The following is a 236,213-nucleotide window of genomic DNA, read 5'->3' on the forward strand; positions in this document are numbered from 1 at the left end:
CCTGACCAGGGATCGCGAACCCAGGGCTCCGGCATTGAGATCCTGGAGTCTTACTCACTGGACCACCAGGGAAGTTCCAGTGTATTTGTTATTTTTGTTTAAGTTATGGTTATTTTCCTCTTTCTCTTATCATCTGGTCTGTTATTATTATCCCCACTCTGTTTTTATTCAAGCGTCCTCTTGTGTTCACTTTCATTTCCTGGGTGTTAAAGAACTCACAAATCACCCAAATCTGGAAAACAGAAGCTAAATTTAATTCTGGCTCAGGCCAGGGAGAAGAGCAAGCCAAAGTGACGCTTCTTGTTCTTCAGAGGACGAGACCGGATTATTACTTGGTTATTATTCAGGGAAGAATGGAGTTTAGGTAACGTTGAGATGAAACAGTGTTTCAGTGGGCTCACAGCAAAGTGGGAATGTGAGCAGGGAATTAACACCTGCCCTGGGCTGAGAAGGTCCTCTTGCACTGGAAACCACAGAGTTAAAAAAAAAAAAAAGTGGAATGTTGTGCCTGCTTCCTTCCCTGCCCCTGGTGCTGAAGCCTCAGCTGAAGCATGAGTGGGCAGCCCAGGGTGTGGCCTCTCTGGGTCAACGTGACCCACACAGTCAGATCCTTCAGGCAAAAGAGGAAAATTCCACTTTTCCATGTTTCTTATCCAAACCCCTTCTTTTAATTCATATTAAATTAGCACAAACATCTGTTTACTTCACAATGTCTTCTACCTCTATGGTTTGAAATACGTAGTACTTTATTTTAAATTAATTTCCTCTATGTCTCCTTTACATTACAGGGAGGGCATTATATTGAATTGTTTGGAAACTATGTGATCAACTCATATAGTGCAGCTTACACTGCAGCAGGCACTGATGCAGGTGCCGTGCCATGGATTATCTCATTTGATCCTCTCCCCAAATCTATGAGGTAGATACAATTATTATCATCCTCAGTTTATAGAGGAGAAAACTGAGGCACAGAGAGGTAAAGTGACTTGTCCAGGGTCACACAGGATGTAATGGATCAAGGGTTTGAATATAGGGCATCTGGCTCCAGAATCAGCTTAACCACTCTGCTAGCCTCCCTCTCAGGAGTGGGAGATTACCTAGGGACCACCATTTCAGGATGTTAAGGGGGGGTTCCGAGGTGTTTCTTATAGAAAAGTTGGGTTGGGGGGCTTCCCTGGTGGCGCAGGGGTTGAGAGTCCGCCAGCTGGTGCAGGGGACGCGGGTTCGTGCCCTGGTCCGTGAGGATCCCACATGCCGCGGAGCGGCTGGGCCCGTGAGCCGTGGCCGCTGAGCCTGCACGTCCGGAGCCTGTGCTCCACAACGGGGGAGACCACAACAGTGAAAGGCCCGCGTACCGCAAAAAAAAAAAAAAAAAAAGTTGGGTTGGGTGTGATCGGGGTGAGAACCAATGACACAGCACAGAGTGTGCTGTACCTGTCCCAGCTCATCCTTCACTCCACGTTCTGCCACCACGGTCCTGAATCTGAGCCAGAAGTGGGTGGGGGTGAGGGTCAGCTGTGCGGCCATGACCCCCAGCCCAGGAGGGGCATGTGGCAGAGGGCAGGAGATGGATAGGAAGGAGTCAGCCAGGTGAGGCCCTCAGTTCCCTGTTGCCCTCCATCCCAAGGGCTGTTTATGCCCAGACCCTGCCTCTTACCTTCCCCCACCCCCCGAGGGGTGGGGATCTCCTCAGTGGAAAAATACCCAGCTGGGCGAGCCCCAGTGAGAGGGAGGGGGCAAGGGGGGCTGGGACTCACAGGACCGACTCTTTTCCCCTCTCGTGACTGATGTTTACTGGGCTGGGTTCTGGGAAAAGGCCAGATTGCATCAGACAGGGCGTGAGGGGCTGGAGCCAGACTGTGGGCTAAGGAGGAGACGTGGCCTTGTAAGTTGGGGCCAGTGAGTTGGGAGGTGTCAGCAAAGCAGAAACAAACAAAGCTTTAGAAGACGAGAGAGAGAGACAGAGACAGACAGACATTATGGCCACCTTCCCGAGAGCAGCCAGCCCGTCCAGGCAGCCCCCAGGCCCAGAGGATGAAGACCCCAACCTGGATGAGTATGACCTCTACAGCCTGGCTCATTCTTTCCTGGGTAAGGCCTGGCCCTGCCACCTTCCTGGTCCTTCCATCTCCAATGCCCACCCTCACAAACGGCCTGACCACCTCCCTCCTCAAACTAGGATCCCTCCTTGGGCTCCTGCCCATACATCACCCTTCTCCAGCCTGTTCCCTTGACCCCTCAAGTCACCCCCTTCTAGCCCCTCATCCAGTGAGCTGTGTCCTACTCAGCCTTGGGACCACATGCACTCCTAGAATATTAGAGCAGCAACATCATTCCAAAGATGGGGAAACAGGGACAATGACTGCCCTAAAGCTACATGGTGATGCCCCCCAGCCTCCCGACTTTAACCCAAGCTCTTTCCCCACCTGCCCTCTGGACCCCCTGTGGCTCTGTCCACCTCACCACCCACTCTCACCTCGGTTCCCAGGAGTGGGAGGCCGGAAAGGTCGCACCAAGAGAGAAGCCGCCGCCAATACCAACCGTCACAGCCCTGGTGGGCACGAGAGGAAGCTGGTGACCAAGCTCCAGAACACGGAGCGGAAAAAGCGAGGGGCACGGCCCTGAGACAGAACTTGAGGTAAGGCGTCAGGGGGCCCCGTCTGCAGCACCAGTAGAGGTCTCTCTGCCTGAAAAGGACAGGCCTGAATGGGCGAGGTTGGGTGGGAGGAGGGATCCAAGAATTGTTGTCTCAACATAGAATAAAATGAGAGAGACTTTTGAGTTTCCTAGTGACCAGAGCAAAGGGAAAAACAGACCCTTTCCAACTGGAGCAAGATTTGGTTTACAAAGAGGGAAACTGAGGCCCAGAGAGGGTAGGGTCCTTCTCTGGAGTCACGGAGCAAGTGAGCAGGAGAGGCAGAATTAGAACTCAGGCCTCTGTGCTTTCACCACCTGCTTTCCTTCCCCTAGATGAGGTCAGAGCACGGACACCCCACAGCGATGGAGACAGAACTGAGAGGAATCAGCCCCTGGGGGCGGGATCCAGGCCTGCTTGCCCCCACCCCCAGGACTTAACCCACCTGACTGAGGTTCCGAAGGGCCACCAACGAAGCAGCCCCGGCCCCAGAAAGAAAACAAGATGGGGAACAAGAGGCAGAGAATAAAGAGAGGCAGAATCATGAAGGTACCCCTCAAAAAGAAAGAAGAAACCAGAGCTCCCCAGGGTGACAGCGACAATAAACAAAGTACAGCAGCTGCAGCCTGTGTGTGTGTTTTTGTCCTCTCTCTTTGTGTGGCTTTTTGGGTGCACATTTCTGCCTGCAAGTGTCTGCATTTGCATGAACCAGTGAGAGCATTTTGGTGAGTGTTTGTTTTTGGTTGTGTGTCTGGGAGGGGCGTTTCTAATTTTGTATGGGCGTAGAGGTGAGCATTTTTTTTTTTTTTTTGTATACATGTGTTTTGGTGCATATGTTTCTGTGGTTTCTTATGAGGTGCAAGGGAATTTCCTCTGCTTCTTTGTAATGCTGCCCATGAAACAAGCCCCCTCCCCAGCTTCTCTCCATTTTTGGAATAACAATCTTGTTGTTTATGTTGTATTCATATAAAACCACCTTTTTAAGTGAATGTTATTTATTGATGCCATCTGCAAAATGGCAAAAACTTAGATTTAAAACATTAAGGGAGGGGCTTCCCTGGTGGCGCAGTGGTTAAGAATCCACCTGCCAATGCAAGGGACACGGGTTCGATCCCTGGTCCAGGAAGATCCCACATGCCGCAGAGCAACTAAGCCCTTGTGGCACAGCTACTGAGCCTGCGTGCCACAACTGCAGAAGCCCATGCGCCTAGAGCCCATGCTCTGCAACAAGAGAAGCCACCACAATGAGAAGCCTGAGCACTGCGACAAAGAGTAGCCCCCGCTCTCTGCAACTAGAGAAAGCCCACACTCAGCAGCGAAGACCCAACGCAGCCAAAAATAAAAAATAAATATATTTATATAAAAAAATATCAGGTCTGTCTGATTTTCAAAGTTTGGGTTGCACCCTTTTTTGACTACATGCCTGAGAAGAACTATGTACTGACAATGAAGAATTCTAGATGCTAGTTAATTTCTAGTCAATTACTCCAGTGTGAGCCTCAGTTTCCCCACCTGTCAATTGCTGAGACTATTCTCTCTTCTGTCAACTTCAAAGGAGAGAACAGGCTGGGGAGCGTTGTGTCTCTAGCAGGACGTGGCCAGTCCCTGGGTAAGGGGTCCTTTGACACCTGCCAGGAGGCTCCACACATCACCCCTCACTCCTGGCCTCTGATTGGCCTTCCCTGGCTTGGCCTTCCCTGGCACAGCCTCTGCCTGGGAGGCCTTTAAGTGGCTGTTCCAGGAACCAGACCATTCCTGGAATTACAGAACGTTCAGATCTGTAGAGCCCCACTCTTTCTCCTTTGCGGAAGGGGAAATCATGGCTCAGGGTGCAGGGGCCTGGGCCTGGCTTAAACTACATGAAGACTAGGGACCCCATCAGGATGAGAACCCTCCAGAACCTCCCTCTTCTGTTCCATTCTTTTCTTTGTCATTTCCTGGTTGTATGTAATACCTGTTTCCCCAATTTCTTGGGTTCCTCCTGAGAACTGGAGAGCTGATTGACCTCTCTTTCCCCCCAGGGGCTTGTGGAAATTTTCCATCAGGTTGCCACAGTCCAAAGGATTCCTGGCTCCTTTATGTGCTTTATGTACTTGTCCTCATCCGCCCACTCCTTTCTCAGAGGCCAGCTCTCAGATGTCTATTTTTTAAAATTTCAGAATCACCCAAAGTTGATTTTCAACCAGCACTTGTTATTTTTCTTTATTTTTTATTTTTATTTTTGCTTTATAACAAATTTAATCAGTTATACATATACATATGCTCCCATATCCCCTCCCTTTTGCGTCTCCCTCCCACCCTCCCTATCCCACCCCTCCAGGCGGTCACAAAGCACCGAGCTGATCTCCCTGTGCTATGCGGCTGCTTCCCACTAGCTATCTACCTTACGTTTGGTAGTGTATATATGTCCATGCCGCTCTTTCACTTTGTCACAGCTTACCCTTCCCCCTCCCCATATCCTCAAGTCCATTCTCTAGTAGGTCTGTGTCTTTATTCCTGTCTTACCCCTCCCTATGTTCTTCATGACATTTTTTTTTCTTAAATTCCATATATATGTGTCAGCATACAGTATTTGTCTTTCTCTTTCTGACTTACTTCACTCTGTATGACAGACTCTAGGTCCATCCACCTCATTACAAATAGCTCAATTTCGTTTCTTTTTATGGCTGAGTAATATTCCATTGTATATATGTGCCACATCTTCTTTACCCATTCAACCAGCACTTTTTAAAGGCGATACTAATAACAGTCATAGTCCTAGATACCATTATTGATTACCTGCCTCAGGGTTTTCCCTGCTTTACCATTCACACAGCACTTTAGTGATTTCTGCCCTATGTGCATTCAAGCTACATCATTATTTACCTAACATTTTATTTATTTTTTTAAAGCTTAACTATTTATTTCTGGCTAAGGATTTTGATGACATCTCATATTCTGTTTTGAACAATTTGTATGTACATATACGCACAAGGAGAGAATGTTAATTAAAGTTGTTATTTTTTCAACTTCTTTTTTTAAATTTTTTTGGCTCCGTTGGGTCTTCGTTGCTGAGTACGTGCTTTCTCTAGTTGTAGCGAGCAGGGGCCACTCCTCGTTGCGGTGCACGGGCTTCTCATTGCGGGGACTTCTCGTTGCAGAGCACAGGATCTAGGCACACAGCCTTCAGTAGTTGTGGCTCATGGGCTCTAGAGCACAGGCTCAGTAGTTGTGGCACACAGGCTTAGTTGCTCTGCCTGTGGGATCTTCCCGGACCAGGGCTCAAACCCGTGTTCCCTGCGTTGGCAGGAGGATTCTTAACCACTGTGCCACCAGGGAAGTCTCTATTTACTTAGCATTTAAAAAATTACCTTCTTACCTTTTGTACTTAAATGTATTTTAAAAGAAACTACATAACCACCAAAAATGGAAGCCCACAATCACGTCATAATTAGAAAATAACTGTAAAAAGAAACACCTAACTAAAACTTTAAGTCCACCTGTGCACTATCTATGACAACTTTGTCTATTAAGAGTCATAGGTGTTTAGGCTTCCCTGGTGGTCCAGTGGTTAAGACTCCGCGCTTCCACTGCATGGGGCGCGGGTTAGATCCCTGGTTGGGGAAGTTCTGCATGCCTAAACATGCAGCCAAAAAAAAAAAAAGAGTCATAGGTGTTTACACTTGGGGAAAAAAAAAACAAAACAGTTGCTCATGAGCCAGTGCCAGGAGCTTTGCATACATGGGAGGCAGCCTCATTGTAATTACCCAGGAGTTAAAGAAAATATTGCTTCCTGGCTCCCTCTCCCTGATTCTGATTTCACTGGTCTGGGGTATAGCTTGGGCACTGGGACTTTGAAACATGATTTGAGCTTGCAGTGAAGTTTGAGAATTGCATTTATGAAAGATGGTCACAGCAAGAGTTCCCACCCCACATGCTCTCCTTACAGTATGCCCTTGAGCCCCCCTCCATCAAACGGGAGACACGGGACTATGTCTCTTCCTTCTGAACATGGGAGGACTTCTACGACCATGTCTTCTTGGCTGACAGAGGACAGCGGAAGTGGTGCTTTCATGAAACACCATGCGCTTCTACCTTGCTCCTGGCGGTTCTTGGACCCCAGCCACCCTGCTGTGAGGAAGTCCAAGATAGCCCACATGAAAGATGATAGAGAAAGGTAACATATTGTTGTTGTTCTTGTCTTCGGTCCAGCTGAAGTCCCAGCTGAAAGCCATCCCCAACCTCCAGACATATGAGTGAAGGGAGCCTGCAGATGGGTCCAGCCCCAGCCGTCAAGTCACCTCCAGCAACTGAATCTTCCCAGATGAGGCCTGAGATATTGTGCAGCAGAGACAAGCCACCTCCAATTCCCAACCTGCAGAAACTGGGAGCATAATTAAATGGTTGTTTCATACCATTATGTTTGGGGATGGTTTGTTACACAGCCATAGTGACTGGACCAGCCTTAGAGTCCCCCAGACCCATGTCCAGATCCGGCCTGCAAACTTGGCTGTGACCTGGGACAAGTAATTGTTTACCCTGCATCTTAATTTCCTCATCTGTAAACACTCACCTCCCAGAATAGTGTTTTATTGTTGTTGTTGCTGTTGTCTGTTTTTTGGGGTTTTTGCGGCTTGCAGGATCTTAGTTCCCTGACCAGGGATCGAACCTGGGCCCGGGCCCTCAGCAGTGAAAGCAGCAAAAGCCTGGAGTCCTAACCACTAGACCGCCAGGGAATTCCCACCTCCCGGAATGGTTTTGAGAATGCAAGGAAACTGTGTTTTTCGAGCACTTAGCAGGGTACCTGAAAAAAACTTAACAGGGCGGCACAGTGGCAGCAGACAGCGTGGGCTCCGGGCCCAGACTCCATGGGTTCAAGTCCCAGCTCTCTTACCATCTCCGTCTGACCTTGGGCTAGTTACCTGACCTTTCTATGCAACCGTTTCCCCTGGTGTAAAATAGGAGTGCCAATAACATTCAGTATAGGATTGTTGCCGTGATTGGGTTAATGTTGTGAAATGCATAGGAAGCATCATGTGAGTGCGCTATTAAAACAAGGATACAGAAACATAGGCCAGGTGTGCAAGAAATGTGATCTGTCTGTTGTTTAATTGAATTGATATTTCCTGTTCCTTTTCTGCTGGCGGCAGGTGTTTGAAGGGGTCAGTTTGTGTTTTTATCTCTCCTCTTCCCAGGGCTCCCAGTAGCAGAGTTGAGAAGGGGCATGAATACTCTTGGCCTTGACATCCTCTTGGTACATTGGCATCTGCCAAGACGTCCCCCCTTCTGCCTTCCTGTCCTTTCTGGTTTTTTTTTCTTGGCTACGTTGGGTTTTCATTGCTGCACGCGGGCTTTCTCTAGTTGTGGTGAGCGGGGGCTACTCTTCGTTGCGGTGCGTGGGCTTCTCATTGCGGTGGCTTCTCTTGTTGCGCGGGGCATGGGCTCTAGATCGCAGGCTCAGTAGTTGTGGCGCACGGGCTTAGTTGCTCCGCAGCATGTGGGATCTTCCCGGACTAGGGCTCGAACCCGTGTCCCCTGCATTGGCAGGAGGACTCTACCACTGAGCCACCAGGTAATCCCCCTTTCTGTCTGTTCTTTACTGTCAGCCCACACAGCTGCTCCTCTTGGTCTGTGTGCTCTGGGCCACCTCCCACAGCCTTTGTGTCACACTGGGGTGTAGAGGCACTGCTGGGGTCTGTCCACCTGGAAAACGGGGTACACAGTTCCTTCCGTCCTCAGATCTCACCAAACTCTTCAGGACAGGCAGGACACAGGCACCCTTTCTTAAGGACACATCTGTTCTAAGATTTCTCTGTGTCCTTTCCAAATTCCTCCTTCCTCCTTGACTTGGGGAGTATTTTAAAATTTGCCCACTCCCCACCCCATCCACCTTGCTCTTGTGTCCTCGTGATTCTCTGTGCCTTGAGTCCCCTAAGGCTGTTCAACTAAAAAGGAAACTTCAGTGACATGCTTTGTCAGTGTAGCCATGAATGTCCTCCCTCAGTAATGGGATGAGTGTAAAGGAAGAGGGGGAAAACTCCACCTTGGTTTGTAGATAAAAATATTATGCAGCCACATGACTTTTATTATCACACTGAATATTTACCAAAGCCCTGTGGAAGGGAAAAGACTTGGGTCATGGGTTCACCACCTGTCACAGGCTGAGCCAGGAGTAGACCAGGTGTGCTGACAACCACACCCAAGCTTCCTAGAGTTCTGTGGTCTTCAGGGAGTCTGGGGGGAGCAAGCAAAGAAGCAAGAGCACCTCACCACCAGCCCCCACCTATCCCCTGAGCAAGCAGCCAGCTTTGACAAAGGAGACCATTCCCCAGAGGCTGGACCCGGAACCCAGATCTCTGCAACTTCTTTTCTTTGTAAAACAAGTTCCCTTTGCTTTTCTGATTACAAAAGCAGCTGATGCTGTGGAACAGAAGATAACCCCTAACCTCTTGTTCCGTCCTCTTGACCAAACATGTTCTCCTTCCAACTTTGGCAAAACACTTAAGTTATAAAATTAATCACTTTGTGGAATGTTTGCACCAGCTCTGTGCAACCTTATCCTGTTCTCTCTTTTCTGGAGAATAGTTTGCAGAGTTGTCATTTTAACTGTTTAAGGAAAGAATCATTTATTCATTCGACAAATATTTCTTGAGCCAGGGAATATTCTAAAAGCTACGGATACCCTGGTAAGTGAGCTCTTTTCTCATGAAATTTACATTGTAGTGGGGGCAGATAAATGATCACAAGTGAACAAACAAAAACAAGAATTTCGGCCGGCTTGTGCAATTTAAAATGCCTTGGTTGGGCTTCCCTGGTGGCGCAGTGGTTAAGAATCTGCCTGCCAATGCAGGGGACACGGGTTCGAGCCCTGGTCCAGGAAGATCCCACATGCCGCCTAGCAACTAAGCCCGTGCTCCACAACTACTGAGCCTGCGCTCTAGAGCCCACGAGCCACAACTACTGAAGCCTGTGTGCTTAGAGCCCGTGCTCTGCAACAAGAGAAGCCACTGCAATGAGAAGCCTGAGCACCGCAACAGAGAGTAGCCCCCGCTCGCCACAACTAGAGAAAGCCTGCACGAAGCAACAAAGACCCAATGCAGCCAAAAATAAATAAATAACAAACAAACAAACAAACAAAACGCCTTGATTAAGGAAAGCCTCACCGAGAAGGTGGCATTGAAGCAAAGACCAGAAGGAAGTTAGGGAGTGATTCATGCTAAAATTCCTGTTTATTTCCTGAAGAGCACGTAGTACAATCTGACATACTGTATATTTATTGATTAATTTATTGTTTAGAGTTACGGGAGGGGAACACTGGCAGCTAAGAAACCTGAAGCCATAGAGAACAGACTTGTGATTGCCAAGCGGGGGGAGGGGGGAAGGAGAGGGATGGGCTGGGAGTCTGGGGTTGGTAGATTACATTTAGAATAGATAAACAGGGTCCTACGTATAGCACAGGGAACTATATTCAATATCCTGTGATAAACCATAATGGAAAAGAATGTATGTCTGTGTATAACTGAGTCACTTTGCTGTAAAGCAGGGATTGGCACAGCATTGTCAATCAACTATCCTTCAATAAAAATAAATAAATAAATAAGAAACCAGAGGCAATGAGAAGGGCTGGCGGCTGAGTGACCACAAGCAGAGGGTGAGTGTTGGCAGGGCCCTAGGGGCCCGGCAGGTAGGCCTAAGTGTCTTCTTTTCTGCTTGTGTCTCACCCACCCTCCCTGCAGTCAGGAGCTGCCGCCCCACTCCATGGAGGAGATACTCCATCTCCACCAGGAGTCTCTGTGGTCATTGTCGGAAGGCCTCTCTGTCACCATCCTTCTTACCATGGCTCCCAACTGCCCCTTTGACCCAGTCCATATTCTTGAGTGTGGCATTCCAGGACCTCCATCACCTACATGTGCCTTAGTGTAAGTGCCCTCTGGTTCCCCTGCTTCAGAGCTGGTACCTGGCACTAAGTAGGTGCACAATAAATATTCACGAATCAATGAGTCCGAAATAGTCTTGCTTAGCACAGGGAACTATATTCAATATCTCATAATAAACTATAATGAAAAAGAATCTGAAAAGGTGGGACCTCAGGGCTGGGCCTCTTGCTGTCCCTCATTTCCGGGCCTGGTTTCTGTTTTCTGGTCCCTCTTCATTCCTTTGTTTATTCATTATAGGTCATATGCACTAGGGGTTAAGAGTGTGGACTCTTGTAACTATAGTTGATTACACTGTATTGTATAATTGAAATTTGCTAAGAGAGTAGAACTTAAATGTCCCCCCACACACACACACAAAGGTAAGTATGTGAGGTGATGGATGTGTTAATTAACTCAATGGGGGTAATCCTTTCACAATGTATATGAATATCAGATCCTCACATTGTATACTTTGTTATCTTTTTTTCTTCCAATTTTATTGAGATACAACTGCATACAACACTGTGTAAGTTTAAGGTATACAGCGTCATGATTTGACTTACATACATCATGAAATGATCGCCACAATAAGTTTAGTGAACATCCATCATCTTATATAGATACAGAATTAAAGAAATAGAAAAAAAATTTTTGTTGTGATGATTGTTGTACACTTTAACTAACTTATAATTTTATTCGTCAATTATAACTCAATAAAGCTGGAAGAAAAAAAAGAGTGTGTACTCTCAAGCCATACTGTTTTGGTTCAAATTTCAGTTCTGTTACTGTCATTTAACCTCAGTTTCATCCTCTGTGAAATGGATTGTTTTGAGGATTACATAATTTTATGCATGTTAAGCCATTAAAACAGTATCTGACATAGACAGAAGACTCAGTAAATGCTAACTGCTATACCAGGTAGTAGAGTATAGTGGTTAAGAAAGCCAGATAGGGGCTTCCCTGGTGGCACAGTGGTTAAGAATCCACCTGCCAATGCAGGGGACACAGGTTCAAGCCATGGTCCAGGAAGATACCACATGCCGCGGAGCAAATGAGCCTGTGCTCTAGAGCCGGCGAGCTGCAACTACTGAGCCCATGAGCCACAACTACTGAAGCCCGCGTGCCTAAAGCCCATGCTCTGCAACAAGAGAAGCCACCACAATGAGAAGCCCACACACAGCAATGAAGAGTAGCCCCCACTCACAACAACTAGAGAAAGCCTACATGCAGCAAGGAAGACCCAACGCAGCCAAAAACAAATAAATAAATTTTTTTAAAAAAAGAAAAGAAAAGAAAGCATGGGGAATTTCCTGGTGGTCCAGTGGTTAAGACTCTGCGCTTTCACTGCGGGCGGGGGGTGGGTTCAACCCCTGGTCAGGTAACTAAGATCCCCACATGCCCCACGGTGTGGCCAAAAAAAAAAAAAGCCAGACATCCTGGGTTTAAGTCCCAGAGCTGCCATTTACTAGCTCTGTAACCTTGGGCACAAAATCTTAACCTCTCTGGGCCTCAGTTTCCTCTTCTGCATGAAATGAACACGAATAATAATACCTACAACACAGGGTTATTGTGAGAATTCAATGAGCCGATAGTTGGAAAGTGTCCGGCCTATAGAAGCATTTGATGAAATTTTGATTACAAGTTTAGTCCACTTAGTGTACGCTCCATGAAGCCAGAACTGTCAGTCGGCTTCATTCACTGCGTATCTCTAATGCCTAGAACAATGCCTGGGATATGCTGAGTTGCTCAGTAAATTTTTTTTTTTTTTTTTTTTTTTTTTTTTTTTTGCGGTATGCGGGCCTCTCACTGCACAGGCTCCGGACACGCAGGCTCAGCGGCCACGGCTCACGGGCCCAGCCGCTCCGCGGCACGTGGGATCTTCCCGGACCGGGGCACGAACCCGTGTCCCCTGCATTGGCAGGCGGACTCTCAACCACTGCGCCACCAGGGAAGCCCCGCTCAGTAAATACTGACCAAGCAGCTCCACTGTTTTCACGCTGTTCTTTCTCCCTGAAGTGCTCTCTCTCCACTGGATCTGACACAGTGCTCTTTCTACTACATAATACTATTTGACTTCGTCATGATTTTTCAAATCTAGTCTGTGATTTTTGACATTGGAAATCAACAGTGAAGGTAGATCCAGGCAGGAGAGGGGACATATGCTACGAGTGGCAGAAACACAATTCAAAATAGCTGAAGCAAAAAAAAGAGGATTGGCTCGTGAAACTGAACATTTCAGAATTAATTGCTTCAGGAGTGTCTGGATCCAGGAGCTCAAAGTAAATCATCATCAAGATTGTCGGCTCCTTCTCCAGCTCTCAGCTCTACTTTCCCATGCATTGACTCCAGTCTGAGGCCGCAGCTTCCCTCATGGCAGATTCAGCTTCACAACCTTCCAGTTTAGTCATCTCCGCCAAGAGAAAGCCTCTTTCCTGACAGCAAGTCCAGCAAGTCCCTCTCAGTGTGTTGTGTACCCATCCTCGAATCCTTCATTGTAGTGAGAGGTGTGGGGCACCCTGACTGGCTGGGCCTGGGTCATGTGCCCACCACGAGGGTTAGGGTTGTCAGCCTCAGGGAGAGAGGATGGATAACTCCCCAAAGGAAAATCCAGATACTTTATTATATTTTTTAATTTAAAAAGAAAGAATAAAAAATAATTAATTTTTTTTAAAAATAAAAGAATGGTGGGCAGGTGGAAATGACAGATGTCAAATGCATCCCGAGCAAGGCTTTTCTCTCCTTATCCTCTTACCCACTTGCCAGTTGACAATCTTTGCTTTATGAGCTCGCTCTCTCTCTCTCTCTCTCTCTCTCTCTCTCTCTCTCTCTCTCTATATATATATATATATATATATATATATATATTTAGCCGTGCAGCCTGTGTGACTTTAGTTCCCAGACCAGGGATTGAACCCATGTCCCAGCTGTGGAAGCGTGGAGTCCTAACCACTGGACCGCCAGGGAAGTCCCAATGAGCTCTCAATGTTAATAGCACTTTCCAGTTTCAAGAGCACCAGAGCACATGTTCATGTGTCCTCTTTCTCTGGGAGAAAGGTATTGCTACGCCCACTCTCCAGGTGAAGAAATGAAGGCCAAAAAGTGGTTGCCAGTGTCTCCCAGTAAGTTACAAAGTGCTCTGCTTTGTCGTGTCCTCTCTGGTTTCACATCGGGTCAGCCTGCTGGGCTAGGCAGCTGCCTCTGTGGGCAAGGACCAGGGTTCCCACACCTTAACATTCAACCCTAATTCTGTCTTCCCCTCTCCTACCTTAAAAGCAGAAGTATGGAAGGAGTGGACATTGTTCAGACCAATGCTGCCAAAAGGACCCAGATGCCTGATAAGCTGGGTAGATGCTCAAGGTCTGGAGAATACTCTAGGAGTTCGGGAAGGGCCTGGAATATGTAGAATAATTGAAAGGCTAAGAGACTAACATCTATATCTTCGGGTCTTAGTGTAGGTGGGAATGAGATTGGACAGTTCTCAGAGACATAGAATGAAGAAGGCATTTATGAGATATTGAGACCTGAAGGAGGGACAATGAGCCAGTTATTTGAAGAGCTGAGGGAAAAGTATTCTAGGCAGAGGGAACAGCAGGTACAAAGGCCCTGAGGTAGACATGTGCCTGGTGTGTTTGTGGGGCAGCCAGGAGAACAGAAGAGGTCAATGGGAGGGATCACGAGGACACTGTAAGCCACTGGAAGGGCTTTTGCTTTCACTCAGGGTGAAATGAGGAGCCATGGGAATCAGTGAATCAGTTGTGCAGTTAGCCTGTTGGGGCCCAGGACCAAAACTGAGGTAGAAGGAAGAAAAGTGGGTGAGCAGAAACATATATGTTGTATACATTCTTTTGCTCAGATCAGATGGTACATAAAAATATAAGCTGTGAGTGTGTTCCATTCCTGGGGAGTGAACTGGGGGGCTCAAATGCAGGGTTCAGGATAAGTAAGGGACACAGCAGTCAGGGGTGGTTGAGACCCCAAAGTGGCTGCCAGGTGAGGGCCCCCGGATTGGGTGGGGCCCAATGTCAGCCTCAGAGCTTAGGACTGCTGGAGGACCTGGTGTCTGCCCAGGGCCTGCCTGCCTCTCTCAGACACCTGGCAGGGCCTGGCCTGGGGCTCAGCCCGGAGTTTGTCTCCATTCCAAGTCCTCTGCATAGGGAGGCTTGATGAAGCCCCATCCAGCTTAGGAAATGAGTCCCAACCAGTGGTCCTCAGAGCTGAGGCTGTCCACACTGTGGCCCAGGGCCTGATTGGCTGTCTCCCTGAGGCATCTGCTTCTGGCCGGAACTCTGCTCTGATGCATGTCTCTGGGTTACCAGGTGCCTTCTGCCTGGGGCCCCCCACCTGCACCCTGTACCTATTTGAACTTCCTAAGCTCTAACTGCAGGCTCTTCTTTACCCTCTTCCTCCAGCTCTCCTTTGGCTTTTCTTTGCCCATTGATGACAACCATCCCAAGTATTTATTAATGACAACTAGCATTTCTTGAGAGCTTCCTTGTGGGTCAGGCCTTATACTAATACCAATAGCTAAAACCTACGGTCTTGCCACGTGCCAGCCCCTCTTCCAAGCACTTTATAAACAATAGCTCATTGAATCCTCTAAACAGTCTTGAGTATGGATTATTTTTCTCATGTTATAGATGATGAACCTAGGCACAGAGAGGTTAATTAACTTGTGTAAGATCACACAGCTACTCAGTGGCAGTGCCAACCATTTATATGCATAATCGTCACAGCTGTCCTATCTGGCTGGTAGGAGTAGCGTCCCCCGCCGGGTAGAGGAGCCAAGCACAGGGAGGTTTCCTGCCTTGACCAAGGTCACCCTGGGAAAGTGCTGGAGCTGTGAAGGGTCCGTCTGACTCCCCAGTGGGGTCCTGACCCTTGAAGCCCTGTACCTTCCCAATTTTGCCTTCACGTCTGGGCTGAGAGGTGGGCAGGGCTGGGATCGCGGGCTTCATTTTCCAGATGGGGAAACTGAAGCCCAGTGTGCTTGGGCAGAGCAGAGCCGGGACTTGCACCGGGACTTTTCACCCCCAGGCTGGTGTTTTTTTTTTCTCTGCAGCCCTGCCTCAGGAACTCTCTTCCTGGCACTCAACAGACCTGGCTTCCCACCTTCTCCTCACACCCTGCATAGCTCAGTCTTCCTGCCCCTGCATTCCTGTGTCATTTACATAGAACACCCAGCGATGAACATCTAGTCCCTGGCAAGGTGCCCCCTGCACTCCCTTTCTCTCAGCCCTCCCCGCACCGCACTTGCCTGCCGTGGGTTTGAGAGTGCCGTGGAGGGGGTGGGGCGCGTAGGGAAAAAGAGGTGGGACCGAGCGTGAGAAATCCTTTTCCCCTTTCAGGCTCCTCCCACCCTGCCCCTGCAACCCCAGGGTCAGTAGTCCCATAAGAGACGCCGTATTTAGAGGCGGCCCCCAAGGTGGGTGGAAGGGGGTGGGGCACCCAAGCTGCCTTGCTGCGGCCTTGAGTGCACGCTGCAGAATAAACCCTAGGTGTGGTGTGCAGCAGGGCGCATGCGTACAATGAGTCCAGTGATTAGGGCTGGAATGCGGGGCTTTATTCACCTCTACTCTCCTAGGAGCGGGTGGGAGCTGTGCCTAGCCTCAGGGTCTCATCACTCGTGTTTGGGAGACTCAGAGGTGTGGCCCCAGCTCCAGCCTGGCCTCACCTCCCCCCAGCCTTCCCACCTTCCCTGAAGCCCATCTTAGTTTCACCGAGGGGTTAGATCTCAAAGCTGAGATCATGGGGCCCAGGGTTTCCCCTCGCCAGCCCAAGCTGAAAATGAGGGACTCGAGTTCCAGTCTTCATTCTGTCACTGATCTGCTGTGTGACCTTGAACAAGACTTCCCCTCCCTGATTCCATCCTGATGTCACATCTGAGGCTTCTAACTTCTGCTTCCTGAACTCAGGATTCCCATGCAACCCCATGGAGTGCCCCACACGGTCAGAGCTGTAACAGGGCTTGGAAAATAATCAGAAAAATTGGTGGATGGTTCCTTTCTCTCTCTTTTTTTTAATCATCTGGGTTTTAATTTCTCTATGTAATAATGGTGGCAGCATTTGAAAATTGTGATCACTTTTCAATGAGGAAACTGAGGTCCAGAGTAGGCTAGTGACTCACCTGAGGTCACCAGAAGGGTTAGCTGCACACCGGAGTCTACAGCCTTTTCCAGCAGTTCTCACCCCTCACCACATCCCTTCCATTTCCTGCTGGCTCCAACCCGAGCCTCAGCCACCAGCCAAGATCCACTTGTGGAAACAGGCCCAGGGGGAGCAGAGATGGGCCCCATCCTCTAAGGATATGGACAGAGGCTGACACTGCCCTCACTGACCCTCTGGCTTTTTGCCAAGGAGCTAAGATCGTCAGCCCACAGCCATGCAAAGCAGCCCAGGTGCCTCCTTACCCCACTCAGCACCTGACTGAAGCCTTGGACAGACTGGGAGAAAGCTGACTGTGAGACTTCAGGGCTCTGGCTGCTCCCAGACCTGCTGTTCCATCCAGGCAATTTACAGCTCACCAGCCATGAGCAGAACCTGGATTAGACACTTGTGGCAGAAGACAGATTTGTTCAATGATTTATTGAGAACCTGCTGTTGTTAGCTACTGCGGATACATCAGTGCACAGAACAGGCAAAAATTCCCATCTTTGTGGAACGCATATTCTAGTGCATGGAGACAGACCAAAAAAAAAAAAAAGAGAGAGAGAGAGAGAGAGAAAGAAAATGTTCAATATCTAAAAATGTTTGATATCTAAAATGCTATGTAGAAAAATAATGCAGGGAAGGGGATAGAGAGTTCCAGGGGCAGGGCTGCCCTTTTTCAGGGTAGTCAGTGAAGACCCCATTTATAAAGGAGATATTTGAGCAGAGTAGTAAGGAGAGAGTGAGCTTTGCAGATATGAAGAAGAGTGTCCTAGGCAGAAGAAACAGCAAGAGCAAAGGTCCTGAGGCAGGAGCATGACTGGAATGTTCTAGGAGCAAGGAGGAGGCCAGTATGGCTGGAGAGGTATGAGTGAGGATAGAGTGGGCAAGATAAAGAAATGTGAAATGTCCATTGGAAACAAGATTTATGGCAGGAAGGGATGAAAGGGGGAGAAAGCCCATGCCAAGAAGTCTGGGCACAGAGAAGGCTGGGGAAAGAGAACTCTGGAGAAAGCAGTGAGGGCATTCTAGTCAGGGAGACCAGCTTGTGCAAAGGCAAAGAAGCAGTTGGTGGAGCAGGGAGGGGGACGACGCTGGAGGAGTCAGCTGCAGCCAGACTGAGAAGGGCTGAGAAGCAGCAAGGGCTGGGAGGTCTCTGAGAAGGTTGGGAAGGCCAGGAGCTTGTAGTCAGAGAGTGGGATATGGGGTTCAAAGTTTGAAAGGTAAAGCAGTTCTGGATGATGGCAAAGAGTCAAGAGCGGCTGTGGTCGGAGGGGTGAGTGGGTGGCCATGCCTCGTGGACAATGGCAGGACTTGGGGATGTGAGGAAGACCAGCCAGGGCCTCTGCCTGTCCTCACCATCAGTCTGAGGATGGATGGGACCCCACAGTGAGGAGCACGAGCTGCATGACATGTGGGGGAACGGCCTGCCACCACTGGGGGGCACTGTAACGGAAACTGGTCTGGGCTAGGCAGGTGCCAGCCGCTCTTCCTTTTCCTTCTCCTCCTGCAGCCCGCTGGGATTGCTCCCCCACTGGTGCTGGTACTTCCCTGACAGTTGGTCCCAGGCGGCCCTGCCCAGGCACGGCTGAGGAGGTAGGGTATAGGAAGGGGAAGCCCCCTTGGTTTCTGTCTCACAGCAGGGACCCAGCAGGGAAACCCCATGGGTCCTAAAAGGAAAGTGGCAGCAGTGGGCTTGGGGGAAGACCAAGAAACCCCCATCTTCTCCCTGAAGATGGGAAATCCAGGGTGGGGCTGAGGGCGGGGCTGTGCTGGAAGGAAGATCTGTAACCAGCCCTGATGGCCCCTGACAGCCGTCTGTCTACAGAGCAGAAACACCAGAACTATCCTGGGACCTGGCTGAGCCCTGATCCTGACCTCAGAGAACCCCAACCTGGCCACAGACTGAGCCCTGACCCTGGTCATCAACTGAGCTCTCATCCCAGCCCAAGCCTGATTCCTGACCTGAGTCACAGGCTCAGTCGGAACCTTGGCTGCAGACTGAGGTCTGTGCCTCATTTGGACTGAGCTCTAAGCCCAATCCTAACTGGCCCCTTGCAGAGCCCCCAGGTCATTGATAGCTCTGACCCCAAACACAGGCAGAGGCAGGATGTTGGCCCCAGACAAAGCTCTGAGTCCAGCCCTAGACCAAATCCTGATCATAGTTATAGACTGAACGCTAATCCTAGATCTGCCTCTGGCTGAAGTCTGAGCTTGGCCCTGAATGAACGTGTTCTCATCCAGCCCTGACCCTGACTATAGACTGAACTCTGACTCTGCCCAGACTGAGACCCCACCGCCTCACACAAAACCCCATCCCAGCTACCCACTGAGCCCTGACTTCCCTGGCACTCCCTCCCTCAGCCATCTGGTAAACCAGAAGAGAGTAAGGATGACTCAAAACCCCAAGTCCCCTCTAATGGGCAATCCCCTTACCTGGCCATCCGTCTTTTGAAGCACAGTGAGCTGGTGATGGCACTAGGATGATGATGACAAAGAAGAGAAACAGGAGGGGGTTAGAGTCTCTGGGATCTACCAGCAAGCAGAGCGGGGTGGCTCACCCAAGAGTGGGGAAGTGAGGGCAGGGCTGGACCTGGTAGAGCAGCAGGGAGTCAGGAGCTGGGATTGACCGAAACTCCAGCTTCTCACCACCCTCACTGCACCTCCCACCCCCTCTGGGAAGGGAAATCACATTTCCCCATTTTAGCAAGGGGTGGTGAGAGGGAAGACTGAGTGAACACAAAGCCGAAAGTACAAGCAGGACGGAAAGTGAAACCGGGCGCAGCCCCCAGTATAAGACTCCCCCTGCCCGGGAGATGGCTGTCCAAAGAGGCTGGCCCCACCATGGGCCAGATGGCAGGCGACCTTGGCTGGCGTGAGTTTGAGGCCAGGGCTGGGGCAGAGGGGTGGGGGGCTTGGCTGAGAGTGGGCAGAGGATGGGTGAACTTGCCTGCTGTGGATGGGCGCCTAGGGCTGAGGTGCTATTATGTGGGCAAGACTAAGGATACAGGATACAGCTGACTGGAGGATGGGAGTGAGACAGGCATAAACTGGGGAGAGGGGCTGGGGCAGAGGGGTAGTGATCAAGCCAGGGCTGGGCAGAGGATGGGGCAGGGCAGGTTGGTTGGCATGAATGGGGGGACAGGGTTCTATAGAAGGGTGGAAGTTTGGTGAGGGCTGGGCTGAGGATGGGAAGACTTGACTGGCATGAATGGGGGGAGTTGGGCAGGTGCTTTGACCAGGATCAGGACCAGGCGCATAAATGAAGCGTTTATTTGGGGTGAATGAGCAGGGGCCAATCAGCTTGGCTGGGAACTGGGGCTGGCTATAGGAAGAACAGCAGGAGCAGGGGGCTGGGGCCAAGGAGTCAGCAGCCTAACGGTCAAGGGTCTGGAGTTTGAAGCTTGGAAGGAGGTCCAAGCTACAGCTGGTGGCTGAAGAGCTCAGAGGCTGGAAAGAGAGCTCTGGACAGAGGAGCCGATGGTAGGGTCAGAGTAGGGACCAAGGGCTGAAAGACGGGGACAGAACCTTCAAAGGCCAGGCGAAAGCCCCAGGATTGGCTGCAGAGGGGAAGGAGAAACCAAGGGAAGGGTCTGGGGGCTCCAGAGCTCAGGCAGAAAGCAGGGGGTCAGTAGGAGACGGCACAGCTCAGTTCTGGGTGGGCAATATCCACCAGGGCCTGGGGGTGCCCACCCATAGAGCTAGGAAGAACCCCAGTCTGCCTTAAGTCTCCAGGGTGCCAGAGCAGCCCCCAAGCCAGGGAGCCTGAATGCTACAGATTGCAGGCATGACCCACCACCTGTGTTAAGTCCATGGGGGTAGTGGAAGCGCCCAGAATCTCCCCTTAGTCTTTACAGAGAGTACATTTCGAGGAGCAGAGCCCAGGGCTTAAAGGTCAAGGATGGATCGGAAAGAGGCATGGAGAGAAGGCGGAGCAGGAATAGACTTCAACTTAGTGACCAATTTTGGTTTGGGTTTCGAGGAGAATTGTGTAACTCCCTAGCGATTGCTAGATTTCCTCTCCCTGAAGAAGAAACTGCCCTCTTCCCAGAGCTCCAGCCCCACTGCCCCTCTTCCTTCTTTCCAGGAAATGCAGGGCAGGAAGCACTTTCAGAAATCAGCCAGTCTGACTCCCTCATTTTACAGATGGGAGCCTGAGGCACAGAGATAAGATGTGACTTGTTCAAGGGAAGAACCCAAATGAGAAACAGAGGTTCAGCCTCCCATTCCAGACCCTCCTCCCTCTCCTGGCACCCCGTGTTCCTCCCACCCTGCAGAGTGATCTACCTGCCTTGGGGGAGGCTGGACCAATCTGTCCTTCTGACTCCCTGGGATAGAGCCTCAGCATCATCAGCCCACCCCTGGGGCCCTGGTTCAGGCCATCAGAGCCGCCTGGCTGAGCCCGGGGAATCCTTGGCAGAACAGACCATGCCCACGCCAGGGGAGGTGGCGGTCTCCTCTGAGTTCCCTGGGGGAAGCATGCAGGCTCTGCATTTGGGCAGATCTGGAATCCCGTCCTGGTCCCCTCACCCTCTGGCTATGTGCCCTTGGGCAAGTCAACCTCACTGAGCCTCACTTTCCCCATCTGCAAAATAGGGAGAATAATAGCACCCAGGCTGCCACATACCCTTGTGCAGTTTGTTCACTGAGAAAGACACTTGGCCAAGGGACATAGTGAGGTTCAAGATCCAGCCCGAGATCTGCTTGCAAAGGCGGGCACTCTGTGCAAGACTGTGTCTGCCTGGGGGAAGGGGCACTTTCCTTTCACTGTACAGAGATGCCATATGGTGTCTCAACAGCTTGTTAGTGGCTTTGAGGGGTCAGTGAGATGACACAGAGCGTGCCTGTAGCACAGGCTCAGAAAAGGCACGGTCCTTTCCTTTTCCTGAGTTCTTCTCCAGCTCTTCCCCTCATCTCGCCCACCCCCTCCTCATTGCTCCAGGGCTCAGCCTTTTGCTACTCTCCTTGCTCCTGGCTCGCGCTGGTGTCTGGGGATTCCCGAGGCCCCCAGGGAGGCCCCTCCGGAGCCTGCAGGAGTTGCAGAGGGAGTTCAAGGTCAGCCTGCATCTCTCCAGGAAGCTGCTCTCCGAGGTTCGGGTCCAGGCCCGTGACTTTGTGAGTCTCCCTAATGCAGCTGGCTCTGGGGATGGGAAGATCCCCAATCCCCTCGGGCCCCCACTAAAAGACCTTGCCCCATAGGCTGAATCTCACCTGCCAGGAGTGAACCTGGACCTTCTGCCCCTGGGAGAGCAGCTCCCCAACGTTTCCCTGACCTTCCAGGCCTGGCGTGGCCTCTCTGTGAGTGGCGGACTGGCGCGGTGGGACAGGCAAACTGGGAATAAGGCTGGGTTGCAGGGATGGAGATAAAGTTGGGGATTGAATTGAAGATGGATTTGGGGATAAATTGAGGGAGAGAATCTGGATGTGGCTGGGTAGGTCACTGAATATAAAGATGAGGCTGGAATAAAGAAATGGCATTAGGAAGAAGGTAAGAATGAAGCTGAGCAAGGAAAGATGTGGGGATGGGAAAAGAATGGGATTGGGGTTAGAGATTGGTATGGAGGAGGCGTGGAGTTGGTATTATGAGTGAGAATGGTAAGAGGTTAGGGATGGGAAGAAGGTTGGAGATGAGAGTGAAAATGAAGTGGGGGATAGAGAAAGCATGGGGATCGCTGGTGAGGATGGGATGGAATGGGGGTGGGTAGAGTTGGAAATGGGATGGAGAGATGGTGACATTGAGGCTGGACACAAGAAAGAGGGATGGAATTGGGATAAGAATGGGAACAAGGATGGGAAAGAAGTTGAAGACAGAATGAAAACAAGTGAGGAGATGGAGATGGGGCGGGGCGGTAGAGAAGGGAATGGAATGGGGTTGTGGGTAGAGAGTGACAGAAGGATGGAGATGGGGTTGGGGGTTGGAGATGAGCTCGGGTGTGACTGAAAATGAGGTTGGAAGAGGAGATGGGATAGAGATCAGAGACAGTGGAGATGGGAATGGTGATGAACATAGGAAGGGAGTAGGGATGGAGATGGGGTTAAGGATGAGAAAAGATATGGGGACGGAATGGGGATTGGAGTTCATGCTGGGAATGGGACCCAAATAGAGATGGGGTTGGGTTTGAAGTGGGTCATCCTTGGCCTGCAGGCCTTTCCTGATGCCTTCCCTCCCCTTCCACAGGACCCAGAAAGACTCCGCTTCCTCTCCATGGCACTTCACCCCTTCCATACCCTGTTGGGAGGGCTGGGGAGCCAGGGGTTCTGGACCAGTTCACAGAGGTTGAAGCTGTGGGCCATGAGGCTGGATCTCCGAGATTTGCAGCAGCATCTCCGCTTCCAGGTAGAGTGCCCACCCACCCTCCTCGACCCCCAGAGACTAACACTCAAAACTGAGGCTCATGGGTTCCCTTTTAAAACACCCCCTGCCCAGAGGTAGGATAAGTCTGGAAGGAGATGCTCCAGATCCTCTGAGTGTGTGTGTGTGTGTGTGTGTGTGTGTGTGTGTAGGTGTACCAGGTCCTACCTCTGCCCCCTGAAACTCTGCCTTCTCTTGGGGTCTTGGTCTTAAATGAGAGAAGCCAGGACAGCATCTGGCATCAGCAGGCCCTACATCAAACAAAGTACGTTCCCTTCTCCCTCATCCTCTGACATCACCAGATTCTCCTGAACATTTCAAAGGGAAATAGGAATTTTACCCTTAATAAAAGAATAGAAAATGAAAACAGCATAAAAACTAACCATATCACCTTTCTGCCCATTTCTGATCTTAAGATGACGCTTAAGAGAGGAACTTCCAGTTCCCTGGTGGCCTAGTGGTTAGGACTCCAGGCTTTTACTGCCAGGGACCGGGTTCTATCCGTGGTAGGGGAACATTCCGAAAGCCCCATGGCACAGCAAAAAAAAAAAAAAAAAAAAAAAAGAGAGAGAGAGAGAGAGAGAGAGAGAAAGAGAGGAACTTCCAGAGCCCCCAATCCCCCGGGCAATCCTGGATGAGTGAGAGCCAGCTCCATGAGTACCATCTTGCTCTGTGACTTCCATTTTTTTGAACCAAAAAAAAATCAGGCAGCTCACATGAAATGATGACATAATAGAAGATGCGAAGTAGGGGTTGTCCAGGGAAATCATGCCCCTGTGGTCTCTGATGTCATTCTGCACCACTGGGCACATAAAGAAGCAAGGATTCACTCAGGGTCTGAGGCGGGCCATTCTCTGACCCATGGGTCTCTCCCCACAGGTGCTGGCTGCAGGATTCAACCTCCCTGAGGAGGAGGAGAATGAGGAGGGGGAGGGGCTGCTCCCAGGGGCTCTGGGCGGCCCCTTGCAGATGTCAGCCCAGGTGTCCTGGCCCCAGCTCCTCTACACCTACCAGTCGCTACACTCCTTGGAAATTGTCTTGTCTCGGGCGGTGAGGGACCTGCTGCTGCTCTCCCAGGCTGGGAACCCAGCCCAGGCCTTGGGGTTCCCCACACCCAGCTCCCAGCCCTGATGGAGGCTGACTTCTTAGTCCCTTCCCTCCACCCATCAGGACTTGAGGACTGGAGTCTGGGCCAGCAGACAGGCTCTGGCTCATCTGCCTTAGACAAGGCACGACTCCACTGGTCTCCCGCCCCAGACCCTATCCAATAACTTAAGGCCCCTCCAGTCCTTGCCAGATATTTATTTCTTAGATATTTATTTATTGTTTAGAAAAACGGTTTATTTATTGTTTCGGGGACCTGCTAGTCATCCTCAGACTAGGCTGCCATGCTGGGTGCTTAATAAAGCACTCTCACCCTCTCTCTGCCTCGGCTTCTTTTCAGAGAAGGGGTGTCTGACATGCAAAGGGGCCCTGGAACAGAGTCTGCAGCTTCTGGTTACCCTGGACTCCCCTCTGACCTTACATTTTTGGGGTTCCTGGCCCACCTTCCCCAACTCTGGCTCGTTCAACTGGTGGCTGCCGTAGTAACCAGCAGAGTTCTGAGACTGAGCTCCCATGTTGGAAGCTCAAGGCAGCTGGTCTGCTTCTCTTTGATTGCAAATGGAGCGCCACTGGCCCTCCTGACCTCTTCCTCGAGGCCGGCTTCAACCCCAGAGGTTTGCGTTAGTCCTACACAGCTCTCCAGGGACTGGTGGGGGGTTGAGAATGGGGGGCGTCGAGGAGTGGGCACAGTAGAGAGGGAAGGCCTTGGGGAGAACTGTCTCTGTCCTCACTCAGTCCTCCAAGCAGCTGAGACAGGTTGGGGAGGTAGGCAAGGCAGGCCATCAGAGAGAGATGACCCCAGCGGGGCAGTGGTCCACCAGCCACATTGGAGAGTCAGACTCCTTAAGTTCATGGTTCTCGCAGACATCTGGTTCTGTCTGCTCCGTGAATGACACACCAAGAAACTAAGGCCCAGAGGGTGGAAAGGATGCGTCCAAAGCGGCAGAGGGAGTCAGGCTGAGCAGGGTTCAACCCAGCCTTCTGAGCCTCACATCCCAGTCACTGGGGCTTTGGCTGGCCCAGCCTGGCTCGCAGCTCCTGCATCATGCCAGGGTGTGCCAGGCCAAACCTGCAGACGGAAGACAGGCCGTGGGAGCTGGTGTCCAGGTGCCGTCAGCCTCCTCCCCATCCCAGGCCGGTCACCTCCCCCTGTGCTTACCTCTGTCCCAGGGGCCTTCTGGCTGGCAATGGAGTCCCTTCAGGGCTGGAGGAGCTTGGCTCCGGGGCGTGCTCTGGCTCGAGAAGTCTCTGTTCGGGGGCTACCAGCTCTTCCTCCGGTTGGGGGCTGGGAGGCTCCTGCGGTTGCTCGGGGGCGGGGGTCCGTCGGAAAGAGGGCCGGGAGCGGCGCTGTGAGGAGCTGCGGGAGAGGAGGGCTCGGCTCCTCGGGACAGAGACGTCCAGGCGAGCCCCGGGGAGCAGGGCCTACAGGGAAGAGGGCACGGGCTACCACGGGGCTGGCTTCAGCTTCGAGATTCTGCTCTGTCCAGCCCAGGACCCTACCTGGAGCCCTCACCTCACTCCAGCTGCTGTGAGCATCCCCTCTGGCGCTCCCGGTGGCCTCCCCGCATGGGCCAGGCTCAGCCTCTGCAGGGTCCTGGTTGGTTGACTGGTCCTCTTGGCCCCGGACGTCCTCCAGGCCTTCTGGATCAATCTCCTTGGCCTCTGCCTTTTGGTCTCCAGTCACCTCGATATCCTCCACTGCAAGGGGCCTTTGTGCCTCTCCCTCGGGGTGCTTGTCCCCATGCTGCCCCTCACTGCTTTGCCCCTGCTCTGTCGCTTGCCATCCTCCAGCCTCTTCTTCCCACAGTGTGTGCCCTCCTGGGAGGCCCTCTACCCTCACCACCTGGGAGCCCGAGGTAACGCCATCCATCCCCCAGCTTCCTTCTGCTAATGCGGATTGCTCCACCTCAGCCTGCTGTTGCCCGGGCTCACCCTCCCGAGTGGCCTCAGAAGCCTCTGCTTGGCCACCTCTGCCAGGCACCTCCTCCTCTGCTGAGCCCTCCAGGCCAAACTCCTGCCCACCTGTTTCCTCCCCCTCTGCAGCCTCTACCAGGTCCTCACCTCCGCCGGCTTCCTCTCTCCCCTCTGAGTCCCAGTCTCTCCCGAATGCTTCCTCAGCCTCTCTGCCGGGCCTGTCCCCAGTCCCAGGAGCCCTTCCATCCAGAGCTGCCTTATCCTCCACGATCTCGGTAGCCAAAGAATTTGTCTCCATGTCATCGCTGTCCTGGAGACTCGGAGCCTCCACCTCCAGCCTCCAGCCTCTCCTGGATGTTCTGTCTACCCCCCAGGGCACGGCAGACTCCACCTCCTCCTCCTTGGTTTCTGTGGCGTCTGACTCTCCCAATGACTGGACGGTCCCTGCTTCTGCTCCCTGCCTTCCACCCAGCTCCTGGGTCTCTGCTCCACGCCAGGCTTCCTTTACTTTCATCCACTCCTCGCCTGCCTCTGGGACCTCTGGTCGTGCAGACTCTCGGCCTCCTTCAGCTTCCGCCACCGGTGCCTGGCCTCCTGTAGCCTCCTCCTTCCCCTCTTCAGCACCTGCTTTTTCCTCCTGGGTGTTCCCTCTCTCCACATCCCTTCTGCTGTCTTCCCAGGCTTCTGCCACAGAGCTGTTAGGTTCTACATACCCCACGTTCCTGGGATATTCCTCCAGGCTCCTCTCTGTCTCCTCTCTGCTCAGGGCTGGAATGCTCCAGAGCTCTTCCTTACATGCCTGCCCTTCCTCAAGTGGCTCTGTGGGGGTCTGGGGGCCTCCCACCAGCTCAGGTTCTTGGCCTTCAGTGACTCTGTGCTCAAGGCCACCCCACCCCACCTCCAGTGCTTCTCCCCTTGTCTGAGCCTCTTCCTCACCCCTCTCCCTGCTGAACTCCTTCTTGGGCCTGGCCTCTGGGGTTGCCTCCAAGTCAACATCACCTTCAGCCTCATTTGCTACTTTGTCCTGGAGCAGCTCAGCCTCTGCAGCCCAGCAACTCTTCTGCTGTTGCTCGGCCTCCTCTGCCTGCACCACCTCCTTGAGACTGGTTTGAGCAGCCCTGATCTCCGAGTCTTGCCTCTCCACAGCCTCTTCCTCAGCCTGATCTGCCTGGCCCTCAAAGCCCTCCCCTCCCTCCGCCTCTGACTCCTGACCTTCCTCAGCTTCCCACCCTGCTGCCTGGTCCTTGGCCGCTTCTTCCACTCTCTCGGTTCCCAGGGCCTGGGTCTGTTTGGGGAAGAGGCTCACTTCAGCCTCTCTATTCTCATCCACTTCCTCCTCCTCCTGGTCTCCCTTGGAGGTCTCCTCTAGGGTCCAGACTCTCCCAGTACCCTCCGGGATCCTTTCTCCTGGGACTGCCCCATGTTCAGTCTCCCCAACCCCTGGGAGGTCAGCCTCCTCCCTGCCTGAGGTTTCCCTGTCCTCAGATCCTGCCCCTGGCTCATGTGTCCCCCGCGCCCTTGTGCTTTGGCCACCCCTTACCACTACCACCTCTTCTTCCCTCCCAGCCCCTTTGGCCCCAGGCCCCTGGATCTCCTCTGCAGCTGTCTCATCAACCCCCTGCTCTGACTCCTTTCTGTCCTCTGCCACCTTTTGCCCATCAACACTCGCCTTCCGCTCAAGCTCCTTGTGCCAGGTCCCTTCTGACTCTGCCCCTCCAGCCACCCCTGGCTCTGTTGTCCTGACCTCTTCCTCATCCTCCTCCCGTTCCCATGTTCTCAGTGTCTTCTCTCTCTTCACTTCCTGCTCATCGGGCTGCTGACTCTCCTGGGCTTGGCTACTCCTGTCTCGACCAGCCTCAGACCCTGCATCAGACTTCCTTCTGGGCTCCAGGGGGATACTTGGATGCTGGCATCTAGTGGTCGTGGCTGCCTCCCAGGCCCCAGTGTCCTGCCTATCTGCTTGAGACCCATGGGAGCTGCCTTGTCCCCCACCCCAGGTCTGTTCTGTAGCTGAGCTTTCCTCCTGGCATCTTCCAGCCTCTCCAGGCCCTCTCAGCCCTCCATCCCCCTTGCTTTGGCTGCCTCCAAGGCCCTCCATGGCCTCCTGGGCTTCCTCCTCTACCTTGCCCCCAAGGCTTCTTGCAGCCACCTCCCCCATTTCCTCAGCTGCACACGCCTCCTTCCTCTCTGCAGTGGGGACATCATCTCCCATAAGGTAGGAGACAAAGGTGCTGAAAGACTCCTGGAAGAAAAGAGGGATGGGGACAAAGGTATTAAGGGGAAGCCCAGCCCTCTCCCTCGGGGCCCTGGGCCAGAGGGACTCGGGAGAAGGAAGAGGGGTTCTAGGATCTAGAAGGAGGAGGGAGACAGGATCTGCAGGAGGAGCAGGAAACGGCCTAGATTAGAGGTGTGTGGATGTGTTTGTGGAGATGAGGGGATTGAAATCCAGAGAAGATCGGGCTCGTGGGGAAGGAATCTTGAGTCTGAGGAGAAGCTCAAAGGGAGAAAGGAAGGTGAGGCCTGAGGGAGCAGGGTGAAAATCTCTGGCCTCTCTTTGCCCCTCTCACCAGTGCCCCCCTCAAGGCCTGATGCAGCCCAGGGAGATGTAGCCGGAGGAAATCCATCCTGTCTGTCTCTGTCTGTGTGTCCAGAAAGCTGACAATGATTGTCCCCACCCACCAAGCCAGTCTTCCCCACGACCCAAGACACTTCCTCTTCCCCTGTCTCTCCCTGACGCACCCCCACCCCAAGCCCTGCCCACCTTCTGCAATGCCCACAGCTGCTTCCAGCCCAGGCTGGGAAGTGGGTGTATATCACACAGGGGACTCAGGTGGTGTACATTCGGAGCTAAAGGGCAAGGGAGGAGGACTGAAAGGAAAAAGCAGGAGCAGGAGACCTCAGAATTGGGGAGGGGGGAGGGGGCATGTGGCAACTGCAGCTCAAGTGACTCAGGTCTTGTATTTACACCTTAGCCGTTTCCGTCTCCCCCCAAAGCCACAGCCTCTCTGTGAGAGGAAGCTGGGGTTTGTGGTTCCTGTTTTGCCTGGGGACAAGGAGTAGGAGTGAGGAGGGGGCTGGTAAGACCTCTGGCTTCTCATTTCAGGGTCATTAATGCTTCCCCAAGAGGAAGAAGGGGCTGGATTGGTGGCTCCAATGTCCATTCCTCACCTGTAGTCGTTCTTGCGAAACGAAACTTGGCTAAACTTTGTACTGTGGTTATTCACGTCTACCTCCCACCCTCCTTTGAGTTCCTTGAAGGTGGAACCCATGTATGACACGTTGCTGAATTTCTAGAGACCTGCATGGGTAGTAGGATCCCATTTTTCATTTGTTGAGTGATCTGGGAAGCAGACAAAAGGGGGTACATTTTAAACAGCAGTCTGAGGGCCTGGTGGTGAGAAAGAGCTGGGAGAGGTGGGCACTGACTGTTGGAAGCCCACAAGAGAGATGAGCAGGGGAAAGACGTGATGAAGAAAATTCAGGATGTTGCTTTACCACCTAGAGGAAGGTAAGAGAATAATCGCTCCTTATCTGGGACTTTGTGAAGTGACCTTAATCGACACCTCTTCCTTGGGTCCCCACCCTGAGCCTCACTTTCCAAATTTCCAATCAGAGGAACTAGATGAGATCACAGAATCAGAATCTTGGGCCTTAGAATCATCTGGTCTAAGCACCCTTAATGCAGGCAGGAATCCTGCAGCAGCCAGCACCCCTGCCTCTGGTGCTCTATTTCTTATTGCCAAGTCTCTAAGGTCACCTTTAGGTCCAACGTCGTATGTTCATCAGTAACTTTCCTTTTTGTTTTCTCATCTGTAAAACCAGGGTTGAACTACTACCTTGGTTCTAAGATAATTTGAGAAAAGGGCTCTCTTAACCACGTTGGATACTGCCAACAGACAATTCATGAAATCTTTTTAGGTGGGTGTTATCTTTATATGCAGTTTCTAAAGCAATCTAAAGGTAACAGATAGAAATAAGAATGACCTGAAGCTGGCTGCCTTTGTTGTCAGCCAGAAACAGTACCGGCTAGGCAGGTGGCCATATTTATTTCCGGCAGTTGCAGAGGAGCTGAAGCCATTCGCAGCCATGCTTAGTGCTGGTACGGTAGATCACGGCCTTGGGCGTCCCCAGCTAACGTCATGGTTCTTCTTGCTGATCCTACCCACCCCAGTTTTAAACGGGTGGTTCCAGGGTTCTCCCAGCCTCTCTCAGTCCCCCGCCCTGAAGCTGGGTAGGTCTAAAGAGAAGATCGAGAAAAGACCCGGAAGTGGTGAGGACCTTCAAGCACGTGATGAGGGACCCACGGGTGCTGTCACGTGACCCGTCGTTACTGGGTGCGGAAGGGTCAGGTGCTCTTAAAGGTACAGGCTGCAGGGCCCTCTGCTTTAGAGGGGGCGGGGGCAGAGTCCGACGGGGGGGGGGGCGTGGTGGGGCGTACGAGGGCGCAAGATGGAGCCTGGGGTTGGGGCCGTGGCTCGTGGAGGCGCCAGTGCAGCGAAGAAGCCGGAGCTGGGACCGGCAATGCGGTGTTGATCCCTCTCACCTGTCGTAGACCCTCATCCGCCTCATCGGAGCCAACTCTGAACTCTCGCTGACTTTGGACCCCTCGGGGGACCTGAACTTGATGCCATGGGAGGCTGTGCGGGCTCTCGGCGGCGCCTTTCGGATTCGGAGGGTGAGTATTCCTGCCCACCATCACGGGATTGACTTCCTCGGTCCCGGGAGAACGCCCGTTGGCCCATCGTGCACCTGAGAGTGGGGTGGGGGTCAGGCCCTCTTCTTTTCCCCCTTCCAGGAGAGGAGGCCAATCCGGCACCTAGGCCCCCGCCGCAGGACCGTCGGGGCGCCCATTGGAAGAACGCGGTGGGCTTCTGGTGAGTGGCCTGAAGAAATTAAAGTAGGGTGGGAAGAGGGAAGCAACAAGAGGGGTGAGAAAAGAGAGTTGAGCTTCCAAAAAGGAGCTGAATCCACAAAATATCTACTGAACCGCTTGGTTTACCCTGAGGCCATGTGTAAATTTCCCAAATTTCACTCATTCCCTTATCACCTTCACCTTTTGGCCAGCTTCTCATATGACCTGTAGGGATATTTTCTTCATGTTTTTACTCCAACCAACTCAGCCTTTATTTTATTTTTTCATGAAAATAATATCTATTTAGATTCAGAATTCGTGTCTCTGAAATTTTCTGTGTGACCATTTCTGAGATGAATATCAGTAACAAATCATTTAATTTCTAGACAAATCTCAGTGTCATCGGTTATCTTCTTGATTTTAGTTTCTCTGAATTTTCGTTTCCTCATCTGTAAAATGGGATAATAGCAGGCGACTTGCCATGTTGTGAGGATTTTATTTTATTTTATTAATATTTATTGGAGTATGGTTGCTTTACTATGTAGTGTTAGCCTCCACTGCACAACAAAATGAATCAGCCATACACATACAGATATCCCCTCCCTTTCAGACTTCCCTCCCATTTAGGTTACCACAGTGCATTAGGTAGAGTTCCCTGTGCTATACAGTATGTTCCCATCTGTTGTCTATTTTATACATAGTATCAATAATGTATATGTGTCAATCCCAGTCCCCCAATTCCTGCCTCCCCACCCCTTTCCCCCTTGGTATCCATATATTTGTTCTCTACATCTATGTCTCCATTTCTGCTTTGCAAATAAGATCATCTATACCATTTTTCTAGATCCCATATACATGCGTTATTATATGATACTTGCTTTTCTCTTTCTGACTTCACTTTGTATGACACTTTCTAGGTCTATCCACATCTCTACAGATGACCCAATTTCGTTCCTTTTTATGGCTGAGTAATATTCCATCGTAATTATGTACCACATTTTCTTTATCCATTCCTCCATTGATGGGCATTTAGGTAGCTTCCATGTCCTGGCTATTGTAAATAGTGCTGCTATGAACATTGGGGTGCATGTGTTTTTTTGAATTATAGTCTTTTCTGGGTATATGCCCAGTAGTGGGATTGCTGGGTCATATGGTAGTTCCATTTTTAGTTTTTTAAGGAACCTCCATACTGTTTTACATAGTGACTGTATCAATTTACACTCCCACCAACCGGGTATGAGGGTTCCCTTTTCTCCACACCCTCTCTAGCATTTACTGTTTGTAGATTTTTTGATGATGGCCATTCTGACTGGTGTGAGGTGATACCTCACTGTAGTTTTGATTTGCATTTCTCTAATAATTAGTGATGTAGAGCATCGTTTCATGTTTTTGGGCCATCTGTATGTCTTCTTTGGAGAAATGTGTATTTAGGTCTTCTGCGCATTTTTTGATTGGGTTGTTTGTTGTTTTGATATTGAGCTGTATGAGCTGCTTGTATATTTTGGAGATCCAACTCAGCCTTTAAATTTGTAAATACATGTACTTTTTAAAAGAAAACTATAAATCACTACTCTGGATGGAAAGCCAGTATTTTCCTAATGCACGTTTAAATAAATGCATCACTACCTTTTAAAAGTCATCCATCTACCTCCTAAAATCATTGGAATACTGAGCTTTGGGAAATACTTCTAGCACTAACCTAAACATCAAGGACTTGGGTAACAGATTGGGTTGGAAGTGAGGCTCTCTCTCTGAGCCTCAGTTTCTCAGCAGTAAAATGGGAAGAGCAGCAGTACCACTTCAGAGGCTTGTGAAAAGGACACATGATATCCTGGGGCTGGGTCCTGTTCCCTTCCCATCACTGACGGCAGCTCTGGGAGATGAGAATAAGTGAACCAGATCCTTCATGGATCATGAAGGGTATTATCTTGTTTTGATCTCTACAGCACTCTGTGAGATAGTCAGGAGAGAAATTTGGATCCCCATTTTACACATGAGTAGACTGAGGCCACTCAAGTAGGAAGTGGCAGACTTGGGACCTGAACATAGTCCTTTGGGTTTCAAGACCCCAGTATTTTTCTACCATACCACAGTCAGAGACAGTGGATCAGTGGATGAGAAATGCCCCGGGAACTGAATCATGGTGGGAGCTTGGAGGAGAGAGTCATCAAGGATAACTTCCTTCTCTTCCTGGGGGAGGTCTCAGAGATTAGATATGAACCTAAGTTTGTTGTTCCAAGCCTGTATTTCTAACCTTCTCACTAAATGGGGATGGGGTCTGGCGATAGAGAAAAAAGAAGGCACAGGAAAGGGGGAGGTTTGGTGCTAGGACTGTGGATAGATTGTATATAACTATATGTCTATTCTTCTATGTCAATTATATCTCAATAAAACTGGGAGGTGGGGGGATCTGTCCTGCTCACTTCAGGCTCCTGGGCCTCTGCAACAACTTCTCTTACGTGGTGATGCTCAGCGCTGCCCATGACATCCTCAGTCACCAGAGAGCACCTGGGAACCAGAGCCATGTAAGTGACCCTCTCTACCACCACCACCATGTTTAGTCCCTATGGGAAGATGAGGGACTCACCCTTGGGCAGAAACCCACTTGAAAAATTCATGGAATGAGGTGGCTAAGGGGTGGGGCAAGATGGCTAAAGTTCCCAGACCTCAGAACAGGAAGGGTCTTTAAGAATCAATTTGTTCTTTTTTTTTTTTTTTTTTTTTAATTAATTTATTTATTTTTGCTGCACTGGGTCTTCGTTTCTGTGCGAGGGCTTCCCCTAGTTGTGGCAAGCGGGGACCACTCTTCATCGCGGTGCGCGGGCCTCTCACTATCGCGGCCTCTCTTGTTGTGGAGCACAGGCTCCAGACGCGCAGGCTCAGTAGTTGTGGCTCACGGGCCTAGTTGCTCCGCGGCATGTGGGATCTTCCCAGACCAGGGCTTGAACCCGTGTCCCCTGCATTGGCAGGCAGACTCTCAACCACTGCACCACCAGGGAAGCCCCTCAATTTGTTCTTATAAAGCAATTGCAAACTCAAACGTTGGCCGGGTGGGACTATGGTCTAAGGCATGGTTTTTTTTAAAATTAATTAATTAATTTATTTATTTATGGCTGCGTTGGGTCCTCGTTGCTGTGCACGGGCTTCTCATTGCAGCGGCTTCTGTTGCTGCGGAGCACGGGCTCTAGGTGCTCGGGCTTCAGCAGCTGTGGCTCGAAGGCTCCAGGGCACAGGCTCAGTAGTTGTGGCTCACGGGCTTAGCTGCTCTGCGGCATGTGGGATCCTCCCAGACCAGGGCTCGAACCCATGTCCCCTGCACTGGCAGGCGGACTCTTAACCACTGCGCCACCAGGGAAGCCCTAAGGCATGCTTTTTTAACCCCAGCACTGTTGATATTTTGGGCTGGAAAATTCTTTGTTGTGTGACTTTCCTGTGCATTGTAGGATGTTTAGCAGCATCTCTGGCCTCTGCCCACTGGATGACAATAGCATATCCCTCACCCTCCAGTTGTGACAACCAAGAATGTCTCCAGACATTGCCAAATGTTCCCTGAAGGGTATAATCATCTCTGGTTGAGAACCTCTTGTCTATGATGAGCTGGAGGATGCGGGCCCAAGGGGAATGGCTACCACCTTGCAGGTCCAACAGGGAATTTGGTCCAAGAACAGATTTTTCTGGAAACCCAAATTTTTTAAATGAAAGTTCCCGAGTGTGTTACCCAAATAAAGTCCACTTACAAGGCCATCTTTGGCGTGTGGACCATTAGTTTGAGACTTCTATGGAAACCTCCCCTTCCCCCTTGTGCACATAGAGGAATTGAGGTCTTAAGAAGCCAGTGCTGACCCAAGGCCATCCTTCAAGTTAGAGCAGAGCTGGGAATGGAGCCCGGCCCTGTTTGTCTGCCCTCCTGCCTCCCTGGGTGACTTTCTTGTCTCCCATCAGGTGGACCCAGACCCAACAGCCACCTCCCATAATAGCTCATCTCGATTTGACTGCAATTCTGTCTCCACAGCTGTGAGTACCCATCTGGTCCTCCCTTTACCCTTACTCTGGGTCTATAGACCCCACCCACACCCCCTCAGCACCCAGCTGGTACTATCATGACTCCACTAATTAAGACTGCCATTTACTGAGCCCTTTCTGTGTGCAGCATATATTAGCTTATTGAATCCATACAACAGTACTGTGAGTTAGGCTCTGTAATCATCCCCATTTTCCAAATAAGGAGACTGAAGCTCAGAGAATGTGAATACCTTGACCCACAGCTAAGGAGCGTCAGGCCTGGGACTGGAACTCAGATCTGTGTGACTTCAGAGCCTGTGTTTGTAGCACGTCTAATAGGCTGGTTTCTATCTTTCCTTGGCCACTTGGTTGGGAGGGTTGTCCCTGGGAAGGTCTGGGGTCTCACTCTGTTCTCCGGTCCCAGGCGGTGCTCCTGGCAGACATCCTTCCCACCCTCGTCATCAAATTGCTGGCTCCTCTTGGCCTTCATCTGCTGCCCTACAGGTCTGGGTGGAGGTGGCGGGAGGAAAGGCAGGTGGGATCTGAGAGTGGGGAGGCTGGGAGAGCAGAGGAGGTGGCGGGAGGGCTGGGGAGCTGAGAATGGCAGGTGACCATCCCCCCCCCGGCCCACATCTCCCTTCAGCCCCCGGGTGCTCACCAGTGGGATTTGTGCTGCTGGAAGCTTCATCCTGGTTGCCTTTTCTCATTCAGTGGGAATCAGCCTGTGTGGTGAGTGTGAGGTTTTGTGTCAGGTGGGGGGTTCAGAGGAACTACAACAGAACATTGGTGGGGGTAATCTCCCCAGCTTCCCAGAGGAGAGGGATTATTTTTGTAACCCCCGAGAAGCATGCTAAGACTGTCACAATAGGGGACAGGAGATGAGGTCGATTTGGAGGGGTAGGCGGTGGGAAAGATGGGAGGAAATGGACAGATTAGATGGAGATCAAGATGAGCAGTCACCAAGCATCTGTGATGGAGGTGGAGGAGGCATCAAGGATGAGTTCTTGGGAATCCCCTGGCGGTCCAGTGGTTAGGACTCGGTGCTTTCACTGCTGTGGCCTGGGGTCAATCTCTGGTCGGGCAACTAAGATCCCACAAGCCTCGCAGTGTGGCCAAAAAAAAAAGAATTAGTTCTTACTCCTGATTTGATAACTGGGCAGATGGAGGTACCATTCCCTATGAGAGGGCATGCAGAGGAAGGGGTTGGTTCTACTTCAGATCTGGAGCCCAGCCTATCCAAGGGATCTGTTTTTAGACCCTCTGTGCGGATGCAGAGGAGGCTGTGGCCACACCCCTTAGGGGATTGGGGCTACTGGGGAAAGGCTAGGTAGGTATGGCCATGCTTGTCCTTCCCCAGGTGTGGTCTTGGCTAGCATCTCTTCAGGTCTGGGGGAGGTCACCTTCCTCTCACTCACCGCCTTCTACCCCAGGTAAGCAGGCAGAACAGGGAGTGAGGGGAGGGGGTCCCACTGCTGGCTTTGGTCCTTCTTAGTGCTACTGTGTTCTCCTTCTCAGGGCTGTGATCTCCTGGTGGTCCTCAGGTACTGGGGGAGCAGGGCTTCTGGGGGCACTGTCCTACCTGGGCCTCACCCAGGCTGGCCTCTCTCCCCAGCACACCCTGCTGTCCATGCTGGGTATACCCGCACTGCTGTTGGCCAGGTAAGCGGCCTGGGCTGGGAGGAAGAGGGATTCGAGGAGAGAGAACTTGATCACGATCCCAGTCTTCAGATCCCTACAGCCATGTGGGGGGATGTGGGTTCTGGACTCCGATAGGCCCGAGTCTGAGTTCTGGAGCTGCCACTTGTTAACTGTGTTGTATGGGGCGAGTTACTTTACGTCTCTGACCCTCAGTTTTCCCATATTTCAAATGGTGGTGGCTTTCCTTGCTTCCCCGTGCGGTGACATGCGTGAAGCATTCATTACAGTGTGGTTCCCACAATGAGAGGACAAGGATAGACTCTGTTCATTTTGTGTGTATTTTCATGTGAATTAGGAAAAGTTTCAATTGGTCGACCAAACCTGTGATTTCACAGATTATCGCTTAGGATAAGGCCATGTAGAAAAAGTGAATCAATTGAAAGGGAAATATTAAATAAAAAATATTATACACAGAGGGAATGTGGATATGGCAAATATCATGAAGGCAAAACATAAGTGACCAAACTTTGGATACTTCTGGCCTAGCACAAAATGAACACGTGATAAATAGTAGCTAGAGCGATTATTAGAAAAACAACAACAAGAAAACAGGGCTGACACGCTTGGTGTGAGCCAGGAATCAAAACGAGGGCCCATGGATTAGAAACAACAAGGAGATACATTTCAATTCCAGAGAAAGAAGCATTTTTGCGCAGTTGGAGTTCTCTGGCCGGGGATGGAGGGCCTTGGTGGAGAGAAGGAATGAGGGGGGCTGCCCTGGGAAGAAGTGGCCTTTCCAGCCCAACAGAGGCTCTTCAACCTTCTTTTCATTCTGTCCACTTCCAGCTATTTCTTTTTGCTCACGTCTCCTGGGCCCCAGGACCCTGGAGGGGAAGGGGAGGCAGACACGGCAGCCCGGCAGCCCCTGATAAACAGCGAGGCCCCAGAGTCGAAGCCAGGTAGGAGACACAGTGAGCGTCAGAGCGGTCACTTTCTCTGAGTTTCAGCCTTTTCCTCTCTACTGTGGGCAGTCAGAAGAGGGAGTGGATAGGCGTGCTGGTTTATGGTGAGAGCCAATCACATTCATCTACTCAGGAAATACTCACTGAGTACTGACTATGTGTTGTACCATTCATAAACAAATAACAGAATCCGAAGCACGTTGTTTTCACACGTTGATAAGTACTAGAAGAACATAACAGAGTGATGTGCTTAGAAATGACAGATGGGGGGGACTTCCCTGGTGGTCCAGTGGTTAGGACTCTGCACTTCCACTGCAGGGGGCATGGGTTTGATCCCTGGATGGGGAACTAAGATCCCACATGCTGTGCAGTGCGGCCAAAAAAAAAAAAAAAAAAAAAGCAAGAAATGACAAGCCTTTTTGAGGACATCTCATAGGGCTGAAATATGAATGACAAGGAGTCAGCCCTGTGCACATCCAGGTGAATAGGTTCCAGGTAGAGGGAACAGCAAGTGCTAAGGCCCTGTGGTGGGAATGAGCTTGGGTGTTCAAAAACAGAAAGAAGGGCCCACTGTGGCTGGGGTAGGGGTGTACCGCCACCAAGCTATACAAGAGCCATGAAGAAGTCTCATCTAGGGGGCTTCCCTGGTGGCGCAGTGGTTGAGAGTCCGCCTGCCGATGCAGGGGAAACGGGTTCGTGCCCCGGTCTGGGAGGATCCCACATGCCGCAGAGCGGCTGGGCCCGTGAGCCATGGCCGCTGGGCCTGTGCGTCCGGAGCCTGTGCTCCGCAACGGGAGAGGCCACAACAGTGAGAGGCCCACATACCGAAAAAAAAAAAAAAAAAAAAAAAGAAGTCTCATCTAGTTACTTTTTTTTTAAATCATGGTAAAGTATCCATACCATGAAGTTTACCAATTTAACCATTTTTAATTGTACGGTCCAGTGGCGTATGTGCATTCACACTCTTGTGTTGGCTGGCTGATTCTTGCACACCAGCACCCCTTTTCTGAGTCAGTGTGCCGACCTCACCTGCCCTTCTCTCCCTGCCCCCCTGCAGATTCCAGCTCACACCTGTCCCTTCAGGAAAGGTGGACCGTGTTTAAGGTAATGACAGAGTGGTCCAGTGGTTAGGACTGGATGCCAGGCAGGGTGGTGGCTCTGGCGTGTCCCCTGCGGCCAGTGTTCGTCTCCCAGCCTCCCTCTTATGTCTCCTGACCCTTCCAGGGCCTGCTGTGCTACATCGTCCCCTTGGTGCTGGTTTACTTTGCTGAGTATTTCATCAACCAGGGACTTGTGAGTGAGGGCTGCCGGGAGGGGTGTGGAAATAGTGATAAGGGTGGGGACCCACACATCCCCGTCCATCTCCCCCGTCTGGTCTTTGCTGCAGTTTGAACTCCTCTTCTTCCGGAACACGTTCCTGAGTCACGCTCAGCAATACCGCTGGTGAGAAAACTGAGGGTGGGTGGCAGCACGGCAGTGGGCTGGGGGACGGGCCTTTGATGATAAGGACTGGGGTTGGGAGGGGCTGCCCTGCCGAGTAGGCACCAGAGGGGCTTCCTCTTACTCCCTGCCCCCTTGAAGGTACCAGATGCTGTACCAGGCTGGCGTCTTTGCCTCCCGCTCCTCTCTCCGCTGCTGTCGCATCCGCCACACGTGGGCCCTGGCCTTGCTACAGGTACTGAGCCCCTGGCCCTCACTCTCCGCCTGCCTTGGCTCCCAGCTTCCCTAGGCCCCCATGCTTCCCTCAGCAGGGGTTATTGATTGCATACCATCATGTTCTAAGCACAGGGAACAGAGGCCAGCAGGGATCTGTGTAAAATGAGTGGCCTCAGGAGCCAGGCAAACCTGGATGCAGATCCCAGCTTCTATACTCAGTAGCTGTGTGATTTAGGGCAGGTCCCCGAACTCATCTGAGCCTCAGTTTCCTCATGTAATAAATCAGGCATGGTTGTAAGAAATAGAAATGCAAAGAATGAAAGAACAAGAATCTGTATTGTGTCTTAATCAGCTAGAAGCACTTATTTAATGATTATTTGCCCAAGCCTCATGCAGAGAGGCAGGCTTTCAAATAATGTTTCCAACGATAAAGAAAATGTTCAGTTCTTTTATCCTGGATGGTTAATTACAATAGAATCAGTGACATTGTAGTCAACAGGTTATTTATCTCAAGGCTGGTGAGCAAATTCATGGCAAAGGTCATGTAAGTGATTAAGCTTTAAATGAACGAAAATACCTACAACAGTCTAACAAAAGGAGTTTTATTTAACCAGCATTCATGTTTCATTGTCATATGTCTACAGCCACTGAAGGTAACTATTAAAAAAACTTCAACTCTTTTTTTTTTTTTTGGAAAGAAAACATGATTTTAAACATTCATGTCTTCTTACTTGTTTCTAAATGTCAGAGTTCTCGGTGGTCAGACTTGAAAACACTTTAAAACAAGTCATTGGCAACCTCCAAATTATTCTCGGTGCCTCTAATATCCCTCTGGGCCATAATCTTGGGACCAGAAGGGCATATAAAAAATCACCTTTAAAATAAAGCTTCAACTCTTACAGGAAAGTTCTTTGCCCTTTTTAATAATTTTAACTCAATTCTGTGATAACAATATAGAGAATTAGGGTAGATGACACTTTAATGTTATGTCAACAGCAGGCAAATATCCTCTAACTTTTCTTCCTTATTTGTCTGAGCAGGACTGCCACCCCAGGGCTTTGTACCCGCAAAGTCCCAGATTGTATCAACAATTCTTTTTTTTTTTTGACCGCACCACACAGCATTTGGGTTCTTAGTCCCCTGACCAGGGATCGAACCCATGTCCCCTGCAGTGGAAGCACAGAGTCTTAACCACTGGACCGCCAGGGAAGTCCCTGTATCAACAATTCTTAACTCAGGGTTCTTCATTAGATGCCACTGAAAAGTGTAGCTTATGATTTTAGCTATAATTTTAACCAAGGCTGCTTCATAGAATTAGCGGCTTATAATCATTTAATTCCATTACAGAAAGTGTCTGGCCTAATGCTCCAGATGAAAGCATCTGCAGTGTTTCTAGGGTCATATTAGTATTACCAGGGTGTGTTCTTTTAAGTGCAGATCTCTGAGCCCACCTCACTCTTCCTGAATTAGAACCTCTGAGGGCAAGGCCTGTGTAGGTAACAAGATCCACAAGTGATCTGTGTGTACATTAAGCATGTGAACCACTGGGGTGGCCTACACACTGGGGAGGCAACCCTGTGCGCTGAGGACTGGGACAGTGGGATCCCCTGAAGGACTGGGGCACAGAGAAAGGGACCTACACCCTTGGGTGGGGTCAGCGAGCCTTCTTAGAAGGCGTGGGAACATCTAAGCCACGGTTTCTCAACCTTGGCGTTATTGCATTTCGAGCTGGATCCTTCTTTGTTGTGAAGCTGTCCTGTGAGCTGTAGGATGTTGAGCAGCATCCCTGGCCTCTGCCCACTACATGCCCGTAACACCCTCCCTTCCCCGTTGTAACAACCAGGAACATGCCCAGATGTTGCCAAATGTCCCCTAGACAGCAAAGTCACGCCTAGTTGAGAACCTCTGGTCTCACCATAGCCTCAGTTTGGTAAAATAGAGGGGAACCTCTCCATTCAGGGAGACTTTGGGAGGAGGAATGAGATCATAGGAGTGAGAGTGACCCTGATCCAAGCTGAGCTGTGAACAGTGGTGACTAGGGGAGCCCAAGTGGGGGAAGGTGGGATAGCATCGCAGGTGGTAGGAGTGACACGGGCAAAGGGAGGAGGGGAGGAGACCCCCAAGGTCTAGGATGCTGGGATGCGGTAGGGAGAAGGCCTACCCCAGATCCCAGGGTCTGGTAGGCCAGCTGCGTGTTGGGATTTGATCCAGGCCTGTCAGCCCTCACCCTCATCAGCATCTCTCAGAACCGGGGCCCGCTGGATGGGATGGCACCTCCCTTCCTGCCCACCTCTGGTCCCAGGCTCAGCCCTCCCCTCCACCTGCACCCACAGTGCCTCAACCTGGCCTTCCTGCTGTCAGACGTGTGGCTGAGCTTCCTGCCGAGCATCTACCTCGTCTTCCTGATCATTCTGTATGAGGGACTCCTGGGGGGCGCGGCCTACGTGAACACCTTTCACAACATTGCCCTGGAGGTCAGCACCAGTCGGTCGAGGGCTATGGGTGGGTGGCCTCTCTTGGAAAATGCCAGGCAGGAGTAGCTAGGACTGAAGCCTCACCCCTGCTCCCCACCCTCCCCAGACCAGCAGTGAGCACCGGGAGTTTGCCATGGCAACCGCCTGTATCTCCGACACCTTGGGGATCTCACTGTCAGGGCTCCTGGCCCTGCCTCTGCACGACTTCCTCTGCCAGCTTTCCTGACACTCTGACTCCTTGGAACATAGGACACACTGACCTGGGCCCACACTGACAGGTGGGCAGGTCAGACCAACCCCAGGCCCACAGCCCAGAGCCCACCCATGAGCTCTGCCCCCAGCCATCCCTACACGGCTGGGATGTAGAAAAGTGCTGAGATGGTGTTCCCCTTTGATGGAGGGGCAGCAGTTTTCTTCCACTCCCAAGCTGCTTTTGGGGGAATTTCTTGGCATTATGCCTTCAGAATAAATGCCTATTTTATCAATTGACTCTTGTGCCATTTTTCTTTCTGAAAAAACATTTTCTTCTATTATAAAAGCAGTAAGTTCACTTTGGAATATATACAGGAGCGTGTAAAGAAAGTCTTTCAGCAAATTGTCTAGTCTTTGAGGCTTTGCTTATTTGTTAATTCCTTTATTCATTTACTCATTCATTCACTGTGTGGGACAATCTATATGCATTTTTTCCCAACATGTAAGTTTCCAAACCTACAGAGAAATTGAAAGAACTTACACAATGAGTACTGATGTATGTACAACCTGGGTTCTACAATGAATGTTTTGTTCTAGTTGCTTTGTCGTGTAGCCAACCTTCCATGCAAATCTATCCTTTCCTTAGTTCAACTTATTTTTGTGATGCATTTCAAAGTAGGAGGTTGACTGCAATACACCTCCCTCTAAATGCTTCAGCATGCACATTTTTACCTAGAATCCAGTCTATTTTACAAGTCCCTTTTTAAAAAAAAATTATTTATTTTTGGCTGCATTGGGTCTTCGTTGCTACGCGCACAGGCTTTCTCTAATTGTGGCGAGCGGGAGCTACCCTTCGTTGCGGTGCGAGGGCTTCTCATTGTGGTGGCTTCTCTTGTTGCAGAGCATGGGCTCTAGGCACTTGGGCTTCAATAGTTGCAGCACACGGGCTCAGTAGTTGCGGTTCGTGGGCTCTAGGGTGCGCGGACTTCAGTAGTTGTGGCGTACAGGCTTAGCTGCTCCACGGCATGTGGGAAGTCCCAACAGTACCTTAAAAAAGGACTTGTAGGGGGACTTCCCTGGTGGCACAGTGGTTAAGAATCCACCTGCCAATGCAGGGGACACAGGTTTTAGCCCTGATCCAGAAAGATACCACATGCCACAGAGCAACTAAGCCCATGCGCCACAACTACTGAGCCTGCGCTCTAGTGCCCGTGAGCCACAACTACTGAGCCCACGTGCCACAACTACTGAAGCCCACGCGCCTAGAGCCTGTGCTCCACAACAAGAGAAGCCACCGCAATGAGAAGCCCACGCACTGCAGCGAAGAGTAGCCCCTGCTCTCCACAACTAGAGAAACCCGCATGCAGCAACGAAGACCCAACACAACCAAAAATCAATCAATTAATTTTTAAAAATAAGGTACTATTTATATACTGTAAAATACACTATATATTTTTAAAGTAACTGAGGTTGGCTTAGCATTATTTCCCATACTTCACTGTTAACCGTCTCTACCGTATTTGCGATATCTGTGCATAGCAGTACATTTGTTAAGATTTTTTGGGAATCCCCTTGGCGGTCCAGTGGTTAGGACTCTGTGCTTCCACTGCAGGGGGCACGGGTTCCGTCAGGGAATTAAGATCCCATGTGGTGCAGCTAAAAAAAAAATTTTTTTTTCATTAAAGGGAATTTCCTGGTGGTCCAGTGGTTAGGACTTAGCACTCTCACTGCTGAGGGCCTGGGTTCAATCCCTGGTCAGGGAACTAAGTTCCCACAAGCCTCACAGCATGGCCAAATAAATACTTTTCATTAAAGCAACTAACTTTTAATAAAATTCACTCATTTTAAAGGGAAACACTGTTACTATTGAAATCATGAGCTTGGAATGCTAGTTATATATATATTTTCTATGACACATAAAAATAAATACATAGGACTTCCCTGGTGGTCCAGTGGTTAACACTCTGAGCTCCCAGTGCAGGGGGTCTGGGCTAGATCCCTGATCAAGAAACTAGATCTGGGGCTTCCCTGGTGGTGCAGTGGTTGAGAGTCTGCCTGCCGATGCAGGGGACATGGGTTCGTGCCCCGGTCCGGGAAGATCCCACATGCCACGGAGCGGCTGTGCCTGTGAGCCAAGGCCGCTGAGCCTGCGCGTCCAGAGCCTGTGCTCCGCAACGGGAGAGGCCACAACAGTGAGAGGCCCACGTACCGCAAAGAAAAAAAAAAAAAAAAGAAACTAGATCTGGCGCAGCCAAATAAATATTAAAAAAAAAATACATAGCTGTTGGAGTGTAAAATGAACATTCAGGTACTACCCCCTGAGGCTACCTCATCTTTACCGGTGATGCTTGTGGCCCACACTCAGGGGAAATGCTGACACAGTGCTTGATAGCATGCACTTTGGCAGTGGAGAAACCCAGTTTTGGGGTCCCAACTCTGCTATTCAGTAGCTCTATGATCTTAGGCAAGTCTCTCCATCTCTCTACACCTTAATTTCTTGACGTGTCAAATGGGAGTAACAATAGTATCAACACAGCATAAGGTGGTTGTGGAAATTACATGAGCTCCTGGGAAACCATAGCACTCAGTATATGTTAGCTTAGATCATGCTATGGTTTGAATCCCGCCTTTACATTTTACATTGCCTTATGCCAGTGGTTCTCAAACTTTAGTGTGCACCAGAGGGCTTGTTAAAGTACAGATTGCTGGGACTTCCCTGGTGGTGCAGTGGTTGAGAACCGGCCTGCCAATTCAGGGGACACGGGTTCAATCCCTGGTCAAGGAAGATCCCACATGCCACAGAGCAACTAAGCCCATGCGCCACAACTGCTGAGCCTACAAGCCACAAATACTGAGCCCGCGCACCTAGAGTCCGTGCTCCGCAACAAGAGAAGCAACCGCAATGAGAAGCCCACACACCACAATGAAGAGTAGCCCCTACTCACAGCAACTAGAGAAAGCCCACGCGCAGCAGCGAAGACCCAGTGCAGCCAAAAATAAATTAAATAAATAAATAAATAAATAAGTAAGTAAGTACAGATTGCTGGGTTCATATCCAAAATATATAAAGAAGTCATACAATCCAATAGCAAAAAAAAGGAAATAATCCAATTTAAAAATGGGCAAAGGAACTGAATAGATGTTTCTCCAAAGAAATACGAAAGGCCAACAGGTACTTGAAAAGATGCTCAACAGCACAACTCATGGGAGTTCCTTGGTGGCCTAGTGGTTAGGATTCGGGGCTTTCACTGCCATGCCTGGGTTCAATCCCTGGTCGGGGAACTGATATCCCACAAGCTGAGTGGCACGGCCAACTAGTCATTAGGGAAATGCAAATCAAAACCACAATGAGATGTCACCTCACACCTCTTAGAATAGCCATCATCAAAAAGACCAGAGGCCGGGGCTTCCCTGGTGGCGCAATGGTTGAGAGTCCGCCTGCCGATGCAGGGGACACGGGTTCATGCCCTGGTCCAGGAGGATCCCACGTGCCGCGGAGTGGCTGGGCCCATGAGCCATGGCCGCTGAGCCTGCACTCCGCAACGGGAGAGGCCACAACAGTGAGAGGCCCACATAACACACACACACACACAAAAAAAAGACCAGAGGTAACAAATGCTGGCATGGTTGTATAGAAAAGGGAACACTTGGGCACTGTTGATGGGATTGTAAATTTGCACAGCCACTATGGAAAACAGTATAGAAGATCCTCAAAAAATTAAAAGAACTACCATATGATGCAGAAGTTCCACTTCTGCGAATATATCCAAAGGAAACAAGAACACTAATTTGAAAAGATATCGGCACCCCTATGTACATAGCGGCATTATTTACAATAGCCAAGACATGGAAACAACCTAAGTGTCCATTGATGGATGAATGATGAAGAAGTTGTGGAATATATATATATATATATATATATATATATACACATATAATGGAATATTATTCAGCCATTAAAAATGAGGAAATTCTACCATTTGCAACTACATGGATGAAGCTTGAAGGCATTATAGTAAGTGAAATAAGTCAGATAGATAAGGACAAATACTGTATGATTTCACTTACATGTGGAATAAAATTTTTTTAAAAACTCTTTTTTTTGGCTACGCCACTCAGCTTGTGGGATCTTAGTTCCCCATCCAGGGATTGAACATAGGCCACAGCAGTGAATGCGCTAATTTATGATCCATGAACATAGGATGTCTTTCTGCTTATTTAGATCTTTATTTTCTTTCAACAATGCTTTGTAGTTTTCATCATATATATTTGCACCTCTTTTGTTAAATTTATGCCTAAGTATTTTATTCGTTTTGGTGCTTTTGTACATGGAATTACTTTCCTAATTTCCTTTTTGGATTCTTCATTACAAGTGTCTAGAAATACAATTGATTTTTGTCTATTGATCTTTTACGCTCCAACTCTGCTGAACTTGTTATTAGTTCAAATAGGTTTTTGTAGATTCCTTAGGATTTTCTATATACAAGATTATGTCCTCTGCAAACCTTTCTAATCTGGATGCTTTTTATTTCACTTTCTGGTCTAATTGCCTTGACTAGAGCCTCCATTACAACATTAAATAGAAGTGGCAACATTCTTCAACATTCAAAGAGAAGTAGACATTCTTGTCTTGTTCCTGATATTAGGGAAAAAGCTTTTAGTCTTTCATCATTAAGCATATTAGATGTGGATTTTTTGTGGATGCCCTTTATCATATTGAGGAAGTTCCCTTCTGTTCCTAGTTTGTTAGGTGTTTTGATCATGAAGGGGTTTTCAATATTGTCAACTGCTTTTTTTTTCATCTATTGAGATGATCGTGTGGTTTTTGTCCTTTATTCTATTGATATGGTGTATTAGCGAATTAATTTGCATTTCTGATAAATACCACTTGGTCATGGTCTATGTATTAGATTTTCTAGTATTTTGCTGAGGATTTTTATGCCTCTATTCGTAAGAGAAATTGGTCTGTAATTTTCTTTTCTCGTGTCATTTTTGTTTTGTTTTGATATCCAGGCAATGCAGGCCTCAGAGAATGAGTTGGGAAGTGTTCCCTCTTCTATTTTTTGGGATGAGTTTGTGAAGAACTGGTGTTAATTCTTTAAATATTTGAGGAATTAACTAGTGAAACAATCTGGATCTGGGCTTTTCTCTGTGGGTACTTTTTGCTATGTGTGGTTTTTAAGCAGTTGAAATATGGTTAGTATGACTGAGAAACTGAACTTTTAATTTCATTTAATATTAATTAATTAGGTTAAATATAATAAGCCATAGATGGTTGTTCTTACAGGACAGGTCTTGAACAGTGGTACTCAGTGGAGTGGTATCGCCCTCTATCGTCATTCTGGAAGTTTGTGGGAATTTGAATCTCACTGTAGATGGAGCAGAGTCCTTTAGAGGGTGAGGGCCTAGCCATCCTGCCATGCACAACATGGCCCTGTGTGAAGAGTAATTTTCCTACGCCTGAGTGGCTCTTCAGTGTCTCCCCGCAACCCAGACATCTAATTCCATTTTACATGTGAATCCAAAGTATATCTTGCTTGGTTTTAATATATGTGAATTTTCCAGGATCTCAACTATCATGTTTATTGAAGGAAGACTGTACTTCGTTTTGTTTGAACGGTTACCAAGAGCTTTTTGCTGTATTTGGAAAATCCCCTCTCTAAAGGCAACACCCAGTGTCTCATTCACTGTGATTCTAAGTACATATAAAAATGCTAAGTATATATACACATACTTATTTCAAAATATCAAATACGAAGAAAAAAATTCAACGTTTGTTCAGATGATAATCATTATTTCATAAATCCAAACTATGTCATTGCAAATAGGTGCAAATCTCTATTTCTTTATATCTTCTACGGAAATCATGTCTCAACATTTACATATTTAAATGCATATTTTCAATAAAAATTTTTCCTATTTTTCCTTTATAAATATACTTAGAGCACAGCAGTATTTACTGAAGCTGAATATACACTTACTCGATGACTCAGCTATCCCACCCAAGAGGATAAGTATTTATGTCCATAAAAAGACTTGTATCAAGATGTTGATAAAAGCTTTATTCACAATAGCCCAAGACTGGAAAGAGCCCAGATCAACAGAATTAATACATTGTGACATAGTCATGCAATTGAAGACTATTCAGCAATCAAAAAAGAAGGAACTTTCAGTTCATGTAACAACATGGATGAATCTTATAGGCTTCTGAAAGTAGCCAAACACTAAAGAGGACATACCTTATAATTCTACTTTTTACATGAAACTCAAGAAAAGGCAAAACTAATAGATTACAGTAGAAGTCAAAACAATTGGTGCACTCAGCTGTATATGTCTTCAATATTTATTATTATTATTGTCTTTCAATAATAATAATGAAAAGAACAGATTATTGAACACGTACTATGGGAAGTGCACTGAGGGGGCTACTAAGACATACAAGATACTATCCTTGTCTTCAGGGAGCTTGGTGGCTATCTGGGAAAATAAAACACACACAAAGTAAAATAAAATAGTGTGTGTCAGAAGTTTATATTATCTATTAATTTCATAAAATGTTTCAAGATATTTGTTTTAAAAGTGGGGTATTGGGTCTGCCCGAGCTGAGGCCTCAGTGGCTGGAGTTGAGTAAGAGAGCATGGTACCCAGGATTTAATCCCAACAAGGTGTCAACACCACCTCCTTCCCTTCCCCATGCTCTGTTCTCTGCCTCCTCTCAGTCCACTCCCTTTCCAAATTATGATTTATTCCACTGTGGTCAGTATTAGAAAATAAAATTATACGTTCAGAAGAGTCTTCTGTGGCTTCTAAATCAGAGGACCTCACTCTGTCACTAGCTTAACCATTTCCTGCTCTTTCAGAGTTTTAGTTTTCTCATTTGTAAAATGAGGTTAGTAATAGCTGCTTTTCCTGCCTACCTACAAGTTTGTTATGAGTTTGACATGCCTTTATGCATTTGAAATTGCTATTCAATTGCCAGTAATGATTATCACCTTTCTGCTTGCTGGTTACATTATTACAGGCACTGGAGAGAAGCAATTTGCTTAGGGTCATGTGACGCCCACAATGAACCGGAGATGCCAGACTGATCAAAAGTTCCTCCAGGGTGTGCTTCTTGCTCTGGAACCGTTAAGGACCTCATTAAAATCCAGGCATTAACAAAATTCATCCGTTAAAAACACCCACGTTCTGCTTGGCTCCAGTTACAGAACCTAGTTATACTCACAAAGGAAGACATCCTCGGGGTTGTTTTTACTTTGCTGTCCTCACTCCCATCCATCTTCTTCATAATACCAAGTTATGGCAACTCAAACATTGTTAGTGTCTAGCTCTAAAACAGCAAATCTCCCAATAGTTCAGATGGCTGTGAAATAATATTTGGGTTAAAATACAGGCTAGCAGTGTGATCCTGGGCAAGTCACTTGGTCTCTTAGGAGGACAAAGGTATTCCCTGGCAGTCCAGTGGTTAAGGCTCCGCGCTTCCACTGCAGGGGGCCTGGGTTCCATCCCTGGTCAGGGAACTAAGATCCCACAAGCCGTGACATATGGCAAAAAAAAAAAAAAAAAGGGTTGGGACAATAATACCCACTTTACAGGGTTGTTGTGAAGATTTAAAAGAGGTATTCATTAATAGGAACACATTTTATATTTCATGATATATAATGATACGATAGTCTGCCATTAAAAAGAATGAGCAGGGAAGAGGGATAAATTTGGAATTTGGAATTAATAGATACACACTACTGTATATAAAATAGATAATCAACAAGGACCTAGTGTATAGCACAGGGGACTATATTCAATGTCTTGTAATAACCTATAGTGGAAAGGAATCTGAAAAAGAATACCTATTTATATATACATGTATAACTAAATCACTTTGCTGTATACCTGAAACATTGTAAATCAACTATACTTCAATTAAAAATAAAAGTAAAAAAAAGAATGAGAGGGTTTCCCTGGTGGCGCAGTAGTTAAGAATCCGCCTGCCAATGCAGGGGACACAGGTTCAAGCCCTGGTCCAGGAAGATTCCACATGCCGCGGAGCAACTAAGCCTGTGAGCCACAACTACTGAGCCTGTGCTCTAGAGCCCACAAGCCACCACTACTGAGCCCGAGTGCCACAACTACTGAAGCCCACGCACCTAGAGCCTGTGCTATGCAACAAGAGAAGCCACCCAATGAGAAGCCTGTGCACCGCAACGAAGATCCAATGCAGCCAAAAATAAAAATAAATAAATAAATTTATAAAAAAAAGAATGAGAGATCCATAAGCATTAAAAAATGAGCTGCAAGCTATATGAATAATGAAATAAGATGTAGAAGAGCACATAAAATATGACATGATTTGTGTAAGAAATCATGTTATCCCATCTCTCTCTCTAGGTAGACAGAAAGATGGTTATAGATAGACAGATAAATAGTTATCGATAGATCTGTCGACCTGTCTTTCTGTATACATAGATATAGGTACATAAAAGGATATACATATATGTATGTATGTTCATGTATAAGGATTATATAGATAAGAATATATCGACAGAGATTGATATCCAATATCACACGTAGACATCCAAGAGATAGATAGATAGATCTTTATACAATTCTTACATGTATACATACACCCATATATCTATATCCTTTTATGTATCCATATCTAAATACAGAGAGAGACATCTGGAAAATTACGCTATAAACTGATCATTATATTTGTCCCTAGGGAGAGAAGCTAAGGAACTGGAGATTGGCGTGGAAAGGAAATTTTTTTTCCCTGTATATTCTTTTGTATCATTTGTATTTTTAATCATGTACAAGTATTATTTTCAAATAAAGAGAGATGATCACATGAAAGGGCCTGGAACATGGTAGGTGCTTTAAAGATATTTGTGGATGTCCAGTGAACATTGTTCATTTAACTAGGATGTCCCAAATGTATTTAAGTTTTTTCTTTAAAAAAAAAAAATGAGGGCTTCCCTGGTGGTGCAGTGGTTGAGAGTCCACCTGCCGATGCAGGGGACACGGGTTCGTGCCCCGGTCCGGGAAGATCCCACATGCCGTGGAGCGGCTGGGCCCGTGAGCCATGGCCGCTGAGCCTCCGCATCCGGAGCCTGTGCTCCGCAACGGGAGAGGCCACAACAGCGAGGGGCCTGCGTACCAAAAAAAAAAAAAAAAAAAAAGAACCACAGCAGAATGTGGTATGTGGTATCACATGAAGTTTTGACAATGCTTCGTGTATTGCCGGTACATAGGTGTTCATTAAAATAGTGTTTATTCTTGTCTCTATGTTTGAAGTATTTCACGATAAAAAAATTTAAGAAGCCTGCTGGGTAGTGACAGGAGGGGGATACGAGAGGGGAGTTTGGGTGGGGTTCTGGTCATGTTCTATTTCTTGATGTGGGCATATAGATGTGCTCACTTCGTGGAAACTCATCAAGCTGTGCACTTATGATCTGTCACTCATCTGAATCTATGTTACAGTTCAATAAAAATTTTACGAAAAAAGCCCCCTCCCTGTTAAATCGAAAAATTTCATAATGACTTAGTAAAGGATTAGTAAAAAATAAAGAGTTTGGATATGATTTTTCCTTTGCAAATGATCAGGGTCTTGGGAGTAACTAGAAACCACTCTAAAATCAGTAGCTTTACTTCAGTCTGAATTTGCATTTCTTCATCTTCAGTGACAATGATCTTCAAATCACTCAACCTTCTTTACCCTTTACTCAAGCTCCCTTGGCCATTTCAGTGCATTCCCTTTCTGTTTTGGGAGGTGAAGAGGTTGACTTCAGCATCAGGTGGATCTGTGGGGAGGGAGGGAGGAAGAGAGGAAAGGAGAGAGAAAGAGAGACAGAGAGGAAAAGGGGGGAAAGTGGAAGGAGAGCAGGGGTGACAGGCCAGGATGCGTGGAAAGACCCTGTCACATTCTAATCCCAATATAACAGCTGTTGAACTTGCCCTGAACTTTCCTGTCTCTAGGATTTTGTTCAGACTGTTTCCTCTACCTAAAGTGGCCTCCTTCTTTCCCATGATCTGCTAAGTCCCAGTTTTCTTTCAGGGGAGCATTGTACCCCCAGTGCTAAACAGTACCAGACATGCAGCAAGTGCTGAATGAATGAAACCACCTTAAAAAATGTAAAACAGTCACATAAGCATTTGTGGAATAGTGAATGAATACTAGCTAATATTTATTATATGCTTATGTTGTGCAAGGCATTGTCCTAAATGCTTCACATATACTAAGCCACTTAATTCTCATAACACCCTATGAAGCAGGTCCTATTATGGTCCTAACCTGGGAAGACTGAATCACAGAGAGGTTAGGAAATCTGCCTAGGTTCACACACTAGTAAGTGATGGAGCTGGGATTCGAATACAAAGTCCGATCCGGAGTTTGCTCTAAGCCCGGCTCCAAAACCTTGCAGCTCAACAGCATCGAGTGGGCGCTTTAAGAAAGTAAACACCTGGCCCTGAAATTCTGATTCCACAGGTGAGGTGTGTGGTTGGTTGGCTGGCTGTGAGCAATAACACCCGAGGGCAAAGCGCTGTCGAATCCAGGAATCTCGAGACCGCCTCCTCCCGGCCAAGTTTACTGCAGGCCTGACCCTGCCCCCTGCGAGGCGCGAGGGCCACTGGGAGTTGTAGTCGCCCAGTATAGTTCGTCGACGTCTACCGGAAGTGACGCAAAGACCCCGCCTTCTCGCCACGTTTCCGCTGCTTCGGCTAAGCGGTGTGATTCCCCCGGAAGTGACGTGAAGTTCCCGCCTTCTCGCAGCGTTTCGGCTGTTTCGGTTAAGCAGCGTGATTCCGGAGGTCAGCTGGTACGTACTTCTTTGGCCTCTTGCTTCGGGGAGGGGGACCGGGGTTGGGGTGCGTGCGAAGACGGTGAGGATGGGGGTCAGGAGGTGGCGGCTCGGGCCCCTTCTCGACTTTCGGGCTCTACCGTAGGTCTGGCCGCGCCCGCCGCAGCCGCTCAGCGCCGTCGCCATGTCGCGGTTTTTTACCACCGGTTCGGACAGCGAGTCCGAGTCGTCCCTGTCCGGGGAGGAGCTCGTCACCAAACCTGTCGGGGGTAACTACGGCAAACAGTGAGTGAGGGCCTGGGCCATGGGGACTACTCGGGAGGGTGAGGGGTTCGGCAGGCTGTGGAAGGCCGCGTATATGGGAGGGGAATGGAAATGGGGGCGGTGAGAGCGGGTTCTCTAAGGATGTTGAGTTTAAGGGACCGGAGCAGTGTTGGAGGGACAGCCGTAACGCTAAGGGTGCTGTGAATTGTGGGAATCCACCCACCAGGCAAAGGATAGAGTAACAGAAGAGGTTTCCCACTGGCTGGGTGTGTTGCATCAGCAAGAAACTCCCAATACTCGCTTGATACCTGGGAGTTCCTTGATGTGGCTCTGAGGTTCTTAAACATCTATTAGTATTTTCCTGTTGTTTATCTCCATTTAAATACTCTTCTCCCATCTCTGCAAATTAAAATTCTTTTCTCCCTTTGGAACGTTGGAATGTTTCTCAAACTTCTGTCCATACACATGCCACCTTCATTATTTTTGTCACATACCTGTACTTAAGAATATATAGGGCTTCCCTGGTGGCGCAGTGGTTGAGAGTCCGCCTGCCGATGCAAGGGACACGGGTTCGTGCCCCGGTCTGGGAGGATCCCACATGCCGCGGAGCGGCTGGGCCCGTGAGCCATGGCCGTTGATCCTGCGCGTCCGGAGCCTGTGCTCCACAACGGGAGAGGCCACAACAGTGAGAGGCCCACATACCGCAAAAAAAAAAAAAAAAAGAATATATATACATACCACGTCAAAGTCTTGGTTCAGCATAAAACTCTTTTTTTTTTTTTTTTGCGGTACCCGGGCCTCTCACTGTTGTGGCCTCTCCCGTTGCGGAGCACAGGCTCCGGACGCGCAGGCTCAGCGGCCATGGCTCACGGGCCCAGCCGCTCCACGGCATGTGCGATCCTCCCGGACCGGGGCACGAACCCGTGTCCCCTGCATCGGCAGGCGGACTCTCAACCACTGCGCCACCAGGGAAGCCCTAAAACTCATTTTTAAAAGTGAAAAATAGAATCTGTGTATACCCACATGAATATGATTTCATATCTGTGCCACACGTGGAAAATCAACATCACTTGCTATAAAATAGGAAATAATTGGAAAAGCTAATAAGATGGAAAGAAAAGAGATATTGTTGCCAGCTGAATGCTGTCTGTGGTCTGTTTTTTAATTATTAAGTAAAAATAACTAGTAATGGAGGTGTCAAAGCCGTTGAGACTCTTTCCTTGCCCTCGGCCTGTCACACTCCCCCAATACTGCTTTCTAGGACCTAGTTCAGGTACCACCTTTTCCATTCATTCTAGGTAAAGTACCTCTTTTCTCAACTTCTTTTAGTAATTCTTAGTGACTTGTGTTTTCACATAATTCATTTTTGACACAGTAAATAAGCACTTTCGTTTGTTTATGTTTGAGAGGCTGGAGACAGGTCATTTTTTTAATGTGTTACAACATTTGATAAAAGGCTTTACTTGAAGTAAGCTTAAAAGATTGAGTTCTATATGATGAGGCCGTGAAGAGGAAGAATAAAACAAGATGAACGTGGTAGGAATGGGCTACCTGCTCCATCGGAGAAGAAAAAGAGAGATCATTTGGAAAGACTGGAGCTAGGAACAGAGGTTAATGGTCTCTGTTCCTTCCAAATAGGCCATTGTTGCTGAGTGAGGATGAAGAAGATACCAAGAGAGTTGTCCGAAGCGCCAAGGATAAGAGGTGAGGCCATGGGGAGGCGGGGGGATGGGGAGTTTCTGGAGCAGTGGTGGGTTTTCTGGTTGGTGATGGTGGGCATGTGCAATGTGGTATTGGGCTCTCAAACCAGGTTTGAGGAACTGACCAACCTTATCCGGACCATCCGTAATGCCATGAAGATTCGGGATGTCACCAAGTGCCTGGAAGAGTTTGAGCTCCTAGGAAAAGCATATGGGAAGGCTAAGAGCATTGTGGACAAGGAAGGTGTCCCCCGGTTCTATATCCGAATCCTGGCTGACCTGGAGGACTATCTTAATGAGGTGTGATTCTTATGGGTGCAGGGGGATCTAGAAGGGGATTGTGGACCTGGAGCTTTCTCCTGACCCACACCCAGGGATCATGTCTCCTCTGAGTTGTTTGCCAGATATTCAGTATTTCCCAGAACATAAGAAATAGGGGGATGAAGCAAGGAGAGGGACTTTTTTATGTTAAGAATTTTAATTGTATATATTTTTATATTACCTCTTGTGGTTTTGTACTTTTGATACATAAATAAAGCATTGGTAAACAATAAGTTAAGAAGTATAGTTTTTAAGTAGTATAGATGTTTATAGATAGCAAGACCCAAAAGTTGTGAAGCCTGAAGTTTAGGGAATACTCTTTAATCTCAGATCCCTGTTCTCCCTTTCTTCCCTATTCTTTCCTTCAGCTATGGGAAGATAAGGAAGGGAAGAAGAAGATGAACAAGAATAATGCTAAGGCCCTGAGCACCCTGCGCCAGAAGATCCGAAAATACAACCGAGATTTTGAGTCCCATATTACAAATTACAAGCAGGTGAGGGTGCTACAGGGAGACTTTCTGAACTTTGGGGACAGTGACCTCATGACTGAGACAAAAAAGTATTTGTAAACGGGAGGTGTGTGACTGGAGAAGGAATCATGAGAAAGGTCTGTGGGGTGGAGGAGGTGGGATGCGGTGGTTGGCAGGCATCCTTAATTATTCTCTCATTTCCTTCTGTCAAGAACCCTGAGCAGTCTGCAGATGAAGATGCTGAGAAGAATGAGGAGGATTCAGAAGGTGAGTGAGGGGCTTCCCTGGTGGCACAGTGGTTGAGAGTCTGCCTGCCAATGCAGGGGACATGGGTTTGAGCCCTGGTCCGGGAAGATCCCACATGCCGCAGAGCAACTGGACCCGTGAGCCACGGCTACTGAGCCTGCGCGTCTGGAGCCTGTGCTCCGCAACAAGACAGGCCGCGACAGTGAGAGGCCCGCGCACCGCGATGAAGAGTGGCCCCCGCTTGCCACAACTAGAGAAAGCCCTCGCACAGAAACGAAGCCCCAACACAGCCATAAATAAATGAATAAATAAATAAATAAATAAATACATACATACATACATACGTACATACATACATACATACATACAGTCAAAAAAATATTTAAAAAAATGAGTGAGGAAAACCCTTAATTGCAAATGGTTAGGAGGTCTAAGATTAAGGGTTTCCTTGGCTTGTTTTCTTGGTTGCCATTCACCTCTTCACCATTGTAACTTTTTTTCTCTCCCCCTTTCCCACCAGGCTCTTCAGATGAGGATGAGGATGATGAAGGAGTCAGTGCTGCAACTTTCCTAAAGAAGAAATCAGACGCTCCTTCTGGGGAGAGTCGGAAGTTCCTCAAAAAGATGGAGGTAAGAGCCAGTGTTACACTGAGGGGTGGTTTGTCTGCTGTGGACCATTCTTGGGTCTCTGGGGAGAAGAAAAGACTCACAGAGCCTTAAGGTTGAGAGGGGTGGGGTTTAGCAGAGTCTGGTCTGGGGACAGGTTTCCTCTTCGATTAGAGCACCGATTAGAGCACTGAGTGACTTGGAATCTGGAGAACTAGATTCTGGGCCCAGCTCTGCCCCAGGGGAGCTGTGTGTCCCTGGAGCAAGTTACCACTTCTCTCTGGGTCTTGGTGGTCCAGTCCAGCTCTTAATATGTTGATTCAGCCACTCTTCTGCTGCTCCGGAGAGTCTCTGAAACATGTGTCAGCAGGGAGAGCAGAGACACCAGTCAGTCTTCCCATCTTGTTTCTTCTGATCATCTTTTCTTTCTCTAAGGATGAAGATGAGGACTCAGAAGATTCAGAAGATGATGAAGATTGGGACACAGGTTCCACATCTTCTGATTCAGATTCAGAGGAGGAAGAAGGGAAACAGACAGTGCTGGCGTCGAGATTCCTTAAAAAGTAAGAAAAGTAGTGGTACTTCGGGCTACAGTGGGAGGAGTAGGAAGCTTTTAATCACCTTGAAAGTTGTTGCTCCCGTGGAGTCCTTTTATTTATTTGTTTATTTTTCCCATTTCAGTTTTAATTTTTATTTGTCTTTTATTTTTATTTATTTTTACATGAAAAAGGTTTTTTTATTGAAGTATAGTTGCTGTATAATATTATATAAGTTAGGGGTGTACAGTATAGTGATCCATAATTTTTTTTAACTTAATTTTATATTTATTTGGCTGTGTCGGGTCTTAGTTGTGGCACGTGGGATCTTAGTTCCCCGACGAGGGGTTGAACCCACGTCCCCTGCATCGGAAGGCGAATTCTTTTTTTTTTTTTTTTTTTTTTGCAGTACATGGGCCTCTCACTGTTGTGGCATCTCCCGTTGAGGAGCACAGGCTCCGGACGCGCAGGCTCAGCAGCCATGGCTCACGGGCCCAGCCGCTCCGTGGCATGTGGGATCTTCCCAGACCGGGGCACGAACCTGTGTCCCCTGCATCGGCAGGCGGACTCTCAACCACTGCGCCACCAGGGAGGCCCCTGGAGGCCTTTTTTAAAGTGAACCTCGGGATAGATCTCTGGTGGGACTGGATCTCCAAGTTGTTAGGACCCTAAGGAAGAGTGTATGTCTAGGGGCTCTAGATCATAGTTGTGGTTAAGAGGTTGTGGAATGGTCCTTTTCAGTGTAGTTTTAGGACTAACTTCTATTGGTGTCTCTTAATGTCTTCAGTTTCTTAGCTGTGTATTTAGGTGGAGGTGTATTTGGTGATGTCCCTGTAGCTGAGAGCATAAATGTCAGTTTTCTGATCGATTCTAACAAGGTGTGAATATACCAAGGTATAATCTGTCATAGGGGAGAGATCAAGTCAAGTTTTAGGTCTTTCAGTTAGAATTTCATAGGGTGAGAGTTTGTGTTTTTGAGGTGTGAATCACAATATCCTGAGGGCTTCGAGTAAAACTTTAGGCCAAGGATAATTAAGAGGTCCTGTGATCTCAGAGCTTTGGGGATGGATGATGCAGACCAAGCAGTTTCAGCTTAATGAACATACTTTGCTGATTTACAAAGGATTTTACCTATGAAATGAGTTTTTATCATTAGAGAGTATTGCATTAGTACAGGAGGGAAAACCATTAAGCTTCTGTTGAGTTATGGCATAGGGAGTTCCCTGATGGTCTAGTGGTTGGGATTGGGCGCTGTCACTGTCATGGGTTCCGTCCCTGGTTGGAGAACAGATCCCACAAGTATCCCACAAGCCACGTGGCATGGCCCCCCAAAAATATTATGGCATAAATCTTTTGGCAAGGGCAAGTTTTAATCCAACTGGCAAATTATAAACTATTACTAAAGCATATTCAAACCTTTTAAGCAGTTAAAATGAAATTTATTTATAAACGTTTAAATGGTGTTTTAATTATAATTTGAATGTCTGTTCAAGTCTTTCTGGAAAGACTTTTTCCTCTATAAAGTTTGAAATAATTTGTCCCTGTCATTTGGTTTATATTTCATTATGTAAGTATTAAAGTCTGGAAATGGTTTCAGACATCAAATAGTTTAAGTCCACTTTGAGGTAGCCAGTGATCTTTTTCTTTTTTGTTGGGGACATTTTGTTGTATTGAACAGTTTTTTTTTTTAATTCAGAATTTATATTAATAATTGTCATAGGGCTTCCCTGGTGGCGCAGTGGTTGAGAGTCCGCCTGCCGATGCAGGGGACACGGGTTCGTGCCCCGGTCCGGGAAGATCCCACATGCCATGGAGCGGCTGGGCCCGTGAGCCATGGCCGCTGAGCCTGCGCGTCCGGAGCCTGTGCTCCCCAACGGGAGAGGCCACAACAGTGAGAGGCCCACGTACCACAAAAAAGAAAAGAAAAGAAAAAACCAATTTATGAGAAATGCAAACATTGACTGGATATCTGATATAAAGAACAAAAGGAAAAATGAAGGGTTACATGAAACGTTATCTATGAAGAAATAAATATGCTATTAAAATACCTTCAAAAAAAAAAATAATTGTCATAAGAGGGGAAAGAAAGGCAGGGAAAAACAGCCAGTCTGGGAACCGCAAAAATTTTTTTGCACTTTTTTTTTTCTAAGCACGGATTTTAAACTGATAAATCAGTTGGTGATAGAAAGATTAGTCTGGGGACTTCCTGGTGGTACAGTGGTTAAGAATCTCCCTGCCAATGCAGGGACACAGGTTCAAGCCCTGGTCCAGGAAGATCCCACATGCTGTGGAGCAACTAAGCATGTGTACCACAACTACTGAGCCTGCACTCTAGAGCCTGGAGCCACAACGCCTGGAGCCCGTGCTCCGCAACAAGAGAAGCCACTGCAGTGAGAAGATGGCGCACTGCAACAAAGAGTAGCCCCCACTAGCCGCAGCTAGAGAGGACCCGTGTACAACAACAAAGACCCAACGCAGCCCTAACTAAATAAATAAATAAATAAATAAATAGATTTATTTATTTAAAAAAAAAAGATTAGTCTGGACAGAGTAACTAGTACCAAAGGACAACTGTGTTGCTTATGGATTATTTGGAAAACCTTAGAGTTTAGTTGTGGAGCAACGTGACAGGCTGTTTCTGTGTCTGAGGCGGCCTGGTTAGCACCTCTGTCTTATTAAACTAGGCCATACTCGTTCCTTCATACGAGTTGCTTAGTGTAATATGGTAACAGACCTTGGTAAGTGGTCTGGCAGATTCAAATGCTTAGTGGTCTTTGCTTTGGTTATGGTTACAGTTATTCACAGGTCATTCTTGTAGAGTGTAACTTGGACCCAGGAAGAGAAAAAGAGGAATTTGGGGGGGGGAAGAAGCCTCAAGGTGGAGAGGGGGCTGATCCTTCATCTTCTCCTGTGTCTCTTGGCAGGGCCCCCACCACAGAGGAGGACAAGAGGGCAGCTGAGAAGAAACGGGAGGACAAAGCCAAGAAGAAGCATGATAGGAAATCCAAGCGCCTGGATGAGGAGGAGGAAGACAATGAAGGCGGGGAGTGGGAAAGGGTCCGGGGTGGAGTACCCCTGGTTAAGGTGAGGATTTTAGAACGAAAAGGAATTGGGAAACAGTTTGGGAGAGCATACAGGTACCCTCCTGGTCGGATTCAGGAGAACAATTAAGGCAAGAACAGGTTTCTGTCAGTCTGCACATAACTTGTGTGTTACCTAGGAGAAGCCAAAAATGTTTGCCAAGGGAACTGAGATCACCCACGCTGTTGTCATCAAGAAACTGAATGAGATCCTACAGGCACGAGGCAAGAAGGGAACTGATCGGTAAGATTCGTGGGCCTGGGCTATGTCATTACAGGGTGAAAGCTCATTTTCTCTTAAGACACAGGGTGGAGGTTGGTGGGGAAATAGTGCTATTTTGGGAAGATCTGTGTGTGGCTACAGTAGAAAGAATGATGTACTTGGACTACACCAGTCTATTTTCTGCTGTTTACATTCCGTTTGACCTTAGATCAATCACTTAACCTTTGGGGGCTGTTTTCCCATTTGTAAAATGGGAATAATACTCATCTTTAGTTATTCAGTGACTGAAGAGGACGTTAGATTGTTAGCATTATTGCTATTTCTGTTTGGAATTTATGAGGGAGAAGCAAGTATACAGGTGGTGAGGCTAGGGGTGGGTATTGAGAATGAGTCTGCCTTTCTTGTCTGAAGAGGGCGTGCTGTATGACAGGATAAGACATTTTTCTTTGTTTCCTGTGCCTCACCCAATTCTGTACCCCTCCAGTGCAGCCCAGATTGAGCTGCTACAGCTGCTGGTTCAGATTGCTTCTGAAAACAACCTGGGAGAGGGTGTCACCGTCAAGATCAAGTTCAATATCATTGCCTCTCTTTATGACTACAACCCCAACCTGGCCACATACATGAAGGTGAGAACAATAACGAGCATCCCACAGCGGAGCTGGTGGGTCATGGGAAGGTGGCTGGTGACTCAAGACTCAAGGACTGTTGGAGCAGTCTTGGTGGTTGAAGGCCCGTGGATTCCTGGTGTAGGGCTCTTGGGAGGCATCTCCTTGTTCCACCTTCACACCTCTGACTGCTGTCTGATCTCTTGGCAGCCTGAGATGTGGCAGAAGTGTCTGGACTGTATCAATGAGCTGATGGACATACTGTTTGCAAACCCCAACATCTTTATTGGAGAGAACATTCTGGAAGAAAGTGAGAACCTGCATAACGCTGACCAGGTAAAGAGAGGATTTGGCAGGCTATTTGGAAGTGTGTGTTGTCTGCTTTGGGAAGGTTTGTTGGAGACAGAAGGGTTGAAGTTCAGGACTGGAATCTGGGCTAATTTATTTCCTCCTTTGCCTTCTCTTCAGCCACTGCGTGTCCGTGGCTGTATCCTAACTCTGGTGGAACGAATGGATGAAGAATTTACCAAGATAATGCAAAACACTGATCCTCACTCCCAAGGTGAGCCTGAGCAAGCATGGGCATCAGTGAGAGGAAAAGTGCAGGGATTAAAATGAAAGATTGTACTAAGTGAGAATGTTCGGAAAGCCAGCCCTTCCTCACCCCAGCATGCATACCACAGGGCCTCTTTAAGATACTGGACCCCACTCCCGTAGCTTCTGATTCAATAGGTCTGGGTGAGGCCTCACATTTTACATTTCTAACATGTTCCTAAGTGATGCTGCTGTCTGCTACTTTGAGAACTGTTGGGGTATGATCTCTGTCCACTTGGCTTGTTTAGCTTGTACGCCTTAAGCATTAGAATGGGGAAATGCAGGACATTTACACAGTAAAATGTGAGTGTCCACATGTGTCCACCAAGTCAAAGGTGTATTGATGAACAAGACAGCTTGGGGCCTTCATGCTCATGGAGCTTACATTTCGGTGCTGAAGCAAGGCAGTTCTACAAAAAAATGAACGAGTCAGTTGTAGATAATGTAAAGTGTGAATTAGAAATTCAGCTCGGGACATGTGACAGTATGTCTGGAGTGGTGGCTGCTTTAGATAATGGTTGAAGAAGCATCTGTAGGTAGGGCACATTTGAGGTGAGAGCTGAATGAGAAGGAGGAGGAGGAGTTAATCGGGAGGAATTGGCAGAAGAGAGTGCCTGACAGCAATGGAGAGTGAGCTTGACATGTCCCAGGAGAGGATGGTATTTTTAGGGCACAGTGAGTAGACTTTTCTGATGGGTACAGAAAACACAAGCAGAGGTAATTGGATTGATGAGGGACATATGATTGGGAAAGCCTGGGTGCCTGGCTAAGCTGAGGGTGGGTGCTCTCCCTGCCAGAGTACGTGGAGCACCTGAAGGATGAGGCACAGGTGTGCACCATCATTGAGCGTGTGCAGCGCTACCTGGAGGAGAAGGGCACCACTGACGAGATCTGTCGCATCTACTTGAGGCGCATCCTCCACACCTACTACAAGTTTGATTACAAGGCCCATCAGCGGCAGCTTACCCCCCCTGAGGGCTCCTCAAAGGTAAGTGCTTGTCCCTTCACCTCACCATGCCATACTTCTGAGAATGAAAGACTGCTCCTTAAAGGGTGGCCCTCTGAGAGTGGAACCTCGGGCTTCATTCCTTCACCAAGCCTTCAGTAGCATCATACAGGGCCAGCTTCTCGAGATGTGAAAAATATTTTCCTGCAGTTGGAGGAAGCTCATCATGTGTAAAAGTTTATGTTAAGAAGACAGATTCTTACTCCACAGTCTGGTTTCAGCGCCCTGCTTTCAGAGCCTTTCTTTCCCAAGCAAGGGGAGGGATGGAGCTGCCAGCAGACGGTACTCACAGTGTGCTCCACTAGCCAGTGCTGACAAGATAAGCTTAGAAGATTTTATAGCAGTTTGATATATTTATCGAATCTAATAAAAACTTCGGATCTGTAAAAAAAAAAAAGGTAAGTGCTTGGCCACCATGTCAGAGGGGAGAGGGGTGTGTCCATCGGTTCTGCATGTCTGTTAGGACTTCATGGCAGATCTTCTATTCCCTGGGGACTGTCTCTGGTGGAGCAGAGGGACTAGGAAGAGGCTGGATGGAGTCTTGTCTTTGGTTGCTGAAGGCTGAGCCATTTACAACCATTGTCCTTGCCATATTTCCTCCTCCAACAATATCTCCCCCCACCCCCTACCCCTCCAGTCAGAGCAAGACCAGGCCGAAAATGAGGGCGAGGACTCAGCTGTGCTGATGGAGAGGCTGTGCAAGTACATCTATGCCAAGGACCGCACAGACCGAATCCGCACATGCGCCATCCTCTGCCATATCTACCATCATGCTCTGCACTCCCGCTGGTACCAGGCCCGTGACCTCATGCTCATGAGCCACCTACAAGACAACATTCAGCACGCGGACCCGCCAGTACAGGTAGGATGGGAAGGAGGCGCTCTGGCCCTGGTGGCAAAGGGAAGCCCAGGCCAGGCCCCCCGTCCACTCTGTTCAGGCGAAGTGGCTCAGGCAGATTAGCCACCTGTCTGGCTAATGCAGATACAGGGAGACACTTGGTCCTTCCCGAGTGCTAGCATTCTTTGATTCTCCTACATGTTAACATAGAGTCCTCTGGGATAGAATTTGGGTTCAACTAACATTTATTATAACTATTACGTGTCTGGTTTGGAACAAACATTAGGAGATCATCTTACTTAAAAAGATGAAAAAGCATTTAAGCAGTTAAACTGAGAAGGACAAGGACCCAAATACAGTGTGATGTGTGAAACATAAAATTTTGTGTGTGGCAGCATTGTGAGGACATTTTTATGTAGGAGTATTACAGTTGTGTCTAGGTATAGATCCTATAAATGCGTGTTTAGAACAATTGTGAGGTATTTATGTGTAAAACATTTGGTAAGCCTGTCTGGTGGTGCTTTTTGAATAGCACTCCTATTTTTTATTCCATTGTATGAATTTATCACAGGTTCTTGATTTTTCTCTTGATAGATACCTGATCAACCAGTTTGGGGTATTATAAATGAAGCTTTTGTGATTTATGTATAAGTTTGTGTGGATGTATGGTTTCTCTTGGGTAAATACTTAAGAGTGGAATTACTGCATCATAGTGTAGGTGTATGTCCAGTTTTATAAGAAGCTCAAAAATGGGACTTCCGGGGCTTCCCTGGTGGCGCAGTGGTTGTGAATCCGCCTGCCAATGCAGGGGACACGGGTTCGAGCCCTGATCCTGGAAGATCCCACATGCCGCGGAGCAACTAAGCCCGTGTGCCACAACTACTGAGCCTGCGCTCTAGAGCCCGCGAGCCACAACTACTGAAGCCCACGCACCTAGAGCCTGTGCTCTGCAACAAGAGAAGCCACCACAATGAGAAGCCTGCGCCCCGCAACAAAGAGTATCCCCCGCTCACTGCAACTAGAGAAAGCCTGCATGCAGCAGCGAAGACCCAATGCGGCCAAAAATTAAATAAATGAATAAATTAAAAAAAAAAAAAAGGGACTTCCCTGGTAGTGCAGTGGTTAAGAATCTGCCTGCCAATGCAGGGGACACGGGTTCGAGCTCTGGTCCGGGAAGATCCCACATGCCACAGAGCAACTAAGCCCACAACTACTGAGCCTGTGCTCTAGAGCCTGCAAGCCACAGCTACTGAGCCCCCGCTCAGTACTGAGTACTCTGCTCAACGAAGAGTAGCCCCAGCTCGCTGCAACTAGAAAAAGCTCGCGCGCATCAGTGAAGACTCAAGGCAGCCAAAAGTAAATAAATAAATAAATAAATTTAAAAAAGGAAAGAAACTCAGAAATGGTTGTACCATTTTTCACTTTTACCTTGTCAATATTTAGTGTTGTTAGTCTTCTTAATTTTGGCCATCATGGTTGTTGTCTAATGGTATCTCAATACCATTGAGATGGTATCTAATGGTATTTCCCTGATGACTATTGAAATTTACTGCTTTTTAAATGTTTATTGGCCCTTTATATATCTTCTTTTGTGAGATGTCTGGTCAACTTTTGCCCGCCCCCCTTTTTTAAAGATTGGATTATTCATCTTTTTATTATTGAGTTGTAGGAAATCTTTATATATCCTGGATACCAGTCCTTTGTCACATAAATGTTTTCCAAATATTTTTTTCCAGTGTGTGGTTTGCCTATTCATTTTCTTAACCATGTGTTTTGATGTATATTCTAATATATCAGTTTTATCTCTTTTGGTTATTTTCTGGGTCCTATCTAAAGAAACTTTTTCCTACTAGCAATTCATAAAAATTTTTTTAATTTTTAGTTTTTGGAAGTTCTTGTGGTTTTAGCTTTCACATTTAGGTCTATGTTTTCTGCATATGGTGTGAAGTCAGGGTCAGAGACATTCTTTCCCCATTGTATTGCTTTGGTGCCTTTGTGGAAAACCACATGAAAAACCAACCACATGACCCTATAAATGTATTTCTGGGCTCTCTATTCTATTCCATTCATTCATCTTTTTGTCCTTCCTTATGCCAGTTCCACACTGTTTTGATGGCTGTGCCTTTAGAGTTAAGTCTTTTTTTTTAATTAATTAGTTTATGGCTGCGTTGGGCCTTCGTTGCTTCGCCCGGGCTTTCTCTAGTTGTGGCGAGCAGGGGCTACTCTTCGTTGTGGTGTGTGGGCTTCTCATTGCAGTGGCTTCTCTTGTTGTGGAGCATGGGCTCTAGGCGCACAGGCTTCAGTACTTGTGGTACTCAGGCTCAGTAGTTGTGGCTTGCAGGCTGTAGAGCGCAGGTTCAGTAGTTGTAGCACACGGGCTTAGTTGCTCCACGGCATGTGGGATCTTCCCGGACCAGGGCTGGAACCTGTGTCTCTTGCATTGGCAGGCGGATTCTGAACCACTGCGACACAAGGGAAGTCCCTAGAGTAAGTCTTGAAGTCAGGTAGTATGACTCCTCCAACTTTGTTGTTTTTTAAGAATAGTTGGGATGTTCTGTGACATTTGCACTTCCACATAAATTTCAAAATCAACTTGTCAATTTGTGCAAAAATGCCTGCTGGGATTATATTGAATCTGTAAGTCAATTTTGGGAGAACTGACACCTTAACAACTTTGAACCTTTTGATCTTACGTGTTATTCTTCATTTAATTTTTTCAGTTTCTCTCTGCAGAGGTAATACACATCTTTTAAAAAATTATTCCTGAGAATTATACAATTTTTTATGCTATCGTAAAGGCAATTTTTAAATTAAATTTAATTTTTTATTTTGTCCACACGGCTTGCGGGATCTCAGTTCCTCAACCAAGGATTGAACCTGGGCCACGGCAGAGAAAGCACTGAATCCTAACCACTAGACCACCAGGGAACTCTGTTAATTTCATTTTTAAATTGTTAACTACCAGTGTCTAAAAATAGAGTTAATTTTCTTACATTGGCCTTGGATCTTGCCATTTTGCTAAATTCAGTTTTAGTCTGGCCTTCTGTCCTCTGTATTTGCGGATTCAACCAACTGCAGATTGAAGATATTTGTGGGGAGGGGGAGGGATTCCAGAAAGTTCCCCCCAAAAACCAAAATTTGCCTTGTTTGGTAACTATTTACCTAGCACTTACATTGTATTAGGTGTTACAAGTAATCTACAGATGATTTAAATTACATGGGAGGACGTACCATAAGTTATTTTCAAATACTATGCCATTTCATGTAAGAGACTTGAGCATCTGCAGATTTTGGTATCCATGGAGGGTCCCGGAACCAATTCCCCATGGATACTGAGGGACAGCTGTATTGGGTCTAGTGTTTTATAGATTCCTTAAGTTTTTTTTACTGAATTAATCGTGTCATCTGCACATAGGGACAGTTTTATTACTATACCAGTCTCTGAGACTTTTCTTTCTTTTTTGTTTCTTTTTTGCCATATTGTAGTGACTCAAATCTCTAATACTTAGTGCTGAATAGAAGTGAGAGCAGACATCTTGCCTCCTTCCCAGTATCAGCAGGGAAGCAGTGAGCATTTCACCATTAAGAAGAATGTTACCTATTTTTATAGATAGACTTTCTCAGATTGATGGAGTTCTCTTCTGATCCTAGTTGGCTGGGAATTTTTGTCCTTAATAGGTGTTGAATTTTGTCAAAATCTTTTTTGCATCTATTGAAATAATGCACAGTTGTTTCTCCATTATTCTGTTTATATGGTGAATAACTATGATTTTAGATTTTTATATTATACTTTCATTCCTGTGATATATCCTACTTGGTCGTAGGGTATATTATCTCTTTTATGTATTGCTGGATTTTGCTTGCTGGTATTTTTTTAGGGCTCTTTGTATCTAAGTTCATGACCGGTATTGACCTCTATATTTTTGTTGTCAGTAAAGACTTGGTCTTTCCCCCCAACGAAAATCCGTACTACCTACAGTCTTCCCTATCTTAATTATTGACAAGTCCATCTTTTCCGTTGCCTAGGCCCAGAAGCCTTGAATTCATCTTTGATTCTTGTTTTTCTCTCACATTTGATTCCCCACCCATTTGTGTTGAAAATCCCTATCTGACCACTTATTATCACTTCCACTGCCACCCTCTGGTCTAAGCCACCATCATGTTCCCAGTCTCTCTCTCTGCTTCTGCCCTTATATCCCTTCAGACTGTTCTTTCTTTTTCTTTTTTTTTTTAATGTTTATTCCTTTTACTTTTTAAATTAATTTATTTTTGGCTGCATTGCTGCCCACGGGCTTTCTCTAGTTGCGGCGAGTGGGGGCTGCTCTTCATTGCGATGCACGGGCTTCTCATTGCAGTGGCTTCTCTTTGTTACGGAGCCCGGGCTCTAGGGCGCATGGGCTTCAGTAGTTGCGGCGCATGGGCTTAGTTGCTCCGCGGCATGTGGGATCTTCCCGGATCAGGGCTCAAACCCATATCCCCTGCTTTGGCAGGCAGATTCTTTTTTTTTTTTCTTTTTTAATTTTAAATAAACTTATTTATTTTTGGCTGCATTGGGTCTTTGTTGCTGTGTGCTGGCTTCTCCTTGCGGTGGCTTCTCTTGTTGCGGAGCACGAGCTCTAGGCGCGCGGGCTGCAGTAGCTGTGGCATGTGGGCTCAGTAGTTGTGGCACACAAGCTTAGTTGCTCTACAGCATGTGGGATCTTCCCGGACCAGGGATCGAACCCATGTCCTGTGCATTGGCAGGCGGATTCTTAACCACCATGCCACCAGGGAAGCCCCTTCAGGCTGTTCTTAATGCAGCAGCTAGAGTAACCCTTGTTAGTAAAGTCAAATTATGTCACTTATTTGCTCAAAAGCTTCCTGTGGTTTCCCATCTTAAAATCTTTTTTTTTTTTTGCGGTACGCGGGCCTCTCACTGACTGTTGTGGCCTCTCCCGTTGCGGAGCACAGGCTCTGGACACGCAGGCTCAGCCGCCATGGCTCACGGGCCTAGCCGCTCCGCGGCATGTGGGATCTTCCCGGACCGGGGCACAAACCTGTGGCCCCTGCATCGGCAGGCGGACTCTCAACCACTGTGCCACCAGGGAAGCCCCATCTTAAAATCTTTAACATGGCTTTCAATGCCCTGTGCTTGCCCAGCCTCTAGTTTCTGATCACATCTTTTACCAGCTCTAGCCATGTTGCATTCCTTGTCCTTGAATACGTCTGGCATAGGGCCTTTGCACTTACTTTTCATTTTTCCTAGAATATTCTTCCTCCTCCAGAGATCTGCATGACTTGCTATTTCTTTTTCTGTTAGGTACGTATGTATGTATATATGTACGTATGTACGTATTTATGTATGTATTTTTTTTAATGTAATTTATTTATTTTTGGCTGCGTTGGGTTTTCGTTGTGGTGTGCAGGCTTCTCACTGTGGTGGCTTCTCTTGTTGCAGAGCCCAGGCTCTGAGCCCATGGGCTTCAGTAGTTGTGGCCCACCGGGTCTAGAGTGCAGGCTCAGTAGTTGTGGTGCATGGGCTTAGTTGCCCCGCGGCATGTGGGATCTTCCCGGACCAGGGATCGAACCGTGTCCCCTGCATCGGCAGGCAGATTCTTAACCACTGCACCACCAGGGAAGCCCAGGTCCTTATTTTTAAACATCCCCTTCAAAATGAGGCCTTTCTTAGTTATCCTACATAAAATTGTGAGTTCCCACCACTACTGCCACCACTCAGACTCCCTTCTTAACTCCCTCGTCTGCCTTATTTTTCTCCTTAGCTTGGGTCACCACCTGTATATTATGCTTATTTTGTTCTCCACACCTCTGTCCCTAGAGTGTAAGCTCCATGGAAGGGGAGGAACTGGTCTATTTTGTTCTCTGTCCTAACCCTGTGAAAGACTTACCTTGTGGCTATCACCTCTGAGTTCATTGCCCTTTGCTCTTAGATCCTGTACAACCGCACCATGGTGCAGCTGGGCATCTGTGCCTTCCGCCAAGGCCTGACCAAGGATGCTCACAATGCCCTGCTGGACATCCAGTCAAGCGGCCGGGCCAAGGAGCTTCTGGGTCAGGGCCTACTGCTGCGCAGCCTGCAGGAGCGCAACCAGGAGCAGGAGAAGGTGGAGCGGCGCCGGCAGGTGCCCTTCCACCTGCACATAAATCTGGAGCTGCTGGAGTGTGTTTACCTGGTGTCAGCCATGCTCCTGGAGATCCCCTACATGGCCGCCCATGAGAGTGACGCCCGCCGACGCATGATCAGCAAGCAGTTCCATCACCAGCTGCGGGTGGGCGAGCGACAGCCCTTGCTGGGTGAGTGTGGGGCTCTGTAGTGCAGCAGACTTTGCTTGTTTGTTCCTTGATTACTTGTAATCAAAGGATTAAGAAGACAAAGGGAGTAAACTTTCCCACAAGATGATTCCATTCGATTTAATGGCATCTCCATGTATGGCCTAAAAGCATCATTTTTACTAAGTAGTCTCCATGGTCTCTTACCATAGGACACGTCTTAGCTTACAGATTAAGCTCCCTGCTTCCTATCATTTTCCCCTTCAGTCTGTATTTGTCAGTAGTATCTTTCTACCAAGTGTATGGTGTTATACACCCCCAGCACCTTCAGAAGTTCTTCATTGTCTATAGAATAAAGTCCAGCCTCCTTAGTCACTAAGTTAAAGTCTCCATGAGCTGATTCCAACAATATTTTTAATTTAGTATAAACTTACGTAGTACTTTTTTCTGCCTGGCACTAAGTGTTTTATAAATAATAATAATTCATTTATTCTTCATTAGTCATAACGCTATGAAGATACTATTGTGACCCCCCTTTTCCTGATTAAGAAACTGAGGCACAAAAGTTAAGTGACTTTACCCAGGGTTAACACAGCTGGTATGTGTCTCTCTGACCTTTTCCTCTTTTTCCCTTTCATCCATATTATTTTTTAGCTAACTAACTAGACCCTTGGCATTCAAGAATCTAACATTGGCTTCTTTGAGCACTTTTAGAGATCCGATCTTTCAGTCCAGAGGTTGAGTGAGTTGTGATTTCACTGGGAAAGGAATTTGAATTGCGCCCTTCCTGTAAGGCTGGTGCATGGAAGGACTTGGCAACTGAGCCAGTCTTACTGTCCACAGCCACGTCCCTCTACAGATTTGTCCTCTACTGGTTGTGTGTATGGTCATATTAAGTGCAGGCGCACTTCAGGAAAACTATGTTTGGGCTATGTAGTGATGCTTTACTTTGTTTTTATTAATTGGAAAATTGCCAGTGAAAATCTGTATGTCCAGCATCTCTTAGGGCTTCTTGGTTCACATTCCCCGCCTCTCTACTACTGCCTGCAGTGGATGTTAGACATTTTTTTAAGGTCAGTGAACCTTGTAAGAATCTGATAAAAGCTGTGGACCCTTTCCTAGGAAAATGTGCATAAGGGTACACACAGCAATTTGTCAGCATTTTCAAGGAACTCACCAATCCCCTGAGGCACATCACAGACTAAGTCTAAATGTAAATACAGTTATTCTGATATTAAGTGACTTGTACAGTCACATGGCTACTTAATGGAGAGCTGGGAGAGTGTCAGTCCAGTTGTTTACTCTCTTAGCCTGGGTTCCTCCTTAAATAGTGCTTGTTGGGGAAGGAGCCCTCATCCCAAGTTTCCCTAGGCCCTTCCTCATTCCCAACCTTTCAGGTCCCCCCGAGTCAATGAGGGAACATGTGGTCGCTGCCTCCAAGGCCATGAAGATGGGTGACTGGAAGACCTGCCACAGTTTTATCATCAACGAGAAGATGAATGGCAAAGTGTGGGACCTTTTCCCGGAGGCTGACAAAGTCCGAGCCATGCTGGTTAGGTGAGCAGAGAACAAGACCCTAGTGGGTGGGGAAGAAAAGACTTGGTCTCCTTCACTGAAGATCTCCCCCTTTTCTCTTTTCTCCCTTCTCCCTACAGGAAGATCCAGGAAGAGTCACTGCGGACCTACCTCTTCACCTACAGCAGTGTCTATGACTCCATCAGGTAGGATGGGCCCTGAGGAGGCACAGGAGCCCCAGCTTTGTGGTCGAGGGTCCTAATTGCTCCCTGCTCTTGGCCTTCTTTCTCCCCAGCATGGAGACACTGTCTGACATGTTTGAACTGGACCTGCCCACTGTGCACTCCATCATCAGCAAGATGATCATTAACGAGGAGTTGATGGTAAGGCCATCAGCATGGGCACATGGGCAGGTGGAGTCGTGGAGAGATTGGAGTACAGGAGACTGATCTGTCCCTTCCTCTGCCTCACTTCTGTCAGGCCTCCCTGGACCAGCCGACACAGACAGTGGTGATGCACCGCACTGAGCCCACTGCCCAGCAGAACCTGGCACTGCAGCTGGCTGAGAAGCTGGGCAGCCTGGTGGAAAACAATGAGCGGGTGTTTGACCACAAGCAGGGTACCTATGGTGGCTACTTCCGAGGTGAGTGCTTCCATCCCCTCTGCGCTCCCAGGGTCCTGGCCCCCTTACTGCCTCTCCCTTGGCATTCACCCCCTCCCCTCCCCATCTCTCTCCTGCAGACCAGAAGGATGGCTACCGCAAAAATGAGGGCTACATGCGCCGGGGTGGCTACCGCCAGCAGCAGTCTCAGACGGCCTACTGATTGCTTGACTTCAGTCCCCAGTGCTCTAAACCATTCAACGTTTAGGTCCAGCCACGCCCCAGTCATTAAAGGTCTGTTTAGAGTTGCTGCAGTTCTGCCTGTCTGTGTGTCGCCAGAGGTGTGTTGGACACATTTATTTGCTAATTATATTTCTAAGCTTCTATCCCATGACAGGCACAAGGCTCAGGATGCAGGGATGATTTGCACATATCCCTGACTTCAAAGAGCTTTTGCTGCTCTTTGACATTTGACCGGAAAATTGTAATAACATGTGATAAGTTATAACGGGTATTTTTGTAAAAGGTGGTGGGTATATTGAATAGGATGTGATTATGGGGCATAAATGTGAGGGAAAGCATAATGGAGGCAGTGGTGATGGATGTTGCGAGTGGTTGGGTGGTGGTTCACCAGGCAGGGAAAAGGGAGAGTTAGTCTAGACCCGTGTGAAGTGTAGTCCTCAGACCAGTGTGGATGCGCAGTTAGCCTGTCCATGACAAAACAGGCACCATAATTAAGAATAAGCACTGAGAAGCTTTGCCATTGCTGCGATATCTAAGCATGTGATCGATTTTCTAATTTGTGTGTATAATGTTTTTGAAAGTATTTACCCACATTAGGCTGGAAATTTTTTTAATGGCCCTTCACCATATTTGAAAAGCATTGATGTAGGCAAAGGAAAAAGAGCACTTAAACAGGATGAGAGGAGCAAAAGAATAGTGTGGTTGGTATAAAGTGTTTGTGGAGTATGTGCAGAAGATCAACTAGAGGCTTAATCCGGGGGCCATCTCATGAAGGCTAAATGCTTTGGACTTGTGGAAACAAAATAGAATGGATCCATTTTTAAGAAGGGTAATGGAGCAGTACTGTGGAGTATAGAGTTGGAGGCAGAGAGCCTAACAGAGTAAAAAGCATCTAAAGCCAGGGTGGGGCTTCCCTGGTGGCACAGTGGTTGGGAATCTGCCTGCCAGTGCAGGGGACACGGGTTCGAGCCCTGGTCCAGGAGGATCCCATGTGCCGCAGAGCGGCTAGGCCCATGCGCCACAACTACTGAGCCTGTGCTCTAGAGCCCGTGCTCCACAACAAGAGAAGCCACCGCAGTTGAGAAGCCCGTGCACCACAACTAGAGAAAGCCCGCGTGAAGCAATGAAACCCAACACAGTCTAAATAAATAAATAAATAAATAAATATCTAAAATAAATAAATAAAGCCAGGATCGGGTTGGGATCAGAGGTGAGGGAATGATAGAAGAGGGATGTATGTGTCAAGCTGTGGGGTTCTGTGACAGGTTGAATCTAAGAGTAGTAAGAGCGACAGATTCTCGTGTCTGGGGATAAATTGACAATAGGGATGTTATCAAGAAATTGTTGGGCTAGTCTTTGTGTTCAGAAATACAAGAAGAGCAGGGATGCAGAGTGGGCTTGATAATGAGGTTGGTTTTACGAATGTTGAGTTTGAGGTTCCTCTGGGACATAAGCAAGGCAGTTGGAGGTTAAGGTTTGGGATGCATATTAACTAGACTATTAAGCTGCTCTAACAAATGGACTCCAAAGCAATGATTCACACAAAATAGTTTAGTTCTCATGTGACAGTCCAGAGATAGGTGAGTGGCCCTGGCTTGGAGTCAAGCAACTATAGTACAGGATTATCTGGGGACTCAGGGTCCAACTGTCTTAATGCTTCACCATCCCCTAGGTGGTGGTTCTCATCTGTATGGTTGAAGCTAGTGCACCAGCCCCACATCTTTGTTCAGGCCCATAGGAAGGGGAAGAGAAAATAGAGGGCCTGGAAATGACCCTGATCCCATGGGCTAGAACCTAGTCTCAAATTCTTACCATCCTGTGGAAAAGGCTAAAATGCCTCTATCTGGATGGTTGTGTGTTCATTTAAACTTGGGGGTTATATTATTAAAAGGAGAGTGGACCATGGGGGCACAATTATTAGTCTATCACAGAAGGAAAAGAACAAAAGATTTTGGATTGAGTGGCTTATAAATGGTGTTAAAAGTACAGTAGTGGGTAACATTCATCAGAGCCAACATTATTGACTGCTTACGTGCTGGGTGCTTTACATGCCTTACTTCATTTAATCCTTCTAGAAGAACCCTATTATCTCCATTTTATAGTTGGGAAAACTGACATTACGTGATTTGCCTGAGATCACATAACTAGGCAGTGTGGGAGATAGATGCACAATAAGGCACCCTGACTCTATGATCCTAGCTCTTAACTGTTGTACTTAGTGATAATTGTAGTTCAGGAATGGTCAGCATAGAGGAGGAGACAGCTAATGACTGAACTCTCAACATGTGAGTGGTAGGTGAAAGGGAAGCCAAAGAAAGTGGCCACAGAGGCAGTAGAACCAGGGAGGAAAGGTGATGGAAAGGCTGAAGAGTCTGCATCTCTAGACTAGGCTTCCCTGTACTAAATTTGGCCAGTTTAGCATCCTTTGGCAGAAGGTAGAGTCATTGTGTTGCCCGCTTCCAAGAAGTCCCTTTCCATTTTCCAGTCTAGAACTGGTAACCACTGAACAGTGTTGTCAAAGCCTTTTCTGTCTGGGGCTAGGTATTAGATATTTTAAGCTTTGTAGGCCACATGTGATCTGTCACATATACCTTTTTTCTTTTGAACAACTCTTTAAACATGTAAAATCCAGTCTTGGCTAACTGATTGTACAGAAACAATCCACGGACCAGATTTGCCCCAATCCCTGCCCTAGATACAGACAGAGTGATTGGTGCCACCTGGAATTGTACGACATGGCATTATTGACGGAGGCCTAGAATACGTTCAACATGATTTTGCCTCAGCCTGGCCTTATGGAGGGAGGCAAAATATGACCTCTGCCAATGCACGCCCTTCAGGTTGGTTTTTTTTTTTTTTTTTAAGATTATTTATTTATTTATTTTGGCTGTGTCAGGTTTTAGTTGTGGCACGCAGGCTCTTTGTTGTGGCTTGCTGGCTTCTCTTCAGTTGTGGCATGTGGGTTTTCTCTTCTCTAGTTGTGGCGTGCAGGCTGCAGAGCATGTGGGCTCTGTAGTTTGCGGCATGTAGGCGCTCTAGCTGAGGCGCGTGAGCTCAGTAGTTGTGGCACATGGACTTAGTTGCCCCACGGCATGTGGGATCTTAGTTCCCTGACTAGGGTTCGAACTCCCATCCCCTGCATTGGAAGGCAGATTCTTTACCACTGGACCACCAGAGAAGTCCCACGCCCTTCAGTTTTGGTGAAAAGCTCAACTTCACAAGCTTTTCTCAAAATTTTCAAGAGTTCACAGAATTTCTCAGTTGTACAAATCTAGCTGAAACAATAGTCTTTTATGAAAATAAGGTCAGGTTCAAAAGTTTACAAGACTCCAGCAGGAGTTTGAGCAAACCTAGAGGATAAAAAACACTTTTTGTTAAAAGAAACTCCAATCAAAATTTCTCAAAAGTATGTTCAAGCAAATTTGGATGAAATAAGAATGAAACAGTTTTTGTGAAAGCTAAGCTTAGATTCATAAATTTTCCTGTTATGAATTTGAGCAAGTGTAGCTAAGACAGCCATTTTTGTGAAAGCAAGCTCAAGTTCACAGTTCTCAGATACAACTTCCTAGCATCAGTTTATGCAAGTGTAGATGGAAAGCAACAGTATTGGCTCTTGTGAAATTGTGTGGAAGCACAGATCATGAGTTCTCAGCAGTTGCATCCCAACTTCTGGTGCTGGTCAAGATTTAAGCCCACTACAGCCTATCTCCAACTGATTATAACCAAAAATTGGAAAAAATACAAAAAGTTACCTGAGGATTCTGAAAAATAAGTCAGATTAGGGAGGGGGAGTCAAAACTTACGCAATCCCTACAGGGCTGAGTTTGCTGGTGTTTTTTCTTCTTCATGGCTTTCACCTCTGAGGTCAGGCTGCAAAACCCCCAAAAGAACCCAGCTTAGCTTTGGCCAGAGGACCGGGAAAAGGGACCCTGTGAGCTGGAGAACATAACAGGAAATCCATTTCTTTTTTTCCTCTGCTGGCCGCCAAGAGCAGGCAAAAGTTGCAAGGCTGCAGCACTTTAGCTCTGGCAGCTAAAACTATTATTGTCTGGGCAGAGGAACCAGGAAGAGGGGACACTTGTCTAAAGAAGGGGAATCACCATTCTGTTTCTCTTCCTATTTTGGCCCAAGTATGGCCCCGTCATAGAGCTAGAGCTGTAGTGGTGGCACAGGCAGCTAAAACGTCTAAGGAACCCTATCTTTCTGACAGGTTAAATTGCCTGCTGAGACAAAAATATTCTTGAGGGGATTTAGACAGAATCTGGAGTCTCACAACATAATATTCAAAATGTCCAAGATACCGTCCAGAATTACCATGTGACCAATTCTCAAGGGAAAAGTCCATTGATAGGCCAGCTCGTATCAAAACCTATAAAGCAGCTGTTATATCTACTGTATGAATTAAACACACTTTAAGTGGATGGAAAGATAGAAGTTCTTAGCAGATTCTCAACAATACAAGCAAACTAAATTCAACAGCATATTAGAAGGATTATATGCCACGACCAAAAGAGTTTATTGCAGAAATGCAAGGGTGGTTCAATGTAAGAAAAGCGGTCAGTGTAATACACCACATTAATAGGACAAAGAAAAACCCATATGAGCATCTCAGTTGATGCAGAAAAGGCATTTGACAAAACACAATGCTCTTCCATGATAAAACAATAGAAAACTAGGAATAGAAGGGAATGAATGTTCTTTACATCCGGGGTCCCCAGCTCCCAGAGCCCAGTCCACAGCCTGTTAGGAACCAGGCCGCACAGCAGGAGGTGAGCAGCAGGCGGGCGAGAGAGTGAAGCATCATCTGTCTCTCCCCATCGCTCGCATTACCACCTGAACCATTCCCCCCCAAACCAGTGGAAAAATTGTCTTCCATGAAACCAGTCCCTGGTTCCAGAAAGGTTGGGGACCCCTGCGTTACGTGATAAAGGGTATTTATGAAAAACTGATAGCCAACATTCTCTGGTGAAAGACTGAAAGCTTTTCTCCCAAGATCAGGAACAAAACAAGGACACCTGTCATCACCATTGCTGTTCAACATAGTACTAGAAGTTTGAGCCAAACCAATTAGGCAGAAAAAGAAAAGGCATCCAAATTGGAAAGGAAAAAGTAAAATATTCACAGATGAGGTGATCCTATATAGAGAAAATTCCAAAGAATCCATAAGAAAGCTACTTGATCAAACGAATTCAGCCAAATTACAGGGTACACAACACAAAAAGCAGTTGCATCAAAGGACACTACCAACAGTGAAAAGGCAACCCACAGAATGGGAGAAATTTGCAAATCGTACATCTGATGAGTTACTATTCAGAATATACAAAGAACTCAAAAACAACAGCAAAAAGATTTTTAAATGAGCAAAGGACATGAAGATATTTCTCCAAAAAAGATAAACAAATGGCCAATAAGCACATGAAAAGATGTTCAACATTACTGATTTTTAGGGAAATGCAAATCAAAACCACGAGATACCCCTTCACACCCATTAGGATGACTGCTATCACATAGAAGATGAGTGTTGGTGAGGATGTGGAGAAATTGGAACTCTCATATGTTGCTAGTAGGAATGTAAAATAGTGAGGCTACTACAGAAGACAGTTTGGTGGTTCCTCCAAAAGCTAAACAGAATTACTGTATGACCAAGCAGTTCCACTCCTAGGTATATACCCAAAAGAATTGGAAATAGGAACTCAAAGTGATGCCTGTACAGCAGTGTTCATTGCAGCATTACTCACAGTAGCTAAAAGATGTGATCAACCCAAATACCACCCACAGAGACGTGGATAAACAAACTGTGGTGTATACATGAAGTGAATGATTGTTAGCCTGAAAGAGGAATAAAGTTCTGATACATGCTACAACCTTGAAAAACTTATGCTAAGTGAAATAAGCCAGACACAAAGGACAAATGTTCTGATAGTCCATTTATATGAGGAATCTAGAATGGGCAACTTCATAGAGGCAGAAAGTAGAATAGAGGTTTTCAGGGGCTGGGGCGGGGGAAATGGGGAATTACTGCTAATAGCTAAAGAGTTTCTGTTTTGGGTGATGAAAAAGTTTTGGAAATAGATTGTAGTGATTACTATTACACACCTATTAAAAAGACCAAATTGCAGAACACTGACAACACCAAATGCTGGCAAGGTTGTGGAGCAACCAGAAATTTTATTCATTGCTGGTGGGAAAGCAAAATGAATGGTACAGCCACTTTGGAAGACAATTTTGGCAATTATCTACAAAACAAAATATGTTCTTACCATACCATCCACCAGTCATGCTCCTTGGTATTTACCAAAGGAGTTGAAAACGTCTACACAAAAACCTGCACATGGGTACTTATAGCAACTTTACTTAGAATTGCCAAAACCTGGAAACAGCCAAGATGTCCTTCAGTAAGTGAATGGATAAGTAAACTGTGGTACATACAGATGATGGAGTATTTTTCAGCACTAAAAAGAAACGAACTGGGACTTCCCTGGTGGCGCAGTGGTTAAGAATCTGCCTGCCAATGCAGGGGACACGGGTTCGATCTTTGGTCTGGGAAGATCCTACATGCCACGGAGCACCTAAGCCTGTGAGCCACAACTACTGAGCCGGATTGCTGCAACTACTAAATCCCGTGTGCCTAGAGCCTGTGCTCCACAATAAGAGAAGCCACCGCAGTGAGAAGCCCACACACTGCAACGATGAGTAGCCCCCACTCACCACAACTAGAGGAAGCCTGCGCACAGCAATGAAGACCCAACACAACCAAAAAAAAAAAAAAAACTATCAAGCCATGAAAAGGTGTGGAGGACACTTAAAATGCATTCTGAAGAAGAAAAGTTTACATATTGTATGATTCCAACTATGTGACATTCTGTAAAAGGCACAACTATGGAGGCTGAAAAGATCAGTGGTTGCCAGGGATTGGGGGAGAGGGAGGGAAGAATAGGTGGGGCACAAAGGATTTTTAGGGCAGTGAAACTACTGGGTGTGATACTGTAATGATGGATACATGTCATTAAACATTCCTCCAGACCCATAGAATGTATAACACCAAGAGTGAACCCTAACGTAAATTATGTACCTTGGGTGATGATGTGTCAATGTAGGTTTGTTGATTGTAACAAATGTACAGGGGGTGGAGGGACATTGATAATAAGAGAGGCTGTACATGTGTGGGAGCAGGGGGTATATGGGAAATTTCTGTACCTTCTGCACAATTTTGCTGTGAACCTAAAATTGCTCTTAATGGGAATTCTCTGGCGGCCCAGTGGTTAGGACTCTGCTGTCTCACTGCTGAGGGCCCAGGTTCAGTCCCTCATTTGGGACCTTAAGATCCCAGGAGCTGCAGGGTGCAGCCAGAAAAAAAAACACCAAACTCTTAAAAATAGTGTCTTTTTTTTTAATGATAAACTTCATCTTATGTATATTTTACCACAATAAAACAAAAATGGATCAAAGGTCTAAATGTAAAACTAAAACTATAAAACTGTTAGAAGAAAACATTGGTCGGAAATCTTTGTTACCGTGAGTTAAGCAAAGATGTATTAGATGTGATACCAAAAGCATGCTTCAAAGAAGAAAAAAAAAGATAAATTGGACCATCAAAATTGAGAACTGGGCCTCCCTGGTGGCGCAGTGGTTGAGAGTCCGCCTGCCGATGCAGGGGATACGGGTTCGTGCCCCGGTCTGGGAGGATCCCATATGCCGCGGAGCGGCTGGGCCCGTGAGCCACGGCCGCTGGGCCTGCGCATCCGGAGCCTGTGCTCCGCAACGGGAGAGGCCACAACAGTGAGAGGCCCGCATACCGCAAAAGGAAAAAAAAAAAAAAAAAAAAATTGAGAACTTCTGGGCTTCCCTGGTGGCGCAGTGGTTGAGAATCTGCCTGCCAATGCAGGGGACACGGGTTTGAGCCCTGGTCTGGGAAGATCCCACATGCCACGGAGCAACTAGGCCCGTGTGCCACAACTACTGAGCCTGCGCGTCTGGAGCTTACGCTCCGCAACAAGAGAGGCCGTGACAGTGAGAGGCCCACGCACCGTGATGAAGAGTGGCATCCGCTCGCCGCAACTAGAGAAAGCCCACGCACAGAAACGGAGACCCAACACAGCCATAAATAAATAAATAAATAAATTTTAAAAAATAAAAAAAAAAAGAAATTGAGAACTTCTGTTCTTCAAAAGTCACTGATAAGAGAATGAAGAGACAAGCTAGGACTGGGAGAAATTTGCAAATCATGTATCTGACAAAGGACTTGTATCCAGAATATATAAGGAACTCTCGAAATTCAGTAAGAAAGTAACACGACCCAATTTAAAAATGGGTAAAAGATTTGAACAGACACTTTACCAAATATATCGATGGCCAATAAGCACATTAGAAGGAGGCTTAACATCATTGGTTATTAGGGAAATAAAAAAGCCATGAGATACCACTATATACCTATGAGAATGTCTAAAATTAAGCAGACTGACAGTACTAAGTGTTGGGGGTGGGATGTAGAGGAACTGGAACTCATACACGGTTGGTGGGAATGTAAAATGGCATAACCATTCTGGAAAATAGTTTGGCATTTTCTTAAAGAGTTATACAGCTACCACATGGACAGAGGTCTCAAGAGGTTTAGAGCACTGAGGACACCCGTATGTAATGCTCTCCATGGCTTGCTTGCCTTTCCTGGGCTGGTGACAACCTTGTGGCTAGGAAGGACAGAGTGAAGTGGGAGATGCAGGGCCAGAACCTGGTTTTGTTTCCTCTGCCACCACTTCTGTGTAGGTGTGGTCTGGGGCGGATTTCTCTCACCCTCTCTGAGCTTCAGTTTCTCCATGGCTACATCACTGGCACACTAAGATTTAACAAGATCTGTGATAGTATAATTGTAAAAAGCTGTTTAGGCATGCAATGTGCTATGTTGTCATAAACAGGGAGTTTTAATTACTTGCTTGAGGTCATACAGCTTTTAAATATAAAAGAAATGTATGATGCTAGTACTTGAAAGGACTTTCAGGTGTTGTAGTCAACATTTGCCAGATGAGGAAATTAAAATACAAGGAAAGTTATTTTCCCGAGGTCGTTTGCCATCCCTCTGTGACTGTCACGAATTCTCACTCCATGACTCTTTCCCCCTTAGTGTAGGAAAGAAACTCAGGCCCCAAGTTGTTATCTTCCTGCTACAAGTTACGGATGCCTCTCCTGGAATCTCTGCCACAATTCCTGGGCTGGCCTCCCCGAGAAAACAGGACAAGATTTCCTAGCCCTTGTCTTGGCACATCTCAGTCTAAGAAACAAATTCTGGAGTCCGAAAACAAGCGGCAGCCTTCTTTGGGGTAGAAAGTGGCTACACAGCCCAAACCTTTACTCTAAAGACTACATGGTGTTTCTAAGTCAGGCAGAGAGAAAGGCTATGGCCAATGAAAAGCTAAGGGCATTGCTAACGGATGTCAAGCCCCCACTTGGGTTCAGTCCAGGCCCTGGGGCTATGGGAGGTATAGAATGTGGTAGGAAGGGGCATGTAGTCGAGAGGTGTGGCAGACCCACCAATAACTCATACATGCAACCTGAGTGATACTTCAAAGAAAAAAAATTTTTTTCTGACTATAAAGTCACTCTTGCTTATTGTAGAACACTTGGAAAATACTAGAAAGTGTAAAACTGATAAAATCACCTGTATTTTAAAAATAAACACTTCTAACATTTTGGTGCCTTTTTTTTGTTGTTCTGGCATGTGTATATTAGTTTACTACCAATTGGGATCATCCTATATAACTCTCCAGCGGGTGGGGTGAACCAGCGGGAGCGGCTTGGTACATACATGATGGGTGTGTTTTCTTGGCCTCTGGGGAGCAGCCACTGGATCTTTCCAGGGGAATTTCTGACCTGGCTACTGGGATTTCTGCTCTGAGTCATGTTCTTTTTAACAGGAAAACTTGTTTCCTTTTGACCTGGGTAACCACTTTTGGGAATAATGTTTCACTTCCCAGTGTCTTATTGGGGGTCAGGAGAGAGACACCCCTTTGTTCTAGTCTAGGGATCACAAGACAATGCCTACAGGAGGCAGTCATGAGTAAATAATGCAGTGAAGCAAGATAAATGAGAAAGGTAATAGGGGATGTGGAAATGTGACATACTGGAGAGCTTTGCCCTAGCTCAGGAGGCAGCCTCTCAGAATACGGGCCCAGTGTTGCCAGAGCTGATTTTTCAAGAGAAGCAGAAATTTGGATTTTATTGTGAAATCTCCTGATCTTCGTAGTTTGGATTTTTTAAAAATTTATTTATTTTATTTATTTATTTTTGGCTGCGTTGGGTCTTCGTTGCTGCGCACAGGCTTTCTCTAGTTGTGGTGAGCAAGGGCTACTCTTTGTTGTGGTGCGCAGGCTTCTCATTGCAGTGGCTTCTCGTTGTGGAGCACAGGCTCTAGGCTCATGGGCTTCAGTAGTTGTGGCACGTGGGCTCAGTAGTTGTGGCTCGCAGGCTCAGCAGCTGTGGTGCATGGGCTTAGTTGCTCCGCAGCATGTGGGATCTTCCCGGACCAGGGCTCGAACCCGTGTCCCCTGCATTGGCAGGCGGATTCTTAACCACTGTGTCACCAGGGAAGCCTGGTATGTTGGGTTTTTATAAAATACTTTACTGATCAGTACTTTGTAGGACAAACATAATATTTGCTGGCTAGGTTCAGCCCCAGGGCTCTCAGTTTGTTGAATTCTGCTCTCATCATGCTGTTAGTAAGAATTAATTAAGCATTCGGCCAAAATTTATTGAGGCTTTCATGCAGGGCTTTGAGGAAGGCACTGGGATAAGATTCAGTGAATGTCATTCATTTAAACAGTCATTTTGGTTCACCTTTTCTGTGCTAGCCCCTGATCTGGGCCCCATGGATACATATGAACAAGGCCTCACTCTCAAGAGAAAGAGGGGAACGAAGTGCCACCCCTGTGCTCTGGAGAACAGATCTGCAGTCAGAAGAGATGAGTAAGGGATTGTCAGGACAGTCCAGACAGTTGTCACAAAGCAAGCCTTTGGTCCCTTCTTCAGGACCCAAGATGCCCTCAGATCGAACCACCAAGCCCCAGATTCCTCAAGTTTGAGTGTAGAAGGGTCTAGTATTTTGCTGCCTTTCAGTCCTCTGACATCCTTGACCTAGTGTCTGTCTTCACCCTCCGCACTACCTTTATTTCCCCAGGGGGCGCTATTCCCTCACAAAACACAGCCCAAGGCCCGCTCTGTATATCATAGAGGATACAGTGCAAAAGAAAGCTGAAGTGTTTATACTAATATCAGTCAAAATAAACTTCAAGAAAAAAATGTTTTTAGAGACAGAGAAGGACATTTTATAATGATAAAACCATACCATTGTGAAGATATAATAATTATAAACATATAAGCATTTAATATTAGAGCCCCATGAAGCAAAAACTGACAGAATTGAAGAGAGATTACAATTCAACAATAATAGTTGACGACTTAAATACCTCACTTTCAGTAATGTATACAATAAGTAGGCAGAAGATTAACAGAAATAGAAGACTCGAACGACGCATAACCAACTAGACCTAACAGGCATCTATAGAACACTGTACCCAACAACAGCAGAATAAACATTCTTTTCAAGTATACTTGGAATATTCTTCTTGATAGAACATATATTAGGCCATGAAACAAACCTCAGTACATTTAAAAAGACTGAAATCACACAAAGTGTGTTCTCCACGCATAAAGGGATTAAATTAGAGATCAAGAATAGAAGGAATACATACATACAATGGAATATTATTCAGCCAGAAAAATGAATAGAATTCTCATAGAAGCTGCAATATGGATGAACCTTGAGAACATTATGCTAAGTGAAATAAGCCAATCATAAAAAGATAAATACTGTATGATTTCATTTACACCTAGAATAGTCAAATTAATAAAAAACAGAAATAGAATGATGGTTGCCAGGAGCTGGAGGGAGAAGAAAATGGGGACTTTTTTTTTTTTTTTTTTGCGGTACGCGGGCCTCTCACTTGTGGCCTCTCCCGTTGCGGAGCACAGGCTCCGGATGCACAGGCTCAGCCGCTCCGCGGCATGTGGGATCTTCCTGGACCAGGGCACGAACCCATGTCCCCTGCATTGGCAGGCGGACTCTCAATCACTGCGCCACCAGGGAAGCCCGGGACTTATTTTTTAATGGGTACAGAGTTTCAGTTTTTCAGGATGAAAGGAGTTCTGGAGATAGTGATGATAGTTGATTGCAGTAACCAAAGAAATGTGTTCAGAGAAAATAAACTTGTTTAGACTATTAGTCATTAGGTGAGAACAGTTGCTCAAAAGAGATGGAGAAATTGGGAGCAACATGAATGACGATTAAAAAACAAGGTGAATGGGAATTCCCTTGTGGTCCAGTGGTTAGGATTCCATGCTCTCACTGACGAGGGCCTGGGTTCAATCCCTGGTTGGGGAACTAAGATCCCACAAGTTGCATGGACAAAACAAAACAAAACAAGGGAATGCTTTCAAGTGGTTTTTCTTGGCTCTTGATGGTTTAACAGATGTTACCAATACTGTTTAGTTAGTGTGTTTATTTGAGGAATCAATGTTTGAAGTAACTCAAGAATTAGCCTCTATGAATAGTCTATGTGAAATAAGTACAGGTAAGAATATGTTTAAAGAAATTGAGAAAACACTAATTCAGTACAAACTGAAGTGGAATCTGCTAAGATGTGTTACAGCTGATGTTGGTAAAAATATATGTGGAGTAGAAAAAGCCTTAGTTGGACAAATTTACAAAGCTTGTGAAAATGTGAGGTATTTAAAGCCTATAATTATTAATTGTATTATTCATCAGTAGGTACTTTGCAGAAATTATTTGAATCTATTATACGATATGGAACTAGTACTGTCAATTGTGAACTTCATTTGCTCTTGTGGACTTAACCATCATAAATTTTTGTTAGAAATGGAAGCTGAATATCCTGTCTTACCGTACCCCATAGCAGTTTGATGTCTTAGCAGTGCTAAAGCTTTATTGTGGTTTTTTGAACTCACAAGTTAGATTAAAATTTTTTCTGAATGAAAAGAATCAAACTCAACCACTACTATCCAACACTGAATGGCTTTGGTAACTAGCTTTTGTTGCAGACTTGACAATGTTTATTAATGAATTAAACCTAAAATTACAAGGCAAAATAGCATTTATATACATAAATTATGATGCTGTAAAGTAATTTCAATGACAACATTGTCTGAATCACAAGTAATGACAAGCTGCATTATACACATGATGTCAAAAGTTAAAACAAGAAGCAAGATCTCCATTCCCCCACAAATTTGTAATAGCTGTTATTTTCTAAGCTCAAACTACTACAGTTCCAGCAGCATTTTTTAGGATTTTAATACAAGCAGTACAAAGGAAATTTCCATATTTCAAAATCCATTTAACTGTGTGATTGAGGCTATTCCACGTAACCTTCAACTGGAAGTGATCAATCTGCAATGTGGTGACATGCTAAAAAGCAAATATCAAGAAAAAAATCTAATAGAATTCTTTAAATGCCTTCCAAATGATGAATATGCTTAAGTAAAATCAAATGCTTGGGACTTCCCTGGTGGTCCAGTGGTTAAGAATCCTCCTGCCAATGCAGGGACACAGGTTCAATCCCTGGTCTGGGAAGATCCCACATGCTGCGGAGCAGCTAAGCCCATGCGCCACAACTACTGAAGCCCACACGCCCTAGAGCCCACACACTGCAACTACTGAGCCCCTGTGCTGCAACTACTGAAGCCCCTGCACCTAGAGCCCGTGCTCTGCAACAAAAGAAGCCACTGCAATGAGGAGCCCATGCACCACAACGAAGAGTAGCCCCCGCTCACCACAACTAGAGAAAGCCCGCATGCAGCAGTGAAGACCCAGCGCAGCCATAAATAAATAAATAAATAAATAAATAAATTTTTTAAAGATTAAAAACATAAGCATCCTATTAAAAAAAATCAAATGCTTGTGGATTGATATCTGTATTTTGCAGTACCTGTCTGTGTGAAAGACACAGATTAAAAATACTACAAATCTGAATTAACATATAAACATTTGTGATAGATTTTGATGATAGGGAACACTCAGTTTGAACTCCAGTTAAGCAAAATGTTATACAAAAAAAATCCATTATTTTCATTAGTAGACTTATATTACAAAAATTGTACTCACTGTTATATTTTTAATCTGACAAATAAAAAATTGTTTTCTCTCTCGTTATACAAGTACCTATAGTATCCTCATTTTTGCCTCTTGTCCCACAACACCTAAAACATTTACTATTTGGTCCTTTACAGAAAATGTTTGCCAACTCCTGCTCTAGAAAACGCAGGCAATCTATAGTGACATAAAGCAGATCAGTGGTTGCTTGGGTATGGGGGGCTTGGAGAGGGTCAGGTGGGAGACATTACAAAGGGTCACAAAGAAACTTTTGAGGTGATGGATATGTTTACTGTTGTGATTGTAGTGATGGTTTTATGGTTGTATACATATGTCAAAACATCAAATTTTGCACTTTAAATTTGTACAATTTATTGTATTTTAATTATACCTCAATTTAAGCTGGTTTAAAAATGAATTCTATGAGTTGATGAATTACAGTGATAGTTACATTCACAGTCTCACAAGTTTCTTATATGTAATTCTGGACACTGATTGGGAAAGATTGGGATCCTCAAACTTGGAATAGGTATGTCTTATATTGAACCATGATGAAACTGATAATCTTGAATACACAAGTTTTCTGGGCCTCCCTTGCCAGTAGAACTATCTTGCCTTATGACGTCTAAGGACACTAGTGTTCCTTGCTTGAAAACTCTGTGATAACCTCACCTGGGGACAGATTCCTTGGAAGGGGATATTCATCCTCCTTAAAACCACAACTATTCCTGTTGCCATTAGATCCATAACAAGGGTCAAATCTTGGTGGGCTCCAGAGGATTTAGATGCACACTATAACCCAGGAGGAAATAATTTATACAGCAAAAGAACTGCAAGACTTTGCTAATATATATCAGCAGAAACCTGGGGAATTTGTTCAGAAGCGGATCCTAAGAGTGTTAGACCAAGTAGAGCAAAGTATAGCCCTGGTTTGGGTTGAATTCATTGATATGGGTGCACTTGCTAGAGACTCTGGATTTAATGTGTTGGCTCATACAGCTGCAGGTGGCTCTTTAACAGTTTACATAGTAAGTTGACTGCAATGTGAACTTAACAGTGGCCTACCTTCAGTGAAGTTGAGATGCCAGAGCTTTCCTGCCATGATGTAGAGCAGGGAATAGAGATAGGAATTTTGGAGTAGATTTATCACATGCAATTAAAATATTCACCACCTAATTACATTTCATGAGAAGGCCTATAAGATATTTCCTTCACAAAGGCATTGAGTAATACATTAGTGAGGAAAACACCTGAATTTTTTTTGGCCACGCTAAGTGGCATGTGGGATCTTAGTTACCCAACCAAGGATTGAACCCGCGCCCCCTTCCGTGGAAGTACGGAGTCTTAACCACCAAACCACCAGGGAAGTCCCAACACCTCTTTATTGAAAGCTCCATTTTGCTGTGTGTTTGTGTAAGCCAGGTATACCATGGAGGATGCCACCACTGAAATGGGCTCTCTGATTTTAATGGGGATAATGGGAACCTGAAGTAGCAGAGGCCAAATGACAGTATGTTATCACCAAAGACAAGACGGATGCATCTGCTGTAAAGGGCAGCAGGATATACCATTAATTGGAATGCCTTGGCCCACAGCAGTCTTTGGCAGTGGCTAACTGGTTACCATGTTCCTAAGAACAAATAGATGAGAAACCTACTAAAAATTTGCTTGGTCTATATAACGGGGAAAAAAGCCTGCTCTGGTAGCCAAAAACCTAACTTGAGTCACCACAGTGGAGAGCCCTGGTTTCTCTCCCAGTTTCCAGACCTAAGTCAGCATAGATCCAGAATCCTTTGATTGAAGGGGAGGTTGGGTGTCCTCAAGAAAGGAACTGGGGCCCATTTACTAGAGTGACTGTAAATTAGGGAGAAGGAAATACCCAGACCTTTTGAGGATTACTAGATACTGGCTATGTATTGTTGATAACTCCTGGGGATCCAAATGCTACTGTGGCTCACCAATCGAAGTGGGGACTTAAGGTGGTCAGGTAATAGATGGAGTCTTAGCCCAACTCACAGAGGGCTCAGCTGATCCACAGTCCCACCCTGTGGTTATTTGTAAGTTCCTGAGAGTATAACTAAAATAGACCTCGACAGCAAATGGAAAGAGCCCCACAATGGCTCCCCAGTCCATGGAGTGAGAATATTATGGCAAGAAGGGCTAACTGTAAGGGCTAAGGGCTAATTATGGCATCACTTGGGAGACCACACCCTGAAAGGTTGGGGCTCTCTTTTACAGCATGGAGTGTATACTTTAATCAGAGACCGTTATAGGATGCTGTTTCCCCTAAAGCCAGAATACGTGGGTCTGAGAATCAGTGGGTGGAAATGAATCTTGCTCTTCTCATTATTATACTTAATAACCCACTTGTAGAATTTTTGCTTCTCATCTTGGCAACTTTGAGCTCTGCTGATTTGGAGGGCTTAGTCCTCAAGGGAGGAATTCTTCCACTAGGGCACACAAGGATGATTCCATTGAATTGGAAGATGAGACTTCCGCTGGGCTATTTTGCACTCTCATGCCACTGAACCAATCAGCAAAAAACGGGAGTTACTCTACTGGCTGGAGTAATTGATACTTATGACCAGAGGAGACTGGGTTGCTGCTACACAGTGGGGGTGAGAATGGTGTGTCTGAAACCCAGGGGTTCTCTGGGGTGCCTCTGGGCACTACTTCCATGCCCAGTTACAAAGGTTAATGGAGAGCTACCACAACTAAAAGAAGGCAGGACAATTGAGGACCCTTAAGGAGTGAAACTTTGCATCACTCCACCGGGTAAAAATCCCAACTATCTGAGATTCTGGGTGAGTGCCAAGGAAAGATGGCTTGGATACTTGAAGAAGGAACTATAATTATTAATTACAGCCTCATGACCACTTACAGAAATGGCAACTGTAGAAGCTAGGCATATTTTCTCTTCCCTTAATATGTTCACGTGTTTATTTGTATATGCTAACCAATTTCTTTTTCTCTCTCCTCATTTTTATTTTTATACAATTGTTGGGGGTTAACTTTACAATTAGTGCTTAGGTAGTAGAATATTCTGTAGGACTGTGACTGAATTTGAGGAGTAATTCATATAACCAGCAGTTTATACAATGATGGTTCCCTCATTTTAGGGAACAGGAAAGAACTTCACTTGTATGAGGGCAGCTGTATCTTATAAGGTGGAAACATAGTGGCATGGGTGTTCTAATGTGTAAAAAGACGGGTGCATACAAAAGCTGAATAGCCAAAGAGATGGCTACGATGACGGTTATCAATTTATTGCCTCTCAGCTTCAAATCCACCCTTCGTTGCTAGGGTTGTGCTGGGCACATGATAGACGCTCCATTAATGCTGACGCATAAGTGAATGAATGAGAGAACGGGATGGATTAGAAGGTTACTTCTAGAAATAAGGAATAGTTTTGGAAAGCAGAAGTCAGGAAAAAGGGACATGGGTATGAAATGAATCCAACTAAAAGAGAATTGGAAAGGTTGAAGGAGGAGAGAAGGTATAACTTGCCAGAGAACCAGAAAGAGGAACCAAAGAAAAGAGAACAAAGGGCACCTGCAGAAGTGAATGAAAAAGTAACTCTAAGTCAGTGTGTGGCATTTTAGGCATGAGAGACAGGGGGGCACTGGGGAAATGAATATAGGTCCGAGAGGCAGAAGAGGGTGTTCATGGAGAAAAGTCTGGGCTTGGTTCAGGCTTGGTCTGGGGTTGGACAAGGAAAGTTCTTGAATGTGGACTCACCCATCCAACATCACGAAGAGGCTACATGGTCAGAGATTTGGAGGATACTCAGGAGAGGGATCATTTCTAAAGGATTTGAACACTGATCTATGGGAAGGTCTTTCTCCTTGGAACAAGTGAGAAAGTTTCCAGGGCGAAGAGTCTGCTCCAGATGTCTCAGGAAACTGACTCTACTTTTTTCCTTCCTCCATGGTCAGGAGACTGGCAGTGGCAACAGGTTTTTCAGGGTGATGATGAGCCATAGGAATATCATCCTGACCGTTTTGATGAGCATCACTGCCCTGGCTGTGTGATTTTCTACATCTAAAGAAGCACAGAAGGGCTTCCCTGGTGGCGCAGTGATTGAGAGTCCACCTGCCATTGCAGGGGACATGGATTCATGCCCCGGTCTGGGAGGGTCCCACATGCCACGGAGTGGCTGGGCCCGTGAGCCATGGCTGCTGAGCCTGCATGTCCGGAGCCTGTGCTCCGCAACAGGAGAGGCCACAACAGTGAGAGGCCCGTGTACCGAAAAAAAAAAAAAAAGAAGCACAGAAGTATCTGGGGGTAGAGAAGGAACAAGGTGAAGACCCTAGAGTGGAACAAGAAATAAAAGTTGGAGACATGATGACATGGCTAGGAAGGGCAGGGCAGCTTGAGAAGGGCAGGAACTTCGCTGCCTGCCTTTCTTGTGGAAATCCTGGGATTCTGGACAGGGAGAGGAGAAAATTAGACAATTGATTCTTTGGAAGGAGCAACTACTCTAGCATCCTTATGTATTCCCAGTCTTCAAGATCTGAAAAGCAGCAGATGGAGGGGACAGGGAAGAGGTGCCACAGAGAACTGGGTTCCTGTCCTTGAGGTAGATTTGGAAGCATAGTCCCTATGATCAAGTGGGCTGGAGCTCCCAGGAGGCAGGAGTGCTAGACCCCACTGTCCTCTGGATTACTGGAAGGTGGGGGAGAAATGAAAACATGATATGTAAATACTGAAATGCAAAGCCCAGGAAAGTGCAAAGGGATTGGGGGCCAGACACTAGCAAGAGAGAAAGGTGGTTTTTGAAGAATGGAGAGGTTCCTGGAAGGAGATGGAAGAAGTGAGCTTGAATGTGTGAGGGAAAATGAGCTCAGTCTTTGAGTCGATGTTCAAGAGGACAGAGATGAACATGAGAGACTGGTCAGGGGAGAGAAATGAGAGAGCCAGGTCCTAGAAGCAGAGAGTGAAGAAATGTTTGATGAGCAGGTGCCAAAAGAAGGTGTTGGAACTTCTGAGAGACCTAAAGAAGATAGAGAAACCCAGTGAATCAAGTGGGAAAATGTGGGTAGAGCCTCTGTTAATGTGTCATCTGCTCTTGCCCTTACTTTCTTCCTGAAGGATGCAGTCATGGAGATCTGTGCCCAGTGGTCCATTGGGAGGGAAATGAGAAATCCAGAGTCTTCTTTTGGAAAGGAAGTGCAAGATATGCTCAGAAAGGGAGCTTATTCTCCAAACTGATTGCAAAGGCATAGCTAAGGTGTGCCTATCTTCTTCTGATGAAGGCTGAAGCAGGTCTTCATACCATATTTGGATAGCATGAGCGGCACTGGAAAGACCTTGGTGAAGGAGGACAGCAGACACTGGGGTTCATCAAACCTGATGGCTGCACACTGTGGCTTGCACACATACATTGTTTGGCACACAAAATATTACCCCCGAAAAAGAAAAGAAAAATTGGGAGATTTCAATTTTTAAAAATCCAAACTTCTGGCTGCTGCTGCTTCTTTTTTTTTTTTTTTTTTTAAATCAAGATCTCTGGCAACACTGGGACACATCCCTGCCTGGCATTTGTTGGTTGGAGCTGAGAAGCAGGCACCCCTTTTAGATAGGGCACATGCTCTCCAGTTTCACGGTGCCTCTTTGTTTCACCCTATTTTATTACCCATCTCATGCAGGAATTTGAGTATGGGATCCTTCCTCTAATCCAGCCCCTCCTTTACAGATTCAGACTGGGGCCCCAGAAGTCCAATCACTTTCCCTCGTCGGTAGAGCTAATAAGAGACAAAGGCAGAGCTAGAGTTCTTGTCTCCCGGGACAGACTCTATTCTTTCTGCTACTGTGCAGGCCTTTGTGAAGGAAAACTGCCCCTGTGGGATATCTGTCGGGGAGATGTTGTTGAGCTGGGCTTCATCATAACGAATGTGTCTTGCTGTTCCAGCCACTCTCTCTTAACATGTCTTAAGTGAGGAATGTGGCCTCTTTGTATCAATGGAGTCTGGTAACACCTGAACCTCAAAGTGGGATTACTTTGCAGTGAACACTGGGGTACTGCCTAAGGGTACTCTCAAGAGCTAAAAACTCCTCACCTAATTTATCAAGTTCATGAGTGTTTAGTAAACATAATTAGGTGGTTTACTCTCTTTTCCCTAACTTTAGAGGTATCAAATAATTTTAACTGATTTAATTACATGTAAATTCCTTATTTTTAAAATAATTTCAGGGAATTCCCTGGTGGCCCAGTGGTTAGGACTCGGTGCTCTCACTGCTGAGGGCCAGGGTTCAATCCTTGGCTGGGGAACTAAGATCCCACAAACTGAGTGTCAAAAAAAAATTTTTTTTTTAAATTTCAAATTTACAGGTAAGTTGAAAGGCTACTACATAGAACTATAGTATAACATTTACCAAGATTCACAAACAACTAATACTTTGCCAGTTTGCTTCATCATTTTCTCTGTGGGTGTATAAAGAATATGTGTAACTTGAACTATTTAATAGTAGGTTGCATATATCATGTTCCTTTGCCCCATAATACTTTGGTGTATAATTACTAAGAATATACTCCTACACATCTACAGAGTTAGCACATTCAAGAAATTTATCATGGATGTAATACTTCATAGTCTATATTCCAAATTCATCAATTTTCCCCACAATGTCTTTTATAGCAATTTTGTTCTGGATTTAGGCCAGGATCAAGTATTTCATCTAGTTGTTAGTCACTTTAGCCTCCTTTAATCTGGAACAGTTCCTCAACCTTTCTTTGCCTTTCATGTCATGGACATTTTTGAAAAACACAGTCATTTCTACGTTTCTTCTTTTTAGCAGAGTATGCATTATTATAATTTTTTTAAATTTTACTTTTGGCTGCATTGGATCTTTGTTGCTGCAAGCAGGCTTTCTCTAGCTGCAGCGAGCGGGGACTACTCTTTGTTGCAGAGTGTGGGCTCTAGGGCACGCGGGCTTCAGTAGCTGTGGCATACGGGCTCAGTAGTTGTGTCTAGTGGGCTCTAGAGCGCAGGCTTCGTAATTGTGTTGCACAGGCTTAGTTGGTCCATGGCATGTGGGCTTTTCCCAGACCACAGATCGAACCCGTGTCCCCTGCAATGGCAGGTGGATTCTTAACCACTGCACCACCAGGGAAGTCCTGCATGTATGTTTATATCTGTTAACAGTATGGATGCATGGATTCTTTTATTCAATGAGCTATAATCACTCATTATCCTTATTTGTTTCAATGCTCAAATTGTGCCAGATTTGGCCTTCTCAAGATGGCTCCTGTGGCTCTTTGATGCGCTTATAAATGATTTCAGTATTTATTTTCTGGCACAACAAAATGTTCCAAGCTCATCTGGTACCTTCCTTGCGCCTGTCCAGGCTGGAATCAGCCATTTCTTCAAGGAGCCCTGGTTTCTTTTGGTGGAATATTTAGTAAACAAGATCTGGGAACTTGTGTAAATATCAGTCTGTCTATCCACCTAATTTTTTCCCATAAATTTTATACTGGGGCTTCCCTGGTGGTGCAGTGGTTAAGAATCTACCTGGCAATGCAGGGGACATGGGTTCGAGCTCTGGTCCGGGAAGATCCCACATGCTGCGGAACAACTAAGCCTGTGCGCCACAACTACTGAGCCCGCGTGCTACAGCTACTGAAGCCCGCATGCCTAGAGCCCGTGCTCTGCAACGAGAAGCCACCGCAATGAGAAGCCCACGCACCGCAACGAAGAGTAGCCCCCGCTCACCCCAAAAGAGAAAAAGCTCGTGCACAGCAACGATGACCCAACGCAGCCAAAAATACAAATAAATACAAATAAATAAATAAATAATTTTATACTGATGCTTCCCATTCCAATCCCCACAGTTTTTGCTCACTTCTCTCACTCCACATTTGCTTCTCCCTACTTCCTCAGTGAGAACACTCCCAACCAGTCTGCATATTTACTCATGTGCTCAATCCTACCATACACCCAAAATAATTTCCGAATTGCCATGCCCTTACCACTAGAGCAAACTGACTTAAGAAGAATTCAAGGTTTGCAGATATTTTTTTCTTTAGTAGAAGGTGCTTAAAAGTTACTTGAATTAGTTCTATTTTTTTGCCCTTCAGGGTATTATTTATTTATTTATTTATTTTTTTATTTTTATTTTTTTGCGGTACGCGGGCCTCTCACTGTTGTGGCCCCTCCCGCCGCTCCGGACGCGCAGGCTCAGCAGCCATGGCTCACGGCCCAGCCGCTCCGCGGCACGCGAGATCCTCCCGGACCGGGGCACGAACCCGTGTCCCCTGCATTGGCAGGCGGACTCTCAACCACTGCGCCACGAGGGAAGCCCCAGGGTATTTTTTAATTTTTGGCTGCATTGGCTCTTCGTTGCTGCAGGTGGGCTTTCTCTAGTTTCGGCGAGCAGGGGCTACTCTTCGTTGGCGGTGTGCAGGCTTCTCATTGTCGTGGCTTCTCTTGTTGTGGAGCACAGGCTCTAGGCGTGCGGGCTTCAGTAGTTGTGGCATGCGGGCTTCAGTAGTTGTAGCTCACGGGCTCTATAGCGCAGGCTCAGTAGTTGTGGCGCACGGGTTGAGGTGCTCCATGGCATGTGGGATCTTCCTGGACCAGGGTGCGAACCCATGTCCCCTGCATTGGCAGGCGGATTCTTAACCACTGCGCCACCAGGGAAGCCCAAGGGTGTTATTTTTACGTATCTAAAATAGTGTTGGGTTCATTTATTTATGTCTGTATTCAGATTTTAGGTACTCTGTTTCTGTTGATTTAATTTTTTAATACGTTGACCATTATTTGAAAAGTTAAAACTATATGAAAAGGCTCAAAGAAGTGTCTCCCTTTCCCCATTCAGGGCACTGTTGTTTCCCTCAACAAGAAGGATGTAACCCAACAACCAAGGAACCCTCATCTTCTCCCACCCTTCATGGGTGCCCAATTTTATTAGTTTTTGGTTTACCCTTCTTGTGTTTTTCTTTGGAAGAATTTGCAGATATATTTGTTTTCTTATTTCCTCTTCTTCCTTGCACACAGGAAGCATAGTTTATACTCTTTGCTTTCTTCACTTAACAGTATACCCTGGAGATCACTCCAGAGCAAATCACAGTGATATAATCTCTAAGTTGCAGGTAATAAGACATTTCATTCATTTATCAATTTATTGAATGACTGTGTGCCAGCCACTGAGCTAGACAGGAAGGACAGAGAAATGAGTAAAATACAGTCCCTGACCTTAATGACCTTAGGCTCCAATGGAAGGGGGAGCCAAAAAAAAAAAAGAAAGAAAATCACAGTGTTCTGGGAACCTGGAGGAGGGAGTCAATAACAAGATGTTGGAAAGGACTGACACCTGAGCTTGAAGAATGAGAAGTAGGTGAAGAAACAGCACATGTAAAGGCAGAGCTGAATAAGGGCAAGGCATGTTGCGGAAATGGGAGTTTAACAGGCTGAGACATAACAGAGTGTGGGAGCAGAATGTGGGTGGGGAGACAGGAGTGCCCATGACGAGGCTGGGGAGGTGGCATAATGCCAGGAAAGAGCTAGACAGTTATTCAGGCAACCAGGAGACATGGTCCTCAAAATACCTCTTGGATCCATCCACTTCATAGGTATTTAATTGACTGCCTGCATTGTGCCAGGTATCGCAGAAGGAGCAGCAAGAATAAGATCCCAGCCGTTAGGGAGCTGATACCAGCAGGAAAACAGAACGAAAGGGGGCTCACAGAATACAGTGGAGAAAATTGCTGGCCAAACACAGAGGGAGGGAACCTAACACTCTAAAAAGCTAGGAGAGAGGTGGGGCAAAGGAATAGTTCCCAAAGAGTAAGGTAAACTTTTAGCTAAGTGTGTGCATGTTCAGGGGAGAGTTTGGAGCTGGAGGAGTTCCAATGCTAATGCCTGAGCGAAGAGAGAATGACATGTTGAAAGGTTCGCCAGGATTAAGACCACAGACCCATCACTCCACTCCACTCTCCACTTTGCAAAGAAAGAGTAACCTTTAACAATGCAAATCTCTTCATTTTCTGTAAAAGGCTCCCCACTGCTTTGAGGATGATGTCCACGTCTCTTTTTAAAAAATAATTAATTTTTGGGGCTGTGTTGGGTCTTCGTTGCTGTGCGCGGGCTTTCTCTAGTTGCTCTAGTTGCGGTGAGCAGGGCCTACTCTTCGTTGCAGTGCCCGGGCTTCTCATTGTGGTGGCTTCTCTTGTTGGGGAGCTTGAGCTCTAGGTGCGTGGGCTTCAGTAGCTGTGGCATGCAGGCTCAGTAGTTGTGGCGCACAGGCCTAGTTGCTCTGTGGCACGTGGGATCTTCCCAGACGAGGGCTCAAACCCGTGTCCCCTGCATTGGCAGGTGGATTCTTAACCACTGTGCCACCAGGGAAGTGCCTTTTATTTATTTAAAAAAATATTTATTTATTTGGCTGCACCAGGTATTTGTTATGGACCACAGATCTTCGTTGTGGCATGCAGGATCTTCAGTTGTGGCATGTGAGATCTAGTTCCCTGGCCAGGGATCAAACCCGGGCCCCCTGCATTGGGAGCACGGAGTCTTAGCCACTAGACCACCAGGGAAGTCCCTCCACATCTCTTTTAAACTCTGGTCCCAGGTTACTTACCTTTCCAGTTTTTGTGTTGCTTTTTTAAAATTCCTCCCTCTTATTTTATACTCGACATAATGAAGTTTTCTTACCCTGTCATATCCTATTTCTCCTGCCTAGAAATCCATCATCCAAAGCTGAATTAGCTGTACTATCATAGTGCCCTGTGCTTCACCTAATAGATCTCATCTAATTCTCTGAATCTACCATTAGTTTGAACTCCTTGAGAGCAAGAAGTGGTTTAATTAGTTACATCCGAAGCACCTAGCCTAATGTCCTAATGCCCAACTAATTTGAATGAATGAAGGCTGCCTTCATTGCGGAGTTGGGTAGATTTTGAACTAGACCCTAGGAACTATGGCCTTCAGTCTCTTTCTTACTACAGTTTAAGGGTTCATCCTAGGGCATGGAGAAACCATTAGGTTGAAAATCATTAAAATAATATAGAATTAGGCATAGATTTATCCCCAAAGATCAGTATACTCAAACTGATAACTTTAATGCCTATCAGTCTTTATATAAAGCAGATAAGGTCCCCATGCAACGTACCACAAGCCTAGGATAAGTCCCTGGTCTAGTCGCGGGATTTCTTTTTGCACTCAAGACTCCGCCCATGGGCCCCCAAATGGCGGAAGAACTGCACCCTTCGTCGTGACTTTTCACACGACTGCGGAGGTATCCCGACGCTACGCCGGCGGCCTAGGCGGGGCGGCCGGCTCTTCCTTCCTCTCTGCTTCTTCGGCTCCACCCCCAGCGCTTCACACGCTCATTGTGAAGCGACAGCGGTCGGCAGCCTTCCGGGCTCCTTGAGACCTAGAGACCATAAGTCCTTGGCGCGCGTGAGCGCCCGCGCTGCTCTTTCCCAACTCCAAAGGCGAGGGGCGCGAGATTCACCTTTTTTTATTCTCGCCTCTCCCGCCCGGAGCTAAACGCCGCGGTGCGCGCGGACAGCTCGCGCCGCCGCTCCCTCCTCCCTCTTCGGGAGCTCCCGCCCGGGCGCTCTTCCCCCTCCCCTTCCCCAGGCGACGCGCACGCGCGCCAAGCCGGCTCGCGCCCTCTCGCTTTCCTCCGGCCCGCGAGACCCCCTCCCCTTCCGCCTCGCGGTGCTTCCTCGCACCGCGGTCTTCTCCCTCCACCCCTGACACCGCGGGGCTCGCCCCCGCCCGCCAACGGCGGGTCCCTAGCTTTCCAGTCCCCGTCGTTTCCCGCGCTCTCCGGCGGGGGCCCAGCCCCGGCTTCCTCTCTCCCTCCCTTCCCCCTAATTCCCCTTCCGGACGCTGCCATCATGTTGAAGCCTCAGCCGCCACAACAGACCTCCCAGCCCCAGCAGCCGCCCCCCACGCAACAGGCCGTGGCCCGCCGGCCTCCCGGGGGCACCAGCCCTCCCAACGGCGGCCTCCCGGGGCCCCTGGCCTCCACCTCGGCTCCCCCAGGGCCTCCCGCCGCTGCTTCCCCCTGCTTGGGGCCTGCAGCCGCTGCCGGGAGCGGGCTCCGCCGGGGAGCTGAGGGCATCTTGGCGCCGCCGCCGCAGCAGCAGCATCAGGAGAGGCCAGGGGCAGCGGCCATCGGTAGCGCCAGGTGAGCATGGGTGGGTTTCCACCTCGCTGGAGCCGAGGTGACTGAGACACCGCGCGAGGCGGACTTCCAGCCTGGCCACCTTTGAGGGGCGCCAGGGGGAGTGGGGAAACCCCGTGAAGCTGGGGTTGGGCCCCTCAGGTCCAAACAGGTTGGAGGAAAAGGGTCCCCGGATGGCCACCGGGGCATTTAGGGACCGTGTTCAGCTCTGCGAGCCTAGTCAGGGCTCGGGACCTGGGCTTTAAGGGCAGGCAGGGCGCATCCTGCCAGCGGCGTCGGAACGAGGAGTTTGGGGGGGGGGTGAAGAGGTGATCGGGGTCCCCGGCTCCATTACCACGAAGGGTCTGGCGGTCCCCGGCTTCAGCCAATGGGGAGTCAGCTGTGGGAAGGGGTCCCTGGCCGTAGCCAATGGAGGGGGGCGCGCGGCCCACAGTTTGGCCAATGGGGAGGGAGGGACTTGGGAGCGAGTTGCTACCTCCCCCTTCCCAGTCTGGCCAGTAGGAGGGGAGCAGGGTGGGCGGGGGGACGGAAGGAGGGACGAAGCTGGGAGGACTGCGGGTCGGGAACCTCCAGCGCGCGCGCGCGCTCTTCCCCTACGTGTGCGCGGATGCTCTGTCTTATGACCCGGCCATTCTCCAACCCCGGGTAACATATAGGGCAGCTGCTGGGAGTGTGCGTGGACGGGATCGCCTGGTGTTCTTGGATGAGTGGTGGACACCCCACTCGGTTTCTTCTGTGTGTGGGTGTATGGAATTGAGAGTGGAGGTACACGCAGGCGCAGTGGGTTCTGATCGCGGGGGGGGGTTGGAAGAGGCCTGTGGGCTTTAGTGCGCAGGCGCAGACCGGGCGAGGCTTCCCGGTGGATAGGTTTTGCGGCTGCGCTGTCCCCCAGCCCCGCCAACGGCCCCCCTGATCGCCCTCTTCAACCGCTGGTTACATCACCCAGCGAGGAGCAGGGTTACCGGGCGATAGGTGACCCCTCCCAGAGTGGGTAACAGGCTGAATGAGTAAAGAAGTCGAGAAGGGTGGATTGTAGAGGGAGTACCCCCACCCTCCACGGTTTAGGACGTAAAAATGATGGTCTTTTCTGTTTCGGAAATAATATGCCTGAGCTAGGTAGTTCCAAATCTGCCCTCTCTGAGTTTCCACCTTTACATCGGGGGTGGGTTATTTGTTGTCGAATACTGTAGCATTTGTCTCTTGGAAGCATGCAGCCCTGGCCCTCTTGCAGAAGGTGAAACGGTTGTGTTGAATTGGCTCTTAAAGCAATTGACAGCCGTTGATGATTGACTGGCATTTGGAGAAAATGGCTTTTAATGCCTGTGTTTCTTCCTCTATAAAGTGAGAATTTGAAAATCTTGTTAATTAATTGGTTTGTACCCTAAATGATCATTTAAACATGGTATCTGGCTTTAGCATACCAAGTTCTTTGAAGTCAGTTGTATAAGAGGGACTGAACATATTTAAGTAACTTGTTTCTCATTTCTTTCTCTTACAGGGGACAAAGCACAGGAAAGGGACCCCCACAGTCACCGGTGAGTGCCTTCCCCCCCCCCCCGCCTAAGGTACAGAGACGTAAAAGATGTATATGTGGGGATATAGGGCAGATTAGGTGCAGAAATAGTCAGATGGGTTCAGAAGTGCAAGGGGCCCAGCACGTACAAGGTGGGTGTGAGTGGAATGTGGACATTTTGAAGGAAGGTGAGATGGTGACTGGCTGTTCCTTTATTTGTCCCTCTCCTGTGTTACTGACAGGTGTTTGAGGGTGTCTACAACAATTCCAGAATGCTGCATTTCCTTACAGCTGTTGTGGTAAGTGGGTACCTAACTCCTAGGTTGAGGAATGTAATGCATAAGTTTGCTAGAGGCACTCTTCTTACCTGCCCCCCCCCTTTCAGGGCTCCACTTGTGATGTAAAGGTAAAGAATGGTACCACCTATGAAGGTATCTTCAAGACACTGAGCTCAAAGGTCAGTGTATTCAAATTAGCTTAGCTTTGGAGTTACATGGGAGGAAGAGGAGGAGAATGAAAGAGGCTCATTGCAGATATAAATTGAGTGGTGTTGGTCAGCATTGTGGCTGTACTCATTTTTGTAGGCCTGTGCCGGAATAGTGCTGCATGCACTTAAAAGATATGGGTTTGAGATTTGAGGGCTCGGTACTTTGATGTTAAAATGCTCAACTTTAAAGATGTGAATTTTTAAGTTTGGGACTTTGGCTAAGTCCTGTGGCTGGTGTTGAGAAGACAGTGCACGTGAGAATGTGGTGTTGGGGAAAGTTTAGAAAGGGTAAAACAAAAGTAGTCATATTTTTGTCTTCACATTTCTTGATACTGACCCTTGGGTGTTGGGAAATGGGACTTTTGTAGTTTGAACTGGCAGTAGACGCTGTGCATCGGAAAGCATTGGAGCCAGCAGGTGGCCCTCGTCGGGAAGACATTGTGGACACCATGGTATTTAAGCCAAGTGATGTCATGCTTGTCCACTTCCGAAATGTTGACTTCAATTATGCTACTAAAGGTATTTTTTTGGGCCAGGGTGTTATGTCAGACCCACTTCTTGAGTAGAGGGCAGAGAACGTGATGACTTGTTTCTCCTCCTCCCTCCCCCTCTTTACCATCTTCCTTTATTTCTGAGGAAGATGGCTAGATTTTTCTTCTTGAGAATATGTCTTAATGTCTAAGATACAGTGGAATGAATTCCAGCCTGTGTTGTGGTTCTTCATACTTTCCTTGCTTTGTTTTCAACTCCTTGTTCCTTTTGAACTCTTAGAATGAGGCTTTTTATGCTGCACCCCACCCCTTGCCCCCACCCCCCAAACTCTGACACACAAAAACTTTTCTTTACTCCCGTGGTGGGAGGGGTGTTGGAAAGAAGGCTGTGAAATATCACCTGACTCCTGATCTTCAATCTGCCCTCACAGACAAGTTCACTGATTCAGCCATTGCCATGAACTCGAAGGTGAATGGGGAGCACAAAGAGAAGGTGCTTCAGCGCTGGGAGGGGGGCGACAGCAACAGCGATGACTACGACCTGGAGTCTGACATGGTACAGTCTCCTTCCCCGAGAACCTGAGAGCTGGGGAGCTCTGCTGCCAGAATGTGGGTTGTTGACACGACATAATTCTTGGAACCAAGAGTTGCTGGGGTGGGCGGGGGGATCTCCTTTACTATTGCTTGTTGATGGCAGTTAGATTCCAATGGAAAAGTACAGAAAATAACAAAACAAAAATACCTGTTCTTCCATCATCTGTGATTGACAACTGTTAACCTTTGCTTCAAGTCAGTTTCTTTCCAGCCTGAAAAAAAAAAAAAAAAAAAGATGAGATTGAGTACTGTGTAGGCCCATTTTCCTTTCTCAAAACAACTACCGTGACCATTTAAAGTTGCTCATTAGTGAGTGCATTGTTATTTCACTGCATTAATTTGTCTAAAATTTACTTTTCTTGCTTATAGATTTTGAATTTTTCATGTTGGTCTGTGGATCTAGTCATTGTTCTTAACTGTTGTGTATTGTCCTATTTATATACATGTACATGTATGTATACACAACAAATTGTATTTATCCCTTTCCTTACTGATTGGTGTTTGGCCATTATTTTTGGTATTAAAAATAGCACCTTAGTGAATTGTTAGAATATGTATCCCCATGTACATGTGCCAGAATTTCCCTGGGATATAAACCTGGAAATGGATGTTAGGTCTTAAAGACTTCTCTTTTGCTAGATATTGCCGGTTTGTACTACAGTCCGTGGTACTAGTTGACATTCCCACCAGCTGTGTTCCTTTTTTCACTCTTGATTTGGTCAGATTTTTAATCTTTCAATCTGATGGATGACAAAGACAGGTTATTGTTGCTTTCCTTCCTGGGTTTTAAAACCTTCTCCCTTTTCCTTCAGTCCAATGGATGGGACCCCAATGAAATGTTCAAGTTCAATGAGGAGAACTACGGCGTAAAGACCACCTACGACAGCAGTCTCTCTTCTTACACGTGAGTGTCTTTTGGTACTTCTCACGTGGTACAGCTTGAGGTGTGGGGTCATCAACAGGAGGCGGGTGGGTCTCTAGGTGGAACATAGCTTTTGTACATGCTTTTCTGGGTGCTGAGTTGCCCTCTCCCCACTCCTGATCTGCCTGTGAACTGCTCCCACAGAGGTTTTCTCTTTTCTCTTAACCTTGATTCCATGAGTAGAATTAACTGCTTTTTTGTCCATACTTTTCCTCTAAAACCTTAACAGATTTATATATGTGTCTAAGTGTCCCTCAGATTCAGAGATAGGCCTTGCTGCTCTGCCTGGGACCCTCCTAGATGCCAGTTCAATACATGCCGAGTTGTTGAAGGGTTTAAACACCTACATATCTGAGTTGGTGATAGGACTGATAGAAATGTCTTCCCTTTTGCCCCTCTTGTCCCGTGGCACTGGGATGGTTGTGGTCCTCTCAGGGTGCCCTTAGAGAAGGACAACTCAGAAGAATTTCGTCAGCGGGAGCTGCGTGCAGCCCAGTTGGCTCGAGAGATTGAATCGAGCCCCCAGTACCGCCTGCGGATTGCCATGGAGAACGACGACGGGCGCACCGAGGAGGAGAAGCACAGTGCGGTTCAGCGACAGGGTTCAGGGCGAGAGAGCCCCAGCTTGGCATCTAGGTGATTGCTAGGGGTGGCTGGTCCACGTGGGGCTTACCGTTTGGGCCAGGGCTTGGGCCAAGAGCTCGGTATACTCTTGTTGAAGCCTCACAGCCATATAGGTTAATACATAGTTATTCCCAGTTCTTAGGTTTAGGAGACTGAAGTCTACAATCATTAGATAATTTGTCCAAGGTAACAAGGCTAAAGCTTATGGATTAAGGACAGGTTTTTTCAGCTTTTTGATACATGTTCTTTTTTCCTCTGCATATTCATTCATATGTTTTTCTACTCTTCCCTTTATGAAAATGAAACCAAAGTGTATAGTGTCTTATAAAAGCTTCACCTTAAACCACAGTGTGATACTACTTTTCTTGTAGGTCAGGAGGGCTAGCATTGTGGAGTACTGGCTGCTTTGTTCTGGTCAGGAGTTGATGCAACATAAGGGCATAATCCTGGAGCCACAGAACACATAACCAGGACATTTCGTCAAGTGAAAGAGTGCAGACAGCCAAAGCCAGGCGTAGTTATGTGTGTGTGTTGAGGCAGGAGGCGGACTTTAGGAGGAGGGCTTCATCTTTGTGAAATGTGTTTTGTGGCTACTTAATGTTATTTGAACTCTCTCCCCAGGGAGGGAAAGTATATCCCTCTACCCCAACGAGTTCGGGAAGGTCCCCGGGGAGGAGTTCGATGCAGTAGTTCTCGGGGTGGCCGGCCTGGCCTTAGCTCTTTGCCACCTCGTGGCCCTCACCATCTTGACAATAGCAGCCCTGGCCCAGGTTCTGAGACACGCGGTATCAATGGAGGTGAGTTATGAAGCAGACTTGTTGGGGGCAGGGAACAGGAAGGTAAGGAGGTGGGGAAGACAATTAAAAGGATTTAGATGGGTTAGAAGGAAGGTGTGTTGATGGTAATGTAATAGCAGGAACTCTGCCTCTTTTTTCCCATCTTTAAAAAAAAAAAAAAAAAAAATTAGGCCCTTCCCGCATGTCCCCTAAGGCACAGCGGCCTCTGAGAGGTGCCAAGACTCTGTCTTCCCCCAGCAGCAGGCCTTCTGGAGAAGCTTCTGTTCCACCTCCTCCTGCAGGTAAGATTCCAGTGGTGGTATGTGAAGAAATGGATAGATATTTGTGAAGGGATGTAAATGTGTCAGTTGTTAGAATGCTGGGATGGGAGACAGTTTCAAGATATGATGAAAGGTGTTTTGGAGGCTTGGATTTATGCTTTTTAGTATATAATTTTTCAGTTTCCCTCGTGCAGAAATCCCAGCGTGGCAATCCATGGGTTGTGTCTGGCTGGCAGATGTGTTTTGTTTAAATTAGTTACCAACATTTTAAGACAGGAGAAAACAGGAAATTTCTAACGTTCTTTTGAAATACAGAAAGTTCTGCCAACACTGAACCTGTCTTGCTGCATAGCTCTGGTTGGCTGGAATTGAGTCATGCCTGTCCCTTTCAGCATTCCAGCCTTTCATGGTACCCATGAAGCCATTTTACCTGCTTACCTTACCTGCCTTGCCCTTCTAAGTATTTAGGTTTGTGACCTTGTGGATCAACTTTTCTTGGTGTTTCTGGTGAGTCCCCGGTACCCATTGCTTATTGACCAGCAGTGACTATCACGTCGTTCTCCCTTTTCTTCCAGTAGGCCGGATGTACCCGCCACGCTCTCCCAAGTCAGCTGCCCCTGCCCCAATCTCAGCTTCCTGTCCTGAGCCTCCCATCGGCTCAGCAGTACCGACCTCTTCAGCTTCCATCCCCGTGACATCATCAGTTGGGGATCCTGGAGTAGGCTCCATTTCCCCAGCTTCTCCAAAGATCTCACTGGCACCCACAGATGGTAAGAGCCACCTGCTTGAACGCCGTGGACAGTGGGAAGTGTGGTTCTGGAGAGAAGGGCCTTCATGCATCTCTACTTTCTTGTTCAGTAAAAGAACTCCCAGCCAAGGAACCTGGGAGAACGCTGGAGTCCCAGGAGCTGTCCCGAATAGCAGGGAAAGGTGAGGATTTTTTTTTCAGAGTCTAATACCCCTTGGATTAGGACAGCCTTTCAGTTAGAAAAGTTGTTGGAATTCAGAAAAAGATAATGTGTATCAGCCCTTTGATCCTAACTTAAAGGGTTCTAAAGAGCTCTTCTTTTTTTCCGTGGTTTCTTTGTCCTTTGGGATGCTATGTAGCCACCTTCGAGAAAAGAAATGTATATATATATATTTTTTTGGTATTTCTCATAGTCCCTGGCCTTCAGAACGAGCAGAAACGCTTTCAACTGGAAGAACTGAGAAAATTTGGGGCCCAGTTTAAGGTGAGAAAAGTGTGGGAATGAGCTAGGATGTTAGGATAGAGATGAAGGGGGTTTATGGACTAGGCACTGGGTGGCACCAAGAGGTGAGAGCAAGCAAAGACGGAGGAAGGAAGGTGGGCTTGGGGTCTGGACTGGACAGTACTCTGTATGTTGTGTATGTGTTTCTCTCCTTCCAGCTTCAGCCCAGTAGCTCCCCTGAGACCAGCCTGGATCCTTTTCCTCCCCGGATCCTAAAGGAGGAGGCCAAAGGGAAGGAGAAGGAGGTTGATAGTCTTTTGGCTTCAGAGCCCATGGGGTCCCCTGTTTCCTCCAAGACAGAATCCATATCGGATAAGGAGGACAAATCACCCCTGCCACCAGCAGGAGGCGCCGAAGGGCCGGATCAGCCCCCACCGCCTTGCCCAAGCCAAACCAGTAGCCCCCCAGTGGGCCTCATCAAGGGAGATGACAAGGATGAGGGCCCTGTTGCTGAGTGAGTGGGGTGGGGAGCTGGGTGGGTATCGGGTGATGAGGGGAAACCGTGAGGATTTACTTTATTTTTCTCTCATAGACAAGTGAAGAAGTCAACATTGAACCCTAATGCCAAGGAGTTCAATCCCACTAAGCCCCTGCTGTCTGTGGTGAGATGGGATGAGGGAATGTGGGCTTTGGTTTCCATGAGGGAGACTTGGGAGCAGGGTGCTAGAGCACTGGAGGAGGAGCACCTGACTGTCAGGCAGCGAGAGGTGACAGAGTCTGGTAGTTAGGAGCACGGGCCCTGACTCAGCATGATCCTCTGTGCCTGCAAGCTTTGTGATCTTAGGCCACTTAACCTCTCTGTCTCAGTTTCCTCACCTATAACTTGAGAAAGCTCATCTCATAGGATTTGACGTGAGGCTTAACCAAGATAAAGCATAGGATGTGTTTGGCGCACAGCACTCCATGGATGCTGTTGATTGGCGGGGGGCGTGGTACGAAAGTCATTAAGATATCTTATACATGTCCTCCTTTGTCTCACAGAATAAATCCACCAGTACTCCAACTTCTCCTGGGCCCCGGACTCATTCAACTCCCTCCATCCCGGTGCTGACAGCAGGCCAGAGTGGGCTATATAGCCCGCAGTACATTTCCTACATACCTCAGATCCACATGGGACCAGCTGTTCAGGTGAGAGAAGAGACTGGGTGGCCCAGGGTAAGAGGTTTGGCTGGGCTACCTGAGGGACCGAGTCACACCTGTTCTGAGCATTTATAAGCAAGTCGTTCAGTCTCACCTGTGTTCTTGTTCCAAGGCACCTCAGATGTATCCATATCCTGTGTCCAACTCAGTGCCTGGACAGCAGGGCAAGTACCGGGGAGCAAAAGGTGAGCAGGGTCAGGAGGGGCAGTCGGTGGCACTGCCTAGTGCCTGCTGGCAGATGGAGCTTGAGCTCTGCACTATTTTCCCCCCACTGGCAGGCTCCCTGCCCCCCCAGCGCTCGGACCAACACCAGCCAGCCTCAGCCCCTCCGATGATGCAGGCTGCCGCCGCTGCTGGCCCCCCTCTGGTGGCTGCCACACCTTATTCTTCCTACATCCCCTACAATCCACAGCAGTTCCCAGGCCAGCCCGCCATGATGCAGCCCATGGCCCACTACCCCTCGCAGGTGACTGAGGCGCGGGAGGAGAGAGGGGTGCAGCGCCCCCTTTTTAGAAAGCCTGTCTTCTCCACCTCCCAGACGCCGGGAGCTGGCAGGGGAGGCAGGCAGAGTTCTGGGTGGTGGCGTCCCACATGGGCTTCAGTCCTGGCTCTGGTAAGGCCTGTGCAAGGCAGCGGATCCCTGGGCCTTAGTAGTGCTACACTTTATAAGGAAAAAAGCTTAGTAGGGTTATTGTGAGCAGGAAGCTGGGTGGTCGTGATGAGACCAGGGTAGCGCTGTGCTCAGGGTGCTTGGCAGCAGGCTGTGCCTCCCGAGCCCTCCGCTGTGCCGACCGCTCCTCTCCTTGCTCCTCCAGCCGGTGTTTGCCCCCATGCTTCAAAGCAACCCACGCATGCTGACGTCGGGGAGCCATCCCCAGGCCATTGTGTCATCCTCCACCCCTCAGTACCCTTCTGCAGAGCAGCCCACCCCTCAAGCCCTTTATGGTGAGTTCTGTACCCTCCCCCTCCAGGCTGTGCTCCTCCGCCCCCTCCAGTGTGCTCAGCCCTGATTCTCTCCCCCTTTCCTGCTGTAGCCACTGTTCACCAGTCCTATCCACACCATGCCACGCAGCTCCATGCCCACCAGCCGCAGCCGGCCACCACGCCTACTGGGAGCCAGCCGCAGTCCCAGCATGCAGCCCCCAGTCCCGTCCAGGTGCCTGCCATGGGGGCTCCAAGTGGGTGGGGCAGGAATGGGTGGCTGCAAGAGGGATAAGCTAGGGGTCATTCCCCAGCCGGGAGGGAGGACCAGGGGTCAGCAAGTGGTAGGCTGGGGGACCGGAGGAGGAAGTGGCACTCACTCTCCACCTCTCCTTGACAGCACCAGGCGGGGCAGGCCCCACACCTGGCCAGTGGACAGCCACAGCAGAACCTGTACCACCCAGGGGCCCTGACAGGCACGCCGCCCTCTCTGCCGCCGGGACCTTCTGCGCAGTCCCCTCAGAGCAGCTTCCCCCAGCCAGCCGCTGTGTATGCTATTCATGCCCACCAGCAGCTGCCCCACGGCTTCACCAACATGGCCCATGTTACCCAGGTAAGAGCCCACGTGACCTGCCTTGCCACGAGGACCTGAACCCTCGGTGCACCTTTCACTTCAGGCTCCTGACACTGGGATTTTCAGAGCCCGTGTCTGAAAGGTGCTCACAGCTGCTTTTTGTTCTCTGCAGGCCCATGTCCAAACTGGAATCACAGCAGCCCCGCCCCCTCACCCTGGGGCTCCCCACCCGCCCCAGGTGATGCTGCTGCACCCACCCCAGAGCCATGGGGGCCCCCCCCAAGGCGCGGTGCCCCAGAGTGGGGTGCCTGCACTCTCAGCTTCCACACCCTCACCCTATCCCTACATCGGACACCCCCAAGGTGAGCAGCCTGGCCAGGCGCCTGGATTTCCAGGAGGAGCCGATGACAGGATTCGTGAGTTCTCGTTAGCTGGGGGAATTTGGCATGGAAGAGCTGATGGGCTGCAGGTGGGGCAGGATGCACGGGTTCTGGGTGGGGAGTGAGGGGTCTTGGAGGCAGGGCTGTCCCACAGGGCGCCTGCCGACCTGCACCTATCTGTGAAGTATGTAGGGTGGGCAGAAGCCACAGTCGCCGCCGCCAGGGGCTTGCTCCTGGCTCTGTCCTTTGCTTCCCTCCGTCCTCGCTCAGTTGTGATCCAGCAGCCCCCCTCCCCACTGCCTCCCCAGCTCTCAGTGACCCCGACTGTCTCCTGACTTAGCCGAGGTAAGGTCAGCGCAGCAGACAGGGCCAGGCTGGGGTGTGGGGGGCTGAGCTGGGCACATGAGGAAGGGCTCTGGCTCACTGGGAAACGGCGATTGATCTGTGCTTCTGACAGCCCCATGAGACACCTTGAGGAGGCGCTCCTACCAGCACTGCCCCACACCCCGCACTGGACGGCACTGGATGCAGGGACAGCTGCTTGGGTTCTAATGCTCCTGCTCTCTTCTCTTTCCCCTCCAACCAGTTCAATCTCATCCCTCCCAGCAGCTCCCCTTCCACCCCCCGGGGAACTGAAGATTGTCCTGGCCGCGACCTGAGACCTCCATGAGTGGAGGGAAGAGTGACCTATGTCTCTTCCCCCAGCAGCTCGGACCAGTCCCAGCCCCCCAATCCCCCTTTCCCCCCGGGGGTAGGGGGAGCTGGGGGAATTCCTGCCAAGCACCTTGAATGGGAAGGGCCTCAAAGTGGGTAGGGCCGGGGTCCAGCGGGGGTGGGGGGTTCCTGCTGTGCCCCTGCCCATCCCCACCCCATCTTGCCCTTCCATCCTCTCATCTATCCCCCCCACTGGAGACGAAGATCTTTTATTTTCTATTATTTATAACCTCAGACTTGGGCCCCCTGTTCTTTCTTCCCCATTAACTTGAATGACCTGCGTGAGAGACACAGATGCCCCACAAGGATGGTTGGACAAGGACTTTTACTTTTTATTACATAAAAATATTTAAAAAAAATTAAAAAAAATAAAATTTTAAACTAACTTAACCCGCTTATAGTTTCCTCTTTGGAGAATAGTGAGATCGCAGCTCAGTTTTACGTGGTTCCCAAGGTGGGGCAGTGTAACAGTACAGCCCAAAGATGCCTTTCTGGCTCTGTAAGTGCTACCCAGGTCACCCAGTCTCTGTGGCTGTTTTCTCCCCTCAAAGTTGGCCTCATAGGTATGGTTTGAGGTCTTCATTTCTAATATAAGTACTTCATGAGTTATGTCTACCTCTTTACACTGAAAAGTACATTAGTGTTTTGGGCCACTGGAAATAAGGGCCTGACTGGTACACAGCTGAGAGGTCTTGGGTGTGGGTGAGAGCTATAAGATGAAGCTGCTGGTGAAAGTGGGGAGAGGGCTGAACGGAGCCAGGCTGAGGGGAGCAGGAGCTAAATGAGGAAGAGGGGAGGCAAGTATGGGATGGAGAAATAACAGGCTGCAGAAGAGGGGTTTCTTTCAGAGATGGTTTGGAATTCTTACTATAGGACCTGGCCTTGGTTTCTTGTCTATAAAGTGAAGATTTCACGCTTAGAGGATAGAGGATGGGACTGGTGTTCAGTTATAGGCAGAGAAAACTGGCTGAGACCAGGGCAGGAAGAATGAAGTTAGATATTGGGGGAGAATTCCCAGGTGTGAGTATCTGAAACCTGGTATTTGGCAGGCATGGCACTGGGGAAGACAGGCGAGGTGTTTAAAGAGGTGAGTAGAGAAAGGGCTTATCTGTAACAGCTAACTGGTTGTTAAAAATGGGCGGGTCTGGGGTTCCAAGTGACTGGAGCTGTCCGTTGGGGTTGGGAGGCAAGTCATGATGGAAGAAACAGGAGCAGGAAAGCCTTCAGTTGGGCTCCTGATGTTTGCGGTGCAGATGGAGACAGGTTCCTGTAGTCCTGGGAGAGGTGTAATTGCAGGCGTTCCTGAGTAGCCCTTTCGATAATTTATTCCTAAGAGCAGAAGTCTTGAAGTTGGAAGGGAACTAAGCCTCCTCTCCCATCAAGAATCCTGTGAAACCCTTCAGCCTCACCTTGGACACTGAAGAGGGTAGAGGGTAAAACAAGTAACCTCACTTTACTGTTGGACAGTACTTTTCATGAAGTTCCTTGGTCTTCTCAAGTTTGCCTCGTTCTGGAATCACAGATCAGGCTTTCTCAAAACAGCTCTCAGGTTAGGCCCAAGACCCTCCCTTCTATGAGCTGCTTGTGAACAGGTGGTTGGTCCTGAATATACTCATTTGTCAGGATCCAAGTTTGAAAGGGTGCCCATTAATCCCTGCTGAATGTTACCTTTTTTGTTGGGGGTCAGCATCTAACCGGTAATTTCAAGTTTTTATAAGTCGCAGCATTTTTTTGTTTCTTTTGGGCCGTGCCATGCAGCTTGTGGGATCTTAGTTCCCCGACCAGGGATTGAACCCTGGCCCTGGGCAGTGAAAGCACAGAGGCCTAACCACTGGACTGCCGGGGAATTCCCCCAAATCTCAGCATTTTACTCCCTGTGTATTTGATAAACAGACCTTGTTAATGTTAAATATAAGTAAATGTTGAAAATGAAACTTTCATGCTACAATTTCTCACTCCTGTTTGGAATTAGTGATGTGGTGGTGATAACCCATCAAGCAAATTATGTATTTACCAAGTATATTTTATGTGCTGGGTAAGATACAGTTCCCAGTATCAAGCTTAAATAAAGGTAGCTAGACATGAACAACCTAGTAACTACTCAGAGGAAACCAGGTGGGTTTGGCACCTGAACTGGGCCCAAGCTACAACCACTTTCCCGGTATCTCCCAGTAGGATATCCAGAATATAGCCTATTATATGTAGCATTTTGCTAGGCAATCAATCATACAAAGCTCACTAGAATAGCTTTCAATCCTAATTTAGCTTCTCTGCCTTGATCTCAAGCTGTCACAGCAGTAGTGACAGCTTTAAGACAGGAGCTTTTCCACCCTGTACCATAGATGAACTCTTGAGGCTAGAGAGGTGAACTCAGTTTAAATGGCTCAGGGATCTCTACCAAGCTATGTGTCCAGCTCCATTTTTTTTTTTTTTTTTTTTTTTTGCGGTACGCGGGCCTCTCACTGCTGTGGCCTCTCCCGTTGCGGAGCACAGGCTCCGGACGTGCAGGCCCAGCGGCCATGGCTCACGTGCCCAGCCGCTCCGCGGCATGTGGGATCTTCCCGGACTGGGGCACGAACCCATGTCCCCTGCATCGGCAGGCGGACTCTCAACCACTGCACCACCAGGGAAGCCCCAGCTCCATTTTTATATTCCTTATCCTCTCCAATGTGTACAAAGGACACAAGGCACACAAGCTAGCTTTCTATTCACAGAACAGTTTATTGACCTACCTCACCTGGCCGGCCACGTGGCCCTCTGGCCAGGGGAAGTGTCAGTCTAGCCGCAACTCGGCTGGGCTGCAGCCTCTGCCTTGAGAAGGGGGCACGAGAGGCAGGAGAGAACACTGGCCAGGGCAGCCATGAACACAAGAGAGCCCCAGCAGAGGTCCAGACTCAGCTCCACTTGATGTTCCTGTCTTCCTCGGTCATGGCTGGCGTGTCAGTGACGAGGCCAGTGCCGATGGTCCGGTTGCCATCTCGCAGGGTGAAACGGTGGCCTTTTTCTAAGATCATTGGCTGCCGCAGGATTAGGGTGAGCTTCAGGTCCTCCCCGGGCATGGCAAGCTCCTGGAGGGCAGAGACAAGGACCACTCATGGTCTTCAAGGCGCCTCCATTCCCTATTTGTTTGCTACCAAGGAGGTTAAAGGTATGGGAAAATGAAGCAGGGTGTTGATTCCTTCTGGGGATACCTTCATCCCAGCTGTTAGGCACATGCAAACAACATACACAAAGGCAGGAAAGGACTGGTGATTAGTGTTTCTAACATTTTTCTTGAGAAAAAAATGTTTAGGGAATTTTGGGTTATACAAGTTTCTTAGTTACAGGGCTTCTCTGAGCTCTTATGTAAAATACACTGGAACTCTCAACCACAAGAACTTCTCTGGGAAATCTCTGTGGGTAAATGCTACCAACGCTAAGGAATACTGGATGAGGACTCATTCCCCCTAAATCCACTGATCCAGGCCCTTCCGTCACCAGTTCCACTTGCATCATCAGCCAGCTTCTCTTGAGGAGGGAAAAGTCCCCCACACTGTCATACACATCGTACCTTCCCTGGAGGCAGGACAATCCGACAGGCCATGTCCCAAGTCAGGGAGAACATGACAGGCATGAAGTGGGATACAAAGGGCTTGTGGCGGCCACCCTCCTCCTTACTGAGGATGTACACCTGTGAGAGAAAACGAGGGTGGAGCTGGGCGTGGCTGGAAGCCTCTCCATGGTGCCTGCCCACCATCACAGGGAGCCCTCACCTGTGCCTCCACCTTCTGGTGGGGCTGGATGGAACCTGGCTTGGCCATGACCAGGCCACGCCTCAGGTCCTCCCGCTTCAAGCCGCGGACCAGAGCCCCAAGGTTGTCGCCTGCCTCTGCCCTCTCCAGGCTCTTGTGAAACATCTCAATGCCTAGGAGAGAGGAGGGAGGAGGGAGGAGGGTGTGGGCAGAGGGAAGGCACAAGGGGTCTGCGAGGGGAGAGACCTGGAGCCCCTGGGTCCCAAGGCTTCCTTCTGTACCTGTCACCACACTGCGAATATTCTTGCTATGTCCCAGGAACTCACACTCATCTCCCCTCTTCAAAATGCCACGCTCTAGTGTGCCTGTCACCACCGTGCCCCGGCCTGGGAGAAACAGGACAGGATGTCAGGGACCCCAGGTGAAGCTTCTGTGAGAGAAAGGGAGTGCAAATGAGCAGGGTCCTCACCAGGGATAGAGTACACTGACTCTATAGGCAGCAGGAAAGGTTTCTCCAGGTCCCGGGTGGGCACTGTGATGTAAGTGTCCACAGCATCCAGCAGCTTCTGCACAGACTTCACGCCTAGCTCAGGGTCACGTTGCTATGAGCGGGAGGTGACAGGATGCTGAAACTTCCATTCTGCTCCTCTTACTTGCCAAGAGCCAGTCTCCAGACTCAGAGCAGAGCTCTGATGTCCATCCATCCCCATCCCCAGCCAGCAGCAGCTCCTGCCCGACCCCGCCCTCACCTCAAGGGCACAGAGGGCAGAGCCAACGATGATCGGAGTCTCCTCCCCTTTGTAGCCAAACTCAGTGAGCAGTTCCCTGATCTCCAGCTCCACCAGCTCCACCATCTCAGAGTCCTGCACAGCATCCGCCTTGTTCACATACACCACCACGCGCTCTACTCCAATCTGTAGGCGGGGAAAGACATAGAGATGGTGTCCTGAGTGGCCCAACGCCCCGCCCCCTTCCTCCTTCCACCCGTACCCAGGCTCTGGGTACCTGTTTGGCCAGTAATAAGTGTTCTCGGGTCTGGGGCATGGGGCCATCGTTGGCTGCCACCACCAGGATGCAGCCGTCGAGGGGGGCTGTGCCTGTGATCATATTCTGGGGAGGGAGAGGAGAGGAGACGAGAGGAAACACTCAGTGTAGGTCAGTGACCTCCTCAGCTCCCCAGCCACCTCCTTACCACCTGCTGTGACTGGCCAGGCCCCCAGATCCATGATCTCAAAACCATACATCTCAAGTATCTTAACCTCCTCCCCACAAGCCTAACATTTTTCCCGAGGGGAGGCAGTTCCAGGCCCTGTCCCCAGCAGCTCTCACCTTAACGTAGTCTGCATGACCAGGACAGTCAGTGTGGGCGTAGTGCCGCGCAGCGGTGCTGTACTCCACATGGGCGGCATTGATTGTGATACCTCGGGCTCGCTCCTCCGGGGCGTTGTCAATCTCCTCGTATTTCTTAAATTTGGCCCCACCTCCCTCGGCTAAAACTAACGGAAGGAAGGGAACACACGTTTCAGCTGAAGTTCCACAGGTAGGGGAGGGGCTCAGGCCACACCCCTGGACCCCTCCTACCTAAACAAAGGACAGTCTGGGAGAAGCAAGCTTCCGAGACGCCCTCCTTCAACTCCTGGAGCAGAGGTAACTTCAGGTCAGAAAGAAAGGTTTATAGGGCCTCAAGGGCCATCCCTGTGACTACTCTAGGGTAACACCTCTGCTTACACGGCACTCCCCAGCGCTGGAGGTAGGCCATTCGGGGTCCCCCAATTTATGCATCACAAACTTCTTCATGTCTACGGGAAATCTGTCTCCTGCATCCTGCAACCTACTTTCCGCCCGAGTTCTGGCGCCTGGGGTCACACTAAACACCTCTAGCAGCCTCTCCGCGGGCTCCACCTCCCTGGCTCCAGGTCCCGCCAGCAGAGCGGGCGCTGCCGGAAGCCTCCACCCCAACCCTGCTTACTTTTCGTGATGGCCGCGGTCAGTGTGGTCTTGCCGTGGTCTACATGGCCAATGGTACCCACGTTTACATGGGGCTTGTCGCGCACATAGATCTTCTTGGCCTCCACAGCCAGGCCGCGGCACAAGAGGGGCAATGCCGGGGCCTTCAGCGGCCGCAAAAGACCCTTCAGCAGTGGGGTCGGGCCGGCGCCGAGACCTGCCGGGGCAGAGGCTTGGAGTCAGGGCGGGGGTCTGAGCCCGGCCGCTCCAGAAGAACCCACGTGAACCCGGGCCGCAATCGCCCTCCCCGCCCCCTCACCGCTGAAGAGGGGCGTCGCGCGCAGCAGGGTCGAGGCGGCCATTGTGGTCGTACTGGTGCCCGGACTAGTGTGGACCGGGCACTGGCAGCAGCGCGTGCAGTAAGCAAAGGGCAACTGTGGATGGAAGTCGCTTCCGGCGGAAGTGAGAGCCGAGAGGGCAAGTCTGGGAGCTTCTAGCCCCCAATCTCTATGGCCCCGTCAACTTCCGGGCGCGGGACGTAAGACGTCCAGGAAGGTGCTGATGGCTCTCGGCTGGGTGAGGATAGAGAAGGTTTCCAAGGCGCCCTCGGGCCTCGCGAGCTCAGGGCCCACGCAGTTCTCTCTGGTGGCACCGGGGGGCGATGTGGAGCGTCCCACAGCGCACCTACGCCCCGGAGGCTCATGGGCGTTGTAGTTCCCAGGGCGGCGAGCTGTGCTGGCACTGAGCGTGGGAGGGCGAGGCCCGGTCTGGAGGCACGGTCCCGTCCTCCTTGAGGCAGAAGCGGCTGTCCCGGCGTGGATGACTCCGGAGCGTCCTGGCCCCGAACCCCCTGGAGTGCGACCCACTGCGCGGGTCTGGCGACAGATCTGGCGGCCGTGTGTCGCAGCTGGAGGTAGGACCAGGCCCTGCGGCCTGGCTGAGGAAGACCGTCCTGGGAATCTTTCGGAGGTGGGGCTCTAGTATGACCCATCTCTCCGCTGAACCTTTGTTTTCTTATCTGTAAAATGGGAATAGTAGTATCTACTTCATAAGGAGATGCTGACATCTGGCTCTGAGAGGAAATGAGCTGGGCAAGAGACAGAAAAGGGCTCCAGAAGCCTCCAGGTCCCCCAGTCTTTGACCCTCAAATACCCCCGCTCCTGGCTCACAGCCTGAGGCGACAAAGTTTGCCGTCCACCCTTGTGGACCCTCAGCAGCCCAGAGAGTAATTCCTTCGATCGTCATTCCGCCCACCCAATTTTATAGATGACCAGGTGAGAGACAAACTTCTAGTGCCTTTAAGGGCAGCCTGAGTCTTTCTTGTTCCTGCTGTGTCCCTGGCTCCTACCACAGGGCGGGGCACTCAGTGAGTACTCAATAAATGTCTGTTGACTGAATGAATGAGTGCAAGGATGACCTTTAACTTTAACATCCATCATCTCATCACCCTGGGATGATAATAGCAGCTGCTTAACCTTGATTAATGTTTCCGAAACTCATCAGACTCAATTGACGGTGTCTGTTTCAAATAGATTCCTTAATTCCTCCCTTGGAGATTATGATTCAGTAGTGTCTGGGCATAGGCAAGGAAACTATATTTATTTTTAACACACACAAACACCCTTGTTAAGCTCAGAGGAGTTTGGGAAACTCCTGGGAATTTCCTAAGACACTATTGGCCACCACCAGGATGTGAGATTTTGGGGGTTGGTACTTGAACAGATGCTTACTATTTTAGTGGTGCTATATTTATTTTAATGTGTATTAGTTTGACAGAAAGACTGGCATTGTAAATATTGAGTTGAAAAAATGAATCAATTTGAAAAACAATACTTGGTAGATAAAATGGGTGGTATGAATATATGGCAAATCTGGGGAGAGGTGAACATGAATGACTGAAATTTGCAAAACAGTGCTCGGAAAAGAGTCCAAAGGGAGAAAATTTCTTGTAGAGCTATTGAGTGTAGCATCCTCTGTAATAGTCAGGAGTCTTGATTTGCAGATAACAGAATTTACAGGGGCTGGTTTGAGAAGAGAGGGATTTGTTTAAAAGTGGTAGGCAGCTTGGGACTTCCCTGGTGGTCCAGTGGTTAAGAATCTGCCTTCCAGTGCAGGGGATGCAGGTTCGATCCCTTGTCAGGGAACTAATATCACACATGCTACGGGGCAACTAAGCCCACGTGCCACAACTACTGAGTCCACGCACCACAACTAGAGAGAAGCCCGTGTGCCGCCATGAAGAGCCCACTTGCCACAACAAAAGATCCCTCATGATACAACTAGGGGCCGATGCAGCCAAATAAATAAATAACAAAAACAAGCGGTAGGCAGCTTATAGACTTGTGGGGCGGGCTGCAGAAATAGCTCCTAAGCCACAGAACTGATCTGATAAGAAAACCGCTGCTACTGCTGCTGGCACCAAACACTAAATGCCAGGATTTAGACTTATCTGTAACAGTGACTGCTTATGGCACTGAAGCCACTTTTGCATCAAGAAAGTGACCTTCTCTCTGGGCTTCCCTGGTGGCGCAGTGGTTGAGAGTCCGCCTGCCGATGCAGGGGACACGGGATCGTGCCCCGGTCCGGGAAGATCCCACATGCCGCGGAACGGCTGGGCCCGTGAGCCATGGCCGCTGAGCCTGCGCGTCCGGAGCCTGTGCTCCGCAGCGGGAGAGGCCACAACAGTGAGAGGCCTGTGTACCGCAAAAAAAAGAAAGAAAGTGACCTTCTCTACTCTCCACCCCCAAAGCCAGGCAAATTCAAAGGCTCACATGGATGTGTCTGATTGGAGAAGTTTAGATCATCATATTTCAGTGTTCTTGTATCAGAGGAGGCTGAGGGATGTATTTTTCTAACTTTGTTGTAAGAACAAGACTGATAGCAGGGAATTTCTCCAGACGTCCAGCCATGCTTATGACCAATATCACAGTGAAAGAGCAGAATGAATACAAATGCCCAGTACGTGTATACAGTAGCATAAATTTTGACATAGCCACTAGATGAAATGTTGGGCTCAGGGTTGCAGAGACAAGAGCCAACCACCTGTGAAAATGCTTGTGAGCAGTGTTAAATGAAAGAAGTTTGGCCACTATAAAAAAAAAAAGCAAGTGTACAAGGTGGGAGTGGGGACAAAGTGGAAAACAATTCTGATTTTAGGAGGCTGTAATTTGCTTGGAGAAGGAGAGGTTTTTCTCGCAAACATTTCTTTTATGTGATTACAGTTAAAGAAGTTTTTTGTGCAGAATCTTGAACTCTTTAAAAAGGATGCTCTTGAAATCAAACAACCTTCTTGGTCTCCCCAGCAGTGCGTTCGTTCTGCTCTATGACAGACACTTTGAGCTCCCGCTTAACAACTATTTTTCCATCTTCCTGCAGTCAGGGCCCTGATTCTGTTCAGGTGGCCCTTTCCCCAGTTCCAGGAATAAATCCTGACAGAGCTAACCCACTTCTGTTCATCTTATTCTCCTTGCCAGGGGGTTTGTTTAGGGTTACGTGTGTGATTCCTTTGGGGCTAATGATTGGTAAGAAGATATCTACCTTGGGGAGGGCTTCTAGGAGAGGATCCCTCACTTTTAAGGAGACCCTGACGAGATGGACATCCTTCAGTTTCTGGAAGTTGTTGGGTCTGGATGGGAAGCCTGGAACTACTGTGCCCATCATGCTCCCAGTCCATGATGAAGCCAAAATCCAGAAGAGGGCAAAGCGAAGAGGATCTTAGAAGTCTGGACTCCTCATGGTGTGAGATGACAAATGTCTTTATTGTTTAAGCCAGACTGTGTCAGAGTTGTCTCTTACTTGCAGCCAAATACACCCTAACAGATAAGTCTGCCTTACAGCACTTGGTACCCTGAGACATATTTCTTGGTTTCACTTGTCTGAGACTGAGTGACTTGAGTAGGGCAAGGACTGGGCTTCCTTCATCTCCGTATACTCTGTGCCTGGCCACAGTAGGCCTCTGTGCATGTTTACACTTGAACTATATTAATGAGCCTTCCAAACCGAAGGGTGCTACCACTGTGATGCTATGAACCTAACATATCCAAAACCGGACTCTCTGTATTCTCCCACACTCTCCCTACACATCTGAATACATGGCACCACCTTTCTCCTTTCCCCTCATCTGACATCTATCCATTACCCAGTCCCACTTATTCTCTCTCCAAAATAAGTCTCAGTGTGACCACTTCTATCTCCACTGTCAATACTGTGGTTCAAACCGGGATCACCTCTCCCCTAGGTTACCTCATGACCTCTCCAATGGGTTTCCCAGCTTCTGTCCTTATCCTCAATACCTGTCAAATCCATCCTCCACACAGCAGCCAGATCAATCTTTAAATGTGATTCAGAAATGAATCCTCCCTCAATGACTCCTTATTACACTTAGAATAAAATCCAAACTCCTGCTTTAAAATGGGTGAACTGTATGGCAGGTGAATTATATCTCAATAAACCTACTATTAAAAAGAAAATCCAGAGTCCTCCCTGTGGCCCACAGGATGCATGATCTGGCCTCTGCCAGATCTTTGACCCCCATCTCAGTACTATTTTCCTCACTCTCTCCCAGCCACACTGGCCATCCTTCTGTTCCACAAACATCCACCATTGCTTCTACCTCAGGATCTTTGCAAATGTTCTTCCCTCTCCCTGGAATGCTCTTCCCTAGAGATTTCCCCACAGCTTGTTCCTTCTCATCTTCCCACCTCAGATGTCACCTCTTCTGTCACTCTCTTATCAATGGTCCTCTTTGATTTTCTTCATAGCATCTAAATATCCAAAATTATCTCAGTAGTTTGCTTGTTTTGGGGGTTTGGTTTTTTACTTTTTTTTCTGTCTCACCAGCTCCTGACAGTAAGAACTTATTTTTCACTCTAGGAACAGTGCCTAATGCTTAGGTGAAGAAGTATTTGTTGAAAGAAGAATTTGTTGAATAATTTCAGTTGAGCATTCAATTAAGCATTGTGTTGGGCTTAAGTTTCTCGATGTTTTCAATGGAAGGCAAATTTTGTATTCACATTCATTTAAAAAATAAAGGTGAGTCACTGTAACTTTTGGGGCTTCTGCTTTATTATCTGTAAAATGGGGATGAGTGAAGAGGTTAAACCTGATGATCTCTAAGATTTTTTGTATCTCTGACTTCTAAAAGGAGATGGGGTCTCCTGTAATTGAAATAGGTTCTGGGGTGACCCACAATTTAGTGGCAAATTGGGGACTAGGACCCAGAGCCTTGTTGTTGGTGTCACTCAACAGACTTATTGGAAGCTCAAGGGCATCCTTCACTCTTCCCCACCAGCCAGCCTGGCAGTGTCTCCTCAGAAATCTTTCTGGACATTCTCCTTGGAACTAACCGCACTGCACTGCCTTGGCCAGGTCAGCATCAGCCCTCTCCTGGACCCCTGCACCCGTCTCCTCTCTGCATCCAGTCCTACCTCTCCCATACTGGCCCTGGATGCCCTTCCAAACACAGAACTCTTATCACACTCATGTCACTCAGATGTGACTGGAGACATTCCAGTTGGAAACACTTTGTGAATGTGACACAAAAGCTCCTAAGTAAAAGGCACTTGAGAGACAACCTAGGTGTGTTAGTCAAGCATGGCTTCCTAGAGGAGGCTACACTCTGAAGCCTGAAACCAGGGGGAGGAAGATTGGCAGAATTAGGGGAAATGGTGTGTGCAGTAGCAGAGGCAGAACCTGAGTAAAGGTGGAGTTCTTCAGCTGTCAAAATGTTCTGATTGAGCGAAGCATGATTTTCTTGGAGGGTAGGAGGTTCTGGTCAAAGCACCAAGGCTGAATTTGACATCCCAGAAAATAGGACAAAATAAGAGAAATTTCCATCTCTTGGGGTGGGGGAGGGTCAAGATGACCTCCAGAAGAAGCCCACAAGCAACCATTTCCCCTTCAGTCAGAGACTCCAGTTTTCCTTTGAAGAGCCACCCTCTGCCATGCTCAGCCCATGGAGTTTGATTGGAGCTGAGCCCATCCCAACCTCAGGTGATGGGTACGTGATCCAGTGTTTACCAATCAGCATAATCTATTCCTCATAGTCACAATTGTCTGTTCAGTGTTAGTATTCTGTTTCAACCCTCACTGGTGTACTGAAGTGCATTTCTGGCACTGACTGCCCAGAGTTAGCACAGACCCCGCAAGTTAAGGGCTCACTCCTTCACAAGACCGCACCCACTTCAGATGCCACCTGCAAGTGGGGTCCCCCAGCCATCTCTACTTCTGGTCAACTGCCTACGGATCTGGGAGTTTCCCATGACCCCCATCAGGTTTGATAATTTACTAGAACAACTCACAGAATGCAGGAAGGCACTATACTTACTATTACAATTATGATTACATTTTATAATAAAGGATACAAGTCAGGAACAGCTAAATGAAGAGCTACATAGGGAGAGGTCTGGGAGGGTCCACAGAGACACAGAGTCGGGGCACATCACCCCCAGCCCCCGACACATCAGTGTATTCACCCACCAGGAAGCCCCACTGAGCTTCAGTGTCCAAAGTTTTTATTAGGGGTTTCATTACTTAAGCATGATTGATTAAATCACTGTCATGTGACTGAACTCAATCTCCAAGTCCCCTCCCCTCCCTGGAGGTCAAACTGGCTCAAAATCCCAACCCTCTAGTCACAAAGTTGGTGTTTCTGGTGACCCCATCCTGAAGCTATGTAGGGGCTTGCCATTAGTCAGCTTGTCAGCAGAAACTCAGGTGTGACCTAAGGGGCTCACGAATGACAGGCACATCTGTCACTGAGGAAATTCCAAGTATTTTAAAAGCTCTGTGCCAGGAACATGGGACAAAGACCAGACAAATTCTTTATTATACGATAGATAGGCATTGGGTGACCCAAGCTGAGCTGATGAGACACAACCCTATTGCACTTGCTGGAATTACTGGGAAAGCTATGATCTTTTTCTGCTAGGATTATGAAGCTGGTAGAGTGCCAGCTTGGAATTCTGGTGGCCATCTTGCTATCTATGAGGGGAAAACCTGCCTGAGGAGGAAGACAGTCCAGAGGAAAGCAGAGCTGAGACAGAGAGCAAGTTCAGACGGACATCGTTTGAGCCTGTGGCTCCAGCCACACCTAATATCATTCTACCTCTGATTTTTAAATTCTGTAAACCAATAAACTCCCCCTCTTTTCATGTTTAAACTACCTTAAACGGAGTGGGGGGCTGTTCCTATTACTTGTAACTGAAAGCATCCTGAGTGTTACATCCCCCGTTCGTAAGGAGGAAGAAGTGTTTTCCCTTTCATATTAATACCTTGGCTTAACCTGGGCCCTGGATCCATCCTTCCCACCTTCCCCAAACTTCACTCCTTCAATTACCATCCTTTCTACTGGCTCCTTTCCCCTAGGACTTCAGACATAATCAGGTTTCCCTCAGGATTGAAACAAACAAGCAAACCTTTCCACCCTCTAAAATTGCAGCCCTCCGTATCTCTCTCCTTCCCTTTTTGGCCAAACTATAGGGCAGCTCTCAGCATTCCTCCTCCCACTTGTTCACCTTCCATTCATTCCTCAGTCCACTACCATTGGCTTCTGCTTCCTTTTCACTTCCCTAAAGATACTCTCAACAAAGTCACCAAGCAATCTAAGTCAATGTATTCTATAGGAGACAATGGCAGTGCACAGTACCATGGATTCCTCTTTATCATTTATCATTCCTCTTTATCATCCTCTTTATCATTTGTGTGTGAAGTGTTTGCCCAATCCACACACACACACACACACACACACACACACACACACACACACACACACACACACACACACACACACACACACACACACACACACACACACTCTGTATTCCCACACCCCCTGGTCTTTGGTGTGTGGTTTTTCTTCCAAATAATTAGACCTTCCAGATTTTTTTTTTTTTTTTGAGTACTGTCCTCAGGCTACTGGAGTCTTTGCTTTGACGAAGTGCCTGAGAATTGACATCTCCCAGGGGAAGCCCTAGTCTACAGCTGAGGGATGTTGGTATATGAAAGGCCCAGCTCCCTTGTTTCTGGATAAATCTGAGGCACAACTTACATCCAGGGCTCCCTTGAGGAATCAAGCTGAACTACTCTCTTCCTGAAATCACATGTTTGCTTGGTTTCCTCTCCTGCTTCTCCCACTCCTTTACTAGTTTCTCCTGGTAGAACTTTTTAAATAAATCACTTGCACAAAAATTCTCATCGCGGAGTATGCTTTTGGAAAATCTTACCCAAGACAACATCTCAGCACTTTCTACTTCTCTTTCTTTGCCTGCCTGTTAAATGTGGCTTTTCCCCCAGAATTAGATTTCAGGCTCTCTTCTCTCTACACATATTACCGGGATGATCTCATTCATGTCCATGGCTTTAACCACTACTCATGTCTGATCACGACCACACTACTTTGTGCAGCTGAGGCTGTAGATCCATCTCTGCTGGACAGCTCCACCTAGTTGCCTACAGGCACCTCTTACACCAATACAGTAGTCATTAGGCCCATGTGGCTATTTTAATTAATTAAAATGAAAACTTCGGTTCTGGGAATTCCCTGGCAGTCCAATGGCTAGGACTCGACGCTTTCACTGCCATGGCCCGGGCTCAATCCCTGGTCAGGGAGCTAAGATCCTGCAAGCTGTGCAGCATGGCACAAAAAAAAAAAAAAAAAATAAAGAAAGAAAAGAAAACTTCAGTTCCTTAGTTACACTAGCCACATTTCAAGTGCTTAAAAGCTACATGTGGCTAGTGCCTACCAAACTAGGCAGTACTAATACAGAACATTTCAGTCATTGCAGAAAGTTTTATTGGACAGCTTAGACACATTTCCAAACCTAACCCATCATCACCAGCCCCTTACCTTTCTGTATTCCTCAACTTTTCTCTCTCCTGGACAAGGATGGGCCAACTATAGAGAAAGGGTATGTAAGGGTATCAGGGAGGGGGGGCGGTGATCACAGAACTAGAGGCCTTTCCATTGACATCTTTTTCTGAACTGGAAGATGGAATTGACAAAGATGGTGATGAAGACCTTAACAAAGGCCATCTGGGAGCTGATGTTAATTTGGTTAGAATTGGGGTAGAGATGGAGACAAAGGCTGATTAGGCCAGAACTTGCCCTTCCACAATGATTTTTTCCAACTCCATCCAGTAGCCTCAGCCTCAAACAAACATCTTTGTGTGAGTCAGGGCATTTATCCATCTCCAATCTCGTGGGTCACGAGGCCTTTGGGTTTCAGGATAAGCACATGATCCAAGCCAATCAGCTAAAGTCAGTTCTGGAAATTTTACTGCAAATCTCAGAAAAAAAGACATGCTCCTACGAGAGTTGCTAAGCTACAGGTCTTAAGTTTGGAGCTATGGAAATCCATTTTGCCACTAAGAGAGGCATGGGGAGAGCTCAGCCTAGAGATGAACCACAGGTTCCCAATATCTTTTGGCCCTTTTATTCAGCTGTTCCTGAAGAAGCTTGATCCATTCTTTTCAATGGCTTGAGCAAAAAGATTCCCTTATTGCTTAGGCCAGTTGGAGCTGGGTCAATGAGAGACCTGATTGATTAGGATCTCATCGTGCTCATGATTTCGACTGCCCTCTACTACAACTTAATGAGTCTCAATTTCTATATCTGGCCTTGATGTCTCTCCTCAGCTCCAGACTGTATGTCCACCTGCCTCCTGACGTCCCACAGACACGCCCCAAACTGACCTCATTATTCCTGCCCCCCCAACCTTTATTTCCCAGTTCAGAGCTGGGACCTCCTAGAACCTCCAGTACTTTCCTCAGAGAAGCCAAGGTCGTAAGTTCAGGCTCCGCCTCCTCGCAAGGCCTCACCAAGGTCACCCGCATCTTCCCTCCTCCAGCTCTTTGGCGGCGGTGTCCTCGAACCCCTCTGCAGCCCGGCTGGGCGCTCTAGGCTACAGCAGGCCCTTCAAAAAGCCTTCTCAACTCGCTGGTTTCCGGTACCGGTGGCTACCCTAGCCTTCATCAGGGCCTCGGGATTCTATTCCCCTAAGGTGCCTTCTCTATGGTTGACTGCTCCCTACTGTCCCGACTTTCCTCTGGGAGGACGCTCTGGTGGGACCCAACCCCTTCCTATGGCTGCTTCTGCGGTCCCTTTTAGGCGCAACTGGAGAAGTCACTAAGCCCTCCGAGACTCCCACCTTCTCAGCTCTGGAAGTGTGGCACGGAATAGGAGAATGGCGGAAGTGAGTGTGAACGTGCCCTTCCTTCTCCTCGTTCTTCTCTATGGTCACTTCCTTCGGTGACGGGAAAAGGGGGTCCCGGCGCCTGCGCAGAACCGGGCTGGGAGCTAGTCGCGGAGCGGGGGGTGGGGCAGGGAGCGGGAGCTGCCGCCGCCGCCGGAGCTAACCGCGGGGACCGAGATGCAGGTGGGACCGGAACCGGAACCCCCCTCTTCCAGTCCCTCTTCCCTCTCCGCGACCCGGCCCCAGCGCCTGCGAGGAACCTTGGGTGGGGGCGGGCGTGGGGGGCTAGAGGCAGGAGGGGCGCCCGGCCCCGGAGAGTGCAGCAGAGCGGGCTGCTTCCCTGGAGGCTGCGGCCCCGGGAAATGGGCGGGTAGAGGGTGTCCAGGGAGGAGGGTCGGGTCGGAGTGGGTTGACCACCGGGTCCGGAGGGTCCGAGCCAGGAGCGGAGCCTGCACGCTCCACCACCCGCCCTTCGGGAAATATCAGAACTGAGCCGAGAGGCAGGTGCACTGGGAAAAGGTGCCTGAGTTCTACTTGGCAGAAGAGAAACTGAGTCACCAGCTCAGGAGCCGCAGGGTCAGCGGGCCTGAAGGGGGCTGGGTCTGCCTGTGGTGCAGAGGGTTGGGTCGGCCGGTGTGAGCTGAGGTGGCCTCTGCTTGGAGATTGGTCTCTCTGCTGTGTCTGCACCTCTTGGCTCGGTTCCCCCGTGCTCCATGACTCTTTCGTCTCCTGGCGTCTTCTCGTTGGTTTGGAATTGTCCCTATGGTTGGAGCCATCTGAGTGTGTAGGGTTTAGGTCAAGGAGAAAGGGGAGGGGGCGCTGACCGCGGGTCTGAGCAGGAGTCTGGGGTTTGGGGAGATTTGCCTGAACTGCTTTCACCTCATTCTTGGTGCCAGTCATCTTCCAGTATAATATGGGGGAGGAACACTAACGGAAGAGCCATGGGTTGTAAATTCCATGCCCAGCTCTGCCACTTGCTAGTTGTAAGACGTTGGGAAGGCTCTTCCTTTCGCTGATTTCTCTTTGAGAAAATTGGAACCCATAAAGATAGTAATAACGGCAAGTCATTTATTGTGTGCTTACTTTGTGTCAAGCAGGGACATGTTCTGTTTAATTCTCGCAACAATTTTAGGGGTTAGGGATCATTAGCTCTGTTTTATAGATACGAAAACTGAAGCTCTGAGAGGACATGTCATTTGTTCACGATCACACAGCTAATAGGTGGCAGAGATGGAGTTTCATTCTAAGCCTAACTCCAGAACCTGTGGCCTTAACCATCAGGCTAACCAGCCTTTAGGGCACGCTCCCCTGTGAGAGAAGAGGGAGGTGAAAACTCCAAGGCCCCAGCTTCCTGATACATTTTATTTACTTTGTGGCCAGCAGAGACTTGCCCGGACCCAACCCACAGTCTGTCCTCACCTGGTGCTGCTGCCTCTGGGTCCCCGCCTGGAGGGGCACCAGAGAAGTGGGCTCTGGGCATTCCAAGCCTCCTTGACAACAGTGCTTGGGTGCTGGGCCCTGGGGTCGGCTTTCAAGACAGTTGTTTGAATCTGTCATCCATCCATCCTCCGTAATGAGCAGCCTCCCTCCTCAGAGATGGACCTCGGGATACAGGAGGCAGGGTCTCTGAGCGCTGCAGGCCTAGCTCCCCTGAGAGCTGGGGCAGTGAGGGGCGGTGACTGAGGCTGGTGCAGTCAGGACTGTACGGTGGGAAAAACAGTAGACTTGGAGTTCTGAAACTTTTTCTGAGCTTCGGGTTCCTCATCTATTACAGAGGTTGTGAAAACCTCTCACAGGGAAAGGTAAGAACGGTACATGGGAGGCACGTAGTAAATAGTGAAGGATGGCTTTAGAGAAGGGAGGTGACGTGGAAAAGAGTCCCTTTTAGAGGCAGGTGCTGCACAGCCGTCCACCACACCTGGAGCTGAAGCCAGGGAGAGTGGACTGGGGAGGCAACAGGGTGGGTGCAGGCGAGACCTGGGGCTGGTGGGGCACGAGGATCTGGGGAAGGGAAGGGTGGCAGCGTGGTGTTCAGCCCTGTTGCTCTCTTGAGGAGTCTAGACCAGAGGAGGGAGTCTGGCTCGGGGTGGGGCTCTGGCCCCGGTCCCACCTCAGCAGTGACTCGATGTATGTGCCTCTTCCTTCTGCAGCTGCTGCCGCTCTCCCTGTGTCTTCTGGCCGCTTCCCTCTTTGCTGCCCCTCCCCACAGGCTCTCCCTCTCCACCTCCTGGGGGCCATCATGAATGGTGCCCCTTCCCCGGAGGATGGGGCCTCGCCCTCCCCTCCCCCCTTGCCCCCACCCCCTCCCCCGAGTTGGCGGGAGTTCTGCGAGTCCCATGCCCGGGCGGCTGCCCTGGATTTTGCCCGCCGTTTTCGCCTCTACCTGGCCTCCCACCCCCAATACGCAGGGCCTGGGGCCGAGGCTGCCTTCTCCCGCCGTTTTGCTGAGCTCTTCCTGCAGCACTTTGAAGCCGAGGTGGCCCGGGCCTCCGGCTCCCTCTCGCCACCCATCCTGCCTCCTCTGAGTCCTGGTGTGGAGATCCCGCCACAGGACCTGTCCCTTGAGAGCTGCAGGGTGGGCGGGCCCCTGGCTGTGCTGGGCCCTTCTCGATCATCTGAGGACCTGGCCGGCCCCCTCCCTTCCTCAGTCTCTTCCTCTTCTACAACCTCCTCGAAGCCGAAGCTAAAGAAACGCTTCTCCCTCCGCTCAGTGGGTCGCTCGGTCCGAGGTTCAGTCCGCGGCATCCTGCAGTGGCGGGGGACTGGTGACCCTCCCTCCCCAGCGGGGCCCCTAGAGACCTCGTCGGGCCCCCCAGTGTTAGGTGGAAACAGCAATTCCAACTCTTCTGGCGGGGCTGGGACCATTGGTAGGGGACTGGTTAGCGATGGAACATCCCCTGGGGACAGATGGACTCACCGTTTTGAGAGGCTGAGACTCAGTCGGGGAGGGGGGACCTTGAAGGATGGAGGAGGCGTGGTGCAGAGGGAAGAGCTGCTGAGTTTCATGGGGGCTGAAGAGGCAGCCCCTGACCCAGCTGGAGTGGGCCGGGGAGGAGGGGCAGTGGGGCCTACCTCAGGGGGAGGAGGGCAACCTCAGTGGCAGAAGTGTCGCTTGCTGCTTCGAAGTGAAGGAGAAGGAGGAGGAGGAAGCCGTCTGGAGTTCTTTATACCACCCAAGGTGAGGGCCAGAGGAGGAGGGTGGGTGACCGGGAGCGAGGGATTGAGCGCTGGGGACGTGGCCCACATGCCTAGCTTTGCTTACTTGGATTTTTAAAGCTAGCTCTTGGCTCTGGGTTCCTAGCGTGGGCAGGACAGAGAAAGTAGTGTTATTTGTCTAACTCCCTTGGGGTGTGGAAGGAAAGATGAATCTCAAGGGAAAGGAAAGCTGGTCTCTGCACACCAAAAATCTGGATCTTGTTCTCTCTCCCAACTTAGGCGTCTCGGCCTCGACTTAGCATTCCCTGCTCTGCGATCACCGATGTGCGGACAACCACAGCCCTGGAGATGCCTGACCGGGAGAACACGTTTGTGGTTAAGGTAGGAGCCCTGGGCTCCCTTGTCCACTTGGAGCACTCTTAGCACATTGAAGCAAGGGATACTGATGCAAGGAGGGGCACACATGCCAGGTACCTTGACGGTGTGTCCCTGGGGCGGCAGCTTTTCTGGGACGAGGGGTGAGAAGGAGGATGTTCTTGTTCCTGTTGGAGGTGAATTAAGGCCTCGAGACCTGGAAGTGGCCTGTGGGCCTCCTCTTGTCCCCATAGGTGGAAGGCCCCTCGGAGTATATCCTGGAGACAGCTGATGCTCTACACGTGAAGGCCTGGGTGTCTGACATCCAAGAATGCCTGAGCCCAGGGTGAGGAGCCCGTCTTCTGTCACTGAGGGGACCAGGGGGTGAGGGTGGTGAGCAGCCTTTTGCCTCTCCCCTGGTGACTTTCCTCCCAGCACCATTTTCCCTGTCTCTGCAGACCCTGCCCTGCTACCAGTCCCCGCCCCATGACCCTCCCCCTGGCCCCTGGGACCTCATTCCTGACAAGGGAGAACACAGACAGCCTGGAGCTGCCCTGCCTGAATCACTCGGAGAGTCTGCCCAGCCAGGGGCTGCTGCTGGGGCCCAGCGAGAGCAGCGACCGCCTTTCGCAGGGTAAGGGTGGAGCCTTAGAGAGCTGTGAACCTCGGGACCCGCCACGCAAGAACCCCGGCCATCAGGCCCAGGCCCTCTCTCCAGGCTCTGCTGTGCACCCCATGCCTGCTCCTCAGCTGCCACGACCAAATGTCTGACTTTTGTCCCCGAACGTGCCTGACCACAGTTTACAGTTTAGAACCATCACTATCAACAGCCCCACACGAGCCCCAGGCCAGCTCCTCTCCAGCCTTCTATGCCCGGTCTTGTCCCTTTTCTGTAAGCCTTGTGCCGGCCACCACTCTGGCTGGAGGTAATGGTTCTCTTCTCCAGAGTTTCCAGAACGCTTTGTACATATCTTTGTTTTGTTCTTACTCGCATCTCTGTGCACATGTTGACGGTACTAGATTTTCTTTTGACTCCCTACTTTTAGACACACGTATATGCTACCCACATACATAAACACACAAAGATGCGTCTGCCTGGCCCCAGCTCACCTTTCTAGACTCCACTACACCCTTTTTTTCTGATCCTCCATTCCGAGCTTCAGTTTCACTGTGCTTAGCACACAGGCTGTATGCAATGAGTAAACAAATGAATTAAAGACTCTTTAAGAGCCAGAACGGACCTTACAGGTCGTCCATTCCAATCTCCTCGTTTCTCAGGCAGCTAAGAGCAGAGAGGAGAAATGGCATTTCTGAGGGCACCTGAGAGTCACTGACAAAGCGGCTATGCCAGCTTGTTGCCTGAGCCATAGCACTCTGCACTCCGCATATTCCCATCCTCGGAGCACTGATCATGTACGACATGCCTGTAGGCTCACGCCTGCCGCTCAGCAGACATTGAGGAGCGCCCTAGTACATCCTCGACCCTCTGTTAGGCTCTGGGGCAGGCTGAGGGGCTCAGAGCTGCCCCGTGGGCTCACAGTCTAGCGGAGTTGGCAAGACATCACTCCCTCTAAAAAGCAGGACTCCCAAATGGAGACCCTGTGCTTAGTGTCCTCTGAGCGGCACCAGCAGGAAGCCTCGGGAGCTCAGAGGAGGAAGAGAATCATGGGAGGTGGGATAGACGGGGAATTCTACACAGGCGAGGTGCGAAAAGAACGTGGCTTGGAGAAGCTAGGAGAGCAGAGACCTGAGATGGGGAGAGGCCCGGAGAGCTGGAAAAATTAGACGGGATAATTGGGTTAAAGTGGAGGACACAAGAATACAAGTTAATCTGAAGATCAGGTTGGTTAGGTTGGGGGGATTCACAGAAGGAGAAGCTTTGATGCCTCTCAGAGTTGGGGGTTTTGTCCTGCAGGCAAAAAAAGGACCCCTTTTAAACGTGAAAATATTTGAGGGATTCTACCCCCCCCATCCCCACCTCTGTGACTACAGCTGTAATTTCAACTGTTGATTCAGAAGAGATGTAGACACATTAGGATTCTAGGACCTTGTTGGAATAACTGCAGTCCTTCAGCAATGCGTGAAGCATAAGTTAGGAGACATTGATAAAAACAGTCAGGGCTCAGTGCCTGAAGAAAGATTCAGCATTTCAGCCAGCTGACCACCAGTGTACCCAGGGTAACCTGTCAGGTGGGGAAGTGGGCCCAAGCAGACCAATCCTCCCAAAGAGTAGCTTCTCAAGCTCTCAATTTTGCCCTCCTTTTTTTTTCCCCAGGGGCATATGGGGGCCTCTCAGACCGCCCGTCAGCGTCCATCTCCCCCAGTTCCGCCTCCATTGCCGCCTCCCATTTTGACTCAATGGAACTGCTTCCCCCAGAGTTGCCCCCCCGTATCCCCATTGAAGAGGGACCCCCAGCAGGGACAGTTCATCCCCTCTCGGCCCCCTACCCACCCCTGGACACTCCGGAAACAGCCACAGGTACCAGCGGTGTGAGTGTGTGTCTGCCTCCAAGCCTGGTTGACCACCTGCCTGAAACTCTTGGTCTTGGGATCCTGAGGGATCTGACCTGGGGGCCTGATGGGGGAACGGATGGGGAGTGACATATGAGGGGAAAGCAAGGCTTTTCATCTCCCAGGATGAGGGAGGCTTCCCTGACACCTCAGTTTCCTTCCCTCTCTCTTTCCTGAAGGGTCGTTACTGTTCCAGGGAGAGCCAGAGGGAGGTGAGGGGGATCAGCCCCTCTCAGGGTATCCTTGGTTCCACGGGATGCTCTCTCGACTCAAGGCTGCCCAGCTAGTGCTGGCTGGAGGTACCGGCTCCCATGGCGTTTTCCTGGTACGTCAGAGTGAAACGAGACGGGGTGAATATGTCCTCACTTTCAACTTCCAGGGCAAGGCCAAGGTGAGTGAGGAGAAGGCTCCGCTGTAGGCAGTGGGCCTGCGGGTAGGGTGGGGAACGGTGCCATCAGGGGAGAAGGGTTCTGTGACTGGCGGGGTTCGGGCTCCTGCTTTACCCCAGTCATCCTGCCCTCAGCACCTGCGTCTCTCGCTGAATGAGGAAGGTCAGTGCCGGGTTCAGCACCTGTGGTTCCAGTCCATTTTTGATATGCTCGAGCATTTCCGGATGCACCCCATCCCTCTGGAGTCCGGAGGCTCCAGTGACGTTGTCCTTGTCAGCTATGTCGTGTCCTCCCAGCGACAGCAGGGTGAGCAGAGCAGGTCTGCAGGGGAGGAGGTGCCCGTGCACCCAAGAAGTGAGGAGGTGTGTGTGCCAGAAAGACGGGGCGGGGGGCTTGAGGAGGAGAGGCTTTGTCAGGGAGAGAGGGGTAGAGAAGTTTCCTGTGTGCTGGGTTTCTTGGGGAAAGGAGTACATGGGGATGTAGGAAGGCAGGGGGCTCCGTGCTGGAGCCGGGAGGAAGTGGAGAGCTGGGTTGGCGCATTCCCATTCCATCGGACCCTCTGTTCCATCGTTTGTCTGTCTCCTAGATCCATCCTCCCTGGCCTTGTCTTTGCCCTTCATCACAACCTTGCCTTGGGCCTGCCCTTCTTGGGGGTGCTCGGTCTGATCCCCCTCCCTCCTCCCTTGATGTCTGATGTCCCTGTCTGATCTCTCCCTTTTCCCCACCCCGACGTCCCATCTGTCCCCACGTTGCCCCTCCCCCCCAGGCCGGGAGCAGGCCGGGAGCCATGCAGGGGTGTGCGAGGGAGATCGATGCTACCCCGATGCCTCCTCCACCCTCATGCCCTTCGGAGCGAGTGACTGTGTGTAAGTGTGGTCCTCCTCTCACCGCCGCCCATGATCCATCTTCCATGGATGGGGGTTGCTCAGGAGATGGGATACGGGGGAGATAGCACATGGCTCCTGGGGGGATGAGTGAAGGGGAGGCTGCTACAAGAGCTTGCCTCCTTCCACAATCAGTCTGTCTTCTTACCGTTCCTATCCAGAACCGAGCACCTCCCATGACCCACCCCAGCCCCCTGAACCCCCTTCATGGACAGATCCCCCACATCCTGGGGCAGAAGAGGCGTCGGGGGCGCCAGAAGTGGCGGCAGCAACAGCCGCAGCAGCCAAAGAGAGGCAAGAGAAAGAGAAAGCGGGCAGTGGAGGGGTCCAGGAAGAGCTGGTCCCCGTGGTTGAGCTGGTCCCCGTGGTTGAAATGGAAGAGGCCATAGCACCAGGCACGGAGGCCCAGGGAGGCGCTGGATCTGGTGGGGCCCCCGGGGTAACCCTGATGCTGCAGCTCCAGCAGTTACCACTAGGGGGCGATGGAGAAGAAGGGGGCCATCCCAGAGCCATAAATAACCAGTACTCCTTCGTGTGAGATACCCTACCCCACCCTTTCTCCACTCTTCTTGCTCCCCAGCCTTCAGTTCGTGAGATTGGGGCTGGGCAGGGACATAGAGGAGCAGTGGGAATCCCCTCCCCACATGCTTCATTACCCTTGACGGCTAAGGGCATATATGTTGGTACAAAAAGGTTCAAGAGCCCTGCTAACTCCCCAGTTCATACACTACAGGTGCCCTGTCCCCTGGGCAGGGGATTCAGGCTCCAATTACCTCCCCAAGGGGCTCTTATGGTCAGCCCCATCCCTGGGGGCATTTCCCCATTAACCACTCCTCAGCCCAAGGAAGGGTGAGGGGGAAGGGCTGTCAGTTATATTAAGGTGGTTGTTCTTGTTGTTTTAAACAAAATGGAGAAGCATAAATAAATAAAAGGGTTTATCTCAGTTCCATCGTGATGGCTGTGGCCAGTTTTTGCAGTGGGGACTGGGACAGGTGGGTCAGGAAGGCAGCCCACTCAGCGTTGCGAGCTCCAGAGCTGAGAGACTGGAGGGCTGGGTCAGGTTGAGTCCCTGTTGCTCTCCAGACCTGTGCTTTCGGCCCATCACTCCTCTGGGGGCTGTCCTGTTTCTTGAGCGGTAAGTGCAGAGCCAAACGGTGCTTCTCGGGGTCTCCAGCCAAGTTCTCTTGATGGGACAGGACAGTGAACGGCAGGATTGATGACCTCCAAGGAGCCTTCCTGCTCTGAATTCTTCAGTTAAGGCTTCCTACCCTAGGGAGAAAGCAGGCCGAGAGAGATTGTACGGGGGCTGGGCTGGGGGCATAGTGGCTGTGTTGGGAGAGATTTAATGTGGCAGCCAGAGGGACCCAAGGGCAGGCTGACTGCCCCCCTTCTCAGAGCCAAGCTGGGAAGCTGCCAGATAGTTGATAAAGAGTGCTGGTTTCCACTCCTGCCTTTGCTTCTCATTTGCTGTGTGGCCTGGGCAAGGTGTAGCCTCTCCAGGCCTCAATATCCTTATCTGTAAAATGGGAAGTTTCATCTAGGTTGGAGCTGCTGACATGATTTGCTTGGTCTGGACAATGTTTCCATTGGAATTTCACATAAAAGTTCAGATTACTGGTTTCTCTTGAAAATTAGAAGATCCAGCCTCACGTGGTATCCACCTTCCACTTCTGCTCCATCCCCACCAGCCCACTTCACTCACATGATGTGCCTAGCTAGGCCTGTGAGCATTTGAGTTTGCAACATCTCCTCCCTGCGCCGTGCCGCCCCCCACCGCTCCCCCCCCGACCATTAAACCCAGGCTCTCCTCTCTGGACTGAATTGTGGCTGTGCCCTCCTCCAACCGAGGGCACCCCTGGGCTTCCCAGCTCTGTGGGTGCCAACAAGGAGGGGCTGGGTTCTGAAGAATCCCACCTGTTTTGTTGGCCCTCTCCCTTCCCCACCTCCATCCAGTTCTGCCTCTTAACCATTCTGCCTCACTTTCCTTCCCGGGCAGTGTGGAGTCTACACTTCCATGCCCCTCAGCCTCTGCCCCCACCCCCGGGAGGCCCTATGACCACGCTTATGACCTTGCTATTCTGGGCCTTGCGTCCTGTTGGGAGATGGACAGGAGACAGCTGGGCTCACAGGCCACCCAGCCTAGGGGGCTAGATGGGGGAAGCCTGCTGACTCTCCTGGTTTTGTCTAATCCCTGGGGCTACCCCAAACCTTGGCCTCAGGAGACTGGGGATAGGATTGGCCTTGCAAAGGGAGGGGGATGGTTTGGGGATGTGGATGCTGTGTTCTCAAAGTGAGATGGCGAGTGAACGCTGTGGCGCCCCAGGGTAAGCAGGACCTGATCCTCTCCTAATCTAGCAGCAACTGGTGCTGCGAGGCTCCCCCCTCCCACTAAATCCTGCCAGCCCTCAGGGACTTGCCTTCTGAAGATGTGTGGGGGAAGGGCACAAGAGCCTCCTCACCACCCCCCCGCCTGCACCCCCAAGATTTGCATGTCTTGGCTGGAGGAGCCTAAGACACTTTCCCTCTAAGCCTGTCTATGGATGGTTCAGCTGAAGTTCGGAACTGGTCGGGGACTGAGCAGGCTCTACCTCTGTGTCCTTCAGAACTAACGCCTCTCCCATTCTCAGCTTCAGTGCTCAGGAGGGGACGAACACCTTCCACCTCTGGGCCTGGAGACCCTAGGTGAGGGCTCCAAGAGAGCACGCGCCTCCATCCCAGTTCACACCCAGCCTCCCTGATGGTGATCTTTTGGCAGCTCTTGGCTGGTGGCTTTCCCTCTCTGGCTTGTTTCCCCTCTGGGAAGCTGGGGGAGGCAGAAATGAATAACCTTACAGGGCCCTGTTGGCAGCAGTGCCCTGTAAAGCCTGCCTCCTTTCCTCGGCCTCATGCTCTCCAGTCCCTTGAAGCCGATATCTGTCCAGTCTTCTCCCCCTTCTCCGTGTTGGGCATTCCTGCTCCTTTAAGACAGTGCCCCTGTCACTCCTCTAGGTGGTGGCGGGGAGAAGCCAGCCAGCACCAAAAGGCTTGGCAGATGCTGAGCCTGACTCTGGCCTAAGAAGGTGGGTGCTGGGCCAGGTGGAGGATGTGACCCCCAACACCTCACACCATTGTCTGAGCCCTCACACCCGCACATCGCAGCAGGATTCTGCTTCAGGGAGGGGTTTGTTGGACCCATGAAAAGGGAGAGGGAAGGAGCGCCGTGTCCTCGACTCACCCGAGAGGCTGCCCTCCCCCAGGTCCAGGCAGAGGAAAGGATGGGTATGGGGGCTAAATCCTTCAGTGCCATCCACCCCTGCTGGCCTGCCCGCCCCCCAAAAGTGGGGCTTCCCTTTCCTTTGCCCCGCTGTCTCCTGTGCCATTGTCTGCTTAGGGACTTGAGTGCCAGACAGCGAAGCGACCTTGAGAACCCTTTCAGTGGCCTATACCCCTCACTGTTCATTTCAGGAAACTGAGGCCTAGATGGAGGAAGGACTTGAGGCCAAGGCCATAAGCCTGCTTCCCCTCACTGACCTCTCACCATTCTCTCATTCAGCCTTTCTCCTCTCTGCCCTCCTTTCCTCCCCTGCCCATACCCCATGCTACCCTCTTGTCTGTTCCTCCCGCAGCTGGTAGTAACCAAGAGACTCCCCTATCCCAGAGCAGGGATGGGGGTGGGGTGTTCAGAGCAGCTGCTTCTCTGAGGGAGCTGATACTGAGACCAGCCGCTCAGCAACAGCTTGTGGCTTTGCACCCAGCCCTGAGCCCCCACCCACCTGGCTGCTGCATGCCAGCTCCCTTTTCCCCACTGCTCCTCAGACTTCCCTCTGACCCTGGCAGCCCTATCTCTATCCCCCCAGCTATGACTGTCCTTATTTCCCCTAGACCTGTCCCCATCAATCTGCCCGCCGTCCATTCCTTTGGTCTGGAGCCTCTGCTTTATCCAGCTTCCCCGAGCCCCTTCCCTTAATGTCCCTTCCCTCAGCCCTCTGCCGACAGGGTATGCCCAGGGTATGCCTGAGCACACAGCTCCGATCCTCACTCCCTTTGAGGACAGCTACTTCAGGGCCAGGGCGGAGTGCAACCACACGCCACGTGGGGTCTGCCATGTAGACCCCGTGGGTTAAAGAGAGCACAGTGTGGGATGAGGTGACCCTTATTCCATGACTTGGGGTGACCCCTGCCCCCATTCTGAAACATTGATCCCTCTCCCTCTGCCATCAGCACGTTCTGTAGGCTCATGGGTTACCCGGCTGCCTGGGTATTCCATTTTCTTGGTGGAGGGCATTCCCTGTCAGGGTGCGGGGCCCTGAAGGCTCTGTTCCCAGTGGCTGAGTTAGAGCGGTGGGGAGGGGGGGTTTACGGGAGAGACAGGCAGTCCTGGCTTTGCTCACCAGGGCCTGGACACTAAATCCCTTGTTGATGGCTGCGGCATCCCCTCCCTAGGGTAGGGTTACCATCTTCTGCCCTGTCCCCTTGACCCTCTCCCCTCCCTACTTCCCCTTGTCCCTCTAGAGCCACTTCCTCTGGCCCCCAAGGGATGTTCCCCCCCTTTTCAATCCCCTGAGGGTTGGAGTATCTCTGCTGCCCTTTCAACAAGGTAAGTGAGAAAGGAGGAGACTGGGGCAGTAGAAACAGGCAGGTTCAGGGGGATGAGACGGGAAGGGGACACGAGGAAAGGGAACGGTGAAGGCCTGAGAGGAGAAGTGGGCTTAAGGGAAGAACTGGAAGGGGTGAGGCTGGAACAGGAAATTCAGTGCAGCTGAAGAAGTCGAGGCAAGTGGGGGAGGGCTCAGTAGCAGAAGACAGAAAGTGAAGTCTCTGCCCCCCCTTCCCTGGGGCTGGGGCCACCTTAGCTTCCCTCATGAGTGACATCTCAGGCTGCAGCCCCACTGTTCCCCCTCTGTCAGCAGAAATATCTCTCTCTTCTGACCCCTCCTGCTAGAGTCTCAGCCAGCCAATCCCTGATCTGGGGGAGGGGGGAGCCTGGCCCCCCCCAACTCCCTCATAAGGACCAGCTGGGGGCTGGGGCGGGTGGCTGGCTGCTGCAAGTGGAACGGGGGTCGGAGCTTCGTGGAGGAAAGAATAACTTGGGGGTGCAGGAGAGAAAAAGGAAGAAACCCAGAGAAACAGGCAGGTGGACACACTGAAGAAGGCCCCTGACGTGTGAGAACCCCCCAGAAGGAACACACCGCCCCCTGGCCCCCAGGAAGGGAGCACAATGGAGGCTGCACACTCCAAGACCACAGAAGAATGTTTGGCTCATTTTGGGGTGAGCGAAACTACAGGCCTTACCCCGGACCAAGTTAAGCGGCAGCTGGAGAAATACGGCCACAATGGTAAGTGTCCCTTGATGGACACACACACACACACACGCACAGACTCACAAACACACTGGAGCCTCTCCCTCCAGGGTATCTTAGGGAAGAGGTAGGACATGGTCCAATGACTGCAAGGGAGGGGAGGATACTGAGAAAACAGGGTCCCTGAGACCCTGATTTTTGGGAAGTTTTATGGGATAACCCTGGTGAATCTCAGCTGCCCTTTTGGTGGCCTGATTCTCTTACCTTAGCCACAAAGTCCTGGGTGGGCGGCATTAGACTGAACGCCAAATGAATATGTCCTTTTCTTCTTTTTTCCTGGGCAGAGCTCCCTGCCGAGGAAGGTAAGTTACTGGAAGCCCTGAGCTCTCATAAATGACACCTCCTCCCCTCTGTGCCCCACTCCCTTCTCCCTGCCCTTCCCTTCCAACTCCTGGGGCAATTGTTCCTCCCCAAAGGTTAGAGTCTGGCTGGGGGCAGAAGTTTCCAGGCACTTTCTCCTTGAGGCATCCAGTCCTTGAACAACTGCCCACCACTTTGAGGAGCCTGTTTCTGGACTCCGGGCCAGCTCCTCTCAGCCCTTTTCTCAGTACCAAATGGCCTGCCTGCACCTGGAGTCCCAGCCGTTCATCCGTTAGACCTTAACCCCGGGGGCCCCCTCCCCTTGCCTCTTCCCTCAGGGAAGACCCTGTGGGAGTTGGTGCTAGAGCAGTTTGAAGACCTCCTGGTGCGGATCCTTCTCCTGGCCGCCTGCATTTCCTTTGTAAGTGTGGGAGGGCATCTGGGGGCAGGCTGGGAGTGTGGGTTGGGGGGATCTGGAGAGTCTGCTGGCGGGCAGCTCCAAATCATCGGCTCCTGTAGACCAAGCATTCAGCATCCTTTTCTACAGACCAGAAATGAGGGAGGTGGGGTGACGCTGATTTGTATACTCCTCTGTCCTCCCCCACACCCCGCAGGCAGGTTTTATTTTAAGCTTTAAGGGTGTTCTCAGCCAAAACACTGAAGTTAAGCCGCCCCCGGAGCTTCAAGGGCTCCGAGGGCTCGGGTTACCCCCCGAGCGCTGGGCTCCACAGCTCCGACGCTGCTGCTGTTCCCAGGCCACCGCTGCTCCCAGCATGCCCCGGGGGCGCACGCACTGCTCCACCAATCCCGGGGCATCCTGACGCCCCTGCCCCGCCCTCCTGACGCTGATTGGTCGAGGCAGAGACTCCCCTCGTAGAAGCGGGAAAGAGCTGCTGGTGCGAGGGTGACTCCAAAGAACCAGAGCCTCTCCCGTCTCTGGGCCTCACCTCCCCACTCACCCCATCAGGGCTAGAACTCCCAGGATCCCCCTCATCACCTACCTGGCCTGACCCTCCCCTTCCCCCTCACAGCCTCAGGGCTGCCCCCACCGGGTCTCAAGGCCCTGCCACCTCTCCTGTCCTGGAGATCCCCTCCACACCCACCATCCCAGCAGGCCGGCCTACGGCCTACGTTTTGGAGTTTCTTCCTTAACATCTTAGTGGTCCTGGAAGACAAGACTCTGGAGGCAAAAAAGTCTCCCTATCTCCTGATGTCTTTAGTGGAGGCCCCTTGGGCCCCTGAGTGCTAGCTGGCAGGGCCTCACTTCTCCCTTCTCAGATTTGCTCCTTGACATTTGCCTGAGGCTGTTGCCTGGCAGAGGCAACAGCTGGGGTGGGGTGTGCACAGGAGGCCCCGTAACACTATCCCCCACTCCTGCTCCCTCTTGAAATTGGAGCTCCCCTGCCTAGGGCTGTTGGGGGAGGGCCGTGTGTGGGCCAGGCGCCTGCGAGGACCACAGGGTTTTTCCTACTGAGTTTTGGCTCCCGGGGGATGGATGTGGCTGTGGGGGTAGTTGGCCTGGGTGTCCCCTGAGCTTCGTTTACAAGCCAGTAACTTGGTCAGGGAAACCTGAAGCATTCCCAGTTAATCCCCTAGCTGCGCATGTCTGTGCGGCCTGCACCCGCTGAATAACAGTGGTGGCCGCGCTTATGTGAGTTCGAGCTATGGAGCACGTAGACCCTTAAAGGGATGTGGGGCTGCAGTGCCCCCATGATGCCCTGCCCCGTTTCCTCCTGCACACGTTTTCACCTCCATTTCCTCTCCTTACTCACTTGAGGGGCTTTAGTACCTGTTATTCTCCCTTCCCTTGCTCCCCAGGTGCTGGCCTGGTTTGAGGAAGGTGAAGAGACCATCACCGCCTTCGTTGAACCCTTTGTCATCCTCTTGATCCTCATTGCCAATGCCATCGTGGGGGTTTGGCAGGTTAGCTTTGACCCCGCCTCCTTCCTTCACATCCTGACACTGGACATGAGGCCAGCCTCCCTCCCTGTCTCCTTCTCCTCCATCACTTACCCTGGGCTTGCCTTGTTCTGAATTGGGCAAAAGGACCAGAATGTTGGAAAGAGGCAGGAGACTGGTGTTCCCACTGTCACTTGCTGGTTTTACAACCCTGGGCAGGTTCCTTCATCTCTCTGAGTCTCAGTTTCCTCATCCATAAAATGGGGCTCATAATCCTATCCCTCAGAGTTGTGGTGAAATTTAACAAGATGATGAGTGTGAAAGTGCCCAGCCCTGTGTCTGGCGTAAAGGAGGATCTCAGTAAATCCTAGTTTGATGTACTTCTTTCTCTTACCTTATACCACCCTCTGCTTTTCCTGTCCGCTGCTTTCTGATTGTCTTTGATTCTCCTTCCTTCTCTCCCCCAAACCCCCTTACCTGTTCTCAGCTGTGGGTGATGGTTTCCTTAACCGTCATGTGGGGTTTGTCTGCTCCCCTGGGCCAGGAGCCAGGACTGCATAACCTGCCTCCTTCTCTGTGATGTCCCTACTTCCCCCAGGACTCTGGCCCCTGCTCCTCCATCCCTATACCTCCCCATCCTCCCTGACCAGTCCTCTGTCATTCCACGACCTTCCTCCCTCTGCTGACCCTCCTCTCCTCAACCCTGTCCCCCCAGGAAAGGAATGCAGAGAATGCCATTGAGGCTCTGAAGGAATATGAACCGGAGATGGGGAAGGTCTACCGGGCTGACCGCAAGTCAGTGCAAAGGATCAAGGCTCGGGACATTGTCCCCGGAGACATCGTGGAGGTGGCTGGTGAGTGATGGGGACGAGTGGTCCAGGATGGGTTCGAGGTCAAGAAGATGTGCATGTTGGGGGCTGGTCAGGCCCTGATCCCCAGTGTCCAGGAGGTAGCCAGGATGGTGGAGTCTCTGCTTCTCCTTCCCAGACTCCTCAGGAGGTCACCCCAGGGCACTGTGGCCACAGCACCCCCTCTCCATCAGAGTCTCAGCAGGAACAGCCAGTCCTGTCCCTGACGCTGCAGACAGACCCCTGCCCCCCCTCCTCTCACCCAGCACTCGCAAGTAACAGGTGGAACCCAGTCCCTGCCAATGTCCCTGTCTCCACCCCTCTCCTGAGGCCTGGCTTCCCTCTCCTTCCACCCACCCCCAAGCTTGGTCAGCTTTAAATCTTGACCTCTCAGTACCCTTGAGGCTTCTCAAAGGGGAAGGAGCAAGGGTAGAAGGGAGGAGGGGGGCCGGAGGCTCAAGCCCCCGACCATGTAAGGGAAACTCAGGCCCCAGCAGAGAGCACGGGACTGGGAGGAGGGGAGCTCAAGGAGGGCCCCGCCTCTCTGGTGAGGGACACTTAATGCCTGACCAGGGAGGGGTGGGGGCCAGGAGGCTAAGATTACTGGAATTCTGCCCCCTTCAGCGGTTTTTATATTTGCCCTGTGCAGGCCTTCCCACGTCTCCAGGCCCCTGGCATAGGAAGATGTGTCTTTCTAGGCCTACTTCCCTCCACCAGATACCCAAGTCCCCACCCTGGGAAGCTTGGTGACAGGGAGGGCGGGTGGGCTGAAGACTCCGGTGCCCCATCACAGGGCCATCCTGCCACGGTGACAGTTTGGAGTCAGTGCCATGAATGTCTATAAATATCGCTTCAGTTTGGGTGACAGGGTGTCCCGCCCAACTCCATTGCCGACCTCCCCACTCCTCCATCAGCTTCCTCTGGCACCGGAGGAGGAACCTTGAGGACAGGCAAAGGAAAGCAGTCAAACCCCATCCCCAGGACCATCCTTGGGACCAGGCGGGATGAGGCTGGGAGGCAGTTGGCTTCCTTGGAGGCCTCTAAGTCTGGTGGGGCATCTGCCATGTTCCCCAGGAAGTTTCCTGTGTGGACCCCCTCCTTCTGTGCACATCCCTTGCCCTCCCGCCTCCCTGTTTTCTCAGCTCTCTGGTGTGTATGGCTTCCCCCACGCCCCCCAGAGCCTTGTTTCCTGCAGACTCCCCTTCTCTCCTGCCGTCTCCCCAGCTCACTCACTGTGGCTTCCTGCCTTTCCCAGATACTCAGACCAGGGCCCGTCAGGCTTCTGATATGCGTCCCGTCCCTGCCCTGTGGACCTGCCAGGGCTGCACCCTCTGCCTCTGCTGCTCCGCTGCTCCACTCTCTCCACCTGCGTCTGTCCTCACACTTCCCTCTCCTGCTTTTCACTCCACCTTTTGTCTGGGTTGACATTGATTTTCTCAATTCGCATATTTTCCTCCTGTTTCTTGCTGCCTTCTCCGGCTGTTCCACTTTGTCCTCCACCATGGACGCAGGTCTATGAGACTTACCCTATTTTCTCTAGTTCTTTTCTTGCCTGTCCCTCCTCACCTTTCTCCCTCGTGTTTCCCTCTCTGTTTTGCTCTCTCCCGGCCTCAGTTTTAGTTTCTCATTAGATGGCAGGATTGTCCCTGATTTTCCCTGTGTCATTCAGGGTACATTTATTGAGCACATACTGTGTGCCCAGACCTCCCCTCACCAGGCTCACAGCCTGGTAGGGAGAAAAACATTCAGCAGGGAGGACAATTGGAGTGAGTGTTAGAGGGAGATGCTTGCTTGGGTGACAGGAGCACAGCCCGGGTGACCTCCCTGAGACCTGAAGGATGAGGTGAGGTCATCAAAGACTGGGTTTTTCTTAGGAAGAAAGAAAACTCCCATCTCAACTGACTTCACTCTCCTCTCGTCTCTCCACAGTGGGGGACAAAGTCCCTGCAGATATCCGAATCCTCACCATCAAGTCCACCACCCTCCGGGTCGACCAGTCCATCCTGACAGGTCTGTTGGCCAGGGTCAGGGGATGAATCAAAGGGGAGGGGGATGAGGATTTGATGAGGGAAGAGCTGAGTGGACAGACAGGGATGAAAGGGGACCCTCAGCAGTAGGGCCCCCCTCCTGGCCCCGTAGTGGCAGCGACATCAGCCCTGCTCAGCTTTGCCCACTGCCTAAGCCTGGAACACAAGGGGTCATGGGAAATGGCGGGATGTTTGTCCCCATTTCCAGATGGCCATCAACCCGTCCCTTCCACACAGACATACGGACACGCTCACCCAGAGAAATATCCTGCCTCCTCAGAAGCCCCCAGCTGAAGAAGCAGAGATTCTGGGATAGGATGCAGGGTTCAGATACACTTAAAACCTCAGCTGCTTCTCCTTTTGTCCTGGGAGAGAGAGGGTGAAGAGCCAGTGAGCATGCTCCGTGGTCCAAGGAGGCAGGGTGGGCTGGCCCAGGGTGATTGCCTGAGCTCCTGCCATTCAGGTGAAGGAGGCAAGGTCCCAAGGGTGGGGGTCTCTCCCTCCCAGGAACGTGCTCTCCAGTTGACTGCGCACTTCCACATACGTCAGCTTGTTTGACTTTCACCAAGACCTTGCTCTGAAGTGTACGCATCCTTGTCCCCATTTTACAGAAGAGCAAACCAAGGCTAAGTGATCCAAAGCCATGCTGCTTGTGAGTGGTCAGGCTGGGACTGGGGTCAAGGTCTTTTCACTCTAAGTGCAGTGGGTTTCCCATCTGCCTCCAGGGCCTTCTTCCAGAGTCCAGACTTCCTCCAGGATTGTTGCTTGGTCCTTACCAGGCCCTGTCCCACCAGGCAGAGAGTTAGGGGGGAGAAGTATGGGAGAACGACATGACGTCATCTGAAAACCCCTCTGCCCCGTCTCCACAGGCGAGTCTGTCTCTGTCATCAAGCACACAGAACCTGTTCCCGACCCCCGAGCTGTCAACCAGGATAAGAAGAACATGCTTTTCTCGGTGAGGCTTCCAGGGCCAGCTGTCGCGCGCTCAAGCCGGGGGCCCTGGTCTGGGAGAGACATGGCGGTGTGGGAAGAGATGAGACCCACAGCTGGGGGGATGCGGCACGAGGGGCATCACCTGACTCCCTGCCTCTTCTTCCCCCTCCAAGGGCACCAACATTGCAGCCGGTAAGGCCATAGGCATCGTGGTCTCTACTGGTGTGAACACTGAGATTGGGAAGATCCGTGACCAAATGGCCGCCACAGAGCAGGACAAGACCCCTCTGCAGCAGAAGCTGGATGAGTTTGGGGAGCAGCTCTCCAAGGTCATCTCCCTCATCTGCGTGGCCGTGTGGCTCATCAACATTGGCCACTTCAACGATCCCATCCATGGGGGCTCCTGGATCCGTGGTGCCATCTACTACTTTAAGATTGCCGTGGCCCTTGCTGTGGCTGCAATCCCAGAAGGTAGGGCAACCTCTCTTTTTCCTCCCATTTGCTAATCTCATCTGCAGAGATCCTTTATCCAAATAAGGTAACATTGACGAGTTCCAGGGATTGGGACCCAATATCTTTGGGAGCTGCTCTTCAGCCTAGCCCACTAGGTCTCCCTCCCTCCCCCAGTATCGTTCCCTCACCCCCTCTCCTTCCTCGCCACAGGCCTTCCTGCAGTCATCACCACCTGCCTGGCCCTGGGCACCCGCCGGATGGCAAAGAAGAACGCAATTGTGAGGAGCTTGCCCTCCGTGGAGACGCTGGGCTGCACCTCTGTCATCTGTTCCGACAAGACAGGCACCCTCACCACGAACCAGATGTCTGTCTGCAAGGTCAGGGAAGGGTGGCAACTCCCACTTAGATGGGAGGTGAAATGAGCCCCCAAAGTTGTGGTTACCCCTTCATCATGGGTAGCTTTTCATTTTGGCCTGAGAAAGAAATGCTTAGATGGCACAGAGAGTGCCATCCTGCCAGCTATGAGAGGGAGCAGAGAAGCCCCCTGGCCCAGGCAGGCAGCTCTCTGCAGCCTCTGTCCGTGTGCTAGATGCTGCCCTGTGTTATCTCTAATCCCCCACAGCAGCCCTTCAGGGGAAGGTCTTGTTTACCCAGTTTTCCCGAGGAGGAAACTGAGGCTCTAGGAGATTCAGTGCACAGTTAATAAGGAGCAGAATTGAGTTTCAAACCCAAGTCCATCTGGCCCTAGAGTGCCTGCCTGTGCACAGACTACCCTCCAGAGAGGGCATCCATGACAGGGCCTGGGAAGCCCAGCCACACGAATCCTGAACAGCATTTCCTGAACCAGGGCCCTTGGTCTTTTCCGTGCCTTGGACTCTTTTTTTATATATATATATAAATTTATTTATTTGTTTATTTATTTTTGGTTGCATTGGGTCTTCATTGCTGCGCGTGGGCTTTCTCTAGTTGTGGAGAGCAGGGGCTACTCTTCGTTGCAGTGCGTGAGCTTCTCATTGCGGTGGCTTCTCTTGTTGTGGAGCACAGGTTCTAGGCTCACGGGCTTCAGTAGTTGTGGCACACAGGCTCAGTAGTTGTGGCTCGTGGGCTCTAGAGCGCAGGCTCAGTATTTGTGGCGCATGGGCTTAGTTGCTCTGTGGCATGTGGGATCTTCCCGGACCAGGGCGGGAATCCATGTCCCCTGCACTGGCAGGCGGATTCTTAACCACTGTGCCACCAGGGAAGTCCCGCCTTGGACTCTTTGGCAGTCTGGATCTCTACATTTAATATTTTCAATGTATAAAATAAAACGCACAGGATTCTGTTTCTAAAATACATCGGATTGGGAATTCCCTGGTGGTCCAGTGGTTAGGACTTGGTGCTTTCACTGCCGTGAGCCCGGGTTCGACCCCTGGTCAGGGAACTAAGATTCTGCTAGCCACACAGCACGGCCAAAAACATAAATGAAATAAAACACATTGGACTGGGCTTCCCTGGTGGCGCAGTGGTTAAGAATCTGCCTGCCAATGCAGGGGACGTGGGTTCAAGCCCTGGTCCAGGAAGATCCCACATGCTGCTGAGCAGCTAAGCCAGTGCGCCACAACTACTGAGCCTGCACTCTACAGCCATGAGCCACAACTACTGATCACACGTGCCGCAACTACTGAAGCCCACGCGCCTAGAGCCCGTGCTCCTCAACAAGAGAAGCCACCGCAATGAGAAGCCCACGCACCACAACGAAGAGTAGCCCCTGCTCTCCGCAATTAGAGAGAAGCCTGAGCGCAGCAATGAAGACCCAACACAGCCAAAAAAAAAAAAAAAAAAAAGATAATAAAATAAATTAATTAAAAACAAACTACGCATTTAAAAAATAAATAAATTGAGTGTCTCTATTAAAAAAATACATTGGATTACAGAGGAAACCAATGACTGAAATACAGCAGTCAAAATATTTTAAAAACAGATTTGTACGTATAGCTGATTCACTTTGTTATACAGCAGAAACTAACACAACATTGTAAAGCAATTATACTCCAATAAAGATGTTAAAAAAAAACACACAGATTTGTGATTTGGTAAAACATATGCTTCTTTATTAATGTATTAAGTAGCAAGTCCAGCAGTGGATCTCATAATTGCCATAACGCTGAAGCAGTGATGAGCGTAAATGCTATTTTGAGAGCCCTGCAACAATACAATGTGACAAGAGAGTATTTGTGATTATATTGGCGACCAAGTCACAGGTTTTGCTAATATTAATGTGGTCCATCGCCCCCATTCATAGTTGGATGGAAATGCTAAATGTCAGAGAGAAAATAAAAGATGTAATTTTTGTTTCGCCATCAAAGTTCACAGACCCCCTTGGTCTGGGGTGTCATCCATGGACCGCAGGCAAAGGACCCCTGACCTAAACAGAATTCTCTGGAATAGCATGTTTGTGAAATAGAAATTGGTGTCCTAAGAATCAAGGGTTGTGTGGTCAGACCAGGCCGAGAAAGGCTGTACCACATGCCTGTTGGCATTTGAAAGCCTCGGAGAAGGCTGACCATAGAGAGGGTGGATTTCACTCAGTTTAAACGAGTTTCCCAAACTTACCTGGCCACAGAACCATTTTATCCTGGAGCACATCTTAAGCCCCATCCCTTCCACGCGTGCTCTGGCTCAGAGTGGGCTTCTCCCCTCTGCTCTGGGTCATCTACATCCCTCCAAAGCACAGGCTTCAAAGCCAGACCACTGGTCTTCTGTCATGTTTCATAGAAATGAATTAATTGCCCACATTTGAAAAGTCGAGGGACAGCATAGGAAAATAACCTGAATTTCTAATTCTTCCTGCAAAACTGGAAGATCTGGCCACAAGAGGCTGGAGCTGTAGATAGGCCATGTACTGACAGGTAGACTGGTGGCCACCACACCTTGTGATGCACGTCTTATTTTACTAATTGATCTGGAAGAACCTCCAGCATGGCCTTTTGTTTTAAGGCCATGAACACAGAACATAGAGAATGATTTGCAAGGGAGTGGTGTGAGAGGGGAGGAAAAGGGAGGAAAAGGGAAGGACGAATCAGGGGATGATGGTGGGAAGTTGGGTAAGTCCGTGCAGATGGCCGGGTAGAGGGACACTTGGGGCACGGGCCCCCTCGGTGAGGACTGCCTTCAGGGATGGGGAGAGTTAAACATCTGTGTGCATGCCCTTCTCCTCTGCAGATGTTCATCGTCGACAAGGTGGAAGGGGACATCTGCCTCCTGAACAAGTTCTCTATCACTGGCTCCACTTATGCTCCAGAAGGAGAGGTGTAAGTTCCCCCAAAGTCGTCTTCCCAGTTCCTCGTGCCCCTCCCCACCACACACACACACACACATATCCTCTCTCCCTGGGGCCTCCCTCTAGTTTTGTCTTCCTGTTTCTCTCTTGTTCCTTCCCCAACCTTATTCTCTCCCACCTGATCTCCAAGTTGGTTGCCATCTCCTTGCTGCATTCCCCATGCTCTCTCTGCATCTCATTCCCTATCTTCTCTACCTGTCTCTTTCCCTTCCTTCCTCCCCACCCGGCTGCCAGCTTGAAGAATGATAAGCCAGTCCGGACAGGGCAGTATGATGGGCTGGTGGAGCTAGCCACCATTTGTGCCCTCTGCAATGACTCCTCCTTGGACTTCAATGAGGTAACCTGTCCACTCCTGAAGCCGCCCCTCCTTCCCCCTCCAGCTGGCTCAGAGTCCAGGCCTCCTTGACAGGCCACAAGGAAGGGCTCAGGGGTAGGGGGTCCCTTGTACCAAGCCCTCTCCTGGGTGTAAGGGGAAGAGAGTGGCTTGCTCCCTTCCCGTTCTAGGTGGAAGGTGGGCATGATAGATGGGAGCACGGGGCTGGGAGCCCAGGGCACCTACTTCCTCTTCCTCCTGTGCCCTCTCAGGCCAAAGGTGCTTATGAGAAGGTGGGCGAGGCCACCGAGACAGCACTCACCACCCTGGTGGAGAAGATGAATGTATTCAACACTGAACTGAGAAACCTCTCAAAGGTGGAGAGGGCCAACGCCTGCAACTTGGTGAGTCTAGGCACTCCCTCCCACGGTCCTTCTCCAGCCCAGACTATACAGGCCAGGACCTAAGGAACCTCAGGAGACAGGGCCCCCCACCCCCACCCGGGTCAGGCTGGTCAGGGCCTTGTGCCCCATGCTGGGACCCAGCCAGCACAGGCAGAGAGCCTCTCCACAGCTTTCCTTGGCAAGGCTGACTCGGGGTAGGACCTACCGCACCTGAACTTACACTGCTCTTCCTGGTGCCCGGTTGCAGCATCCCTGGAAGAATTTAAGATCACTTTTCCTGTCGTGTCCCTAGTTGAAAGGGACAGAGCTGGACACAGAAACCACAAGTGACCCATCCTGGGACAGCCCCAATTTAAACTATTACCCACTGTCTCTGGAAACACACTTGTTTTTATCAGATCACAAGACCTGATTTAGGATTTGGGAAATATGACTGCCTCATATGCCTCTGCTTCCCTGTGTCCAGGTGAACAAGCTCAATTCTGTGACTATCACTCCAAGTTCTTGCTATTAATATTTACTGAATGTCTATATTGAATTCCTCTGGGGTATTATATTCCCCACACGGCTCATTCCTTTTTTTTTTTTCATATAGGCAAGATGCTCATTGCTGCTTTATTTAATATGACAAAAATAATGAAAACAACCTAAGTATTTATCAATACAGGATTCATTTTAAAAATTTACAAATGATAATAAAAACATTAAATTATTTTTATTTATTGTTTTTATTTTTGTTTTGTGGAGAAACATCTAGAATGCATTTGGCACATTCACTTTTATGGAGTGCTTAGTACTACGTGCCAGGTACCAGCTCTCCATTGTCTAGCAACATATGTCTGTAGACTCACACATGTGGTTGTCTACATTTAAATGATTACATAAAAGTAAAAACTCAGTTCTTCAGTTGCACTAACCACATTCCCCGGGCTCAGTAGCCGTTGTTCGATTGCACCATATTGAACCATCCAGATTATTAAACATTCCCATGATCACGGAAGGTTCTATCGGACAGTGCCACACTACGCCATCCTGTTTCTATTGTCCTTTAACCTGAACATAGGAAGACAGTGGCAGCACTAGCCTTGGAATTCTCTCCATTTCTGCTGTAGGCAGCAGACTTAGCTTTATCTCAGACTCAGCTTGGGGTCTGCTCTGACCTCCAGATCCTTTTTGACTATGTTTTAAGGGGTCTGGGACTCTTCCCTTCTAGCATAGCATCATCAGTCTTTCTCCACCGGTCTCATATCTGGCCTCTCCCTCCCTGTCTCCTCTCTCCCAGGTGATCCGCCAGCTAATGAAGAAGGAATTCACCCTGGAGTTTTCCCGGGACAGAAAGTCCATGTCTGTCTATTGCTCTCCAGCGAAATCCCGGGCTGCTGTGGGCAACAAAATGTTTGTCAAGGTCAGGAATCCGAGTGCGCCTCAGCCCCGCTTCTTCCCAGTCCTGACCCCTCCTCTCTTCTCCCTGCCCCGCTCACCGTGCACTGGAAGGAACGGTAGTCTCTGAATACTGTTCTGTTCTCCTAGGGTGCCCCAGAGGGGGTCATCGATCGCTGTAACTACGTGCGAGTTGGCACCACTCGGGTGCCCATGACAGGGCCGGTGAAGGAGACGATTCTGTCGGTAATTAAGGAGTGGGGCACTGGCCGGGACACCCTGCGCTGCCTGGCCCTGGCCACCCGGGACACCCCCCCAAAGCGAGAAGAGATGGTCCTGGAGGACCCTTCCAGGTTCATAGAGTATGAGGTGAGCAGACGGAAGCCTCCCGTTGTCCCAGAGTCACCTGTCTCACCCCCTCCGCCACCCTTGTCATTTCCTACTTCGTCATGGGGCCTAGAATCACAGGACGTTAGAGTTTGAAAGAACATTAGGAATCATCCAGTCCAGGGCTACTTGGCTTGTGGTCCGTGGACCCATCTGAGATGAGGTGAGGTGCTGGCTCCAGAACAGAAGCCAGCCAGGTCACTAAGTACACTCGAGTTTAGCTGACGTGTTTCCACAGTGAGGTTTTCTAAGGACTTGCATCAACCTGCATTCTGGCACTAGCTCTTTATCTCGGAGTGGACCTGCTCTCTGAATAGCACCAAAGCCCACTCCATTTTATAGAAAGAACATTGTGGCCTGGCAGGTAACACAGATTTGCTCAAAGCTGTAGACCTAGTGAGCAGCCCTGGTGAAAGCAGAAACAACCTCCCTCACTTCCAGTTCAAGTTCTTTCTATGAAAGACACGATCTGCCACCTACGATGGGCCTGGCACTGCCAGGCCTGCAGGCACACATGTGAACATTTCCCACCCCTGAGCTTTGAGGCCCCACTGAGGTTTAAACACCAGGCCCAGGGACAGCTCTCCCCTCAGCTTCCCCCAAGCTTCCTCCTTGACCCTGTCGCTCTCTTCTCTGTCTCCCCAGACGGACCTGACATTCGTTGGCGTGGTGGGCATGCTGGACCCGCCCCGCAAGGAAGTCTCAGGCTCTATCCTCCTGTGCCGTGATGCTGGCATCCGAGTGATCATGATCACGGGGGACAACAAGGGCACAGCCATTGCCATCTGCCGACGAATTGGCATCTTCGAGGAGAACGAGGATGTGGCCGACCGAGCCTACACTGGTCGGGAGTTTGATGACCTGCCCCTGACCACGCAGCGGGAGGCCTGCAAACGTGCCTGCTGCTTTGCCCGCGTGGAGCCCTCCCACAAGTCGAAGATCGTGGAGTACCTGCAGTCCTACGATGAGATCACAGCGATGGTGAGAAGACTGGCATGGGGCGGTCTGCTTAGTGTCTATTGAGATGACCGTCTTGGGGAGCAGGGGCCCTGGTGAGATGCACGGAGGGGAGGGATTCGGGCCTCGATGGAAGAGCGTCAAGGAGGGTACGAGGAAGGGGCCAGTGCCCACCTTCTCTCCCTCCCCACAGACAGGTGATGGCGTCAATGACGCCCCTGCCCTGAAGAAGGCGGAGATCGGCATTGCCATGGGATCCGGCACCGCCGTGGCCAAGACAGCCTCCGAGATGGTACTAGCTGACGACAACTTCTCCACCATCGTGGCTGCCGTGGAGGAGGGCCGTGCCATCTACAACAACATGAAGCAGTTCATCCGCTACCTCATCTCCTCCAATGTGGGAGAGGTGGTCTGGTGAGCAGCCTGGAAGGGCATCCAGGAGGAACTCGGGGCTGGTGGGGGGTGGCCACAGGCCTGGGAGGCAAGACAGACGTGTGACCTCCTCCTTCTGGCAGCATCTTCCTGACAGCTGCCCTGGGGCTGCCTGAGGCCCTGATCCCCGTGCAGCTGCTGTGGGTGAACCTGGTGACAGACGGGCTCCCGGCCACAGCCCTGGGCTTCAACCCCCCAGACCTGGACATCATGGACCGGCCCCCCCGGAGCCCCAAGGAGCCACTCATCAGTGGCTGGCTCTTCTTCCGCTACATGGCAATTGGGGGTGAGCAGGATGAGACCCCACACTCCTTCCCGACCCTCAGGGCTGATCCCCTCTCTGGGACACCAGCTTCCCCACAGCAGCCACTGCAGTGGGCCCTCTTCCTCCAGCGGCTGTTCATGGCCAGGAGGCCCTCTCAACTCCTCCCGTCTCCCCAGCCCTGGGCCCCCAACTCCCATCTTCTCTCCACCACAGGCTACGTGGGTGCAGCCACAGTGGGAGCAGCAGCCTGGTGGTTCCTATATGCTGAGGACGGGCCTCACATCACCTACAGCCAGCTGGTAGGGCAGCACGGAGGGAGGTGGGAGGAGGCGAGGGGAGCAGGAGGGTGGCGTGGAGGCTTTTTCGGGACCCCGGCTTCTCCCCTCTCCTCCTGCAGACTCACTACATGAAGTGTACGGAGCACAACCCTGACTTTGAGGGTGTGGATTGTGAGGTCTTCGAGGCCCCCGAGCCCATGACCATGGCCTTGTCCGTGCTGGTTACCATCGAGATGTGCAATGCTCTCAACAGGTGGGGTCCACGCCCCCTCCCCCTGTGGCGTCTGGAGGCCACCCTCCCCCTGCTCACCGCTTCTCTCCCCTTGTGCCTCCACCCCTGGCTCTGCCCGGCCGCCCCCTTGCAGCCTGTCTGAGAACCAGTCGCTCCTGCGAATGCCGCCCTGGGTGAACATCTGGCTGCTGGGCTCCATCTGCCTCTCCATGTCCCTCCACTTCCTCATCCTCTACGTGGACCCTCTGCCGGTGAGCCTTCTTCTGGCCAGGGGCCGCCTGTCCCCCCCCCCCACAGGGGGCTTCTGCAGGGGTCCGCGACCACGACCCCTGCCAGAGGGAGGAGGGCGGGGTCAGGCTGGCGGCTCCTGGGCGCCTTCTCACTGCCCTTCCCGCCTCCTCCCAGATTATCTTCAAGCTGCAGGCCCTGGACCTGCCCCATTGGCTCATGGTCTTCAAGATCTCGTTACCAGTCATCGGGCTCGACGAAATCCTCAAGTTCATTGCCCGGAACTACCTGGAGGGTAAGAGCGCACCGCCCCCAGCCCTGTCAGCCCCCGGGCCCTGACACAGCCCCTCCCTCCAGGCCGCGAAGGCGCCTGCCCCGCTTCCTTGTCAGGTGGGTGAGTTCCCGGGGCCCCAGCAGGCCCCGTGTCCTCCGCCGAGGGGCGCACTCAGCCCCTGCCCCCGCTTTGCCGGCTCCTCCGAGCCCGGGGCAGACACGGTCTCCTTGGCACCCCAAAGCCTCCTCAGCCCTCTTGGTCCCCTGCGCCCACCTCCCTCCCTCGATAACGGCTGTCTCTCTGTCCTCTCTGGCCATAGGATAACCCGTTTCCCCCTCCTCCATCTCTCTGAGCCGTGTCACAGGTATCACCCCCCTTCTTGTCCGTGCCCTAGCTGCTGTGCCCCTCTGCCCACACCGTCTCCCTCTTAGGCGGCGCCGGGGTCACGTGCCCTAGCAGCTCCACCTGGAGCCACTGCCGCCGCCGCTGCCACTGCCGCGCTTCCAAGTGGGGCTGGGCTGCTGCCCTTACTCTGCAGGGGCGGCACTACCCGGCCCCCGGGCACCACTGTCTGCTGGGCTGCGCTGAGTCGCGCTGGCTGGCCGCTGAGCCGTGTGCCGCTGGGGCTGCAGTGGCTGGGGGGAGTGGGGGCTGGGGACACAGGTGAGTGGGGGGTGGCGGGGGCCTCCAGGTGAGTGTGCTGGGGGACTGGGACAGGTAGGGAGCTGGGAGGGACTTCTCATCTCCTGTGCCGCCCCGCCACCAGTCTCATCCTCCCCCCTTCTCCTTCCAGATCCAGAAGATGAAAGAAGGAAGTAACCAGTCCTTTTGCCCTCCCTTCCCCACCCTGATAGTGACGCGTCTTCAGCCAGAGCTGTGGCACAGGTCTCCACCACGTGCCCCCCAGCCCGACATTCTTGTTTATAAACATAATGTCCCCTTCACGTCTCCTCCCCCCTCAGCAACCGCCCCCACCCTTTGCCCTTGTAAAACCTCCCCTCCCCAACCCCGTGGGGCTTGCAGGGACAAGGCGACCGATTGAGCTGAGCTGCTTATTTATTGAAAATAAATGACAGAAAAATCTGGCCTTGTCTCCGTGCACACCTTGGGGCCTGGTTCGGGCCCCTGGGGACAAGCATCTTAGTGTCATGCAGTCCAGGAAGCAGCCACCTGTCCCAGGGCGCGTGTGTGGAGGGACCCGGGGACACGACCCAGGGCTCTCGGCCACCACTCACAGCTCGGCTGTGCCTGGGGAAGGGGATGGAGGTAACAGGCATGGCTGTTAGGCTGGGTGGGGGCGGGGGCGGGAGGCTTGGAGCCCAGGAGGCAGCATGGCAGCCAGAAAGCCACAAGGCTGAGCCTGCCCCTCTGGCTTCCAGAGGGGGTTGGGACCCTCACCCAGGGGTCATCTTTGGAAGCAGAAGACCCAGCCGCCCCTGGGAGGAGGCGCTGGAGGGACAGGGCAGCGGTGGCCCCGTCACCTCAACCCCAGGCTTGGAGAGGGTGAAGACTCCATCCTGAGACCCCCAAAACCTCGGCCTCACGGTTCAGGAGTGGAGAAAGACGGTCTCCCCCCAGGGTGGGTGGTGCTGGCCCCTCAGGTGTCCTTGATGTCCCCGACGTCCCTGAGGGGCGCCTCGTCCATGATGCTGCGCACTTGCTCCAGACTCTCTGCCTGGCGGATCCGTTCCAGGCGCACCTGTGGGGGCCGGCAAGGGAGGCAGAGGGCCCTCGGTGGGAAAATGCAGCCTCCACCCCATCGGCCAGCCCCCTGAGGGGCAAAAGCACGGGACCAGTGTACCCAGGGGCCTCACCTCCCCCAACCCCCAGTGAAAATGGTTCAAGGGAAGAAATGCATCCTAAGAGAGCAGCCTGAGGAAGGGTGGGCAGGGGCAGGTGGAAGTGACGTGATGAGCACAGGGCACGTCGGCGTGCCAGGCCCTGGGCCACGGGCTTCACACCACCGACAAAGATGGAAGCACAAGATCGTCAACGTTTTTTGAGCACTAGCTCAGAGGAAAGGACCATGCCATCCCCAGAGGGAGGGAGAGGACTCTTCTAACTGGGAGACTATCCTTGCAAGACGGAGGACAAGTCACCTGGAGTCATGCCAGTCTGGTGGGGAGGGGACACGCCGTACCTGCAAGGCCTGGGACAGTCGTACGAAATCCCTCTGCACTTGCTCACTGGTCTCCAGCTCAGCCTGCAGCCGCAGCATCTTTGCCCTCTGTTCCGAGAGGAGGTCTGTGAGCTGGGCCTGGGGGCACAGGACGTAGAGCTGGGACCCTGGGCTGAGGAAACAGGATGTCTGGACAGGGTAACCCCTTCAATATCGCCCCCGATCCTCACCTCTTCTGTGCGGCCCAAGCCCGGTGGCTGCCTCAGGACTTCCTGCTGCCTGGCCTAAGGGAGACATAAAGGGCAGCAGGGGCTGGTGCGGGTCCTCTCCACGCTGCCACCCTCCTCCGCCATCCCGGCCTGGCCCGGTCCTGCCTCACCCTGCTCTGCTCCTGCTGGACCCGCTCCATCTCCATCCTCAGGCTGCACAGGGAGGCTGGGAAGTCAGGCAGGGCCAAGTCAGGCCCACGCCCTCTCTCCTTCCCCGCCCCGCCCAGCCCGGCACAGGCTCCAGCCCATACTCACCCTCTAACACCTCTGTGTGGAAAGGAAAGAAAGAGAGGTCAAGGCTCATCATTCTCGCACTGCTTCCTCTCTCCCCTCCTGGTGCCCAGGCAGTCCCCGAGGGGGTGGGGACTCAGCCTCACGGGGAGCGAGGGTGGGGTGGCTCGCTGCCTCCTCCCTCACCTGTCTCCTCCCGCTGCACCCTCAGCTGCCCCTCCAGGCTGGCCCTCGCCGCCGTCTCTTCCTCCAGCGCCTCCCGCAGGGTCACGATCTCAATCCGCAGCCGCTCGGCCTCGTGCTCCTGGGCCTGCTGGTGGGCCCGCGCCTCCTGCTGCGTGCGGCGCACCAGCTGCCGCAGCTCCTGGAAGGATGCAAGTCACGGGCTGGGTGCAGGGCCGGCCGGGGGCCAGTGGCTAGAAGGGGATTGTGGGGAGGGGAAAGGAAGGAAAGAAGGAAGAAAACATAACAGAGGAAACAACCCAAACACCCATCACGGGGAGAGTGGACAAATACCCTGGGACGGCGGTGAATATTTTCCCGCAGCACAACCCGGAGTGGAGGATCCTCAGGAGCGGTGCTGAGTGAAAGCTCCAGGAGACTACCCAGAGCAAGATTCTGAGTTTTTATAACTAAAAACAACTAAAGTTAGCACTCCACGGTTTAGGCAGACGTGTATATGTAATAAAAACGATCCCAAAGAAGGGCAAGGGAATGATAAAGCTCAGGAGGGCAGAAACAGAGCCAAGGAACACGGGGCGGGGCACATGTAAGGTGACGTCAGTTATAGTTCTCAAGGTGGGCAAGGGTTCCGGCTGATGTTCATATTTTTAATAAATTCAATCAGCAGAGGCCAGGCACAGATCAATGATGACAGCTTGTTATGAACCAAAGATTATGATGAATTCAATTTTGTGGATCTCACGTCACTTAAAAATAACAAGCCAAATTACTGCTTCCTTTGCGTCAAGCATTCTGTTAACTCATTTTCTCTCCGTGCTGATGCTGGGAGGGGGTGTGGTCCCATTTGGCAGAGGAGGAAACTGAGCCTTAGAAACGTTGAGTGAGTTGGCCATGGTGACGCAGCTAATACACAGCAGCCTGGGTCCGTCCCCGATTCCCGTGGCCCCAGGCCAATGCTTTGCTGTGTGTGGAGAGGAAGGGCCTGTCCCCCGCCTTACCAGCAGCGAGCCGGGCAGCGACTCCTCTTGGCCCTCATCCTGCTCCAGGCTCCGGGGGGCTGAAGACGGCAGCTGCTCAGCCCGGAGCCCTTGGTTTTCCTCAGTCAGTCGCTTTACCTCGTGGCTCAGGCACTTGTGCGAGGTGGCCAGCTCTGCCTGGGGATGGACAGTTAGGACGAGGCGATGAGGGGACAGGGGGTCTCCAGTCTCCCGTGAGGCCAAAGCCTGAACACTCCTCCCAGTGGTCAGGAATGACAGCCAGGAAGCCCACGCCCTCCTTCTAGGCTGAGAAAGAAAGAAACACCCTTTAGTAAGCATCTTTGGCTCCCAAGCTCTTTTTTGTTTTTTTTTGGCCACACCACGTGGCTCACGGGATCTTAGTTCCCTGACCAGGGATCGAAACTGGGCCCCCTGCAGTGGAAGCGCGGAGTCTTAACCACTGGACCGCCAGGGAACTCCCTCAAGCTCTTTCTACACCCTCCTCGATGACTTGGAGGTCACACAGTGGCAGCCAGAGGCCACATCGGGTGTTTTATTTGGTCCATATGGGTGTTTTTAAACCTTCAACAAGGGGCTTCCCTGGTGGCGCAGTGGTAGAGAGTCCGCCTGCTGATGCAGGGGACGCGGGTTCGTGCCCCGGTCCGGGAGGATCCCACATGCCGCGGAGTGGCTGGGCCCATGAGCCATGGCCACTGAGCCTGCACGTCCGGAGCCCGTGCTCCGCAATGGGAGAGGCCACAACAGGGAGAGGCCCGCGTACCGCAGAAACAAAACAAAACAAAACAACCTTAAACAAGTACAACATTAAAAACTGGGAGACTACACACAAACATCCGGATCTCTGGCTTCTCCTGACAAATGAGAAAACCAGGCAGCATCAAGCCTGCACTCCCACGCACCATGGGCAGCGAGTCAAGGGGCACTAGCTCCCTTTACAGGGTCTCTTGGTTTGCCCTGCTGCTCCTTCCTGCCTCACACGTGGCCCAGTTCAATCATCTGCCTCTCCTGTCTGGTCTCAGGAAGTATCTGATTTTGCAATCCCTGCTTTTCATTCTCACAACTCTGTAAGCTAGGACCCATTATCTCAATTTCAAGGCATCAAGGCTGAGGCTCTGGGCTTGTGGGATTAGCACAAGATCACAGAGTGAGTGCGTGGTGGGTTCTTCTGAATCAGTACCAGGTGCCCTTGAAACCCTTTTACCCACCTGGCACCAACTCCAGGGCAAAGCCAGAGCGGCTGGTGGTGGGGTGGGGGCAGGGGGCGAGGCAGGACAGGTGCCTCAACCTTCCACGTGGCTCCCTCAACCAATTCCCGTCCCACTCCTCTCCCTCCCATCCCGGCCCCCAGCCCTCACCATCTGCAGCTGAACCCGCTCCTGGGCCTGGCTCACGGTCCCCTGCAGGGTCCGCAGCAGCTGCTCTGAGTTCTGGACCTGGGCCAGGAGCACCTGCATCTGTGGGTGGAAGGGGGGCGAGGGTGAGGCCGGGCCAGGAGGAGGCAGGGAGTGGAGGCCCTGCGGAGCAGAGGCTGAACCCACCTGCTTGGCGCAGTCCTCGTTACTCCGTCTCAGGCCCTCTTGCAGCTCGTCCCGCTCCCGGCTGATGCTCTCCAGGTCCTTCTGCAGCTGCCGCCCCTGCCACAGACGCCGGCCTCAGCCTCAACCGCCAAGGGGAGGCTTTCCCTCCTCGCCAGACCTCTCACGCCTTGCCCCCTGCACCTCGGTGGGCAGTGCCATCATCCACCCAGTCATTCAAGCCAAAAGCCCAGGAATGGATGCTGACTCTTCTAAGTCCTCCACTCCCCAGGTCCAACCCACCAGCAGGCCCTGCCCGGCGGCCTCCAAAGTGGATTCCAAATCCACCCATTTCTCTCCACCTCTGCTGCCATCTTCTGGTCCCAGTCACTACCTTTCTCTGAACTATGTCAAGCATCGCCCTCCCAACCGGTCACCACCCTGCTTCTCCCGTTGCCCCCTCCCCCAACTGCAGTCCATTCCCACCCAGAGGCCCCAGTGACCTGTTAAAAGCCTAGAGCAGAGAAGGCTTCTCCCTGACATGCCACAGAGGCTTCCTGCAGCTTCTCCTCTAAGATGCAAACTCCATGGCTGGCCCCAAGGCCAAGGCCGACCTCCTGTGACCCCTGCCTGCCTTTCTGACCTCATCTCTCTTCCCCTCCTCTGTGGCCTTCCTGCTCCTCAGACACACCGTGGTCTGTCCGTCCTCTGGGCCTTGGAAACTGCAGTTCCTTTGGCCCCCAATCTTCAAAAAGCACCTCATTTTCCAGCCAGGATGGTCTCCTGCATTGCCAGTCTCTATCCCATGACCCTATTAAGTCTTGTTCTGGGTGTCTCACCCTGTGACACTGTCTTCCTCATGTGCCCATGTGCATGTTTGGGCCTGGCTCCCTCGCTAGAGGAAGCTCCAAGAGGGTGGGAAGTTTCTTCTTCACTGCAGGATTCCCAGCTCTAGCTCAGGGCCTGGACATAGTAGGTGCTCAGTAAGTACTTGAAACAAGAGACGGATGGGTGCACGTCGGCAGCCCACTCTGCCCACTCCACTCACCTCCACCTGCAGCTGCTCCCACTGGTTGTCTGGGACGAGCTGGTAACCAGGAGGGGGCAGGTAGATGCCCTCAGGGACCAGGGTGCCCGTGGACACCAGAGAGGCTGTCTCTTCCTGCTCGGGGCTCAGGCCATGGCGGCTGCGGGGCAGGGAGGAGCTGCCGCTGGCCCCACCGCCGAGGGAGAAGGAGGAGATGGAGGCGCTGTCGTCACAGTTGTGGGCGAAGGCCTCGGCCGCTGCACCCCCGTCTCCACTCAGCTCCTCGAGAGGCTCCAGTGGGGGAGATGGGTCCCGGGACAGGAGCAACTCCGTGGAGCCGTGCAGGGAAGGGGGATGCCGGGGACGTCTCTAGGGAGAGGGGGCAGGGAAGAGGCTGGGGGGCCAGGGTCCTGTGCCGCCCCTTCTTCTCTCAGCGCCCCCTGGCCACCCCCTCACCTGGATCTCTTGGATCAGCTCCTCTGCCCTCAGCAATTTCGCCTTCAGCTCCTCAATCTCCTGCTCCATGGGCAACACGATCTCCCGCAGCTTCTCCGAGTCCTCGTGGGCCTGAGGAAGGGGGGGTTGGGCAGTGACTGTCCCCCCTCCCGACTGCAGGACCCTCAGGACTGTTCAGAGCTTTCCCTCCAAGCACATCAGCTCTTCTAATCCTCCCAAGAAGGCACCGTCCACCCCCATTTTATTTATTTACTTTTTTAATATTTTATTTATTTATTTTTGGCTGTGTTGGGTCTTCATTGCTGCGCGCAGGCTTTCTCTCGTTGTGGCAAGTGGGGGCTACTCTTCATTGCGGTGCCCAGGCTTCTTACTGCAGTGGCTTCTCTTGTTGTGGAGCACGGGCTCTAGGCGTGCGGGCTTCAGCAGTTGTGGCACGCAGGCTCAGTAATTGTGGCTCACGGGCTCTAGGGCGCAGGCTCAGTAGTTGTGGCACATGGGCTTCGTTGCTCTGCAGCATGTGGGATCCTCCCGGACTAGGGCTCGAACCTGTGTCCCCTGCATTGGCAGGCGGATTCTTGACCACTGCGCCACCAGGGAAGTCCCCATCCCCATTTTAGAGAGAGGAACACAGAGGCTCTGAGAGCTTACATGACTTGCCCCAGGTCACATGGTACAGAGCCAAAGTTACAACTACCTTCCTGTTGCCCACTTGTAGAGTGACATACTTTTCTTCCCCAACATCATGTATCCTGTTTTCTTTTATCATAGAACGTCACATTTTTAGTTGGGCTCGTGACCTAAATTCTAGAATACCATCTACATTTCTCAGCTTTCCTATAACTAAGCATGGCCATATGACTAAGTTCCAGCTATGAGATGTAGGCATATGTGTCAGGTGCAACTTCCAGGACAACTCCTCAAAGGGAGAGGGTGGGTTTTTCTTTACTCCTCCTCCTCCTTCTTGCTTGCTAAAATGTGGACGTGATGGCTGGTGCTCAAGCAGTCATCTTGGACCATGAGGCAGTAAGATACCCATGGCAAAACAGCAACATAGGAGGAGCCTGGGTTCCTATTGACTTGTTGAGCTGCCACATCAGCCCTGGAATGTCTACCTCTGGTTCTAAGAAAAACAGATTTCTATCTTATTTAAGCCACTGTTATTTGGGTTTTCAAACTTTGTCCTAATCAATATGTCTTCCCATACTCCTATCACCAGCATATTTCTGGCCACTTCTTTTCAGTCTTTTCAGGTTTGGGATCCTGTTGAACTTGCACAGCCAACAGCCTCTGGACACCTCCACCTGGATGTTGCACAGGCTCCTCTGTCCAAGTACAGCCAAATCTGAACCAACTCATGACGCCACTTCTCTTCCCATAAGCTCTAGATTGGCGAGAATGACCCTGCTATCCACCCAGCTGTCCAAGGCATAAATCTGCCAGTCATCCATCCTCTTCCAAGTCATGCCATTTCTACCTCTTGAATCACTCAAAAACCCATCTCAGACGAGTTCAGTTTAACCCTCCAAATCTCTTATGTGCACAGTGGCAACAGGTAGGGTAAGCCTGTATGCTCTGCAGATGCCCACGCCGTAGATGGACGCAAGGCCAGGACTGGAACTTCCCAACTCTGGGCCTGTGGCTCCTTCCGCCGTACCAGGTAGCCTTAATTTAGCAGAGCCCTCTCCTTCACCACCCTGTGTAACCACTCCCTGAGGAACACTGTGAAGGCAAGTAAGTAGCAGCCTCTGCTGGCAAACTGTGGGTTGGAACCTTCCTTTCTTGGGCTCCTATTTTGATCTGTGTCCTTCTAACCAGGCAACTTACTCCATCTGCCTGAGCTGAAGTTTCCTCACGTATAAAGTGAGGTAACTACCTACCTCACAGGGCAGCTGTGTGAATCAAATGAGGGAAGATGTGAATTTGCTCTGAAAGATGAAGAGTTTGGTAATATGTGCTTCCTACAACTGTTCATGACAAGAGTAATGGAGGCAATATACCACAGAGATTAAGAGCAAAGCTTCAGAACCAGACTGCCTAGATTTTAAAATCGCAGATCTGCTCCTTTTTATGTGTATAACCTGGGGAGAATTACTAAACTTCTCTGAGCCTCACCTTACTCATCTGTTAAATGGATCTAATGGGTCCCTCTTTTAGGGGAAAGATTGGGGAGACTTGAGTCTGTCAAGCAGGTATTGCAATGCCTAGTGCATGAGAGGTATCCTTAAATTCTAGCCCCCTCCCCTCTACATGACATGACTTTTTTTTTTTTGGCTGCGCTGCGTGGCTTGCGGGATCTTAGTTCCCCGACCAGGGATCGAACCTGGGCCCCTGCAGTGAAAGCACAAGTCCTAACCACTGGACCGCCAGGGAATTCCCTACATGACTTTTCTTAATTTGGGAGGTAAACACACCTGGCCATCCCACTAGTAAGTGGCAAGCCAGGACCGTGCTGAGTACAGGGCTCGTGTATGTTATACCTAGAATTATTACTGGGTGCCCTGCTCCCAGTGATGTGGCAGTGGGACACAGATAATCCCTCTGCCCCACGGTCACCTTTGGCTGCTTCAACATATTTCCAAATCCTTGAGGAGGGGGCGGGTAGGCTATCCCAACCCCAACCTTTTCCATCTGCTTCTCCAAGGAGTCCAGGGGGTGAGCCCTGGACAGCAGCTGCTTCAGGCGCCCCAGCTCCCGCTCCTTCTCCTCACAGTCCTGCTGCTGCTGCTGCCGCTCCTGCTTCAGAGACGTGATCTGGGCTTCATAGCTGCTGATGGAGTCTGGCGAGACAGGAAGGGCAGAGGAGAGGGAGGGTCAGTGTGCCAGCCCTACCTCGGGGCGAGCGGGGGGCGCTCCATCACTGCCGCTCTCTGCAAGGCAATTTACCATAGCAGTGATGACAGTGGACGTTGTGGTGGGATGGTCCTGGGCAATCAGTTCGCCTCTCTGCATAATGTCCTCGGCCAATGATTATCCCACTGGCTTGTTACAGGGTCAAATGACATGATATCTGGAAGGGGTTCAACCCTCTTCTTGGTACATAATAAATGCTAAAGATAGGCTATCTGTTGCTATTAATACATACCGATAACAATCAATATCTAATAAGAGTCATAAATATTCACTCTGGACCAGACTCTGAGCTGGGCTCTGGAAATAGAGAAATTAATCAAACACAAACCCTGACACCAGGAGCCCACAGTCCAATGAGGAAGACAGCTGTGGAAATAGTTACGAAGCAGTGTGAGGAGAGCTCGTGAAAGGACCACTCCTGGGCTTGTGGATCCCAGAGGAAAGAGCCCCTCGCTCTGCCTGCCAGGCCAGGAGAGACACCAGCAAGTGGTAAAGGATGGAAAGGACACATTAAGTAACAGGAGCAAAGGCTCACAGGTGGGAAGGTGGACGGTGTGGCTGGGGCATGGTGGGCACATTGGAAAAACTGGAGTGAAGATGTAGGAGGAGATGCTGCGAAGGGTGGAGAGGGTGGCCGTGAATGGCTGCTAAGGCCTTGAATGTCACGCCAAGGAGTTTGGGATTTATCCTACATGTCAGTGGGAGGTAAAGGGATGCTGGGCGGAACATGGTCATTTTTCATTTGCATAGTTATCTATTTTAACACATACTAACATTAGAAGTAAGGGTTCTGTTGCCAGACTGCCTGGGTTCAAATCTTCTCCTTTCTATCTGTATGACCTTAGGCAAGTTGTCTAACCTCTCTGGGCCTCAGAGCTTCCTCTGTAAAATGGAGATGGATAATAGTTCCTAACTCATAGAGATTATTATGAAGATTAAATACTCATAAAGCATTTAGCTCAGTGCCTGGCACTCAATAAGTGTTATTATTATTATTATTACTATTATTATTATTTAGGACACAGTTTCTTACAGGGACAGGAAGTTCCCTTTAAAATAAATGTATATAGGTTTTTTAAAAGGGGACCTATTTAAAGAACAATATTAAGTAGATGACAGGGTAAGTCATACAAGGACAACCATGTTGCACAGATGGTACATGGATGCCTGAAATGTGGGGAACCATGGCCCCAGAGAAATCTGGAGCCAGGAGCAGTTGTTAGGGAAATGACATGGTGGGATGGGAACTGTAGGAAGTTTACTCTGGAAGTCAACGTCAAGGCCAGATTATGGAGGGAGACTTGTAAGAAGGCTGGGACAACAGTCCGGGGGAGTTGACGAGAGCTTTGCTACAGCAGTGGCAGTGGAAGCAAAGGGGTGGGATGCAACTGGGAGCTATTGCAGAGACTCTGGCCTTGGACTACAGGAGAAGGGGAATGGAGGAAAAGAAGCTGGAGGATCTGGGACAAGGGGAGCTGATGCATCCCAAGTACAGAGGATGAGAGGGAGAGAAGTCTGTGCATGTGGGGCGGGGTGGCGGGGAGGTTGTGCGCGGATGTAGGGGTGTTTGGGGAAGAAGGGAAACCAGATGATGAGACTTACAGAGACTAGGCCCAGGGCCGAGTCTGAAGGCCAGAGGCTCAAACGAGTTCTCAGGGAACTGAGAAGCTGCTCACTTTCAGGGTTGATCAGTCATCAGTGAGGGACAAGAAATGACACGACATGGGGCCAGGGAACAGGTAGCAGCTCCGAGCTAAACTTAGCTGGAACTGACAGAGCTGCTGCTAGCGTAGGCAGTGCCGCTATGCAAATTAGAAAAGGGCGCGTCTCCCTCTGAGCCCCTGGGTCTGCCCTGCGCTAGGCAGCCCTGCTAACCTACCCCACAGGTGTAGGTTATGCCCGCTGACCCCTTTCTTGTCATGCACTCCCCCTTATGGGGCTGAGGGAGTCTGGGAGGAGTGCCTGCCTCACCTTTCAGGATGGCCTGCAGCGAGGCCACCTCCTCTTGGCATTGCCGCTGCACTGCAGCCACAGCCTCGGCCTTCGTGCTCTCGCTCACCTCGGCCACAGCCTTCATGGTTTCCATTTCTGCCAGGGCGCCTGCCAGCTCAGCCCGAAGCCGGTCGAGCTCCCCTGATTCGGCCTCAACTTTTGCCCCCTCCGGGGTCTGGGGGTCCAGCGCTGTGAAGGACAGGGATCAGCCTCTTTTCTCATCACTCTCGGATTCCCAATATTCCCAGGGCATCAAATCCTCAACTTCTGCAACTTAGTACAGCAGCCAAGGTCCCTGCACCTTTACCTAGCCCCGCCCCACTCACCTGGCCCCTCCCCTTCCCCGACTCCTCCTCACCTAGCTCTGCCTAGTGTTGCCTAGAGCCCCGCCTCTTCCTCCCTCGGTTCACCCAATCCCCTCTTTTCTCTGACACGACCCTTCCCTTCTAGTGGCTCGCCCCTTTTCCACCTGGCTCCTCCCCTCCCACACTGGGCCCCACCTCTAACCTGCCACTGGCCCTCTCCCTTGAATCGCTAGACCACGCCCCCTCCGTCTTTCGCTCCCCCCCGCCCCGGCGGCGTGGTCCCGCCCCTTTCTCCAGGCTCCCCCACCCACCCACCCACCGACGCCGAGCTCGGCCCCGCTTCCGGCCTCGCCGCCCCTCGCGTGCACAGACGCGTCCTCACATACCAGCCTCCGGCTGCCGCCGCCGGACACCCTTACCCGCGGCCGCCGGCGCAGGTGCCGCCATCGCCTCTGCTCAAACGGCGGGTTCCCGCACTCCCCGGTGACTGCGCTCACCGCTTCCGGGTCCTCTCGGCTGTTTCCGGATCCGCTCGGCTGTTTCCGGATCGGCCCTGGGCTCGAGGCTGAGGCCGGAGTTGGGGAGGGGTGGCCGAGCCTCGGCCGAAGATTTCCGAGTGGACTCCCGCGGCCGAAGATTTCCGAGTGGACTCCCGGCCGCGGCCCCAGGTCCCGCCCCTCCTCGCCTTCTTTGTTGGGCAGCGGTGCTCGAGAAGGACGCCTGCCCTTCAAACCCCGAAGTAGTTCTTTCGTCAAAGGCCTTTGGGCGTCTCCGCGTGACCTTGGAAGCTTTGCTCAAATTACACGTCCTCCGGGACGCCCACTGCCTCAGCCTAAGGAGAGCGAAGCTCTCGCGGTCTCTCCCAAGCCCCGGAGCTGACCTCTTTGATCGGCCCCTGGCCGCCCTTCCGCCAGAGCTAGGCTCACGTTACAGCGAATTGTGGTCTAGCCTCCCTGCACCTCCGCTTTCGTGGAGCGTCCCTCGGGGCAGGGCTGCTGGGTCGACTTCACTTTTCTGGGCGCCTGGGTCCCCGCGTAGTCAGTCGTAGAAGTCAGAAACTTCCATGTCCCCACCCCCACTTTGATATTCAGCCGGTCACCGCTTCCTGCTAATCCTCCCTCCACCTCCCAGTGCCTCTGAAATCCCTCCTTTCCTCTGTCGGCCGCTGCCCTAGGTCAAGCTCTCATTATCTGTGAACACTCCCCTCCAACAGCCGACCTGACTTCTCCCCTTGGACGGTGACAGGTAACTCAAACTTCAGTCTAGAGCCTTGATTCCCTTTCTCCCAAACCCGTTTCTCCCTCTGGAAAGTACATTCCAGGAGCCTGTAAGTCCTTGGTTCTTCGTGTCCTCCTGCAAGTCATGTCTCACTTAAAAATGGGCGAAGGACAGGAATAGACATTTCATTGATGTCGCAGATGGCAAATATGTGCATGAAAGAAGATATTCAACATCATTAGCCATTTGGGAAGTGCAGATTTCCTACTTGCACACCTACCAGGACAGCTAAAATTTAAAGAGTGATAATACCAAATGCTGGTGAATAGATGGAGAAACTGAGTTTCTCATGTATTCCTGAAGAGAATGTAAAATGGTATAGCTACTGTGGAAAAGGGTACGACAATTTCTTACAAAACTAAACATGACCTTACCTGAACACATCAAGCTTTTCCCCACCCCGGGTCTTGGCTCCGAAGTCACCTTCTCAGTGAAGCCTTCCCTGACCACCCTTTCTAAAGTAGCCACTTCTATCACCTGTCCACCATTAGATCGCATTAGAGACTTCTCACCACCTGAAATTGTTTATTGGTTAACTTATTTATTGTTTATTAACAATTGGTTAACCAATTGTTTACTGGTTAACTTGTTTATTACCCCCTTTAGCCTTCTGTGGCCCCCAAGACTTGAATCAGAGCTCCATGAGATTAGGAACGTTGTCTTTCTTGTACCCTGTTATTTTCCCAGCACCTAGCACAGTGCCGGGTAAATAAACAGTAGTAAATAAATATTTGGTGAATGAATGAATGAACACTTTCCTTACTGATCTCTCTGGCCTCCCTCCAACCTCCTCCCCTCCCCCACCCCACTGCAACCTGGGTAGTTTTAGAAAATGCAAATCTGACCAGGTCAACTCCTAGATTATAAATCCCCAAGAGCTTCTTGCCCTCAGAATAAATTCCAGACTCCCTGCATATGTGGCAGGGTTTCTTGGGAAGGGCATGAAATGATGCCTGTAAATAAGGTTCCGGTCAACTATCAGGCTTGGATTTTAACCCGAGACCCTGGGAGTCATTGAAGGCTGTTGAGCAGGGGAAGCACACGGCTAATTCCAAGGAAACACTCTCTGTGAGGAATGTGGGTGGGAAGTAAAGGAGGTAGAGGACAGAGAGCCCAGAAAACAAGCTGTTGAAATGGTTCTGGTTGAGAAGAGTCCAAAATAGGAGAAAATTGACTCTAGAAATATTGAGGATAGAAAATGAACTAGCTTTGGTGACTGAGTACATGGGGGAAAGCGAAAAGAAAGTTTCCTGTCACTCTTCTAACTTCCTTCCCTTTTTATTTATTTATTTATTTTATTTGATTTACAATATTATGTTAGTTTCAGGTGTCCAGCAGAGTGATTCAGTTGTGTATATATAATATTTTTTTCAGATTATTTTCCATTATAGATTATTACAAGATATTGAAGATAGTTTCCTGTGTTACACACTAAATCCTTGTTGCTTATCTATTTTATGTATAGTAATTTGTATCTCTTAATTGCATACTCCTAATTTATCCCCCCCCCGTTCATTTCCCCTTCGGAAACCATAACTAACTTACTTCCTTTATACAACAAACACTTATTGAGCACCTACTGGATGCCAGTGAACCAGGCAGTAAAGACCCCTGTTGTAGCACAATGAATAATCTAGGGCAGGTGGCCAATGAGAAGACTAAAAAATAAACAAGCAGACTTTGGGACTGGGGCAAAAGCTGGGAAGGAAATAAAACAGGCGTGTGAGGTTAATTTCAAAGTACCTGGGGTGTCAGGAAAGGCCTCTCTGAGGAAGCAATGTTTGAACTGAGAGTTGAGCAAGGAAAGGAGCCAGTGGAGTGAAGAGCTGAGAGTAGATCCAGGAAGAAGGGCAGCAAGTGCAAAGGCCCTGAGTCAGGGGCAGAGTGGCGGAGAGTTGAGGTAGGAAATATAGTCACGGGCAGTCTCCCTCAGGTCTTTGGAATATTTATTTTAGGCAGAAAACAGTCGCTGGAATGTTCTAAGCAGGGAGCTGACACGCTCTAGCAAGAAGACTCTGCGTGTGAGGCAGCTGGAAGCTAGTGAAGGGATGAGAGAGATTCTGTTGAAGGAAAGGCAGATGGGGTCCTGCCCCCTCACTGGCTCCATTCTCTTCCCCCCTCCCCAGCCACCCCAACCCTCCCAAAGGGAGGTGGGGGCCCTGCCAGCTGGAGGGTCCCCTGGGGTTTGCCTAAGGCAAACAGGAAGCCACAGCCCAGTGAGACGGGCCTGGGAACCAGCAACTGAGAAAGCAGGTCTCCTGGGTCCCTGGCCCTTCTCCCTCCGTGACTGCAGCAGTGATAGACAGAGATTCACATGGAGGGGGTGGGGCGGGTGGGGGGGAGGAGAGAGAGAGAAAGAGACATGGGGGTGTGTGTGTCAGAAGAACAGATTTAAGAGTCAGGACACCTGGGTCCTGGTGCCCAGTTGTACCACCAGCCCAATGTGTGATCTCAGGCAACACCCCGCCTTTGTGTGGGGGGGCTCGATTTTCCCACTTCTAAATGGGTTCCTTCCATAACTGAAGCAGGGGCTTCCTGGGGAAGAACTGGGAGACAAAGGGGCATTAAGCATCAGTCATTCCTCAGTACCGCTGCAAAGGAGCCCCAGTGGCAGAATGGCTTGAACCCTTAGCTATGAATGGACACTGTCTCTCACGAACTGAGAGCGCTTGCTAGGTGCTGTGCTGAGCTACAAGTGCCATATATCTAGCACCCTGTTTAACCTCCACAAACAATATATATTTTTCTAATTTACGAAATTTATTTTCTTATATACATTATGAATTGCTCTGGGCAGACAGCCTTCACCTTACTGCGTTAATAGCACGTCTGTATTACCAAGCTACAGGGTAAGTCTTAACAAGGTCTGTATGCAACATAGCACTTGTCTACCGGGCACTGTAGAGCAGGATGAGGAAAAGCTGGGATCCATCTCAGGCGGAGAAGGGGGAGGGGGCAACGTGTCTCCCCTTCTGACAGTTGGTTTTCTCCCGGGAAGGGGAACGTGCAAAGTTATGTCTGGATTCTGGAAGTGGGTGGAGATCTTGGAGGCTGAGAAGCCCAAGGCAGCACTGCAGCTCGGCTCCCTTTATCTCTGAGGGAAGCAGGGACTCCTCTTTCACTCATCTGTAACACGTCACTCTGGCCTAGCTGATGCTTTGGGGAAACGGGGACAGGGGTCATCATCGAATTAGCAGCAATTAAGAACAGGCCATACACTGCCACAGTGTGGAGGTGTCATCCTGGCCCCAGGGACCTGAAAGCACAAACAATATTTTGAGACTACGGTTATTATCCCCAGTTTAGAGAGAAAGAAACTAAGGCTTAGAAAGATGAAGACAATTAGCCAAGTGGCGGAGGTGGAGGATTCAAACTCAGGTCTGCCAGATCCCACTGTATGTGTGATGGGCTGCTTGTACGGAGGTGGAGAAAGGCCCAAGAGACGTTGGTTGAATGAATGAAGGGGGTGTGTGTGTGAAGGGAAATGAACTAAGAGCCTGAGGTTGAAGGAGGGAGGAGGAGGAGAAGGAGGGAGCCTGGATCCACTCATTCAACAAATATTCCTTGGGCGCCTACACAATAACGTGCCAAGCACTGTTCCGGGGCACTGTGTGTACAGTTGTGAACAGGACAAAGCTCTGCCACAAGGGGCTTTCTAGTGGAGAAACAGAAATCCATCAAGAAAGGAGACACGCAAATAAGATCATCTCACATGGTGGTAAGTGCTGTGATGAAAATAAAACACGGTAGCAGGGAGGAGGTGAGTTTTGTGGTTCTGGAGGGGTGCGTGGAGAAAGGGCCTGAGGCATGACCACCCCTTCCTCTCTGGAGGGACTGCCCATCCTCCCCCACAGACACCCATGGTTCAGTGCCCACCAGGTCCCCGCCTGCCCCAGCATCCCCCGCGCGGCGAAGCTGGGTGCCCCGGGGAGTCTGGCCACCATGCCACCTCCTCTCCTCCTCTTCTTCCTCCACCTGTTCCTTACCCCCATGGGAGTCAGGCCCCAGGAAATACAACTACTGGAGGCTAAAGGTATGTCCGGAAGGCAGAGGTGGATGGAAGGGCTGGAAACCTGGGTTCCGGTTGGGTGCCCTTGGCCAAGTCACTTACCTTCTCTGAGCCTCCATTTTGTTATTTGTAAAATTCAGGGGAAGACTGCAAGGACTCTGAGGACTTATCCACTCCCAGCTGGTGGGGTCGTTGGCTTTATAACCCAGTCTGAGGAGTGAAGGGGGCTAGGGGCTCCTCACTCCCCACCCCCATCCTTCTCTCTCTCCACAGAGGGAGGCAATGCTGTGCTGCCATGCCTTGAAGGTCTCTCAGATGGTCCCCCTGAGCAACTGGCCTGGTTTCGGGGCTCCCAATCAACACCCTTCTTAGAGCTGAGCCTAGGGTTACCAGGCCTGGGCATCCATGTGGGGCCCCTGGGCACCCTGAAGGAGCCCCAGGGAACCTTGCTGTTCATCTTCAATGTCTCCGACCAGATGGGGGGCTTCTACCTGTGCCAGCCAGGCCCCTCTTCTGAGCAAGCCTGGCAGCCTGGCTGGACGGTCAGCGTGAAGGGCAGCGGTGAGGTCCGGGCTGGGGCAGGGAGGGCTGGATGAGAAGAGGGAGGCCCACCGTAGATGGAGGAGGTCCAGCAGCTGAAATGGATCCGGAGGGAGGGGCTGGAGTGTCCGAGGGACAAGCTGGGAGCCAGTTTTAGGTGGCTTCTAAAAACTGCTGTGGCTTCGTGACGGCAGCACTGCGCTGCTCTGTATTTGTCTTTCACTCTTTTCTCTGAGTCGCCGTTTCTCTGTCTCTCTCTGGGTCTTTGCCTCTGCCTTTCTGGGTCTCTGTATCTCTCTGCCTCTCCTAGATGTCTCTGTATCTGGTTCTGGGTATCTTCCCAGGAGAACTGTTCCGGTGGAATGCTTCAGACCTAAATGACCCAAGCTGTGGCCTGGGGAACAGGTCCTCAGGGGGCCCCAGGCTCTCTTCTGGTCACCCCACAAGGTCCCAGCTCTATGTGTGGGCCAAGGACCGCCCTGCGATCTTACGCACAGGTTCTGCCTGTGCCCCACCTAACGGCACTTTGAACCAGAGCAACAACCACGGTAAGGTGCTGGGGAGATGCCAGGAAGTGGGGGGATGATAACTGGGACCTGGATGGTGTGCAGGGGAGGAGACCCCCAAGGACTACACTTTCCTAGCCTTGGCTCTCCTTGCCCCAGACCTCACGGTGGCCCCTGGCTCCACACTCTCGCTGTCCTGTGGGGCATCCCGTACCTCACTGGCCAGAGGCCCCATCTCCTGGATCCATGTGCGTCCCAAGAAGCCTAACATCAAATTGCTGAGCCTAAACCTGAGTGAGGATGCCCAACTCAGAGAGATGTGGGTCATGGGCACCCTCGGGGGAAAGGCTGTTCTGTTGCTGCCTGAGACCACAGCTCAAGATGCTGGCATCTATCATTGTAACCATGGCAACGTGACCACCCAGATGCAGCTGAAGGTCACTGCCCAGTCAGGTAGAGTTTCTCCCAATTGTGGGGCATCTGAGTGGGGCTACTGGGAAGAACCGGAAGCCCGGCAACCTTGGTTCCCCAACCTGAGGGCTAGTAACAGCCTCACCCCGAGCCCCAGCCTCTACACTGAACACTGACCCCAACTTTTTCCTCCCTTGCTTCCAAGACACTACTTTTCTGGGTCTTTTACCACTGGTTGTTCCTTCCCATCAACTTTGGGAGAGGCTTCCTTCCTCCCTCATTCCTCACAGTTGGAGCCTTGAGCCCTCTTCTTATCCCTGTCTACACTTTCTCACCCTTGATTACACACTCTTCTTGTTTGTCCTCCTTTACTCCCATGGCTCCTTAGGCCACCATGCCTTGGTGACTCAGTTCCATACACCCCACACCCAGCCAACTCCTGGCATTGCCATTTGATGTCCATGGACATTGCAGGCTCAACAGGTACAAAATCAAACTTGATGTCTTCCTCAAGCACAGTCTTCTAGGTGGCCCTAGAAGTGAAGGACACTATCACCTGCCCATGTGCCCAAGCCAGCAACCTGGGCATCCTTCCTTTTCCTCACCTGTCACCAAGTTGGCCATAATGTTCTGCCCATTCTGTCTCCCTTCTTTCAATCCTACCATGTTACTGCAACCACAGTTCTCAAACTCATCCTGAACTTTCCCTCCAAACTCGACCTCAGCAGCACATTGCTGCATCTCACCTCTAACCCTGTGAACTCGACTCTGCCCTTTACGTTGACCATGGCTGTCCTTAACTGCAGCAGGAAGCTGATCATTATGCTCCCCTTAATCCTAACATTGTGTCTGACTATAGTCATAGTTTGTTCATGGTTTGCTTAACAGATGCCACTCCAGGCCCCGTGCCAGGCTCCGGGTCCTCAGAGGGAGGGAGGAGAGCCCTCCCTGTAGCTTGGGATGTTGAGGATCTGTGTCTTGCCCCAGCCCCCCGAGACTTATGGCCCTTTGAGATCTTGAGGCTGGACAGCAAGATGCCAGCCCGGGGTCTTCATCTCATAGCTCCTTCCCCCTAGCAGTATGGCATTGGCTACTGGAGACTGGTGGCTGGATAGTCCCTGTTGTGACTTTAGCTTATCTGATCTTCTGCCTGGGTTCCCTGGTGGGCTTTCTTCATCTTCGAAGAGGTGAGTCATGTCCCCCAGCTGGTCTTCCCAAACTTACCCCTCCCTCCTCAGGAGAGGCCACACTGGCCAGTCTGACAACCATCTGTTTCTCCTCCCACACCTCCCCCACAGACCTCAGAATCCTGCCCCCACTCCTTTTCTACCCCCTCCCCCAAACCACCCGAGCTCTTTGGAATTTGAAATCCCATCTCCTCCAAGTGACTTCCCCAGCATCCCCCAAATCTTCACTCTTGAGTCTCTCTCCTCTGATCATTCCCCTTAACTCCCCCCCAGCCCTGATCCTGAGGAGGAAAAGAAAGCGAATGACAGATCCCACTAGAAGGTAATGATGCCAGCGCCCTCCAGGCTCCCACTCCTGCACTTTCACCTTATGCTTTGCACTTGCTGTTTCCTCTGCTCAGGGTGTCTTTTCTCCACCTCTATGGTTGAAATACTGCCCAACCTTCAAAGCCCAGCACCAAAGCTACCTCCTCTGGGAAGTCCTCCTTCGAGTGATCGCAGACCCCTCTGTAGGCTGTGGCAGAACAGAGGTGCTCATAACAAGTGACCACATTTTAACCTCTGAGGGTCTAGCCTGAATCTTGAGTGTCCCCTCCAGTCCCCTCCAGGCCTGGCCTCACAGTGCAATTCCCCTTCCTCCTCCAGGTTCTTCAAAGTGACGCCTCCCCCGGGAAACGGGGCCCAGAACCAGTACGGGAACATGCTCTCCCTCTCCACTCCCCACTCAGGCACGGGTAGGAGGCACCGCCAGGTCCCTGACCCAGAGTTAGAACCCCACCCATTTTCCTCATCCTTCTAGACCCCTGAGCTCCAAGTCTTCCCGAGCTCGGAGCTCCGCCTTCAGAAAAGAGCCCGCCCCATGGTGCGGAGTCCCGCCCCGACTTGAGCCCCGCCCCCAGGACTCGTATCCCCGCCCCCAGACTCGGGACCTGAAGTCCGGTTCTGACCCTAGAACCTCGCCCGAGACTTCAGGCCACGCCTCTAGATTTAGATCCCGCCCCGCTGGCTCAAGGCTGGGTACCTAGACCCGGAGTCCTCCAGCAGGCCCTGAAGCATCCTCTGCCCGTAGCCCTGACCGCCCCCATCTCCTCTCACCCGCCAGGACGCGCCCAGCGGTGGGCTGCGGGCCTGGGAGCCACCGTGCCGTCCTACGGAAGTCCGCACAGCGACGTCCAGGAGGCCAGAGCCGCGGGGTCCCGGAGCCCACCAGGAACCGGTGATTGAGGGGGGTGGTTACTCACATGGGAGGTATTGGAGTGGTCTGTGGCAGGAATAGTGGACTGGGGCCTGGAGGAGGGGGCCCGTGACCCGGTTCCCACCCCCATCCCCAAACCCCAGGCCCAGAAGAAGAGGAAGGGGAGGCCTATGAGGAGCCGGACAGTGAGGAGGGCTCCAAGTTCTACGAGAACGACTCCAACCTTGGGCAGGACCAGCTCTCCCAGGGTAAGACTGCCCTCCCTCATCCTCACCTTCTCAGCCGGGGTGGGCTGTGGGCCCTCCCTGGATCCCTCTCCTTCTCCACCAGATGGCAGCGGCTATGAGAACCCTGAGGAAGGGGTCTTGGGTCCTGAGGATGAAGACTCCTTCTCCAACGGTAATCTGGGGGTACTTGTGGGGCCTCATAGACTTGGGAGAACCCACAGGGCTGTGGATCCCCTACAGGGCCGGAGTGGTCCCTGGAGTTCTCTTTTTTTTCGGCAGCAGCTGAATCTTATGAGAATGAGGATGAAGAACTGGCCCAGCCAGTTGCCAGGACAACAGGTGTGTGTGAGGATGGTCACATTCCTGCGGGGTGGATGGGGGTGGTGGTGTGTGTGACGCGAAGGCCGGGAGTGACTTCCCTCTTCCTTCTCCAGACTTCCTGAGCCCCCATGGGTCAGCCTGGGACCCCAGCAGGGAGGCAACCTCCCTTGGTGAGAAGTGCTTGGGACCTGCCTGTCTTGTCCAGGTTGGGTTGATGTGGCCTCGGCTCTAATGTCAGGCCCGACCTTGACCTTGGTTCTGACCCCAAACCCAAGCCCAATCCTGACCTTAGATTTGGCTCCAACTCTAACCTCAACACTGACCCCAATGCCCATCCTGATGCCCAGTGTTCACCCCATCCCTCATCATCAACATCAGTCCCAACCCCAATCCAGTTCCAGCCTGGACTTTGACCTCCAGCTCACCTCAGCCCCAATGCAGGCCTCACCTTTGACCTGAGCTCTCTCTACAACCTCCTCACAACTCTGACTTTGACTCCTTCCAATTCCGTTCTTCACTTTTTCTCTGACCACGGCCATAATCTAACCACACGTGATCAAACCCCACAACAAACAAGGGCCAGAACCTGACGCTAACCCTGTCACTCCTTCCTAGTACAATATTGTTCAAGCCTTCCACTGTCCTCTGCCCCTAAGACTCCCTCAGTATCTTAGGCTGCACTTCCCTTCCCCAAGCCCCCAGCATGGCTCCCAGGCTTCCAACTCTCCATCCCCTGGCCAAACAGGGTCCCAGTCCTATGAGGATATGAGAGGGATCCTGTATGCAGCCCCCCAGCTCCGCTTTGTTCAAGCCCAGCCTGGTCCCAGTCATGAGGAAGGTGGGTGCTTCTCCTGCTGTCTCCCATTGTCCTCTGAGGCTTCCTCCCTCCCAGCTGACTTTCAGCTCCACTTATGTCTTACTCCTTCCTGGTCCTGACCAGATGCAGACTCTTACGAGAATATGGATAATCCCGATGGACCAGAACCAGCATGGGGAGGAGGGGGCCACATGGGCACCTGGAGCAACTAGGTGATTCCCTTCAGGTGAGCTGGGAACTGCCCTCCAAGGATGGGAAAGAAGGAGGGAGATGAATAGGGATGGAAGTGGGGTGCTGGCTCCTGGAGTGCTCCCCATTACCATTTCTTCTGCATAACATGGACCTCCTCAGGCCCCTGAGATCCACACCTGACTCTGAAATCTTGTACCCCCAGCAGATGGCGCCAGCCTCTGGAGCAGTGTTACTCAGGATGCGTGTATCTGTGTACACACACAGTGTACACAAGCTAAACTTCGGCCCCCTTTGCACTCCCCAAATAAACTCAGTGAGCTCTTCCAATCCTGTGACATAGTGCCCTTTTGTGGGAGGGGAAGGGAAGGTGAGGATGCATGTATTCCCATCCCCTCTTGAATCCAGCGGAGGAGGGAGAACTCCATCTCTGGAACCACAGGGCCTTTTCCCGCCTGGGGCTTGGCCTGCACTCATCTCCCTCACTTGCCTTCCATTCCCGCCAGCCAGTCATTCAGTCATTGTTCATTCGGCAGTTGTATTCGTGGCGCCCAGTGAAGACAAAGCAATCCAGGAATTGGCAGTCATCACTGCCATTTATTGAGCATCTGCTATGTTCTAACATCAGTGAAGGCATTTAACCTTTCTAATCATCTGTTATGTGCCAGGATTGTATCAAAGTATTTTATGTATATTTTAAGTGTGTGTATGCTTATATATGTTAGCTCATTTTATCTTCACAAACAACCCTGTTTCATAGATGAGGAGACTGAGGCAGAGACCCTAAATTACATGCCCAAGACTTACCTAGTTAATAAATGTTGGGGACAGGACTTGAACTCTGGCCGTCTAATTCCAGAGCCTATATCATTCTTGACACTCTCCCTTCCTAGCTGCAGTTGTGTAGATGGAAAACCGAGGGTCAGAGAGGCCAAGTCATGCAACTAGCACTTCACAGAGCTGAATCCAGAAATCTGGCTGCTGTTCTAGCCATTGTGCCTACTGCCTGGTAAACTGCCTATGATATAAACCACAAACACAAAGACTTCAGAACTAAAAGTCTCCAGGCCCTGAAACCATTATGTAGCAAGCTTTACCACTCCCAAATTCCTGCCTGTCTCAGGCAAAGGTGGACTCAGTCATTGATAGTCTTGGTGTCTTCTGCCTGGTCTCCCCAGTTCCAGTGCTCTTCTGAAACCCAGGACTGGCATCTGAAACCTAGTCCCTCTCCTGCTCCAGAAGTTTCAGTGATCTCTGTAAGATTGCCTAGACTTTTTCAGTACCTATATTTTTATTTCTAGAATTCCTTTTTTTTTTTTTTTTTTTTTTTTGCGGTACGCGGGCCTCTCACTGTTGTGGCCTCTCCCATTGCGGAGCACAGGCTCCGGACGCGCAGGCCCAGCAGCCATGGCTCACGGGCCCAGCCGCTCCGCGGCATATGGGATCTTCCTGGACTGGGGCACGAACCCGTGTCCCCTGCATCGGCAGGCGGACTCTCAACCACTGCGCCACAGGGAAGCCCTAGAATTCCTTTTCTTAATGTACGTGTTCTTTCTTCATAATGTCCTGTGTTTGTTTTTGAGACTCTATTCCTTCTTTATCTCTGAACCTTTAAAACTTACTTTAACTGTATTAACGCTATTATGATGTGCCAGGCATTGTTCTAATAAATGCTTTACAAGTAGCATCCTATTTTATCTTCATGACAATTCTATGAGGAAGGTACGCTAAAATTATTATCACCTTAGAGCTGAGAAGACTGAGGCACAGAGAAATTAAATACTTCAGTTGCTAGCTGACTTTAGGCAACTTACTCAAGCTCAATGACCCTCAGTGTTCCCAGTTATAAAGTAGCATTAGGGAGGAGGTGATTATCATCATCTGTACAATGGGGTGAAGCCTCCCATGGTGTATCACCATGGAAGAGTTCTTTGACTTCTTTGTGTTTCTCCTGCAGGAGTCCTTTGCCCCACTCACATCTTCTGGGGCCAGCTTGCTTTGGCTTCTGCCACAGTCTTACAGGCTACACAGGTTTCTGACCATTTTATTTAGAGCAGGCTTTTGCCCTAGGGGTTTGGTCTGACTCTAAGCCCATACTCTGGTGACTCTGGGGATTCTGATTTCCTGCGGTGACTTTTTCCAAACTGCATCCCAAGGCCTGTGGATGGATTTTTTTCCCCTCTGTCTTCTGTGCCCAGAAGAGACAGTCCTTTCTCAGCTCCCAGCTTTGCACATCGGGCTTAGTTTCAGCTCTCTGCTCTTCCTGGGGCCTCAGCCTTAACCTCTGTTCCCATGGGGACATTAAAACTCCAATCCTAGGGATCCCAGCATTCCCATGCGCTGCCCTCTCAATGTTGTGGCTTTGATTTCCTTCATTATTTCTAGCACCAGGGAGATTCTGTCCTGCTTTTGAGCTCAGGTATCTATTAAGAAAAAGAAAAGAAAGAAAGCGATGCCTCTTGTTCTATTTGCATAGTGTATGTTTGGAATGTGGGGGATGGGAAATGAACCTTCAGCATTTCCTTGGGCTCCCATCTTGGACACAGTCCATGTGGCAGAAACAAAATAAAAAAATAAATATCCCAGATCTAGCTCAGGATTCACACCCCGACCTTACCCTTCAGCTAATGTAAGCTTTCCATATTGCCAAAGTCCTCACCATTCCCTATTGCCTTTTACCCAGTCTGCTTCATTCATGTAGGTCTCCTGCCTGTGCCTGAATCATTTGAACATGACACTCCTGGTGAAAACATCCTACCTTCTCAAGGGTGAATCCATGTCTGGGTCTTCTCTGTGCCCCTTGTACCCAGCCAGGGGATGGCAAAGATCAGGAGCTCAGGAAATGGGTGGGGAAGGAGGAGTGAATGAAGGACTGTACCAAGTCCTGAGATTCAGGGGCCAGAGGCTGGAGCTACTCCTGTGAGCTCTGCTACCCAGCGAAGTCTTGGGAGGAGATGAGGAACGGAGGTGTGCTAACTCCAGCCCAGTGCTCTGGAATCAGACTACCTGTGTTTGAATCCCAGCTCCAACCCTCTCTGGCTGTGTGACTCAAACTCTCTGTGCTGCAGTTTCCTGGTCTGTAGAATAGGGATATTAATGATAGCTACTGGGCTTCCCTGGTGGCACAGTGGTTGAGAGTCCGCCTGCCGATGCAGGGGACATGGGTTCGTGCCCCGGTCCGGGAAGATCCCACATGCCGCGGGGCGGCTGGGCCCGTGAGCCATGGCCGCTGAGCCTGCACGTCTGGAGCCTGTGCTCCGCAACGGGAGAGGCCACAACAGTGAGAGGCCCGCGTACTGCAAAAATAAAAAAATAAAAAAATAATGATAGCTACCTTAGTGAATCTTAAATGAGATGTAAAGCACATGACAGTAGCATAGTAGGCAATTGAACATTAGCTATTATTATGATTTGGCATTTATTAAGGGCCTACTGTGTCCCAGGAGCCAGAGGGCACACAGAATATTTGGGTTAGGAACTCCTCCAGTGCAGGGACCTGCTCAGAAGAAAGCCACACTCCAAAGCTTCACAAATTCCCACCCCATGACCTGTTTCTTTGGCAGGGACTGGATCACTTATAGTTCCTGAACAAGATTTAGGGAGAAGGAGGCTTGAGAGAGGTTTCAGGCCCTCAGGGTCACCCCTAGTTTGCAGGGGCCTCCCAGGTAGGGACCAAGGCTGCAGAAGGGCTTTTGGTGTAATCTCTATGCTTCCAGCCTTACTATAAAGAGTGGATGAAGAGTTCCCAGGGCTAGGAGGTCCTTGGAGTCCACTCTGCCAGGTCCAGAGTCTTTGTTCCTTGGGGAACAGCCTCACCTGCTGGGGTTGTGTGCTTTCAGTCTTGACCTTGGCTGAGTCTACTTGGAGGACTTGAAGTGTGGGCTGAGTTGGGGTGTGTGTGTAAGGGATATCAGTGTTGCAGAGGAGGGGGAGGGGATGGGATGTGGGTGGTCATCAAGATGCTGTACTGGGGGGACTTCCCTGGTGGCGCAGTGGTGAAGAATCCGCCTGCCAATGCAGGGGACATGGGCTCGAGCCCTGGTCTGGGATGATCCCACATGCCGCGAGCAACTAAGCCCGTGTGCCACAACTACCGAGCCCACGTGCCACAACTACTGAAGCCCGAGCGCCTAGAGCCCATGCTCCACAACAAGAGAAGCCACCGCAAGGAGAAGCCCGCGCACTGCAACGAAGAGTAGCCCCCGCTCGCCGCAACTAGAGAAAGCCCGCGCGCAGCAATGAAGACCGAACACAGCCAAAAATAGATAAATAAATTAATTAGTTTGTAAAAAAAAAAAAAGATGCTGTACTGGATGGATGTGTGAAGTACAAGTTATGTGAATGTTAAGTGTGTGAGAGACAGGTGGTATTGGGTGTATGCTGTGTGGGTGTTATGTGTGAAGTATAGTGTGGTATGTATAGTGTGAGATGTCAGGGGAGTGAAAATAAAAGGAAACCTCACTAAAATGGAGTCTGAAGTGGGAGCTTTCATGCTGTCAGACCACTTGTCATCAATTACAGGAAGAACTGTCAGTTAAAGACCACAACAGAAGAATCATGGACAGGAAAGAATCATCAATTACAGGTCCCAACAGGAAAAGATGTACATTGCATCTCCTAGAAGAAATCCACTACCCGAGCAACTCAGGCAATGAGAAACCATTATCATCCTGACCTCTCACATTTCTCCAATGGACTTTCCTTCAAAACGACCCCTCCCAATGTCCTCCCTTTTCTCTGTAAAATAACCTTCTTTGTTGGACTTGCCTATGGCTTTCGCTATAGCTTCCTTGTCCCAAATTTCAATTCCTTTGCTATTCCTGAATAAACCTATTCTTGCTGGTAAAATAACTAAATTTTATTTCTAAGGCCAACGGGGGCCATGCAGTTGGAGGCAATATGGGAGGTGTGAAGTGTAGGAGGGGTGTGTCTGTGTTAGCGCCCAAGTTAGTGTGCCCAATGCACAGTGAGGCCAAACAAACCAAAACATTGAGGTTTGGAGCAGAGAAAGGTTAATTGCAGGGCCCTGCAAGGAGACAGGTGGCTCATGCCCTAAAAAGCCTGGAGCTCCCCAAATGGTTTCAGCAAAGCATTGTTTTAAAATCTTATTTATTGATTTATTTATTTTTGGCTGCATTGGGTCTTCGTTGCTGCACACGGGCTTTCTTTAGTTGCAGCGAGCGGGGGCTGAGCAGGGGCTACTCTTCGTTTCGGTGCGTGGGCTTCTCATTGCTGTGGCTTCTCTTGTTGTGGAGCACGGGCTCTAGGCGCGTGGGCTCAGTAGTTGTGGCTCGCGGCCTCTAGAGCGCAGGCTCAGTAGTTGTGGCGCATGGGCTTAGTTGCTCCATGGCATGTGGGATCTTCCCGGACCAGGGCTTGAACCCGTGTCCCCTGCACTGGCAGGCAGATTCTTAACCACTGCCCCACCAGGAAAGTCCTGGTGGGGGGTTTTCACATCTGTAAAACAACTTAGGAAGTGTGCATCAAATATTGTTATCTAGGTATCAATACTTCAGAGAGGAGCTAAAGCAGAGGATATGGGGGAAGGGCCTGTCCCGGGAAGACCCCATAGGGTCCTGATCGGTTACATCTGTGCTGCGTCAGGGTGCATGTTGTACAGGAGTTGTGGATACAGTAGATGTGTGGAGGATATGTAGCCTCTGAGGTATGCAATGTCGTTGGTGGGTGTGTTGGGGAAATAAAATGAAAAAACAAAACCTTCTTCCCACCCAGAAAACCTCTACACAGAGGTAGTAGAGACAGAAAACAGTTTATTATTATTATTTTTAAATTTTTGAACTTTATTTTATTTATTTATTTATTTATTTATTTATTTATTTATTTATTTAGCGGTATGTGGGCCTCTCACTGTTGTGGCCTTTCCCGTTGCAGAGCATAGGCTCCGGACGCGCAGGCCCAACGGCCATGGCTCACGGGCCCAGCCGCTCCGCGGCATGTGGGATCTTCCCAGACCGGGGCACGAACCCGTGTCCCCTGCATCGGCAGGCGGACTCTCAACCACTGCGCCACCAGGGAAGCCCTATTTTATTTATTTTTTATACAGCACGTTCTTATTAGTTATCTATTTTTTTTATTAATTAATTTATTTTTGCTGTATTGGGTCTTCATTTCTGTGCGAGGGCTTTCTCTAGTTGTGGCAAGCGGGAGCCACTCTTCATCGCAGTGCGCGGGCCTCTCACTATCGCGGCCTCTCTTGTTGCGGAGCACAGGCTCCAGATGCGCAGGCTCAGCAGTTGTGGCTCACGGGCCTAGTTGCTCCGCCACATGTGGGATCTTCCCAGACCAGGGCTTGAACCCGTGTCCCCTGCATTGGCAGGCAGATTCTCAACCACTGCGCCACCAGGGAAGCCCCTAGTTATCTATTTTATACATATTAATGTATATGTGTCAATCCCAATCTCCCACTTCATCCCACCGCCACCCCACCCCACCACCACCCTCCGCCGCCACTTTCCCCCCTTGGTGTCCATACGTTTGAGAAAACAGTTTTATTATTGAATAAGCATTAAACAGAATGCCAGGCACATTACAGGCAATCCCCTGAGAGATGGATTGCAAAAGCAGAAAGAAATCTCACCATTTTATATAGCCAAGCAGGTGCCACCCATTATCCTGTTTTCAAGATAAATTTTCAAAACCCATATCTTGTTTTCAAGGTAAACAATGACTAGGCCTCAAGTAAGAAGACTTGACACCACCTTTAGGCACACGTAGATCATCCTAACTTTATCATGGTGATTGGCTTTTATCCAAGGGCAAGACAAACTTCTGGCATCTTTTTTTTTTTTTTCCTAGAGTCTGATTTATCTAGTTTCTTTTCTTTTCTTTTTTAAAATTTTTATTGGAGTATAGTTGCTTTACAGTATTTTTGATGGGAGGTGGTTTTGTATATTGTAGCAGAGCCTCCATGAAGTTAGGCTGTTATTCTCCCGCTGGAGCTGGGAGATGGGGAGATTGGGAGCTATTTCCCCTGACGCTTTCATTTCAAAAAGATGGCTCCAGAACTTATTTACAAAAGAGGAACAGACTCACAGACATAGAAAACAAACTTATGGTTACCAAAGGGGAAAGGGAGTGGGGTGGGGGGAGGAAGAAATGAGGAGTTTGGGATTAGCAGATACAAACTACTAAATATAAAATAGATAAACAACAAGGTCCAATTGCATAGCACAGGGAACTATATTCAATATCTTGTAATAAACTATAATGGAAAAGAATCTGAGAAAGAAAATATATAGAAAACTGAATCACTTTGCTGTACACCGGAAACTAACACAACATTGTAAATCAACTATACTTCAATTAAAAAGAAAATGTCTCCCAGGTCCTGGAGTTCCTGAGTTATGAGACTGGCAAGAGGCTTAGGTAGCCATTACAAAGATTTACATACATTTTGAAAAGTTCCAAGAAAGAAATTGTGAAAGAAAAGGGAGAAGGGGGAGAAGTCACGTCCCTTATTTTCAACAGGGAGAATTAAGCCTCTTATTTTTCACTTGTATTTGCCCTTACAGGCGTTGTTTGTGAGGCGGGTTGTGCTTAGGTGTACGTTGTGGGAGGGTGTTGCAAGAGTGTATGTTGGGTTGACTTTACCCGTGAAAAGTGTCTGTCGGGACCTCCAGGGTGAGGGAGGGTATGTATGCTGTCGAAGGTTATGCAGAGAGTTGCGCGGTATTGAAGTGTTGGTCCAGGGGCGTATTGTGCGGATTCTGCACGTGAGGAGGGGGTCGTGTGCGAGGCGTCGGCGTCGAGCGGAATTACTCAACCCACCAAGCGGTTGGGGGAAAGAATAAACGGGATACCCGTGAAGTCTGCGGTTTCTAAAAGCAATTCCCAGCCGGACTCCTCCCTCAACTCTAGCCTGAGGGATTGCAGACTACAATTCCCAGGATGCCCCGCTCCTCCACCAAACAGGAAAAAGACTCTTCAGTGGGCGGGGCTTATAGAAGGATGGTCAGGCCAATGGGTGAGCCGGGACGAGTCGAAACCTACGCCGATTGCGCCGAGGCTGATTGGAATCTTTGGCGCCTTGGTTTCAGTGGTGAAAGTGTGATGGGCGGGTGCAGCGACCAGTGAAAAGGCGGAGAGGTGGATCCAGAGGGTGTGGGCGGGAAGAGGTGCTGACTAGCAGGCAGTTCGCCCAATGAAGGGCGGAAGCCGCTGGAGGGGGCCAGGCGAGTTGGTTAGAGGCGGGCGACTGTCGCAGCCTGGTGTGTGCCATGGCGGAGCCGGTGAGGAAACAGGGTCGGCGGCCCAGAGGCGGCGGTGTCGGCCGAGGGGCTCGGGGATCCCGGGGCGGCCGTGGTCGGCGTCCTGGCGCTCAACGATCGCCAGCCCGGCGTACCCTGGACTCGGTGCTTGTGGACTTGGTCAGCGACAGCGATGAGGATGTCTTGGAGGTCGGAACGGCGCGCGGCGCTGCGGACCCGGCCGAGGTCCCGCTCCCGGAACCCCCCGTGCCGGCCGCGCCCCGGGACGACAGCGACAGTGACAGCGAAGGGGCGGACGCACGGCCGGCTGAAACCCCTCGGGTCTTGGTCAGGCGGCGGCGGTTGCTGCTGGATCCCGGGGAGGCACCGGCGGTTCCAGTGTACTCCGAGAAGGTGCACGCAGGTCCCTGAGAGGGCTAGCGCGGAAGGGCTGGGTTTAGAAATGTTGAGGGTAGGGTTCTAGGATTGGTCTTGGGAGACTAAACGGAAGCAGGGTATAGGAGCCTTGGGGGCAGTGTTCCTGGGGTTTCTGTAAATTGGGGAGGTGAAAGGGTTTGGAGTGTGCTGGGAGTTTGGGGTTCCCAGGAGCTGGAGTGTCGGGGGTATAGAGAGCCTAAGGGTTTGGGATCCCTGATGGTTCAGAGAAGAGCTGAGGCACCTAGGGCTGGGATTTGGGGCATATTGGGTTTTAAGGTTGGGGCCCATTGCTAAAGATCCAGGAAGATGGGGACTGGGGTCCATGGAAGTTCAGAGAACTGGGGGCTCCAGGAGGCTGGAGTCCCCACGTGGTAGGGTTAGCTAGGGAGCTGAGATTGCCAAGGATTCTAAGATAGCAGGATGGCTAGCAGCTTCGTAAAAAAGGGGAACTAAGCTTGCATCCTTACAGTGCATTAGGGAAAGGGGTGTCGGAGTCAGAGTACTCATTTTTTTAAATTGAAGTGTAGTTGATTTACAATGTTGTGTTAATTTCTGCTGTATAGCAAAGTGATTCAGTTATACGTGTATGTATACACATTCTTTTTTATATTCTTTTCCATTATGGCTTATCCCAGAACATTGAATATAGTTACCTGTGCTATCCAGTAGGACCTTGTTGTCCATCCATTCTATATGTAATAGTTTGCGTCTACTAACCCCAAACTCCCAGTCCATCCCTCCCCCCTCCCCCTCCCCCCTTCCCCTTGGCAACCACAAGTCTGTTCTCTATGTCTGTGAGTCTGTTTCTGCTTTGTAGATAGGTTCATTTGTGTCATATTTTAGATTCCACATATAAGTGATACCGTATGGTAGGGTACTCCAATTTTGGATCCTGGGGAAGCTGAGCTCCCGAGTCCTGTGGGAGGGCTGTAATGTCTACATTCTTAGGGAGGACTTGGGAGCTGGAGGAGGCCTGGGTGTGAGGGAAGAATCGACCCCAGTTTTCTCTTTAAGTGGAGGGAGGATTTGGGACTGATTTACTTTTTCTTTACAGGTGAAAAGCAGCCTCCACCTCATCCCAGACCACATGTCCCTCCTGAAATTCTGCCCCCCAGAGACTGAGGAAGGTAAGGGAGGGCTTCTAGGGAAAGGTGCCCAGTGCTGGCCTCTTTGAGGAGACTTTCTGGAGTTTACATCCCTGCAGTTAGTTGTTTCCTGAGGCTCAGGGGAAGGACATGGGAGAGGTGACTCCTGCATCCTAGCCAGAAAAAGCTCCAATCCTGAAAGGAGCTGGATTGTTAACCAGAAGGCACAGAAAATTCTGTCAAAACACCCTTCCACCAACTCTAATAGGCATAAGAGTGAGCTAATATACAGATTTCCAGGTGCCATCCCCAGAGATTCTGATTCTGTAATCCTGGGAACGGGAGGGGGAGGTGTTAAGAATATGTAACATCTTGTTACATCTGCAGCAAGTGTCTTGGGAACACTCTGGAGCCAGGTTCTTTGAATCTTTTCAGGGCTGCCCAGCCTTTGTTCTCCCTCAGTGATGTGATTTTTGCAAACCACTCAAGGGCAGTGAGTAGGAATCAAGTCTAATAGGGGAGCAATCTAGTGGGCAAATGCAGACCTTGGACTAAGACTTTTGCACTATGAGGGAGTATGGCAGGGTGATTAAGAGCTGATTTAGGAACCAGCAGGCCTGGTTTGAATGCCAGTTCTACCCCTTAGTAGCTGTGTGACCTTGGGCGAGTTAATCTCTCAATGCTTCAATTTCCTCATCAGCAAAATGGGGATAAAAAATGGACCTAGGGCTTCCCTGGTGGCGCAGTGGTTGAGAGTCCGCCTGCCGATGTAGGGGACACGGGTTCGTGCCCTGGTCCGGGAGGATCCCACATGCCGCGGAGCGGCTGGGCCCGTGAGCCATGGCCGCTGAGCCTGCGCGTTCGGAGCCTGTGCTCCGCAACGGGAGAGGCCACAACAGTGAGACGCCCGTGTACCGCAAAAAAAAAAAAAAAAAAAAAATGGACCTATGTCAAAGGATTTTGGTGAGACTTAATTAAAGAGAATATATAGAAAGCCTCCTCTTGGACTACATATATGTTTGCATATATGGTACCTGGAACAGCGAAGTACAAAGGCACCTCTGTCCTTGCCACTCAAAATGTGGACCCAGGAATGTTGGGTATCTTCCAGGAGTTTGTCAGAAACGCAGAATCTCAGGCCTCTGGCAGCTACTAAGACAGGATTTCACAACCTCAGTGCTACTGACATTTGGACTGGATCATTCTTTGTTGGGGGTGTGCCCTGTGGGATGTTTAGCAACATCCTGACCTCTACCCACCAGATACCAGTATCACACCCCAACCCCTTCCTCCTCTCATTGTGACAACCAAAATTGTCTACAGACATTGCCACATGTCCCCCAGGAGGCAAAATTGCCTCTGAGAACCACTGATCTAGGATTCATTATCATTGTTTTGTATTCACAGTATATATCTTATGGTTAATGATGATCATGTGGCAAGCAAATGGAAAAGAGCTTCTATAGTTTAGAATATTATACCTGATTTCCTTTTATAAGATATTCAAGTTAAAATGAGTGATTTAAAGAAAGATATTAGGACTTCCCTGGTGGCACAGTGGTTAAGAATCCGCCTGCCAATGCAGGGGACACAGGTTCAAGCCCTGGTCCGGGAAGATCCCACATGCCGCAGAGCAACTAAGCCACTGAGCTACACGCAGCTACTGAGCCTGCGCTCTAGAGCCCGCAAGCTGCAACTACTGAGCCTGCACTCTAGAGGCCGCGAGCCACAACTGCTGAGCCCACATGCCACAGCTACTGAAGCCTGCACACCTAGAGCCCGAGCTCCGCAGCAAGAGAAGCCACAGCAATGAGAAGCCCGTGCACTGCAGCGAAGAGTAGCCCCCGCTCGCTGCAACTAGAGAAAGCCCGCACGCAGCAACGAAGACCCAACGCAGCCAAAAGTAAATAAATTAACTTAAGAAAGAAAGAAAGATATTAAATAATACAGAGATATGGCAAAATATGGCAATGACACATGGATGAAATTTGAGAAATGTAGGCTCAGAGGGCCTATACTTACCTCTTTACCTCATTCCCTCCCTGCCCCACACCCCCTCCTCCACCCCGGAGTCACAGTCTCTCTGTGCCCACCAAACTGAGTATGGGAAGAAAATAAGAGAAATATTAGGAAAAAAAATCATCCTTTGACATTTGTTTTAGTGTATGTTTCATAACATATATAATTGTATGTCCCTGTATAGTAAGTAGTATATGTGTATTAAGTAAATACCTATTTTCCGGGTTGTGTGCTCAGTGTTCTTCATTTGTGGGGTGCGTGTGATCAAAAGTGAGAAGAGCATGCTTCAGTTGGGGTGAGCCACTTTCCGACTGTCCACACTCGCCACTGTCTCGTGCCTTAGCACGAAGTTCTGACACTCTCTTGCTCTAATCTGTCAGGCTCCAGTTCATTCTTCTCTCTGAGGTAGGCTTTTCCCCTTTAACTCACACCCCTTGAGCCCTTCCCCAGTGGTTGTGTGTGTCTGGGGCTCCCTTAGTCTCCTCCTTTCTCAGAACCTTCTGAAGCCCCTGACTTGTCTCTCCTTGGCCTCCCGCTGCCCTCTCTTGGCTAACCCTTTCCACTTCCTCCCACTCTGTCCCCAGAGGCGGACATGGCAGATTCCAGCAGTCTCCACGTTGAGGATTCCCCATGTCCCAGTTCTCCCTGGAAGAAGAAGCTGAGGAGTAAGGATGGAGAAGAGAAGAAAGAGATGTTTCTGTGAGTGAGACGAGGGCCCTGGGGCCTCTGGAGCAGGAAGGGAGTTGGGGGGGTAGGCTGAGGCAGGCAGAACCCTTGGCTGGCTCCTCAAAGGGTAAGGAGAAGGACGGAAGGAGTCTTGAGGCTCAGGTGAGGACTGAAGCTCTTCTTGGGGGAAAGAAGAGGTGAACCCCATCAGAGGATGACAGCGGGCCCTCAGGACCCACCAGCAAGTGGAGATTTCAGCTTTGTGTCTAAGAAAGTAGTGATGCAGGGGTGAAGGGTGTGGCTCTGCAGACTGCTCTGTGGTTCAAATCCGGCAGCTGTCTCTTAGCCAGCTTCTCTGTGCTTCAATTTTCTCTTCTGTAAAATGGGGATAATAGTGGCACCTGGGTCAGAATTTTGGGGTAAATTAAGAGTTAACCCTTGGCAGATAGTAAGTGCCTGGTGTCATTTGGATGTTATCAGACATTTACCTGGGAAGTAACTTATCTTAAAAGTTAGGCATTCTCCTCCCTCATATTTGGTCATATAAATATAAAAATTATGACTCAGGTTTTCCCTGTCCTTACCTCCCCCTGTCTTCCTATAAGATGGATGTCACCGGAAGATGCTCTCTCTTGATTCTCCAGGTACCCCTCTGGTCCCCAGGGGTCCCATGAGGAGAGGTGTGGGGCTGGGGTCTCACCTCTTTCTCCATCCTGTCCCTCTTTTATCTCTACAGGTTTCAGGACACCTCACCGTTGCCTCTACGTCTGCCACGGACCAGCAGCAGGAAGCATACTCGGGCACTCCAGAAGTTAAGGTACCAAGGGCAGGGGACTCTGGGCTGGGGTAGAGAGGGGCAGTATGGAGGGGGCCCACCCTGACTGACCCACAGTTCTTTCTGCACCCCAGAGAGGTGAACAAGCGCCTCGAAAATCTCCGTTCCTGCCTGAGTCCCAAGCAGCCCCAGGGCCAGGACCACCTGAGCCAGGAGGATGAGGTGGTCCTACTGGAGGGGCCCACTCTCCCAGAGAACTCTCGTCTCTTGCCGCTCAAAATCCGGTGCCGGGCTGACCTGGTCAGATTGCCCATCAGGATGGTAAGTGCCTGAAGAGTCTGGGAGAAGGGTCCCAGGAACTGTCTGTGGAGAGACTGTGGTGTCTGGGCAGAAGGGACTGTGGCTTCCTTTGCCCATCCTGCTGTCTGGAGCTGCCCAGTGCTTGTTCAGCCCTGTGCGCCTTTGTGCTCACTGTTCCCCTTGGGAGGTTTTTTCCCTCCCTCTCCCCTCTCTTTCTGACAAACTTCCCATCCATTTTCAAGGCTCCACTGAAACATCCTTTGAGAAGCTTTGCTTGGTAGCCCCTCCCCAGGGTGCGCCCCTCCCTCTTTCCTTCCCTCGGACCCTGTGCTTCCCTCTTGTGCTTGCTCTTACTGCCTTGGACACCCAGATGGCACTTGGTCATTCCGATCCCCCCCTAGCTTCCTGATGAAGCCTACTCTTTTTGTAGGGATGACTCCAATTCCAAAACAAGAATGATAACAGAAGTGACCATTTATCGAGCAGTAACCGTGCATCAGGCAAGCAACTAAGCCAGGGCTTGTGAACTGGCAGCCCATGGCCTTATCAACTGTGCTGCTGCTGCTGCTTTTTTTTTTGTCCCTGCTGTGTGGCATGCGAGATCTTAGTTCCCTGACCAGGGATCGAGCCCCCTGCATTGGGAACGCAGAATCTTAGCCACTGGACCACTAGGGAAGTCCCATGCTTCTTTTGTGGTGTACGGTGCTTTTATTTATTTATTTTTTTGGCTGCACTTCACGGCATGCAGAACTTCCCCAACCAGGGATCGATCCCTCACCCCCTGCAGTGGTAGCGTGGAGTCTTAACCACTGGACCCCTAGGGATGTCCCATGTATGACTCACATGAACATATGAGTTCATCGCCAACCTTTGCAATGGGTGATTTTGTACCAGGGTCCAGATTTCTGGTTTCTCTTAAATAGGAAGATACAGTACCTGGCCCATATTCCTACATGGTACCAGTCAGCTGGAATTGCGGAACAGCTGGCCTGTTTAGATGGGGCATATCCGGTTCTGGTTTGCCACAATCCCCACCACTCCCTTTTTTCTCCTAACTCATGGCTGCTTCATGTCTTTGTGTCACTTGCCTGAAACCCTTATTAACATGATTTTATTTTATGCCTTGCCAGGTAAATATGGTGGAACTCACAGATGAGGAATTTAGCAAGTAGTTAAGGCCAGAAACTGGGGGTGGGTGGGGGGAAGCACATCAAGGCAGGAAGGCCTCCTTCACTTCTTGTCCCCCTCCCAGTCGGAGCCCCTCCAGAGCGTGGTGGACCACATGGCCGCCCGTCTTGGGGTGTCCCCAAGCAGGATCCTCTTGCTCTTCGGAGAGACAGAGCTGTCCCCTACCGCCACCCCCAGGACGCTAAAGCTTGGAGTGGCTGACATCATTGGTGAGAGGAAGGCAGGGAGGCTTGAGGAGGCTTTTGTCACAGGGAGGGGATATGGGAAGAGGCCCAGAGGGGACCTTGCTTCCACCCCCCGCTTAGGCCTGGCTTCCTGATCCTGCCCTCCACAGACTGTGTGGTGCTAGCAAGTTCTCCGGATGTCGCAGAGAAGTCCCACCTGCTCCAGCTGCGGGTGCAGGGGAAGGAAAAGCACCAGCTGCTGGAAGTCTCGCTGCCTCGAGTGAGTGGGGAACTGGCTCTCTGTGCCCCTTGCCCCGTGCTCTGCGGTCTCTCGTGTCAGTGGGTGGAGGATGGAGTCACTGCCCTCTGTGGTCTTGGGTCCCCACCCATCCTAGATAGTGGAAAAAGCCCAGTGTTAACTTCCCTCCCCTTTCTGCTGGGAACCTGGCTCTGGTCTCCTAACTCCTCCTGGTTAAAGTCAAAATCACCCTTGGACAGTAACCAATAAAACCCATCGTAATTACAAAAGAAGTGACAGTCCCTGTGCTAAGGATATTTACTTCACATTCAGGATATTATTGAATTTCACAACAATCGTACATGGGAAAGCACTGTTGTTACCCTCATCTAACAAATACGGAAGCCAACCTCTATAGAGGTGGAATAACTTGCCGTATTAGTTTCTGAGAGCTGCTATAACAAAATACAACAAACTGCGTGGCTTAAAACAATAGGAATGTATTCTCTCACAGTTCTGGAGGCTACAGGTTTGAAATCAAGTTGTCAGCAAGTGGGATGAAGTGAGAGAGTGGCAATGACATATGTACACTACCAAATATAAAATAGATAGCTAGTGGGAAGCAGCCGCATAGCATGGGGAGATCAGCTCCGTGCTTTGTGTCCACCTAGAGGGGTGGGATAGGGAGAGTGAGAGGGAGACGCGAGAAGGAGGAGATATGGGGATATATGTATATGTATAGCTGATTCACTTTGTTATACCGCAGAAACTAACACACCATTGTAAAGCAATTATACTCCAATAAAGATGTTAAAAAAAAAAGATATATTGGACAGCAGAGGGGAATATAACCATTATTTTATAATAACTTTAAATAGAGTATAATCTATAAAAATATTGAATCATGATGTTGTAAACCTGTAACTAATAAAATATTGTAAATCAACTATAAAAAAAGAAAAGTTGTCAGCAGGGTCGTGCTTCCTCAGAGACTCTAGGTAGAATCCTTCCTTGCTTCCTTCCAGCTTCTGGCGGTGGCTGGCAGTCCTTGGCTCACAGCTGCATCACTCCAATCTCTGCCTCCTTCCTCACATGACGTTCTCCCTGTGTCTCTCTGTGTGTCTGTTTTCTCTTACAAGCACACCAGTCCTATTGCCTTAGTGCCCACTGTAATCGAGTATGACCTCATCTTATCTTGATCACATCTTCCAAATGAGGTCACATGCATATTTACCAGGGGTTAAGACCACAAGGTATCTTTTTTTGGGGAACACAATCAACCCATAGCACTTGGCTAGGGTTATACATCCATTTCAATGGGAGCACCTGGCCCCCAGCTTAGGTCATGCTCACTCCAGAGCCCGGCTGGCTTCCTCCTTGTGATCCATTCCTCCATCGTAGGTGAGGAGACCAGCTTTGGAGAACCTGCCTGACCCGGAGCCAAGATCCCAGCCCTGGGCTCTGTGGCCCAGCTCCCTAGAGAGGAACCAGCTTGCTGCTGGCTTCTTCAGCCAGTTGCCTTTCCCTCCGTGGGCTCTGACTTGACTTGTCCCCTTGTCCTCCCTGTCACAAGTCCTCTGTCTGTCCCTACAAGTTCTCCTCAGCCCCTCTTTTCAAATTCTTACATCCATTTTTTCCTCTCCATCCAGGATTCTCCTCTCAAGACCCTCATGTCCCGCTACGAGGAGGCCATGGGACTCTCGGGCCACAAGCTCTCCTTCTTCTTTGATGGGACAAAGCTTTCAGGCAAGGAGCTGCCGGCTGATCTGGGCATGGAATCCGGGGACCTCATCGAGGTCTGGAGCTGAAACCCCACTCCCTGTTTAGAGTCCCAGCTTGGACTTGGGGAGAGCGGCTGCCCCCTTTTGGCCCCATAAGGGCTAGCTGAAACTGAGGTAGAACTTATCCTCAAGCTAAAGCAAAATCAAGGAGTGATCTTGGACCACCCCCGCTCTGCCCCATCGACCCTGGTTTTAAGCCGTTAGCTACCTGATTAGTTGTGTGGTGGTCCTTGCTGCCCTGGGTGGACTGTGGCTCCATCCACAGGGTGTGCTGAGTTTTGCAGGCCCCTGGGACATGGAGAAGGTATCCCTTACCCTCACCCTTTCCCCTCCACCATCACCCTTTCCTTTATTGAAATGTCTCTTTTATGAAACTGCTTCTATTGAAAGAGTGAGTTGAGATCAACATGAAATCCCTGGTATGGGATTCCAGGCCTGGCATTTATGCCACGTCCAGGACCAGCAGTGGCCTCAGTGTCATTGGAGGGTGGGGGTGAAGTTTGCTTGAGGGGTGTGGCTCCTCAGCCTGCAGGAAACTAGATGATCAAGCTCACACATGCAGTAGCTTCAGCAGAGTCAGACGATGGGTTATTCTTTTGAAGAATATAGCAGATTCTCAGGCTTGGGTGTCTTCCTCACCCCAGGACCCTTTCAAGCCACCTTCCTGATGCACACACATTATTTAAGGCATAATTGAGCACCTTGAGCCTTTTGGTTTTGGATCTCAGGATTCCAGTCCACGCAAGGCTTCTCTGGTTTTATGGCTTTTCCCTTCACTCCATCCTCTCCCGTAAGCGTCCATTTTAATGTGTTGATTACATGTCTTTGAATATGAATGTATCCTTGAAAAATGCCATGTTGTATGTGTGAATATACTTTTTCCACATGTCGTATTATGCTGTAGATCTTGTGCTGTAGCTTTTTTCACTCAGCCTGTGTTGCTTATGCTACATCAGCTTTATTTCTTTGAACTGCTCTGAGGTATTCCATGGTGGGTGTCAACTGCATTTTGTTTACACATTTGCTAAGTGGTGGACACCTGGGTGCCTCCAACTCCTCAGCATGTATACAAGGCCACGGTGAACATCTTTTTATGTGTCCCCTTCCATATTTTGTGAAAAGTTCTCTGGCAGAGGTACCCAGGACAGGAATATGGGTCAGACAGGTTAATTTCTCTATTTGTTTTCAGAATGGTCATTGACTCTCCCACTTAAAACTTCCTGTTTCTCCTCATTCTCATCAGCACTTGCTACTGCCCAACTTTCTAATTTTTGCTGGTCTGTTGGGTGTAAAGTGGTGCTGTATTTTAATGTACATTCATCTGATCACCAGTAATTTGGGGAATTTCTTTATATACCTGTCAGCTTTCCTGGTTTCCCTTTGTGTGAATTGCTCATTTTCTCATGGGGGCTTCCTATCTTTTTTTTTTGTTTACTCTCAAAAGTTCTTCGTATATTCCTGGGCAGTTGCAAAAAACTCTCAAAATGGCACTTGTGTTTGTATATTCAGGGGTGTCCTTCACTGAACAGAAATTCTTAATTTTAACGTAGTTGAATTAACTATTTTGTTATATCATTTGTTGCTTTTTGATTTCTTATTTAAAAGTAGTTAAGATATTTTACATTTTCTTCTGTTAGTTTATTAGCTTTCTTTCACATTTAGGCCACTAATATCGGGCTGAAGTCCAACCAGTACACACTGGTATGTGCTGGCATCTGCTTTGCATGGTCAAATATTTGTTCTCATTTGTTGATGCCAGGGTGTACTGGCTGCTGAAATGTCGAATACTACTTTTAAACTATTTGAAATTTACCTTTGTCTATGAGATCCAAGTTTTAGTTTCACCATATAATGAGCCAGTTTTCTCAGCACTGTCTACTAATAAGCCATGAATTTTCCACTGATAGGTGGTATAATTTTGGCAAAAGCACATCACTCTCTTTAAAGAGTTTTTTGTTGGAATGTGGTATTCCTTTGAACTTACAATGTGGGAAATATAGAAAGAAAATTTTTTAACATTTAAATAATCCATGATATGGTATAACTCATTTTTTTCAGATATTTTATGTCCATTAATAAGTCTGAACACATTAAAATTAAAATATGTTCAATCTCAACAGAATAAATGGGAATACATTCAACTTGTGAATATTTGAGGATTTCTGTCTCTCTGTCCTTCCCGTGACCAGGGGTGCCACTTTTGGTCTTGGCACTTTTCCTAATCCCCATGACCCCTGTGGCTGCGACCATTTGTTGTCCCCTCACACCTATTCTTCCTCCTCCCAGGGTAACAACCCCTGGTTTTTAGCAAAGCACAGAGAGTTCAGAATGAAGACAGTGCTTGCCAGCCTCCACTGTAGCCAAGTGTGGCCAAATGCCAATTCAGAGGAAGGCGTGCAACTTCCAGGACACGTCCCTAAGCAGGCAGTGTGTGCCCCTCTCTTTGGCTTTCTTCCTGCTGCTCACTGGAAGTGGAGCATCCCTACTGACACAAGGTGACCTTGGGGAAGGAAGCCATGCAGGGCAGGACGAGGAGAGAAGGCGCCTGGGTCTGAGCTTCCATGCAGCGTCTTACCAGCCCTGCACTGCTGACCTCTGGGCTTTGGCGAGAAGGGGAACTTCCTGTCTTGTTTAAATCACTGCTATTGGGTGGTAATTCCTTGGTGGTCCAGTGGTTAGGACTTGGCACTTTCACTGCTGGTGCCCGGGTTCAAAACCTAGCCAGGGAACTAAGATCCTGCAAGCCGTGTGGCCAAAAAAAAAAAAAAAATCACTGCTATTGGAGGATTTCTGTCACTTGTAACCAAACCCCGTTCTAGCCCCCCAGTGTGTTGCTATCACAAGCAATATTGTGGTGACCCCAAGTGGGATTTTTCTCAGGTTTATATCCAGGAATGGAATCACAGATCATTGGATGTGCACCTACCCATTTTCTCTTGAGTACAAGTGACTGGACCTCTTTATAAATCCATTAGCAAGTGCTAGAAGGTTCCAGTTTCCTCTTATCTTCCCCAGTACTTAATCTGGGGAGGATATGGGAAAGACTACTCATTGTAAAAGGATTTGCATTTCTTCGATGATGAGATTGATTATTCATCCTTTTGATCAAAGAGATTGATCAGGGAATCTTTCTAAAACTCCCCTGATTAGAAACCTTCAAAACTTTAAGGAGCCCTGATCTGGTGCCACAGCTTGGCACTTTTCCTAATCTCATTCATCCTCAGAGCAATCCTGGGAGGCAGGTGTTATTATTCCCATTTTACAGAAGAGAAACAAGCTAAGATGAATTAACCTGTCCCAGACCACACAGCCACGGAATGCAGAGCCAGACGGAAAACCAGGTGGGCCTGTTGAAGACTGCTCCCTGCCTGCTCCCCAGCCAGCCTCCCTCTCTCACTGCTCTCCACACTGCCCTGCTTTCAGACCCTTGTGTTCATTATGCTGCCTTCTGTGGCAGGACCTTTGCACATGCTTTCTGATGCTTGGACTGCTCGTCTTTCCCTCCTGGAAAGTCAATGACTTCCCCTCCCCCACATCTGAGGTTTTATTCAGGGACTTACTGGGGACTATAGCCTGGGAGACAGCCTCTCAGCTCTGAAAAACTGCTCCAAAGAGGAAGTGGGTGAGGCCAGTTTACATGTAAATATTTTGGTCAGGGAGTACAAGCAGTCAATATACATTTTGGTAAAAGATTACTGCCGGTTACAAAGAGCAGTTTTCTCAAGTTAATGATTATAGTGCTTTTCTATGTATGGGAAGATGCAAGAAGCTGGGTTCATTAAAATTCTTCCTGAAATGCATATTAGCTACCTAAAAGCCTGTTTATCCAAAGCATAGAGCATCCTGTTATCCTTATTTTCCTCTGTCTGGAGGCGAGTGCTTCATCCCGTTATCTGCTTAATCTCTTCACCTGAAGCACCCAGTGCACTTGGTCAGCTGCTGCAGCAGGTTAATCTTTGTAGACTTGGATGTTGAGCAAAATGCTCTTTGCTTTTCTTTTGTTTGCAGAGCTCAGGGACCATTTCCTCAGAGAGGCTCTCAAACCTCCCTGACCAGGTCAAATGCCCCTGCTATCAGGTCCTTATAATACCCATATGCCAGACTTCTTTTCTGTGGCACTTGTCATGGATGAACTTTTTTTTCCAAGAAATTCCACATGTATTTATATTTCACAAACCACAATTTCCAAAGCTAATAGAGCAAAAGTTGGGCTCCAGTTGAAACCAATAGACCTGTACAAACATATTTATTTATCTGAACTTAAAGGAATTTTAATCGAGAGATCCATAAAATTAAAAGGCACCTTGGGCAGGGGGTGGGACGGGGGCGACTTCCCTGGTGGTTCAGTGGTAAAGAATCCGCCTTTCAATGCAGGGGACACTGGTTCAATCCCTGGTCAGGGAACTAAGATCCCATATGCCACGGCACAAACTAGGTCCTTGCACCACAACTATTGAGCTTGCGTGCCTCAATGGGGAGAGCCCACATGCCGCAAACTACAGAGTCCATGTGCCCTGGAACCCACGCGCATGGGTGAAAGAGAAAACCCGCACGCCACAACTAGAGAGAAACCCAGACCGTGTGCCATAACGAAAAGATCCTGCATGCCTCAACAAATATCCCGTGGGCCGCAACTAAGACCAGACTCAGCCAAAAAATAATAATAATAAGGAAAAAAAAAAGGCACCTGGGGGAATTCCCTGGTGGTCCAGTGGTTAGGACTCAGCACTTTCACTGCAGGGGGCACAAGTTCGATCCCTGGTGGGGGAACTAAGATCCTGCATGACATGCAGGCGTGGCAATAAATGAATGAATGAATGAATGAATGTGTCACCTGTACTTGGGGAAGAACCAAATATTTTCCCCATTTGCCAAAACCAATTAGCATCAAAATATTTGTCTTTATAACCAGAAAGTTTTATTTTCATTAATGTCCAGAGGTACTGTGTTTGGACTACAGATATTTTTTTTTTAGCTTAATGGAATTTAATTTATATGCCTAAGCATTCACTCATTTTAAGTCTACAGTTCAATGAGTTTTAGTAGATGTCCACAGTCCTGCAAACGTTTCCTGGTGCCTCTTTGTACCTCCTCCTCCCCCTGGCCCCAGGCAACCACTAATTTGCTTTCTGTCACATTAGTTTTGCCTTTTCTGGATTTTATATGAATGGAATAATACAGTATGCAGTCTTTTGTGTTTGGGGTCTCTCACTTAGCACAATGTTTATGAGATTTACCCATACTGTATGTATCATTGAGCAGTGTTCCACTGTATGAATATACTATTCACCTGTCGATGGATACATGGGTTTTTTTCTTTTTTTTTTTGGCTATGACGAATAATGTTTCTATGGACATTCACATACAGGCTTTTGTTTGGATATGTTTTCATTTTTTGTTGATAGATACCTAGTAGTGGAGTTGCTGGGTCATATGGGAAGTGTATGTTTAATTTTTTTTTAATTTATTTATTTTTGGCTGCATTGGGTCTTCGTTGCTGCGTGCAGGCTTTCTCTAGTTGTGGCGAGCAGGGGCTACTCTTCGTTGCTGTGCACAGGCTTCTCATTGTGGTGGCTTCTCTTGTTGTGGAGCACGGGCTCTAGGCACATAGGCTTCAGTAGTTGTGGCACGCAGGCTCAGTAGTTGTGGCGCACGGGCTTAGTTGCTCCGCGGCATGTGGGATCTTCCTGGACCAGGGCTCAAACTCGTGTCCCCTGCATTGGCAGGCGGATTCTTAATCATTGTGCCACCAGGGCAGCCCTGTATGTTTAATTTTTAAAGAAACTGCCAAATTGTTTCTCAAAGTAGCTGTACTTTTTGCATTCCCACAAACATTCATATCATTTCCAGTACTTTATCAGGGTATTTAGTTCTTTATTTAGGCCACGCCTTGCGGCATGCAGGATCTTAGTTCCCACCCAGGGATCAAACACATGCCCGCTGCAGTGGAAGTGCAGGGTCTTAACCACTGGACTGCCAGGGAAGTCCCAGTGCATTTATTTTTTTAAGCTATTCTAGTATAGTAGTATCTTAATGTGGTTTTAATTCTATCTTCCATAATGACCAATGGTGTCATATACTTGTTGGCCATTCATATATCTTTTTTTTAAACATCTTTGTTGGAGTATAATTGCTTTACAGTGTCGTGTTAGTTTCTGCTGTATAACAAACTGAATCAGCTATATGCATACGTATATCCCCATATCCCCTCCCTCTTGCATCTTCCTCCCACCCTCCTCATCCCCCCTCTAGGTGGTCGCAAAGCACCGAGCTGATCTCCCTGTGCTATGCATATATCTTCTTTTGTGAGATGTCTGTTCAAATCTTTTGCCCACTTAAAAAATTGTGTTTTTGTCTTACTGAGTTTTAAGAGTTCTTTATACATCTGGATAGAAGTCCTTTGTCAGACACATGCTTTGCAAATACTTCCTTCCAATCAGTGGCTTGTCTTTTCATTTCACAGGTGCACCTTTTGCATGCAAAAGCCCCTTCAGATAAGCTCTATGAGGTTAGGTAAATCTGCAGTTGCCTGACACCCAGCACAATGTCAGGCATATAGGAGCTGCTCAACAGTACTGAGGAAATTCAGTGACTACAATCTGAAATTCCTCTCCATCTCTTTCCTTTAGACCCTAAAGGGAGACCAGGCTTAAGGTTCTGACACGTGAAGTATTCCTGGGGCAATGCCAAGCAGGGCAGTGACTCAAGAGTTTCTGATAAGGCCTCTTGAGGGGGTCCCAAGACCATGAGACTGTAGAATTTCGGCAGAGGGACTTAAGAGGTCTGGTTGGAAGAGGGGTCTTGAAGCTGCCTTTTCAAAGAACTACACTAACTTTACCTAGAGTGTATGTTTATTAGCTGTAGCTTGGCGATTGGGGCGGCGAGGCACTCAGGAACCAAGCTGTTTTGGTGCCAGGGCTCTGTGGTCTTCGAGCCCCGTCCATGGCTAGGAGTCTCCTTAGCCCCTGCCTGTTCCAAGTGAGACCATCAGAGGGCGCAAGTTGGAGGTGAGGAAAAACTGGCTCCAGACGCGGCCGGTGGGGTCTGGGGACACTTTCTTAAACGACTGCAGGGAAAGCTCAGCTGGGTTGGGGAATCCGAAAGGTAGGGACGGGGGCCACTGTTCACCATTCATTCATTCATCCAACACTTACTGAGCACGTATGAAGCCCCAACCGGACACCGTGGGGAAGAGAGTAAGAACTGTCAGTTGGGACTTCCCTGATGGCGCAGTGGTTAAGAATCCGCCTGCCAATGCAGGGGACACGGGTTCGATCCCTGGTCTGGGAAGATCCCACATGCCATGGAGCAACTAAGCCCGTGCGCCACAATTACTGAGCCTGCGCTCTAGAGCCTGCGAGCCACAACTACTGAGCCAGTGCTCCTGAACAAGAGAAGCCACTGCAATGAGAAGCTCGCTCACCGCAATGAAGAGGGGCCCCCGCTCGCTGCAACTAGAGAAAGCCTGCGCGCAGCAACGAAGACCCAACGCAGCCAAAAAATACATATAAATAAATTTAAAAAAACACAACTCTCTGTTGGCACGTTTAGAGATATTTACAGTACTACTGTATTTCCAGAATCTTTTAAGTTTCCATTATCTCTTTTGATCTCGTTCAGTAAGAAGTTTGCCAAGCAGCGTCGCAGATAAGGAAGCCGAGATTCAGAGTGGGAGGGATTGCAACAGTTCACCCAGACACCTTTAGGTCGGCTGTCGCGGCGGGAACGCAGCCGACGACCGTGGCGACCGGCCACAGTCACGTGACGCGGGAACGTCGGCAAACCTGCAGGGGCGCGCGCGGCTTCCGTAGTCGCGTCAGGGGCTGGCCCACAGTGGCGTCCACCGCTCCCGCCCCTGCTCCAGTGTCACATGACCGGCTCTTAGACAACATGGTGGTGGCGGTGGTGCGGCGCCGGGGCTGACCAACCGCGAATGCGGTGGGCTCCTACCCGGGGTGAGGGGTGGCCTCAACCGGGAGGGGGCGGGGGATCGGACTCTCCTCAACCCGTTCCTGTCTCTGATCTCACCGGAGTTCCACTCGTCCCTCCGCGCGGTGTGTCTGCCGGGGCGGGGACGCATGATAGAGCCCGGGTTCCATCCCCCGTGCTCTGTGCTTCGGGGCAAGCTCCTCTCGGTGTCCGAGCGCACCTCCCTCGCCTGGGTTCCCTCCATTCTCCTTTCTCCAGCCTCCTCCCCTCGCAGGTGGGATCGTCGGTGGGACCGTAGCGCGGGCGGGCGCGGCCCCCGAGACCATGTCCGGGTCCGACACCGCGCCCTTCCTCAGCCAGGCGGATGACACGGACGACGGGCCTGCGCCCGGCACCCCGGGGTTGCCTGGGTCCATGGGGAACCCGAAGTCCGAGGATCCCGAAGTCCCAGACCGGGAGGGACTGCAGCGCATCACGGGCTTGTCTTCGGGCCGTTCGGCTCTCATAGTGGCCGTGCTGTGCTACATCAACCTCCTTAACTACATGGACCGCTTCACCGTGGCTGGTACTGACTTCTGGGAGAAAGTTAGAAAGGGGGATGGGAGCGGGGTCCCGAAGGTGGGGCTGCCTCGGCCAGCCCATCCTGAATCTTCTCCTTCCCAGGCGTCCTTCCGGACATTGAGCAGTTTTTCGACATCGGAGACAGTAGCTCCGGCCTTATCCAGACGGGTGAGTGGAGGCCCCTCCTGGGCACACAGCGCCTCTTATTTCTGTTCTACCCCAGTTGGGGCCACACGCTGGCATGCCTGGGGCCTTATTTTTGGGAGGTCCGGTGGCTGAGCTAGGGGAGGAGATGGCCATGGCTCTGCCCTGAGGCTGTCCTGTTCGATTAGGACACCACATTTAAAGACATTTAAAGAAGGAGTCAGTTTTGTATAACGGTTAAAACAGACCTGGGTTTATATACCAGCTTTTCACTTAATGTGATGGTAGGCAAGGCCCTCAACCTCTCTAAGCCTCACTTTCCTTGTGTGTGAGCTGGAACTAGTAATAACCCCGGCTCACCTCATAGGGCTGATGTGAGGATTAAATGAGATAATGCCCGTGAAGTGCATAGTACAGTATTGGAAAATGGTAGGCACCCAGTAAATAATGGCAGAAGAGGGTGTCTAGAAGGGGAAGAGGTGAGTTTTACTTGTTCGGAACTTTGGGATTTATGGGAAAGGCAAAGCCAAGGCCAAGTCCTATTTTCCTTCCTTCCCTCCTTCCTTCATTTCTGAGCACCTACCATGTGCTAGGCCCTGGAGGAAGTACTGATAACATCCAAAGAATTTGGCAAGACGTTTTACACCCATTGTCTTCTAATCCTTTATCAGCCAAGGAGTTATTATTCTTGTTTTATAGAGAAAGTAGGTAGTATCATCTACATTTTTATAAAGAAACTGAGGCTTGGAGAGGAGTTAAGACTTGCCTAGGGTCACACAACAAGTTCGAGGCAGAAGAGGAGTTTGAAACCAGGTCTTGCAGTGTTCTTTGCTCCACTCCAGACCACCAAGGAACTGGAGTTATTTAAGCCAAAGTTTAATGGAATGAGAATAGGATCGTAGGTCCAGGTCTGCAAAGCTCTAAAGAGTTGTTGAGTTAGAGAAGAAATAGGTCTGGGACTTCCCTGGCAGTCCAGTGATTAAGACTCTGTGCTCCCAATGCAGGGGGCGGGGGTTCAATCCCTGGTCCGGTAACTAAGATCCCACATGCCCCGTGGCTCAGCCAAAAAAACAAAAAAAACAAAAAAAACAGGTCTTTCTCGGCAACGCTCTTCACGTTTTCATTCAACACATGTTTGTTGAGCATCTGTTTTGTGCTCAGCAGTGTGTTAAGTGGTGGAGACACAGTCATGGCCAATACAGTCCTTGTCTTCCTGGAGCCAACATTTTGCTGTGCATGAGGCGGGCAACAGTCCCTGAAAACCTAAACTAATAATGAGCTAATTTTCTATAGAAATAACTGTTATGTGAAAGAAGACAGAGTAGCTGTGATAGAGAGAGACTGGATATGTGGTGGTTGGGAAGGTTTCTGAGCTGAGGGTGAAGGAGCTGAGGTTGTGGAGCTCAGGGGAGAGGAGAGACAGTTCCAGATAGAGAGGACAGCAGGTACCCAAAGCCTTAAGGTGGTATTGAACTTGGCAGTTGGGCCATTGGGGTACAGAGAGGGAAAGTGGATGAGCATGAGGTTGGAGGGGTAGGGAGAGGCTAGATCAGATAAGTGCATTGCAGACCAGGGTATGGAGGAAGGGATGAGTCAGCTGGGCCACCCATTCTACAGTGGAAGATCTGAAGAACAGTGGAGATGGAGCTGGACAACTACTACCTCCCCCCATTCCCGCTTGCAGGAAGCTCTGATAGTTTCAGGGTTGGGTGTTACTCCTGCGCCCCTTCGCCCTCCCTGAGCTGGTTTGGGGGTGGGGTAGGGGTACTGGGGCTGGGCTGTGACTCTCTGCTTCCCCCCAGTGTTCATCTCCAGTTACATGGTGTTGGCACCTGTGTTTGGCTACCTGGGTGACAGGTACAATCGGAAGTATCTCATGTGCGGGGGCATTGCCTTCTGGTCCCTGGTGACACTGGGGTCGTCCTTCATCCCCAGAGAGGTGAGGTCCCACACTGGCTCCTGCTTCTGCCCTCCCCCCCTGCCCTCTCCTCCCCCCACCCTGACTCCCCCATCAGTCTTTGCTGCTGCTCTTTGGAGTCGTTGCAGACTGGGCCCGGGGAACTTGTGCGGTTCCCTTGGTCCATGCCGTCTTCTGTTCCCTGCTTGCCTGAGTTATCTGCCCACCCCATCCTCTCCCCTTTTCTTCCAGGACCTTCTTCTGTCCATCATCCCCTCCTTCCACTGCACACCTAAACACACACATTTCTCTATCACAGGAAAGACCTTACCAGGACTGCCCTCTGTCCGTCTTCCTTTTCCTAGTCAGACTTCCGCAGAGGGAAGCTCCAGTCTGGGTGAAGGAGCAGCTAGGGCGAGGCTCTCACTTTGCCTGCACTTCCTCTCCTCCCACTCCCCGCTTGAGCACCGCTGGCGAACCTGCCCCCGTCCCTCCGTTGCCAAAGTCAACAGTGCCCTCTCAGTTGGTAGCTGTAGCTCCTACTTCCTAGTCCTGTTCTCGCTGGATCTCCTGGGAGCCTCTGGCTCTGTTGACCCACTTCTTCCTTCCGAAAACTCTCTCCTAACTTCTGTGATGCCCTCTTCTGGTTTTCGTCCTGCCTCCCTGGCTGTTGCTTCTTTGCTCCTTTGAAATCACCTCTGTCTGTTCTCACTTTCTGCCCTGGGACTCTGTCTCCTCAGCCCCAGACACTACACACTCTCCTTGGGTGATCGTGCCTTGTTCTTAGCTTTGGTGTCTCTGGTAGACAAACAACCCCCCGCCTAAGATCACTATTCACTGTTGGGGTGTCTTGGGTGGCTTGGACAAGATAGAGATAAAGATTTATTTCGTACCTACTGGGTGCAAGGTAATGAAAAGACCTTTTGTTGTCCAGTTCTCACAATAGGTATGTGAACAAGTTGTTATTATCCCCCTTTTGCAGATAAGGAAACTGAGGCTCAGAGAGGTTAAGTTGCTTTCTCAGAGTCACAGCTAGTAAGTAGTGGAGCCAAGATTCAAGCTCAGGTCGGTTTGATTCTAAAACCCAGGCCTCTCCTGCCATCCCTGCCACCGCTTCAGAGCTGGCTGGTGAGGGAGGCTGGAAGGCTGGCTGCAGGGCGGGGTGCCACCTGCCCCATATCTCGTTCCCCAGCGATTCTGGCTGCTCCTCCTGACCCGGGGCCTGGTGGGGGTAGGGGAGGCCAGTTACTCCACCATCGCACCCACCCTCATCGCTGACCTCTTCGTGGCAGACCAGCGGAGTCGGATGCTCAGCGTGTTCTACTTTGCCATCCCTGTGGGCAGGTGAGTGGACCTCGGGCCTGGTGGGGAGGCAGAAGGGCCTTGCCTGGAACGGGACTGACCAGCCGTCTCTTCTCCTCCCCCACCCCCTTCCCACAGTGGTCTGGGTTACATTGCAGGCTCCAAAGTGAAGGATGTGGCCGGGGATTGGCACTGGGCTCTGCGGGTGAGTCGGGTCACAGCCTGGGGAAAGGTTAGCAGTGCACTCACTGATTCCCCCTTTCTACCGTCAGACACCCACTTTTGAAGGCAGTGCTCACTCTGCCAAGCCTACAGGCAGCCTAGCTGCCCTCACTGCGAAGCCACGTGCTGGGTAAAACTCTTGATTGCAGGTGATGGAAGCCCATTGTACGACTGTAAGCCCCCAAATGGGACTGTATCGGCTCTCATAATGGAAAGTCCCAGGGTGAGCTTCAGGTAAAGCTGGATGCAGGACTCCCGCAGTGTCACAGGAATTTGATCATCCTTTTCTCAGCTCTACTTTCCTCTGTTATCTTCCTTCTCAAGCACGTGAAAGCTCCACATGTTTATCTTCCTGTTTAGAAACTTCAGCGCCCCGGATCCTTGAGCAGTAGTCCTGGATGGTGTCTGATTAGATGAATGTGGGTCACGTGCTGGCACTGACTCAATCACTGAGGCCTGGGAGGTTTAACATTACTCTTGGCCAAGTCTGGGTTACAAGCCCCACCCTCTTTGAACCACATGGGTTGAGAGAAATGGGGGGAGTGGTTTCCCAAAAGAAAATTAGGGTGCTGTTGCTGAAGAGGGAGCAGTTAGGCTTGCAGAAACAGAAACACTTCCTAGTGGCAGTCACCCCCTCCCCTCAACCACGGGTTCAGCTTCCTTGAGCAGGCACTCACTGGGTGTTTGAGGTCTTGGGGCCTGAGTTGCTTTTGTACACCCTCACTTTCTCTCAGCCCCCAGGGTTGAGTGTCTCCACGTCTGTGCCTTTCTTGACGCCCACTCCTTCCCCAGGTGACACCAGGTCTAGGAGTGTTAGCTGTTGTGCTGCTGTTCCTGGTAGTACGGGAGCCACCAAGGGGAGCTGTGGAGCGCCACTCAGACTCACCACCCCTGAACCCCACCTCGTGGTGGGCAGATCTGAGGGCTCTGGCAAGAAAGTGAGTTCAGTTCCTTCCTAACCCAACATCCGAGGCCCCCAGGGAGGCCCTGAGGTCTAGTTTGAGATTTACATGGGTGGGGTCTTTGCTCTGTTTTCTGTCAGCTGGCCCTACCCTAAGGCCAGGAATTCTGTCACCACTGCCCCCTTATGGCAGCTGCTTGAATTACAGGCCCAGATCCCGGAAGCCAGTACAGCCTCCAGACTCAGTGCCCTGACTATTAAAATAAGCCAGAGAGGGAGAAGAGAGGTCTCTGACACCGATACCTCAGTGGAGTCTAACTTCCTTCCTCCTAATTGTCTGCAGTCCTAGTTTCATCCTGTCTTCCCTTGGTTTCACTGCTGTGGCCTTTGTCACGGGCTCCCTGGCTCTTTGGGCTCCTGCTTTCTTGCTGCGTTCCCGTGTGGTCTTGGGGGAGACCCCCCCCTGCCTTCCTGGAGACTCCTGCTCTTCCTCTGACAGGTACCCAGATGGGGTCTGGTCTGGGTGGCCCTGCAGGTGGCAGGGGATGAAGTGGAGAGAGTCTGTGATTCAGACTCAGGCAAGGAGAGTGTGAATCCTGACTCCACAAGCTACTTCCTCTCCCAGAGTCTCAGTTTCCTAGTCTGGGAATAGGTGCCTTCCTCTTGTGAACCATGGGGTGCTGTGCCTGGACAGACCTGGGTTGTGAGGGTGGCCGGGATGGACGATCGTCCTCTCTGGGCCATGGGGGTGAGGCTAGCCCCCTTGCCCCTCCCCTTCCCCCCAGCCTCATCTTTGGGCTCATCACCTGCCTCACCGGGGTCCTGGGTGTGGGCCTGGGCGTGGAGATCAGCCGCCGACTCCGCCGCTCCAACCCACGGGCTGACCCGCTGGTTTGTGCTGCTGGCCTCCTGGGCTCTTCACCCTTCCTCTTCCTGTCCCTCGCCTGCGCCCGTGGTAGCATCGTGGCCACCTATGTGAGTAGCCAGCAGGTGTCTAAGGGGGTGTTCTGGGTCCAGGGTGGAGGAATGGTGCACTGGGGCAGGACGAGGGTCAGAGCCAACTCTGGAGCGGGAATGCCTGGGTTTGAATCTCAGCTCTGGCCATTCTTAGCTGTGTGGCATTGGGCAAGTGACTTAACCTCTCTGTGCTCAGTTTCATCTTCTGTAAAATGGGAATAATAGTAGCAACTGTCTCCTGAGGGTGTTGTGAGGGTTAAATGAGTTAATAGATGGGCCTGGTACCTAGTGAACCCTCCACGTGTTTGCTCTTCTTGTGATGACACCAATGCCCCACCCCTGTTCCCCCTCCTTCACCGCCTACCTCCCATCCCCCAGATTTTCATTTTTATTGGAGAGACACTGCTGTCCATGAACTGGGCCATTGTGGCTGACATTCTGCTGGTGAGTAGGTGGCCCAGGGTTACCCCAGAGGCTGATGGGAGCAGGGAGTGGGGGCAGGGGACCTCACTTGCCTTGAACTGTGACCTTCACCCCTTCTTCAAAACCCAGCCCTGGACTGACTTCAGAGTCCAACCCCAGGTGGGCCTGTAGCCCGGGCCTGCCCTGCCCTTCACCCCAGCCACACCTCTGAGCTGGGGTTCACCTGACCTCAGCCAAGGCTGAGCCTTGGCCCCGTCCCCGCCCTCTGCCTCCTGCCCCTCTTTCCTCCCAGTACGTGGTGATCCCCACACGACGCTCCACCGCTGAAGCCTTTCAGATTGTGCTGTCCCATCTGCTGGGTGACGCTGGGAGCCCCTACCTGATTGGCTTGGTGAGCACGGCCCCTTGGCTGGGCCTGGGGTGGGGCTCGGGGGACCCCACATTCCCAGTACCGGCTGGTGGCCAGTGGCCTGAGCACAGGCCAGATTAGAGGGTCTCACCCTAGTGAGGCATCTGAGTCCCCTCTGCCAGACACCCTTCACCTCAGAGGCTCAGCTGGGTGGGCACGATTTTGTCTTGGCAGATTTCCACCGGTAAGGTCCAGGCCTAAGTCTTCTTCATTCTTCTGGAGTTCAGGGGCTTCCTCTCCGTTCTCCTGACTTTTCTTTCCTTGTCTACCCGCAGATCTCCGACCGCCTCCGCCAGGGCTGGCCCCCCTCCTTCTTGTCTGAGTTCCGGGCCCTGCAGTTCTCGCTCATGCTGTGTGCCTTCATGGGGGCGCTGGGCGGCGCGGCCTTCCTGGGCGCTGCCATCTTCATTGAGGGCGACCGCCGGCGGGCCCAGCTGCATGTGCAGGGTCGGTCGGGCCTCCCCGCTGTCTGTCCACAGCTCCTTGCCTAACTTCATGATGCTGTCTGCTTGTCCATCCGTCCGCCCACCCAGCCCCGTGTCCCTGGCAGCCCTCAGTCCGCAGCCCTCCTCTCCCTCGGCCTCGGGTTTCCCTGTCCCACGAGCTGATGCCCCACTGTGTGGCTGTGCTGCCCCATCCATTTGCCAGTGGTTGTTTGTCCCCTCCCTGGCCCTGTGTCTGTCTGTCCATCCAGCCCTGGCTCTGATCCCTCCCCGATAGGTCTGTTGCGTGAGGCCGGGCCTGCTGATGACCGCATCGTGGTGCCCCAGAGAGGCCGCTCCACCCGGGTCCCCGTGTCCAGTGTGCTCATCTGAGGGGTCACCGCTTGCTACCTGCACATCTACCACAGCTGGCCCTGGGCCCACCCCAGGAGGTGCCCGGGCCCAAATCCTCAGCTGGCCCATTTTCTAGGAGGGGCCTTGGGCCATGTTCCGGCTCCCAGACACTACACAGGTGGCCAAGAGGGGATTCTGGGGGTCCGGGAGGAGGATCCCCTGCCACTGGAGCAGCCCCAGGGGCTCGGTGCTATTTGTAACTGAATAAAGTTTGTAGCCAGACCCCAAGTGCCTGCTGGAGTCTCTCTGGGTGCTAGTGACCTCTGGATTGCAGGGGATGCCCCCTCTCTAGTCCCAGGTTCCCAGTGGCCGTTGGGTCACTCCTGCGGGCCCTTGGGCAAATCCCTGCCCTTCTGGGCCAGTGAATGAGGGGGCGGAGTGAGCTGGCTTGGTGTGACCGGGAGTCGCTCACACCCACGTCTCCCCAAGAGCCTGCCCTTCTTGGCAGGCCGGCCAGGGTGAGGTGGGGTGGGCACGCCCTGGGCCCCTCGGAATTCCCGGTGTCAGGGCCTCCCTCCCTGCTGCCTTCTTGAGCCACGCTGTGGAGGGCATGGCAGCTGGCTGGCCTGCAAGTATCTTTTCCTCCTCCCACTGGTCTGAGTTGCCCCTTGTCCTGGGGCCCAGCAGACCCTTCCTGAGGGCCCGGGGCGGCTCCTGAGGCCGTCTCCTCCCCGTCCCCACTGGCTGGGTGGGTGTAGGAAGGGGGAGGGTGCAGCCAGCTGAGCCCCGATGATTTCCTGCCCTCACCCGGCGCTCACCACAGCTTCCTGCCACAGGCAGGCAGGCGCTGAGGAGAGGCAGGCGCCGAGCCCAGGGGCAGGTAGGGCTGAGGCACAGGGTCTGTGTAGGGGTGGCTGGCGCCCCAGACTCCAGGCCAGGGCCTGACAGCCCTGGGTTCAAGGCTCTTCCAGAGCCCTCGCTGACGCCCGCTGAGCCCACTGAGGGGAGGAGACCCAGGGAGCCCCCGAGGAGGGCGCAGCTGCCCCCCAACTAGGCTCCCAGCCTGGTGCCTGCTCGGCCCCTGTACCCTTTCTGGCCTGGCCCTTGCCCTGCTGCTGCTCTGTCCCCGAAGGGTGTGCAGCGAGCAGCCAGGCCCGGCGCGAGCGCTCCCCGCAGATGGAGGCAGGCAGCCTGGTCCTCTTTCTGCTGGGCCTCCTGCTGCTTCCTCTCTTGGCCGTGCTGCTGATGGCATTGTGTGTGCGTTGCCGAGAGCTGCCAGGTGAGCGGGTGCTGGTGGGGTGTCCAGATGCTCAGACACGCCGACAGGGATCCTCACCCCACGCCCCAACTCCTTTGTCCCTCTTTAACTCCTTCGAGTTGCTGAGAGCCCTGTACTCCATCACCCTCTGCCCCCGTCGCCCCCTTTTCCTGCCTCACGCGCCCTCTCTTCCCCAGGCTCATACGACACTGCTGCCCCCGATGGGTGAGTCTGCCCCGTCCGCCCTGGGTGTCTCCCTCAATACCCCATGCAGGGCTGGGCCCCAGGGGACTGAGATGGGGTCTGGGGCCTCTCCCAGCTGCTTACCCAAGCTGTGTCTCTCCTGCTAGTTTGACCCCAAGTAGCATCGTGGTCAAACCACCTCGTGAGTACATGGAGGGTCCCCTTCCTTGGATGCGGGGGGAGCGTCTCCTGGCGTGGGTGGGAGAGCGTGTGCCTTCGTTCAGTTTCCCCCTGTGGCTGCCCACATGGCCTTGACCTGAGCTGGGGGTGGGGAGGGAGATGGGTGCCCCCCTCCCAGACCTGTCCAGGGCACAGGGGTGTCGGGGGTTAGTCTGCCCTTCGAGGCCTCGTCCAGGGTAGGGGCGTGAGCTTTGGAGTCATTCCTTCAGCTTGGTCCTGTGTCCTCAGCCACACTCGCCTCCTGGCCACCAGCCACTTCCTACCTGCTCCAGAGCCAGCCAGACCTGCTCCCCATCCCGTAAGTGGCCGCTTCCCCTCCAAATCCCCCTTTTTACCCCCTCACCTGCTTGGATTGGGGGCCTCTTTCCCTGTTGCAATCCCTCTTGCCCCAGAGCCCCACCCCAGCCTGTCCTCTGACCTTTGATTCCCAGGAGATCCCCACAGCCCCCTGGAGGCTCCCACTGCATGCCGTCTTCCCAGCAGGACTCAGATGGTGGTAAGCATGGAGCCCGGCCAGTGGGGCTGGGGTCGGGCAGAGGACAGGCCCCTCTGAGCTGGCTCAGTCTCCCTCTCCCGCTCTCTCTGCAGCCAACAGTGTGGCCAGCTACGAGAATGAGGGTGCATCAGGGACCCCGGCGGCCCTGGTTGGGAGGAGGCTGGGGCCTGTCCCGGGCTCTGCTGACCCTGTGTCGTTACCCACCCCAGAGGCAGTCTGTGAGGACGCAGACGAAGATGAGGATGAGGAAGACTATCCCGAGCGCTACTTGTGAGTGGCCAGGCGGGAGGTGGGAGCTGAGGCCGGGGCTCCTTGCTCACCCGCTCCTTGACTTCCCTCAGGGTCGTGCTTCCTGACAGCGTCCCGGCCACTGGCGCCACCGTCCCACCAGCTCCTGTGTCCAGCAACCCTGGCCTCCGAGATAGCGCCTTCTCCAGTGAGTCGGCCATCTGACCACTCCCCGCCCCTCTGTGCTGCGGCCCCTCGGCTCTTCCCTCTCCTCCTGGATGTTTGCTCCCCCTCCATTTTCTCTCTTCTCTCTTTCTAGCACTTCTGTCCTTCAGATAGGGGGACTTCCGGCTCCGATCGTCTGATTTCCTTACCTTTTCTCTTCTCTTCCCTCCTTTTCTTTTGCTTTTATTGTCTGCAAGATTTCCTTGACTTTATTCTTCTTTTGACTCTATGCTTTCATTTTGTCTTTCTTGTCCAAAAGCCCTTTCTTCATCTCTGAATGTTCCTTTTTCATAGCCTCCTATCTTGTTTCACAAAGGCAATATCATCTCGTAAATCTCTAAGGGTATTGATTATAGGTCATCTTTTTTGGGTTTCTTTGGGAAGTTTTCTTCTGCTTCCTGTGTTGTTCCAGTTTCCTTTGGGCTGCTTTTCTCTCTTCGTTTTGGTTTCATCCTGCCTGTTGGAGGCTTTTCTCAGTGTCTTGTGATCTTCAGTGTTCCGTTCCTCTCCTTTCTCTCTATACTTGCTCTGGGTCTTGACTTCCACACCCTGGCTTCATGTGCCATCCTGATTCTCAACTCATGGCCTCTCTCTTGAGCCCCAGACCATCTGTCCAAGTGCTTATTTTCATTCATTCATTCACTCATTCAGTCATCCGTCATATTTACTGGGTGCCCCGATATAATCACATCTAATGAGGTAGAGTTGTGATTAAAACAGCTAACATTATTGAGGGCCTACTACCTGCCCTACTAAGAGTTTTATGTGTATTAACTTATTAATATTAAACCTCACAATTCCCAGGGGCTTTTGAGCCTGTCCCTTCCCCTCCTGCCCCTCACTTGTCCCATCTGTACAGTGATTTGTTTATTTAACAGAAACTTTACAGCACTTACTGTATGACAGGCCTTATTTTAATTCACCGTTTTCACAACACCCCTGTGTGGTGGGTACCGTTCCTCACCCTATTTTACAGATGAGAAAACTGAGGCCCAGAGTGGTTAGGTAGCTTGCCTGAGGTTACACAGTTAGTTAATGCTGGAGCTGGACTTGAACCTGGGCAGTCTGACTCCGAAGCCTGCCTTGTCCACATCCTCAGGGAGAAATAAGTCAACACATGAAATAATGTGTCGTTGATGGCGCTAGGCGCTAGGAAGGGACAAGGACAGGAGAGGGGGGTCAGGGCGGGCCTGGCTGAGGAAGAGGGGCCAGCGGGGCTGATGGCACCTCTGACTCGGCCCCGCCCCGCGTGTTGTTTCCTTCCGCACACGTGTCGCCCAGCCCCACCACCCCGAGCCGCTCCCCGTCCCTGCTCCCCCGCCTGGGGGACATGCTGGGGGCTGCTGTCTCTCCTCCCACAATTCCGTTTCCCCTAATCAATTCTGGTCAAGTTGTCCTACTTCTCTCCATCGCCACCCGCGTCGCAGGTCCGGACTGCCCTCCCTGCCTCCCTCTGGGGCCAACAGTGGGGATGGTCTCTGGGGGTCTGCGTGTAGGAGGCTCGGGCTGGTTATGTCGAAAGTCTTTGGGGGCTGCGGTTGGGAGCCTCTGGGTGTCTGCCTCGGGGGGCCTGGGTAACAGTGCGTGGGCGTCAATGCTTTTCCTGCAGTGGAGTCGGAGGATAGTTACGTGAATGTCCTTGAGAGTGAGGAGAGCGCGGATGCGTCTCTGGGTGAGTGGCTGGGGTCTGCCCTCCCATCTCGCTCTCGCGCCCCCCACCCCATCCTCACTCTCATTCCGGCCTTGAGGGTGCCCACCGCCCTCTCTTTGGCTCCCTCACCCTCTGCCTGGGTGTCCTCCTCCTCTCTCACCCTCAGTGTGGCCTGCCCCCCTTTCGGTACGGCCGTCCCTCCTTCTGACCTGTCCCCACAGATGGGAGCCGAGAGTACGTGAACGTGTCCCAGGAGCTGACGCCCGTGGCAAGGACCAAGCCTGGTGTGTGTCGGGGGAGGTAGGGCAGACGCTGGGGGAGCTGCCTTGGAGGAGAGTGGGGTGGCCTGTCAGCTGAAGACCAACCTCCCTTCCCTCGCAGCCGGCCAGAGTTCCCAGGAGGTGGAGGATGAGGAAGCTCCAGATTACGAGAATTTCCAGATCCAATGAAGGCCCGTGAGAGGCCTGCCCGGCCTGGCCCTGCCCTGGACCTGCAGGCCCTCCCCGCCCTCCCCGCCCTCTCCTCGCTGAGTCTGGGGCCCCTGTGGCCGGCACCGACCTCCTGACCTTGTACCCTTCCCTCTGTCCCTGTCCTGCTGTGTTTCAGTGGGAGGCCGTGCGGGGTCTGGAGGCAGCCTTGCCTGGGAGTGCTGAGCTGGGCAGCCGGCAGCGGCTCTGTGGGCCCCCACTCGGCACCCCGCCCCGCCTCCAGCCTGACGACAGCCTGAGAACTTTCCTCCTAACTTATTGTCACTTCGGGGTCCCGTCTGTGTGGCCCCAGTACTCTGCACCTTCTGACGCAGCCTGAGAACGAGCTACCCTGGCCCCAGCCCTGCTCTGTAACAGAATAAAGGCTGTTGTGGTCTGTAGTGCTCTTAGCTTTGGGGGGCCCAGTGGGTCGGAGTCAGGGTGAGGGTGGGCTATGTCCGAGGTCCTGAGTGTGTGTGTGTGTGTGTGTGTGTGTGCGGGCACGTGTGTGCACGTGCACGTGTGTGTGTGTGTGTTTATGTGTTTATGGGTCTCCATCCTCGCAGACCCTCTGTGCTCCTGAGGGTCCTGACCAGGTATGTGTGAGTGACTGAACAAAGCCTGGGACACGTCACCTTCTGAGTGAGGCAGTTCTGAGCCCGGCTGCCACTCCTGGGGCTCTGGTGCATCTCCTCATGAGATAGTCCTTGGAAGTGGCAGACGACGGCTGAGGTGATGGGAGAACAGGGCGTGGGGAAGCGCTGGGTGGGCATCTAGAGCAAGACCCTTCCCTACTGGCCCCTGGTTTCTCCATCTTTAAAACAAGGGGGTGGACTTAATGACCTCAAAGGGCCTGCTTTTTAAAAATAATTAATTAATTAATTAATTAATTTTTGGGCGCATTGAGTCTTTGTTGCTGCGCGTGGGCTTTCTCTAGTTGCGGCGAGCGGGGGCTACTCATTGCGGTGGCTTCTCATTGCACTGGTTTCTCATTGCGGAGCACGGGCTCTAGAGCGCAGGTTCAGTAGTTGTGGCGCACGGGCCCGGTTGCTCCATGGCATGTGGGATCCTCCCGGACCAGGGCTTGAACCTGTGTCCCCTGCATTGGCAGGCAGATTTTTAACCACTGTGCCACCAGGGAAGTCCCTCAAAGGGCTTTCTTAATTCTTACTTTTTGTAGTTCTTAATAAAACAGAACTTTAAAAATTGTCTAAGCAACTGAAAAAGTTAACGGGCAGCACAGTCCTCTTCGGACTTGACTTACAGATGACTCACCTGGGGGTTTTGCGAAAATGCAGATTCTGATTCAGTCCACTCTGCATTCCTAACGAGCTCCCAAGTGGTTCTACTGCTGCTGCTCCAAGACCCCCCTCTGAGTAGGAGGGTCTGGTGGATACCCTGGTCGTTGGGACTGGCCCCCGTGCGGGCGTGTGACAACCTGGCCAGAGTGAGGCCCAGCGCTGGACATGGGCAAGAAGTGTCAGGAAGGAGAAGCTTTTTTTTTTTTGCGGTACGTGGGCCTCTCACTGTTGTGGCCTCTCCCATTGCGGAGCACAGGCTCCACGCCGTGGCTCACGGGTCTAGCTGCTCCGCGGCATGTGGGATCTTCCCGGACCGGGGCACGAACCCGTGTCGCCTGCATCGGCAGGCGGACTCTCAACCACTGCGCCACCAGGGAAGCCCAGGAGAAGCTTTTTGTTCATGGCAGTTGTGAAGCTGGGAGAACATGGTCCTGGAGCCCCCACCTGGAGAGCCTCCCAAGAATGAAGCCAGCATGGAAGAGAGAAGGCCTGGAGGTGGGCAGGGCTGGCTTCCTGGTGGTGTCAAAATATCTGGATCCAGTCACACCTGAAGTGAGACATCCCCTCAGACTTCTGGTTACTTGGGCCAATAAATGACCAGTTTTCTTCAACCAGCTTGATTTGGGGTTTCTGTCACATACAACCAGAGTAGTCCTGAGCGGGGTGCAAAGTTGTTGGCGTCCTCTGGCCTCCAAAGGTAATAGCCACGGCTCCTCTATGGAGCACCTGCCACATTTCCGTGCTTATTTCATCATTGTCACGCCCCTGTTGTCAGTTACTGTGCGTATCCCCATTTTGCAGGTGAGGAAACACAGGCTCAGAGAGGAAAAGTGATTTGCAGAGGCAAATCTGGGCTGAGATCTGGGCCTGTTGGCCTCCAGAATCATTGCCGCCAGCACCGTTGCTCTGGGTGTTGCATCAGGTGCCGCTGGGCCAGGCAAGGAGGTTGTGAGAGGCCTGTTGGAGAAGTGGGGGAGGGAGGTCTGGGGAGGGGTTTGGACAAGCTGGACATCAACAGGTGGCATGGTCTTTTTGGGGGTGTTTTTTTGGCCGATGTGCGGCATGCGGGATCTTAGTTCCCCAACCAGGGATCGAACCCACGCCCCCTGCAGTGGAAGCGTGGAGTCCTAACCACTGGACCACCAGGGAAGTCCAAGTCATTTTATTTGGAGGAAATAGAAAAGGGCAGAGGCACCTTTATGCCTGGGCTGAGGTCATGTTGGTGCCACCACCCTGAGAATAACCTAGCAACATCAGTCAAGCTGAAGATGGTGTGTCCCTTTGCCTAGCATATCCCTGGGTATAAACCTGGACAAAGCAGCACATGGGCTAAGGGGTGGGTCCAAGGGGCTCAGGGCAAACTGTAATGGCTGACAGCGGGACACAGCCGACACCATCACTGGGAGAGTGGATGGAGGGGCTGCAGTCCAGTGACACCATGGAGACCCACCAGCAGAGAAAGATCAGTGGACTGGAGCAACATCTGTCACCTCCGATAAATATCACCAGCAGAAGGTGGAGTGAGAAAAGGAAAGCAAGTTTTTTATTTATATAAACCTAAAAACATGAAAAACCTGTACATGTTGTCCAGGGATACACATATATGCAAGGATAGTAAGATAGACAAAGGACGGAATTCCCAGTCAGTCCAATGGTTACGACTCCGTGCTTTCACTGCCATGGGCTAGGGGTTCCATCTCTGGTCAGGGAGCTAAGATCCCACAAGCCGTGAGGTGTGGCCAAAAAAAAAAAAAAAAAAAGGCAAAGGAATGAGGAATATCAAACTCTGGAGAGTGGCTACCATGGGCCAGAGGGGGAGGATACCTGGGAAGGAGTTCAGGAAGGGCCTCCATGATATGTGTAACGTCTCGTTCGTATTAAGCAGGGTTGGATACAGAGGTGTATGATACGTGACTCTCTTAAGTGTTTGCATATCTGTATGCTTTTGCCAAGACCTAAGGGGGCAGTGGATGGAGGCAGAAAAGTCGGGCAGCTTTAGGAGGCAGTAAACAGAAGGCTGAGAGGGGCCGGTCTGTCGGCGCCAAGCAGGTGAGTTGTATATGGCGCTCCAGGCTTTAGGAGCAATGTAGGCAAAGGCCCTGAGGTGGGATCAGTGAGGCGGCTCCTAGAGAGATCCACAGGAGAAATGGTGGGCTAGCTGAAGAAGTGGTGGTGGCTGTGGAGCGAGGTGGTAGAATAGAATAGGGGATGTTTGGGAGGCAGAAGCAAAGGACGTGGTGATGGGTTGGCCGTGGGCCGTGAGGCTTGGGGAAGTCCAAGGTGACTCTGGGTCCTTGCCTTGGTGGATTGGGGGCGGGGTGTGCCCTGAGGCACGAAGCAGCTTCCCACTGGTGTTTCTTGGATCAGCAAGAGAATGTGGCTTTGCTTCCACCAGTGGATGAGCCAGGAGGGAAAGATAGTCAAGGTAATGAGGTCTACGGGGCTGGGCTGGGGTTCTTAGCACAGTGGGGCGGTCAGGAGGTAGAATCCCTGCAGATGAAAGCTGGGGAGCAGAAACAGATTTTTTCTTGAAGTCCGTTGTTGGAGGAAAGGTAAATTTAGTGATAAGTGAGGGAGAATGTTTTCTGGGATTGCTGGGGAGACAATTAGGTGCTTGTAAAGGCCATCGGAAGGTAACAGCTCTATTGATTTGGGGACTCTCAGTCCTTGAGACAAGGGTACCAATGCAAATAGTTTATTTGGGAGGTGGTCCCCAAAACACTGACGGGGGAGTGAGACAGGAAAGAGGAGGCAGCCAACAAAGGATGCATTATAGAGCCAGTTACCCATGTGGGCAACTGGGGCACAGCCCTGCCAGGGCAGTCTGGAGGCCTTATGGAGTGGGTGGGTATGAGCCATCCCGCCTGGGGAGGGAGCTGGGGTATTTGTACAACCTCGCCCATTACTTAGCAACTGAGGGTGGCTCCAGGGAAAGGGGGGCTGTTAATTCTCCAGAACTTCTGGCCTGCCACTCATGTGGGCACAGTGGGCACCAGTGGCCCCAGCAAGCCTGGAGCAGAGGAAGGCAGGTGCTGGCAGATGCGTGGGCCAGTGAGCCCTGAAATGGTGAGGAGGGCCATGGAAAAGGCATCGACAGTGCCTGCTGCAAGAGCTCGGGCTGTGTGTGGTATTTGGTGCCATTTTTTCCAAAATGCACTGTGTGGCGCATGAGTCCCGAGACAAGCTTCTCAAGGAAGCGTTCTGCTTTCAGGAGAGTTTGGGAAAAGTGCATTCTCTAAATCCTCCTGGCAGAGTCAAGTGCACTTTGCTGAGTTCATGGCTCTGAGGGATCCTGTGAGAAAACTTTGTTTCTCTTTGCCTAACCTAGTATTCCCCAAATGTATTTGACTTTAGAACTTTTTTTTTTTTTTTTTTTTTTTTTTTTTGCGGTACGTGGGCCTCTCACTGTTGTGGCCTCTCCCGTTGCGGAGCACAGGCTCCGGACGCACAGGCTCAGTGGCCATGGCTCACGGGCCCAGCCGCTCCGTGGCATGTGGGACCTTCCCCGACCGGGGCATGAACCCGTGTCCCCTGCATCGGCAGACGGACTCTCAACCACGGCACCACCAGGGAAGCCCGACTTTAGAACTTTTAAAAATGTTATTATTAGCATTTTGCTGGCCACCTTCTAACATCTATAGAGGACTTCTTTTGTTTTTCCTTGCCAGTATCCATGCCTTCTTCTTCCAATGACGCCACCTGGATTTGAAATGTCTGTGTGGCTCAGGTGGGACTTAGGAAGTCTTAGATGTGCGTGTGACCCAGGATTGACCAATCATTATATCCCACCCTCCTGGCTACAGTCATTGGTTGATAGAAGGGCACATGACCCAATTCAGGCCAATGAGGCACAGTCCTGAGACTTTCAGTGGAACTAATAGGAAAGAGAAGCTCTTTGTCCCCTGCGGTGTCAAGCCCATAAGACGTAGGACTGGAGCTTTTGCAGGCTTTCACTTGGAAGGAGCCTGCCTGAGAATGAAGGCTCCAGAGAGGAAAGCAGAGTCAGCAGAAATGGAAATAGAAAAATTGAGTCCTGATAGCTGTATAAGCACCCAGATCCAATGATCCAATATGCCTGAAGACATTATTCTCTGATGAGTCAATCTCATCAGGCCAATTGGTTAGGCTAGTTTGAGCCAGGCTTTCTTCCACTTGCCACAAAAAGATTCCTAGTGGATAACCACGGTGCCTATCATTTCCACCAAGTCTCAACCACAATCAGGCCAACCCAGGCTGGTGATGAGCCCCTGGTGACCAATGTGTGAAACTCACCTTTTTCCTCACCCTCCACCTCTTCTAACTGCTCCTCAGAGATACCTGGGTGCACACTTTATGGCTGGTAACCCATCTGTCCTGGACACATGGGTCTGCCCTCCTACCTAATCCCCTCCCAGTATCCCACTTTCCTCCTCAACACCCACCTGCCCAGGGAAATGTTTCTGATTTTTCCTTACTTTTGCTTTATTTATTTGGTATTATTAGTCTTGGAGCTGATGAGCAATAATTCTAGAGAGGGGACTGAGTTTAGTGGCAAGAGCTCTGGGATACAGGTGAGGGGACTTAAGTTTCAGTCCCAACTCTGCCACTAGATACCTGGACTTTGGGAACCTTTGAGGATGTTGAACTTAAGTTTTAAAACCTTCTCATTTTGAGGTCCCTAGCCCCAAAAGGTGTCCCTGGAAGTATAAGCATGGGATCCCATGTTGCTGAGAAAGTAGTTGGAACTCAGGTATGGCTGGAGTCAGAGGCTTAAGTATCACTACCAACTTCTAATTTCTCCACTGATTCCATTTTCACAGCCTCTTCTTTGTGGTCATGTGATGGTTCTGGCAGCTGCAGGGACCATGTCCTTCCAGTTCCTATCCTGGGGGGTGGGGGGAGCAAAATGTCCCAGCACCGCCAGCAAAAGCCCTAAACTTACTCTAATTGTCTTAGACTGGGTCACAAGACTCCCCAAACCAATCACTGGCCAGGAGAATTCCATGTGCTGACTGACTTAGGCCTGGGTCATATGCTCCACTCTGAGGGAGTGGAAATGGGGAAGGCACTGGAAATGGGGAAGGCACCCAGAGAAAATTAGGGGCTACTGCTGGTAGAAGGGAGGATGGCTGTTGGGATGCATTTATTCCACATTTATTGTGTGCCACACTCATGATTTCACTGAGTCTCACAACACTCTGGTCTACAAGGTATAAGGAGCCCCTTTTGTAGAGAAGGGAACAGGCTCAGGGAGGTTAAGTGATTTGCTTAAAGTCACACAGCAAATGCCAGAGTTATTTATGGAAATGCAGCCTACTTTGGAGTGAAGGGAGGGAGACTATGTTAAAAGTTGGTGCAAAAGGAGAAAACAGGGCTTCCCTGGTGGCGCAGTGGTTGAGAGTCCGCCTGCCGATGCAGGAGACATGGGTTTGTGCCCCGATCCGGGAAGATCCCATGTGCCGTGGAGCGGCTGGGCCCGTGAGCCATGGCCGCTGAGCCTGTGCGTCCGGAGGCTGCGTGTCTGGAGCCTGTGCTCCACAACGGGAGAGGCCACAGCAGTGAGAGGCCCGCATACTGAAAAAAACAAACAAACAAACAAAAGGAGAAAACAAGGAGGCAGACCCAAGGAGAAATTCCACAGAGAGCCAATTCTGCTTTGCATAGGCATTTTTGCTAAAACTTTTGGGAATAAGGCTCTCTCTCTCTGCTGGGACCCCTCAACAGGGAGGACACATGGGCCTGGAGCTGCCAGGGGCCACCATGTGAAGGGCACCTGTGAGGGGGAAGATAGCATAGAGGTGAGCAGTGCCAGGTAGGGGGAAAATGGTTCCTGAGAACATGGGTTGAGGTCCTGGATCCATACATTCCTGAAACTGGCACCACCCATGAACTGTTCAGTTACATGAGTTAATTAACACCCTTCACTTGGCTCTGCTCCAGCTGGGTTTCTGTCATTTGCAAATGAAAGAGCCCTGACTCATCTGGACAGGATGCTGTGGATCTTCAACCTTCAACAAGGCCCACTTTCAGGCACTGACATAGGCCACGCGAGATGCCACACGGTTCACATACGTTTGGTTGCTACCGTGACCCTGAGTAAGTTCTTCTCATTATCACCCTTTTACAAATGAGGAAACTGAGGCTCAGAGAGGGCAGGTGGCCAAACCAAGCAGGGTACTGGCTTCCCCTCCCCAAGTGGTCTAAGCAACCCCTGTTTCCAAGTGCCTCCATCTATCTGTACCCACCAAGTCCTCCCTCAGACCTCTCTGTCCACCTCTGTCCCCCAGCAGAGCAGGTAGCCAAGGCCATTCAGAGCTCACTCCCCTGCGGGACTTCAAAGGGGCTGCAGGCTCTGGGCTGTGGGCAGCTGGACCGGAGCCGAGTCCCTCTTCTTGAGGACACATGGGCTACGTGAGCCTGAGGGTTGGACGCTTGGAGCATCTGTGGCCCTGTGGGGGCTGGGAGCCCCCTGAGCTCCGAGAAAGATGGGGACCTGGGGCCCCTCCGGCCTCCACGCTCGGGGTCCCTGTCCCCGTCTGCCTCCTTGTATGCCTCGGCTGGGCCTCTGAGCACTCTCTCCCTCTCCCACCTGGCTCTCAGGCTCGCCACTTGTCTTTTTGTTTCCGGGTCCCCGAGGCACCCCACACACCAAGCTCCGACTCCGGGCCCCCTCTCTCCCCATCCCACTTGCCACTTTCACTTTTGCCTCCATCTTGTTCTCTCGGCCTCTCCCTTCCCTCGCCCCTCGTCTCTGTGTGTCTCTGGATCACCCGTTCCCTTCCTGACTCTTTGTCTCCCTCTCTGTGGGCCTCAATCTGTTTCTCAGTCTCTGTCTTGGAAGCCGTATCTCTCATCTGTCTCTCTGCCCTGTCTCTGTGGCCCTCTGTCTCTCTGTGATCTCTCTCTCGTTCTCTGTCTCCCTCCTCCTCTCCCTTCCCCACCCTCCCCACATCCTGAGTTGTCTTTGGGGAACCGGAAATTTGGGGGATCAGAGAGATACCAGGAGGCTGAGCTGCTGCCGCCTAAAGATAATTGGGGGGGGCCTGGGTTGGATGGGGGGAGCCCAGAATCCGCTGCATCTTCCTCCCAGCCCTGGTGCACGCAGAGACAGACAGGAATTATGTCACCCCTTTGGGGCTCAGGCCGACCCTCCGTGGACTGGGCCTGATGAGCCCGCCTCCCTCTTGGGGTTCCTGTGAGAATTAAATCAAGTAGCCCAGCCAGAGCGGAAGCCCAGGAAGATGGGGCGAGTGAGGAGCAGCAGGGAGTGGGCAGGGCGGGGTGCCCAAGGGCGAGGCTGGCTGGGGTTGGTGAGGGGCTGAGGCTCCCAGGTGCTCTGAGCCCATCCCACCCCCTCCCTGCACCTCAGGGCTTCCACCTGTACCACGGTGGGCTTATTTAACAGATGTTTGGCAGTCCTGTCTGCTATTCATTGCTTTAATCCTCACAATACCCAGAGGAAGTGGGTTCTGTTATTTATTCTATTTTAGAGATGGGGAAACCGAGGCACAGAGAAGTTGAGTGACCTGCCCAAGGTCACACAGCTGGAACCCTCGACGTGACAGGACTCTGGCTGAATTAGTCTGGTCATTGCCAATGTCTGGGTACATTGTATATGTGCCGGTTTTAAACAGTGGCAGCGTTAGCTCACCTTAAATCTTGGGGAGAGAAAGTAATTTTCTTCTCAATTCTGATTATGGTTATAGAGAAAGGCTCTTTGGGTGCTATTAACTGTCCTTAGACACTTGCTAATCTCCCTTTTTGCAAAGAGAGGAAGCATCAAGCTCAGTGCCCTGAGCAGGCAGCTGGATGGAATTTAATCATTTTGATTTTGCTTGATTTGTTTTTTAGGGTTTCCTTTTATTTAAGGAAAGAAATACAGGATTTCCATTTAGGAATGTGGCATGTAGTTGCCTATTAAATGAATTTGAGGTGTTTTGTTTTGTTTTGTTTTTTGCGGTACGCAGGCCTCTCACTGTTGTGGCCTCTCCCGTTGTGGAGCACAGGCTCCGGACGCGCAGGCTCAGCGGCCATGGCTCACTGGTCCAGCCGCTCTGCGGCATGTGGGATCTTCCCAGACCGGGGTACGAACCCGTGTCTCCTGCATCGGCAGGCAGACTCTCAACCACTGCGCCACCAGGGAAGCCCCGTTTTGTTTGTTTTTGTTTTGGCCTCACCGCATGGCTTGTGGGATCTTAGTTCCCTGATGAGGGATTGAACCTGGGACCCCTGCAGTGAAAGCCCGTGTCCTAACCACTGCACCACCAGGGAAGTCCCTGAATTTGAGTTTTTAAAGGAAGTCATTTTAAAGAAAAATAATAAGATTGAGTACGGGCAGTTATGGATATGGTAAAAGTCCTGAATGTGGATTCAGAATTGAATTTTAGGAAACCCAGAGCCGGTCGGTGACTGAGAGCCCTTCACTCGCTCTGCTAGTCCCTCCCAGCCTGGCCGAGCCCGCGATTGCTTCTCCCAGACCTCACGGCCAGTCAGTAACAGAGCTGAGACCCTAGCAGCCATCGGAGGGGCTGTATGGATGGTGATGGAGGCACTGTAGCCTGGGAGACCCTCCAGATCCTGCAGAGCTCCTGGTAGCAAGCAACAGAAACCAGCTGAGACTGTTTGCTTCAAAGAGATTCACCAGAGGGGGAGCCAGGCCCAGAGGATCACAGGAGAAGGCTGAGGCAGGCTTGGAAAACCAGCAGGAAGTGAGGGGAAGGTCTGAGCACAGGTGGCCGTGCTCAGACATTCCCAGCCCTGCCATCAGGCCACTGGCTTGACCCTCAACTGTCCCTCCCAGGCCCCACACCCACGCCCAGGCTGCCTGGGTGTTGGGGAGAGGGTTCTCCCTATACGGGAAGCAGGGCCAGGGCCCTCCAGTGTCCCGTCACTCACGGCTCTTCCCACGTGAGTAAGGGTCACAGGCTGTGGACTGCCCCCTCTCCCAGGCCTCCCCACCCCTGACCGGGGAGCCAGGCACCCCTCATGACCAGGCCTAACTCCTGCTCTGCCCTGGCCTTACTTGGAGCTCCTTCTCTGCTCTGGGTCTCAGTCCACCCATCTGCTGAGTGGGGGTGATGGGGCCCAAGCAGATCAGTGGTTTTTAAATTACCCCAAGGAACTAATTCTGAGATTCGGCAGACAGCGGATGTGTTGAGGCAAATAGGAGATTTTGAGGGGGGTCTGTTGACCCAGCCTTTCTCTTGGACAAAATAATTGTTATAATTTATTTTTATTATAAAAGATAATGGTATATCTGAACTCACAAATCAAGTTTATGCTGATTGAAAAAAAAAGTTTTGCTGATAAAAGGCTGATTTTTATCTGTTTCATGTATGTGGGCCTGCTGGCAGAATTTCAACCATTTACCTCCCCCTTGCTCTCTGAGCCAGTCATGCTGACCTTCCTGCCCCATCCTCCCCAAACAGGCCAGGCTCATTTCTGCCCATGGGTCTTTGCACTTGCCTTTCCATCTGCTTGGAGCCCTTCTTCCATGTCCTCACATGGCCCTCTCCTTTTGTCATTCAGATCCTCAAGTAATCTTGTCCCGCTCCCAGTCACCCTGGATCCGGTCACCTCAATGAACTGGCATCATAACACTGATTTTTATGCATTTGGTGTTTATCGTTTGTCTCTCCTCTAGATTGTGAGCTAGTTCCCCCCTTCATCTCTCTCACTCCAGGGCCTGGCATTGATCTTGGCACAGAGTAAGTGCTCGGTAAGTATTGTTGAATGAATGAATTAGAAGAGAGCTGACGACAAGCATGTGAGCCCCTAAGTGACAGGTCCCCACGGCCCTTGCAGTCCTAACACGTGGTTATACATCCAGCCTAAGGGAAGCACTGTCTAAGAGAAGGATTGCAATCTGGTGGCCCACTGCAGTGTTTAATTCTTTTTTAATTGTGGTTAAAAAAAACCCAGGTAACAGAAAGTTCACCATCTTAACCATGTCTAAGTGTACAGTTGAGTAGTGTTAAGTATATTCACCTTGTTGTACAACAGATCTCCTGAACATTTTCACCTTACAAAACTGAAACAACTCCCCATTCCCTTTCCCCCAGCCCCTGGCAACCACCAATCTACTTTTTGTTTCTATGCATTTGACTTTAGCTACCTCATGCAAGTGGAGTCATACAGTATTTGTCCTTCTGTGACTGGCTTATTTTACTCAGCATCATGTCCTCAAGATTCATCCATGTTGTAGCTTGTGACACGATTTCCTTCATTTTTAAGGCTGAATAATATTCCATTCTATGTATACATAACATTTTGTTTATCCCTTCCTCTGTTGAAATGTCTATACAAGTCTTTTGTCCATTTCTTAATTCGGTTATTTGGTTTTTTGTTGTTGAGTTGTAGGATTCTTTATATATTCTAGATATTAACTCCTTATCAGATATATGATTTGCAAATATTTTCTCCCATTCTGTAGGTTGTCTTTTCACTCTGTTGATTGTGTCCTTTGAGACACAGAAACTTTTAAGTTTGATGTAGTCTCTTTTATCTATTTTTGCTTTTGTTGCTGTGCTTTTGGGTGTGATATTCAAGAAATCATTGCCAAATCCAATGTCATGAAGCTTTTCCCCTTATGTTTTTTTTTCTGGGAGTTTTATAGTGTTAGGTGTTTAATCTATTTTGAATTAATTTTTGTATATGGTGTTAGGTAAGGGTCCAACTTCATTCTTTTGCATGTGGATATTCAGTTTTACCAACACCATTTGTTGAAAAGACTATCCATTCCTCATTGAATGGTCTTAGCACCCTTGTTGAAAATCATTTGACCATATAAGTGAGGGCTTATTTCTGGACTCTATTTTATTCCATTGGTCTATCTGTCTGTCTTTATGTCAGTACCACACTGTTTTGATTACTGTAGCTTTGTAATAAGTTTTGAAATCAGAAAGTATGAGTCTTCTAAAATTTGTTCTTCTTTATCAAGATTGTTTTGGGGGACTTCCCTGGTGGCTCAGTGGTTAAGAATCCGCCTGCCAATGCAGGGGACACGGGTTCTATCCCTAGTCTGGGAAGATCCCATATGCCTCGGAGCAACTAAGCCTGTGTACCACAACTACTGAAGCCCACATGCCTAGAGCCCATGCTCTGCAACAAAGGAAGCCATTGCAATGAGAAGCCTGAACACCGCAACGAAGAGTAGCCCCCACTTGCCGCAACTAGAGAAAGCCTGAGTGCAGCAATGAAGACCTAATGCAGCCAAAACTAAATAAAATAAAAATAAATAAATTTATATTTAAAAAGAAAAGATTGTTTTGGCTATTCAGGGTCCCTTGAGGTTCCACATGAATTTTAGGATGGATTTTTTTCTATTTAATTTTTAAAAATTAGTTGCTGTATTAGTTAGATTTGACTGAGAGCTGACTGTAATAGCTCAGGCAAATAATAGTCTAATTCTTTGTGCAAATTAGAGAAAGATACCCTATTCTCCACAGACTTTATTTCTGCCTGTTGGAAAATTGTTGTGATATGTTGATTTTGTTCAAATAAGACATTCCATTTTTGTATTCCAGAAAATGGTCACATGCGCATATAAATCTGCCATGTCCACCACGTGAATATGTCCTGTGAGGCAAGCAGCCCTCAGTCCAGAGAGGTGTGCCAGCTCCACAGCATCACCAAGGACCCAGCTTCCTTCTACATTTCCTAGTCACCATCCTCAACTCTTACCTCCATCCTCAGAGTCACAAGATGGCTGCCAGTGCTCACATCTGTGTTCCGGCAGGAAAAAGTAGAGCTGGGAGGGGCAAAATGGGTGCCTCTCCCACCAACTCCAAGCTCCCATTCCAGATTTTATGCATCTCCACTCAGGGAGACTACAGCTTCTATTTCACTAGCCAATCCAAACTTCAGGGGAGGCCAGGAAATGCTTTTTTTTTTTTTTTTACCTGATCACGTCTTCAAATCAGAGTTCTGTAACTAAGGAAGAAGCAAGTAACAAGAGGGCCACTATGGGCTCCCCACTGTTGCCAACATGAAGAACGCAGGTAATTTCCATATGAAATTCAGTTCCAGCTTCTCCTGAAGACATGACATGTCTGGCAAGGCTGGCTCTGCATTACCACGTGGCAACCACTGGCCAGAGCTGGGTAGGCCCTGCCCTGTTCTATTTTATTTTCAAAGTTTTAAAATGAAAATTTAATATGTTTTTAAAAATAGGTATTGCATTCCTGTGCTTCAAAATCCCAAAGGTACTAAAGGGTATACAGTGGAAAATCTCCCTCTTACCTCATCCCCTGCCACTAAGTTCCTGACCCAAGGCACGGTGGGTATTATGTTACCCAGAGATTTTTCTCACACATATAAGCAAATACATGAATGTGCGTATTCTCCGCCCCTCCTGTTTAACATAAACGGTATAATTTTACGTGATCTTCGTATGTTGCTTTTTTCATGTAACAGTGTATTGGAGATTATTCTGTGCATATCCCAAAACTTTGCTCGTTCTTTTTTTTTTTTTTTTGCATATTTGTAGTTTGACATTATATGGATGTACCTTAACTAGTTCTTTAGTGACAGACATTTAGATTGTTTCCAATAATTTACTTTGCGCACATTGAGTTGCAGTAACGATCTTATATGTGGGAGTATCTCTGTAAAACGAATCCCTAGAAGTGGAGTCATTTGATCAAAATGAACGAGCAAGTGTGATTTTGATAGATATGGCCAAATTCCCCTTCGGGGGAGGAGGGCAGTTGACACTCCCACAAGCAATATCCCACAGTGCCTGTCTCCCCACATCCTTGCCAACTCAGTGCTATATAACTCTTTAATCTCTTGCCAGACTGTCAGTTAAAAATTGACATCTAACTGTAGTTGTAATTTGCATTTCTCTTATTATAAGAAAAGATGAGCATCTTTTCATATGTTTAAGGGTCATTTGTATTCTCTTTTCTGTGACCTGTCTGTGTCCATCACCATTTTTCCGAGTAGTCTTTTTCTTATTATTTCTAGGAACATTTTATATATTAGGAAAAGGAACTCTTTATCTATGACATGAGGAGTAAACATATTTTCCCAGTTTGTCACTTCTCTTTAAAAAAAAAAAACTTTCTGGGCCTCCCTGGTGGCGCAGTGGTTGAGAGTCCGCCTGCCGATGCAGGGGATACGGGTTCGTGCCCCGGTCTGGGAGGATCCCATATGCCGCGGAGCGGCTGGGCCCGTGAGCCATGGCCGCTGAGCCTGTGCGTCCGGAGCCTGTGCTCCGCAACGGGAGAGGCCACAACAGTGAGAGGCCCGCGTACAGCAAAAAAACAAAACAAAACAAAACAAAAAAACTTTCTGAAGTACAACATACACAGCAAACTATTACATCAGAAGTGTGCAGCTTGATGAATCTTCACAAAGTGGACCCACCTGTGTCCCCTGTTGTTTATCACGTTTATATCATCATCTATCCTAGGCTTTGCTGTGAGCAGTTTCGTATTTTTACACAGTTGAGTTTATCTATCTCCTATTTTATGACTTCTAGGTTCTGTTGTCATAGTTAGGCCTTTCCCACACTGAGATAAAAACATTTTCCTGACTTTATTTTAGTATTGTTGCTGTTTTATTGTTTCCACTTAAATCTTTAATGTAATTTATGCTGGTGTAAGGTATGATCTATGGAGCAGTCATTATTTTTTTTCTAGGTTGGCTAAACCGTGTCCCAATGCCATTTATGAAACAGTCCATATTTTCTGTCTATGGATTATATATATAATCATATAATCTGAAATGGTGCCATATCTTATACTAAATTCCCCAGGACTGTTTCTGGATTTTTAGTCCATTTGTTAACATCTGTCTCTTCCTGGGCCATTTCAGTTGTTGATTCCTGATGTGGAGGTTTTTTGAGCACTTCTGTGCTGTGTGGTTTACACATAAGAGCCTTGAGCCCTCAGAATTACTCTGACCTCAGTGACCTTGAACGAGTGACTTCATCTCTCTGCCTCAGTTTGTTTCTTTTTTGGGGGGGGAGGCGCCGAGCTGCACGGCTTGCGGGATCTTAGCTCCCCGACCAAGGATTGAACCTGGGCCCTAGGCAGTGAAAGTGTGGAGTCCTAATCACTGGACTGCCAGGGAATTCCCTCTGCCTCAGTTTCTTCATCTACAGGGTCAGGATAATAATAGGACTGACCTCATGGGTTGGGAGGATTAAATAACTTAATATATTATGTAAAGTACCTAGAGCAGTCTAAGGCATATAATACTAAGTGTGAACCATTTTTTTTTTTTTGGTGGGGGGCTGTGCCGTGGGCATGTGGGATCTTAGTTCCCTGACCAGGGATCGAACCCGAGCCCCCTGCATTGGAAGCTCGGAGTCTTAACCACTGGACCGCCAGGGAAGTCCCTATTTTTATTATTTAAGGCCATGTTTAATCCTTCCTTCAGGTCTATGATGTAGCAAGTATTGTTGATCCTATTGGGGATGAGGAAACTGAGACTTGGAGCCATGAAATGACTTTCCCGGGACCTTGCTGAGTGGCGGCACTCGTTCTAGAAGGGGCCCTGCCCGCTCCTGAGCCCCACACTCAGGGGCCTGGCCGCCTCAAGCAGACAGATTTCTCCGAGTTCCCATGGGTGGGAGGGACCCCCTCTTCCTCCCTCTCCCCAGCCCGGAGGCTGTGGCTGATCCTCAGAGAGGAAATGTCACACGCGGCCCCAGCTGCGGTGGGTAGGATGAGGCTTCACCCGGGGAGGCTGCAGCACCAGCTCCTGTGTGAACAGACCTTGTGGGCTGAGGGGCCTGGAGCCTCCTCAGCAGCTCAGCCCCTCCCTACAGAGCCTGCTAGTCTCTGCGGGGAACCCAGGTCTCCACGGAGGCAGGAGTTTTCTCTGGGCAGCCCCAAGTCCTTGAAAGAGACCCCCCAGCCCACCACTCACCAGCTGTGTGACCTGGGGCGAGGCCCTGACCTCTCTGAGCCTCAGTGTCCTCATCTATCAAATGGGCAGGTTGTAGGGAGACTCTAAGGGGAGGACGTGTGCAGAGCAGGATGGCATGGAGGGGTTGATCTGTGGTGGCCTGTTAATGTGAGACATCAAACAACGTGTTGTTTTCTACCACCTCCCACAAAGGCAGCTGGAAATGGAGACAAAGAGCCCAAACTGCCAGTTCAAAAGACTGTGCCAGGTGTGACACAGAAGGGACCAGGGAGGAGAGGCCAAGTGGGAGAACAGGGTTTCTCCTGACAGCAAGAGGGGAAACGTACCCCATCCGGAAAGGGGCAGCGGAGGGGGAGTTTGAGATGCTGAGGAGCCGGTGGAGTTTTTCTTCCCTCCCTCCCTCTAGGGTGTCCAGGGGCAAGGATGGGGTGGGAAGAGGGCAGAGGGAAGGGAAGGAACCACAGAAAGAGTCCCGCAAGGAGTGTGGAGTCTTTGAGAGAGAGGGAGACCAACAACCCTTTCCTTGGCTGTGTTTGCTGGGCCAGGTCCCTACAGACAAATCCAGCCCCACAAGCTGCGCTGCCAGGTTTGGCAAATAAAAATATAATATTTTGGGCCATACTTATACTAAAACATTATTTGTTGGTTTTCTGAACTTCGAATTTAACTGGGTGTCCTGTATTTTATCCGACAAGCCTACCCATGAGTGTGAAACGGACGGGGCAGAGAGGGGAGGGGAGGGCATTTCTGGAGGAAGGGGCAGGGGTAGCCCATGGCCTATGCCTAGAGAAGAGGCCTTCCAGAACTTTCTGCAGGCTCCGAGGGGGACACAGAAGGAAGCTGGGAGGAATGGCTGGAGCGCTTGCCAACAGGGAGGTTCATTCTTAGGGGTGATGCAATCTTGTGGCTGAGGGCTGGTGCCAACCGGGCGTCGAACAGAGACTTGAGAAGCCTCAGCAACAGTGAACACGAAGAAGAAAGCCTTGAAGCTGCAGGGGAAACCACAGTGCTTGCGCTCATCCTCTCCCCGGGGCAGATGGGAGGGGGTAGGGCAGAAGCACCAGCCGGGCGCCAGCTCAGTCCGACCTGTCCTCTCCCCCTGTGTCATCGGGCTCCTACCCACCCCTCAGTGGCCCTGTGGCCTGGGGTCCACGGCCCAGCCTAGAGGCAGGTGATGGGGGAAGAATCTCGTGACCACTGTCATAAAATGGCTGGGACTCAGAGTCTTCACCGTGACTAAAAATCACCAGTGTGGACTGGGTTTCCCTGAACCCCTCTCAATTATATCGTCAGAGCTGATGGGGTTAGGGAGGTCAGAGTCAAGAAAATTAGGTTCGGAAAACAAGTTTATACTGTTTTCTTCTGCTTCTGGATTCTGTGGTTTTGCTCCGGCACGGAGTGCCTGGCATGGAGCGGGACACCCAGCACCGGATCTGGGACACAGGCTCAGCTGGGAGCAGGGCCTTGAGGGCGATGGGACAACCAGGGAGTGGCATGAAGGAGGAGGTGGCCAGGGAAGTGCTCCTTGTGACCTAGACCTTGAGGTGGCCGGGGCAGGGAATGGGAGCTGGCCAAATGTGGACACTTGAAGGGGATGCAGCTGCTTACTTTTATTCCAACAACCCTCATACAGCATTGCCGTGGCCAGCTCTCCTTAAGTGCTTTATAAATAGCCATTCGGTTAATCCTCCTAAGAGTCCTTAGAGGTAGGACGACTGTTATCCCCATTTGGCCTGGAGGCACTGAGTTGCAGAAAGGTTAATTTAAGTGACTTGCACGAGGTCACGCAACCAGGAAGAGGCAGTCCCCCCCACCCCCCGCAGGATGAGCCCTGCTTGCCTGTTCAGCCAGTGCTGGGCCCCAGCCCACCACCAGGGAGCTGGACCGTGGTCTTTCATCCAATAAATCAGATATGTGTTGAGATGTCCTTCAGGGTGGGCTCCGTGCTGGGCTCTGGGATTTCTTCTCTTGTAGCGCACTCAGTCCAGTGGGAGAGACAGACACAAACAATTGCAACCCAGTGTCCACAACTCAGTGCCATAAAATGAGCCCATTTAATGAGCATTCACCTTGGGCTGGGCCCTGTCATAAGCACGTTGCCCAGTTTATTTCTTCATCTTTGAACAACCCCTTGAGATATTGGCCCCATTTTGTAGATCAGTAAACTAAGGCTTAGAGAGATTCAGTAATTTGCCTAAGGTCACAGCAAGCAAATGCCAAATTTGGGACTCATTAGGGGAAGTTTAGGGTTCCATGGGGGCATAGCCCAGAGGGCTTCCCAGAGGAGGTGCACTGTGCTTGAGTTGTACCAGAGAGGGGATTGGTCCAGTGGAGAGAAGGAGGAGGGTGATCCAAGCAAAGGAAACCACCTACAAAGGCCTGGAGGCTGAGCAGCCTGGCAACCTGGGGGAGCTGCACGCCATTCTCAGGGGCTCTGGCTGGTCTGGTCTGGAAGGACAGGATGAGGCCCAGGCGGGGACCTAGCCTTGTCCGGCCCTTGGGCGGTGTTGGTTCTGATACTGATCATGGAGGGGAGGGCCAGGGGAAGCCAGTAGGGCAAAGAGGAAGGATTGTGTAGTGAGTCTGGGCGTGGATTCCGGCCACAGGCTCCCTGAGTTGGATTCCCTGCTGTGTCTCTGGCTGGCTCTGTGACTTTGGGCAAGTCACTTCCCCTCTCTGAGCCTCAGTTGCCTCATCTATCAAATAGGGACCATAGTACCTCATGGGCTTTTATGAGGATTAAATGTCTTAACTGATGCAGAGGGCTTTGAGCAGGGCCTGGCTGAAGTCAGCACTCCAGAAGTGTCAGCTGTTATTAGCGCTGAGGCTGCGTTTGCCTGATAGGTTCACTGCTTTCACTTAGGTTGAGGGAAGACAGTAGTGGTTATAGGGCCAGGTGCCCCCAGCCACCCTGCCCACATCTCAGGACCCCGCCGCACCAGCCCCACCACGGAGCCTCCACCACACTTGGGGCCAGAACCCACTGTGGGTGGCACTGGCAGCCCTGGCTGGGGATGCATGGGGACGCATAGGCTCCTGGCAGTCGGGGGAGGGGTGGAAACCAAGAGAAGTGGTGACTAAGACAGAACCCGAAATGCACTCATACAGAGAACTCCTCCAGGGGGTGGCTTCTTTCACTCTGGCTCCGTTGAGTGACTCATGCGGGGGCCAGTACGAAAGGTGCGGGGCACAAGGGGGTGATGCCTGTCCCTCCCAAGAAGCTGGTGGTACAGTGGGCTATGGAGGGCTTGTGGTTTCTCCCAGATTCTGGAGTTTGGGGGTGGGTAGATCCTGTGACTGAGAGGCCTGGAGTCCGAAAGACCTGGGTTTGGATTCCAGCTGTTACTTTGTAGCTGTGTGAACTTGTGCAAGGAACTTCCCCTCTCTGTGCCTCAGTTTCCTCACCTGTAACATCAGGCTAATTAAATCCACCTCCCAGCACTAAACCCTTCCTATGGAGTCCTATGGACTCCCCACCTCAAAGACTAGCAGTGGCTCCCCCTTGCCCATACAACAAAGTGCAGTCTTCTGTTAGGGGGGACTTTGGACAAGAGGACAAGGAAGAGGCACGTTTGTGGAATATCTGCAGACACTGCACAGCCTTTATATTATTTAAACCTCACACAAATCTATTTACAGCTGAGAAACCCACCCCAAAAAGTGCCCAGGCTGAACCCTGGTAACACAGATGAGTAATTTATAAATGTACCTTAATTTGGCTCTTGGGCCTTTGGCATTCTCTGTCTTCAAACTTACATTTATGTTACATTACCTTTTTTGTACATATAAAATTGTAAAGGCACCAGGCCCTGACAGTTTCAAAGATGAATCATCAGATAGCTGAAATTGATAAAAATAAAGGTAATTCCAATGTTACTTAAACTATTCTAGGTCATAGAAAAAGATGGAAAATCTCCATTTTATTTTTTAAATTTTTATTTATTTATTTTTGGCATTGCTGTGAAGCTTTTAGGGATCTTAGTTTCCTGACCAGCGATGGAACCCAGGCCCCCTACAGTGAAAGCGTGAAGTCCTAACCACTGGACCACCAGGGAATTCCCTCCCTTTTATTTTATGAAGGCAGAATGACCTTAATATGAAAATCTGATAAACATAGTAAACCAGCAAACAAATTAAAGCCATAAAAAAAGACATAACACAAGCCTATAAATTGTAGACTAATCTCTCTATGACTTGGATGCAAACATTTTAAATAAAATGCTAACAAGTAAAATAAAATTATATGTCGAAAGAATAACATGCTTTGAGCAAACAGAGCTTTATTTCAGGAATCAAGACAGGTTCAATATCAAGTAATTGATCTATGTAATTCTTTACATCACATTAAAGGATAGTAACAATGTGATCATATCAATTGATGTTGAAAAGTTAGTTGAAAAAATTCAATAGCTTTTTCAAAAAAATTACTAAAAAGAAATTTTAAAAAGGAATAAACTACTGAACTATGATAAAGTTTCTTTGCCAAAAACTGACAGCAAACTTCATTCTAAATACTAAGACTATTTCCCTTGAAATCAAAATAAAACAGTATTTTGGAGGGCCTATCAAATACACCAGGATTTAAAAAATGAAATCCTCACTATTGAAAAAGAAGAGATAAGATAATTCGATATTGTAAGAAATTATTGGTAGAAATAGAAAAAAGAAAATATTTCATTTGCATTTATATTATCAGGGGATAAATTTAAGAGGGAAAATGCAGATCTCTATGAAGAAAAAAATGTGCAGAAGGACAAAGATAGAGTTAACCTCAGAAAATAGTATGACTTAAAACATCAGAAAAACATGAATGCCCCCACATGCAGCTCCCAATGGGGAGCTTTGAAAAATTAGATAACAGGGGGACTTCCCTGGTGGCACAGTAGTTAAGAATCCTCCTGCCAGGGCTTCCCTGGTGGTGCCGTGGCTAAGAATCCGCCTGCCAATGCAGGGGATGTGGGTTCGATCCCTGGTCCAGGAAGATCCCACATGCTGCAAAGCAACTAAGCCTGTGCACCACAACTACTGAGCCTGCACTCTAGAGCCCACGAGCCACAACTACTGAGCCCACATGCCACAACTACTGAAGCCCACACGCCTAAAGCCCGTGTTCCGCAACAAGAGAAGCCACTGCAGTGAGAAGCCTGTGCACCACAACAAAGAGTAGCCCCCGCTCACCGCAACTAGAGAAAGCCCACATGCAGCAACAAAGATCCAACTCAGCCAAAAATAAATAAATAAATAAATAAAATTTATTAAAAAAAAAAAAAGAATCCTCCTGCCAATGCAGGTGAAGTCTTATCTATAATCATGACAAAAGTGGAACTTCAAATCAGTCAGAAGAGGGCTTTTATTTTTTTTGGCCATGCGGCCTGTGGGATCCTAGTTTCCCCAACCAGGGATCGAATCTGAGGCCCCTGCAGTGGAAGCGCGGAGCCCTAACCAGTGGACCGCCAGGGAAGTCCCAGAAGATGGCAGTTTATTTAGTAATAGGTGCCAGCACAACTGGCTATCCATTTGGAAGAAAGAAAGAAAGAAAACTGGATCGATATTCCATACCACAGAACTAGTTTGCAGGGCAGAAATAGAGACAGATGTAGAGAACAAACATATGGACACCAAGGGGGGAAAGTGGAGGGAGGGTGGTGGTGGGATGAACTGGGAGATTGGGATTCACATATATACACTAATATGTATAAAATAGATAACTAAAAAGAACTTGCTGTATAAAAAAATAAATTAAATAAAATTTAAAAAAAAATAGGTAAAAATATTTAAAAAAGAGAGGGTGTTACTTGAAAAAAAAATTTCATACCATAGGCAAAAGTAAATTAGAGATGAATTAAAGGCTTAATAAAAGCCTTAGAAGAAAACTTAGGAAACTAGACTTACAATCTAAGGTTTGGGGGAAACTTTTTAAACCAAGAAAAGAAGCCCAGAGGCCACCAAAAATATTTTAGATGAGTCTGACTATGGTAAAATTAGAGGGGAGAGTATGGAAAGATACTATCAGCATAGTTAAAGATGATTTGTATTTGCAAATATGGCAGATGAATGGTCCAGGCTTGTTCTGCACAGACAGTCCTTACAGATTGGCAGCAAAAAGACCAACAGCGCCCCCACAAAATGTCAAAAGGTATGAAGAGTCAGTTCACAGAGGAGTAAATCCAAATGGCAAATACATAAATTAAAGATGCTCAGTCTCATAGTAAGCAGGGAAAGGCAAATTAAAGTGTCAATGAGCTGGCAGTTTATACCCAGCAGGTAGGCAAAAATGAAAGAACTGGAGGGGTTTGGGGTTCGTATAGCGCTGAGGGAAATGCAAACTGTTAACAGCTCTTTCAGAAAGCAACTTGGCAATATTTGTTAAGAATTTTTGCAAGATTTCATGCATGCTTTATTGGGCAACTACAAAGGAACGTGCTCCACCAAAACAAGAGAGGCAATCGAGGAAGAGAAACATAATTTAATACAGAAATAGGAGCTCCAGGGGCTTCCCTGGTGGCGCAGTGGCTGAGAATCTGCCTGCCAATGCAGAGGACACGGGTTCGAGCCCTGGTCTGGGAAGAGCCCACATGCCGCGGAGCAATTAGCCCCGTGAGCCACAATTGCTGAGCCTGCGCGTCTGGAGCCTGTGCTCCGCAACAAGAGAGGCCACGATAGTGAGAGGCCTGCGCACCGCGATGAAGAGTGGCCCCCACTTGCCACAACTAGAGAAAGCCCTCGCGCAGAAACGAAGACCCAACACAGCCATAAATAAATAAATAAATAATAATTTAAAAAAAAAAAAAAAAAAAAAAAGAAATAGGAGCTCCAGCATAGAAAAGAGGGAAGGAACTCCTCTGGGAAATAATGAGAGACAGACCCCAGGATGACAGTGACTTCCCTGCTGGTCCAGCGGTTAAGACTCCGCGCTCCCAATGCAGGGGACCCGGGTTCGATTCCTGGTCAGGGAACTAGGTCCTGCATGCTGCAGCTAAAGATCCCACACGCAGCAACAAAGATCCCACATGCTGCAACAGGTCCAGAGAGCAGTCAGTTCACGTTGGAGCAGGGCAGGGGGTTCCAGCAGAGATTTTCTTCAAGATTAAATTTGTAAACCACTTAATCCAACTGAACATCTTGAGAAACAATTTAAACAACTGGTGGAGAGTCTGGGGTTGAACTAATAACACATACATAGATTTGTCTAAGCAAATGGAAAAAAAAGAAAGAATTACTAACACCGGTAAAACAAAAAGTGCAGAAAAGAAAGGTAATCATAACTTACTTCATGGCTCAGTGCTGAGTAGAGTTTACATGTCTAAGTTACGTTCGCTAAGATTCTTGGATGGACAGAATAATCTCTTTCATCTAATTTAGGAAGTTTTCAGCCATAATCCTTCACATTTTTTTTCTGCCCCAATAAGTTTTTAAAGGATGGTGATTGCAGCAGGGTTCACGGCAGCAAAAACTGGAAAGAAAGTGAAAGTCCACCCAAGAGGAGATGGTTGAACGAACTGGGGAGCAACCACATCATTGAATACCACGGGGCAGGGAGACAGAATGAATTTGATAGATCCATCCCAGCTTTCTTGGAGGGATTTCATCAAATGCTCTTAAATGGAGAAAGTGAAACAAACAGAGAGAAGTGTGGATAATAGGATTCTAGTTTTGTGAAACAAAAATAAATCCCCTTTCTATGCATATACCTGCTTGGATGTGGTCGTATGAGACAGGGAAGGTACAAGAGGTGATACACCGCATTGTTAGCTTTACCTCGGAAGGGATGGAGTGGAGGAGAGACCTGGTGGGAGATAAGCCCAGAGAAAAGCAAAGACTGCCCGTGATAAACAGTGCCTATGTGTTAGGACCCCGCCTACATACATCTCTATGCTTACCCGTGTCTAGCCTCGTAAAGGAATACCTGAAGAGTGGTCATCAAGTAAAATGGCAGTTATTTCAGGGCAGTGGGATTCTAGGTGATTTTACTTTCTTTCTCATATTTTATATATTATTTTAATTTGTTACAATGTATATGGATCATTATAATCAGAGAAGTTAAGTGAAAATGAAAAGAAAAATTGAGAGGTCCTGAAACCCTGGGGGGAAGGAGCAGTTTTCCTTGACCTTGGCCCTCCAGAGCCAGGATCTGTCTGTATTTGAGAGAGGTCCAGGGTGCAGTACGTGTCCTTGCAGTTT

General features: G+C 50.2%; 14 protein-coding genes and 1 long non-coding RNA gene across 68 annotated transcripts; 12 read left to right on the forward strand and 3 right to left on the reverse strand.

Annotated features, from left to right (window-relative positions):
* Positions 1–1,825: 1,825 nt before the first annotated feature.
* NUPR1 (nuclear protein 1, transcriptional regulator) lies at positions 1,826–3,253 on the forward strand. The gene is made up of 3 exons (XM_082643441.1): positions 1,826–2,091; positions 2,489–2,638; positions 2,971–3,253. The coding sequence occupies exons 1-2, from the start codon at positions 1,980–1,982 to the stop codon at positions 2,623–2,625; spliced, it is 249 nt and encodes an 82-aa protein (XP_082499567.1). The 5' UTR covers positions 1,826–1,979; the 3' UTR covers positions 2,626–2,638; positions 2,971–3,253.
* A 16,265-nt stretch (positions 3,254–19,518) lies between these two features.
* Positions 19,519–24,240, forward strand: IL27 (interleukin 27; the record flags this gene model as incomplete). Its single annotated transcript, XM_082644523.1, has 5 exons — positions 19,519–19,549; positions 21,617–21,789; positions 21,874–21,972; positions 22,853–23,011; positions 23,906–24,240. 5 exons carry the CDS (start codon positions 19,519–19,521, stop codon positions 24,155–24,157), a joined length of 714 nt encoding a protein of 237 aa, XP_082500649.1. The 3' UTR covers positions 24,158–24,240.
* A 73-nt stretch (positions 24,241–24,313) lies between these two features.
* On the reverse strand, positions 24,314–28,683 carry APOBR (apolipoprotein B receptor). The gene is made up of 4 exons (XM_082643590.1): positions 28,612–28,683; positions 25,644–28,286; positions 25,290–25,552; positions 24,314–25,199 (listed from the first exon to the last, which is right to left on the reverse strand). The coding sequence occupies exons 1-4, from the start codon at positions 28,666–28,668 to the stop codon at positions 25,130–25,132; spliced, it is 3,033 nt and encodes a 1,010-aa protein (XP_082499716.1). The 5' UTR covers positions 28,669–28,683; the 3' UTR covers positions 24,314–25,129.
* A 400-nt stretch (positions 28,684–29,083) lies between these two features.
* CLN3 (CLN3 lysosomal/endosomal transmembrane protein, battenin) lies at positions 29,084–42,117 on the forward strand. 5 transcript variants are annotated; one of them, XM_082643592.1, is made up of 17 exons: positions 29,084–29,552; positions 30,216–30,405; positions 30,597–30,719; positions 30,816–30,918; positions 33,325–33,421; positions 34,839–34,910; positions 35,323–35,402; positions 35,542–35,627; positions 36,256–36,328; positions 36,414–36,557; positions 37,383–37,495; positions 38,556–38,602; positions 38,723–38,791; positions 38,886–38,941; positions 39,080–39,173; positions 41,488–41,628; positions 41,735–42,117. In XM_082643592.1, exons 3-17 carry the CDS (start codon positions 30,674–30,676, stop codon positions 41,852–41,854), a joined length of 1,341 nt encoding a protein of 446 aa, XP_082499718.1. In that variant the 5' UTR covers positions 29,084–29,552; positions 30,216–30,405; positions 30,597–30,673; the 3' UTR covers positions 41,855–42,117. The 5 variants fall into 5 exon arrangements, with proteins under 5 accessions (XP_082499718.1, XP_082499719.1, XP_082499721.1 ...); XM_082643593.1 differs by lacking the exon at positions 29,084–29,552 and adding an exon at positions 29,860–30,214 and having other exon boundaries at positions 30,247–30,405; XM_082643595.1 differs by lacking the exon at positions 29,084–29,552 and having other exon boundaries at positions 29,863–30,405; positions 30,840–30,918.
* A 10,434-nt stretch (positions 42,118–52,551) lies between these two features.
* LOC309816559 (eukaryotic translation initiation factor 3 subunit C) lies at positions 52,552–71,796 on the forward strand. Its single transcript, XM_082644203.1, has 21 exons — positions 52,552–52,634; positions 52,762–52,901; positions 54,519–54,584; positions 54,691–54,880; positions 55,270–55,395; positions 55,584–55,638; positions 56,138–56,247; positions 56,659–56,786; positions 59,684–59,843; positions 59,980–60,083; positions 60,547–60,688; positions 60,878–61,003; positions 61,136–61,229; positions 62,059–62,249; positions 62,905–63,129; positions 69,033–69,396; positions 70,770–70,929; positions 71,028–71,093; positions 71,183–71,270; positions 71,368–71,530; positions 71,629–71,796. The coding sequence occupies exons 2-21, from the start codon at positions 52,801–52,803 to the stop codon at positions 71,709–71,711; spliced, it is 2,742 nt and encodes a 913-aa protein (XP_082500329.1). The 5' UTR covers positions 52,552–52,634; positions 52,762–52,800; the 3' UTR covers positions 71,712–71,796.
* Positions 71,797–97,218: 25,422 nt separating this feature from the next.
* On the forward strand, positions 97,219–109,081 carry ATXN2L (ataxin 2 like). Of its 31 annotated transcripts, none has more exons than XM_082643609.1 (24): positions 97,222–98,027; positions 99,523–99,559; positions 99,780–99,836; positions 99,923–99,994; positions 100,393–100,543; positions 100,947–101,071; positions 101,922–102,013; positions 102,467–102,667; positions 103,277–103,452; positions 103,623–103,733; positions 104,288–104,482; positions 104,571–104,642; positions 104,874–104,944; positions 105,121–105,416; positions 105,495–105,564; positions 105,944–106,090; positions 106,215–106,287; positions 106,381–106,568; positions 106,918–107,047; positions 107,137–107,258; positions 107,424–107,636; positions 107,770–108,013; positions 108,163–108,322; positions 108,564–109,081. In XM_082643609.1, the coding sequence occupies exons 1-23, from the start codon at positions 97,735–97,737 to the stop codon at positions 108,315–108,317; spliced, it is 3,291 nt and encodes a 1,096-aa protein (XP_082499735.1). In that variant the 5' UTR covers positions 97,222–97,734; the 3' UTR covers positions 108,318–108,322; positions 108,564–109,081. The 31 variants fall into 31 exon arrangements, 28 of the variants coding, with proteins under 28 accessions (XP_082499755.1, XP_082499756.1, XP_082499757.1 ...); XM_082643636.1 differs by having other exon boundaries at positions 108,286–108,322; XM_082643628.1 differs by having other exon boundaries at positions 108,587–108,655.
* Positions 109,082–111,388: 2,307 nt separating this feature from the next.
* On the reverse strand, positions 111,389–114,826 carry TUFM (Tu translation elongation factor, mitochondrial). Its single transcript, XM_082644888.1, has 10 exons — positions 114,689–114,826; positions 114,392–114,586; positions 113,752–113,918; positions 113,428–113,532; positions 113,172–113,336; positions 112,892–113,024; positions 112,704–112,808; positions 112,444–112,595; positions 112,242–112,361; positions 111,389–111,759 (listed from the first exon to the last, which is right to left on the reverse strand). The coding sequence occupies exons 1-10, from the start codon at positions 114,729–114,731 to the stop codon at positions 111,586–111,588; spliced, it is 1,359 nt and encodes a 452-aa protein (XP_082501014.1). The 5' UTR covers positions 114,732–114,826; the 3' UTR covers positions 111,389–111,585.
* Positions 114,785–122,096, forward strand: LOC309816998. Of its 2 annotated transcripts, XR_014296081.1 has the most exons (4): positions 114,785–115,338; positions 117,976–118,105; positions 119,242–119,400; positions 121,298–122,096. It is a non-coding gene; the product is annotated as an uncharacterized lncRNA (long non-coding RNA). The 2 variants fall into 2 exon arrangements; XR_014296082.1 differs by lacking the exon at positions 117,976–118,105.
* A 2,040-nt stretch (positions 122,097–124,136) lies between these two features.
* On the forward strand, positions 124,137–132,796 carry SH2B1 (SH2B adaptor protein 1). Of its 6 annotated transcripts, none has more exons than XM_082644886.1 (10): positions 124,137–124,559; positions 126,710–127,737; positions 127,995–128,096; positions 128,324–128,415; positions 128,528–128,703; positions 130,345–130,548; positions 130,760–130,971; positions 131,104–131,331; positions 131,736–131,835; positions 132,015–132,150. In XM_082644886.1, coding segments are annotated over exons 2-10 (2,055 nt in total). In that variant the 5' UTR covers positions 124,137–124,559; positions 126,710–126,798; the 3' UTR covers positions 132,017–132,150. The 6 variants fall into 6 exon arrangements, with proteins under 6 accessions (XP_082501012.1, XP_082501009.1, XP_082501008.1 ...); XM_082644883.1 differs by lacking the exon at positions 124,137–124,559 and adding an exon at positions 124,650–124,742 and having other exon boundaries at positions 131,104–131,275; positions 132,015–132,172; XM_082644882.1 differs by lacking the exon at positions 124,137–124,559 and adding an exon at positions 124,650–124,742.
* A 3,988-nt stretch (positions 132,797–136,784) lies between these two features.
* On the forward strand, positions 136,785–153,136 carry ATP2A1 (ATPase sarcoplasmic/endoplasmic reticulum Ca2+ transporting 1). Its single transcript, XM_082643639.1, has 21 exons — positions 136,785–137,168; positions 137,789–137,913; positions 139,311–139,415; positions 140,107–140,245; positions 142,169–142,249; positions 143,136–143,221; positions 143,373–143,670; positions 143,863–144,029; positions 146,854–146,942; positions 147,206–147,308; positions 147,557–147,688; positions 148,971–149,093; positions 149,219–149,437; positions 150,101–150,436; positions 150,606–150,826; positions 150,928–151,130; positions 151,323–151,408; positions 151,507–151,640; positions 151,753–151,870; positions 152,025–152,142; positions 152,915–153,136. The coding sequence occupies exons 1-21, from the start codon at positions 137,051–137,053 to the stop codon at positions 152,938–152,940; spliced, it is 3,027 nt and encodes a 1,008-aa protein (XP_082499765.1). The 5' UTR covers positions 136,785–137,050; the 3' UTR covers positions 152,941–153,136.
* Positions 153,137–153,159: 23 nt separating this feature from the next.
* RABEP2 (rabaptin, RAB GTPase binding effector protein 2) lies at positions 153,160–165,097 on the reverse strand. The gene is given in 14 exon segments (XM_082643638.1): positions 153,160–153,820; positions 154,262–154,378; positions 154,471–154,524; positions 154,620–154,735; positions 154,738–154,776; positions 154,927–155,104; positions 155,922–156,077; positions 157,277–157,375; positions 157,460–157,555; positions 158,484–158,831; positions 158,919–159,029; positions 161,538–161,695; positions 163,740–163,949; positions 164,452–165,097. Coding segments are annotated over 14 exon segments (1,845 nt in total). The 5' UTR covers positions 164,513–165,097; the 3' UTR covers positions 153,160–153,718.
* Positions 165,098–169,754: 4,657 nt separating this feature from the next.
* On the forward strand, positions 169,755–175,054 carry CD19 (CD19 molecule). Of its 2 annotated transcripts, none has more exons than XM_082644571.1 (14): positions 169,755–169,913; positions 170,237–170,440; positions 170,558–170,851; positions 171,889–171,996; positions 172,270–172,318; positions 172,642–172,730; positions 173,099–173,212; positions 173,335–173,439; positions 173,522–173,590; positions 173,698–173,757; positions 173,853–173,909; positions 174,485–174,577; positions 174,680–174,782; positions 174,951–175,054. In XM_082644571.1, exons 1-13 carry the CDS (start codon positions 169,829–169,831, stop codon positions 174,766–174,768), a joined length of 1,416 nt encoding a protein of 471 aa, XP_082500697.1. In that variant the 5' UTR covers positions 169,755–169,828; the 3' UTR covers positions 174,769–174,782; positions 174,951–175,054. The 2 variants fall into 2 exon arrangements, with proteins under 2 accessions (XP_082500697.1, XP_082500698.1); XM_082644572.1 differs by having other exon boundaries at positions 169,857–169,913; positions 170,203–170,440.
* A 7,884-nt stretch (positions 175,055–182,938) lies between these two features.
* NFATC2IP (nuclear factor of activated T cells 2 interacting protein) lies at positions 182,939–193,755 on the forward strand. 2 transcript variants are annotated; one of them, XM_082600491.1, is made up of 8 exons: positions 182,942–183,366; positions 184,445–184,517; positions 187,079–187,193; positions 187,897–187,977; positions 188,070–188,256; positions 189,488–189,632; positions 189,758–189,867; positions 191,475–193,755. In XM_082600491.1, exons 1-8 carry the CDS (start codon positions 182,983–182,985, stop codon positions 191,631–191,633), a joined length of 1,254 nt encoding a protein of 417 aa, XP_082456617.1. In that variant the 5' UTR covers positions 182,942–182,982; the 3' UTR covers positions 191,634–193,755. The 2 variants fall into 2 exon arrangements, with proteins under 2 accessions (XP_082456618.1, XP_082456617.1); XM_082600492.1 differs by lacking the exons at positions 189,488–189,632; positions 189,758–189,867 and having other exon boundaries at positions 182,939–183,366.
* Positions 193,756–199,455: 5,700 nt separating this feature from the next.
* On the forward strand, positions 199,456–207,410 carry SPNS1 (SPNS lysolipid transporter 1, lysophospholipid). 9 transcript variants are annotated; one of them, XM_082643444.1, is made up of 13 exons: positions 199,456–199,561; positions 199,810–200,100; positions 200,199–200,264; positions 202,043–202,179; positions 203,330–203,481; positions 203,578–203,644; positions 204,454–204,599; positions 204,906–205,061; positions 205,348–205,537; positions 205,898–205,963; positions 206,235–206,333; positions 206,627–206,798; positions 207,072–207,410. In XM_082643444.1, the coding sequence occupies exons 1-13, from the start codon at positions 199,540–199,542 to the stop codon at positions 207,164–207,166; spliced, it is 1,659 nt and encodes a 552-aa protein (XP_082499570.1). In that variant the 5' UTR covers positions 199,456–199,539; the 3' UTR covers positions 207,167–207,410. The 9 variants fall into 9 exon arrangements, with proteins under 9 accessions (XP_082499570.1, XP_082499575.1, XP_082499571.1 ...); XM_082643449.1 differs by having other exon boundaries at positions 199,457–199,544; positions 199,896–200,100; XM_082643445.1 differs by having other exon boundaries at positions 199,459–199,544.
* Positions 207,411–208,091: 681 nt separating this feature from the next.
* LAT (linker for activation of T cells) lies at positions 208,092–212,287 on the forward strand. Of its 4 annotated transcripts, XM_082643455.1 has the most exons (11): positions 208,092–208,406; positions 208,583–208,610; positions 208,736–208,770; positions 209,037–209,106; positions 209,240–209,304; positions 209,397–209,426; positions 209,514–209,574; positions 209,646–209,740; positions 211,367–211,429; positions 211,630–211,692; positions 211,790–212,287. In XM_082643455.1, exons 1-11 carry the CDS (start codon positions 208,304–208,306, stop codon positions 211,855–211,857), a joined length of 681 nt encoding a protein of 226 aa, XP_082499581.1. In that variant the 5' UTR covers positions 208,092–208,303; the 3' UTR covers positions 211,858–212,287. The 4 variants fall into 4 exon arrangements, with proteins under 4 accessions (XP_082499581.1, XP_082499580.1, XP_082499579.1 ...); XM_082643454.1 differs by having other exon boundaries at positions 209,397–209,574; XM_082643453.1 differs by having other exon boundaries at positions 211,367–211,692.
* The last annotated feature ends 23,926 nt before the right edge of the window (positions 212,288–236,213 follow it).

This window comes from Mesoplodon mirus, assembly GCF_964341445.2.
Source record: "Mesoplodon mirus genome assembly, chromosome: 15".
NCBI lineage: Eukaryota > Metazoa > Chordata > Mammalia > Artiodactyla > Ziphiidae > Mesoplodon > Mesoplodon mirus.

Bases quoted from the DNA above. Each gene is read 5' to 3' on its own strand.
- ATP2A1 (XM_082643639.1), top strand. From the start codon at position 137,051: ATGGAGGCTGCACACTCCAAGACCACAGAAGAATGTTTGGCTCATTTT. The intron at 144,030-146,853 runs GTCAGGGAAGGG...TCTCCTCTGCAG, and splicing joins ACCAGATGTCTGTCTGCAAG to ATGTTCATCGTCGACAAGGT. The intron at 150,827-150,927 runs GTGAGCAGCCTG...TCCTTCTGGCAG, and splicing joins AATGTGGGAGAGGTGGTCTG to CATCTTCCTGACAGCTGCCC.
- SH2B1 (XM_082644887.1), top strand. From the start codon at position 126,685: ATGTATGTGCCTCTTCCTTCTGCAGCTGCTGCCGCTCTCCCTGTGTCT. The intron at 128,097-128,323 runs GTAGGAGCCCTG...TTGTCCCCATAG, and splicing joins AGAACACGTTTGTGGTTAAG to GTGGAAGGCCCCTCGGAGTA. The intron at 130,549-130,759 runs GTACCAGCGGTG...TCTTTCCTGAAG, and splicing joins CACTCCGGAAACAGCCACAG to GGTCGTTACTGTTCCAGGGA.
- APOBR (XM_082643590.1), bottom strand. From the start codon at position 28,668: ATGGATTTCCTCCGGCTACATCTCCCTGGGCTGCATCAGGCCTTGAGG. The intron at 28,287-28,611 runs GTGAGAGGGGCA...CTTTTCTTCCAG, and splicing joins AGGCCTTGAGGGGGGCACTG to GAGTCTTTCAGCACCTTTGT. The intron at 25,553-25,643 runs GTGAGGGCTCCA...TCTTCCCTGTAG, and splicing joins CTCACAGCAGCTGGAGTGAG to GCCCTGCTCCCCGGGGCTCG.
- SPNS1 (XM_082643443.1), top strand. From the start codon at position 199,685: ATGATAGAGCCCGGGTTCCATCCCCCGTGCTCTGTGCTTCGGGGCAAG. The intron at 202,180-203,329 runs GTGAGGTCCCAC...CTCGTTCCCCAG, and splicing joins CGTCCTTCATCCCCAGAGAG to CGATTCTGGCTGCTCCTCCT. The intron at 205,062-205,347 runs GTACCCAGATGG...CCTTCCCCCCAG, and splicing joins TCCTGCTCTTCCTCTGACAG to CCTCATCTTTGGGCTCATCA.
- ATXN2L (XM_082643609.1), top strand. From the start codon at position 97,735: ATGTTGAAGCCTCAGCCGCCACAACAGACCTCCCAGCCCCAGCAGCCG. The intron at 100,544-100,946 runs GTATTTTTTTGG...CTGCCCTCACAG, and splicing joins CTTCAATTATGCTACTAAAG to ACAAGTTCACTGATTCAGCC. The intron at 107,637-107,769 runs GTAAGAGCCCAC...TGTTCTCTGCAG, and splicing joins ACATGGCCCATGTTACCCAG to GCCCATGTCCAAACTGGAAT.
- LOC309816559 (XM_082644203.1), top strand. From the start codon at position 52,801: ATGTCGCGGTTTTTTACCACCGGTTCGGACAGCGAGTCCGAGTCGTCC. The intron at 55,639-56,137 runs GTGAGTGAGGGG...CTTTCCCACCAG, and splicing joins GAATGAGGAGGATTCAGAAG to GCTCTTCAGATGAGGATGAG. The intron at 61,230-62,058 runs GTGAGCCTGAGC...TCTCCCTGCCAG, and splicing joins CACTGATCCTCACTCCCAAG to AGTACGTGGAGCACCTGAAG.
- CLN3 (XM_082643592.1), top strand. From the start codon at position 30,674: ATGGGAGGCTGTGCGGGCTCTCGGCGGCGCCTTTCGGATTCGGAGG. The intron at 37,496-38,555 runs GTAGGAGACACA...GCCCCCCTGCAG, and splicing joins GGCCCCAGAGTCGAAGCCAG to ATTCCAGCTCACACCTGTCC. The intron at 39,174-41,487 runs GTACTGAGCCCC...CTGCACCCACAG, and splicing joins GGGCCCTGGCCTTGCTACAG to TGCCTCAACCTGGCCTTCCT.
- LAT (XM_082643452.1), top strand. From the start codon at position 208,304: ATGGAGGCAGGCAGCCTGGTCCTCTTTCTGCTGGGCCTCCTGCTGCTT. The intron at 209,305-209,396 runs GTAAGCATGGAG...CTCTCTCTGCAG, and splicing joins CCAGCAGGACTCAGATGGTG to CCAACAGTGTGGCCAGCTAC. The intron at 209,741-211,366 runs GTGAGTCGGCCA...CTTTTCCTGCAG, and splicing joins CCGAGATAGCGCCTTCTCCA to TGGAGTCGGAGGATAGTTAC.
- TUFM (XM_082644888.1), bottom strand. From the start codon at position 114,731: ATGGCCGCCTCGACCCTGCTGCGCGCGACGCCCCTCTTCAGCG. The intron at 113,533-113,751 runs GTGAGAGCTGCT...CTCCCTCCCCAG, and splicing joins GTCATGCAGACTACGTTAAG to AATATGATCACAGGCACAGC. The intron at 113,337-113,427 runs GTACCCAGAGCC...CCCCGCCTACAG, and splicing joins ACTTATTACTGGCCAAACAG to ATTGGAGTAGAGCGCGTGGT.
- CD19 (XM_082644571.1), top strand. From the start codon at position 169,829: ATGGGGGGCTTCTACCTGTGCCAGCCAGGCCCCTCTTCTGAGCAAGCC. The intron at 172,319-172,641 runs GTAATGATGCCA...TTCCTCCTCCAG, and splicing joins ATGACAGATCCCACTAGAAG to GTTCTTCAAAGTGACGCCTC. The intron at 173,440-173,521 runs GTAAGACTGCCC...CTTCTCCACCAG, and splicing joins GCAGGACCAGCTCTCCCAGG to ATGGCAGCGGCTATGAGAAC.
- NUPR1 (XM_082643441.1), top strand. From the start codon at position 1,980: ATGGCCACCTTCCCGAGAGCAGCCAGCCCGTCCAGGCAGCCCCCAGGC. The intron at 2,092-2,488 runs GTAAGGCCTGGC...CTCGGTTCCCAG, and splicing joins CCTGGCTCATTCTTTCCTGG to GAGTGGGAGGCCGGAAAGGT.
- NFATC2IP (XM_082600491.1), top strand. From the start codon at position 182,983: ATGGCGGAGCCGGTGAGGAAACAGGGTCGGCGGCCCAGAGGCGGCGGT. The intron at 187,194-187,896 runs GTGAGTGAGACG...TTATCTCTACAG, and splicing joins GAGAAGAAAGAGATGTTTCT to GTTTCAGGACACCTCACCGT. The intron at 187,978-188,069 runs GTACCAAGGGCA...TCTGCACCCCAG, and splicing joins CGGGCACTCCAGAAGTTAAG to AGAGGTGAACAAGCGCCTCG.